Source organism: Manis javanica, chromosome 6 (genome assembly GCF_040802235.1).
Source record: "Manis javanica isolate MJ-LG chromosome 6, MJ_LKY, whole genome shotgun sequence".
Classification (NCBI taxonomy): domain Eukaryota; kingdom Metazoa; phylum Chordata; class Mammalia; order Pholidota; family Manidae; genus Manis; species Manis javanica.
Window position 1 is genome coordinate 106,481,953 of NC_133161.1, and position 288,358 is coordinate 106,770,310.

A 288,358-nucleotide genomic window follows, 5' to 3' on the forward strand; every position below is an offset into this window, starting at 1 on the left:
CCAGTGGCCTTCTTCCAGTTTGTATGAATATCATGCTCCCTTTGGAATCGATGTAGTCCATCTTTCTGTAATGTTCTTACCCCTCACCACACCCCTCACGTGGTTGCTCCTTTGATCTCAACTCAACTGTTACTTCTAAGAAATCCCTGTATTTCTTGGTTTCCCACCACACATATAAACACACACACATACACACACTGGATCGAGTTCCCCTAAAACTAATATACCTGTCCATAGGTCCCTATAGATTGTATGACCTGATTAATGTCTCTTTCTCAATTAACTATACGCTCTGAGGAGCATAGTGTGTGGAGACGGGCAGGGGCCACGGAGATTGCTCATCACTGAATCCCAGGGACTGGCGTTTTGCACAAAGACGATTTATAAGTATTTGTCACATGAAGGAAGGAAGGAAGGGAGGGAAATCGTCTTGAGCAGGCTTGGGAGTCTTTATCAGGCACTGGGTAGTCAGTGACAGGGATGCCTGGCTTAAAGTGACAGAAATTTGGTGTTATCAATGGAGAATATGTCATTTATTTATAGGGCAATAAACATTTTAATTCACCTTTAGATTTCTCTGACTTTACAAAACTGAGTTATTGCTAACAAATTGTCATGGTTATAATTGTTGCTGTTTTGGTAAATCACATTTCCACATTAACTTCCAGTTCAGAACTGTAGGTGTATTTCTATTGTAGAAATTAGCAATAAACATTTTATTTTTTTAATTTGGGCAAGAGTGGAGTTAAATGGCCACCAAGGTTGTGCTGGATATAGTAGTATTGAAAGCAATTCTCTATAGATCTAAGATAATCAATCAACTCCAGACTGTCTTTCCTATTCTTGCCTCTAGCTTTTCCTTCTCCAGTGACAGAGATCTCTCCAAGGCCTGAAGACCACCCTCCTGGATTCAGATTGCTTGAGCTGGTCTGGAATCCAACACTCCTGATAACAGCACCTGTGTGCTATCAGAGCGAACCACCTCCACACAATCTACGAGGTGGGGGTGGGGGAATGACCCAAGGCTGAGCATCAGAGCACAACATTCCCTGGCAGAAGCAGCTGGGCTCGCCAACATCCACTCTAGGCTTTCTAGTAACTAAGCCCCTGGCCTCTTTTCTTGCCTTAAATCAGAGGTCTCAGTTTTTTTCAGTCATCTGCAAGTGAAAGAGTCCTGACCTTCTTAGCCCCAGTGGTTGGTAAGGAGGATTTCATTTCTCTTCTTAGCCCAAACAGCTAAGAGGTCTAAAAGAGCTGATAGAAACGAGTATCTAAGAAATTCTTTTCACATTTGCTAAACTGGAAAAAAAAGAGTTTGATACCTTAGCTGATATGTTGTAGTTAAAGCCGGGACTGTAAACACATTGCCTAAACACCAATACTAAAGATTTGTTCATAAAAATGACACAACAGTTATAAATTTACTGACTTAGAGGCCTGAAACTTGATGACAAACACTTATTTGAGAATGGCATATTTGTGTCTGACCCTTTCAGACTGATGGCCCATGACCAGAAAATATCATATTGTTTTGAATATTAACATTTTTGTCATTCTCGGGTAGAATTTATTACCAAGCCAGAATACATTACTGAAATGTTTTAGCAGTACCCTCATCCATTCATTCCTAATTCAAGGTGTCTATGTCAATACTCCATTTATCTTTCTTTCTGCCTGTTACCTCTTTATTACTCACTAAGTTGGTTCTTGGTGTTTTAAAATCTCATCTTCTAATTAAAGCAAATAGCAGCAAAGAAAGATGAACAAATAATTATAATAAATTGATCTGTGTGCCAATAATTAACCTAGTATACTCTACAAGTTTGAAATACATGCTGAAAATTATTTTGAGAAGTTGATTTTGTTGCTATGATGCCCATCCTAAAGTTGACACTTTAATTACCTAGATGCACAAACTAATGATAAAAGACTTAAATCATGTATTGAAACGCTAACAAAGCCTTAACTTTAAAACATATCTAATAAATGACATGTTACTTTTGTCCCTTTATGCTAACAAAATCACTACATACATATTTGCATGTTATCTCTTATGAAGAGAACTCTTGCACTTTACACTGTTATAATCAGTACATCCAAATTACTGCGTATGCTTCTAGTTTAATTTGCCCTTGAAAGTTTAAATTGCCTCATGTTTCTTCTATACATTCTTCATAGTGACCATTTTATTGACAATGTTACATAAAATATTACAATTCCTTTACATACTAAGCAGAAAAATTTTGTGCCCTTGATGTTGTAGAAAATGCTTCACTGCATATTCATGGGTCTATTTCTTGGGGGTCTCTGAATCCACTCAAAATCTCTGAGGGCCATTAAAGAGTTCCTTTACTGTTTCCTTCCTGGACATTAAGCAGTTTGTTCGTGACTCATTAACTGTCTATTCTCTCCCTTCCAGACCATATGTTCTGTTCATTCACTTCATAGTATACCAAAAACAAAAGTAGTAATTCCATTCCAAGTCTTAGTGTTCACTTTTTCTAATCTTTATTAGTTTAACTGGAAATGTGACAGGCCTATGATTTTCATTTCAGGTACAGCTAAACATTTTTCTAAGTAATTTTATTAGTATTTTTATGAGAATTAGAGTGGGCAATTTCATTAATATTTAGTCTCCCTATTACTTCCCAAGAAGTCTGAAAAAGTGCACCCCGTCTAAGGAAGACAAATTGATCTCTGATTTAATTTACTAATTAACCTACATTTTCAATGCTGAAATGGAGTATAAGCAAGATTCCCTCTTCTAGTAAATTCCAGGTGACTCATTGTTATTTATGAGTCAAATCTATTCGATTACAAAGTGACACCCACTAGGAACTCCTGTTCTGTTTTGTTCCATGCAATAGAGTCAGCCTTAGGAAACAGCGGGAAACAGTTATGTTACTGATGCCAGTTACTGTGACTCCGTCCAATCCAGTGTCTGGATCCTACCCAAAGAGAAACTGTAGGAAGTCTGAAACACTACTGAAAAGTATTGTTATGCTAAGCTTTTAGAGTCTGCTAAAATAAAACACTTTTAGACAATGTGTCACCAACTGCTTCCTGTTCCTAGCTCTAGGCACATCATACTTCACTGTATGAAAGAGAGGTAAGTATGATCACAGTATTTGAATTCAAATTATAATAGCTTTCCAGTCAAATGTCAAAAAAACATCTGATTACCTTAAAATCCTTAACTATTCCTTGACAATTATGGAGGAAATGTTTTGGCACCCTACCAAAATACAGCAGCTTTAAGGTGGTCATGATACCACGGCAGAAGAGGAACTAGGAGCAGGAAAATGTGCATTTGCCCTTCAACTCAGAAATTCTGCTCCCAGGTATTCACCAAAGCAAAGTCAAAACATATGATCATACAAAGATCATATTCACAGCAATTTTATTGATATTGATAATAGCCAAGAATTGGGAACAACCCAATGTCCAACAATTGGCGAAGGAATAAACATAATGCAGCTCACCCATACAGCAGAGTACTGATCCAGCAATACAAAGAACAACTGCTGAGAGACGAAACAATGTGCGTGAATCAACACCAACAAGCAGAGCGGTAACAGCCACACACTGAACACTTCATACTGTATAGTTCCTTCTGAAATTCTAGAAAATACAAGCTAGTTTATAGTGACATAAAGTAGATTGGTAATTGGATGGGGCAAGGGGTAGAGAAAGGGGTCTGCAAAGGAGCCTGAGAAGCCCTGTGAGGGTGATGAAGATTCCCCATGTCTCAGTGATAGTGGTGATTTCCCAGGGCCTTCAATGTTAATACTCAGTGAATCATACACTTTAAACAGACTCAGTATATTATATGTAAACTATTCCTCGATCAAGGTGACAATATTTTTTTCAATTGACAAAAGACTTAAAACAGATACTTCACAAATGGTCAGTGCACAAAAAAAGCTCAATACCACTAGACAACAGAGAAATACAATAACCATATAAAACCATTTAATGAATGCATTTTATGGCATGTAAATTATACCTTAACTTTTAAAGATCAGATCTTAAAAAGAGAATAAAAATAAAATCTATTTTTAAATAAGAAACAAAACAGAAATCCTATTTGCAAATGCGTGAAATCAGTGCTATAGATTATGCATTTAGCATTGTTTGGAAATACTCTGTCGCCTTCAATAGGGAACCAGGTAAATAAATTACAGTACCTACATAATAGGAAACACTCTACTATAGCAAGAAAGAATGAGGAACTGTTAAATGTTATGGAATGAGCTCCATGATGTATAATATATATACATATGAGTATATTTTAGGTGTAGAAACAACACTGTGTGCATAGGGTGTGTCTGGAAGAACCTTCAGGAGCTGCTGAGACTGTTGCCTCCTGGGAGGAAAACTGTGTAGCTGGGACAGAAGCCTCCACTCTACAGATTTCAAAACCTACTTAATTCGAACCATGTGAATGTGTTAAGTGCTCCAATTTTAAATTATGTGAGATTAATTAATTCAGTAAACACGAACAGCCCATATCCCTTCACACTTAAGTGTACTGAAAACCAGTCCCTCGCCTCCCAGGACCGCTGACCCCGCTGACCTCTCAGCTCATTCCCAGCTGTGCCTCAGTGAGCAGGGACCTGCCCAGCTCCGCCTGGAGCCCTGCTGTGGGTCCTTCTTCTCCCCCAGGCCACCCTCGGTGCCCCACAGAGTGGCGCCTCTCCTCCTCCTCCCTCCACAGGTGCCCTTCAGATCCTCATGTGGTACAGGATGTCACCGACCGCTGCCTATGAAAATAGGGGAAAAAGGAGACATATAAAAGGAAAGACTTTTTTTTTCTGAATGTGAAGATTTGCTACTATAAGGAGGTGGGGAGAATATTTTTTAAATGTCAGTATTTCCTAAATATTCCTATGACCAATAAAATTCCATCTAAAACCCCACTCCAATCAGATCCTTGGCCCACCACTCCAGTAACACTTTTTCTTGATAAGGACCTTGATGACATTCTGTGCTGGATTCCCCTGAATCTGCAGCTTTTGGTGTAGCTGATCAACCCTTCCTCCTTGGAGCCTGTTCTCCACCTGCCTCAGGATGGGAGCAGACCAGGCCTCCCTTCTCAGCCTCCTTCAGCTCCTCCTCACATCTCCTGGGTCTCTCACACGGGTGAGGGGCTTCAGGGCTCAGGACTCTGCCCGCTCCTCCTTGCCACGTGTACCTGCTTCCAAACCCTACACAGTCTCATTCACTCCCAAGATTTTAAGTATGATCTGTATGCCCATGACCCCAATTTTTATCTTTTGCTGGGACTCCTCTCCCGAAGCCCAAACTCATATATGCAACACCCTACCCAGTATCTCCACTTGAAAGTCTAAAACTATCTTAAACACAGAGGGTCCAAGCCAGACTCTTGGACTTCCCCTTCCACACCTCTCCTCCCACCCCTCCATTCTCCCTCAGAGTGAAGACACCACCCCTACTTGCACTCCACAGCTCCAAGCCAGGCCCTCACCTAACCTGGATTATTGTAATAGTCTCTTGCCTGCCTTATTTTGTTCTGTACATGGCCCCAGAGGGATCCGGAAAGACCTAATGCATCATGGGTGTCACTTCTCTGTTTAAAGTCTTCCAATTTTTTCCATTTATTTTCTAGTAAAAGCTGGAAACAGTATAATGCCTACAGAGGCCCCCTGCCCTCTGACTTCAGTCCCTGCCTCCTTCCCACTCCCCAACGCATTCCAGCCACACTGGATAGACAAGGCCTGTTCCCCCAGGCCCCTGCCAGACTCACTGCCTCTCCTCCATGTACTTCAAATGCCCCTTCTCACTGAAGTCCCCATGCCATCTCCTTTAAGCTTCTTGATCTTTACACTCTTCCTTACTTCATTATTCTGCTCAGCACTTATCCCATAATATATATGATTACTCGTAGTCTTGTACCGTGTGCTGGGCACCATTCTAACCAGTCGGGGGCCAAACAGCAATCAATGAAGGCACACAGGAGTCTCTTGACCAAGTGCATGCATGCAGGCTTGATGGCTGCACACTGTCCTACACAGAGAAGCAGGCTCACAATCACCCAGGGCTAGCTGAAAGCCAGCTGCGCTCTCCTTTCTCCTTAACCCCAAACAAGCTGTAGAAAGGATGGCAAAGGTCAGCTCTCCACAGCTCCGTGTCCCACTACTGGTGTGAGAGCAGACAAATCAGCAAGCTGTCTTGGCAGGTTACCAGAGGAGCACCGCAGATCCTGCTGAGGCAGGACAGGGGTCTCCGTGGATACAGCACCTCGGAGAGACACAGCCCCTGCTGCTGGCCCTGGGATCCAGCAGTCTGCTCCTAGCAGACGCATGGCTCCCTGCCTTGGGATTGTGTGACACTTCCCAGCTGGAATCCTAGGCCCAGGCCTGCTGGGTGGAAGGGGGAGCTACAAGCGGCCAGAGCATGACGGTGGTCTATTTTCCAGAAGGCAGGCTTTCTGTCTCCTCTGTCTGAGGGCAGCCGTAGGCTCAGGGGAGGATACTGACCATGAACCAGACTGGTCTGTAAAGCTGTCAGATGCCACTGAACTTATTTTAATCTTTATCCAGAACTTGGGGTCATCAGCCTCCCAGGGCAAGGTAAAGACATCCCACCACCTCAGTCCAAACACAGCCCACTCACCTACCCAAGGCCCACAGCCTGGGAACCACCAGGATCTGGTGACAGGGAGCAGATGAGAGCGTCTCTTCTCAGAAGCTTCAGCACAAGGCTGTTCACCTCCTACAGATGTGGCCACTCTTCAAGGTGGTTTTAGACTGTACCCAACAGCAGCCAGCTTGGCGGTCCGTGGAGCTGGGGTGACATGGTTCCCATGCAGCACTTCCTCGAGACCGCCGGACTATGCCCGAGGGGCCAGGTCTGTCCAGAACACTTTCTGAGAATGAGTTAAATTTGTGAGCCAGAAAGGATCCACCAAGAGCATTTACCCAGCACACCTGGGAGGCCTGTGCAGCCAGAGCAGGGACCTGGGCTGCTGCAGAGGGAGCGGGGCCTGGGCTCAGGTGAGGCCAGCGAGAATGAGAGGAAGGTGCCCCAGCTCAGTCCAGAGAACCCAGCATGCAGGTGGGAGCACCTGGGTGCTTGGCTGAGGACCCATGCACCCTGGGACACGCCCTTAGAAGGAAGGCCAGGCCCCCGTGCTGGGGCTGGGAGCTCAATTCCCTGCTCCTTCCGCTGGTTACCAGGACCAACATGCCGGGGCCCATTCCATGCTGCCAGCGGCAAGAGAAATTGCCCCAGTCGGTTTCCCTGAAGACTGTCGGGACCTCCCTCTTCGGTGGCAGATGCTGGGCAAAAGACACTGCAGGAAATCTAACTAACGATCTGAAAAAACAAAACTTAAGAAACAGCGCAAATCTCAGAAAAGGAGATGGGGAGGCAACCCAAGTTCCCCGCCTCGGGTGCCAGCCGCGTCCTGCTGAAATCAGCGAAAGCTCAGGCCCAGCCCGTCCGTTTCCAATCCCTTATTTAAAAGTGAAAGATTAAAGAAGAAACCGAAAAGTTTCCCGGGGGCAGGGGTGACGAGCAAAAGCAGTAAAAAAAAGAAGTTACGAATCCTTATCAGCCACACAGGGCAGGGCCAGCTCCAGGCTGAGTCCCGGGCGGCTCTGCAAGGTCAAAACCGCGGAAATCCCAGCCCCGCCTGAGGGGGAGGCCCTTCAGCACTGGGCAGACTCCTGCCACCCTCTGCGTTTGGCCTCGGGTCCCACCGGCATGAAGAGAGCCGACGTTCACCTTCACAGCTGCCTGAGGTCCCAGTATCAGCCTCAAATCAGAGACTTCTCCCCACCCCCACCCCACAGAAAGGGACGCGGGATTCAAAGCGACCTTTCAAGAAAGGCAATCGGGGAGCTATTGTGCAGAGGCGCTGCGCGCCCGTCCGGCCGCTCGGGGAGTGCCAGCTGATGGCACGCATTCTCAGCCCGTTAGCGTGTCCATCTGCGGTCGGGGTGAGCACGACTGCGGGTGCCAGCCCGCTTCTGGACATTCACTGCCCTTTTCTCTCTTGCAGCTGCTACAACAAATAGCAGTTCTTTTGATGGCAAGTAACAACGCTGGTCCTCAAAGTTCGAAATTAGAAATCTCAGGAAAAATCATTGTTGCTAAGCTGCGTCTTGGGGAGGTTGAAGGAGTATTCTTTTTAAATAAAAATTTTAATGACTACTTTTATGTTTAGATTGTTCATATGACCATGAACACTAACTGAAGGATGAATCTAATGGGCTGCACTCCATGACAGGGCTCAGAGCCGAGCCAGTGAGTTACTTCTTTATTGCTGTGTCTGCATATACAGAAGGCTTAGAAAATTGCCAGGGAAATGAAAGAAGTTGTATATGCAGCATAGCTCCATGCACACAGTCATGCCTACATCATTTCACGTCATAAGAAATCTGTATGACCAGCACTTAACGACAATTTATATAGGAAAAAAGGCAGGTTTTCGTTTGGACAGATTGAAAAAAAAACATGCTCAAAGTCCCATTTAGTTAATGGCAATTTTTAGATCCCTCTTCATTTGGCCACCTGCCCTGAATACACACACACACACACACACACACAACATATATATGGTTGTATGTATAACATACATATAACATTAACATGTATATATTATAGAAATCCATGTGAATGATCATATATATATCAAACATAAATAAATAATATAATGTATTGGCAAAATATATAATTTGAATATTTAAATTTTATAACCTTCTTGTGTAAATTAAGGTATGTTAGGGTGTAATAGAGTAAGAGACACCCTGCAAACCCTGGCGGCCTGACAAGGGCTGTCTCCTTCTCACTTTTCTCCCCAGCGTGCACACGTGACCTGTACGTCCTGCTGGGGGCCGCAGACTTCAACGCTATAGCAAGAATTCAGGCCCATGAACTGGTGGGTCAGGCTTGGTGGTGACCTGGAAACTTAATATCCTTCCTGAAGTGAACATGAAAGCAGACCTAGTTGGCCAGCAACTCTTATTTTTCAAGAGTAACAAAATCCACCTTTTAAATATCAATCTCCTGATTTTCAAATGTTGACATTAACCCAGTTAAAGGAAATATTGAACAAGCCTCGCAAAGCCACATCTGTATCCTGAACTTGGCCTGTAGGCCTCCAGTTTCAACCATGAGGCTGTTTCTAGTGGAGACTACCGTGGAGACAAGTAGTGACACCTTGGTCAAAACTATTCAATTTCAGTTTTAAGCCTTTCACATGTGCAAAGCATTGTGCAGGGCCCAAAAACCTCTTTAGCACTGTACATAGGCATTAACAAACATCCTGACAATGCCAGGAAATGCTGTCCTGCTTGCTAAGCATTACATAACCACAGCCCTAGAGATAATGAGGAATACTAAGAACACTAGCCACAAATTAATGCCTCAGCAGTTTTTTGTCAGCATATTATTCCTGAAAAAGAAGCTGCTTTTTCCATATTCTGCCAGAGACAGGTCTCAACCAAGAGTCAAATGCAAATAACCTGACTCAAAGTGAGAGAATAAATGGTGAGGAACCTGAGAAACTCTGCCCCAGGAGTGCCCACGGGCCTGGCAGGGGTCCCTCCTGAGGTCACTGACCCTGCCTTACAGGAATAGGCCATGTCTATTCATAGCACAAATGCAAAACTAGAAAAGGACAGGCAGTTGAAAAATAAGTCTCCCTCCAACCCGACCCCCGGCCACCTAGTTCTGCTCAGAGGCAACCCTGTTACCACATTCTTGCGCCCTCTTAAAATATATCTTCAGAAGAGCTGTTGAATGAATGTATATTGAAATGGAAACCTATTCTAGAAATGCAAGTTCTTATGGAATTTTAAGATGGGAAGGGACCTAGCTCAGTTCTCAATTCACAGCTTCCTTGAGTGTTGCTCCTGCATACAAATCTTTCTAAGGATGGACAAACCCATTCCACTCGGAGGCAGCTCATTCCACTTTTAGATAGCCCTGGAGTTTTTGAATGATAATTTTTTTAAATTCTGAAATCTGCCACTCTGGTGTTTTTCCTCATTAGTCCTCGCTTTGACACCTCAGAGGCCAGAGAAAACAGGCGGTCAAATGCCTCCTGCCCAAGATGGAGCTTAGAGTTTTTGAAGATCCCTATCTTCACTCTGCCAAAGAACCCATTTCCCCTCCCCTTCACAGGGCATGTGGTTCCAGGGGATTCACAGCATGTTCTGTCCAGAAAAGAAAAGATTAAACTCTTATTTAAAATAAGAGTAAAAAAAGAAAACCTCTTATTTAAAACTCTTAAGATGACTCTTCCAAGAGGAAAAGTGCTCATGAGAGGAGGAAAAAGCTTCCCATTTGTAGCTGACAAAGAGAGTGAAAGCTGTGTTATGAAAGCTGATAGACCACATGAAGTTTAATATGGGAAATACCAGAGTACATCACGATACACTTGCTAGTATAGTGTGCATGGAGATATTATCCAGGAATCTTTGTGTGAAGCAGAAATTTTGGCTGTAACTTCTCTAAAAAGTTTTCAAAATATTTTGAGATGGAATTTGGGGTCCTGAAGTCTCCATTTGAAGAGCTGCAGTGTGAGAGTGATGAAGAACACAGACTGGATTAGGGCTCAAGGCTGCCTCACCGCTGGCAAGTGTGCTTCAGAACCTCAGGCAGGTTACTACTTGGCCCATTCCAGCCAGTGTCGCCTTGCTATGAAGGGCAGGCAGAAGCATAAACTAGCTCCTGGGAAGTCATATCAGCACACTGTTACTAGTCTGCAGCATGGAGTCCGGGCAGCTGCTGCTGGGCCCTGAAAGAGTGTGTGCTCAGTATGCGGCCCCGGATATGACCGGGGATCACTCGGCAGAGACTGGGTGCCTGAGCATGCACTAGGCAGGACCCAGTCTGGACAAAGCTTCGTTCTCTCAAGAGAACATCGTCTCTGCCAGCTTGCCTATATGGTTCTGAGCAAATAACACAGTGTTCAGTGTACCCACATATCTGCAGAGTACAAAATTATCCTGAATGTCACAAATTCAGAAGAGAAACTCAAACTTTACCCGGTGTTGCAGTAGGATGTTGAGCCCACCCATTCCTCTGGGACCAGCCCAGCACTACGTGGCTGTATGAAGTGTCTCACGGCCCCTTGGAGTAATTGTTTTCACCAAGCTTTGCTTCCTGAGATGCCATCAGATAGTATTGTTCGTATATGGAGTCTGCCGCTGTTGTTCCTGTGCACCATGAAGAGGTGGTGGGAGAAAACTTGGGTCTTTACACTGTCTTCTTTTGGGAAACTCACAGAAGGAATGCATTCCTATGTACTCTCAAAAATTAGTTGCAGCTTCAATTAATGGTGTTTTAATATAGGACAATATGCCTGTGCCTATCAAATCTGACAAAAGCCTTAGAGCTAAACTCACAGCCTCGCTGAGTAAATGCACAGGGCTTGCAGTGTGCAGGTCCCCTGTAAGGCTCCCTCTCAGCTTCATTCTATGTCCTTTGCCCATTCTGGGTCCTCCTGTTGTGCTTCCAGTCTACCCCTACCTAACTCATGTTACCTCTGTGGTTGCATTTCTTTACAAATAGCTTTAAGTCCATATTGAGACTGTGTGGAGGGAACCAAACACAGAGCCCTGGAACCCTCACAGCCTTCTTCATGCAGCAGCTGGGTGACTTCAGGGCACAGTGGTCATGCTGCTTTAAAACAAAGGAGCAAACACAAATGCGTCTAAATTCAGAGGAAAAGGTGCATGTTCTGTGGGTGGTGAGTAGCCCAGGCCTTGCTCTTGCTGGATGGAAGGAAAGATGCTAAGTTCCTCTCTTCCACAGGAACAGTACCTATCTTCACTCCACTTCCTTCGGAACTGATCTCTGCTTCAACAGGAGGGATGCCAGACTGGAACCCAGCCTGGACACTGGATACAGGAGAACAGGAAAGATCTGGGTGTAGAAAGGGCCTCATAGGTGAGAGAGCAGTGGGATTAGGGTGGACTTTGCTGAAGGAGTTCAGCTGGAGTTTCTGGAGTGGAGAAAGCGAATTTCTTGTGGTCAAATACTTGGTGAGTTTCCCTGGCGGTCCCCTTCTTGTCTCCACGGACCTAAGGCTGTCTCGGGGCAGTGGAGCACTACCTTCTCTAGAAGTATCTCCACTAGCGTTTGCCTGGAGCCTTCACTAAGTGCTTGACTTGCGAAGTGATTTACTGCACGAATCTGCTTTTTGAAATCACCCGTTTGGTTCCTGATGTGAACTGATGTGGGCTCCCTCGGTACTCTCACGATTGGGTGCCCACATTTCAGACGATTTTGAGGGTGCCTAACGGGATCCGAAAGACCCTGGGGCTTGAGAGCCCAGCTCAGAGGCCCCGCACTCCTGCCTTGCGGGCGCGGCGCGGAATGACTGGCGGCCAGGCCGGCCCGCGACCGACACCGGGAGCCCGGGGTGCCGCCGAGCAGCTGGGGCGACCACAGGGTGGTTTCCCGTCCGCGCCACCACCCGGCCTCGGGCCTACGACTCAGCCAGTTTGCCCGGGGCTGGTGCGTTTGCTCCGAGTGTTGGAGGGAGGACAACGGGAAATGGTGACCTTCGCCCAACTTCGGCCCGACAAAGAAGGCATCACCGCGACGGCACTGCCAGCCGCCAGGGCCGGGTCCTGAAGAGCAGCGCAGGGTAGTCCCACTAGGAAATGCGCTCCCACGGCCCGGCGCTGCCCCCACGCGCCACCCGCGCGTTCGGGCCACGGGGCCGCGGCCGCAGCCTAGGCACCGCCCGCCCGCGCGCCGCCCGCCCTCTGCTCCTCCTCTGCTCCTCGCGATCCCTCCTCCTCCGGGTCCCTCCTCCGAGTCCCTCCTCCTCCCGGCTCGGCCTCGCCGCGCCCCCGCCCCGCGAGCTAGACGTCTGGGCAGCCCCGGCGCAGCGCGGCCGCAGCCTCCGCCCCCCGCACGGTGAGCACGCCCGCCGCCCGGGCCACCGCCTCCCCGCCCGACAACCGGCTACCTTCGCCCCCGCTCGCCGTCGCCGCCGCCGCCCCGACCGAGCGCGGAGAGCCCTGCGGCGCCTCGGGCAGCGATGCGCCCCTGCGGGACGGCGGGAGCCGCGCTCCTGGCGCTGCTGGCCGCGCACTTCCAGGCGAGTCCGGCGCTGGAGGAAAAGAAAGGTAAGGGCGAGCCCCGCCGGCGCCCCGCGCTCCGCCCTGCTTTCCTGTTCCCCGAGGATCGGCGCATTTCTAACCGGGACCGTGGGAGGAACCGGACCTTCGCTGCTGGGCCCGACGAGCCCGCGGCGGCTGAGGCGGGGAGACTACGGGCGCGGGCAGCGGGCTGCGGGCTGAGTGTGGGGGCCACCGTCGGGCAACTTCTTTCCTCACTTAACTGGCATCCCGCGCAAGGTCAGCGTCCGAGGGGAAAACTTGGTGCCCGGCCGGGGCGGGGCGGCCGCGGACCCCCTGTGCCCGGCGCTCCGACACGTGCGCCCTGCTGGTCCGCGCGAGGGGTCGGAGGGGGCCGGGGATGCGCGCCCGAGGGCTTAGGGAGGCGAAGGAGGACCTGCGGGAATCCGTCCACCCTTCTCGGGCCTCCCAACGGACCCCCGTGTCCTCTCCACACCGGGTGGGTCTCGCATGTCAGCCGGCTGGCTGGCCCCGCTCACAGGCCCCTGCGAGCTCTGTACCGGGTGTGGAGCGGCAGCCTTGAGCTGGGAGGCTGGGAGAACTTGTTTCTGACTCTTCACTACCTGTGGCTACCGGGAAGGGAGGAATTCGTTTCCTCTTAGGCAAAAGAGAGGGGCGGGCGCGGGTCGCCTGCCGGGCGCAGACCCCGCAGTCACTCTGAAAGCGCCCCTCAGGCCAGCCCGCGGCCCCCTGCCGGCCCCGCGCCCCTTGGGCTCGTGGGGTCTCGGTAAACGATCGCTTCCCCGGAGCTGTCGAAATTTCCCCCACCCGCGGCCCTTTGGTGGCGTTTCTAGACTTTGCGGTGGAGCAAGACGGAGCGGTGGGACCGGCCCCGGGAGCGCGGCTGAGTCCTGGTGCCCAGCTCCCTCGAGGCGAAACCCATCCTGCCACATGCCCACGGTTTTTCAAAATAGGGCTCGCGGCAAACTTCTTCTTCCACATCCCGAGGTCATTTGACCTGTGGCCAACCAAAATATTAAATTTAATTGAAGGATAAAAAAAAAACAGGTTGATGTCCGTGGTGACAAATGTCCAGAGCAGGCGTGAGCGAGGCTGGCTTCGTGACTACCGACTGTGATCCCGCTTGACAAGAGAAACACGCCTCAGAAGGTTTAGTCGCACAGTTTCAACAGCAAGCGTCCGGGTCCCAAGTCAGGTCTCTGCTTGCTGCTGACGCCGCTGGCGCCGGGAGCTGCGGTTGGTGCCGAGTGTGTCTGCTGGCGGAGCCGTAGGCATAGAGCGGTGGCTCCCAGACTTTGTTGCACATTAGAATCACTTGGGGGTTTTTAAAGAAACGAAACCACAATAACAAAATACAAAAACAAAAACGAGTGTTGCTCCCACCCCCCAAACATTTTGATTTCGTTGGTCTGGGGTAAGACATGGGCATGGGGGTTTTTAAAAGTTCCTCCTGTGATTCTCTTGGGCAGTCAGATTTGGGAACCACCAGCAGAGAATCAAGATTGGTAAAGTACTTTTACCTGCCACTGCAAGGAACTCTTGTGGACGTGTGGAGTTTTCACAACCTGGCAAAACGTAGGAATGAGGGAGGTGGTGGAAGGGTGATTTCAGTAATAAAGGATGAGTCTTTTCACTGACAGAGGCTGTGGGGAGCTTTTCCTGTTGACTCAGAAGGGCTCTCCCTCCTCCAGCAGAGTCCAGGAGCCTGTGGTTCTGCTCCTCAGTCAGCAGACAGTAGGGTCCTCCTAGGCAGGTGGCATCTCTCCTTTTCTGCTGCCGGGTACCCCTCGCCTTATTTTAAATTAAACTCTTGGAGTGCCTCCAAAGCATCACTTTTCTCACTCCAGAAATGTTCCCAGCTCTGCTACTACCCTTTGAACACTACTATTCATGCTTGGAGATTTGTTTCTAAAGAAATATAAATACCACTTAATTTGTCTGTTCGTCCCATATTCACTTAGAGTGCTCCTAAATAGAATAGAGCAGGTGAGCAAATGCCATCCTGTTAGAGTAACATTAAAAGACCAAATCCTAAAGGGCAGATTATTACAAATACAAAATGAGTTGTTTTACAAAAAGTCTTAAAGACCCTTATCAATCAAATTTAGTTAGTTTTGCTCAAGAAAATTTACTCATTTTAGATTTGTTTGGTTCTAAGATATATCTTCTGTTCTTATTGTACTCAGTACTGTCAAAACACTCTTAAATGTCCTTTTCACACTTACAAGGTAGATACTTTCATCATATGTGGGGAAACTGAGGTACAGAGAAGTAAAGTGACTTTCCCACAGCAAATAAGAAGCAGACACAGGATTCAAACTCAGGCCTTCTTGCCTTAGAGACCTCCCTCAACCACCTAACACCTTATGCAAATTCTGGTTTTAGGAGAGTCAAGTCTGGTGGGTGTGAGCATCTATCATCAGATGCTGGGAGGGGGGGGAAAAGGACCAGGAAACTGTTCAGGGTCTAGACTCCTGCTGGGGTTACTCAGTAGTCGCTCTAGCTGCCTTTTGGGGAGGTCACTCAGTCAGCCAATCAACAATGAGCTTAGATAAGGCTTAAGGGATGTTGAGCAAGCCCCTTGCTCTTGCAAAATGGAAGAATGGAAGAGTAACGGGGTTGCTCTAGCAGAGAGCCTGGGTAGTATTCCTAGGAGGGCAGGAATCCTCAAAGCACCTGGCCTGCCTGGCCTGGCCTGTGAAAACACTCTCAGCTGGGTAGGTTTGTGCTGTATTGAAGAGAAGCAAATGCAGGCATTTTGAATTGTATCCAAAGTGAAGAACCACTACCCTCTTTTCTCTAAATGGAGTTCAGGTCTGAGGAGGCCCAGTTCCATCCTGGCCTCGAAGCCAGGAGGCTGCCTTGTCGCTCCAGTTCGGCAAAGGCAGCCATGGCACTGACCAGCTCCAGGCTTCTGAGACCTTCTTTCTGCATTCAGTGAATATTTCCTGAGCACGTAGAATGTGTCGGACATCATGAGTCGGAAGAGGCAGAGGCCACCTTAGTGGTTTCTATTACCACTTCCAGAATATGATTCTTAAGCCATTAATTAAGCACAGACAGTCCCCGACTTATGATAGTTCTATTTACAAGCTTTTGACCCTGCAATGGTAAAGAAGGAAGGATGGCATTCAGCAGAAACCGTATTTCCAATTTTGAATTTGGATCTTTTATTGGGCTAGCAATATGCGCTCTGATCCTCTCTTCAGACTGGGCAGGGCAGCAAGCACAACTCCCAGTCAGCCACGCAATCGTGAGGGTAGGCAGCTGATAAACTGACACTCATCCTGTGCTCACACGACCATTCTGCTTTCCACCTTCAGTACAGTATTCAGGACATGACATGAGTACTCAGTGCTTCATTAAAAAGTAGGCTTTGTGTTAGATGGCCAACTGTAGGCTACCGTAAGTGTGCTGAGCACCATGAAGGTAGGCTGGGTGAGGCTATGATGTTTAGTAGGTTAGGTGCATTACATGCATTTTCTACTTATGATATTTTCAGTTTCTGATGGGTTTATTGTGATGTAACCCCATTATAAGTTGAGGAAGATCTGTATTAATAAATTGCTTTTCAAATCTGAAAAGGAGACCAGTGATCTGTGTGTCTCATATATCCACATCTATGTAGCTCTGTCTAGCAGTAACTGGCTGATAGCTCCAACAAGTTTTTGACCATCATTTCTGGCTTTATATATTTAGTTTCATAGTCCATAATTTTTCAGAAGCTTATTCTGAAATTATAAGAAGCTGACTGCCAAAATCCATTGTGCTGCATAATTAGACTTGGTCTGTGTGGCACCACTAACATGTTTTGAAATGTTTTTAGAGGTAGTGTCAGTAAAGATGAAGGATTCTGCCCTGTTTCTAAAGAAAACCCACCTTGTTTTTCCTTTGATCCAAGCTCCAGGACCAGCAGCTAGTGTCTGAAACTTTTTTGAGAGGAGTTACGAGCCAACTGTAATATTCAATGGATGATTATGGATGCTTAAGGGAAGGTGGCCCCATGCTGGTTCCCCTGATCCTGAAACTGGGCTAGGATCAGAATGTTAGAGACCCTCAGCTTGTGAAGGACCCACCTTGGAAATCATCTGGCCCTCACTAGGTGGCCTGCTGTGAAAGTTGTATGTTTGTGTGTATGTTTTAATTTGGACTTACTAAGTACAGTGGAAATGGGCTTATCTAAAGTTACTAATACAGGTATGTTTGGAAGAAATTTCAAATTGTAGAATATGGTCCATCCATGCACTGTTCCTGTGTAAATACAGTTTCAACTAGATTCTGTTCCTTGGGTCTGTACTGAACTAATTCCATTTCATTTTCTTCTGTCACTTACAGACATCTGAAATTACGAAGAAACATTTTTGGTCTTAGTTAATTATTCCTGGCTTATTCTTGAACCATCAACACATATGGAATAGAATATATATCTTACTGTGTTCTTATCATTCCCATTTGACATCATAGCTTCTGCCCATACCTTCTTTTTCATTTTCTTCCTAAAAGGTTGTCTTTTCTAAGAAAATTCCAATAGTTGGTTCTTAGCACAGCACCTAAGGATAGTCTGCAATCCAGCTTGTTTGACACAAGCAGGTTAGTTTGAATTTGGGCAAGTAGCCAGGTTTTGAGACATGTCAAATAACTGGTTTGTTGAAATTGTCACTTTTTCAGAGTCTTAGGTACTGCCTTCTTCCTCCATATTTAGATAGAAACACTCAGTTCAGTTGTCCAGAAAGTTCCCTGGGCCAGCTGGGAGTTGGGGGTAGTGAGCAGTGGTGGCTTGTTTACTTAGCCTTGTTAGAAGTTAAGTGCTGCATTTGACATTTTAGTCTCTGAAGGCCCCAAAGTATAGTATTATATGCCTGACCCTGTTCAAGAAGCAAATGAATTATGTATGCTTAAAATAAATTTTACCTACCAAATTTCAGCAGCTCACTTTGGAAAGTAGTCAGTCAAAGCTAGCATGGGGAGGGGGGGATGAATTTTCCCTTTTGGCTCCAAGTGATACCCCATTCATGTGGGTTCCAGGTGAAGACCCAGAGTCCAAGTATCTTTCCTGAGTATGTCTGAACCTTCTCACTAGCAAGCGCCTCCAATCACAAGTCAGGGACTGGTGTTGATGTGGGTGCCTGGGATACATTGTACATACACCCACACCTGCACCCTGTTCTAGGGGGAGCCCACAGGGCCCTGATGTAATATAAATAATTACATAAGTTAACCACTGTTGTTTGTCCTTCCAGTATAAGGATTAGTATTGCTACCTATTACAACTTTTATTTGCTCTTTTTTCCCTTATGTTTGACTCATAGTGAGCAATTTGTACTGTTTGACCCACATTTTGAGATGTAGGAATGAATCGGACTTGGTACTTGCCCCTAAGTGTCTGGAATTCAGTTGGGGGAGAGAGACCACTGGATAATAAGTATGAAACAGATGAGGAGCAAGGATAGAATTCTGCAGGATAAAGACCTCTCCTGGGTTAGTCTTTGCTCCTATTTCCATCTGGAAGGGATTGCACGTTTGACCTTCAGAGAGCCATGGGTACTGTCCAGGGAACGGCATTCCAGGAGGAGTGCAGTAGCAGCCCGGTTCTGAAGAGCCCTGGTCATCTGGTGCGATGGGATGGGAGAGAGCCGGGCAGACCGCGGAGGAGTCGGAAGCTAGGAACTGGTGTGATGTGATTGGTGTTCTAGAAAGAGGGCTCAGCAGGACTGTGGGAATGGATTGGGGCGACTGTGGACATGGTCAGGGGCAACTAGCCGGCAAGGAGACATGATGAGGCAGGAGAGTGAGGATGTAGAGCAGGTGAGCCGGCTGACCCGGACGCAGAGCCAGCTGAGAGGTGTGTGTCACGAATGTAAGAGCCAGAACCCCAGTGACACACAGAGCTCTGACTTGGAATCCTGCATGAAAACGGAATCCATTTACAGGCATTGTGAAGGCTCTGTGAGGAGTAGGTCCAACTGGGGGAGTTTGAAGTGCTCAGAAAAGTCCAGGAGGCAGAAAATACACAGGCCTGGAGCTCAAGAAAGCGGTTTGACCTGGAATGGTCATTTTTTGAGATACTTCAATTGTAGGTGTTGTCTCTGGCCATAGAACACCCCTGCCCCAGCCTGTCTCACGCTCACAGTCTCCAGCCATGTTGGACCAGGCTGGGTTCTGGATTACCAGCTTCTCTCTGGACTAGGCTGCTGTGGTTAGCAGCCTGGTTAGTTGCAGTTCTCAGCAACCGATAAATAATATATTGTGCATATAAATATCTTGGGGATCATATTTGTATATTGCTGCAGGTCCTCACATAAGAATCTTCTGTTTCTTATTTAAGACGACATCAGTTTATGTGGTTTGTACATTAGCGAATGAACCAAAAGAACTAGGAAGCTACTTTTTCCTTTTTGTAAAGCAGTAGTTTTTGAACCTTGAACATACCTTAGAAACCTGAGAGGCTTTTGAAAAAGAGGGTGCTTTGCAGCACCCCAGACCAGTTGAATCAAAATTTCTCAGGGATGGAGCACAAGCAAACACATTTTAAAAAACTGCTTGGGAATTCTGAAGAATGGCGCATGTGCATTCTCAAGATCCAGGAAGAGCTTCATTAGTAAATCACTCTCAAACTTGCAATGTTTTCATGAATTAATCCATGAAAAGTCTACTGTACTGGCTCTGAGAGTGTCCCAAGGCAGCGATGGTAGCACCTTGAGGTAAATACAAATGAACATTTTTGGGGCCCCTCTCCCCAACCAAGCCTCTGAGTAAGACTCTCTGGGGATGAGGCCCACAGTCTGTGAGTACAAGCCCTCTAAGCAGATTCTGACACACACCACTGTTTGAGAAGTACCGCTACACTACACACAGGCCCCATGGAGCTTCTGGATATACCAGAGGACTAGGGTAACTATGCTGGTCCTCAAAAGACTAACATTTGGAAGGGCTGAGCGGGGAGAGACACACGAGAAGCACACCACAATGCAACATCTTACAATACATGCAATTTGGGATTTCAGTGGGAGCCCAGAAAAGGGACAAATTCCAGCTCTGTGATGGAGGCCATTTCTCAAAAACAGGACACTTAGCTGGACCTTGAGCAGTGAGATTTTTGCCCGGTTCCAGGCAAAGGGAAAAGAATGAGGACATAATTGTTCTGCAAGCCCACTGTTACTGGTCATTATATAAATGTAAATGTCTTGTTAGAGAAGATGCTAAGGTTTCAGAACTTCCTGCTTTATTTTTCTACATACTCATGAGAAAACTTAGTGTCTGAATTAAAGTGCCTGAGAGGTAACACATTTCACATTTAAAAATTAAAATGGTTGTTTTTTTTTTTAACAACAACTGGATGTGAGGAATTGAACAGGAATCTGAACTATAGTTGGTTGTGTTAACATTCTCCCCAGTAGCATGATTTGTCCCTAAACTTTGTTATAAGAAAAATGACTACTTCACATTCTTTACTTAACTCCTATGACAGAGAAAGGAAAGAGAAGTCTGCATCATTCTAGACACAATAAATACATATTGAACCACACAGAACCCAAAATGTCCCTGAAGTCATTTGAGTTACTGACACTTCTAAATTAGATCACATCTATTTACTGATTCACTATCGAAAATTACGGATTTACCTGTTTATTTGCAGAGATTATTTGGAAACAGGCTGATTTGTCAACAGAGAATAAAATGTGGCTGTTGGTGCTCCTGAGGGTACTCATGCCTTTATAAAAAGGTTCTAGACCACTGTTTACTTAGCAGGTGTTTTAAGAGTATTTCTGAAGGATTGTACTTTAAAAGCAGAAGTGTGGAACCTGAGGGTTTTCCTTCTGTGGACATACAGGCCTCTACAGAGTGGGTGAGCTCATGATAGCCTTATACATGATCTCATTCCACCCATTTGCTAAAGTTCTTTTCTTCTACTCCATGTTTTAGAGAAAATTGATGCATTACATACACTCTTTCTGAAATGACAAACTGACATTTTTATGTGAAAAACTGTTCATGTTTTAGTTTCTTTGCCCATACTCATAAATTCATCACTAGTTTAGAGTCTGGATTAAAACAAGTTATTGAATCTGAGCAGGTCTTTAAGGACAGGCAAGTATGACCAGAACATTTCTTATCATTATAAATGGGATTTCAGAAAGTTTTCAGAAAGAACATTTTTTAGTGTCAAAAATTTGTTTTTGTTTATTTCCCAGCAAATATTGAACACCTGAAAACTATAGAGAGATTTCATCACCATATGGCTTCTCTGAATTTACACAAAACCTCCTAGTTTGTTCTTATACTTCATAAACCATCATAGATAGATAAAATTGGGCTGAGCAAGGTAAATTAGACAAACTGTTTTAAGGTTCTAGTATTTTCAAGATTCTTTTTTTAGTGAAGTATATTTTAATATATAATTAGAAAGTTAAAAGTTATCATCTTAAAAAAAAATAAACTCTAAACCCCCAATTTCATCTACTTTTGATTAAGTACAAATGGCAGAAAAACAAAAGGTGATTGTTGAAGAATTATTATGTCTCCTGTTGCTTTTTAAGGTAATTTTAAGAGGCTTTTAAAGTTGATGAATTTCAAAGGTTTTTCTTGGCTTTGGTTTGCTACAAAGTTAATAGTGAATTAGAACTACCCTTTTAGTTACTTCTTGATTTCTTTATCTCTTCTGCGGTTTCCTGATACTTTTAAAGACTTCATACTGGTGCAAACTGGTGAGTGAGAGTAAGTATTGCCTTCATCTACCCTTCCTCCTCCTCCCCTTCCCACCTCTCTCTCTTTTTTGCAGGCTGTTATGATAAGCCTTCATAGAGAAAGAGAATTTTGACAAATAATGGCTAATGAAGAACTTTGACGTGGTGACTGCAAAAATATAGTTTTAAAGTTAGAAAGTGTCAAAGACTTCAGTGGTTATGATTACTTTTAACACAAATATACATAAGCATTTATCATTTCTGGAGAAGTAGTGTGGCTCAAAGAGTTTTTCTTGGGACGTAGCTTAACGTATTTTTCTCCTGTAGTCTGTTGTTAGTTATAATGAAAGAGAAACAGGTTAGAATCTACCTTCTAGTTTCAACCTCCATAAAATAACTAACCTAGGTGGTTCCAAGGGTCCTTCCATCTGGAACATCTATGAAATTAAAAACAAATCTAAATGCATACAAGATATTTATTTAAACATGTCAGTAATAAGTGTGTTGGCCCTATAATTTAGATGCTATTATGACATATATGTCATAGTAATAAAACCTTGCATTTATTTCAGTACTTTACAGTTAACACAATGCCATAACGTCCATCTTTCTGAGTCTCCCAACAGTCCCACAGGATGGGGATAATTATCCACATTTGAAGATGAGAGATCCAGGCTCACTGTGATTCTGCAGTTTGCCACGATCACTGGGCTTTTCGACATGTAGGTGCCAGGAACTTTTCTTGCTGTACAGCAGAAACTATTTTCCAACACTGGGGTGGCATGTCTCAAAAATTCTCCTTATTCCTCCTTGGAGACACCACTGGTTTTAGCTGTTGATACCTTCTGATTACTTTTAGTTGTAGTTGTGAATTGAAAGATTAACATCAAGTAGTCCTCAAACTTTCTGTTATATTACTTGTACTTAAGGCTCCTCACAGTTTTTGCATATTCCTTAGTTTTATTCCTTTTCCACTTTTCTCTTGTTCTGAAGTATTTTTTTTTTAGAGTTGTCTCTTATGTATGTGCTATAGTTGCCCATTTCACTAAATATAGGGCAATGAATTTATGAGCCTCAAAAACATATACTTTTAGAAATTAGAAGTATGACTTTTTAAAGTTGTATCATAAACTTCTGCAAACTTGGCAGGCCTATAAATACTTGGAGAAAAAAATGAGGGGAGAAAGCAACTTGGCATAGCAGTTGGGTCAGTACAAGTGCTGATGGTGAAGTGGGGTAACTCACAGATCTGTAGAGAGTCATTTCTGTGATTTAAATGAAGCATTAGGGTGTGTAAACAACTCTTGTGAAATGAGACAAATCAGTGGGGTATTCCAGGATTGTTCATTTCCTACCTCAGACCCTTTTAGGAAGCCATTCTTGCTAGGACTTTATTTGGAAGCATTGACTTTACAGAAATCAAAATTATTCACTTTGAGGAGCTTTGGCAGTTGAATGAAGGAAATGTGGAATGTGGCAGTTTGAAGATACCTCACTGATGGTGATATACCTTTTCCAAAAGACATTTCAAAATACAGTGTTCATTTTCCTCCATTGAAAGAAAGAACTTTATTGTTATTGTTTATTCCGAACATAGCAGAAATTTTTCAGTACTTCAGAAGAAATTCCCCAAAAGCATGTTTATATTTCATGATTATAAGGTGAGATAAGAAAAAGTCTTGTATGAAAGCTGAGTAATTGATCTTCAGTAGCCATCGGCATACTGCAGATTCAGAGAATAGCAGTAAGAGGGCACATTAATTTCTTTGAGCCTGAGATGATGCAGCTCTTGTTGGATAAGTAAACTTCCAGTGAACGGCCAGCCAGTGTATTGATTTCAGTGTGGCTTCAGTGATTTGGCCTTGAAGTCTTGCAAAAGTTACTTGGGCAAAGGTTGTGCCATTTCACCTTCAGTCAACAAAAGTCTGCTCAGCCAGGGCAGAACAGAAAGTAGAGCAATTTGATGAACTAGAACAATGTAAGAATCAGACAAGTTGCTCTTTTTTTCACTTCACTTTTGGGCTCTGTAGACTTTCTTGTTTAAGTTCAAAGTTAGTGATGTGCCTGGTTTAGGGGAGAGCCATTGAATGAGAGAAGCTCCATACGGCTGGAAGATGTGGGTATTTATCTGAATTTATCTTACCTTGTGACAGATTGTTCTTAAAGTCTTGGCTAGAGAAGCTAGGCTTTTGGGTTGTTGGACAATGGCCACTAAATATTCATACTATTACCCAGTAGGAAAAACACAGCTTTAAACTGTAGCCAGGGAAATAAGTAGTCTGAACCACATAGCCAATGAAAATGGGGTCTCCAAGGGAGAATTGACATTCTTCTCTTGCACATTTTGGGTTTTTTTCCCTGTCCTCCTTGGACTTCATTTGGGAAGACATGGGACTTTTATTCTCCTGTAGGCTTGCATCCTTTCCTCTAGGTGGTAAGGAAGAGGTGGAGCCGGGCGGTAGCCACAGGCGAAGTTCTGTGGTGGTGAGCACAGGAATGCTGGACGACATTTGTAGTCTAGCAGAAGTTTTACAGGCTGGGTGACTTCTGAGCACTGTTTACAAGGTTGGTGTTTAGTTGAGAGTCACTGGGTATCACAGAGTGTAGTCATAACAGTAGTCTTGACCTCATGGTCCTCACGTGTCCTGCTCACAAGCGCTGCCAAGCCAAAAAAGGCCTAGGCTGAACTTGAGAGTGGTTTTAAAAGTAACAGATAATAATTAATTAATACTCAGTGATTTTTGAAATGAACCATCAAACATGCCAACTCAGTTGCATCATCTCAGAGTTGGAGAGACAGTGATGAAACTATTAATCCACATCTGCTGAAGCAGCTCAGCAGAGCAGGGCCGGGGTCCCCGCACCAGGCAGGGAAGATGTGCATCTGCAGGTGGATTTCCCTTCAAGGAGGGTTTGGTTCAGGGAACTTTCATTCTCTCTTCACCGGCACACGTTTCTTTTGAGTCTGCAGATGGGCTGTGAGCAGAACCTTGGTTCTTGCCCTCTGGGGGGAATGTGCATCATAGTGTGAGTGACCAGAATGCGTTTACAGCTGGCACATGCTGACTCAAGCTGCGTGGCTACTTGCTGTCCTGCTGTCTGAACAGTAGCATTTCTGTCCATCTTTTTGGCTATGCTGAGCTCTGTTGTCAGAATTTTACAACAGGTGCTTCTGGTCACTAATCAACTGTTAGTTGGAGTAGAATTAATTCTCCTGAAGAATCTCTGCCCACTGGTGTTTTTTCTGGCTATAAAGTGGAATGTACATGTCATTTATTGAAAATGGGGAAAATGTTCAGGTGTTTCTTGACTCAAAGAGGGAAAGAGGACACTTCCTCTTCCAGGAATCATCTGTGTTTATGGGGTGAAGATGACTCACCAAGCTAGAGGTCAAAAGCCAATTGTTCAGGCCAATTTTTCTGGGAATAACTCTACTCTCAGAGGCCATAGCAGGTAGATGTTTGCTGGTTCTAAGTGTGTCCATAATCATCATGTCTCTGGATAGGCTTCTAAATTGAACATTAGTATAAAGGCTAAATAATGAATAGACCAGTGATTCTAGGACGAGTCATCACTACCATTTGATGGATGACTGTTGTTCTGGAAAAGGCACTACTAACTTTATTGCTAGTATTTATTTGACATTAAAATTTTTACAGGTAGGAAGAATAAAACATGTACATGGGACTAAAACAAATCTACAAAAGAGTGAATGCACCCTACTGTCCTTAGACCTGCCAGGTGGTGCTCCCACAGCTGCCCCTGCTCCATGTGCATGTGCTGGTGTGGGGCCATGCCTGGGGCCCCATCTGTGGCCCCAGGCTCCAGCCGGGCTGTGGGTCGCATTGGCCAAGTGGAGTGACGGTCGTGAGTCCTGGTTTCCTCATCTCTAAAATGAAGATAATGACAGTAGTCACCTCATGGGCTGGAGAGAGGACAGAGCACGGTACATGCTCCCGGAGCACATTCCAGAAGCGCTGATATTATCACTGATGACATGCACTGTGACCTCTAACCCTCACCACCACCTTTCTGATCCCTGTCGTAGGTGAGGAACCTGGGGTTTATCAAGGTCACATCACCAGCTGCCTAGGAAAGCAGTGGCCCCTGCCTAGGACACCTGTGCCCTTAGCCGCTGCCCACTTCTTCCCCAGACGTTCACCCTGTGCTTGGAGTCCTCGAGAGGCCATAGGACTCAGGCAGGGGCAGGCTCAGCTCCCCTTGCCCCATCACAGGACTCCCAGAGCACAACCAGCTAACCCCCTCCTTCGGTCCTGGGGAAACCTTCCTTTCCCTAAAGACCCTTGTTCTTTCCTGCATAGCTCTGGGACAGTCCTCTAAAAGTTCTTTGTTTCATTGTCCAACCTGATGAGTTACTCCTTTGCTGTTTTCACATTAAGACTTTTGTTGTGACTACTGGGAAGGCCCCATTTCTCCTGTGTTTTCTCCTCATCCCTTTACCCCTTCCATCACTGAAGCGCACATGGCAGTGATGGCTGCCCACATTTCCCCAGGCCAGCCTGCAGGCCTTCCTGGTCCCCTACACACCTGGACTGCCCCGCAAGGAGGGAGACGGACACTCTGCCTGGAGCCTTGGCCCTTTCAGCAATACTGAGCTTCCTACAGAGAGGAAAGAATGGATCTGTGTTCTCCTTCTCATTATTATTTTGTCTGAAACTCATTGAGCTGTTTGAAGTGGTGCTTGTGTGGGCTTGTGGTGGGCTGGGGGCCACTGCACGCCTCTGCAGCCCTGCCTCAGCCCTTCTCACCCAGTTTTTAAGGAGTAGGCCCGCAGGTTTGTGTGGGCGCGAGACGATGTACCACCATTGCCCTCTAGTTCGCAAGGTAACAGACTAGTCGTGGACCAGCATGTGCTGGAAACTTGCTGTTTCCTACCAGCAGCATATGAAAGTTATTTTTAAAGTTGTTTTAAATCTGTGAGTAAAAATAAACTGTTTTTGCTGCAAGGCACACCAAAAATGGAAAAGCTAATGGTTCGAAGATGATCATTTATCTCACAAGGCACTGCTTTAAACAGCAGGAGGATCTGTGAGATACTGGATTCACAAACTGGCTGAGGGGTCTAGCCTCTGTGCCAGTGTTTGCCCCGCGTGAGCCTTTTGGAGCCCAAGTGCACAGCCGGAGGGACATGATGTGCGTGAGCCATCCTTTTGGAAACCTGGGGGACGCACAGGGAAGCAACTCTTGCTTCTGGCAAGTGAGGCTTTGGGAGGCAAACATTTATTTTCCTTGAACATTAACTTTATGGTTAGCATTTTATTAAATGTTTAAAAGGAGAAAAACACGTGGTTAGGAAGGAAAGATTAAGTCAGTTAAATATATAGCATGTCCCCAGGTAATGTTGTTAAGCATTAAGTTCTTCACCTTCAAAGCACATTTGAAGTGGGTGTGTTTGAACACAGTATTTTGATCGTACTTCTTCTTAGTCTTGTTTTTTCTTAATAGAGAAGATGACTTTGAGTGTTGCAGTTCTTGAAAAATCATACTAAAAACAAAACACTGACCATGTTATATGAATAATACTTTGCTGCAATAGCAAAGCCTTTCATGGCTAACTTTTTCTTTTTAAAGAATTACAGATTCACAGGAAGTCACAGAATAGGCACAGGAGGTCCTGTGCACCTGCTCCCTCAGCACCCCCAACAAGGAAACATCTTAGGAGCAAAGTTTTAAATACTGGCACACTGGTGACACCATGTTTCTTCATTGGGATGCTGGTTACATAGACATGTTCATTTGGTGAAAAATCCATACAGCTGCCCGTCTCTGACTGGTGTACTTTTCCACATGTATGTTATACTGCAGTAAAAGTTCCTCAGTACAGAAGAGGAAAACCTACAGAGAAAACTGATTTGTTAGAAAATTCAGCATCTCAAAGAAGCTAAAAGTCAAGGCAATGCATCTACTCTTTCTTTTGGTAGAAATAGCAAAAGGGATCTTTTCAACTAAAAGTTAAGACTGACTGGTACCTTAATTTACTTGAAGTTAATTACAAACTATTTTCAAAATAGAGTTGGAGAAGGGTAGCCACAAAGCGGCATGCTCCTCCTCCTTTACATGGATATAACCCCCTGTAGGGAAAGCCCCATTTAACAGGTGTTAAGCTAACTGCAGGGTCCTAACCGCAGACGACTCCAGCACTGGGGCAACCAGAGCCGCCTTCTCTGTTACTCCCAGTGCCAGGCTCTCATGGGGCCGTACTGGGGTGGATACTGGAAAAAGGAGAGAAAATAATCCCATGTAAAGGAAAGCTCCCAGTTCACACAGCAAATGTATGTGCTATGCACCCACACCCAGAGGCCCTTGTGGAAGTTTCCAGAGCCTGCCAGCTCCATGCATTCTGAGCCCAGATTCTTACACTGTTATAGGCACAGCCATAAACTATGTTTGTAATACAGCTGGGGCAGTTTATTTTAGTAGGTGGTGTGTATAGTTTAGCAGAATTGTATATGTATGTTTCATTTTCATTTGCCAGTGCCCCTCAACTCAGCAGGCATGCATTAAATGCTTGCTGCTTACTGTGTTGTGTGTCAGCGAGCTGCTGGGTATTGAGTGCTGGGTGCTGGGTGACGCAGACAGAAAGTGGGCTGTCTGCCTGTAAGGAGCCTGTAGTCCAGAACCCCATTCATTCCATTTCTTTCCTGAATGTGCTTTGTGAATCCTTCAAAACTGAACTGATGGTCACAGGAAGCCAGAGTGGTTCACTAATGCACGTATGGACGTTAAGATAGTACTTCACAGCTTCCCCAGAGCCTTTGACACACTATTGCATTTGATTCATCATGTGAGAACAGCCTCATTTCCCTTTGCAATCTCGTGAGCAGGGCGATGTGGTAGATAGCGGCCTGTGCTCATGGACCAACTGAGTTAGTTCTGAAAGTCCGTGGGCTCTTCACATTTCCAAGTTGACCTCTGCCATTGTTTAGCATACACTTGATGTAGGAGATATAATTCCAATAATTTGGAAAGGCAGCTAGTCAGCGCAGATCAACTTTCTCCCGGAAAGATTCTGACTTTTTTTTTCGGATCCGAAAAATTGTTAATACTTCCTCAAAGGAGCTCTCTGAGTTCTGAATGCCGCCACTACAACGGGTATTTGACACGTGGACGGGCAGAGGGGCGGCGAGGGCTACATGCAGGGCCGGGCACCTCCCCCAGAGTATTTCAGTGCCGAGCGAGAGCACTGCGCTCTCCTGCCTCCATGCAGCAGCCGGAGCACCCGCAGGGTGGGCGAAAGGGACGCCTGGGGGCCAGGGGAGGAGAACACGGGGCCCTGGTGTCGCTCGTAAAGGAGCACGAAGGCAAGGTGAGAACCTGGCAGTTGGCCTGCTGCACCGGTGCTCCCTGGAAGGCGTGTACACAGGGAGACACCTGTCCCCACTTGAAGGCAGAGACCACTAAGTTGAGTGGGAGGACAGGTGGTGGTGTGCGAGCGGTGAGTGGAGGAAGCAAGCCCCGCCTGGAGCACGTGACCCCGCCCCCACACCGCGGTCCTAAAAGGAGACGTGGGGACCGAAGACACCGCGGGCTGCGAGCACTGCTGCCTGCCCTGTCAGGCCGGCGAAGCCTGTCCGCGCTGTTGCCCGCCTACCACGTGGCGTGGCCTGTGCTGGCTTCGGAGAGCCAGCTTGCGCGCAGTGTCCCCCACGGAGGCTGTTAAATAGTGGCGGAGCGATTATGAAGCTGCTCCGAGGGAGGGCCTGAGAGCTTTATATGGTTTTTTAAATTTGCTTACTGTTTTTGAGGATAATCTAAATTCTTTTAAACTTAGGTACAGACTGAGCCATTTTTTACCAGTAAGTCATAATTGGCATGTACATGTGCATGGTAAGCCCCCCTTACAATGACATTAAACAGCCACTTGTATCAGAAAGAAATTCAGAGCAGAGAAGGAAAGCGGTTGCCTTTGGCAGGCCCACATACTTTCCTTCCGTTTCCGAGGTCGTGCAGGCCTGCCTGGCCCCTTGTCTGCTACCTGAACACAGGTGCCTCAAATATTCCTCTCCGTTTTCTGGTTGTTTATAGCAGGAGGGCAGGCATGGGACCAGTTACTTGGTAGTGGCCAGAAGCAGCAGTGTGTGGCTGGCTGAGGTTTTTATGACTTAACAAGTTAGTTGCACAGCAGTGCTTCTCCAGTCAAGGTCTGCGGGAACTGTGTTCCAGTAGAAAGGGCCCGTGCACCACTAAGTTGGCACCATGAAGTCGGAGACATCACCATGGGAGTGTGTATGTCCTGGATGTAATGGAGCTCAGAGAAACGAAGACTTGGGCTGTCTTATCCAACACGCTGCGTTAGGGGCATGGTCATTAAATGGCTGGTTGACACTTGGGTAGTAAAAATGAACTCAGGATCAGAAGTTCTGTTGTACATGTCACACCTTAAGGGGAACCTAGAAAACAGGAGCAGTAGAAATGGTGAAACGTGTGAAACTGGTTGAAACAAGTGTGGATGTTTGACAAGAAGAACAGAAATTTTGAGGGGATGTATCTGCCTCTGGCAGGGAAGGGGCACAGGGGTAAGAAAAGGCAGAAGGTATGTGGAGGCAGCAGTCATTTCAGCTCACATCAGAGAGGAATGTGCTCTGCTGAGAGAGAGCCCCTCCATCTCTGGAGGTGTTTGGGGACCAAGCAGTCACTTGCAGGGTTACTGTTGAGGTGTGAGCCCATTTATAGTGACAGTGAGAACAGACGGTCTGAGTGCACATGAGTCTATAAGTACCCAAGAAATAAACATCCTGTTTCTTTTCATATTCTCTGTGCTGTCACAGTGTGGTTGCCAAGGAAGCAGTGCGTGAACTATGACCCCTGCACAGTTCTGCGAACTGCTCCTGAGCTTGGGGGGAGAAGGAGCCCAGGGCTAGGCGGGCCCTTGTGATCTCACTCTGACCAACACCTTTCTCTTCCTTAGACCAACCAGTTAATAAGCTCTGACACATGACTGTCCTCTTAACTTATCACTGATGGTGAGGCAGAAATTCAGAGTTCCCAGAATGTGTCATAGTTTGTCAGCAAATATTTCTAAACAAGTTTCTGTGTGGGTTAGAGTCAGGGTCTTGTTCCAACAAGGAAAGTGGCTCCTCAGAAAGTTTTATTGCAGGTACCTGAGTTTCCTGCCTTAAGCTTGGAATCTGGCCATCTGGAGGTCAGAAGAATTATTTTCTTCCCCAGAAATATATAAAAAGTGGATTACACCTCTGTAGCTATATTGCCTATAAACTTTCTGTAGAACAGCTGTATATATATATTCTGTCTTTCTTCAAAGAACTATTAATCCTGAGACCCACAGCTAAAGTCAAGTTGAATTCAGAGATACTTATGAAAAAGGTGGGCTTATAAGATCTGCATAATTCTAAAAGTCCTCTGTTTGACATAATTGGACAGTTTTTTCCATTGGAGAGAAGGTTTGGTAAATACAAATGGGTGCATTAGACCTTTGCAATTTATTTTACCCATAGCTATTTTTAGTGCATGCAGAACTGGTTTGAAATACTACAGAGTAATATTTAATAGTGCCTTCCTTTACTCTGCATTTTGTCATGGGTGACTAAGTAACCAAAGAGAGACTGTTTTTGTTTTTCAGTGTCTACTTATAAAACATGTTATTGAACTACTGTGTTTTGGGACAGCATGCTTTTTCCCAGAAAATCTCAGGTTAACATTAAGTAGGCACTGGATGTTTATCTTTTCTTGTTTGTAGGACCATGAGAAACTCGGTAACCCTTGTATATACTTGACGTTATTAACTAGGTGAGAGGTCATTGGAATATTTAGAATTCCACTGTAAACTTCAGATTATCAGGTGAAGCCTCTATCTATATCAGAAAATCTCTGTTATTCATCTAGGAATAAAAGTGGTCATGTGAGAAAGAATGCATGTATTTCTGCTGGGAAATCTACATCCAGTGACAGAAACCCAGGCAACTTTGTGTCTTTTCTGGAGTCATAGGAAAAGCACTTCTGTTCACAAGGGTGATGATGATAGGGTGTCCAGTTTGGGCCTCTTCTGTGATAGATGTAACTGCACACATGGTGGCAGGGTCGCTGATGAGGGGTAGAAGTTACATGTAAAAACATGGGTGAGCTGGAGGTCCTCTGCACATCCTTGGTGACAGCCTGAATGGCGTTATCATTATTCACGTTCTGCAGTAGCTGCCGTCTAGTCTGTAAGCTCCAGTGGGCAGGAGCTACCCAGTTCATCAAGCCTGTAACTCCCAGCACCATGCCCTGTACACAGTAGGCACTAAGTACCGACTGCATGCATTGAACATACCAAAGGATGGCTGCATTTCAGATAAACTGAAACCCTAAGACATCTTTATTCACTGACAAGCATGAACGTATTTAAAATGAAAGAGAAAAATAGTTTGACCCAGCAGATTACACTGTGATGTGCTCAATGCAATGGATTTTTCTCATTGACCTTCTTTATACTTGGTACATAGAAAAACAAGCATGTCTGAATGAGTCTTATAAGTGTCTTCTTATTTTACTTTCCAGAGAATTCATCTCTACAGGAAAGAACATATATTGATTTATAAGTATTTTTAAGGAATTATTAGTTGGATTAAAATTGTGTCATCAAGGAAAAGCATATCTTAACTTCCTGCAATCATGATGAAACCTCTTCTTGTAAAGGATCTAAAAATTATCTGTATCCACCATTACCCAAACAACTCAGGGGGTATTGATTTGTTTCTTTTTTAAATTCAAATTAGTAGAAATTGAAAGGCAGCTCAGAATAGTATGTGATCTTCAGAGTCAACTTAGTAATTAAAAGAAAACTAATTATTTTTGCATGGAATATAATAAATTGATTTTCAGTGCATAACAGAAGGTCATAACCATAACAGCTCTTAAATATTACATCAAAGAAAAGTTAGTTTGACTTTGATTTACTTTGGAAATAACCATTAACTCCAACCTCAAGAAACACTATGAACAAGCAGCTTGCTCCGCTCAGGTGTTGTAAAGTCAAGTAGCTAGTTGTTATGTACTGATGATAAGGCTCAGAAGTAACATCTTAACTGTCCATGTGTCAGGACCTGCCAAGTTGGCTAGTTGACACAGATGAGACCACAGGTGCTAAATGAGGGCTTATCGATTAAATAAAATTGAATTTCAAGGAAAGGGGAAGCAAAATTCACTTAATTCTCAGACTTGTCTTCCAAGTATCAGATGCTTTTTGGCATTCAGTGCAAGATTGCCCATTTTCCAGTTGTCCTTCCATGTGGCATGGATGTGGGTGAGCATTACCTTTAGAAGAGGGCTGTGTGTATATGAATGCAATTCACTGTATGTAAGTATATGAGGATGTTATGAAGATAGAAAAGTTGAACTGTCAACCACATGGTTTTAATCTTCAACCCAGAAAGCATAAAACAGAAATAATCAAAAGAAATATCTAAACAACATAATGACAGCAGGTCAAACTTTGCTGCCATTCATGCAACTGGAGAGGAGCAGTGGTCTTGACTTTGCAGGAGAAAGTTTAGCAAATGTCTCTTTCTCATTTTACCTCTGGAAATGTGAATTAGCCTTACAAGTCATTTTGCTGGGATGTGAAAGCTGCCTGTGAACTGCCTTTTGCTCTTTTTCAAATAGACTATTTCATGTAATGTCAAATGCTATGCTAAACCAGCATCTTTTAGAAGTATAAGGCCCTCTATCACTATATATTCCACCTATTTCAGATCCAGGGTGTCTATCCTTCAAGCTGCCATTTAATGGCTGTCTCCTGTATGCAAGGTGTTAACCTCAAGGTTAGGATGTAAGATGTGGCCTAGGATTTGAGTTGCAATCAAGTTAACAGATTCAGGAATATGGAGGTCTAACCTGTGGTTCTCAACTGGGGACAGTTTTGCTCCCCCTTCCCCCAACTCCCACCAAGGGACATTTGGCAATGTCTGGAGCAATTTTTGGTTTTCACACTGGGCTGTGTTTGGCATCCAGTGGGTAGAGGTCAGGCCTCCCCCACACCCCCCAACTACAGAGAATAATCAGCCCGAACATTAATAGTGCTGAGGTTGTGGAACTGTGGGTTAGGCCAAGCCAACCACGTTCATCTCTCACCCATCTGCTTTAATATTATGAAAGAATACACCTGTGTTCTTTGTTCCTCCTGCTTGGGACTTAATTATGCCTTTGCCTGAGTCTTGTATGTGCTCAGAAGTTCAACAGCCAGCATGGTGTCTGGCATTCCTAATATGCAGTCCAGCATTCCAGCCTCACCTGCAGTGGCTTGTCCAACCTGAACACTTCCCAGGAGAAGGCAAGTCATGCGAAGACACTTTGATTATAATCGCCCATAAACTTGCACAGAGAGGAACCACTGAGGCCCCGGAGTCAGAGATTGGCTCCTTCACTGCTATAGAAACAACATCAATTTAACATGAAACACGAGCTTTTCTTTTTCCTTCTTTGTTCCCCCTCCTGGCAGTGCAAGAACTCATTAGGTACATCTTTCACCTTGCCACTCCCTCAGAGCAACAGGAAAGCCAGCTTGCTCTAGTCACGCTTTGCCGTGGAGAGAAAGCTGCTGCTCCATTCTGAAACACCCTTCTCTTGATAGCAGCCTGCCCAAGAGGGACATGTATTTAAGTTGGAATTACTCAAGTGCATGATAAATGTGTGCCTGTTTCTGCTTTACAGTACTCTAAAAGTTTGCTTCTGGTGTTAGGGTTTTAGATGACTACAGCTAGTGGCCTTGCTGGGGAAAGAAGCCTTCCGGCAGGCAGCACTCACCACTTCAGCGTTGGGGCCCTGACCCACCGGCTGCCTGAAGTCCTTGAAGGACTGAGAAGTCCCTGTGCCTTTGGCAGTGCCTGAAGGGAGTTACCAGAGTCCTGGAACAGAGCTACACACCTGTGGGGTGTTTGCTTGGCATTTGCACAGGGCAGGTGACCAAGGGTCCTGCTGGAAAATTGGAGGCCAACCTGAAGAAAAAATCTTTGTAAGCTTGAGTTCGTTAACAATTGTTTCCCCCATAATTCATGTGTATCATAAAACAACGACTTGAACTTTACAGTCACACCTATAATGGTGCCTGGCATACAACAGGTGCTCTATAAATATTTGCTGAGTTAGTGAACGAGTTCAGAACTAGATGGGATTCTGTTCAACTCCCTCCTTTAGTAGAAAAAGAAACTTGAGGCCCACAGAGGTTATACGATTGCCAAAGGAAAAAGGTTTGCTTCCGTGGCCTGTGACTTGCGTGGCCCTGTGAATCATGCTAACACAGATACCCTGAAACAAATGTGATGAACCACCCTTGGGGTACCAGCACCCTCCTCTGTCCTGTTCCCAACTTTTTTATAAAAAGGACTTCTTTTTTATAAAATTGCTTAGGTTTTAAGCTCCCCCAAATCTGAACCACCTCCAGTTGGGAAAATCAAAAGAATGAGTAGTCATGGGACTGAAAACCTCAACAGAACTATTCACTTTAAAACAATGAAATAGATATTTTCAAATGTTTTGACTCCATTAAGATTTGTAAAAATGTTTCCTTTGTCATATATGTTACTTATCAGTCTATCAATATGATTGTAATGCAAGTGTTCCTCTCTGTGTAATTAATGTTTTAATTACATTAATTAAACCAGACAGAATTTGTTTTATATATCAGACATTTTAATCAGATTTAGTGTGACTACACCCAGCTATATAACTGATTGAACTTAATTTGAATTTGTATATATGCTTTTTCCAATAAATGATCCCAGTGTTCCCATCTGTAAAAAGAAGGGACTGGACCTCATGGTAGCCCATGTACCTTCCAAGTCTAAGGAAAATGGCCTGAAGTGGGGCTGCTGGTTCTTGTCCACTGAGGTCCCGGGTCCCCAGAGCAAGCACATCTCTGAGTGGCTGGGTGATCCCCCTTTTTGTGCCTCAGTGCCCTTGCCTGTCCAGCACCAACAAATGGCCTAAGTCAAGGGGCTGCAGGGAGGGCTCAGGGAGGCAATGTGTGGAATACACAAATACAGCACTCGACAAAAGTTGACCATTTTATTTCTGCTGCTGCTGATGTCGTTTCTAGGTTGGTACCATCAAATACTGTAACCATGAGCCGCAGTTGGTGGCTGTTGGGCACTTGAAATATGGCGCATCTGAACTAGTTCATAAAATATGAACTGAATTTGAAAAATTAGTATAAGAAAAAGTATGTAAAAAAATCTCAATACTTTTCTGAATTAATTACACATTGAAATGAAAATATTTTGGGTATATTGCATTAAATGTTATTACAATTAGTTTCAGCTGTTTCTGTTTACTTTGGTATTAATGTGGCTGTTACAGAACTTTAAACGATGGATGTGGCATGCATCCGTTGTCAGGCAGCCCTGTGGGTGCTGTGTGTGGTGAGTCCCAGAAATGGGCCCCATGTCTCATTACAACCTTGAATACGTCCTGGTTGCCTCCACTTCCAGCCCTTGTATCTGGGCCCAGAATGTTTTACATTTTAGGCTTTTTTTTTCTCTGAAGGACTGGCATTAATAGATTGAAAAATAAAAGCATTTGGGCAAACACGAATTATATTTGCATTCTGAGCAGTCCACTCTGGCCAAGGGGAGGTACTATTTAAGTCTAAATGCACCTGAAGTAAATGAAGTGAGATCCAGTAACTCACTCTTCTGGGAGACCCTCTGAGAAAGCACCATGAAACCTGCTGGGGATTATGCTCTGCAAGTGGGCGCCATTCTCTTGGTGCCTCTTCAGTTAGTGGTCCTAGTCTGCCCCTTAGACACACATTAGCAATACTAGATACTCTTGAGGAAAGCATTCTGTGGTCTGTGAGGCTTGGAAGCATGGCCTCCATGTGGCCCTCCTTGTGTACATTTCACATTAAAGATCACGGGAAGTCCTGTGGTGCAGAAGCCTAACGCCACCCCAGTCTATAATTACTTGACTAGCAGTCATTTTTTCAAAGACTACCTCTACTGCCCACACGGAACACAGTTTCAGAAGCACTTTTTTAAATGGGAAGGACCCACTCACCTGAACAGTGTTTTAAGGGAACCTCCAGAGATGTTTGGGAGATGAGTCTTCACTGATGGCCTTGTTGGAAGAAATTGATGATAAATGGACTTCTCTAAAAAGAGTGAAGAGGAAGAAACAGTAATTACTGTTCTGCAAAGATGTCAACCTTTTATCAATACCATTCTTATTCTTGCTTTGTCAAATAATATTGAAAAAGAATGCCTTGTTTAGATAAGGAAAAAGGTCTGCCTTAAATTTATACTTATTTATAATTGGTCTATTTCCAGAAAATAGCTAATACATCTAATGAATCACAAGTATGAGGGGCCCATTCCAGCAGAATTGTGCAGTAATGAGAGCAGTGGTGGAGGGGAGGAGAGGTCTCTGCAGGAGCCATAGGCGGATGGTGGCTGCTCCTGAGCATGAAAACCGCGCCTGAGCCTTCTGGTTGCTGAGAAGGCCTTTTCAGGGTCACAGCCCAACTCGAGACCTGATCCAAGTGCCACCACGGTTGTAATCTCAAGGCCAGCTCGGAGGCAGCTCCCCTAACATCCAGTCACTCACTGTTCAGTTTAATGGATTTTGCGTCCTGGAGTATTGTTGTGCATAGAAACTTCATAAAAAAGGCGAGAGAGAAACAATGTTTTCAATCAAAATGTTTTCTAAAGAAACCTAATTTTTTCAATCAAAATACTGTTTAAATGGAAAATATATTTGTATTCTTATTCTGGTGTTCTGCTTTTAAAAGATTAAGATTAGAGTAAAAGAATCTGTGCACAACCATACATCTGATAAAGGATTCCTTTCCAAACTATATAAGGAATTCATACAACTAAACAGCAAAAAAAACCCCACAAGTAATCCAACTAAAAAATGAGCAAAGGACCTGAATAGGTATTTTTCCAAAGAAGACACACAGAGGCCAATAGGTACATGAAAAGATGCTCCACATCACTATTCATCAGGGAGATGCAAATGAAAGCCACACTGAGGTACCACCTCAGACCAGCCAGAAGGGCTCTTATCAAAAAGGTAAAAACAGTGTGGAGATCCTTCAAAAAATTAAAAATAGAATTACCATATGATCTAGCAGCTTCTGAGTATATATCCAAAGGAAACTAAATCAGTATCTCAGGAGAGGTACCCCCGTGTTCCCTGCAGCATTATTTACAATAGCCAATATATGGAAACAACATAAGTATCCATCAAATAGTTGAATGGATAAAGAAAATGTAGTGTGTGTGTGTGTACATATACACACAATGGAGTATTATTCAGTTATAAAAAAAGAAGGAAATCCTGCCATTTGTGACAATATGGGTGAGCCTGGAGGACATTATCCTGTGTAAAATAAGCCAGATACAGAAATAAAAGTACTGTATCATCCCACTTATGTGTGGAGTCTAAAAAAAAAGGACACATAGAAATAGATAGCAGAGTGGTGGTGGCCAGGGACTGAGGCTGGGGGACATGTAGAACTGCTGGCCAAAGGTCACGAACTTCCAGTTATAAGGTGAATCATTTCTGGTGCTCTAACATACAGCATGGTAACAATAATAGATATAGATAATAATACAGTATTGTGTGCCTGAAGTTTGCTAAGACAGATCTTAAGTGTTCCCACCCACATACAAAAAAGTAACTGTGAGGTGCTAGGTTAAAAAAAAAGAAATATTTGTGCTATATTACCTAAATGCATATTATGATATGGCTAGAAAGTAATGAGTCAAATGCTAATTCATTTGGCATATTCATTAACTAGGAAAATATTCTACTGAGGAGAAGAAACTTCTATTTAATTTTTAACTCATCATTTTCTGTTTCTTAATATACAGCAGGTATATGTATATACATTATAATTAAGTAACTAATCATCTGTTCAGGGAATTTCTCAAAATGTTCTTTGCTAACAGGGATGATGGTCAAAAATACTTAGACCTTCCTGCTCTATCTAGTCCACAGTTCCCAGTCAGTAATGAGGGGTATTTATTATAATATATTTTTTAACGAAGTGTCTTACTCCAAGGCAATGCAATGTGAGAACAGTAGGTGACAAGCATGTGTGTGTGTGTAAAGCTGTTCAAGCTTCTTCCAAGGCCCCACGTGGAATGTGAACCATAAGTGCTGATTAAGTTGACGAAGTTTAGATAAACACAGCTGGGACAGCCCTGATGGCCTTTGGGTGGCCTTGGACACACTGATTTCCCTTTGGAGATGTACGTATACATCTTAGCACAGTAGGACCTTCCGTGGTGCTTTTAAAGTAGTTTTGTCTGTTTTTTTGGTTAACAGACTTCCATGGGACCATTAGAATGCAGTGGTTAAGGACGTCTCTTTCTAGACAGATGGGGGTCAGCCTGGGGCTGCAGCTCCCACGTCACCGGCGTCATTCCTCAGCTGTGGGTGAAGGAAGAGCCTTTACCAGTCCTTTCGGGGCCGTGAATGGGACCGTGGGTGTAGCATAGTACGGATGTTCATGACAAATATATGGCACCATCGGCATGGTTAGGTAAAATACCCTAGCAGCTGATTCAGGAGAAAAATAAGTTAGAACAGTTTTTCTTCTTTTGAAGGACTATAAGAATTAAAATACCATAAAATGCTGATGATTCTCAGGAAGGAATATCAAATGCAGGTGGTCTGTGAATTAAAGGAAATCCAGACTACTGGTACAAATGGTGTGAACAAGCCATTTACAGACACCAAACCAATACCCAGCAACAGTCCCCTGTTTCTGTCAGTGAATATTTCCCAGATCTGCCCCTCTGATTTTGGTGCAGACACCATGTACCCTGGTTGGCCGCCTGCTTTCAGGGGTTCTTTGTAAGGATTTGTCCCAAACTGGGGAATATTTGTTCTTATGGGCTGTGTGTTTAAATTACAGTATAAAACAGAAATAAAATCATCAGACCATTATTGCCTGAACTTGCAGCCACGACTCAAATCTTTTCCATGTGTATTTCCAACAGTTTATTGCCGATGTCATTCTGACCTGGTGGCCAGTAGTGTCTGTAAAACATACAAAGGGTGACCCTGAATTTAAAATCAGCTCCAAACAAATTTTGTCATCCTAGTGTCTTTAGGCACCTAATTCTCTGCGAGCTGTGTTCAGGGTCTTGGTTATGCTTTGATTGATCCAATGCTTATTATCATTCTCTGAGGGTAAATTTTACAGGAGTCATGTTACATTTTTCTAAATGCTTACTATGTCAGTTTTAACCAGCATACTTCTTTGGAAAATTTAATCTGTATTTAATATTTTTTTAAAAAGAAAACACTGCTATGAATGTATGTTGTGTCTAAGATTTATCCACCTGACTCCCCATGGTTTTTAAAATAAGCAAGCATGGTTATGTTTGTGATATGAGAGATATTCAGGAAGTCCCAACTATTTTATACACACACACACACACACACACACACAATTTGGCAAGAATACCAAGTCTGAGAAGCTGTTTGAAATTCTTCTGTCAGAAAAAAATTTTTTGTTATATTGTTATTAGCTGTGAGTGATTAGTAAAGATGTGTAGCCAGAACTTGTGTTCACACGTCCAGTGGCTTTTATCCAGTGGGCAGTGGTGTTCCAGAGGTAACTTGGGACAAAAGACCAGGGGGCTAGTAATGGAGGGTTAGGACCACAGCCTGGCTGGTTGGCCTCAGTTGCTTCCATAAGACCTGAAAGAAGAAAACCATTTAGGGAAAACCCCAGGTTATAAAGGATAACAGAGGCCAACTAGCTTAACTCTCACTAAGAAACATTCCTGCAGCATGGATCATGGAATGGCTGTGCATTAATAATTGAGAGCACAGATGCCCTACTGTTACATCAAGGATAGAACTGGAAACTCAAAGTGCTGTTTCTAAATAATATTTTTTGAAATAGATGGTAGTACTTCTCTATCTTGCTAGTGCAACACTGTATTACATGAATCTCTACATTCAAATTGGTAAAAGTATAAATTCCATCCACATTATAAACTATAATATGATCCTTATAGATTGGATGCAGAAATGGTGATCATTTATATGTGCATAGAAAGTTCTACCCAAGGTTTCTAACCATGTGCAAGAAGCGTGAAGAGAATAGAATTTTAACAGCTGTTCAGTGTGGGGAGAACTTGAAACTACTGCTCTCCTGCCCAGCAATTTCATTACCAAACAGCCTCCCACTTGTTACTGCACCCCAAGCACAGACCCCCAGAGACACAGGCGGCTGGGCCTTCCCCACCCAGCCCCGCCCAGAGTGTCAGGCTGGGCGAGCAGCCTGTGACTGCCCTGGCCACACTACACCTCACCAGAGAAGGGAATTGTATACTTCTTCCGGAATTCACTTTCAACAATTGGGGGTCAGCTGTACCTCAGTGTCAGGCCCTCACGTTTCCCTCTCCTCCTCCAGACCTTTCCACTGTCAGCTCCTTGCTGAGCTGCTCCCAGCAGCAGATCCACCTCAGCCCTTTCAGAGACTGTGAGCAGGCCTCTGAGCAGCATGGAGCCCACAGAACAGGGAGCCGGACCTGTCTCAGGAACAGGACAACAGGGAGCAGGCAGGGCTCTTTTATTTATAAGGTGATCAACTCAAACAAGTCTGAGCTGTGTGTCCACAAGGTTGGAGGAGTGCAGAGCCCTGGCTTAGATGTGGCCAGAGGGCAGCCTTTAAAATGTGCCCTGGACAGAGTGTGGTGAACACTTTAATTGCAGACTTCCCACCTGTGCTCGCACATCCATGGACTCCCACCTGAGCTCTGAAAATGCTGCCTGAGTCTGTCCCACCCCGCCTCGCCCAGTCTCCCAGTAAAGCCCTGTGGCTGCCATCCTCCTCCTCTGCTGGATCTCCTTTGATCAGCTCTACCTTTTTATCTCTTTCAAGCTATTTATAATTGTGCTAAAATGTACATAACACAAAATTTACCATGTTCACCATGTTTAAGCGTGCGGTGAAGTGGCAGTAAGCGCATCCTGTGGTGGAGCCTTCGCCACCCCTCCTCCATCCAGAACACTTGTCCTGTCGCAGAGCTGAAACGGTGCCCCATTAAACAGCTCCTTCTCCACCCCTCCCACCCCTGACAGCCACCTTTCTACTTTCTGTCACTGATTTTGACCTCAAGTGTTGGGGAATACAGTGTGTGTGTCCTTCTGTGACTTATGTCATTTAGCGTAATGTCCTCAAGGCTCACCATGTGTAGCATATTGCAGAGTTCTCTTCCTTTTTAAGGCTGAACAGTATTCGGTTGCAGGTATTTGACACATGTTATCCATTCACCCACTGCCGACACTTTGTTGCTTCTACCTTTTGGCTATTGTGGGAACTGCTGCTGTAAACATGGGTGTCCATTGTTCTCTCTTAAAGCCCAAATCTGATCAAGTCACCCCCAGCTTAAAACCATCAACAGCCCCCATTCCCCTGGGTAAAGGTGAGGCTCTCCTGTAGCTCTCCTGCCAGCCCTCCCTGGCTCATCTTTCCCACTGTCCTTGGTGAGGCCTTGCATTTCCATGCATGTCCACTCCCTGCCCTCCATCTAGAATGCAATTACAATATGTCTTCCTGGTGCAGTCTTGTTTCTTCTTTCAAAAATAAAAAATAAAAAAACCAAAAGGGCTCAAGTGTGCCGGCCCCTGCGCAGTGCTTAGCACATGCCGGCTCCTCCTCGGTGTGGCCCCTTCACGAGCTTCTGTGTGTCTGTTACCTCTCAGGTCTGCACAGCACTGGGTTCCATTTGGAAAGGCTTGCTGATGTGTACACTCTTCTGGTTAAGTGCCCTTAGGTTAAGGAACCTTCCGCAAGTGGCAGCTGCTGGCCCACGGACACCCTTGCTCAGCCATTGTTCTGCAGACGCCAGGTGCTACCAGCACCTTAGCTCTTCGCATGAGTGTATCTGAGCACCGGAAAATGACCTGTGTGTCAGGCGTGGTCCCAGGAAACCTTTCCACAAAGGTGGGGTCCAGCCACAAAGATAGGGCCACTAACATCTGAGCTCTGCCGTCCAGAGCTAAGGGAACTCCCTGAGAACCCCACCTACTCACCGGCGCACGTTGCCCTCTGTCCTCCTGGCCCACTGCCTCCAGCCGCACTGGCTGCAGCTTAGGGTCTCCACCTGAAGTTCTTATTCCCTCAGGGCCTTTGAGCAAGCTGTGCCCTCTGCCTGGAAAGCTTTTCTCTGGACCTTCACTTGTAGGCTCCTTCTCACCTCCAGAAGTTTTTGTTTGCTCTTTTAATGTCTCTGCAGATAAACTGTCCGCTCCCTCAGGGCAGAGCTCTTACCTGCTTCCCTCACTGTGCACTCATGGAGCCCAGGGCTTCCTTTCCCCAGCAGCTCAACTGACTCAGAATGCTCTGGGCCGAGAGGAGACAGCTGGACCCCAGCTCTGTGGCACCTTCTGTAGCTGTGTGACTGTGTCAAGGCCCATATTCTCCTGGGCCTCCATTTCCTCTTCCCTAAAATATGATGAAAATTCCCCTCTGGGTGCCTTGGAGGACTCCGGGAGGGACAACGAGCCAGTGCCTTCACTCTTGTGTCAAGCAACAGTCAGCTCAGAGTCTTGCAAAAGAGACCAGCACAATTCTTTCTTAGTGTCTGATCTGGTCACTAAGTAAATAGGCATTGAGAAATGGGCTTTCAGGAGGCGATGTACCCACAGCCCTGATTGTGCACCTTCACCTGTGGTGGGGGGGCTCTTGCTTGAGTCCTCCACTTTTTAGCCCATTTTATTCTTCAAAAATAAGACTTTCCTTTCAGTAGTTTCAACAATCAATCAATCAACCATTAATAGTAATAATAATAGTGAGAGTAATCCTGTCCTACTCTGGCTGTGTTCTACTCAATGCAGGCTAAATGTGGCTCTCCCCAGAAGCCCCCAGGAGATCCTCACCCTCAGGTGTGCACCCCCTGGAGGAACAGGAGAAGCAGCAGCCAGATGGGCCCTGGCCTATGCCCTGCATTTGCTGCAGTGAGCGGTTGGCTAGCCTTTTGTACACGAGGATTGAAGGGCATGGCCAAGAGGCTAGCGGACAGGGCCCCGGGGAGACAGTGGTCTCTGGGGGGGTGCTTCAATGCACCTGACAAAGGTGGAGGTGCTGTTCTGGAAAAAGGTGAGAGCTTGTAGAGCACCTGAGTCTTCTTGACTTCTTGTTCCTGCTTTGCCCGAGCAGGCCAGCGATCCAGCCTCTCAAAGGCCACGTGAAGGTGAGACGGCAGAGGAGACAATTAAAGAAAATCTGGATTTCCAGTGTGGGGAGATTCCACCCCCACCCTTTTCTGAAAATTGTGCTTTTCAAAATTTGGGGGATATAATTTTGATGAGAAATGATGTTATTTTAGCTTTCTAACTCTTAGAGGATATTTGTGTTTCTTAGGTCAGGGAGAAAATGCACCCACCACACATTCTTCAGGGCAGACTTTTAATTATTACCAGTTTAATGCCTGCTTTGCTTATTTAAGGAAAATCCCTGTGGTTCACTGACAGGCTTCAGTGTCATAGCTCTGTGTTTGAGTAAGACTTCATGGCCCAACTCCTGCAGTAACTTACTGCTCAAGGTCCAGGGCTGGGGAGACCTCCTTGACCACTGGGAAGAAAGGACACGTCTAGAAATGAGACCAGCCATGCAGCCAAAGCCACTGCCACCAAGAGCTATGGGTGGTCTCAGCTCCAAAGGATGGTGCCTGTCTCCATTTACACGGGGGCATTTCATTTGCCTGTGGCAACTTGTCAAGACCACCGTGGGACTTGGCATCTTTTTACCTTCTCCGAAATGTTCCAGTTCCATAGTCTTTGGAGCCGCCTCCCTCCTGTGCATGTTTTGTATTCCCAGGAGTTGCACAAAGCGATTACTGAACAACACCCTTTTCATTAGAGAGCTCGATTTACACTGCTTTCCTTTAGAAACAATGCTGTTGACCTCAGGCAGAGGGGATCAGAGTGTGGCAGTGGCTTTGTGCTGGAAGGCCTGCTTGCAAGAAGCCATGAGAAGGTGACCTAGCCTTTCCCTGTCCCCAAACTGGTAGGCCTAGAGAAATGTGGATTATACAATTATTTGCTAGCTCCCCAGGGCCAAAAGGCAAAGATTACAGTTAAAATATGAAGGTTGGAGAACCTGATAATTCTACCTCCCTTGCCTAGGCAGGCCTGCCCGAGCCTCTCTGTGCCCGGCCTCCCTGTGTCCAGGCAACCTCGGTGCATTAGCACATTTCCTGGGAGGACATCTGATTCCTGGTCATTCCCTCAGGTGAGTCACATGAGCTCACATTTTTTTGAGGTCTTAACTGATCTGCTTTGCAATGAACTAATTTTTTTTTGAAGCAGACAAACCTGATTCTCAAAGGAGAGTGATGTTACTATCTTAAGTCTCTAAGGAAGAGTTTTCATTTTCCCAACTTAGAAAAAAGACTGCCCTCTCTCCTTCTCAGTGGAATATTTTCCACTTGTATTAATGATTGCTGAGTGTGGTACATGTCAGGAACTTCTGTCAACCCTGCAAGAGGAAAGTGTGACCTCCCACACGGCCTGTTCTTGCTCATTCTGTGCCCTGTGTCCCCCTACCCACTACTCCCTTTCTGGAAGGTGGAAACATACCTGCTCACACCTGGCAGTTCACACCTCACTCCCTCAGACCCACTTAATCCTTAATCTGTGTTTCTCACATCTCTCAGGGCCAAACTCTTTTAAAGAAATATTCAAGTGCCCCAGCCTGTAGCAAGAACTTAGCCATTCTAGTTCAACCCCCAACTCAACCTTGGCTGACCTTGAGCAGGTTTCTCAGAATTTCATTCCCAACTTGTCCTCCCTCCATGTGTGTATGTGCATGTGTGTAGAACTAAGTTAACATTGCACTGAAAACACCACCTGAGGATTTAAAAACTGCTTTGAAGACAGGGAAGGCCATGTTTGCCCCAACAGGAGTGGCATGGGCCTGGGCAGATGTGGCCTTAATGGAGCCATGCCAGGCCTTCCTTTAGTGGCTGCTGCTTCCTGGATCTCCTGTGGGCACTGGGGCTCAGCACGAGGGAAGACTGCCCACATCTCTCAGCACATATGGTACTCCAGCATCCAACATTAAACAAGATGGTGTCTTTTATTCCAAAAATCAGGACAAGGCTGAATGCAGGAAATCCGCATAGGACAGTCTGAGTGCCTGTGGCAGGATCCCTGGATCTGGAGCAGGGATGGTGGGCAGTGTCATCCCCATCCCTCGTGTGCTGGGTCCTTGGGTTTTCCTCTTGGCATGCTGCTCTGATCTTCAGGTCAGGGTCTCCCCATGCCATCCACAGCCCATCCTCCTGCTTGTTCTAAATGTTCTTCTCCATGTTCATGGTTGGCGACCTGGGGGCAGTGCCCTCACCACCAGCCCAGGCCTCCCATCTGCACCCTTGTTTCCAGAGCCCCTGGGAGGTTGTACCCTAAGCACTTCAGGGTCAGATGTGCAACTGCACCTCCTCCTGCAGTGCTCCAGAGAACTGCCCTTCTCTTCACAGGTGCACCGGGCCCCTCTGACGGCCTCGGCTCCCCCTTCACCCACCCTGCCCTTTGGGTCCTCATCATGACTGTCCTGGCTGTCAGCCCTCAACAGCTCACATGAGAAGGGCTGTAGCTGTCTCCTGTTCATCTCCCTTGCCTAGTGTAGAGCTTGTCTGTGTTGCTGCTAGAGCAGTCCTGAGAACATGGTTCTCAACCTCAGATGCACATTGGAATCCTTAAAAAATCCTAACACTCACTCCAGTCCTTGAGATTCTTCCATAATTGCCTGGAATGGGGCCTCATATCTTGTGAAAGCTCTCCAGTTAGTAATGCATAGTTAGGACTGTTCTAAAAGCCAATCTCATCAGGTCACTTGCTGATCCAATTACCTCTTTTAGGTAGCTCCCTTATCCAAAGTGCAAAACTGAACTTATGTGGAATCAGTATATTCGCTTTCACTTGTGCATTAATTCATTCAGCCCACAGATGTTGTCTAGGAACTGATTACTGTAATTGCAGGTAACAAGTGATATGAATACTGGTACACATGATTGTTTCCCTCATAAATGCATGACCTATGGGTCTGTCCTTGAACTGATCACATCTAGTCTCCAGCTTCCTCTCTAACCTTACTCTGTCCTTCCCCAGTGACCCCTCCCACCACACATACCAGGGTCACTGTTGTTGAATTTAGTCCTGAACTCCTTTGTGCGTGATTTACTTTTTTCGTTCACCTGTATTTTTTCTTCCCAGTTAGATTTCCATCTACTTGAGGTTAGTTTCTTGGGCTTCATTCTTTCAGTATTTGGCATGAACCAGATGAAGGAGGGCAACTTCTCTGAGCCTGAATCTCTTCATTTGTATAATAAAACATTGGGTTGGCTGATCTGTTGGGTTCCTCCAACTTGGAGCTTGCATTTGCCCTTAATAATGAAGGGGTTCTGCAATGGTTTATCAGTTAAAAACAGTTAAAAATTGACAATGGTTTGTCAATTAAAAACTCGACTCAAAAGAGTGAGTTAGGTCCTTGGCTATAACAAATGATTCACAAAACTTGGAAAACCAGATAGGTGAGGAAAGATTGAATAAAGGTATTTTGTGATTGCAATGTTGATAGCTTAAGAGATTTATGGAAAATTCATGAGTGTTCTCAGTGTTTAAGTAAAATATTGATGTTTTTATGTGTAGGGAAAAACCTGGAAAATTAAGGAACCAGTGCTACTTAGATAATTTCTAAGACTAACATTTTTGACCCAAAGATTTGATTTCCACTGACTTTCAAACCGGTGATGGGTAGTCAGGATGTGACTCTTTCTCAGAAAAGTACTTTGTGCTTATCTGAACAAATTCATTTGATCATGAGAGTGGAATATGATGGATTTTTACCTCATTTGCCCATTGTGGTTCGACTTTCACATGTCACTGGAATTTTGTGTGGCTGCTGTGCCTTTAGCAACCAACTGATAAATAATAGAGTGACTTAAATTAACATGGAAAAATTTGACTTCAGGTTCATTTGTAGGTCAGAAGTCCATGTGTTTCCTTAGTCTGTTTATCGCCCAGTCATCTCATGGAAAATTGTCAGCTTTTGGTGTGGAAGTAATTTTTTTGAAGGCACTACTTGTCAAATGACTGACGGAATGAAAAACACCAGTTGCATAAGTGTGAAAAGATCCGGGTGTTTTAGTTGGCTACAAGTTAAGTATGAACCAAAAACAGTGTGACATGAGTGCCAGAGTATGTTATGAAAAGTACAGTGTCCTGCGTTCAGGAGGTAATCATCTGGCCATGCCATGTGCTGACCAGAACATGCGTGGAGTGTACTGTGTAATTCAAGGCACATTTTAAAGAGCCTGCAGTATGCTGGAGTTTGTGGAGTGAAACCAGAAGGGGAGAGAGTTAGAATCCATGCACAGAGGGATCGAGGGCTCGGGGCACTGAGCATGATGGCAGACTTATGGGTACAGGGATAGCTGTCATCAAGTGCACAGGGGCTGCAATGTGCAGAGGAGGTGGACTCACTGCCCTGGTGCAGAGTAAAGATGAAAGACAAATGGTGTGAAGTTAGAGGGAGGCAAATCTTGGATCAACATAAGAAAGAATTTCATAAACAGCTAGAGTGATCCTAAAACAGAATTTGCTGCTCATAAATTTGTAAATGCCTCGCTCTGAAAGTATAAACAAAATTAGGATAGGCAGTTGTTAGTAATCTCTTCTTCATGGAGGAGCTGCTGGCATTCACTACGAATTTGGGCTTCCTGGACATTAAGCATCTCTTAATCCAAGCATCTCATAAACGAACATACTAAAGATTTCAAAGAAGTCATTTTATTTATGTTAAGGTCCATAGCTTGGATTTCTTGGTAACACTGTTAAACAAAACTCACCTACACTTGCCCGGGCTATGAAAAACCCAAGATTTTTGGTGAGGGTAAAACTGGAGTTTGAGAGAAGAGGTATGTGTGTGGTGGGTGTCATACTTTTGGCATTTTATTGGACTTCACTTTGAAATGACACTTCTGTGCAAAATGCAGTTTCACCAGCCCTCCTCCATGTTGATTCAAGTCATTTAATTCAGCATCTCAGGGTCTTGATTCTGTGAAATAAACTGACAGTAGAGGTGGAAATGTTGAACTTCCCGTGGTCTGCACATTCCAGCAGAGTCAGAAGACACACTCCTGCCCTAGGACTGTAACGGAGCCTGTGTTGTGGGGATGCTCCTCGGTGAAGCCTGTGCAGAAATCAGTGACATCGAGCCACTAAAGTCATTACAGTAAACAGATGAATTCTTTTAAAATAGTTGATCACACTTGTGTAAAGCAAGTGGGTTGTTTTATTATTAACCAAATCAAGAGCTGCTTAAATGCAATATATTAAGCATGATGTCTCAGTTAAGAATTACACTTGGTCAATGTTTATTTAGCAGTCTTAAAAATATGTGTCTGGAGGGCTCTGGGGAAAAAAATGGAAGCATAAGGTTTTCAGTGGTGGCAAGGCTGAAATCAATCAGGAGGAATGGGAATATTAACCCTGCCTTTTTCTGTTGGACTTGGTGTTCCCTCCGGGAGCTTCAGATTTGCATGTGGTCACAGAAGTCACATGAGCACTGATAGGAAAGTGAAATGAAGAAGGAGTAAACATTACCTGTGAGATCCACAGAGATGTACTGAGGGGACACCAGCCTTTCTTGGCCCTGATAATGTCCACACAAAGCCAACGCTCACCCCAGGCAAGGCTAGGCCTCTGGGAGCAGGGAGGGCCTGCGCGGGTGAGTGTCTGCTGACAGCCTCAGGGGGTTACAGGCTGACCGTGTTTGCCTGCTGGGGAAGCAGGTGATTCTCAGGAAGACTTGCATGAACTCCCTTTAACATCCCCTCCTCAGAGAACAACTCAATTCTAATTTATTTCAGTCTTTCTATGTTTTCTTACTTTTCTAAGTGCCCAGTTTTATGTACTTTTAATCACATTCAAATAAAGCCATGATTTTATTTCATTAATTAGCATGTTCTAATTTGTTCAGCTGTCCTTCCACTGGGCCAGTGTGTGTGGTTTCCTGATAGTTCTGTTTTCAAGAGTGTGTCAGTAGTTTTACACAAAATTGTTTCTCTTCTTAGGTTATTTCCTAGGGGTAGAGTTCAAAAAGTGACATGACTGTAGTCCTCTGGTAAAGTTTTAAATTTTACAGTGCAATGCTGATTTTTCCAAGTCCCACATTTTATAAGGAAACTGTGGTGAGACACAAATAACTTTTAGAATTTACTTTTTCTTGGTATCTTTTCCATCTGTCTTTGTATTTGGACTCACCGGATGATTTCAAGGACCCAAGATCCAATAAATCTTCCTCCGTAAGCTCAGCCACAGTGGATTTCATGTCATTTTGCCTCCATTTCAAGAAAACATTTTACAACTTCCTGTCTTGTGTTCCATCTTGGGATCCATAGATGGTTTTGGGCAGGAGGCTGGCTGTATGAGAGACCCATACTTTAGATGATTATTTGGGCTTGTTCCCAGTATAGTAATGCAGTTCCCAGTGAAAAGTTGATGAGTGGGTGTTTGGAACTCTGCATGCTGCCTGGTCTGGACAAAGAGCCTGGGATTTGGAGCCCAAGAGACCTGGGCTTAATCCCAACTCTGCCTGTTACCAACTGTATGACCATGTGAGCCTTAAATATGATGTGTATGCTTTGGTTAGCTTAGAGTGGAAACTCAGCAAATTATTGTTAATTTCAACTATGTTGCACAGAGATGGCCACATCTGTTATATGATCTTCTTCCTCATATCAGTCTTTTAAAGTGAACTGTATGTTGTGGGGTGCTCCCTGTGCTGTTTCACACCAGATGCAGACCAGAACCCAGGCACACATGCGAGCTACTCCATGCCATGTTCCCACTAGCAATGTGTGTGCTGGAAAACACAGCATGCCCCACTGTGTGTGAACCACTTACAGTGAATCCAGTGGATTTTGTTTGTTGTATTTAATATGCCACTTAGTAATGGTCATGTAGGTCTCTTGTATGGATGAAAATTCTGACTTTTGTGTAAGATATGTTTTGCAATTCAGCTTTCAAGTTCCAGGCCTGGGAAGGCTACATCGCCTTTAAAGATGGGCCCACCCACGGTAAGGAAAGCAGTTGTCCAAATGTGGATAACTTGTTTTCCCACTGTTCTCAGCTACTTCCAATTAGCCCCAATATACATAACCCCGGGTTGTGTCTTTATCAGTACAATTCTCCCATGTCAATGCAAATTTTAAACCACAGAGAGAAGGAGACAGCAATGGATATACTTTTACAACAGAGCTTTCCCCTTTATTGCAGCTCTTGCACTGCATAAATTTCTTTGCTCTGATTAAACTAGCACTTCATAGGCAAGGTTTCCCTACCATGGATGAGGGTCTCAAAGGATGTCATAGTTATAAATCACTATATAAATATAAACCTATCTCTGTGTGAAACTTATTTTCCATATGAGGACTTTTGGAAGCAAGACAAATGGAACTTAGCCAAGAGAATGAAAAAGGTAGACCAACTATGATCTAATCTCTTCGACCTGCTAGGAAGTTTATTATAAACTGATTGACATAATTTATATGGCACCCAAGAAATGAATCTCTTTAAGCATTGCAAACACCAAAGTCACTAAATGGGTATGGTTGTTGGAAATGAGTGACTTGAACTGGCTGTTCTTCAAAAGATTAAGTGTTCACTGCATACTTTTCATTATAGGCTAGAATAAGGAAGGAGGGATCTAATAGCCCAGGGTTATGGAACTCCAATCTCTGATCTTAGTTCTGGGGTGATTTAGGCCCCTGAAGGAGGAACTAAAAGACCCCAGTGGACCAGGAGAGGAACTCAGAACTGGAGAAATAAGTGAAATGTCAGAAATCTAGCCTTTAGGAACAAGGAGCCCCAAGGCTAGAAGCCAGAGGCAGACTGACGGGAAAGGTGGGAACCTCTAGAACTAGGTCTTAGCCCCAAACCCAGCAGCTCCCAAGATTTTATAGAGAGGAAACTTCATTTCTGAATTCAGATTAGTATCCAAAGATATGGCAGGGTATTTGGGCGCATTATCTCTTACATCTGAAGTCCACTGTTAAGAGGCAGGAGTTTTGGCTTTGGAAGGATATAAATTAAAATTGGAGTAATGCATGACCTTGAAAGGGTTAAACAATAGAGAAATGGAGGATTCCACATCCCAGGTACCACTTTCTTAACCCTTTAAGCTCATAGCCCTAACCACTTGCATCATCTAGATAGAAAATCAGTAAGTAAATGTCACCCTTAAGTGACACATTAGACCAGATGGACTTAACAGATATTTACAGAATATTCCACCCCAAAGCAACAGAGTACACTTTTTTTCTCAAGTGCATATGGTACATTTTTTCAAAATAGATCATATGTTAGGCCACAAAACAAGTTTCAGTAAAATTTTTAAAAAATGATACAGATCATATTAACCATCTTTTCTGACCACAATGTTATAAAACTAGAAATTAATTACATGACAAATACTGGGAAAGTCACAAATAAGTGAAGATTAAACAACATGGTACTAAATAACCAATGGCTCAAAGAAGAAATCAAAAGAAAAAAAATACCTTGAGACAAATGAAAATAGAAATACAAAATACCAAATTTATGGTATGCAGCAAAAGCAGTTCTAAGAGGGAAGGTCATAATGGTAAATGCCTACCTCAAGAAACAAGAAAAGTCTCAATCAACCTAACTTTATATTTCAAGGAACTAGAAAAAGAACAAATAAAGCCCAAGGTTAGTAGAAGGAAGGAAATAACAAAAATTAAAGTAGAAATATGTGAAACAGAGACTAAAAACACAATAGAAAAGATAAATGAAACTAAGAGGTGGTTCTTTGAAAAGATAGACAAAATTGACAAACTTTTAGCTAGACTCACCAAGAAAAAAAGAGAGGACCCAAATATATAAAATCAGAAATGAAAGAGGGGATGTTATAACTTACTTTCATAAGAAACTACTAAGAATAATTATATGCTGACAAATTGGATAACTTAACAGGAATGGATAAACTCCTAGAAACATTACAGTCTATCAAGACTGAATCATGGTGGAATAGAAAATCTGAACAGACCAATTACTAGTAATGAGATTGAACCAGTAATCAAAAACCTCCTAACAAACAAAAGTCCAAGACCAGATGGTTTCTTCACTGGTAAATTCTGCCAAACATTCAAAGAATTAGTGTCAATCCTTCTCAAACTCTTCCAAAAAAAAAAAAAAAACAGAAAAGGAGGGAACTTCTCCAAATTCATTTTACAAGCCCAGCATTATCCTGATACCATAAACAGCAAAGGATGCCACAAGAAAACTACAGGTCAATATCTTTTATAAGCATAGATGCAAAAGTTCTCAGCAAAATATTAGCAAACCAGATTTAACAATACATTAAAAGGGCCATATACCATGACCAGATGGGATTTTTTTCCAGGGATGCAAGGATGGTTCAACATCTGCAAATCAGGCAGTGTGATATACACATTAACAGAATGAAGGATAGAAATATCATATGACTGTATAAATAGATGAAGAGGAAGCATCTGACAAAATTCAACATCCATTTATGATAAAAACTCTCAGTAAGAGAGTATAGAGGGAATATAACAACATAATAAAAGCCATATGTGTCAAGTCCACAGCTAACATCATAATCAATCATGAAAAGCTGAAAGCTTTTCCTCAAAGATTAGGAACAAGCCAGGATGCCCACTTTCACCACTTTATTCAACATAGTATTGGAAGTCCTAGCCAGAGCAGTTAGGCAAGAAAAAGAAATAAAAGGCATCCAAATCAGAAAGAAAGAAGTAAGACTCTCACAATTTGCAGATGACATGATATGTAGAGAGAACCCTTCAGATGCCATCAAAAAGCCATTAGAACTAATGAATTCAGTAAAGTTGCAGGATCCAAAATCAATACACAAAAATCTGTTGTTTTTATGTACTAATAATGAACTATCAGGAAGAGAAGTTAAGAAAACAATCCCATTTACAATTGCATCAAAATAACAAATACTTAGGATAAATTTAACCAGGGAGGTAAAGACCTGTATATTGAAAACTAAAAGGCATTAATGGAGGAAGTGAAAAAAACAGATAAATGGAAAGATATTCTGTGTTCATGGATGGGAAGAATTAATATTGTTAAAATGTCCATACTAACCAATGCAATCTACAGACTTAATGTATCAAATCCCTATCAAAATTCCAATAGCATTTTTTACAGAAATTAGAACAAACAATCCTGAAAATTTTAGGGAACCCCAGAAGACATCAAATAGCCACAGTGATCTTGAGAAAGAAGAACAAAGCTGGAGGCATCACACTCCCTGATTTCAAACTACTTAAAAAGCTACAGTAATTAAAACAATGTGGTATTGGCATAAAAACAGACACATGGATCAATGGAACAGAATAGAGAGCCCAGAAATCAACCCACACATATGCAGTCAATTAATTTATGACAAAGGAGCCAAGAATATACAACAGGGAAAGGACAGACTCTTCAAAAAATGGTATTGGAAAAATTGGACAGCCATATTCAAAGGAATGAAACTGAACTGCTGTCTTAAACCACACACAGAAATTAACTCAAAACAGATTAAAGGCTTAAATGGTAAGACCTGAAACCAAAGTACTCCTATAGGAAAACATAGGTGGTAAATTCCTTGACATTGGTCTTTGTGATGATGTTTTGAGTATAATACCAAAAGCAAAAGCAACAAAAACAAAAATAAATGAGTGGGATGGCATCATACTAAAAACCTTCTATACAGCAAAGGAAGCCATCAACAAAATTAAAAGGCAACCTACTGAATGGGAGAAAATATTTGCAAATTATATCTCTGATAAGAAGCTACTATCCAAAATATATAAGGAATTCATGCAACTCAATACCCAAAAAAAACCAATACAATTTAATTTATGGGCAGAATTATTAAAAATGGGCAGAAGACCTGAATAGAAAATTTTCCAAGGATGACATATAGATGAGCAATAAGTACATGAAAAAGTGCTCTACATCATTAATCATCAGAGGAATGCAAATCAAAACCACCATGAGATATCACTGGTTAGAATGGCTATCACCAGAAAGAGAAGAAATAACAAGTGTTGGTAAGGAAGCAGAAAAAAACAGAACCTTTGAGCAGTATTAGTGGGAATATAAATTGGTTGTAGCCACTATGGAAAACAGTATGAGGGTTACTCAAAAAATTGAAACCAGAACTACCATTTAATCCAGCAGTTCTACTTCTGGGTATTTGAAGAAAATGAAAACACCAACTCAAGAAAATATCTGCACCCCTCCCATGTCCATTGAAGCATTATTTATAATAGCCTAGATACTGAAGTATCCATTGATGGATTAATGGATAAAGAAAATATGGTAGTATATTCAGTGGAATATTATTTCATCATAAAAGCAAGTGAAATCTTGCCATTTACAACAATATGATTATACTGTGTAAAATAAGACAAGGAAGGACAAATACCATGTGATCTTTATGTGGAATCCAAAATATACACACAAACACACACACACAGACATGCAAATGCAAGCTCAGAGATACAGAGGACAGATGAGAGGTTGTCAGGCAGGGCATGTGTAGTGGGAGAAACAGAAGAACTGTTTTTGTTTTCTATTTTTGTTGTTTAAATTAATTGATTTTTTTTAAAAAGAAAAAGTGGTCATAGCTCTGGAAATAATTTATGAATAAATAATTGACCATTTATACCTTATTGCTGGAATTATCACGTGTCTTCTCTTCAATCACTGCTCATTTGCATGGCAAAGTGTATGTGGGTTTCTAAGTATAATTTTGTGCTCCTTTCCATTAATTTGGGCCAACTGTGTCATTGGACATGTAGGGGAAACAGCCATGCATTACCTCATGCCGTTAAACAACAAAAATTCAACCAAGTAAATTTAAAGATCTAATGGGCTTTATTCAGCGATTCATGAATCAGGCAGCATCCTCTCTAACCAATAGATGGGCACTTTAAGGAGTTGTATAAAATGGGAAGAAACAGGGCAGGTCAAGGAGGAAAGGACTGTTTCAGGCAGGGTCACCTTCCCTTGTGTTGAAGGACAGGTGTCTCACCATACAGGTCACCTCACTGGTGCTGACTGGGAGATTCTAGACCAATCGGTTTAAAATTCCACCCTGGGAGAGGCTGGAACTCTAGTCAGATCAGTCGTCGAGGCTCAGCGGGGCTTGGCAAAGCGACTCCGTGTCGGTCCTGCTGTCTCCTTCACGGTGCTCACATCAGTTTTCCACATGGTGGGTGTTGTTCGGTGTTCCCGGTTGCCTTCGTTCTTTTCCGGTTATTTGGAAATATCAGGAACTGACTCGTGGCATCTTTGCAAAGCTACTTAAAATGTAATGCTGAGCTGAAAATGTGCATTTACAAAGTTTATGGAGCCCCTGTGTCTCGTATGAGATTGATTTTACCATGTGGATGTTTGTCCTATGTGGGGAACTGCGGTTTAAGCCCAAGATATCGTCATTTTAGTGCTTAAAATAAGTGGGCGGTTGGGATGTCTTGGGAGGACCAGAGAGGTGGCTGATTTTTCCAAACTGACAAAACTTATGTTGCCAAAGCCTCTTGGCTCCACTACACATTGTGTCTGCATTCTCATCATTTAGGGTCAAATGGGAAGAACAGATGGGGTCAGGTTTCAAACAGTAAGAGAAATTAAGAAATCTATGCCAGAAGCAAGAGCGACTGGCCACAATAATCTGGCTTCATTCACCAACTCTAATTTCCATCCTTTGCTGCCTTTTGGCAGCTTTTCTCTTCCCCCACGCTTCCTCCCTGATCTTGTTTGAAACCTCTTCCCTGGTGAAGTCATTAAGGTCCAAGCTTTTATTTTACTTTAGTCCATAATTTAGATGAAACCACATGGGGTGATGTGATTGGAATGCTATGGAATTCTATGGACAGCAGTGGGATCGTGTACGGGTTGAGTTTATGTGTGTAAGATTAAAAGACCAGGTGTGGGGGAGGAAATATAATGAATAAAAAATAGATTTTTTTAAGTGAATACTAAACCTACACTTTTGGAAAAAGTTCTCTTCCCATGAGACCCCCTTGAAGTATTTTACCATCAGCACACGCGGAGGTTGCTCTCAGCCGCAGCCATCTTGAGTCAGCCGGGCTAAGAGCATTAGCCAAGCTAGCACAGCGCAGCGCGAGCCCGGAAGGGCGCTGATTTCAGCGTTGGATCGGTGTAGCCAGAGGAGCAAAGCGAGCGGATGGTGTGACTTGTGAAAAGATGCTGCTCCGGAAGGAGACAAACGGAGGCGCGGTGTGGTGCGCCGCTAGTCCAGGCCTATCTTGTCCAGACTGCAAACTCCGACTACACTTTCCTAGCTTAACAAAAGCCAGATTAGCATCAGGTCTTGGAATTATTTGCTGGTGCTATGTGTTTTTCTTGTTTTCCGTGGCTTTTCACCTCCATATGCAGCCTTTGGAATAAAAATCTAATATGAACAATGGAGGTTTTAGTAGATGTTTATCATTTGAACACGTGTCCTTCATGCTAATGGAAAGGCAGCTCCTTTCAGCTGTCATTGTGATTCTAATCAGCAGAGCCTGGTGATGCGTGATGCACAAGAGGCAGGGAAAATTGTATCAAATATTTTAAGTTTATTTGCTTGAACATAAAAGGAGATAGTTTTTCTTTTTTTAAAAAAAGAGGGAGGCATGTTCCATACACTAGAGGAAAATCTCGAAGCCCAAGCATCAGTGTTTGAAGTGCAACAAAATATATTTTGCTAAACTGTGCCCTTAATATTTAGATTTTAATTTTAAAATGCCTGCAGGTTTATATACAAACCTATAGGTATAGAATGAGTGTTTAGTAATAAGTTGTGTATATTATTCACAGGCCATGTTTGCCTGTCAAACAGAAGTCATTTTAATTCATAATAACTTTGTCACGTTCTTCCCCATCAGAAGGCCAATTATACAAGCTTGGTCATACACACATGGAAAATAATTGAAGGAGAGCTCACTGCAATTTTACAAGTCCAGAATTGCACAGAGCAGCCTATTTTGCTTTGTTAAAGAAGGTATCCAGACATCCAGAAAGGGCCCCTCATCTTTTCAGAATCCATTTTCCCTTTTTTGAAGTACAAACAAAAACACACAGATGCAAACCAGAGAGCTCTTAAAGTGATTGCACTGGTGTTTATGCACATTTTTTTTCTCACCAGGTCCTTCAGACTCTTACTCAAGTGCCTGTTTGCTCTTATTTTAGGTAATATTTCAATGTAATTAAAAACCAGAAGCACCTATATGTCCACACAGATTTAAAAAGCTTGGCAACAGTGGGAAGAAATATGGGAATAATTATATAACAAGGTCAAGTCTACTTAATACAAGGATAGAGTTTCTCATTGATCTTAGGCTTCTGAATTTATGAAAATTCTCATATCAAACTCTAAAACAAAGGGAAATTCCAGGGATAAAGGACATGGAAATTGGACAGAAACCTAGTAGGCTAGGTCGTTAGTGTAATGTCAGACATCCCACACATCCATGGAGCTCTGGAAATGGGTGGGTCTCAGCACCCCTGGTCAGTGAGACACCTGCACCTCCAAAGAAAGTGTCAGCTGCACACCATGCCACGAACCAAATGTGATGATCGGAGGGCATATCACTAATGCTTTAGAGATACTTATCCAAAAGCATTAAATAAGCATTCTCAAGGCTAACAGAAGTCAACCTGAGTTACCTGGAGGGTGACTTTTTTTGGTGGTTGCTTGATCCTTAGTAAGTGGGAGGGCAGGTGAGGATTTCCCCTCTACTTTCTGAGAAATGTAATTCTGGAATTCCTTAGTCTTAGAGAATCTTGCTGCATTCTGGGTTTTTCATGTATAAACACTCAGATGTTCTAAGGAAGTAACTCCCTCAGGAGGAGAGGGGTGGGTGAGAAGTAACCTTTGCTGGTGACTCCTGCATGCACTGGTGGAGATTCCCTGTGCAAGTGAGCTCCACTGAGTGAGCCTAAAGAACGAATGCACTTTTCAAGCTTCTAATTCTTTATTCTGGAAGAGTAATTTGCTCGGTAGATGTATCTGGGTGACTATTAACATATTTGTAGCCCTAAAAAGACGGGTTCTATTTTAAGATGAAAAGTACAAAGCAAGAGCTGGAAAGTCATTAAAAACTGACAGTCATTTTACCATTTTTGAGAGTATTCATTAAAAGGTCCTGTTGCAAAAGGAACAAGAAGTACTTGGGATCAGGGCACCAGGAATCATCTTGTAAACAGGTTAACTCAGGCTGGGGGAGGTCCCTGACTGAAACCGGAGGTGAGGTGAAGCATCACCAGAAGGTGTGGGAACAGGGCGCAGTGACCACATTTCCCCAGTGCTCCCCTCCACAACACGTTCTGGTTATACATGGCAGGGCCAGAGACCCTGGGGACAACAGAGTGAAATAACTTTACTACCAGATAAAACTGAGTCATCTAGCCTCTGTCATCCCAGGACAATCTCCAGCTACTCTATTCCTTTCACGCTTGCCTCCCTTTATTATTCTGGAAAGGGCTTCCTGAAGTCCCTATTATGTGTTAAGGAAAAGATAAATGGTTCCAAAAGCTGGACATTGTTTCTGGCATGATTTTTCCTAGCAGTAACCACATGATTGAAGTACTGTGCAGGTGTAGCTTCTGCATCAGGTGCTAAAAAGGCCTCTGTTAGCTTTGGAGAAGTCAGCCTTAGAGCAGGCCGCACTCCTCTTAGCTTTGCCTTTTTGCACATTAACACTTTCCCTTAACTTGGCTCTTTCACCTTTTAGCAGGTATGTTCTCATCTTCAGAAATATACAGTAACCTTTGCAAATCACTGTAATCTAGTTTGACTTTGGAGAATTATAGCCCACGTTTAAAAAAAAATCACAATTGATGACTGAAGAATTAATACTGTCGTCATAAGACTGTGGCATTTGATAGAAAATGAGTCATTGCCATGCCTTCTAGTATTTTCTGACTTGCCGTACTTTTCAAAATACACAGCAGTATTGAGAGCGAAAATGTGCTCTGACTAGTTGGCCCACAGAGGAATGGGCCAAGCGCTTAGGCCTACAGTGCTCGCTGGCCGAGGAGAATGTCAGCCTGCACCACACAAACCTCAGCACCAAGTAAATACAATGTAAAACCAAGATTTCTGTAAGGAAGGTAGTTTGAAACTCACTGTAATTCATTATCTTTTGTAACACAGAGGCAGCTCTTTTCACTGTCAAGCTTGGTTTGCTGAGTTACAAAACAGGCAGTTCAAAAACTTTGCTTCTTAGATTGATGATAGGAAAATAAGACAAATTCTTCCTCCCCCTGGATTACCTGAGCATCTTTCGTTATACTTAACTCTGTGGATACCCGAAGGCGAAGCATGCCCCCTGCCCCAGGGGCAAGCCTCTCTACTTCTGAAGGTCAAGTGGCTCTGCTGCCCCTGAGCTTGACTGGAGCCCTCTTCGAATAGACAACAAAGATGAAAGGTATGTGCAGTTCCTAAGCTTGTAAAATGATTCAGCAAGAATGAATACATGGTCCCATGTTCACACAGACATTCCCCAACTTGACAGTAATGAACACATTCCTGAGGAGCAGAAATGACAGAGCTTGAGGTTGATATTGGTCGTCCCGAGAGCAGGGTGACAGAGGCTGGTGGTCCCCCTGCACCACACAGCCAGGGAGCATCTTGGGTTGGTCCCGGTCCTGGCCCCGTGCTGTGGCAGCTGGCAGGGCGCCTGGGGCAGAGCCTGCCCAGGGGGCTGATCAGGTGGTACAGCTCTGTGTTCAGAGTGAACGATGAAGGCCTGGGAGGAAGCTCAAGGTGGAAAAAGCTCTTGTATCAGGAAATGCTTTTAAAGATGCAATATGAGGAGAGAAATGGAGCCCAGGAGAAGGTCATGGCGAAGCGTTGTGCTCACTGGAGGAAGTTACCGGGATGGAGCGTGCACAGCAGAGCCCAGGAATGCCCTACAGGCGGTCATGGTAAAAGCCCCTGCCAGGCTGGTTCCTGGTACATGATATTCGGAGCCCAGAGTGAGAATGCCCATCCTCTCTTTAGTCAAAAGAACAGTCATTGTTTTGGTTGGGCATTTTATTTTAAAATACCAAAACATCAATAAGTTTCCATGGACAGAATTCCTCAGTGGACACTGTCATTCTGTTTTATAGTCTTCACAGACTTCAGGCTTCATATTGAACTTTTTTTTTAATAGAGAAGAGTACAAGCAGGATTCAAAGTGATTGATGGCAGCCCCATCCTTCCTTCTCATTCCTGCCTGCTCAGGTGCTCTTGGGTCAGTGTTTCCCTTGGCTCTGGCTAGTTCTGCCAGTCACAGCTCCAGGTGAGATGACAGTTTTCTTCAGAGATGGCCTGGAAGATGCCGAGCTAGGTTGTGGCAAAGGTTGCAGGTGTCAGCATGTGTGGGCACAGTGATGGTCAGCTCGTGGCCACCCCTGAGCCCCGCCCTTGGCATTGTGGTCCATGCCTGGCCTTACTGCCACCACAGGGCTCATGTCAGCACTGGGATGTGCTGTGTCTCATCAGCTAGGAGTTAGGACACTGCCAACATCTAAGAACAAACTGGGATGAAGCTTAGAGGGCAGAGAGGGCATCCCATGGAAGGGATCCCCACCCCTGCCACTTCCGTGAGAAATGTACAGAAAACAAGCTGCAGGAGGAGGGGTGGGCATGGGAGCAGGGCAAGGTACCCAGCCAAGTACCCGAAGTCAGGAGGTCCTCCTTTATTACTGAACTTCTAGGACCCTTTGGGAACAGTATTCATTTCTTTTTGGTACTGTTTTTTCAGAGACTCAAGTCTTTTAAAGCAGTTTGAGACGTTCACTTCCAGACTGACTACAGGTATGGGTTTATTTTTTAGAATGAAATTCAGGTCCATATGCCTGTGCACCCAGAAATGAAGGACAGCCGCTGGCACTGAAAAGACAGGAAACCCAGAACATTACTCAGGAAAGACAGATGCAGCCTGGGACGGGGGAGATCCATGCTTCAGAGAAAGGTGGGGTCAGACGTAGGCATGTAAATGATTTGAAATCTGTAGAAAGCTTTATTTTTTAGAATGAAATGAGATGAAATGTATTTTTTTAATGAACTTCTTATTCCAGGAAAGGCAAAGAAACCTAATGAAAGCTCTACAGTTAACTTACCTTTTGAAGTTCAGACAGTTGTCCTGAAATGTTGTGCATGGATAGAAACATTTTATACACATGACGCCTGAGTTCCATGTGCTTAGCTGCAAAATGAAGTCATTTCTGACCACCCAGTGATGGACAATCTTTGGTATTGCGGGTGCTCTCCTGCGCATGTATGTCCAGCAGGTGTTTGTTGAGTGAATAATAAGCAGCCTCAGAAGAGAGGCAGCGGGGGTTGTGAGCACTGGTGGCATCACCCCTGGAAGAACCCTCCACTCCACCACCCTGACTCCCTGCCCCCGACCCGGGGCCCCACAGGCCCTAGTGAGCAGACACGTCAGCGGGGTCTGGCGCTCCATCCTGCAGCCGCAGAACCAAGCAGGGTCTTTCCCCGCCAAGACCAGACTCCCCACTCAACTTTGTCCTCCTTCCAAGGACTAGAGCCCTTCTAGGTCGTGATACTATGATGGGCAGAGACCTACCCCTTCCTTCCTCCCTGTTCCCTCTACCTGTGACATGGTTGAATTTAACATTGTGGGAATTTAAGTATTAGACCACTGACAGCAGGGTTGAGTAGATACAGTTAACCCAGGAAGATACCTGCATAGACTTTGCTGGGTTTTGAGGACAAAAATCCTTACAGGCACCCCAAAAAGTCACCTACCTGCTACCTCTGCCAACACCAGTTTGATTACACTTGTCCACACATTCTCTCTCACTCACACACACACACAAAGACAATCTTGTTCTAAACTTTCAGAAAAGTTTCTATCAGGTACCAAACTGAGCAATTACCTGAAATTTCTTTAGATCTAATAGAGAGCAATTCAGGCTGCAGTATTTTTCAAACATCACAGTTGAAAAGCACATGAGCACACATATGCTTAGAAAAACAGATTTCGAATCATTTACCTGTCTATGTCTGACCCCACCTTCTTCAGAAGGCTACCGAGCCCCCCATCCCAGGCTGCATCTGTGTCTTCCCTGAGTAATGACGCTCTGGGTTTCCTACCTTTCCAGTGTGGGAGGCTGTCCTTCATTTCTGGGTGCACAGGCATAGATCTTGATGACTAAAACTGTGCTCTCTGAGTCCTGTCAATCATCAGCTGACTGACTCCTTTCTGGATGTTCTCAAGCATCACCAACTTCCTGCCTTAGCAACACCTCCACCGCCTACAGTAGAGTGAGGTGACCTGTTTTCAGAGTGCTCCATAACAGAGTGGGAGAGAACCACAGAGTGAACTTACCTAATTTCCATGGAGAGGTCTGGGACTCAAAAACTACATGAATAGGTGCTTAAGGAAAAGTGCCAGCCTTTACAACAATGAGATGCTAGAGTCAGAACAAGACTTTGCGGTCCCCAGCTCGGTGCACCTTTCACAGATGAGAATCCAGGCAAGTGCAGATAGTCCTCTAAGCCTCCAAATCACGTCCTGATCCACAGCGAGGGCTGACTGGGGGAGCAGACACACAGACATGGGCTAGGAGAAACCATATGTGCTACAGCTTGCATTTTTTCCTATCTTGCTGTTCTGATCTGTACATAGAATGACTGACAAGTGGCAGAGGGGAGAGGAGACAGAGAGGAGAAAGGGCACAAACAGGCTGACAGGCTTTCTTTCCAGCAGAATACCAGCTTTATGAACTGTTGCTCTCTCTTCCATGGCAACATGAGCGTACGCACCCCACCAGGTGTTTCAGCAGCTTGGGGCAGGTGAGGGCTATGCCAGATTCGTCCAGTAGGAACGGTGTAGCAGGGCCAGCCCTTCTCTATCTCTCTTGGCATCTCGGCCTTTGTTCTGAGGTGAGAAGGGTCCTGATATCAGCCACTGAAACAGAGCAGGGATTGTTCTGGCAGCTTTCAACACCTCAGGAAGAAGCAGGAAGGAGTTCACAGGACTTACGGTACTGCTCAAAAGCTGGAAGAACTATGTGGGTAAAGGAGGAAACTATCATTCCCATTCCATTAAGGTATGTGATAGTGGAAAACTCATAAAAGGTATAAATGCATGTGCTTCTTTCCAGAATTGACCTTGTAATTTTTTTTTTCGTTAAACCGTAAGGGACAAGAGGAAAGAAACAATTATTTTGAGTATGTGCTTTGATTTGCCTTCTGTTACAGTTGTGTTTACCTGTTCTGTTTTTTTAAATTCAGAATCTTTAAGAAATAAATGAAAAGTTATCTTAGAATTTTTTTTTGTTAAGAGAATTAAAAATAGTCTGAGTATATTAAAATACAGAGTGCAGGTTATTCTCCCTCAAACCCATCCTGTGTATATTGGCAGAATTGTAATTCACCAGCCTCGCCCAAAGTGTGAATGTTCTTCCTTTCTGAACAGTCTTACCAATATGTGTGTGTGTGCACGTGTGTGTGCACATGTGCAGCTCATAAAGACTCTAGATACATTTCTACTTAGATACTAATATGTTTGGAATCTTCATTTCAAATCAGTACAGAATCGCAATTCTCTCCAAATTGTATATGAAAGAGAAAAATAAAAACAAAATTTGTTTTACAGAAGTATTCTTAGTACATTTAGGTCATGAGTGCAAAGATGTTTCAGAATGTAGCTGATCTCTTTAAAAGCAATCAACACAGTTTTCTGGGCAAGTCAAGGCAAAATATTCAGTAACTTAGCAACATAAACAGTAGAGCCCATCTTGCAGTGTTTCCCTCCTGAATTGGATCAGAAAGCACCACAGAGCAAACAGTGGGGAGAAGCCTGAGGTACTTCAGCAGTCACGGCAGTGGATGCTGCTCCCAGTAGGTGCACTGCAAAGCTGTGTGTATGTCCCCAGAGACTCCCCGGCCAGGACACAGTGCAGCCCACTTCATATGGGACCTACAGGAGAGCCAAGTGTCTGTTTTATAAAGTTCAAATGCAAACTGCACTTTCCATTTACACAGTATCAGTTGAAGTGTCATACCTCTTACTGCAAAGGGGTTCAGGACTTTCTTCTGGGAACTTTGCACATACTGTGGCACATGCAAGCTTAGATCCACTGCAGTTTTAGAGCCTTATATGTAGCGCTGTGCTACGGTGGAAAAATAGTCTGAGTCAGATGAATGGGAGCAAATCTCGCTGTCCCACTGAGCGGCTGTGGAGCTTCAGTAAGTTCCTAACTGCCTGTGCCTGCGTTTGCCTGTGTGGACAGTGGAAGCTGATCACAGTACTTGCCTGTGAGGCTGAAAGTGGTGAGGGACTCGTGGGGCTGGGTGGGGCGGGGTGGGGCAGCCCAGCCTGGCTTGCGGTGTGCAGTTGTTGTCCTTAGCGATGCTGGTAATGTTTCCCTTCGTGGAGAAGTTACTTTTAGCTACATAAGGACAGTTCAGTGTCCACTTGTTTATCCATTAATTTTTCCACCAGTAGGACCAGAAACTGTTGTTCAGTCGGTCCGTCACTGCTGGCTATACGGTCCAGTGCTTAGCTGAGCTTAGATATGCTGACAGATGTTTTTGGCAAACTGCTGTTTGTCTCCTTTTGCGGCCCTTAAGATGACCCCTGAAAGGCAGCAACACCAATGAGAAAGTGCCAGGAGTCCCTGACATCTCCAAGTGAGCCCTTTTTCTCGGTTCATTTGCCAGTTCTTAAAATACCCTATACAGAAGAGTTTAGTTTATTTATTTTTTAGATACATGACTACAGTTAAGTTCACCTCACTCTCCAGAAAGTCCCCGGACAATCAGACTAACATTCCTTGTGCTGATCAGACTTGGATAAAAACACTGAGTCTCTTGCCATATTTGGTCCTCCTTGGAAGGCACGCTTTCTGCTAACTACCTGACTGGTTATGCCATCATTTCTGCTCCGAATTGATGGGAATGAGGCAAATATCTTACCTCTCAGTCTTTCTTCTGTCACTTAACCATCTAATTAGCCATGATTCTTCCAAATGCTGAACAACTTCCTGTGACTCCAAGTGTCAGGATCAGAGAAGGGGAGATCTGATTCTGGGGGCAGCACGACACGTTGGTTGATCACCATTGTGCACTTCAGGTTGGTGGGCTCTGTTTGCACTGCATGGCCTCACATGAAGTCTTGCCTCTCAGCTTACTGCTGCTCATCTGTGAAATACGTGTGAGTGTAGCGCCTTCCTAGTAGGAGTTTCTGAGGGATACTCATGGAAAGATTTTAGCACAGTCTGTGGACCAAGCATGTGCCAGAAATACTCTGCGGTCACCATGGCCAGCCTGGCACCCAGCGTGGATACCGAAATGACATGTGCCTGTGGCCCAGAGTCCCTGACGTTGGCACTGAATGCAGCTCACATTTGGTATGTGGCCTAGGAGGAAGTGAAATGTTTTGAATTTACATAATGTTATTGGCTCTTAGTTGCTGTTAAGAGCAATTGATCTAGTTTGTGCCATTTTCCCCTGAGGAAACCAAGAAACAGAAGAAATTAATGTACTTTCTAGAGTCATCCAAACCCCATTCCTTTTCTTTTGATGCTCTGTTAATTACATAGAAACATCCACAACTATACCAGATTCAGTTTCCCCTACCTCATAAGATGTTATCAGCTTCCTATAAAAAAACAAATAAACAGGTACTCTCTTTGCCCTGTCATTTAGTCAAGCAATTACATGTTCTTTCAAAACTGCATACTTACAAGAATGTATATCACCTACAAGGAATAACTTTTAGCAAGTTGTAATAACTAAAATACTGTTTATATTTCCGTCTTGCCAATGGGTTTCAGCCCTGGGCAACTTCACTATGAATTCAATGTGACCAAAGAAATTGACAGCAAAACATTCTTTGGGGTGAAATGGTCTATTACCCGGCTTATTCTCCCGGTGGTAGGTTGAGCCCTAGTGTCTCTGCCTCTGCCCAGAGCACTAGGCCGAGCTCTTTATGTAGTGCAATAATAGCTTATTGCCTAAAGGTGTGGAAGCGGTAGCCTAGGTGTGGAAGCGGTAGCCTAGCAACAGGCCAGTTACATCATCAGGTGGTTTAAGTTCAGTGAGGATCCTAGCCATAGGAACCCCAACTTCCCCACAATCTCTTTTTCTTTAGGATTGAAATAACGCTTTCTTAGCTTGGGTTAAAACAGCTCTTTCTGAGCAGAGGGTAAGCCCAGCCTTCACCTGGTGAAGCCATGCACGGGCCACTCAAGCAGTTCCGTGCTGCGCAGGCCCTAGTGTGATGGTGTGCTGGGGCGCAGTGGCCCCCGTGGCTCTCTTATGCCCTCCATGTGGCTCTCCGGGAGAACACAGCTGTGGCTCATTCTAAAGAGAAAACAAAGGCTGGCTCTGTGCCCTTCCACTGGCTCTGAGCCACGTGAACGTGTTTCAGAATGTCTGCTTTGACAGGATCCACAGAACCTTGTGGAGGACCGCATTCTCACTAGGAGATCACATCCGGATTCCCCTCCTGGCTGGTAGTCACTTCAGGGTTTGGATACTTTTGCTGCATTACATTCTGGCTGCCTCTGCATTAGAACCAAAGGTTAGGCCGGTTCCCTTGTCGGATTTGTGTATACAGGACGGAAACAGAAAGCCTGGGTCATGACATGTTCTTTAACTCAATGTGAAAGGCCTCTAAAAGTCTTCTCAGAATTATTTTTGAGACTAATATGGATTTTTTTAAAATGCTGAATTGTTTTAAACATCTTGCCTGTTCCCCAAACATCTGATGCTTTTTCCCAGCGTGTTACTAAAAAATATCTAACATTTAGGAATGCATATTTTCATATAAACTACTAATGCAAATGGACCCATTCATTGACATCAAAAGAAATTTATAATCAATTAATTAGCTGATTTGCTGGCAAAATCAAAAAGATCATTTTTTCTTAAGACAGCTGAGGAAAAATAGCTAACATATCATTCTAATTACTAAAGAAAGAGTTCTCTTAATTTCAACAAAATGTTTTCATCCAGTTTTGAGCTTGAGATTATAACATATTTTAGAAATCTATTTTTAGACATCTTTGGTGACGGTTCTCACTAAAACAGTAGTGTTCATGGGAAATCAGTGTAAGAACAACTCAGAGAAACAGCTCATGGTACTGGTAAAATCACTCTGTCACAGTCTTAAAACTTCTGAAGAACACTTTAAGTAGCTGACGAGGAGTGCGAGGGTACACAGGGGGCCGACAGCCATGGGCTAGCTGCCTGAGCAGCTCCAGGCTGCATCCTTCCTGGGGGAGGAGTGAACTGGCCCAGGAGACACAGAGAGGGACGCAAATGCTCCGAACACTTTTGCCAGCCGGAGGATGCCATTAGGATGCCGTGGGCCTCCGGACTCTGCTTGCCCCACCTTGTGTTCAGGTGTGTGAAGCCTCCAGCCTGCTCAGCACCTGAAGCCAGGTTCCTTCTGCCCTGAGCCCTTCTCACGGGGGCCACTTTATCAGTGGAGCTGTAAGCATCATAACAGAAGTTCTTGTCTTTGGGCTTTTATAATAGAAATGGTTTATACTGAATTTCAGTGCATGCTCATAGGGAAAAGACTTAGTAACTACAATACAAACAGAAAAGAAACCCATGTATTTTGGAACAAATTTGTCAATCTGAATTTTTCCCCAGATTTGGTCACACTCACAGCACAGCTGATGCGGCTGTGTCCCTCCCAAATCTTGGGAACTCATCCTCTTGAACATGATTGCAGTGGGCTGCTTGAAGCTCACGTTTCCTCTGTGGAGAGCACGTGGGGACAGAGGCAGCCGAGTGGTGAGGTTGGCGGGGGCTGTCACCGTGCACCGCAGCTGCCGTCTCTGGCGAGCTCCACGCCACACGATGTACTCTGGGATTGGAATGCTTTATTTTCTTCAGTTAGTTTGTAAATAGGATTGTACAAAAATCCATGCAAATCAACTCTCCAGATCAGAATTTGCAGAGCTAAAAAGACCATGAAATTGGATAGGCCAGCTTTCAGTTGGTTGTGGGTATGACAGTATAACTGTATGACAGCCCTTTAAAAAGAGACAAGCAAGCACATTCATGATAATTCCCGTTAAACTGGAAATGCCCAGTCCTGTTACCCTGTTACCTCAGCTAATTGTCTTTGTCACTTGTCCGGCCCAGCCATTACCCGTTAGTAATTAATTGTGAATGGGGCATTTTATATTAAGACATCTGATTTAAGGAACTGCTGCTGTTTATTATGATACTCTATTAACATTTTTAGTCATCTTGAAATAAATTAAAAACCAAACTACAGGTGAGCTTTGTTAGGTTTTGAGGTGACATACCTAGCTGGAAGTCTGAATCAAAATGTGATTCTTATCATAATTGAATCAGTAACATAAATTGTAATAAATGTTTAATGTCCTTAAGACCCTAGAAGGACTTGTAAGTTCTTTCAATCTAAGGGGCACTATGAGGCAGTTTTGTTTTCAAAGCTCAGGGCCCCCAGTGAAGGCTGGTGCATTGTTTAGAGGGAAATCCAATAACTACTGTGCTTATTCAGTTTGATTAAAATTTTCAGAATATTGTGTGGCCTAAACTTAGGAATGCAGTGTCAAGAGAATAATTCTCCTTCTTATCCCTATCATCTGGTGCATCTGTTTTCATGCACACCCTTCCACACACACACCAGCGGGAAACAACCAAACACACACACTACACATGCCCTTACCTTCAGCTCTTTCCTCTGTACAAACTTTCCAAAGCACATCTCAGTAAGACCTACTTAATACTCACCCTCACTTCTTCCAGCAGTCTCCCCTGCAAAGACGTAATTTCTTCTCCTTTGAATTTCATTTGTAGAGTACACAACCCATTCATTCTTGAAGAAGAGTTATTTGTATATATTCGTCACTCCTTTACTGTAGTATAATGCCCATAGAGCTCTGAGCACCCCCTTACTCACTCTGGACCTTGGTAATGCCTGTCACCCCATTGCTGGCATTGTCCTGTAGCCTGTCAATAAACAGATGATGAATAAAACAGTGAGAGAATGAGGGAAATTGACTAGCAGCCAAGGATGTGAAACTTCTCTGCTCCAGTGTTTGAAAACTGAATTCACTACCTTCATAGGACATACAAAAACAGAATGAAAATTTTACAAAAACCCATGTTAATACTGTATGTCAGTACGGTTGTTGACCAATACCCATGGAGTAATGGAGGAGTGGTAAATCATTTTATGTCTTGGTGAGATCAATTACAGATGACTATTTGGACTCAAAAAGTTCCAGAGAAGATGCTTGGATTAGATTGTCATCCTTTGTAAATCTAGGTGAAAACTGGCCATTTAATATTCTGTGGGTATTCTTAAAAAGATGCATCAGTGTGTACAGCATAGGGCCTGGGTCACATGGAAATTCCCTGATAGTTGTTGAAATAAATTTCAGCATAAAAGTTAATATTAAGACTGAAATTCTTTTCCTGGGTGGTTAAAGTAGTAAGTAACTATTACATACAATGTAAGTTGTCATACAACATCATTGCTAAATTTTCTGATCTTGGTCTTGTCATGTGCATAAAAAGTAGAAATTTGTCTTTTGTATTTTTTTCTCTAAAAGTGAAAAGCATGTTAATGTCTCATGCCATGCCACACACTGCCAAGTCTAATATGTAGAGTTCTTATGCATGAAATGATGTAACTAAATGGAGAATTGTTGACTTCTGAGGGGAATGAGCCCAGGGTAACCAGGCCAGGGCAGTGTTCAGACTAAAAGGTGGAGGCCTGCCAGAGAGGTGGAAAACAGTCCTGAGCTGGAACACCAGGTCCCTCCGGAGAACTCCGGGAGCCACGGAGACGGGCTGGAGTCATTAGACGCTCGTAAAGAAGCCTGGGAGAGGTGCTCTGGATGCGGCCTCTGCTTTTCTTTTTAACTATGGCAGAGACAGAGCTGGACATTGTCCCCTGGGCTGGGGCAGGGCAGGCTCCGACGCCCTTGGGATCTGTTTTGTCTGGCCCACGAGGCTTCGCACAATTATAATGATTCTCCAGGTCTGTGCTATCGAGCTGAGCCCACAGCCGAGGGGTGGAAGGTTCGGAGGCAGGCACCTTAGACGCCTCTCCTGGGGTGAAGTACCCAGTGGGCCTGGCTTTCCTTCCGTGGAGGACAGTGAGGCTAGGCCGCTTCTGTTTTCCCCTGGCTTTCTAGAAACTTTGGAGTGTTTACACTTTTCACCTTCGTGATATGTTCCTGTCCCTGAACATTCAATGCCTGTGGGTGTGTGCGCAGAGAAGGGAGGGGACCAGGGGGACAGCCCTGGGGGCCTAGGGTGGGAGTGCGGAATGGGACCCTGCCCTCCATGGCCCACCCTTGCCCTAAGCTCACCCCGGTGCAGAAAGGCTCCTCTTTACAGCTGTGCCTGGGTGCCCACTGTCTCCAGAGGCACCACGCACATAGAAAAATACCTTGTTACCTTATTTTCCATGATATTTAGAATATATCATGGTTGTAATAGGCCAGGTAATGCTTAAGGTGTGAGGGGTTTTATAAGCTCCCTGCTGCCTACCTCCAATCTGACCACCCTGAGGACGACTGTTTCTGCATGCTGTGATGTGTACCCACCTGAGGACTTGTCAGGCTGGGGACGTGTTGATGGTGCAGTTGATGAGGATCTAGGTCAGGAAATGCCAGGGGCGGCCCCTGTGCTAAGAGCTCGGCCGGGAATAGGTCCACACCTGGGCTCGGCTCAGGACAGAGGTCCGGCGGCCTGTGGGCAGTCGCAGGTCTCTGGACCCCCAGCTATCTCCTCTGTCTACTCCATCTCCTGCACTGTCTCCATGGAGGCGTCTTGCATGCTCCAAGCTCAGGGCTCTGGCAGTCCCCCTTTGCCCACCACCCACTGCCAGGCAGGGTCCTCAGGTTCTGTTTGATCTCAGAAGGGCCAAAAAAGATCAGTTCAGCACAGCAGCTCCTCACTCCCTCCTGCCCTGAGGGACAGGTGCCAGGAGGCAGCAGCCAGCCAGGGCTCAGGCAGGGAGCTGAGACACACCCGTGGGAAGGCCGGGGTCCCGGACACTCACGGGCTGAGACGAGCAACCAGGCAGGGTCTGCAAGGGGCCAGCCAGGACCTGCGTGTGGGGAGCCCAGGCAGGTGAGGGAGTGGGTGCACTGGAGAAGTGGCTGTGCAGGCAGGCAGGTGGGCACTGAGCTACAGGAGTGTGGCCGACCGGAAAGGTGGAAGGAATCCGTTGTGCACTGGAGATCGGTATAGTGCTGTGTGTCCGCTGTAGGTCAATTTAAAAAAAAAAAAGGAAAATCTAAGATAGAAGGAGCTCTACTGGTGCTATTTATGTGCTGAAAATTATTGGAGCAGATAAACTGCAGATGTTGGGATCGTATGTTTCACTGTATTCACCCCAAAGCTGTGTTCTTCCTATCCTTTTCCCTCCCGGGGCCAGGACCAGGCTAATGAGGGAGGCAGGCATTGGATCCTGTCTGCATTGGTTCATCAGGGACTTTATTATGTTAATTTAGATTTTTTCAATTTTTGCCATAAATGTTATTTATCCTGATTACAGGGTCTTTGGTGCCCCCTTAGATTTTATGAGCAAGGAAGAGGCCCTGCTTGCTTCTCCTTTTGTCATTGACCTTTAGCGCCTTAAAAACCTGAGGACAGAAGGAAAATCAGTGACTTGTGAGGAAGGAGACCGCTGCCCCTGCCGCACCCCAGGGTATTTTGTGTATTTTGAGAATTCTTTATATAATCTGTACATGAGTTCTTTGTCAGACACGCGGTTTGCAAATATTTACTCCCAGCCTGTAGCTTGTCTTTCAATCCATTAACAGGTCTTTTGCTGAGCAAAAGTTTTAAATTATGAACCCAATTTATCACTTTTTTTTTTATAGGTCATGCTTTTGGAGTCATGTCTAAGGACTTTGCATCAGAGTCCAAATCCTGAAGGTTCTCTTATGTTGTCAGCTAAAAGTTTCATAGTTGTGTTTTAGACTTAAATCTCTGATCCATTTTGAGTTAATTAATATTTGTAGAATGTGTGAGGTTTAGGTGGGCTTTCAAATTTTTGCCTCTGATGTCTGACTTCTCCTGCGCCATTTGTAGAAAAGCCTCTACCTGGTTTCAAGACTTATATTGTACCTGTAAATAATGAGGATCTCCTGTCTCTGTTTTGTTTTTAATGTCAGTCACTGGAATAGGGATGTGGTGAGGACAAATGTGGGACATTCCTCACTGAACTATGACCTAAGAGTGACCTAGTGACATCAAGCATGTATCGGGAAGTCCGTGTGCCAGTGGTGATGATAAGGCTCCCCTTTAGTCACTACACTTCTGCAAAAGGTGCATGCCGCAGAGTGAAAGCTTAGTTCTGAATTTTAAATGCTGAAAGGCACACCTAATCGCCACATTTATGTCAAAGGTAGAATTTTTACTCAGGTAAAGCAACAGCAATTTAATTTGAACAGATGTCATTTTTTTTTTTTTTGAGAGGGCATCTCTCATATTTATTGATCAAATGGTTGTTAACAACAATAAAATTCTGTACAGGGGACTAAATGCACAATCATTAATCAACCCTAAGCCTAATTCTCAACAGTCTCCAATCTTCTGAAGCATAACGAACAAGTTCTTACATGGTGAACGAATTCTTACATAGTGAATAAGTTCTTACATGGTGAACAGTACAAGGGCATTCATCACAGAAACTTTCAGTTTTGATCACGCATTATGAATTATAAAAAATCAGGTCAGATATGAATATTCGTTTGATTTTTATACTTGATTTATATGTGGATCCCACATTTCTCCTTTTATTATTATTATTATTTTTATTTTTAATAAAATGCTGAAGTGGTAGGTAGATGCAAGATAAAGGTAGAAAACATAGTTTAGTGTTGTAAGAGAGCAAATGTAGATGATCAGGTGTGTGCCTATGGACTAAGTATTAATCCAAGCTAGACAAGGGCAGCAAAACATCCACGGATGCCGAACATTTCTCTCAAAACAGGGGGGGTGAGGTTCTGAGCCTCACCTCTGTTGATCCCCAATTTCTCACCTGATGGCCCCCCTGCAACTGTGCCTGTCTTAGGTTGTTCCTCCCTTGAGGAATCTTACCCGTCTCTGGCTAACCAGTCATCTTCCGGGGCCATACAGGGAAATGTAAAGTTGGTAAGTGAGAGAGAAGCCATATTGTTTGAAAAGGTTAGCTTTTTACTTCTTTGCAGATTTATCCCCTGTGGCTTCTATGCCCAGCACTTGTCTCGAGGTATCTTTACCACCTGGAGGAATTATGATACTTGGTAAATTCGATATGAGGCACAAATTCTATTTAAGGGTTGTAATTAGGAAGGAAGAAGAAAAGCTATAGAGGTAGCATATGGAAGAAAACATGGGAGGATTGATTATTTCTTTGACATATCTTCTTGTAGAGTACCTTAAGCATGTATAGGTTTTAAACTACTAACTAACTTGCGCTCACATATTAACATAATAGGAATACGGTGACATAAACAAAGCAAATCTATAATTACCATCCATCTCCAGTGAAGCCAAGAAAACCATTTAGGCACCCTAGGCATTTGTGAAAATTTGTCTATGATATGATGGATATTGTCCAACTGTACGTGAACAGTCTGAGAGAATCAGACAAATTAAAGCAGCCCATTTCTGGGATCTGTTAACATCCCATATGTTCTTTTAACCGTAGATAGTCTATAGTCATAAGATTTTGGAGTGCTACAACTTGCACCCCTCCCAACTCCTGGTTGAGTTCCAACAGTACAGATCCGGTCAAATTCGTTGTCTCACTGTATGCACATGCCAGCCTAGACATCTCCCTCCTCATTCCAATGGCAAGTCCAGGAAATGGTGGGGTGGATGCAGCCACAACCGCAGCATCGTCCGGATCCCTGTGGAGGCTTTTTGATGATCATCCCCCTGGCACAAGTCCTCCAGAGAGTGCTGATGCCGGAAGCTCCTCCTCATATCGTATCTTGGTTCATTTTCTGGGTAGCCAAGCTAGGCCTTGATCTTCTGCATAGAAACAAACAGACCCTTTGCCCACACTTTGACATGCCCTCTATACCACTGTGTAGAACTCATTGGAGGTCAGCACACAGGAACTGCTTTTTTTTTTTTTTTTATTAAGAGAAAGGAATATTATCAGAAAAGAGTACCTCCGTAGCTGATCATCTGACACCCTTTAAGTGATCAACATTAAGGATATTTTAAGCATGCGTTGATCTTTGATTTACCAATGGTTTTATCCTATCAAGGAGTAATCCCCCTTTTCTTTCCTTCTTTCTTTCTTTTTTTTTTTTAATCTTTAATCTACACTTACATGAAGAATACTATGTTTACTATGCTCTCCCCTATATCAGGTCCCCCTAAAAACCACATTACGGTTACTGTCCATCAGCTTAGCAAAATGTTGTAGAATCACTACTTGTCCTCTCTGTGTTGTACAGCCCACTCTCCCCTTTCTCCCTCCCCACCCATGCATGCTAATCTTAATACCCCCCTTCTTCGCGCCCCGCCCCCCCCTTATCCCTCCCTGCCCACCCATCCTCCCCAGTCCCTTTCCCTTTGGTACCTGTTAGTCAATTTTTGGGTTCTGTAATTCCACTGCTGTTTTGTTCCTTCAGTTTTTCCTTTGTTCTTATACTCCTCAGATGAGTGAAATCATTTGGTATTTCTCTTTCTCCACTTGGCTTATTTCACTGAGCATAATATTCTCCAGCTCCATCCATGTTGCTGCAAATGGTTGGATTTTTCCACTTCTTATGGCTGAGTAGTATTCCATTGTGTACATGTACCACATCTTCTTTATCCAGTCATCTACCAAGGGACATTTAGGTTGCTTCCAATTCTTGGCTATTGTAAATAGTGCTGCAATAAACATAGGGGTGCATCTGTCTTTCTCAAACTTGATTGCTGCATTCTTAGGGTAAATTCCTAGAAGTGGAATTCCTGGGTCAAATGGTAGGTCTGTTTTGAGCATTTTGATGAACCTCCATACTGCTTTCCACAATGATTGAACTAATTTACATTCCCACCAGCAGTGTAGGAGGGTTCTCCTTTCTCCACAGCCTCGCCAACATTTGTTGTTGTTTGTCTTTTGGATGGCAGCTACCCTTACTGGTGTGAGGTGATACCTCATTGTAGTTTTAATTTGGATTTCTCTGATAATTAGCGATGTGGAGCATCTTTTCATGTGTCTCTTGGCCATCTGTATTTCTTTTTTAGAGAACTGTCTGTTCGGTTCCACTGCCCATTTTTTAATTGGGTTATTTGTTTTTTGTTTGTTGGGGTGTGTGAGCTCTTTATATATTCTGGACGTCAAGCCTTTATTGGATCTGTCATTTTCAAATATATTCTCCCATACTGTAGGGTTCCTTTTTGTTCTATTGATGGTGTCTTTTGCTGTACAGAAGCTTTTCAGCTTAATGTAGTCCCACTTGCTCATTTTTGCTGTTGTTTTCCTTGCCCAGGGAGATATGTTCAAGAAGAGGTCACTCATGTTTATGTCTAAGAGGTTTTTGCCTATGTTTTTTTCCAAGAGTTTAATGGTTTCATGACTTACATTCAGGTCTTTGATCCATTTTGAGTTTACCTTTGTATATGGGGTTAGACAATGTTCCAGTTTCATTCTCCTACATGTAGCTGTCCAGTTTTGCCAGCACCATCTGTTGAAGAGACTGTCATTTTGCCATTGTATGTCCATGGCTCCTTTATCAAATATTAATTGACCATATATGTTTGGGTTAATTTCTGGAGTCTCTAATCTGTTCCACTGGTCTGTGGCTCTGTTCTTGTGCCAGTACCAAATTGTGTTGGTTACTATGGCTTTGTAGTAGAGCTTGAAGTTGGGGAGTGAGATCCCCCTTACTTTATTCTTCTTTTTCAGGATTGCATTGGCTATTCGGGGTCTTTGGTGTTTCCATATGAATTTTTGAATTATTTGTTCCAATTCATTGAAGAATGTTGCTGGTAATTTGAAATGGATTTCATCAAATCTGTATATTGCTTTGGGCAGGATGGCCATTTTGACGATATTAATTCTTCCTAGCCATGAGCATGGGATGAGTTTCCATTTATTAGTGTCCCCTTTAATTTCTCTTAAGAGTGACTTGTAGTTTTCAGAGTATAAGTCTTTCACTTCCTTGGTTAGGTTTATTCCTAGGTATTTTATTCTTTTTGATCCAATGGTGAATGGAATTGTTTTCCTGATTTCTTTCTATTGGTTCATTGTTAGTGTATAGGAACGCTACAGATTTCTGTGTGTTAATTTTGTATCCTGCAACTTTGCTGTATTCCAGTATCAGTTCTAGTAGTTTTGGAGTGGAGTCTTTAGGGTTTTTTATGTACAATATCATATCATCTGCAAATAGTGACAGTTTAACTTCTTCTTTACCAATCTGGATTCCTTGTATTTCTTTGTTTTGTCTGATTGCCATGGCTAGGACCTCCAGTACTATGTTAAATAACAGTGGGGAGAGTGGGCATCCCTGTCTGGTTCCTGATCTCAGAGGAAATGCTTTCAGCTTCTAGCTGTTCACTATAATGTTGGCTGTGGGTTTATCATATATGGCCTTTATTATGTTGAGGCACTTGCCCTCTATTCCCATTTTGCTGAGAGTTTTTATCATGAATGGATGTTGAATTTTGTCAAATGCTTTTTCAGCATCTATGGAGATGATCATGTGGTTTTTGTCTTTCTTTTTGTTGATGTGGTGGATGATGTTGATGGATTTTCGAATATTGTACCATCCTTGCATCCCTGGGATGAACCCCACTTGGTCATGGTGTATGATCCTTTTGATATACTGTTGAATTCTGTTTGCTAATATTTTATTGAGTATTTTTGCATCTACATTCATCAGGGATATTGGTCTGTAATTTTCTTTTTTGGTGGGATCTTTGCCTGGTTTTGGTATTAGGGTGATATTGGCTTCATAGAATGAGTTTGGGAGTATTCCCTCCTCTTCTATTTTTTGGAAAACTTTAAGGAGAATGGGTATTATGTCTTCTCTGTGTGTCTGATAAAATTCCGACGTAAATCCGTCCGGCCCCGGGGTTTTGTTCTTGTGTAGTTTCTTGATTACCGTTTCAATTTCTTTGCTCGTAATTGGTTTGTATAACTTTTGTGTTTCTTCCTTGGTCAGTCTTGGGAGGTTGTATTTTTCTAGGAAGTTGTCCATTTCTTCTAGGTTTTCCAGCTTGTTGGCGTACAGGTTTTCATAGTAGTCTTTAAGAATTCTTTGTATTTCTGTGGAGTCTGTCGTGATTTTTCCATTCTCATTTCTGATTATGTTCATTTGTGTTGATTCTCTTTTTCTCTTAATAAGTTTGGCTAGGGGCTTTTCTATTTTGTTTATTTTCTCAGAGAACTAGCTCTTGGTTTCATTGATTTTTTCTATTTTTTAATTCTTCTCAATTTTGTTTATTTCTTCTCTGATCTCTATTATGTCCCTCCTTCTGCTGACTTTAGGCCTCATTTGTTCTTCTTTTTCCAGTTTCGATAATTGTGATGTTAGACTATTCATTTGGGATTGTTCTTCCTTCTTCAAGTGTGCCTGGATCGCCATATACTTTCCCCTTAGGACTGCTTTCGCTGTGTCCCACAGAAGTTGGGGCTTAGTGTTTTTGTTGTCATTTGTTTCTATATATTCCTTGATCTCTATTTTAATTTGTTCATTGATCCGTTGATTATTTAGGAGCATGTCGTTAAGCCTCCATGTGTTTGTGAGCCTTTTTGTTTTCTTTGTAGAATTTATTTCTACTTTTATACCTTTGTGGTCTGAAAAACTGGTTGGTTGAATTTCAATATTTTTTGATTTTGTGAGGCTTTTTTTATGGGCTAGTATGTGGTCTATTCTGGAGAATGTTCCATGTGCACTTGAGTAGAATGTATATCCTGTTGCTTTTGGATGTAGAGTTCTATAGATGTCTATTAGGTCCATCTGCACTATTGTGTTGTTCAGTGCTTCCGTGTCCTTACTTATTTTCTGCCCGTTGGATCTATCCTTCGGGGTGAGTGGTGTGTTGAAGTCTCCTAAAATGAATGCATTGCAGTCTATTTCCCTCTTTAGTTCTGTTAGTATTTGTTTCACATATGCTGGTGCTCCTCTATTGGGTGCATATATATTTAGAATGGTTATATCCTCTTGTTGGACTGAGCCTTTTATCATTATGTAGTGTCCTTCTTTATCTCTTGTTACTTTCTTTGTTTTGAAGTCTATTTTGTCTGATATTAGTACTGCAACCCCTGCTTTCTTCTCACTGTTGTTTGCCTGAAATAATGTTTTTCCATCCCTTGACTTTAAGTCTGTGCTTGTCTTTGGGTTTAAGGTGAGTTTCTTGTAAGCAGCATATAGATGGGTCTTGCTTTTTTATCCATTCTATTACTCTGTGTCTTTTGATTGGTGCATTAAGTCCATTTACATTTAGGGTGACTATTGAGAGATATGTACTTATTGCCATTGCAGGCTTTAGATTCGTGGTTACCAAAGGTTCAAGGTTAGCTTCTTTAGTATCTTACTGCCTAACTTAGCTCGCTTATTGAGCTGTTATATACACTGTCTGGAGATTCTTTTCTTCTCTCCCTTCTAATTCCTCCTCCTCCATTCTTCATATGTTGTGTGTTTTGTTCTGTGCTCTTTTTAGGGGTGCTCCCATCTAGAGCAGTCCCTGTAGGATGCCCTGTAGAGGTGGTTTGTGGGAAGCAAATTCCCTCAGCTTTTGCTTGTCTGGGAATTGTTTAATCCCCCCATCATAGTTAAATGATAGTCGTGCTGGATACAGTATCCTTGGTTCAAGGCCCTTCTGTTTCATTGCATTAAGTATATCATGCCATTCTCTTCTGGCCTGTAGGGTTTCTGTCGAGAAGTCTGATGTTAGCCTGATGGGTTTTCCTTTATAGGTGACCTTTTTCTCTCTAGCTGCCTTTAAAACTCTTTCTTTGTCCTTGATCCTTGCCATTTTAATTATTATGTGTCTTGGTGTTGTCCTCCTTGGATCCTTTCTGTTGGGGGTTCTGTGTAATTCTGTGGTCTGTTTGATTATTTCCTTCCCCAGTTTGGGGAAGTTTTCAGAAATTATTTCTTCAAAGAGACTTTCTATCCCTTTTCCTCTTTCTTCTTCTTCTGGTACCCCTATAATACGAATATTATTCCTTTTGGCTTGGTCACATAGTTCTCTTAGTGTTGTTTCATTCCTGGAGATCCTTTTATCTCTCTCTATGTCAGATTCTATGTGTTCCTGTTCTCTGGTTTCTATTCCTTCAATAGCCTCTTGCATCTTATCCATTCTGCTTATAAATCCTTCCAGGGATTGTTCCACTTCTGTGATCTCCTTCCTGATATCTGTGATCTCCTTCTAGACTTCATCCCATTGCTCTTGCATTTTTCTCTGTATCTCATCCCATTGCTCTTGCATTTTTGTCTGCATCTCTGTCAGCATGTTCATGATTTTTATTTTAAATTCTTTTTCAGGAGGACTGGTTAGGTCTGTCTCCTTCTCAGGTGTTGTCTCTGTGATCTTTGTCTGCCTGTAGTTTTGCCTTTTCATGGTGATAGAGATAGTTTGCAGAGCTGGTACAAGTGACTGCTGGAAGAGCTTCCCTTGTTGTTGGTTTGTGACCTTCCTCTCCTGGGATAATAGTGACCTCTAGTGGCTTATGCTTGTCAGCTGTGCGCAGACAGGGCTTCTGCTACCTGCCCATTTGCTGTGGAGTTTATCTCCGCTGTTGCCATGGGCGTGGCCTGGCTCGGGCTGCTCCTCCAAAATGGTGGAGCCCCGTTAGAGGGGGAGCGGCCGGGAGGCTATTTATCTCCATAAGGGGCCTCTGTGCTCCCTGTTGCCCAGCGGGTTAGAGTGCCCAGAGATCTCCAGATTCCCTGCCTCTGGTCTAAGTGTCCTGTCCTGCCCTTTAAGACTTCCAAAAAGCACTCTCCAAACCAAAACAACAACAGCAACAATGAAAGAGGTAAAAAGAAAAAAAAAGGAAAAAATGCGCGATTTTCTTTCTCAGGCGCTGGTCCCAGGGACCTGCCCACTGGTCCTGCCGCCCTGCCTCCCTAGCACTGAGGCCCCATCCCTCCAAGGCCTCCAAAAAACACTCGCCAAAAAAAAGGGAAAAATGCGCGACCCTCTCCATCCCCAGGTGCCGGTCCCAAGCACCCACTCACCCACCCTGCCGCCCTGCCTCCCTGGCACTGCAGTCCCTGTCCCCCTAAGGCCTCCAAAAAGCACTCGCCAAAAAGAAAGAAAGAAAAAAAGGGAGAAACGCGCGATTTTCTTTGTCCTCAGGCGCCGGTCCCAGGCATCCGCCCACCGGTCTTGCTGCCCTGCCTCCCTGGTATTGGGGTCCCCGTCCCTCCAAGGCTTCCAAAAAGCACTCGCCAAAAGAAAAAAAGGGAAAAACGTGCAATTTTCTTTGTCCTTAGGCACCGGCCCCAGGCACCCGCCCACCGGTCCCGCCCCCCTGCCTCCCTAGTATTGGGAAAAACGCGCGATTTTCTTTGTCCCCAGGTGCCGGTCTCAGGCACCCGCTCACCAGTCTTGCTGCCCTGTTTTGCTGGTATTGGGGTCCCTGTCCCTTTAAGGCTTCCAACAAGCACTCACCAAAAAGAAAAAAAAAAGGGGGGGAAAAATGCGTGATTTTCTCCGTCCTCAGGCGCCGGTCTCAGACAACTGCCCACCGGTCCCACCGCCCTGCCTCCCTGGCATCTGGGTCCCCGTCCCTTTAAGGCTTCCAAAAAGTACTCGCCAAAAAAAGAAAAAAAAAAGGGAAAAGCATGTGATATTCTTTGTCCTCAGGCGCCTGTCCCAGGCACCCGCTCACTGGTCCTTCTGCCCTGCCTCTGTAGCTCCGGGGTCCCTGTCCCTTTAAGGCTTCCAAAAAGCACTAGCCAAAAAAAAAAAAAAAACCGCTCCGGTTTCTTTCCACCAGCCTGGAGCCAGGGGGAGGGGCGCTCGGGTCCCGCCGTGCCGGGGCTTGTATCTTATCCCCTTTGCAAGGTGCTGGGTTCTTGCTGGTGTGGATGTGGTCTGAATGTTGTCCTGTATCCTCTGGTCTCTATTTTAGGAAGAGTTTTCTTTGTTATATTTTCATAGATCTATGTGTTTTTGGGAGGAGATTTCCACTGCTCTACTCATGCTGCCATCTTGGCTCCTTCTGTTAAATCACTTTTAAACCAAGTGGAGACCCCTGGTGGGTCTACAGATGATAACTAAAGACCAAGGAGAAAGAATCCTGTTCTTCCCCAAAGCATTACTTCTCATGAATCAGATTTGTGTTTTAGAAATATGTGAAATAGATAATGCAGTCACTATTAAAAGTCAAATGTACCAAGAAGTCTCAGGTGAAATGAAATGCCACTTCCTCGTGTCAATAGGCAGCATGTGGGACAGTCAGCCAGCTGCAGTGAGCACACAGCTTTTGTGAATACTAGGAAATGAGAGGTTAAACAGGTTGGCAAGATCAGGATCAGAAAACAGGGACCACGGTGAATGGAACAGAATTAGGAAATTTGTTAATAACAAAGTCAAGACAAAGCCAACTGCCAGGGTGGAGGAAAGCTGGTGTAACAAGTGTACCTATAAGAAATAGTTGGTTGACAGTGTAGCACAGAGAAGACTAGTGACTCTATAGCATTTTACTATGCTGATGGACAGTGACTGTAATGGGGTATGTGGGGGGGAAGTTCATAATGGTGGGAATCTAGTAACCACAGTGTTGCTCATGTGATTATACATTAATGATACCAAAACTAAAAAAAAAAAAAAAGGAATAGTTGGCTGAGTTTACTGTCATGAGGTAAGAGCTGAAACCGTGATGTCTTAACAGATCACTACCAGTGTCGTCTCCTAAAATAAGACGCACATCACTGTGCTTTTCCAGCCTGGGTTTTGGGGACTCCCAAGGCTGTGGTGGAGCCGGGTTCTCATCTGGACCTAGAAGTCCCCCTCAAGCTCACGTGGGTTGCTGACAGAATCCAGTTCCTGGGGGTTACAGGACTCAGGCTCACAGCTCCTGGCGCTTGCCCCTCCCTGTAGCCCTTTCCCAGAAGGGCTGTGTGCTGCTCCACTGCCAAAGCATCTCCCTGCCAGGAAGGGCACAGCCATTTGTTAAGAGCTTTTACCTGATCAAGTCAGGCCCACCCAGGATACTGACCTTTAGATCTGGGACCTTAATGCTTCTGCAGAATCCCTTCATCTTTGCTGTATAGCTTAATCACAAGAATGATACCCACCATGCATTTGGGTCTAGCTGCATTAAGGGATAAGCAAGAGCTATAAAGCTGGATAAGCTCAAGCTGATTAGAAATTCCCACTTCCAAGGCTGCACTGGGGACTGGTGTTTGCAAAGTGGAGCAGGCCAGAGGGTGGGGAAGGCCCTGGAAGAGTCATGGTGACAGATGGAGATGGACTGGGGATGTTTTTCTGGGAGAAAACTAAGGGAGGGTATAATAGTTGTCTTCAAATGTTTGAAGGACAGTTCCTGGAAAGGGGAGTTTGACCCAGTGATGTTCTGGTGTTCAGAGAGGGGTGATGTTACATTCTGAGGCAATCATTCAGGCCCCAGCACACGCCTGCCACATTTTTTCCTGGCTCCCCATTTCAGTCATCTGAATTCCAGAGGAGTATGGTCTATCCGTAATCTTTAGTGATCAGACATTTTGTGGACATTCAGTAAACAGGGAAATAGCTGGAATGACCTACTAAAGGGGATGCTCCAGTCAAAGGGCAGCATCTTCTTCCCCTCACGATTCCTCTGGACCCTCAAACAGTCATTTAGCAGCGGAGGGTCAGGACTCTAGAAGACTTCAAACATTTTTTATGCCTAAGTGGATAACAGTCAGCCTGCCTTGAATAAAACAGGTATTTTGTACTTAGTCATGTAAAGTGCACATACCAGACTGATGGCAGTGCTAATGGCCACATTACCAGTGGTATTGCCTGCATTGCCTGAGGCACCAAGCTGACATTTGGCCACCCCTTTACCACTGCAGTCAGGCAAATGCTTTACTATTACAAAAGCCCAAGCCATTCCTGTCTTTAAGTCTTTTGAATGCCTTTGTTTTTCCCTGGGACTGAACTGGTGCAGTGGAAGTGCCTGAGAGGCACTGGCTTTAAATCCCAGATCTGCCATGTGCTCCTTGACCCCTTGACATCTTACTAAGCCCACTATCTTCTCTGTAAAATGGGGACAGTTCTTATCTCTAAAGGAACAGAAGAATAAGGTACATCGTACTTCATAAATAGTATTTCTTGTACTTTCTGAAAATTACCTCTAGTAACTGGACAAGAAGCCTGGAGTATTTAGAAATTTAGTTTCAACCATACCATAAAGTCAATAGTGTGAAATTCTACTAAATAAGATTTGCTAAAGATCAGGGCAGAGAAAAGAATTGACATTTAGGGTGTACTTCTGTCTCCTGGCACAATGCTGAAGTCTTTACACATCACCTCCCTTAATTCTCACATCAACTTTCTAGTCCAGAAATAAGGAAACGGGTTACTCATGGTCCCAAGCAGACACAGTGGCAGAGTAGCATTCAAGCCCAAGCATATTTGACTCCATGTTTCATCAGTTAAACATGCCGACCTAGATTGGACAATACTCAGGACTCGTATGGGACCGTCACTCCTGCGCCCGAAGAGATGGCCCTCCCCTACCAGTAACTTCCTTTAAGTCTCCCACATAGTTTAAGGTCATTATTAATAGTGTCATAATAGCTGCCGCTCATGAAGTGCTGTCCCTCTGCCAGCCCCTGTGCTGAGGAATTTTTATGAATTATCTATTTTCCCTGCTTAATGTGACCATTTTACAGTTAAGGAAAGTGAAGCTCAAAGAGACTGAATAATTTGCCCCAATTCACACAGTGGTCAGTGTAAGAGTCAGGGGCTTCCATCCCAAAATGTTCTTAAGGTCCTAAAACAGATTGTACGATTTAAAGAACGAACAAAAAAGGTGGGCTGTGGCAACCCAGAAAAGTGAGATTATTTCTCTCCTTTGGAGGAAAAAGGAGCATGGAAAGACACATCCCTGCGGTGGGGAAAGAGTAAGGCTCTGGCTTTGCTGAGCCAGTTCTTTCCTGGCAGCATCTTGGAATTAAACCAACTGCATCAGAGTTTTCTGTTTTAATATGAGCTGCAGGCAACTTTTTTCTTTGCTGCTTTCTCCTCTCTCCTCTTTCTTTGGCCTTGTTAACTATGCCCTTGTCCTGGCTGCCATGTGGCCCACAGTCCACACGCTGTTCCTGTGGGCGGGGGCTGAGCAGCAGGCGGCTGCCGAGCCGTGCAGGGGCAGTAGCTGCAGGTCCAGGGACACGTGGGGTGTGGTGATGGCCCAGGAGAGAACACAGCTTTTTATTTTCCCTTGTACGCCATGAATCAGTCTCCACCTCCCTCTGCTCCCTGTCCCTCCTTCTGTCCATGTCCCCTGCATGCTTGCATTCTCTGTACACAATACTATCCTAATATTTCTCTTCTCTGCAGGCAGGAAATGAGAAGCCCATTTTTTTTAGAGCCATTGAGGAAGTCATCCAGAGTTATAATGGTCCATTATCTACTGGCCAGCGTTTACTTAGGCTCTCATTACTTCCAACGCACACACTTGAAATGAGGAAAAATAATCCCCCCCTGCCAAGAGTGCGCTATTTAGGCCTGACCGCAAATGCTCAGATGCTGCACCGTGTTTCAGCGGGTACTCGAAGTCAACAAAAATTGTGTCGTGCCACCCAGCACAGCACTTCATGTTAACACTGTTTTATGTCCATTTTAAGAAGTTTCTCAACTATTTTTAAATCTGTGCTCTGAGCAAGCACTCACAGTCCCTTTTTTAAACTCAGCTTTTGTTTAATCGGTACCAGCAATGGCATTTATAAAAAAATGCATATTCTTAGGTCCTGCCTGGTGCTCCTAAGTGAGATTGTGGGAGGGTAGGTCCCAGGAATGTTCATTCTAAGAGTCTGGTTCTGTGCACCCAGAACAGGAAGAGTTCTTGCTTTAGCAAAATGTGGCTTGTGCCTGAAGCATGTAAGACATTTAAAAGGCATGGCAAGATGTATTTTATTGGCACCAAGGATTTATGGCTTTCATCAGGAGCATTACTACAAGTACAAACTTTGAAGGAAAAACAGAAGAGCCCCATTTTCTCTTTTGTGCCTTTTGTGCCTTTTGTGATGTGAGGGGTCAGAAGCCCACCTGCTGGGTTTCCTAGTGTGTGAACCGGTGCACCCAGTTTAGACCCAGGCCTCTTGGCCATGCTCTCATCAAGGATGTGGGAAGGGCTGGCCATGAATAAGGGCTTACAGGAACCTGTGCAGGTGAGCAGGGAACATTCCAGTACCTGGTGCGCAACACCCTTTCCCACCCAGCCCCTCCTCCGTGTGCTGCAGGTTACAGGAACTTGCCATAGAAGCTTTGGACTTCTGAGTCCCTTAATCAGAGGGAGCAAAGGGAATGTGTATTGGCAGCTGATGGAGGTGCCCCTCTGGGAATGGATAGAAGAAGGCAGTGGCCCTCCCTCAGATCCTGATGAAATGCAGGAGATTAGAAGCTCTGCTACATCCTTGGCACTTTTCACACCTGCCTAGTGCCCATTCTTCTCCCACCTGTACCCACAAAGCCTGAGAGGCACAGAAAGAAACAGCATGCTTGCCTCCAATCCAAGGAAAAGAAAACCTGTTTGCAGACTTTGTGCCCCAGTTCCACCTGACCCTGCCCTGAAGGTGGGACCAAATCAGGGGAGGTTCCCTTGGCACAAAGGGTCCCATGACGGAGCCCAAAACCCAGTCTGTAAAAATGAAAACAGATGCAGGAAATGTGTCCAGGACTTCTTCATGAGCCAGAACAAGGGTGCATCTAACACCCTCACTGGAAATTTAACTTCACAACCATGGCTTCCCCATGCACTTCCCTGTGAAGCCCTGGCCATGCTCTGGGTGTTCAGGTTACACAGGGGTAATTTCAGAATAATTTCAAAGTCAACTGCCAGGCATGTGCACTTGCAAATTAAATGCCTCACACATAATAGTTCAGCACAATAGAAATTACAGGGGTGCACCTGGGACCTGCTATCTCACCGTCATCTGAGCCTGTGGATTATCAGGCAGAGCAGTCAGCCTGCCTCAGCCCAGTGAAAGCCTCCTTCGCTCAGCTAATGGGCACATACCATGTTATTAACCCCATTGCTTTAATGCTGACACTGTTTTCTCTTTGCAATGAAAGACCTTTGCAGATTAAACAAAATCTTGTGCAACTTACTCCTGACCCTTTGGACATGAAGTGGCAAGCTCTGGAAGAGTGCCAGCTCGCCCTCTGCTCCTTCTGTCCCTCCTTCACCGTCCATTCCCTCCATCACTTCCTCCTGTCTCCAATTTTTAGTATATTTGGCTGTGTTTCAATGACATGATACAAAATACCTCCTCTTTGGAAAGAGCTCAGTGGCTACAGGAAATGAGGCAGTGAAAACCAAGAACCATGCTTTCAGCCCCCCTCCCCCCACCTATCCCACGTTCAGATCCCACTGCTACTGTTAAAAAAAAGTTAATAAGGTAGCCTTTCAGAAATGTTTTTCTCTGAATTTTGCATACAAACAAAAATAGGTAAACTGGGTTTGATACAAATGAGTTCATATAGTGCATATTGTTTTGCCACTTACTTTTTTTTAAATGTAATTTCACTTACTGGAGAGCTTTCCATATTGCAGTATGTATAAACCAGCGACATTTGTGAATTGTGGCTCATTTTGGTGTGACCTCGATGTGGCCAGTACTGATGGGTGTTTGGATTGTTTGGATCTGCTGGTCTGTGTGCTGAGTGCTGTGGTGAGCAAAATGCAACCTTCTCGGTACAGGAAGGGATTTTCCAGAACAGATCTGGAAGGGGAGGTACCATTAAATGGATTTTTCAGTTAAAAGAAAAGTCTTTCATTTCACTTATACACAGAGGTTGAATATACATCCAGAGTCTCAAATCATCAAGATTATTTTTCCTTTCACCCTCTGTCTTTCCATTTCTGAAATATTATAGAGCCAGTCATGCCATAGCTAAGAACCATGTCATTTCACCACTCCATACTTCATTTTACACCTCTAAAGACACCAGTTTTAAAAATGTAATCATATGCCATCATCACACTAAAAAAATTAACCACAAATCTTTGTCATCCGATGAACTGCCTCACTTATGTTTCTCCAATTGTCTCAAACATGCCTTTTTACTGGTAGATTGTTTTGAATCATGATTGAAAAACTAGACCCCCCACCTTGCCTTTCACGGTAGCCTCTGACTCTCAACCTGGAGTAGCCCTCTTTCCACGGCAGTGTGGGGTGGTGGTGGTCTTCACACCTATTGTGACGCACTCCACCCCCCAGATTTGCTGCGTCCTCAAACCCCCTGGCCATCTTCTCTACCCGCTGTCCCTGCAAGTTAATGAAAAGATTGACTAGAAGCAAATTCAGCTTCTGAGCCCGACTTGTTCCTAGTGATGCTCTGCTTCACTCTGCACCAGGGTTATTTGTGCATTTTATTTAGTTTTGATAATAATGTTTGTTTTCTTCTCTAAGAAAAGAGTTGACTGAGATGATCTGTAAGGGGCACAGCCCTTGTTTACTGATGGAAAAGCTGGCAGCACGAAGGGGAAGGGTGACAGGCTAAGGGTGCAAAGCCGGGAAGCCCCAGGCCGCACCTGTCCGCTGCCCTCAGGAGTCTTTTTCTCAGAGCTGCGTGTCCAGCTTCCCTAGAAATGACCGTATGACTTAGGATTCAGGTATAATGACTAGCAGAAGATAAAACATAGCATAGAGGCATTTAAAACATGGAAGGCATATGATTTACTAAACTACCAACCTTCCAACTTAACTCACCAAATTTTTAAGAAATTCATGTTAAGCTGTGATTAACACCCAGATATATAGCTGGAGATACCAGGGAGTGACAAGCCATGTGTGCTGAAGGAATAATATGTGACTCTGTGGATTTTAAATATATATATCTTGTTTATATCCTTCTTTTACAGACAACCCACTTGGCTTAATGGAATGAGACAAGTAGAAGGGGAAATTTGATCTCAGGCAGCAAGGATTCCTATGTCTGGAGAAAATATTTTAACCTTAAAGAGCTGAAAAGTGCATTTCGTGGGTTTTCAAGGACCTCACCTGTAGTTGGGTATTTTATAAAAGACAGACTGCACTTTCATAGGTGAGGGTTTCTTTAATGTGGATTCTGTTTTTTCAAGATATATGCTGTGTTTCTCATTGTCACACGCTGTGCTCTGTCTCTCATTTGACGATGACCTCATCTGACCTTCTAGGCTACTAGCTCAGTGTTGCCCCGGGAGGCGCTGTTGCCCAAGGCACCAGGTTGATAAACTGTAGTAGAGCCAATACTTTAGCCCCAGTTTCTAATTTGAAGAGCAGTGTTCTTTCCACAATACCATGTTTTAAAGGAGGATGTACTCAAAAAAATGTGCCTTTTGAATTAGAAGGATCAGCAATGTCTGGAGAAGAGCTGTGGTGACAGACTATAATAAATGACTCTCTCCACTGTAGTCCCAGGTGGAGAGTGATGAAGGGTCCCATCGTGAACGGTTTTGGTGGTAGTAGTTCCTAATGCAGAGAAAGGTGTGCTGTGAAGTCAAGAAACTAGTACCAAGCTGGGAATCGGAGATGAAGTCAGGGCTGGGGCGAGGCACGTGCTCAGCTGTGCACCCCGCTCCCCGCCTCTCACGTGGACAGCCTTCGACTGTCACCCGCTAGAAAGCAGGAGTGAGGGGAGTAGGACAGTTGAGAAAAGAGAGCGGCTGGTCCTTACCGTGTTCTAAAATCTGGCCCTGACCTGTCAGCGGTAAGGGGGAGTCCAAGAGGAGCCCCTGACCTGTGGCAGAGCTCGTCTCAGACAAGGCCTGCCAGCCTTCTGACAAGCCGTGTGCAGGTGCCAAGATCTACCCTCACCCATGCACATGCACAGAAGTTGGGCAGAATGACGTATACCCTCAGAAAGCCTTACTGACAACTAAGTGGCTGCTGTTCCCCCATCATTGTGCCCAGGATTCCTGCTAGGCTGAGAACAGAATGTCCTGTGACATAATATCGTGGGTAGCATTTTGTAGACCATACCTTGCCTTGCTTTGCATTTGGCCTGACAATTCAGTGAGATGCTGAGTCCTGCAAGTTTATTCCGGGGGAAGAGAAAATACCCTAGAGTTCAATTAGGTGACTCCCTCAGATTGACTGTTCACCTTAATTACTGCAGTGAGATCTGCATCTGGAGGCTTATGCCAGCCTCACTTGGGCCTGCAATAAAGTGGACCACACTCAGGCCCTGATTTCCATAGTGCTGGGCACTTGCAAATCAGACTAGTCCTAGAGCCCATCACCCCTACAAGTGCAATAAATATAGTTACCCTGTTTTTCATTTCCTGGAACTGATTTTTCTGTATTTATTGCAGAAGAATTGGTTTTGAACAAAGTGTTCTATCACATGAAATATCTTTGTGGAATCTAGTTTATATACCTTTTCCACCAGTTCAAAACATGCTCTGTCCTATCAAATGGTCACCAAGCGCCATGATGAGCTAATGACGTCATTCCATCATTTGTCATTCATGTGCTGGGCTAATTACAGCTGCCTTCCCTGCGTCAGCCTCTGGCAGGGCCAGCTGGTGCTGCACCTCCAGAAATTTGCAGATTATAAATGTGGTTTTCTTGATGGTGCTAAAGATCTGTCAATTTAGAGACTGATTAGAGATTAAGAATTTGGAGGGCTTCCATTGCTAGCATTTCTATGAATAACCAGCTTGAGTATTGAGTTCTAACCTGAAAACCTGTGCGGACAAAATTCACTTAACTGGCGACCTTTAGGTGTCCCATCCTAACTTGCCATTTCCATGTGGCCATTTTAATTTTAATCTAGAGCATCCAAACTTAAATGGGTCTTTGAGAAACTACTCAGCATCTGTGCGTCCTGGTCTCCTCAGCTGGCATCTAGGGCGACTAGATGGTCGGATGGGTCCCTTCCCGGCAGGAGCCTCAGTTAGTGTGCCCCGTTGTGACATAGCTCACTTTCTGCTCTTTCACTTCTACTCTCCACGTTTGGAATCATAGAAATCCTATTTCTGTGTTTTTCAAAAGGAATTATTTTTGTGGTCATTGTTGCAATGGTCATTTTTCCTCCACTCGGTGTGGGAATCACCAGCCTGGCCAGCTCACAACCATGCGCGGGTAACGCAGCTATACTAGGGCCCTGAGGTGGCCGCAGCTGCTGAGTCCCTACACTCTTCCCACTGCTCACCGAGCTCAGTCGTAGCTATTGGTGACTGAAACCGGGGCATTGCCCTGCCTGACTGGACAGCACCCCACATGGCCTTTCCTAATCCTCTCAGGGCATTGCACAGTTTTCTATTCTGAAAACAGTAATTTCTGCTCATATCTGTGCACAATCAGTAGTGAAGAAGTGATTCTTTTTTATGAGGAACCTGCACTTATTTATAACATTCTAATTTTGGTGAAAACTTTGTGCTAGAGACTGGGGTTTAGTTTAGTTTTTTTATTAATTTAGGGGCATGAAAAAGTTTGCATCTGTTACCCAAGGACTGACTTCTCCATGTCTCCCTTAGACAGGGTGGTTTAAGGCTCCCGTCCGCGTGCAGTCCGTTCATGGTGGTGGTGCGTCCTCCTGTTGGGGTGGTGACTGTCCCCAGTGGCCCTGGGAGTTGCTGAGGAAGCACACGATTGTGGAGGTGCTGACAGACATGGAGCAGCTGGCTGCATAAAACATCGGTTCCGCAGGTGATGGCAAAGCCATACATGGGGCGGGAAGTGCTCGCACCAAGAACTAACAGTACAGCCCACGGGAGTCATGTGTGGCCAATACAGAATGAAACTCATTGTACGGAACTGTACGTAGGCTGGCTGAAGTTATGTTTTCCCCATTACAAAAGAAAGGTTTGTCCTCAGAGTGGCAGCTTGACAGGATGACATCTGGTGATAACACTTATTCATTTGGAAATTAATCTTAGAAGCGAGTTTCCATGGCCAGTGAGGAGAAACATGAGTTGGCCTAACCCAGCATCCAGCCCTTCATCCTGGGAGAGAGCTCCCGGCCCTGGGCAGCCCCCTCGCCCCGGGAGAGAGTTCTTGGTTATGCGTGGCAGCTGCCTTGCAGGAGTGCCACATTGGGAGAGGTTCTGGAATGCCCTTCCTGAGCACAGAAGCCAGACCTCCTAGCGGAGGGCACTGGGGACAGATTGGCCTGTCACCCCAGGAGGTCCCATCCTGGAGAGGTTTCCAAGGATGTAGATCCTGGGCAGCTGAGGACCAGTGGAGAATGCTTCCATTGGAGACCAACCTCTAGCTCATAGTTTTGTTCCAGGAGTCCATAATGAAAATGGAAGGGGATGTCACTACAGAGTGTTTTAATGGTTTCCCTCCATACTTTGGGTTTCACTCCAAAGCTTTGCATCTGTCTATGCAGTCATCTCAGATCTGTTTTGGAAGCAGGGTAAAAAGAAGTAAATGCATAATGTGGTAGGTGTGTTTCTGGCCATCATAGTTGCTATGACATTGCATTTTCCTGTGTGTTTGTTTTGTAGGCTCTAGACAGACCCTACTGTGGCAGATGAAGCAGTTATCTTTGAAATATTAGAGAGGCCCAAATGAATTTAGCAGAGGCATCCAAAAGCATGATCCATGGTAATGCAAAATCATCAAGTTTTGGGGGGTCATCCAGACTGGGAAACTCTTTGGAAGACTTGAGGAAGGGGGCTCCTCCTTTCTAGTTTACTCAAGTTAAGGTTCAAAGACCCAATAATTCTGAATTGCCCCTTGTCCTTTTCCAGTTGCAATGCCTTGCAGGTGTGGGCCACAGGTGACCATCTCTGTGAGGACGCTGACGTGATGTTCTTACTGTTTGTAATGCTCCTGGTGCCCAGGCTTGAGGTGGTGATGGCATGGTTTCTCCAGACCGTCTCTGTGCCTTCACACGATTCATTTATGCATGCACTTGGGAAAGGTTGGGGGAATGAATTAGTGACCTTGGAACTTAGCTCTCCAGCTACACAGGAAAATCAGAAGTGAATGTAGGTTGATCCTGGAGCATCATACACTGTAAATAACTGATAAGGGAAGGATTTCTGGAATATTTGGTCTAGTTGCTGTCACAGGGAAAGGACAAATTGTAAAACTCAAGTTTGTATTTTCTTTTACTTATGATTCAGTAAAAAGTCAAAGAAGAGCCTCCGTAGGAGTCATCCTGTGAGAACTGAATGTATTGTTTCACGCTCCTTTCTGCACTTTGGAGGAGAGTCTTGTTCAGCCCTCTGAGCTGCACCCCAAGCTCTGGTCACCGGTTTCCACACAGCCATCTGTTTGTTGCTCTGCCGACAGTCCCTGCCTGTCTGCTTGTCTTGACAAACACGGCAGATTTCTTGACGGAGGGGCCCCTCAGCCAAGAGGTCAACCACTACGACCTCATGGATCCTGCAGGGCGTCCTGGATGCCCTGTGCCAAGCGTTTCTGCCGGCACCCAGAGAGTCAGCCTTTCCGGTGTTAGGAGCTTGAGGAGGAAACCAGAGGGTGGGTGAGCAGTCCTGGGGCTGGTCTCGGAGCCCTGGAGACCGCTGGGGGACAGCAACCGTAGGGCCTGGCCACAGGCCAACCCCATGGTGTGAGGGTGCCCAGTGGTCTTACCTCTGCCTTATTTCTCCTAATAAAAGAGAAAGAAAGATTTGTCTTTTAAAGAAAGTAAGGGCCTCCCACTCCACGGCCTCTCTCACCCAACCCAGGGCCCTGCCCCTAATTATGTATTCATAATGCAGTAGCTCAAGCCCCCACCCCCACACTTACAAGCCTCAGGCCTCTCAAGGCAGGGACCCACCCTCACAGTGACAGCTCCTGTGTTGTCCTGTTTCTGCTCGGCCCCCCTCCAGCACGCAGAATTCCACAGGTCGAATCATTTCACCTTTGTAAAACTCAGTCTCCTTTCCTCTAAAGTGGGGAAGGCTAGCCCTGTTGTGAGGAGTCAACGCCGGCAGCTCCCGCAGGACACATGCCCAACAATGGGCAGTAGACCCTTGAACAGCACAGTTTGAACTGCCCAGGTCCCGTTATATGCGGGTTTGTTTTCAGTGAATATATTGGAAAATTCGGGCAGGATTTGTGGCACTTTGGAAAAACATTTTCTTTTTTCTAGTTTATTGTTAAGAATATGGTATATAATACATAGAACATTACAAAATATGCATTAATCCACTGTTTATATCAGCAGGCTTCTGGCCAGCCATAGGTTATTAGTGGTGAAGTTTTGGGAGAGTCAAAAGTCGTACGTGGGTTTCCAGTCATGCGGTGGGGGGTGGTGGCAGAGGTTGGGGGAGGCGCCCTTATCCTGCCTTGTTCAGTGAGTGGTCCCCTGTTCCTTACAGCAGACACGCCACAGAGGATTCATTTTACTAACTTTTTGGGGGTCTGCGTCAGGCCCTGTGGTCAGGAGAGACAGCCTTGCCCCAGGTGACTGCTGCTCCGCCCAGTGCCATCATGGGGGTTGGGGCCAGCTTAGCCTCAGTGTCCGGGTTTGTTCAATGAGGGAATTGATACCTGACTCCAAGGAGCACACACAGGGACAGACACACACAGACACACAAAGGTAAAGAAGTATTTCCTACAGTCAAAGAGAAGACAGTGCAGCTCATTTCTCCCCAATTTTTACAGAAGAGGAAAAGGAGACTCAGTCTGATATGAGTAAAGCATGAAAATGAATCCAAGACCCACCTAAGCCTTTTCTCTGTGAAATCTTCTCTCTCTGACAGATACACATCCTCAGATGTTTTTTAAAGTCTTTTTGGAGCTTTTGGTCTTACATGGCCTGATAACAAGAAACAACTGTAATTAAGCAGTTTACCTCAAAAGAGCTGAGGATAAAAGTGATAAAAACATACCAAAGTCTGAGAGACAGAATCCGCAGGAGTGAAGGACTGAGGAGAGCAGAGGCTAGGTGTCGGCAGGGCGCTGTGAACACAGAAGGAGTGCTTCAGTGCACCTCCTCAGCACAACTAAAACCACCCACATGCACACCCGCGGCCCGCCTTGGCTCCTGTCCCTTCGGGTTGAATCTGCTGTTCTTTCAGGCCTTCGTTTTCTCCCCACCGGGCCCTCATGCATCATGCACTCAGATGTTCCAAGAGTCGTGGCTGCGCAGGACTCAACACCTGTGCGCATGCGCCTGCCCTGACAGCGGCTTTGGAGTCAGTGTCAGAAGGTGTGTTCTCTTGGCGTTCTCAGGATGCTGTTTCCTTTTCTATAGACAGGCAGTCGGTCCGTTGGCTGTGTTTAAAGCGCTTGGGGCATCTTCACTGGCCAGTGCTGCCCTGTGGCGTGTTGTTAACAGAGATTTGGACAAGGCTAATGAGACAAGTTCAGTTCCACGTCCAGCCTCCAAGCATCCTTAGAATTACTCAGATCCCTCCTGCAGGCAGAAGTCCTTTTTCTTTCTGCTAATTCAGATAAAATTCCCTTTACAAACCTTTGATAGAATGAAGACTTTAAACTTTTAGTTGAGATGACTTTCTGTTTATATTGACCTTGGTAACGGTTAAGAATCCTGTAAAATACATCCATGTGTATCAAGAGTTGATTTAGAATTAACTCTGGGACACCAATGGACTACAGCCTGAATGCATTTAATGGGGTAAGATACCTTTCAGTTAGTTCATTCATGTTTTTATTTTCTTTTATAAAAATTATATAAAGCAATGGAATTAGATGACAGAGGCCACCTACTACTTAAAAACAACAAATTCTGTATGTAGCTATTTTACTTGCAGGAAGACATGAACCATCATGATCTTAGGGCCCAGGAAACCAAAATAATTTTTCCACTCTGACATAAATTGATTTATCAGGTGTTCTGGGCCAAGCTGCTCCTTATTAAATTTCCTCCTTCACATTTGTAAAGTAGAAAGATACTGGGGCCCTTGAAAATGCAGTCTCTCCTCTTGCTGACACTGGTGACAGTCGGTGCCACCGTGTGGTCTGTGAGCCCCGGTGTGGCTGTGTCCCTGCTGGAGGCTGGGCCGAGCCCCGGGGCAGCAGTGTGTCGGGACTGCTCCCTTCCTGAAGGTTTGGAGGCTCTGCCTCAGTTGGGTGTTAGTAGAAGCTGCCGCAGTAGAGCTCATGGAACGGAATGAGTGTAAATCCATTACCCCCTCCTCATCAGTCCACAGGCATGCAATATTGGCCTCCTCCTTTGACTGGTAGGAAATTGAAGCAAGGGAATTAGGACCTACCCAAAGCTGTGCTCTTTCTGGAGCCTGAATTACTGGTTCTAGATTTTAGCATGCAAAGAAACTTCTGAGGGTATTTGCAAAAATGCAGCTTTCTCTGCCCCACCCCAGACCTACAGAGTCAGAATCTCCGGAGTGGGGCCCAGGAACCTGGTGTTTTTCACAAGTACCCAGGTGATTCTGGTGACACTTTGAGAGCCACTCCCCTGAGGTGCTTCTGCCCAGTGCAGAACGCCTGCACCTTCCTGCTCCTTGGCCCACAGTGCACACAGATCTCCAGAAGAGGGGAGGACAGTACAACACCGTGAAAAGGGCCTCGGTCAGCAAGGCTTCCCTCTCATACTTTCTCCCCTGAATGTCTTAATAAAACATCAAAACAAAATGAAATTGTAACCAACCCAAACATCCATCAGAGCTAATGCATAGTAAGTCACCCCACATTCACCTAGAAGGGATTTACTATAAAGCTAATGAAACTTCTGAGTCTGGGGTGGTCCCAGCAGTGTACTGTCAGGGCCTTGTATTTTATGAAATTTACATAAGGAAAACATTTTGTTGAATTTTTGTGATTTCTCATTCCAAGTATTCACTTTCACTTTGTACCTAATTTTGTGTGCATGAGCCTCGGGGCTCACAAGGCCCTGGTGCACCTCTGCAGTCACGCTGGGGGTGGTGCCCCCAGCAGGTAGGTGGGATGCTCGTGGTGGGTCCAGAGAGCAGTGCCCAGGTGGACTCTGCACGTGGTCCAACAGTACCCACAGGATGATCCCAGTTTTGAAAAAAGAACTGAGATATATTTGTGTGTACTCAAGTGCCTCTAAAAAATACATGTTTTTTGTCCCATACTCTTCTGTACTCTTGATCTTTCCCAAACATAAAAAATGGGATTTATTCTATAATTTTTCTTAAATTAGAAAAGCACAGGGTTTTTTTCCATAGAAAAATTCATAGAAATTTTTCACAGAAAAAAAATGCTCAAATCATGCCTCCCAGCAATAATGACTGCTAAATAATGTAAATAAAACTGGTGTTTCCTCCAATAAGAGACCCCAGAATTGCCCTTTGCCTTAATAGTGTAGTTGCTGGAGAAAAGAATCTCCTTTAGGCTCCATTCAGTTGCAGACCATGAAGAGCAGAAAAAAATTTTAAATAAGGTTGCTGGTAGCCTCCTCAGAAGCTGAAAGCCCAGTGGTTTTTTTCAGTGCCTGCACTTCTCTGAGCAACCAGTTTGGGCCTGGCTGTGTCAGGGCAAAGGGAATTTCACAGGGCCTACTGTGAGCACTCTGTCTGCACAATATACTTCTGAAAGCCCTTCTAACAGCCAGGGACTGGGTAAGCATAGAAGGGTAACTATGTGGTACAACATGTGTAACAGTAATCTGTAGATAAGTATTTATTAAAATGGAAAACCTTATAACATAGTAAATGAAAAAAGTGCCAAAAACTATGTGTAGTAAAGTCTCATTTTTATAAATGTGCTCACATAACCACCACACACACATAGGAAAGAATTCTGAAGATAGAAATACAATATAAATATCGTTGGTCATTTTTTCCTGTTTGCTTATTTTTATAACCCAAATTTTGCTTCAAAGAACACATTCCTCCAGCAATATAAAAATAAAACAATTAAATTATCTTTTGATACAAAAAAGAGCAAGAACAGGCCATCCTGGGCCTCCACACTGTCTTTGTGTGGTGGTTTGAAGTTTTCATTTTTTTCACTTGTTGAAGAGTTCCACAAGCTTTTGAAACAATAGGAGAATGTGTAAACCATCAGAGTGTTCAAGTGTTGTCTGTGAGCTTATTTATTAGTTGGTTTGACTCCTGGCTCCCAGAGTCTTCTGATTTCTAGGCAGCAGTGTGCACACAGGCCTCCCTGCCCGCTGCCCCCAGGAGGGAGCCTGAGCAAGCCTCCACAGTTTCCAGCCTTCAGCGGGCTCTTCACAGAAGTCCACGCTTACCCCTCTCGCACGGCCTCACAGAGGAAGGGAACATCAGTTTCTACAACATTCCTGGGTTTCTTACCTGTTCTTTCTGCACAGTGTGGTGCGTGCTTTGTGCGTGCTTTTCCCATGTCCCCCTCTGATTCATCCTCTGGAACTGAGGGGGCCCCACTTCATGGCCAAAATGCTGAAGCCTGTGGCTCAACCCCCCCACCCCCACCAACTGTCTGCTACACAGACATTCCAGAGGCTACCACAGATGCTGTTCTGCGTAGGGTGGCCCCAGCTGAATCCTTTGTTCTTTTATTGTGTCTGGGGGAGCATGGGATGGGTGGTTACTTTTTTTAATGCTACAGTCTTTTAAGCATCAAAAGCCACCATTTAGCTGTCAGAGTTGGAAGTCAGCATGATGGCAGAAGCCTCGAGAGTGAGGACAATGTTCCCTCTGTGAAAAGGTGGAGTGTTTGAAGTGGCTGAGCCTGGCCAATCAGTCCCAGAAGACAGAGCAGTTCAGGGGCTCACTGGGAAGAGAGTACTTTGCACTTCACAGGCTTCAGAGCTCCAGTCAGGACAGGACCCACAGCTGCCAAAGCCACCTTCTTCAGGGTGCCCGGCTGTCACCTGCCATGGCTTCCCTTCGATCCCAGTCTCATCATTGAGTGGGGCTCTCCTGCTGACAGTTCTGTGTGTCCTCCCCAGGGATCTGATTTGTGAAGCACTGAATGGGTTTCACAATCAACTCCAGTGGCTACTGCCAACTTCTATGAACAGATGTGTAATTAAAAAAAAAGAGACAAAGGACCTCCACTCTCAGTATTGTAACTGGAACCTTTCTGACAGCAGGCTGATGACTTGTCTTAAGTCTCAGAGATGGAAACAGTGCATTCAATGCACTGGTGTTACAGCTGTTACAAGGTGGGCTGCATCTACGGTTCCTATCATTTATTTTTAATTTGTTCTAAGAAACACTGGGTCTAGGAGCTCTCTACGCACTTCAGCAGGCTGCCATTTGGTCAAAAAGAGGTCCTGTGCTTTCATTGTTGGCTCTGTGGCCAGTCTGAGACAGCAAGCCATCATGGCCAAGAGCTCTGGAGAGGGGTCTGTGCCTTCCCTGGAGCCTGTGAGGGCCTCACAGCCTCCTCAGACACCTGGCCAGGCTCATCAGGCAGGGGAAGCCCCCAACAGTCCCAAAGCCTTCCACCCAAGCCACAGTGGGCCACCTGACCTAGTTTTCTAATTTTAATTATGTCAAGTGCTTAACAAAGATGGTAGCTCCCTTGGGTCCCCCATGAACTAATAGTCATGAGATTGCTCCAGTCACAGCTGTGTCGTGCACACAACCTTCCTCTGTGACCCAGCAGATGTTCTTTGTAAACAGTTGTATTAATTACGTCTTGGAAACATGGGCTTCACCAGATCCTCTGGAGCTGGGTGAAGTCTGAAGTGGGCGGGAGGGCCCTCAAGAGAGAAATGTCTCCAGGAAATTCTCTCCCTTCTATAGCTGTCTGTTCTCTAAATTGTCGTAGAGCTACTGCAGCTGTTTACTGCAGGGTGACCCTGCGCACAGCTGTGGTTCCGAGGCTTTGAAGGGGATCTCTGCTTCCGGCCTCTTAGAGCCTCTAAGAGTACCACTGAGATCTCACTGTGTTCCTTCGTGCCCCCCTGGGGTCCTGTGCTCGCTGGGCCCCCTGAGCTCCCCACAGGTGCTCTGCTCCATCCAGGGTCTGGGTGGGGCTTCCAGACACCCATTAGCGCCCGAGGGCTGGTGGGGCCCTGAAGTCCATTTGAACCCTCCAAAGGTAGGTACTTGGTCTTCAGTTCAGTTTGACTGCTCTAGGAAATTTGTTTAACCTGTTGCTGTTAATACAGTTATCTGTGTCTGCCTCACCTTTTCTGGACTTTTAACACCATATACCAAGATTTTTTTCTTTGTGTCAGCCCCTTAGTTTAAAGGAGCTGGTTCTCCTCTTCCTGAGGGTGAGTGACAACCTTTCTGTGGACAGGGCTGGCAGCTCTCTCCACTTTGACAGGCTCTGCGAGCTGCCAGCAAGCGGGCCCTGAGCCCAGAAGTGGCAGGCAGGGGCCAGGCCGGGACCTGCTAGTGCTGCCCTAGCCCTTACTATGCTCTTCCCTGCTGTAAACCAACTTCGGGGACCTAAGTAAGGCACTTGTCATGTGTCCTTTTAAAAAATCAATACTGTCATCCACACGTCCTCTAGCTTCTCGAGGTCACCTCAGATCTGCCTCTGCCATCTGGTGTACACAGTTCTGCTTGGTGCTGCCCCACCCTGCTTTCCATGGCTTTATTTACCAAATTGTGACAGAAATGTTAAACAAGAGGGAGTTCTACATATTAACTCCAGTACCGCTCAGTGCTTAGAAATGGGTCTACTATCAACAGGCTTTTTTTCCCCCTACAGGGATGGAAATCCCATCAGCTCCCCCCTTTGCCCTAGGAGCTGCCTGATAGATTGTATCTATATAGCTTGCTGATTTCAGTAACTGCCTCATCTGGCAACTTTGTAATGCCCCAAAATGAAACAAGTTAGCATGTGATCTGCATTTACTGAACTCCCTTGATGTATCAGTAACAAATCCTCTGTCTTTAAATGCATACATGACATTTTAATAACTATTTTTCCTGAGATGTTATTTATCTCCATTTTCTTCCGCTTTTTGAAAATTAGAACATGTTAGCCTCTCAACAGTTTTCCACAGCACACTGATCTTTCCATGATTCCCTAAGGTTGGACGTAAGTGGCTCAGCCATTTGATATCTTAAATTAAGTTTTAAAAATTTTTCAAGAAATTCCTTCATGTTCCTTCGCATTTATCCAAAGAAGTTGAAAAGTTATGTCCACGCAAAAACCTGCATAGATGTTTATAGCAACTTTATTTATTTATAATTTCCAAAATTTAGAAGCAACCAACATTGTCCTTCAGCAGGTGAATGGATAAATAAACTGTGGAATATTATTCAGTACCAAAAGAAATGAGCTGTCAGGCCATGCAAGGACATAGAGGAACCTTAAATGCATGTCACTAAGTGAATGAAGCCATCTGCAAAGGCTGCATGCTGTCCAATTCCAACTGTATGACCCTCAGGAAAAGGCAAAGCTACAGAGACAGTAAATGGATGAGTGGTAGCCAAGGGTAGCGGGGTTGGGGGTGAAGGCCGAGCACAGAGGATCTTTAGGGCAATGAAGCTACCCTGGGTAGTGCTGCAGTGGTGGACAGACACATTTCATTTCTATGCGTCTGTCCAAACGCATAGAAAACACACAACCACGAGTGACTGTAGGGTAGATAGTGGACTTTGAGTGGTAAGTATGTGTCAGTGCAGATTCCTCAGTTGTAACAAATGCACTGCTGTGGGGAGGGATGTTGATAGTGGAGGAGGCTGTGCATATGTGGGGGCAGTGGGTATACAGGACATCCCTGTACCTTCCCCTCAGTTTTGTTGTAACCCTTAAACTGCTCTTTTTAAAAAAAGTCTTAATAATAATTATAATAATAAATCATGACAAGTTTTCATAAGACACACCATATAACTGTTGGTTAATATATTTCACTAGAATAAACTGTAAATTAAATTTTGTCCAAAGCATCCATCCCTGCAGATTTTGCAGTCCTTACATTTGAAAGGGAAATTACAGGTTTGTCATACAAATAAGGCCATAAGCTTTGACTCTGTGGATTTTTAAAATTCTGTAATGGTGTTCTCCTCTGAGGAAACTGAGAAGTTTGGGTAGATGGAGAAAAACATAATGAAAAGAATCCCCAAATAGGTCATAAAGTATATTTTTTGGATTGGAGTTCTTAGACTCAGTTTCAGTATTTTGTTCACCTATGTGGTGAACTGCTTCAAAACTTCTTATGATTCTTTAAGATCTCCTCTGTTCATAGTATTCAGTGCATTTCTGGACAAATGAGGCTGACCAATTTCTCACTAAAGAATTCTTTCAGCATCCAGCATTTTCACAGACTGAATGGCTAAATAACAGTTCCAAAGAAACAGTTAAGACTTAGATTCCATTTTTGAGCCCTTCTATAGAGAGCCAGAAAGTTTGATTAAGTTGATAACTGTTGCCAAGTCTGGACAAGCCCATAAATGTGTGTCCTCTCTGATATCTGAATCATGGGCTTAATAATGGAAAGGGATTTTTTTGGAAGAGTTGATTATTTATAAAACTAATTTACAAATTAATACTATGGCTTAGTTAATTAGATGGCCTTATTGCAGAAGTCCATAATTATAATATGTCAATATATCTCTACTTTTCTAACACTCTATAGTGCATTTTTGTGAAGATAATCCTACAAAACTTTTCAAATGTTCATAAACCTATAATGAATGTCACATTAATAAATAAATTGAAAGCTTCCATATTTCATTTGAAGCTCAATCTAAGGAAGAAAATTTTTATAGATACCTATGCAGGTAGAACACTGGAAAGGGTTGAGGTAGCCCTGGATGGTAGTGTCCAAATCCAAGCAAGAAACTGATCAAGCAAATTTAGGCATCAGATTACATTCTTCCAAATACAAGAATCTATAGAATGAATTACTGCAGAGTGCCTCTACATATTCAGGAACCTGTCTCCCTTTTGACATCTTTGTATATAATTAAATCTAAATGTGCCAAACATGATTTGAGAATATTCATACAGGTTATATGTCATCTCGGTTTGCAAGGATGAAAGATGATGTATAGGAAGTTCATATCTTTTAATTGACAAGAATAAATTTTTCTTGAATGATATGGCTTCTAAAAATTCATTACTTGAATTACATTGTTTTCTTTTTATTTTTCATGCCAGAAGGTAGAAGTGCTCATACTGAAAAATAGAAATGTTAATCTCTGCTTGAATCAAAGTCCAATTTATAGGATATATAATTCATGAGCTTGTCTAGAAGCACACATAGACATGCAGAATATAAAAGAAGATCTGTTGCTAATAATAATAGGACATATTTATCAAATTGTTACTATGAGGTAGGCGCTGCCCTGTGGGCTTTGGAGTCTCATTAATAACCCTGTGTGGCCATCGCTGATCATCAGGGAAATGCAAATCAAAACCACAGTGAGGTATCACCTCACACCAGTCAGAATGGCTAACATCCAAAAGACAAGAAATAGCAAGTGTTGGCGAGGATGTGGGGAAAGGGGAGCCCTCCTACACTGTTGGTGGGAATGTAAATTGGTACATCCACTGTGGAAAGCAGTATGGAGGCTCTTGAAAAACTAAAAATAGAAATACCATACCACCCATAATGCCAGTTCTAGGAATTTACCCAAAAAAAACCAAAATCCTTGATTTGTAAAGATTATATGCACCCCTGTGTTCATAGCAGCATTATTACAATAGTCAAAATATGGAAGCAACCTAAGGGTCCATCAGTAAATGAAGGAATAAAAAAGGGGTGGTACATATGCATAATGGAATATTATTCAGCCATAAGAAAAGAAACAATTCTGTCATTTGTGACAACACCAAATGGACCTAGAGGGTATTATGCTCAGTGAAATAAGTCAGGCAGAGAAAGACAGATACTATATGATTTCATTTTTTTGTGCAAATCTAAAAACAAAATGAACAAAATAGCAGTAGACTTATAGACACTGAGAAGTGACTGGTGGTTACCATGGGGAAAGGGTTGGGGTGGGTGGGTAGGAGGGGGAGGGGGACAAGAGGCACAAAAATTCTCAGTCATAATATAAGTTGGTCACTGGGATGGAAGTGCAGCGTGAAGAATATAGCCAATGGTTCTGTAACCTCTTCCTACAGTGTTAACGGATAGTAACTGCACTAGAGGGGTGAAGACTTAATAATATGCTGAACTGTTGAACCACTGTGCTGTATACTTGAAACCAATACGAGATTGTATATCAATGATACTTCATTTAAAAAAATTAATTAAAAAGAGTAACCCTGTGTGGCAAAAACCAACTTAGCATGAGGAAACTGATGCACAGAGACTCCAAGTTTCTCAGGACCACACAGCTGATTATTTGCTGAGCTGCACTGCTCCCCCAGCGCACTGGCACCCAGCAGTCCTGCCACAGCTGCCTGATGATGATGTGTGGAGAGATGGGGATTTGAAGTCACCTTGAATGCTGAGACAGGCTGGGTTTAAATCCCACCCCAGGTGACTACAGGCTGTAGGCAAGGTCATTTTCTTGAGCCTTGTTTTTCTTATCTTTAAATTCAGAAAATCTAGGGGCAATTTTGAGGGGTTAGCTTAGGGATTGCAAGGACGTGCACTCAGTACCAGTGTAAACTAGGTGACACAGCAGGCAGCAGGGCCTCGTATTCCTAGTGGGGAGGCCGCCAAGTGAGTCAACCCCTCAATCGCCTTTGCCTGGCCACACCGTCCTGGGTGACGACCCTGCGTCGTCACATGTCCCAGCTCCCCACACACCCTAGTGGGGCAGTGCTCAACGCAGGGACCCTGGGGGAGCCCTCCTTTCATTCAAATCCATGTTAATGATTTTTTTCTTTTTTCCTTTGCTCTCCAATAGAGTATGAAGTGGGCAGCCTGTCAGGGAAAGTGACTGAGAACCATTTATTGTTTATACTTTGGCTTCATTTGATCTAATCCAAATCAGCTGCTCTTTGAAATCCACTCAAATGGAAGAAAAGGGTGGAAATTTGGGTTGGTAAACTTTTCATTAATAGAAATATTAATAGCTTAATAATCTTTTTTGGTTAATACAGTCAATTTGTACTACAATGATGCCCTTTTAAAAATTAACTGTACAATAGATGTTTGCTTTGGTTTTAGGATTTCAAGTATGATCTATATTTTAACTTACTCTTTTACATAAGCTTGTGGTTGTTTACATCTTTGTGCTTTTTTATTGCTTATTTTTATCTATCTCCACTGATGTCAAATACTTGGACAGGAACACTACATTCAGTTATAATGTAGCTCATTCAGATAAATTCCCTTTACTTTGTGATGTGTTTTGTGGTTGAGGAGAACAGAGCTGTGCATGGGGGAAACTACAGACAGGTAGTATCTTTCTTGGTTGTTTCAAATACTTGAAATGAAACTAGTTCATTTACTGTTGCTCTTTTATCTCATTCTAAGTGGTTTTGAAAGCCAATCCTTGATTTTAAAAATGATTCTATTGTTAGAAGAGAGGGGTTTACGCTATAACTTTTTTAATAAAAATGTGTTTTGACTGTAGTAAGCAGTGTGGTATAGTCTACTTGAAATTTTCTAAGAGTAGATCTTAAGTATTCTTACCACACACAAAAAAGAGTTCATTGTGTGAGGTGCTGGGCGTGGTAGCCTTCTTGATCTTGGTAATCATTTCACAATGTTTATGTATATCAAGTTATCACATTGTATGCTTTAAATATGTATAATTACATTTGTCATTAATCCCCCAAAGAAGCTGGAGAAAAGAGAGCCTCTGGGTCTAGTAGTGTCAGTGCCCCACATGTAGACACTGAATGCTCCCTTCCTTTTCATCATGGAAACAGCTCCTGCACAAATGACCCTCACAGTGGATGACCCAGGAGCACGGATCTAGGAGCATCTGACTCTAGTGGGTCTGACACCATCCAGGGTGTGTCACAGAGCTTATTGCCCAGAGCCTGTGCATAGATGGAGTCAGTGATTCCTGATTTTATTCTAAAACTCATTATATTAAACATTATTCCACATATATGAACTATTATAATATAGCTGCTTTGGTAGAAAGGTGTACTTGTTAGATAAGACAGTTTAAAATAAATATTTTATTTGATGAGTAGAGTTTTAAAAACTAGTTTTTTTATTCTTTCTTCTGAAAGAAGTAAAGTGGTGAGAACGAGTAATCTAAGTTTCAAGCATGACATAAGAAGGGCTGGCACAGGGATTTCTAAGTTCTACCTTGAAAACAGCCACTGTGAAGAATTTGGTGAAGGAAGAACATCGGGTATGACATAGAATCTCCAGGAGAGCTGGAGACGCTGGCATGGGGCCGAGCTGCAAGGGCTGCAGGCTGGACCATTCAGGAGAGAACCACAGCCACCACCTTCTAAAAATCAAGTAGAAACCTTGTGTCAGGTGGCAGAGCCCAAGGCCTGGGAAATTCTGATAGCACACAGTTGGATATTAAAGATAAGCATGGATGCTTAATCATCCCCTGCCCAGCACTATGTATAAGAATGTGAGCCTGAATGTCTTACTGTTCCGCCTCTCTGAATTCAGTGAGGGCTATACCACTTCTCACCCTGGACCTCAGGCTCAGTATGGGACACTGATAGTATCCTTCCACACAGTAAGTCCCTCCAGTGGGCCATACACATTTTTTCCTTTTATATTTGTAGCAGGTTCTCTGTATTTCATGAGCTTTTCCTTGCTCCTAACTTGAAATTGATCTAGTTTCTTTGAGCACCAAATTTTCCAGGGGTGGTTCATCAATGCACATCACTCCATGTGTCCACGAATGCACTGTCTGTGTGCTCCATAATCCACAGGAGTGAGTGAAATTCTACCTTTGATGTCAAGATTTAAAGTACAATCTTTCAAATTAAGTATTTCATGCAAAAATCTAGACCTGATTAATACAAAGTGACTTTTCAGACTTTAATTCTAAGATATTATTTCCCAAGCTCTGGAGTTTTGTTGCATCCAATCAACATGCATCCTTGATGCAGTAGTTTATCATTTATATCTCCAAACTTACATTGTAAAATGTACATTTTAAAATCAGATTTTTTAAAATGGTGCCTAGAAAGCTTGTTAAAAATCTAGGAGTAGAGACATATTACCCCATTAACCATAGAATTGTCTTCAACTCGCATAATTGAAATGCTCCAGAATTAGCTTTTATAATAAACACGTTAAATATATATGCATAAATAGATGCATGTATGTACCTCCAACTTTGTGCCTTTCCAAGGAAAATTACAACACAGGAGAAGTCAGTCTGTTTCGTCAGGAAGAAATATATTGGGAAGGGTAATTTGTTAGCATCTGGTTTATTAAAACTCAAAACTTCTCATTACTTTACACATAACATTATTTACAAAAAAACATTATTTACACATAACTGTTCACTTGTAACAATCCCTCCCCCACCATGTCTATTACCTTCTCTTTGCTTTTTTTTTTCTGATTCTAGGGGTCTATTTTGTCCCAGTTCCCTTGGTAAGCTACATGACAGGCACATGATCACTAGAATATTATTCTCTCGATAAAGAAAAATGCTGATTAGGGTTTGTTATTTGGTGATCCAGACTTTTTTCCATTTTGTTTTATTTCAAGTGATATTAAAAAATCTATTATTCCAGGTCTCCATGTTTAATGAATTTCATGTGAAATATTGGTGGTATAACACCAGACAAAGGAAATATGTGGGGAGGAGTGCTGCAGGGCGAGAAAGGAGTTTAGAGCTCCTAGCTTCCTGTGCCCTGTAATGTCCTGCAAGGTACTGCCAGACAGCATGTTACAAGGCATAGGGGTGAGTCCCACCTGTCCATAGTACGACTTCCAGATTCCTAAGGCCACAGGTTCGGAGCAGAATAATGTTTGCACATGAAATTGGAAGATGATTTTTGACAAGCACCTGTACATTCTTTAGAGAGCATTTGCTCACTTACTGTACATTCCCCCATTATCTGAAACAAACTGTGGTAAAGAGAGCCCTACTTGTGAAATACATGGTTTGCAAACTAAGAAAAATATTTAAGATCCATATAAATAGTTATACTTATGTTATACTCTGCCTTGAAATGTCAATAAACAGGAACAACTCATAAAGAACTCTACTGCTGTATAAATGAAATCTTTCTACTGGCTTTCTTCGATCTGTATTTCCTCTTCGGTTTTTATCCTTGAAAGATAGTCAAAAGCTTGATTCTTTTTAAGTTGGCAGAACTTCTTAAAGCTGATTCTTAGCTGCACCACGACTCATTTCAAATGCCGGTTCGGTTCCTAACCTGAGCTAGCCTGTTTTTCATGTAGGAGCCTAGAAAAGCCACGCATGATAGGCGTGGCCACATGCAGACTCCTCTGTGGAGTGAAGGCCCGGGGACGTGAAGGACAGGCCAGCAGCTGTGGTTGACTGCCAGCTCATGGAGGCCGTGCATGGCTGTCCGGTCCCCCCTTGTTGGATATTGGGTTATGTCTATAGAAGGCTGCAGTGGCATCCCTGTTCACACATTTTATGCACTTAGGCAAGTCTCTGTTGGATAATTAATTTCTGGAAGTGAATCTCTGGTCATAGTTCTGTGAGAGTTTAAAGGGCTGCGTTTTAAGAAGGTGAGAGAATGCAGTAAAACTGAAACGAAGTAGCCAGTCCAGGACCTGTGGCTAATAGCTAAGAGGGCAAAGGTTTCCCTAGCCCCAGTGGAGGGTAGGGTTGCAGATATGATAGCCACCCTCAAATTTTCAAAGAGCTGTCACTCGAAAGCAGGACTTGATTTATTCCATAGGACCTCAGGGGGCAGAACACTGGCCAATGAATGGGTGGCAGTGAAACAGTACCAAAAGTTAACTTGAAGTACAGCTTCATTAGGCTCATGATCATTTGAACTCACCAAACATACCGAGTGCCTGACATTAACTGGGCCCTGCTTGGCAGCAGGAACACAGGCCCGGCAACTGCTGTCATGGAGCTTCCATTTTAGTGGGAAAACACAAAATGCAGAATTAAACCTTCTAAAAAACAAGGAAATTTCTGATAACGCTCAATGCTCACTGAAAAAAAAATAGGGTGATGTGCTAGGTGAGGGAAGGGAGGAGGGACCAGGACAGCATTTAATAGAAGCAGCAGCAGATGCCCAGATGAAGAGCAAACTGCCTTATTAGGTGGTAAATCTTGCAGCCTTGGAAGTTAGAAAGTGAATATATTAATGTGCACAGATGATTAAATTATGGGATCTGCAAAGTCATTTAAAGTCTCTTTACACATAAAGTGTATTGATGTGATCCTAACAAAAGGAATCCACAAGGACTCATATTCTTCCCAAGTGTCAAATTTGCTGGAGGTAAACTGGGATGCTTACATTCTTGTTGGGAAAATGGTAAGGAATATCCACAGGAAGGAAAGATCTTCCTCTAGATACCGGCGTTCCCAGGTACCAGTGCCTCTGCAATGATCCACCCTGGAGATGCGGCCTCCTGGCTGACTTCAGAAAGGCAAGGGCCTGTCCGAGGCACAGGCGCAGTTTGCTGCCTGACTACTTGCAGGTGATCCTAGTGCCAGAGACCAAGCAGAAAGCAAGACAAGACAGGTCCTGAAGCAGCAATTCAAAGCCTCCTCTCTTTCCCACATGAGTCACTGTTAGTCAGAATACCACCTTTGCTTGAAGGCTTAATTCCTTTTCAGACTTTTAAGTGATACTTCCTCCTGATTTATATATAAACTTTTGTCTCAAAGGACAGATTCTATGAATACTTTGTGCCTAGAATTGTGAACATACGTTTATTTGCATGACAAAGAGTCTGTTTGGTAGTCCAACAAAAATGTACCTATAAAACCGTTTTCTTTTTAAATGAGTACCAAATGGTTCTCGGTGAGCTTCAGAGGGAGAGGAAACCTGGGCCCGTTCCAGGGCTGGCCGTGCAGGCTGCCGCCCCACACCAGGTCACCCAGTCACATGAAGCTGTACAAAGATAGAAAGATGTAATAATATAAACATATATTATTAGGAGATATTCATTATCCTTATAAGATTCTATTGGGAAAAGGGTTAGGGAAAAGTTTCACATGAACCTCACCAGAATTTCCAAAGAGAGGGAGGTTTTAAACGTTTCTAAGAACGTAGCCTGAGAGGAAGGGGTCTCTATAGAGGTGGGTGCCTCTGTGAGCTGATCACCACTAATCACAGAAAATAAAACAAGAAGTCGTGTCTGGGTTGCTGCAGCCAAGCCTGCCTGGCCTGCACTGTGGTGCATGGGGAAAGGCAGGCTGGTGCTGGGCACAACCCAAGGATTCCATTGACACAGACGACAATGATCCAGGGCCTTTGTTTTAAATCTTAAATGTTTTAAGATTATTAAACTATTTATAGCTCAGTAACATGTGTCCATAACCAAGAAATTCATAAGATACTATTTCTGCATGAACAGAATCCAGAACCCAGACAGCTCTCTTTCCTGTAATTACTCGGTTTCCATGCTGCTTCCCATTTATATCCAGAAGTGGAATTTCAAATACTGCTTTTCAGACTTTATTTGTGACCAGTTTTAACCCTGTTCTCCATTCTCCTGCCTCTTTCTGGCCCTCAGCCACCAGACTCTGCACAATGACCAGCTGGCCCCTGGCAGATCTCGGGCCCAGGTGTGAAGTAGCATTTTGAAGCCAAGAAGGGAGTGATTTCATTTTCCATTGACACTATGCAGAAATGAAAGGGATTCAAGTACCTTAAGAAAAGCTTCCTCCCAACGAGTGGAGTTTTGGGGGTTTTCCAGACTTACAACCGCTTTTATGCTTGGAAGCATCATTGTTGCTTTTCCCCCTTCCATTTATATCCCAGGAACTGATTCAGAAAGCATAGAAATTGGATTTGGAGTCACTGAATGCTAGCAGACAGCTGACTGCTCTCTTCCCAAGAAGCCCTGACAGCTGGGATAGGCATCAAGCGGCATGCGCTCTCCTGGGCTGGCCCTGCTGCAACCTCTCACTCTAACTGATTCACATCTTATAGCAAAGTGCACCCTAGTGTTTTTGCTTCATTCTTTAGACATTTTGTGGTTTGGGGCTCAATCAACCAGGGTATGATTTGCAATGTGCAGTAACCGGTTTCAGAGCAGCTGCCCAACTAGGCAGGTTTCATCTTGCTTGCTTGCTGTATTTCTTTTTTTTTAACCTTCACACCGTTTTTTTATTAAACTTTGATTTCAGTTTCCTGAGCTGGTTGTTATTCACGGATTCTGATAGGCTCCGAGCAGAACCTACCAGCCTTCCTGAGTAAAATTCAGCAATGACTGTGTTAGTAGGTTTAAAATTGCCCAAAATGTCTAAAAAATCATTAAATATTGTTACTACTCAGAATGACTAAAATCCCATAGAAACAAATTCCTTAACTTGAAGTGTAAGTGAGTTGGCTTTACCTCCGGAGTGAATGAGTTCAGTTAAATAAGGTGAATTAAGATAAGATCAAAATAGACAAGTGTTAGCCTGAGAAACATTTTGGACTCCTTTGTTAGCTCTTCTGTAAAAGCCCTGGCCTTTTGTATTAGCAGACCCCCAGCTAAAAACCATATAAATGCCATATTTTGGAGGACTTGGACAGTGCCAATAAAAGGAAACGTTTTTAGAACACGAAGGAGTGAAATTGGTACCCCTGATTATTTGTCACTCTGTGTCATGCTAAAGCAGCCGTGCACGCTCTCTCGTTTGACCTGATGTCAGGGTGGGCGCGCGAGAACCGCGAGAGCTGGAGGGGTGAGCTCGAGATCTCGCTGAGTGCCGCCAGAGCAGAACTGCAGCTCCAGGTGTGGCCGGCAGCAGCCCTGGACGCCGGCCCACCTGAACACCCTCAGCTGATCGGTGCCCACGACATGCAGGCAGCAGGACAGCAGAGGCCTTCCCTTCCCAACACGCAGGGCTGCCTTTGCACCCTCCTCACGTTGGAAAACCCCCGGCACAGTGACCAGAATTCAGCTTGTGCTGAACAGCAGACTCCCCAAGGTAGCACGAGAAAACCTCCACAAAGGGACGGCTTTCAACGCTTCTGCGCCCACGGCCACTCACGCTGGTACCAGTGCTATTCAAGGGTGGTTCTGTCACGATGCACTGGCCACTGCAGCCCAGTGCTCTCCCCTCTCCCGGGCACTCCGTGGTCCAAATGCAGCAGTCGGGGACATCGGTGCCCCACACTCCGTGGCGGGGGGCAGAATCCTGGCCAGCTGAGAGAGCACAACCTCCAGGTGGCTGAGGTGGCTGGTGGGAGGGGGCCATTGCTCAGATCCATGATTTGGGGTCAGAACAACAGATGATTAGCTGGAGGTTGTCACTTCCAATCAAGGGCTTTAGCATCGACTAGACATGGCCTCAGAAGGAGGCCTGTGGGGCTCCCTGGGGGGCTTCCTGGCAGGCAGGGGACATGGAGGAAGGGCTAGAGCAGGCCTACATCAGAGAGCTGGCCGTCCCTGTGCGTCAGTAGCTACCCGGGAAGGGCGGTAGTGGGGGACAGGGAGGAGTTTCTGACATGCTCTCAGGCGTGTTATTAGAGCTGAAAAGTAAACAATGGGTAATGACCTGTTTGAAGTGAGATATCTTGACAGTCCCTGTGCAGGCTCTGCAGTTGCTGTGACCGGCCATGGTCATAAGGCACTTGGTGACATCAGTGCCCACCTCCTGACCTTCCATCCTGAGCACTTTGCACACCACAGAGCTGTGCAGTCACAGTGTCCACAAGTCCCCGATTCCAGCTTGGTCTTCTGCCACAGGTACCGATTTTATCATGGTGACTCTGAAATAGTCATCAAAGGAAGAGAAAATATGCCCTATAGACTGAGGGTGTCCATGTAGTTTCCTTCCAAACAACCACACTTTTGAGAGTGAGCAGAGGGAGGTGATTGGCCCATACCTGGAAGCCCGGCCCGAACGGAACTGTCTGGCTGCAGCACCGGCTCCCCATTCCTTCAGAAAGTTCTTCCAAAGGCAAGTCGGAAAGAGAGCTTGTTACTCAGCCTCCAGCTACATAGGAAGTTTGGTGAACAACTCATTCCCTGATCATCCTGACTAAGGATGACACAATGCCAGTAGTACTGTTAACTCTGTCTCAAGGTCGTGATGCCTGGTGTATAGTGAGCATTCAGTGTATGTTAATCCCATTTAAAAAATTCCTAAGCAAATCATGCAGCACCCAGGCAGAGTCCCTCTTGCTTCACAGGTGCACAGACAGCTGAGCACACCTGGCCACCCCTGCCCTGCCTGTGGTTTGAGAGGAGGTTCTGCTTTCTTTTTCCTCTGGAAGTGTGGGAAGTCTTTGATGCGTATAAACATTATGGTTTTGCCCTGTGGACAAGGAAATAAGCTGCTCTCCACATTTTTCCAGTGGACTTTGTCTAATAAGGATCCAATAAGGAGAAATTCACTGAAAGCTTCCGTTAGGTTCACTATTGATCCTAAACTGTAGCTCAGAAACCCAGCTTTTGCTCTGCATTCTTGCCCTGTAAGTTCACAGAACTCCACTTCTGATAACAATCCCTGAATAATTTAGCTTTGACAAGAGCCCAAAGGCAACCTGATAAAAGGCAGGGCTGTGTTTGAGCTCCTGGAATTTTGTGATGGGAGTTCCAGTCCCGCCCACATGCCCACCGACCTCTAGAAAGCCTGCCGGTGCCTTACCGCACCTGCCCTTTGGGGCTACCTGGGAGCTCTGAATGAACACTGACTGCCCCGGTCCCGCCCCACGTTCTGATTTCCTGGGTCTGAGTGCCGACTTGGCCGCAGGGTTTTAAAACCTCCTATGTTCTCTAATAGGCAGCCAGGGTGGGAAATTCTGCTCCAAAAAGATACTACTAATGGCTTCTTTCCTTTTTCTCCACACTTGATACCTTCTCTTTGATTTAAAAAGTAAGAAATGGTCATTCAGGAATATTAGAAAAGTACAGAAAAGCATGATGTAGTAAATAAAAACATACATATAATCTTGTCTTCAAGAGACAGTCATTATTAAAATATTGGTAGGTATCATGTTTTTACTCATTAACATAGATCCTGAGATTTTTCCATGCCATTCTTGTTTTAAAAATATGTTTAATTGTTAGAGCACTCAATTTTATATCTGTGCAATAACTTATTTAATACTTCGTTAATATTGGCATTAGCAGTTTTTTAAAAAATACAATTTTAAGAAATCTACATTTCTAATTTTTTAATAACAAATAACCATTAGCTTTGATATGATTGGAGAATTCATTCTCTTCTATAGTAACCATGTCAAATAAAACTTAAAGTATTAGTGTATGTGCTTGTGGGTTCCCTTTCCCTGACATTACCAAAAAAATAGACTATATTATTTTAACCTCTGTAAATACTAGTTTTTGAGAGAAAGAAGTTGCGTAGAAATAATGAAACATTGTAGCCTTTTATTTATTATTAAGTTCATATGAAAAGTTAAGATGATTTCAAAACATACCCTAAGTTAAAATATCACCAAGACTCTACTTAGATGCAAGTATGTAAGGTATTTTACAGGCATGATCTGTTATAACCCCACCATCTGCTTCTGAATAAAGATCTTACCAGCATTATCATAGAAGCACACACATTCCCATCACAAAGTAGTCAATCAGTGGTTGCTATCTTTATGAATTGTTTTAACAAATGTGCATTTTTCTGTATCACATTTAAGAAAATTATGTTTCTCTTTACCTAAGATTTTAGTTTTCTTTAAAAAATAGATTCCATAATCAACCACAGGATGGAAGAGTGACTCACAGATCTCTAAATCTCCAGGGTTTCCTGGAAGTCTTCTTGAATGTGGGGACTGTTGGGGTCCCATCAGCCACCTGCATGGGGGCCGCCGGGACAGCAGGGTTCCCTGCAGACACTTAGGATGCTGCTGTCAGGACCTGGTGATTCACTTACAGCAGATCTGTCGGTTACATGGACAACTTCCCGTGTGCCCTTCCCTCCTGTGTCTAACCTGTCAATACAGGGACACGCCAGGGTCTTCATAGAGTCGCTGGGCTGGTCAGACCCTGGATTGGGTAACTGGCTGGACCACATCCTGCTGGCCTGCTCAGTGTGCCCCCGTTCATACACTCTGCTTGCCCCATGCATGACCCCCTTCTGAAATCTTGAATTCATGACTGGGGATTTTGTCCCACCTAGGTAGCTTTTCTCAAAAGGAGCAGGTTTCCTAGAATTTTTTCAAGGAATTTTCAAGTCACATATAACATAGAAACATGCACAGATCAAAGGTGTGCAACCTTTTGAATTTCATAACCCAAACTCCCCTTTGTAACCAGCACGCAGATCAGGATAATGCCCCCACTCTCCCGACCTTGTACCTCCCTCTGGGATGCAGTAATCCGTGGTGCTAACACCATGGATTAGTTTTGTGTGGTCTTGAGTCTTGCATGGTGCAATCATGCAGTGTGCACTCTCACGTGTCTGGTTTCCTTTGCTCAACGTTGTGTGTCCAGGATTTGTCCATGCTGTTTGTGTAGTTGCTTTTTTCTCCTTGGCTGCGTAGCTAATTGTGAGAGAGTGCCACACCAAGTTTGTTCATTCTGCCGTTGGCAGATGCTAGTGTTGTGTCTCTTATTTTGCAATTACAAGACTGTGAATACTGCCACATGTCTCCTGGCACACTTCTGTGTTCATTTCTGTTGGGTATCTAGGAGTGGAATTGATGGGGCAGAGGTTACGGGTCTGCTCAGCATTAGTAGATACCGCCAAGATACTTCCAAAGGTTTTAGCAAACTCTACCCTCCAACAGCATTCAGAAGTTGTAGTTGCTCTGGGTCTTATCCAACACCTGTACTGTGTGACTTTCTCATCTGGCTCTTCTGATGGGTGCACTCCCTAGAAAGCAAATGATGAAAATTAATATTAATTAAACTTACCAGAAATTAATTCTTTAAATTCATAAAGACAGCCTTTTATGCCAAGGAGACAGCATGGGACCTCAGGCAGCACATAAGACATGGAGCTGGGCAGAGGCAGGTTGGATTTTGCTTCTGCCTCTTATGCAATGAGTAAGAATCTCCAAGACTCAGTTTCCCCTTTTGTAAAATTGGAATAAAAGACAGGATTGAGTGAAGATTAAATTACATACTGTCTTAAAACACAATCCCTGAGGCGTACTAAATTCAGTCATGGTTTGTTGTTCATACCACACTCCCTACAGGCTCTTTTTTCTTTTTTTCAACACAAATTCCTAATAGCTTCAGAAAACCTTGCCTGCTTTAGCAAAGCATGCAGGTTGTGTGTGGCTCTGGGCCAGCCGGCCATCACCAAGGGTGACAAACTGACATGTGGTCTCCTTTGCTTTGTTTTCTTCCTAGATAATGTGAATTTTCATAGTTTTACCATGGCCATTCCTAAAATCATAGAGGATGACTCTTTAAAGAGAGTATGGCAGCCATCCAGCATACAGTTCACTCCACTGAAACCATAACTGAGACTAGAGTTTGAATGATTCTTCCAAGACCCCACAGGTAGCTGTGGGCTGGGTGCAGCTGGAACCAGATCCTCTGATTCTAGTCCTCATGCCAGTCCCACAGGGCTTGATGCCTCTGATAATCATGGCATACATCTGTTTTAAGCAATAATGAAAATTTAAAAACTCTGACACATGTATTTCCTATAATTTCCAAACTGTTCTCAGTAAACCCCAAAAATCGCTGTTCACACCTCCCATACCAATGGTTTAACTAGTCTGCCAATCCGAAGGGAAATTTGCTTGCTGTTTGATTCAAATGGTTTATAGAGTGAGATGGGGTGTGGTTAAAGGTTTTCTTGCCACCTTTTTATATCAGTAAATGTTTATTGGATGAACGTGTGAATAGATAGAGCTGTAGTAGCCAATGGAGGAACAATCTAGTAGGGAGGAGCATTTCCTCTGGGAAAACCCACACTTTCTAACTCCCACATTTAGGAAGCATGTCACAATTAAGCTGCAAAAAACAAAGCAGCTCATCAGAACGGAAGGACTCCTGGCCTGGCTACTCCGGAAGAAGGAGGGGGTGGGCATTTTATCCTGGGAAAGTGACAGTAGCCCTAGAGCAAAGGCTCTGGATGAGGCTGAAGCTCCCCGAGAAACAGGGCCCTGCCAGGAGGAAGGAAAATGACCCAGAGGCAGCCGCAGCAGGTATCTTACTGAGAGCAATTTGCCAACAGTTTTCTCAGACTCACCCACAGGCATTTTGCGGCCAAATGTGCTCAACAGAGTGTGAAGGAAAACCACATCTAGTAAGGTTTCACATTTGTGCATGTTTATGCAGTGGTGATTGAGAGCGATACAGTCAGGGCTGGAGAAAGCTGCTGGAAAAGTCTATTTGAGGTCTCAGAAATTTCAAAAGATTAGCTATTCCAGACAGAAAAACCGGGAAGGTATTGAATTAGGGTCCCAGCAGTTGTGCTGGGGAAACTGAGGTCAGGACCTATGCAGAACTGGGCCGTAGAGAATGGAGAACAGGAAGAGAACAGACTTGAATATGGACTGACACCATGCAGTGTCAGCGTCTGGAAATTCTGAGTTACAATTGCATGATAATTATACTCTTACATTATTGGTAGCTTAAAAGTCTCTAGCATAAGTTAAATTTTCATTAATGAATGCTTTGTCTTCGTAAAATGCTTAGAAGGAAGTTGCCCCTTCAGGTTTTAAGAAGTGCTAGAGCAAGATAGGCCTGGTGGGTAAGGGAGGACGCCATTCCAAAGCCCAGGAAACAGCTGGCCAGCCACCCCAGTGCACCCCTGCCCTGCCATTTGGACTAGTCCTCAGGCATGTCTCACATCCGAGGCTGAGCAATTCCCGTAGACCCCATTCCTGCCCACCAGAAGCTTCACATCCTGCAGCCAGACAAGCTGTGGGACTGTGGTGTGGGGCTGACAAGGCCCCTCAGGAAGGACCCCAGGCAGCTGGGCAGTGAAGCAGCAGATTAGAGGGCCAGGGCCTTCCCCACGCATGTTTTTTCAATACCAAAGTGGCAGGAAAATTGGTTGTTTCACTTAAAAGAATTCAAACCAGAAAGCTGGAGTTCAAAATGTTTTGATTTTTATTTTAACAAATCCTACCTTTGTTAAAATAAAAGTCAAGAAGAAAAGAATAGGGATCCAGTGTGGGGATGAAGTAAGCCTGAATCCAGTGCCCCTCCCCCCCACAGTGCATTGTGCAAAGTGTTACTCTGTTTATCATCTCAAGAAAAGTGCCCTATCATCAATAAGACCTTAATTATATAATATTGTCTAATCTGATAGGAACATGAATGCAGTCAAATTCAGGCCTTTGAAGGCATTCTCTAATAACACATTCAGTATTCTTCTCCACAGGCACTACACATCCTTTCCCTGGGATCTGTGCCACAGTGAGACGGCAGCTTCCGAACTTGCGGTCAGACTCTCCATCCTGATACGTCAGTGCCTGATGCCAACAGTTTTGGGGTGTTCAGAAATCATATGGTGACTGTAGTTACAATACTGCGTTCCTATACCTGAAATTTGCTAAGAACGTGGGTCATAATGCTCTCACCACAAAAAATGCTGGAACTGCATGAGGTAATGGGTGTGTTAGTTAACCTAATTGTGATCATTTCACAACATGTATGTATATTAAATCATCACATTGTCCATCCTAAATGTACACACATTTTATTTGTCCTCAGTAAACCTGGGGAAAAATATGTGGAAATAATGTTGGCTTTGAAGTTGTACGTCTCCAGCAAATGTTTAAATACTTGGAAATTGTAATTTCAGTGTAGTCAGAGGTGGTCTTATCTCAGCAAATGTTGCGAGAAGAGGGGATCACTGTGCCTGATGTTCCCACATTCAGGTCTGCATTTCTTTGGAGTGTCATCGCTCTGTTCTCCCCACTCCACTGACACTCCTCTGGGAAGGTCGAGAAGACTCGGCACCATCTCCCTGCCCGCAGTCTGGTGCATGCCTCTCCCTCTCACCTGCTCGACCTCTGGCAGTATTGGATGGCATGGTACCTGCTTTTGTCTCCGGCTCAGGGACCCCAGCCGGTCCTGGTTCTCCTGTCTCTTTGCTCACTCCTCGCTAGCGTCTCTGACAGCCACTTCTGTCGGGGAACATGCTCTGCTGCGGTGGGTCTGCTTTGCCTTCCGGTTGCCTCCTGCGTCCCTTTGCTTGGAGCTCGTTAGAAATGCAGAATCTCAGGTCCCTTGGGAATCCTGAATCTGCCTTTAACAAAATTTCAGGGAATTCCTATGCCCGTTAGGGTTTGAGAAGCATTCTAATGCACTCCTGAAGTACAAATATCATTGAGATCAGGGTGGCTAATGGGGTGGCTAGATACAAGTGCGGAATCTTTTTGTTTCTCTCAGGTCTGAGTGGACCCAAGGCATTCCCTCTGGGCTGGAATGAGCTGCTCCTTCTCAGTTTTTCTCTCTGGCTGTTGTCCCTCTGTGAGTTCAGGTGCTGTCCTCCCTGGCAGATGAGCTCCAGCTGACTCTGATGGCCCTCTGCAACAGCCTGCTCTCCAAAGCTGGGCACCCCGCCCTCCTGCTGGGCTGGGCTGTCTGTTGTGGTTGGCCCGAGAAGGCTTATTTGTGATTAGTCTCTACTTCCTGCTATTGAGTATGAATAACAGCTTCTGACAGGAGTGTTGAGCAACTGTATTAATGGCAAAAGGAAGTACTTTCTTGGTTTGACAAATAATTGCTTACATTTGAAAGTTACTCACTTGAGTAGAGAAAACAATGTCTGACAACAATGACATTTGTGGAAATGGCCCATCAGAAAAGACATCAATTCATTTTCCCTTTAAATCAGCCCCTTGGAGGTGGTATGAGGGACACCTTCCTGCACGCAGTACAGAGGGTCTCCCTTGCAGACTGTCAGCTCCATGAGGCCCAGACACTCAAATGCCCAGCAACAAGCATAGGGCCTGGCACATGTTCGGGGTCTGATGAACACCGGATGGGTGATGCACAGACTCACGTGTCCTCACTGGGATCCTGTTGGCACATCTTCAAACACTCTTTTGGCGTGGAGGTTGCTCATGAGCCTGCCTGTTGTTATTATTTTATATTCCACCAGTTACAGTGCCTTCAGACTTAAAAGGCATTATTAATAATGCTTGTAAGAAGAAATGTTGATGGAACTGAGTCAAATGGCATTATGGTTAGAAACTTGCCAGGTGTCATTTTTGGGAGATTAGATAACTGTTTTCTAGTAGAGTGAATTGCCTGTTTCAATGCAAGTTAAGACTTGGCTGGACTGGTTCACAGGGCCGGGGGCAAAGATAAGTGAATCTTCTAGTGAGAGGTCATCTGTTTTGAAAGTGGGGAAGATTGCATGAACCAAATCCAAGTGTTACAACATAAGGAAATGTCTCAGACTGTGCAGGGTCTGAAGCCCCCAGTTGCACATTAAAGTAAGAATTCTTCACACTGTCTTCCTTGGAAAGCCCTTACAATCCAAACTTCTGAGTGCTTAGATGTTTACAGTGTTGGGGAGGAAGAAGTCTCCTCTGCCCCTCAAGGTTCTTCCAGCTGGTCTAAGAATCAAATTGACATAAGTCAGATTAACAGGAGAAAAAAACAAACTTTAATTATGTGTGTTGGGGAAGCCATAGATGCGGGCTCCAAAGATAGAGGGAATGAGGTATATTATCATCCTGAACCAAGGAGAAGGGGGTTGGGATTTGGGACTTCAAAAGGAAAAGGGAAGCAAATAACAGGAATATGAAAGAGTACACGTTTGGTAAAAAAAATACTTGATAGCTGCGCAGAACCGCTGGGGCACAGAGGAATTCTAACCGGTTTAGCCACATCCCTCCCAGTCTGCCACACCCAGACATTACAATACAGCCTTCTCAGGTGGGGCGCTCCTCCCGGAGCAGGTCCTGCATCTAAAGTCTTTTTATGCAGTTGGGTTGTGGGGCCGGGGGCGGCAAGGTGCCGATGGAGGGTAGTGAGCAGGGGGCAGGGGGTAGCTGGTCAAAGGATCTTCCTGAGTCTTTTGGGCATTGAGGGTTTTCAGCCCAAAATAATCTGCATGTCACAATGGCACATCTGGGGCAGCCTGCCCTTGGTCCCTACAATGGCCATGAGTAGATCTGGGAATAAAAATGCCAAGAAGGGCACTTGCTTTGGTAGGCATCCATGAGGAAAGGCCTCTCCTCCGCTCCTTGCCCTTGCTCCTACAGAAGCCATTTCAGCCAAGGACGTGGGACAAGGTGCTGCTCTCCCAGAGCTGCGCACAGCACAGGCAGTGTCCTCAGCAAATGGCCTTGTGTGTCTCCCCACCTCTCAGGCAATAGCGTGGCCCTTAGAGGCATGTTTTGGCATCTGTGTTTTCCTCCATGGGAAGGAAAAGGAAAAGAAGGGATGTGAACTCCACAGTCCAGGCAGGTTTATTGCTAAACCTGAGAGGGACCCCTCTGTTCCAGTGAGTAGAACAAAGAAAGCATCTCTTACAGGCTCTAAGAGGCTTTTTTTTTTTTTTTTTTTTTTTTGAGAGGGCATCTCTCATATTTATTGATCAAATGGTTGTTAACAACAATAAAATTCAGTATAGGGGGGTCAACGCTCAATGTACAATCATTAATCCATCTCAAGCCTAATTCTCATCAGTCTCCAATCTTCTGAAGCATAACGAACAAGTTCTTACATGGTGAACGAATTCTTACATAGTGAATAAATTCTTACATGGTGAACAGTACAAGGGCATTCATCACAGAAACTTTCAGTTTTGATCATGCAATATGACCTATAAACAATCAGGTCAAATATGAATATTCGTTTGATTTTTGTACTTGATTTATATGTTGATCCCACATTTCTCCTATTATTATTTTTTTTTTTATTTTTAATAAAATGCTGAAGTGGTAGGTAGATGCAAGATAAAGGTAGAAAACATAGTTTAGTGCTGTAAGAAGGCAAATGTAGATGATCAGATGATCAGGTGTGTGCCTATGGACTAAGTATTAATCCAGGTTAGACAAGGGCAGCAAGACATCCACGGATGCAGAAGATTTCTCTCAAAGCAGGGGGGGTGAGGTTCTGAGCCTCACCTCTGTTGATCCCCAAATTCTCACCTGATGGCCCCCCTGCGACTGTGCCTGTCTTAGGTTGTTCCTCCCTTGAGGAATCTTACCCGTCTCTGGCTACCCAGTCATCTTCCGGGGCCATACAGGGAAATGTAAAGTTGGTAAGTGAGAGAGAAGCCATATTGTTTGCAAAGGTTAGCTTTTTACTTCTTTACAGATTTATGCCCTGTGGCTTCTATGCCCAGCACTTGTCTCGAGGTATCTTTACCACCTGGAGGAATTATGATACTCGGTAAATTCGATATGAGGCACGAATTCTATTTAAGGGTTGTAATTAGGAAGGAAGAAGAAAAGCTATAGATGTAGCATATGAAGGAAACATGGGAGGATTGATTATTTCTTTGACATATCTTCTTGTATAGTACCTTAAGTATGTATGGGTTTTAAACTACTAACTAATTTGCACACACATATTAACATAATAGGAATACGGTGACATAAACAAAGCAAATCTATAATTACCATCCATCTCCAGTGAAGCCAAGAAAACCATTTAGGCACCCTAGGTATTTGTGAAAATTTATCTATGATATGATGGATATTGTCCAACTGTACTTGAACCATCAGACAAATTAAAGCAGCCCATTTCTGGGATCTGTTCACATCCCATATGTTCTTTTAACCATAGATAGTCTATAGTCATGAGATTTTGGAGTGCTACAACTTGCACCCCTCCCAACTCCTGGTTGAGTTCCAACAGTACAGAGCCGGTCAAATTCGTTGTCTCACTGTATGCACATGCCAGCCTAGACATCTCCCTCCTCATTCCTATGGCAAGTCCAGGAGACGGTGGGCTGGATGCAGCCACAACCGCAGCATCGTCCGGATACCTGTGGAGGCTTTTTGATGATCATCCCCCGGCACAAGTCCTCCAGAGAGTGCTGATGCCGGAAGCTCCTCCTCATATCGTATCTTAGTTCATTTTCTGGGTATCCAAGCTAGGCCTTGATCTTCTGCATAGAAACAAACAGACCCTTTGCCCACACTTTGACATGCCCTCTATACCACTGTGCAGAACTCATTGGAGGTCAGCACACAGTAACTGCATTTTTTTTTTTTTTAATTAAGAGAAAGGAATATTATCAGAAAAGAGTACCTCCATAGCTGATCATCTGACACCCTTTAAGTGATCAACATTAAGGATATTTAAAGCATGCGTTGATCTTTGATTTACCAATAGTTTTATCCTGTTAAGGAGTAATCCCCCTTTTCTTTCTTTCTTTCTTTTTTTTTTTTTTTAATTTTTAATCTACACTTACATGAAGAATACTATGTTTACTATGCTCTCCCCTATATCAGGTCACCCCTAACAACCACATTACGGTTACTGTCCCTCAGCTTAGCAAAATGTTGTAGAGTCACTACTTGTCCTCTCTGTGTTGTGCAGCCCACCCTCCCCTTTCTCCCTCCCCCCATGCATGCTAATCTTAATACCCCCCTTCTTCTTCCCCACCCCTTATCCCTCCCTGCCCACCCATCCTCCCCAGTTCCTTTCCCTTTGGTACCTGTTAGTCCATTTTTGGGTTCTGTAATTCTGCTGCTGTTTTGTTCCTTCAGTTCCTATACTCCTCAGATGAGTGAAATCATTTGGTATTTCTCTTTCTCCGCTTGGCTTATTTAACTGAGCATAATACTCTCCAGCTCCATCCATGTTGCTGCAAATGGTTGAATTTTTCCACTTCTTATGGCTGAGTAGTATTCCATTGTGTATATGTACCACATCTTCTTTATCCATTCATCTACCGATGGACATTTAGGTTGCTTCCAATTCTTGGCTATTGTAAATAGTGCTGCGATAAACATAGGAGTGCATCTGTCTTTCTCAAACTAGATTGCTGCGTTCTTAGGGTAAATTCCTAGGAGTGGAATTCCTGGGTCAAATGGTAGGTCTGTTTTGAGCATTTTGATGCACCTCCATACTGGTTTCCACAATGGTTGAACTAATTTACATTCCCACCAGCAGTGTAGGAGGGTTCCCCTTTCTCCACAGCCTCGCCAACATTTGTTGTTGTTTGTCTTTTGGTTGGCAGCTATCCTTACTGGTGTGAGGTGATACCTCATTGTAGTTTTAATTTGCATTTCTCTGATAATTAGCGATGTGGAGCATCTTTTCATGTGTCTCTTGGCCATCTGTATTTCTTTTTTGGAGAACTGTCTGTTCAGTTCCTCTGCCCATTTTTTAATTGGGTTATTTGTTTTTTGTTTGTTGAGGCGTGTGAGCTCTTTATATATTCTGGACGTCAAGCCTTTATCGGATCTGTCATTTTCAAATATATTCTCCCATACTGTAGGGTTCCTTTTTGTTCTATTGATGGTGTCTTTCGCTGTACAGAAGCTTTTCAGCTTAATGTAGTCCCACTTGCTTATTTTTGCTGTTGTTTTCCTTGCCCGGGGAGATATGTTCAAGAAGAGATCACTCATGTTTATGTCTAAGAGGTTTTTGCCTATGTTTTTTTCCAAGAGTTTAATGGTTTCATGACTTACATTCAGGTCTTTGATCCATTTTGAGTTTACCTTTGTATATGGGGTTAGACAATGGTCCAGTTTCATTCTCCTACATGTAGCTGTCCAGTTTTGCCAGCACCATCTGTTGAAGAGACTGTCATTTTGCCATTGTATGTCCATGGCTCCTTTATCAAATATTAATTGACCATATATGTTTGGGTTAATTTCTGGGGTCTCTAATCTGTTCCACTGGTCTGTGGCTCTGTTCTTGTGCCAGTACCAAATTGTCTTGATTACTATAGCTTTGTAGTAGAGCTTGAAGTTGGGGAGTGAGATCCCCCCTACTTTATTCTTCTTTTTCAGGATTGCTTTGGCTATTCCGGGTCTTTGGTGTTTCCATATGAATTTTTGAATTATTTGTTCCAATTCATTGAAGAATGTTGCTGGTAATTTTAGAGGGATTGCATCAAATCTGTATATTGCTTTGGGCAGGATGGCCATTTTGACGATATTAATTCTTCCTAGCCATGAGCATGGGATGAGTTTCCATTTAATAGTGTCCCCTTTAATTTCTCTTAAGAGTGACTTGTACTTTTCAGAGTATAAGTCTTTCACTTCTTTGGTTAGGTTTATTCCTAGGTATTTTATTCTTTTTGATGCAATGGTGAATGGAATTGTTTTCCTGATTTCTCTTTCTATTGATTCATTGTTAGTGTATAGGAAGCTACAGATTTCTGTGTGTTAATTTTGTATCCTGCAACTTTGCTGTATTCCGATATCAGTTCTAGTAGTTTTGGAGTGGAGTCTTTAGGGTTTTTTATGTACAGTATCATATCATCTGCAAATAGTGACAGTTTAACTTCTTCTTTACCAATCTGGATTCCTTGTATTTCTTTGTTTTGTCTGATTGCCGTGGCTAGGACCTCCAGTACTATGTTAAATAACAGTGGGGAGAGTGGGCATCCCTGTCTGGTTCCCGATCTCAGAGGAAATGCTTTCAGCTTCTCGCTGTTCAGTATAATGCTGGCTGTGGGTTTATCATATATGGCCTTTATTATGTTGAGGTACTTGCCTTCTATTCCCATTTTGCTGAGAGTTTTTATCATGAATGGATGTTGAATTTTGTCAAATGCTTTTTCAGCATCTATGGAGATTATCATGTGGTTTTTGTCTTTCTTTTTGTTGATGTGGTGGATGATGTTGATGGATTTTCGAATATTGTACCATCCTTGCATCCCTGGGATGAACCCCACTTGGTCATGGTGTATGATCCTTTTGATATACTGTTGAATTCTGTTTGCTAATATTTTATTGAGTATTTTTGCATCTACATTCATCAGGGATATTGGTCTGTAATTTTCTTTTTTGGTGGGATCTTTGCCTGGTTTTGGTATTAGGGTGATGTTGGCCTCATAGAATGAGTTTGGGAGTATTCCCTCTTCTTCTATTTTGTGGAACACTTTAAGGAGAATGGGTATTATGTCTTCTCTGTGTGTCTGATAAAATTCCGAGGTAAATCCGTCCGGCCCCGGGGTTTTGTTCTTGGGTAGTTTTTTGATTACTGTTTCAATTTCTTTGCTCGTAATTGGTTTGTTTAACTTCTGTGTTTCTTCCTTGGTCAGTCTTGGGAGGTTGTATTTTTCTAGGAAGTTGTCCATTTCTTCTAGGTTTTCCAGCTTGTTGGCATATAGGTTTTCATAGTAGTCTTTAATAATTCTTTGTATTTCTGTGGAGTCTGTCGTGATTTTTCCATTCTCATTTTTGATTATGTTGATTTGTGTTCACTCTCTTTTTCTCTTAATAAGTTGGGCTAGAGGCTTATCTATTTTGTTTATTTTCTCAAAGAACCAGCTCTTGGTTTCGTTGATTTTTGCTATTGTTTCATTCTTCTCAATTTTGTTTATTTCTTCTCTGATCTTTATTATGTCCCTCCTTCTACTGACTTTAGGCCTCCTTTGTTCTTCTTTTTCCAGTTTTAATAATTGTGATGTTAGACTATTCATTTGGGATTGTTCTTCCTTCTTCAAGTGTGCCTGGATTGCTATATACTTTCCTCTTAAGACTGCTTTCACTGCATCCCACAGAAGTTGGGGCTTAGTGTTGTTGTTGTCATTTGTGTCTATATATTCCTTGATCTCTATTTTGATTTGTTCATTGATCCATTGATTATTTAGTAGCATGTTGTTAAGCCTCCATGTGTTTGTGAGCCTTTTTGTTTTCTTTGTAGAATTTATTTCTACTTTCATACCTTTGTGGTCTGAAAAATTGGTTGGTAGAATTTCAATATTTTGGAATTTACTGAGGCTCTTTTTGTGAGCTAGTATGTGGTCTATTCTGGAGAATGTTCCATGTGCACTTGAGAAGAATGTATATCCTGTTGCTTTTGGATGTAGAGTTCTATAGATGTCTATTAGGTCCATCTGTTCTAGTGTGTTGTTCAGTGCCTGTGTGTCTTTACTTATTTTCTGCCCGGTGGATCTGTCCTTTGGGGTGAGTGGTGTGTTGAAGTCTCCTACAATGAATGCATTGCAGTCTATTTCCCTCTTTAGTTCTGTTAGTATTTGCTTCACATATGCTGGTGCTCCTGTATTGGGTGCATATATATTTAGAATGGTTATATCCTCTTGTTGGACTGAGCCCTTTATCATTATGTAGTGGCCTTCTTTATCTCTTGTTACTTTCTTTGTTTTGAAGTCTATTTTGTCTGATATTAGTACTGCAACCCCTGCTTTCTTCTCACTGTTGTTTGCCTGAAATATGTTTTTCCATCCCTTGACTTTTAGTCTATGCTTATCTTTGGGTTTAAGGTGAGTTTCTTGTAAGCAGCATATAGATGGGTCTTGCTTTTTTATCCATTCTATTACTCTGTGTCTTTTGATTGGTGCATTAAGTCCATTTACATTTAGGGTGACTATTGAGAGATATGTACTTATTGCCATTTCAGGCTTTAGATTCGTGGTTACCAAAGGTTCAAGGTTAGCTTCTTTAGTATCTTACTGCCTAACTTAGCTCGCTTATTGAGCTGTTATATACACTGTCTGGAGATTCTTTTCTTCTCTCCCTTCTTATTCCTCCTCCTCCATTCTTCATATGTTGTGTGTTTTGTTCTGTGCTCTTTTTAAGGGTGCTCCCATCTAGAGCAGTCCCTGTAGGATGCCCTGTAGAGGTGGTTTGTGGGAAGCAAATTCCCTCAGCTTTTGCTTGTCTGGGAATTGTTTAATCCCCCCATCATATTTAAATGATAGTCGTGCTGGATACAGTATCCTTGGTTCAAGGCCCCTCTGTTTCATTGCATTAAGTATATCATGCCATTCTCTTCTGGCCTGTAGGGTTTCTGTTGAGAAGTCTGATGTTAGCCTTATTAGTTTTCCTTTATAGGTGACCTTTTTCTCTCTAGCTGCCTTTAAAACTCTTTCCTTGTCCTTGATCCTTGCCATTTTAATTACTATGTGTCTTGGTGTTGTCCTCCTTGGATCCTTTCTGTTGGGGGTTCTGTGTACTTCCATGGTCTGTTCGATTATTTCCTCCCCCAGTTTGGGGAAGTTTTCAGCAATTATTTCTTCAAAGACACTTTCTATCCCTTTTCCTCTTTCTTCCTCTTCTGGTATCCCTATAATACGAATGTTATTCCTTTTGTATTGGTCACATATTTCTATTAGTGTTGTTTCATTCCTGGAGATCCTTTTATCTCTCTCTATGTCAGCTTCTATACGTTCCTGTTCTCTGGCTTCTATTCCTTCAATGGCCTCTTGCATCTTATCCATTCTGCTTATAAATCCTTCCAGGGATTGTTTCACTTCTGTGATCTCTTTCCTGACATCTGTGATCTCCTTCCGGACTTCATCCCACTGCTCTTGCATTTTTCTCTGCATCACATCCCATTGCTCTTGCATTTTTCTCTGCATCTCTGTCAGCATGTTCATGATTTTTATTTTAAATTCTATTTCAGGAGGACTAGTTAGGTCTGTCTCCTTCTCAGTTGTTGTCTCTGTGATCTTTGTCTGCCTGTAGTTTTGCCTTTTCATGGTGATAGAGATAGTTTGCAGAGCTGGTACAAGTGACCGCTGAAAGAGCTTCCCTTCTTGTTGGTTTGTAGCCTTTTCCTGGGAGAATAGCGACCTCTAGTTGCTTGTTCTGGGCAGCTGTGCACAGACAGGGCTTCTGCTTCCTGCCCAGTTGCTTTGGGGTTTATCTCCGCTGTTGCTGTGGGCTTGGTCTGGCTGGGGCTGTTCCTCCAAAATGGTGGTGCCCTGTTTGGAGGGGGAGTGGCCAGGAGGCTATTTATCTCCGTAAGGGGTCTCTGTGCCCCCTGCTGCCCAGGGGGTTAGGGTGCCCAGAGATCCCCAGATTCCCTGCCTCTGGTCTAAGTGACCTGTCCTGCCCCTTTAAGACTTCCAAAAAGCACTCTCCAAACCAAAACAACAACCGCAACAATGAGAGAGGGAACAGAAAGAAAGAAAAAAAAAAAAGGAAAAAACAAGCGATTTTTTTTTTCTTTTTTTCTGTCCTCAGGTGCCGGTCTCAGGCACCCGCTCACTGGTCCTGCTGCCCTGTCTCCCTAGCACCAAGGTCCCTGTCCTTTCAAGGCTTCCAAAAAGCACCCACCCACCGGTCCCGCAGGGAAGGAACGCTCGATATTCTTTGTCCTCAGGCACTGGTCCCAGGCACCCGCTCACCAGTCCCGCCGCCCTGCCTCCCTAGCACCAGGATCCCTGTCCCTTTTAGGCTTCCAAAAAGCACTCGCAGAAAAGAGAAAAAAAAAGAGAGGAAAAACGCGCGATTTCCTCTGTCCTCAAGTGCCGGTCTCAGGTACCCGCCCACCGGTCCCGCAGGGAAAAACGTGGGATATTCTTTGTCCTCAGGCGCCGGTCCCAGGCACCCGCTCACCAGTCCCGCCACCCTGCCTCCCTAGCACTGGGGTCCCTGTCCCTTTAAGGCTTCCAAAAAGTGCTCGCCAAAAAGAGAAAAAGAAAAGGGCAAAAACGCGCGATTTCCTCCGTCCTCAGGCACCGGTCTCAGGCACCCGCCCGCCGGTCCCGCAGGGAGGAACGCGGGATATTCTTTGTCCTCAGCCGCCGGTCCCAGGCACCTGCTCACCGGTCCCGCCACCCTGCCTCCCTAGCAACGGGGGCCCGTCCCTTTAAGGCTTCCAAAAAGCGCTCGCCAAAAAAAAAAACCGCTCCGGTTTCTTTCCACCGGCCAGGAACCGGGGGGAGGGGCGCTCGGGTCCCGCCGGGCCAGGGCTTGTATCTTACCCCCTTCCCAAGGTGCTGGGTTCTTGCAGGTGTGGATGTGGTCTGGATGTTGTCCTGTGTCCTGTGGTCTCTATTTTAGGAAGATTTTTCTTTGTTATATTTTCATAGCTCTATGTGTTTTTGGGAGGAGATTTCCACTGCTCTACTCATGCCGCCATCCTGGCTCCGCCTCTAAGAGGCTTTTTATGGCCAGGTTTCTTGACGGTCTTCTGAGGGAAGGGGTCTGGAAAAAGGTGGGCTTGTGGCTGCTGACGTGTCCTCGGGAGAATGCCCTGTAGCCTCAGTAAGCTGAAACCTAGGTCTCTTGAGGTGGCGGGTGGGCTTTTTCAGACAGGTGGTCCTCCTGTCTGGGCTCTGTCAGGAAGAACAAATTGGTCCTGCCCGTCTGGAGATTTCATTTGTCCTAATAACCAGCCAGCAGGAGCTGAGCTTTCTGTTACTCTGTCTTCCTCTCCACCACCTGTCCACCCACCCAACCCCCACTAACATTCTCTCCTGCGGGCTCCAGGTTCAGCAAGTCACCATTAGAAACAGACTAGAAACCCCACACTCTGCAGCATGATGTGTGGCTTTTATCTTTTAGATAACCAAACTTTCCTGTATAACTAAAATCAATTGAGCTTGCCCTTACCAGAATAAAAAGGCATTTAAGTGTGTGCTGTAATTAACTCAGTCATCTAAGAAGTATATTGTCATCCAGGTGTGACTGGCAACCTGACTGGGAATGGGGAGGGTCTGTTCTGTGCAGGCTGCTCCTCCCTGACTGATGCCATCAAGTCATATTCTGCTGTGCACATAAGGCTTGTTATGTTGTTATGTGGTAGATCTCATGCGAAGTGTCTTACCTCAATAGAATTTTAAAAAATTAAATAGACATGCTGTCTATTTGATTTTTTTTTAAGTCAGTTCAGACCATGAGAGTCTCTTAATCCACATCAGGGACTCTTTACTACCCCCAAAACAACTTAAAGGGAGGATCTGAGCCCACTTCCTGGAAAAAATCATGACAATTTACTTAGGAAGTCTTTTTGAAACCAGTGTGTAGTACCAAGTTGAGTACCAAGGAACAGCCTCCCTCAGAGCCCGGGGGACCTCGCCGTAGCCCGCCCACATCTCCTTCTGCCCGGCTCTCCTGGAGGGCCACATCTGTCACCCTGTCCTTTGACAGCAAGAATTCTCATCAGCAGCTTGTCTCAGCTCCCCACCATTTTCAAGCGGCCTGTGCGCTGCAGTCCTGCCCCTCACCAGCAGCCCAGCTGGAGGTCGCCCGGCCTCCCTCCTCATCAGCTGGGCCCTCCTCTGGGATTGGCAGCGGGATGGGACTGCTCCACAGAGGCGCTGTGTCCCCCCACTGCTGCCCGCTCTGTGCCGTTTCACACACGTCCTCTGCTCATTCCCTCTTCTCTCTGCACAGCTCAGGATGCTCTTCACAGTGCAGCTGCAGCGTCAGGCCCTCAGGAAGCTTCCCACAGGCGCCTCCGTCCCCTCTCAGCTGGGATGAGTAGTCAGCACAGTAGCTTTATGGCTTTTCCCGTGTTGTCACAGTCCATCTCTGACACTGGGTGCCTGCCAGGTGGGGGCTAGTGCTCCGTGTCTCACATCCAGTAAATGGTGATGAAGGGATACATTGATTGGTTCATTAAATAGTAGTTCAGAGTAGCACACCTTCAGTGCAAGCATCATACTAAAATACCCACATGCCGGGTTACTTTATAATGGCCGATCTGTGATCAGGAAGAAAAGCACAAGGCTAGGTCACAAATTCCTTTTTAGTCTGCTGATATTTTTAGTCCAAGATATTGAAAGTGACCCAACTGGTTTCTCCATTTTCTAAGGTCGTATCTTAAATTTATTGTCTGGACCTGGCAACTGCAGGTTAATTCAGAGGATGATGGTGACATGGTAGTGGGAGCCAGGGAACCAAACAGGCATTCTTTGGTGCATAAGTGTCTGTTCAGGCAATTAACAAATTAACGTTCATAATGTACTCACAGTAGTTAGCATGATCATTCCTTTTATAAACAAATATAAAGAAAATTTAACTAAACAGACTGTGTGTTTCTGCTCCAGATTACATACCCTGGAAAGGATGTATTCTTAGAAGCTTTTTGTTTTTTACTTCTTGTTGGTGTAGAATTTGTGGGAAAATACATTTATTCATATCTGAAGTGCACCTCCCTGTAAAACGTTTTCAGAGCCTACTTGTGTACACAAAGAGTTCTGGCCAGAATCCTGAGGACCTTCCTCTCATTATTTATCATGTGCCTCATTTCATGAGGCTCAAAAGGGGAGCTTTAGAGCCGCAATGTCTCACTAGCATGAATGTTAAGTTCAAACCCAAGATGCGGTGTTTGAGCAAGAGCCTCCAGGAGACACAGAGAAGGATCAGATGTGGGGGAAATGTAATAAAGACTCGAGCTGCTGACCTGTCCCAGCTGAAACATAGAATTAAAGCTCTGTGTGTATGCACACAAGTGTCCGTATATACATGTGCATGCATGTGTGTTGTTTAAAGTCTAATTTGGGAGAACACATAAAGGAGTCGGGATATGAACAGGAAAGCTATAGCTTAGGTTACAGGAAAAACCTTGCTCTGATCAGTCATGGTTTTAAAATGTCCAGACTTGTTGATATTTCCCACTGCACTATTTTATGTCTCTGAGCATTCTATACTACTTCAAGCAATCTAAAAGCTTTGTTCCAGCATGTCTTGTTTATACCAGTATGTTTCAAGTCTCTACCAGGTTTTCCTGTAGGCACATTCAGCATGAGACTGGCAGTCTCTCAGAATAGCAGCATGTACCAGGCTCCAGAGACTTGTTTCACTCTCTTGTTCAGTTTTCAAATTTTCAAAATTGCAAATTTAAGACCTACAATTATGGTGTTGTTCATATATTCTTTGGTTATGACCTTTTTGGGGAGAAACTGTAGGGGACTCTATGCGAATACCATGAATCTTAGGATTTTTATGAAATCTGCATTGCTGTCATATGCACATTTGGACCAGGCATACCTAACTGAAAGGGTGGACCCCTCATGGGCCATGTACTTGGCTGACTCTCTGCAAGAGGAGGGCAGTCAGGAGCTCTTACCACCATATCGCCCCTGGGCGCACTGCGGCTGTCTGCAGCCCTAGCAAGGAGATCAGGTACTGTCCACAGCTGGAGCTCCTCCTGCACTGGCCAGACTGAACTCAAATTTCACCTGTAATCTAGGTCTTCCCCTATAATGTTCCCTACTGCCATGACTAGCTGGAACATTCCAGCTTTTTACCTGGAAAGGTCCGTGGCTACTGACACCACCTTCTCTGTACTTCTGTAACTAAGCCATCCCAATTCTGTTGCTCAAACTCCAGAACCCCTGTCAGGGCTCTCCATGAGCCTGCCATCATTCTGCTGCAGTGCTCAGAAAACTCAGTGTGGGGCATCTCCTGGAATCCTGTTAACATGAGATTCTGGTTCTGTGAATCTGTGACAGGGCCCAGGACTCATGTCTAAGAGGCTCTCCTGGGTGACGCTCTAGACGTCTGCTACCGCCACCTGTCTCTCACACTCCCTCCTGAGGCCTTTGAAGCCCTTCTCCACATGCCACCAGGGCCTGGCCAGAAGCCAAGCACATTGCCAAGAGTGTTGCAGGCTTCTGCTCGAGGCATCAGCTCTTCCTGCAAAGCTAACGCTTACCTTGGGGCTGGCAGTTCTCTGCTAGACTATGCTGTAGAGCTGTGCTTCTAAATCAGTTTGATGATTAAATTTTTGTTTTGAGAAAAGTGTAGGTTCACATATCATTGTAAGAAGTGATCCAGAAAAGTCCTGGGCACCTTTCACTATTTTCATTTTGTGATAGCACAACCAGGATATTGGCACCAATACAGGCAGGGCACAGAATGCTTCTCTCATTGCAAGGAGCCCTCGTGTTCTCCTCACACACACCCAGCCTGGGTGCCATCTAGGTCCTTCTCCAGAAAGCAGCAGGTATTTTGAAAACCCAAGTTGGAGCATGTTGCTCCTTGTTTGAAACCTGTCAACAGCTTCTCACTGCCCTCAAGACAGAATCACAGGTCCTTAGCAGCAAGCCCTTCACTGCCTATCTGCCTCCCACTCCCGCTAGCTCTCACGCTTCAGTTCCACAAGACTTCTGTCCAGCTGTGCAGCCTCCGCTGTCACAGCTCTTCCTGCAAGGAAGCCCTGTGGCCAGCACTGCTTGTCCTCAAGAGCTCAGCCCAGCGGCCTTCCTCAAGGAGTCCTGCTGCGGCCCCCCAGAGGGCCATCCCCACAGTGTGGTCACAGCTGCACTTCCCGACCTATCACGTCCCGATCTGCTGAATGTCATCACCAGTCCCCACTGGACTGTGAGCTTCACGGGGCACAGCTTCATCCCATCTGTGCCGTGTCCTGGACCTCACGTGCTGCCTGGCCCACACTAAGGCCAAAGTGACGGCGATGCCGAGGATGAAGCCAATAGCAGACATTTCACAGATACTAACAATTTAATCCTCACATTGGCCCCATGAGGGAGGCACTTTTTACCTTCATTTTACAGATGAGGAAAGCGAGGCTCAGGGAGAAGTAATTCACCCCAGGTGACACTTGCCCAGCTGGTTCACAGGCAGGCATCCAAACTGGGACCCTTGTGCTGAGACATGACAGCACTCTGCCCCAACAGCCAGCCTCTGCACCCATGGGCAAGGTGTGCAGTGGGCACCTGCTGGGCGAATGAGGCAGGAATATTGCCCAAGCTGCACTGAGAACAACCATGGCTTTCTCTAGTTGTTCTACAAACAATTTAAATTTTTTAGTAATCCTAAAAATGGACGTGTTTTTGCCATGAAAGGAAGTGTGACCACGTTTTCCAGAGAGGGAGGCGTCTGCGTCCATGCTCATCCTCATCCTCTTGTTCGTGACCCCTCACCCTGGCCACCACCCACTCAACATCTGTGTGTCTAAACTAAAAGCACAAATTATTGTAAAAGTTAATTGAGCTTACAAAGAAATGCTTGTGTAGAAAACTTTCTGCTTCAAGGAACCAAGGCTGGTTTGAGTGGCCATTCAACAGAGCAGAAGTCGGTTCCCCGGGCAGCCCTCCTGCGGCCCTGACCCACCCCCACCGCTGAAGGCCTGACAATGTGCCAGAATAAACAGCTTAAGGATGAGTTCGGTTAAGACCTAAAGCACACACTTAGGGTTTCTCACTTCTCTGGTTACTGGCCTCAATAACCAGATCATCAGCAGAGAAAGCAGACAAGAAACAAACAAACAAAAATGCCTTAGATTACACGTTACCGTCCTGCTGAAACAGGTCCATTGCCCTAGCCTAGGCCTCCCGCTGAAAGCTCTCCTCACAGTGCTACCCTCGCAGGAACATGAAGAGCCCAGGTTGCCAGGAATAACTTTATCTGTCAACATGTTCTGTCAGATTGAATGGGGCAGCTGGAGAAGCCAGGGCTGGCACGGAACAATTAAAAAGGTTTCCGACCTCCTGGAGTGAGCTACCCAGCCTGCATTTGGTACTGAGACATACAGAGGGGGTAAACAGCCTCCATTTGTAGTGGTTTTCTAGACCCAGTGACTTGGCTCCACTCGGCTCCCTTAGTTCCCAGGAGGCCCCTAGGCTTACAGTCTCGAGCAAGCAGGTGAGGTTCCCTTTCTGTAGGGCACTCTGGTGGGTGCCTTGTAACTCACGGTGCCTGTGTTTCAGATGATCCAAAGCAGGGTATGTGGCTCCTGGAGGTTCATCTCTAATTGTCCCCAAGGAGAGAAATTCAAGGAGTGTCTTAGTAAGAGAGAAGGAAATCCTGTCTGGGGTCGTGTGGCCCAGAGCTGCTTTCTTACCACCCTACTGGAGAGGCTGTTCAAGGAAGCTTAACGTGCAAGATAATTACAAAGGGTTGAAGGTAGGAATTTTTTCAAAACAAGATGTGAAATATGTTTTGTGCATTACCTGTGTGAGCTATTTTGAAGCAAGGATGGCAATGATATGTTTTCTCGTCTATTATTGTAACAGACTCATGCTTTGCTAAGACGTCACTCCAGTTAAATCTCAAATGCATTCACTCAGAAAACGGCCATTCAACAAGAGAATTCTGTGTCTGCAGTCAATACCAAATATAATTGCATTAGGCTGGTAGGATGTGATAGAAGCTAAAACCTGAGACCCAAGCAGGAAAAATACTTCCTCATACAAGTTAAGAGGAATTTACCGTCAGCCCTGTTATTAATAGATGCAGTGGACATTCTGTTTTCATTGCTCAACTCTTACATTAGTTATAAAACTAAAAAAAAAAAAAAAACCTGCTGAAAACTTATATGATGTTAAAGCTGATATTTCAGTAATTCAGCAACATTTGTTCATCTTTTACTGCTCACTGAATTTCTGTTATAAAACTAAAGGGAAGCCAAAGGAAACAGCATGTTTGCTGCTCATCTCAGATGACATACTATTCTTTAAAGAGACAAGATGTGCTGTGAAGCCAGTGCTTTCACCACCGCCTATGAGCAAGTGCAAATCCATAAGAGGCAGGCACAGGAGGTGGAGCCACACGGTTACAGGGGACCAGGAGGTGGAGCCACATGGGGTAGTCTTTCTGGGGGATGTCCTGTGAAGGGAGGCCACACAGGTGGAGTTCCCACGAGCTCTGCGGGAGGAGGATGTGGAGAGAAGCACTGTGTCCAGATAGCCCCTGGCTGTAGGTAGAGGAGAAATAAGTGTGTGGCAAAAGCCAGAAGAAATCACCAGGGGACTAGCTTCGAATTGATGTAAGGAATATGTGTGTGATAGAATTTTAAATACAAGAACAAACTGCTTCACAAACTCTCAGCCAGATTAAAACTCTTTATCACTCAGAACAGACAAGTAGGACCAGACAACCATCGGTCAGAAGTGTGGGAAGCCAGGGTTTCTGGATACAGTGAGAATACAGAGGTGGATGTCCAATTCTAAAAGTAAGAGATGCCCAGCACAGAGCTGCATCAACTCTGCTCTAAAACATACATAAACAACAATTCCCAGCCTTTGAACTTCCTGTCAGCTTTCAGTACCTTGTGTCTTCAATTCCTCTATTTAACTGATGATGAACTAGGAAGATCTTAACCCTAAGGAAATCCTTTCAGAGTTTGGCTTTGGAGGAAAATGAGTCACTTTAGCCAGGTTTATTTTCTGGAAAATTCAGGATAACAGGACTTCTAATCATATACTTCCCCACCTCCTGTTGGGTGTTCCTCTAAAACAGAGGTTAACGTTGTTACATCGTCAGCCCTATGGTCAGATCCCACTGTTTTTGCAAATAAAGTTGTATTGGCACACAAGGGTACCATGCCTATCCATGCACTTGTTGTGTACAGCCGTGTTTGCACTATAGCGGCAGAGTTGTGTAGTTGGGACAGAGACCAGAGACCGTAGGATCTGCAAACCTGAAAAAAAATGGACTCTCTGGATCTTTTCAGAAAAAGTCTACCTCCCCCACGCCCTGCCCCTCTCTGGACACAGGTGCTTCAGGCTGTGCCTTCTAAAGGAGGCCTGCTGCACCACAGGCCAGCTCTGCTTGGCGTCAGCCATTCACCTCTTTTTCCAAGCAGGTGACCCACCTGACATCAAATGGTCACATACAAGACTTGCTTTTAATTGGCAGATCTCCTCACAGAGGGGCTAATGTGTGCTAGAAACAATAGTGTCTGAGCCAAAGTAAGATTCTTCTGTGGCAGAAACTTGGCTGGCTTCTCAGAGTTAACTTAGTAGTTGTGATTTTCGAGTTCATCTGTCCTCATCCGTGAACCCAGGACGTGGGTTTGGGTTTGAGTCACAGAGGGAAAGAGGCTGCAGGCCTCCCCGGACGGTCTGCCCCTCCAGCTATGCTCTTGACAGGGCTGCTTCCTCCCATTTTAAAATGTAACTTAAAAGGAATATTCAAATTAAGTAGGCGTAAGTGAAAAGTTGTTCACTTTAAAACAAGCATTAACTGAAACCACGTGCATACATGCAGAACACTCGCCCAACTGCGCTTAGGAAAGCACCAGAAGGGTCAGTCGAGGTCTTTTCTTAAAGAGAAACAACAACGGGAAGGCATGTTCTGAGCAGCTAGCAGGGCGTTCTCTTGAGGGAATTCCAACAGACACACAGCCGGCGTGGCTTCCCAGCTCTAAGTGGCCGGCACGGGCTCCCCAGCCCGATTCAGGCCCGGCGCGCGTGACCAGGTAGGCTGGGAGGCTGTGGGCTGCCCGCCGGGCCACACACCGAGAAGCGAGCAGGAAGTCAGAGGGGTCAGCCTGAGAGTGTCTGGAAGGAAACCAGCTGTGCATTCCGTGCTACGCGGGCCAGATTTAATTCAGATTCACGCCACAGTTTTGTGTATTAAGGGTCCACCATATGTGGGGTGCTTTGACCAGGGACTCTCTCGTCCCACCGGATCCCCGCAAAGGCCCCAAGTCCCTGCCGTGCAGGTGGAGAAAGGGAGGCTCAGCAGGGTCAGAAAGGGCTCAGTGGCGTGGGCAGAGTTTTCAGCCGCCCTGGGACTACAGACCGCCAGTCATCACAGGGGCCATGAAAGCTAACTGCTAATTGTTCTCTAGTCAGAATGGCTGGGAAGTAGCTTTCCATGTTTTTCTCCCTGTTTTACTTTTCAAATCCTGTGTGACATAAACATAAAGTACTGGTTCGGATAGTTCTGCAGAGGACATGGCATATTTCTATGACTTGGAAAAAAAACAAGTAGACTCTGCTCTTTGGTGAAATCAAGCCACTAATCTTTTCAGGGAGATGATTTTTCTACCTTTCACTGCCTCTCATTTGTTTCCAGCGGCAAACGGGAGACGATGAGAACCACACAGAAAACAGTCGCAGCCTGACATGGCCCCGCACAGGCTCAGACTTGAGAAGCAGCTTAGAAATCTGCGCCGTGTTAGCTTTGCTGCCCCTATGCACTCCCACCCTGTCTCCCAAACCCGCTTCCTTCCCTATAGAGGGGCTGAACTTCCTTCTGCCTCTGACCACTGAACCCAGAGTCTCCCTGCAGAGAAATGATGGCAAAAATGACCTTGCTCCCCATTCTGGGTTGCAAATCTTTTATTTCCCTGCACATTACTCCAGAATTTTCAATAAGAGTAGCTGGAGAAGTGACTCTGATAGATAACTAGGCAAACGCAGGAGGGAACCCTGGCCCTCACTGAGAATATGGGCAGTGGCCCAGAGGAGAGGCTGCAGGAAAGAACAGAAGTGGAAGACCTTCATTTCTTGGTGCAGTGAACTGTGGGATGGTGTGGCGAGGTCACAAAGCCCAACACCTGGCGTTGGTACACACCTTACAAGTTTACTCGGGATATGAAGTGTCCTGCTGTCCTTTGCTTGGTAAAAAGGAACTGGGATCCCTGTCTTAGATGGCTCGAGTTTGGAGATTTCCCCTCTTTCTGACTCATGTTCCTTAGCACATCTACATTGGGTGGGTTTGGGGTGTCCAATGATTATTTTATATGTAAAGTCACCTCCCCAAAGGGCTAATACATTCCTCAGGACAGTGAGTACTTCTGATTCATCTTGGTAGCTGTCATTGTACATTTTATTAAATGTGTTTAGTTGAGTAAGTGAATGGACAAAAGAACAACCTCTCGTGGCCTTGCTGTAGGTCACAGAGCATGAGTGTAACCAACCCTCCCTGGGAGGCTGTCACCACACCTGCGGCCGATGGCCCCACCTTGCCATGATGCCACTCAGCCATACACAGCATTCAGACAAATCCCAGGGGCCGGTAAAGCACCCAGCATGTAGACTATTACTCAGCCTGGGTTGTTAGGGGTGAGTCACATGGGCCTGAGCAGAATATACAATGGAAGGTGTATAGGTTGGTTGAGGACTGTGCCCACAGCAGTGAAATCTTGTCAGCCCTGCCTCACCTTACCTTCCTGTCACCTTACTGGAAAGGGCAAGGACTGAGGGTCTATCTCAGAAGAGAGAGCTGCACCCTGATGTGTAGCAGTGAACTGTCCCCCAAGAAGCTGTTGAAGAAACAGCAAGTTGCCCCCCAAGCATGTCAAGGGCTGTGGGAATGTTGGACCACTGGGCTTATACTCCCAACCAACACCAGTACTGTTCTCTGCTCACCAGGTCTCTCCTGAACAGAGCCAAGCCAGAGGTAAAAGGTGGTGGTAGCAGAGGGCAGTCTCAAGTCACGCTTTAGTCAGGGTTTGAACCTGGTTTTCAAGCAGTGTTCTTTGACACCAGCCCTATTTTGGGACGTTGTAATTCCAACTTCCTCCCACCAGCCCTTCTGTGGCAGTCGTTCTCCATACCGACCGTTCTCCCAGGGCTCCTAGCTTTCTGTGGGGGCAGCCAGCCAGGCAGGTGGGCAAACCTGTCCTGTTTCGGTGGGTTCTCTGCGGTAGGGAGCCGCTGGCTCTCGGCCCTCTTCCCCATCCTGGTAACAGGCAGACTTCCGCCATAACCTTCTTGAGGGAGAGCTTCGGGAACTGGGAATGGCCGTGTAAATGTCAGGCACTCTGAGCTGCCCTGCACTGGTAGGTCTGAAGTCCTAGTCTGAGAAAACAGCAGAGCTCTAAAGAAAGGCCAAAAGTGTGAAATCGCAGTGGAGGCGGAGGATGTGGATGGGAGCTTTGGCCAACAGACTCTGGAAGGGAAGTGGCATTAGTCACTTCAGAAGTATGCCTGTTTGTGGAGAGCCCCTGAGCATGAGGAAGCAGTAGTCACCAGGGAAGAGATTAGAGAAACAGAACCCAGGCCAGAGAAGAGGAGCTTAGTCAGGCTATCTCTAGAAAGGAAAAGCCAGGCACACTAAATTCACTCTTGTTTATATTGTCACATGGAGAGGTTTTTGAACCAAATCCAGCGTTCTGTCCTTTCTCCCGTGTGCCCTGCTCAGCATTCAGTGATCCATCAAGGAACACTCCAGCCACAGCTAGTCTAGTTCCGGACAACCTGATGGAGATTCTGACATGCAATCTGATACGTACAATTCCTCCATCCAGGAATTTTTGTTCGGTAGTTGTCCGTGTGTTGAAAACACAGATTTTCAGAGACACTGGCCACCAAGACAAAGTGCATTGCCAGGCACATAGTAAGGATTCAAAATAGATTTATCAGATTGAATGAATAAAATATTGAAGGATATTGTTTCTAAGTCTTTTTTAGTCCAACTCGGTTTCTGGTGGTCCAGTAATAGGTCAAATTCTTTATTGATTCAGGAGCCACTCAACTACCTGTAAAACAGATGCAATGGTTTGGTTACTGTGAATGCCACTGTGGTGAAGCCTCAGTGTTGGACACAATTATATTTAGAGAGATTTGTGATTTATGGAGCACTTCCATGTTCATGATCTCATTATTGCTCACAACAAATACATCAAGCTGGTTCCACTTGAACCAGAGAAAACACCAAAGCGTTCACAGATGCCAAGTGTTAAGGTGACTGGCTGGAGACCATCCCATAATGACACCGTCACAGGCTTCATGCGGGCCGGAGAGTGTTCGTGCTGCCTCTGGGAACACAGTCAACAGTCCCTCATAGAAACGGCCTTCCTGGGATCGAGAAACAACCTAAAGAGAGTGGACGCAATGTGGAAAGGTACCCTAACTGTCCTTGATGTGTTTCTTAAAAATCATGAACTTAGTTATTTTAATGGCTGGGAGGGAGAGAATCACGGGGATGGAAATGAGCAAGTTTTGGTGTTTGGTTCCCCATCTCAGAAATAAAAAAAATGTCATTTTTAAGTCTTCTGCTTAAATTAGAGTTACTTTTATAAGCAGCTGTATGAGACATGCCAAAGCTTGGCATGTTTAGTACAGTAGGGATGTTATAAGGCTCATGGCAAATTGTCAAATATTTAAGAGGACTTCTTGAGTACTACATGTGCATTTCCAAGTGCACTGTAGATTCATATTCAGTTTGACAACTATGTTTAGATGCCTACAAGCTGAGAACTATTAGTTATGAAATCAAATACAATAAAGTGAGGAACTACTGATAAAATATAAAGTTTCAGAAAATAAAAAAAAGTCCTTCACACTTACAGTGAGACTTTTCCCATTCCACAAAACCTTTGATTAAGCAAACTGCCATGAACACTTAAATGCTTCTTTGCATTTACTTTTGTTGTTTTCCCAATTATTTATGACTCAACCATAGATGTTCTTCTTTCCTATATTACAAACTGTTGTGTGGGTTAAGTTTCATAGGCTAGTCCGGCACTATAAGCACAGCATTTCTATGAGATCTGTTTCCTCTTTGCTCCCTTAAACCAACATTAAAAATTTTATTTATAGATTGGTAAAAAATGCAATTTGGGGACTCTTCTAGCCCATCACCTTTTGAAGAGAAACCATCTCTGTGCAATGCGCGGTGTTTTCTGAGGGTTACCACATGACCTCTCCTGAGCAATAATGAGGCACATAGCTGCAGCTACTCTCCCTTCTGATACTTCCATGTATAGTACTTCGTTGTTCATCAGTGATTTGCAATTGTTGAAAGCACTTTCATAAAGTAATTTCCATGAATAACATAAAACTTTGAGGATCTTAATAGCCGTACATGATCATGTCTACATTTTTAAAAAAGTATTAAAATATTCTTTTGGTCTTGTTCAACACAGATTTTTGTAAACTTTCTCAGTAATTTTTTTTTTTAGTTCCATTTAATGTTTTCTTTCCTAGTTCTATCATAACATGGAAAATTAACATCTCTAGAAAAACTTTCTCAGTAATTTTTTACTGTAATGTATGGTCACTATAGAAAACTTGAAAATGCAAAAGCTGTAAGGGAGAAATAAGAAAAACACCCAGAATCACCCTGTTCACAAAAGGCCTCTGTTCATTAACAACTTGGTGTATTCTTTTTCCTGTCATATTTTACAATGACCAACTGGAGGTGTGAGGACTGACACTCTTCTAGAATATCTTCCTCCCCCTCCTCCATCAGACAGAAAGAAACAAGGCGAAGAAGTAAAATCCACCTCTCCACACCACACATACATGTGTGTGTGTGTGAATAAACATGTTTATGTTTACATATATTTGCATGAATAATAATTTTAAGCAGTGATGAATGGTAAGAAAAAAAGAAAGCAGGCTGATCCAATGGTAGATACAGTGGCGAGTAATTCAGCTAGTCTGCTTCCAAAACAGGCTTTTCCAAGGGGACGACCACTGAGTTGGACTCTTCAATAAGAGACAGACAAAAATGCAAAGATCTGGGGAGAAATGCGAGAGCATTCCCAGCAGATGGGGTGACCCTGATGGGGGCAAGAGCTGGGCCAGCTGGAGAGAAATCGGGGAGCATTCGGGGACCATGAGCAGGATAGGCCCATGGGGCCTCAGGACAGGGCTGCAGGACAGGGCTGGGACTGTGTGCTCATTCACCAGGAAACCTTGGGTGGCTCGAACCAAGCAGCAGTGTGACGTGATTTCTGCTTTGCAGTGAGGTGCTCTGTGAAAATGGGGCAAGGATAAAAGCAGAGACAACTTAGTGGGCCAACTTAGAGAGTCACAAAGGTACCACCTTCAGCAACATTAATGTATAGCTGAGAAAACAGCAAATTGAAACAATTTACATTTACTTAGGCAATTCCAAAAGTGTCTAACTGGGTTTGGGAAAATCTGGAGAAACCTGTTTTGATGTTCTGTCTGATTAGCAAATTGGATTTGCCCAGGCTTGTGGGCAAAGAGAGCGTGCATCCCGCATGCAGATGGGAAAGGCACAGGCGCCACCCCACAAAATCAGGGGGGTTTCAAGAATTAAAGGAGGCAGAGTGTTTTTATCAGTTAAGATAAATAAGGGGTTCTTAAGAAAGGAATAACCAGATTACAGGCATCAGGTGACGTAGCTGCCCAAGGCTAAAACACAGATAACTTCCCTTAAAACACTGAATCTGTGCAACACAACACCGTAGGTGAACCTCAGAACTACGTGCTGCGCCGTAAGCCTCACCCAAAGGGATGTTCGATGCCCTGTCATCCATTTATACGAAGCTCTGAGATAGGCAGAGCTGCTCGAAGTGAAAAGTCAGAGCAGCAGTTTCTGGTGGCTGGGGTGAGGTTTGCCTGGGAAGGGGCCTGCGGGATGCACTAGGGTGACAGTGGTGCTATCTCATAACAGGGTTGCCGGTCACACAGGTGCATTTGCTGCAACTCAACAGGTGCTCCACTTAAGATTATCTCACAGTTTGTGGGTGTTCCCTCCACAGCGGCTGTAAACGGGTACTGAACTGTAATCAATGGACTGCCAGAGTGCTGTGCACTGGTATCTGTCTCTTACTTTGAAACACATCAAAAGCCAAGATGGATAGATATGTAAAAAAATGAACGGAGTAAAATCTGCAGCAGTGAAAACATGTTCATCTAAGGATGTTCACAGTTCTTTCAACCTTTCTATACATTTATGAATCTTTGTAATAAAATTTGAGGATGCAAAGCAAAGTTCTTTGTAAGTCATGGGTCCCCAGGTCTGCCACTCTGATCCAGTAGAATTTGTCTTCAGATGTACAAGTGACTGAACAAGTCACTGGCATTTTGCATGAAGCTGCCAACACTTAATTGTCTGGTTTCTGAATGTATAAGCCCCAAAGTAATATTAAACTTTTCTTTGAATAAATTGCTTAAGCCCCTAATCCTAAATTCATGTCTTACTGAAATTCTTAAAGTACAATGTGCTACTTTTTCTTTATTTCTTTTTCTGATTTGATAAATATAGTAACTCCTTAATGCTGAGTATTTGAGAAAACGTGCCGCCTGTTCAGACAGTCAGGCAAGTGTCTGTCCACGGAGGCCCTCTAACATCTGTTCAGATGCACCTTACTTTAAATACTGTCACATTTCTCAGTAGGCCACTTTAACAGAAGAGAGTCCAAACCTTTTGTATTCATTCAATCTTCAGAACAATCCTGGGCAGCCAGGGTGATCTTCACCGTGTCTGTATTTGAGGTAAGTGTGGTGCAGAGAGTTCAGAGAAGCCATGCAAAGTCACATAATGCAGAACAGATAAACAAAAACTCTCCTAGATGAATTAAAAGGCCCTTGTTCTTTGCAGTTTTGCCTTAAATCTGCTTAGCTAGTTTGTGACTTTTATTTTTTAATGATTTTCTGATTCAGTGGTCTCACATTTAAATTTTCTTGTTTTATATTCATAACAAGATATTTAGTATTAAGATGGAACCAAGATTATTCTTTGTTCAGTCAAGAAACCTAGGCCAAGTCATTTTGATCCTCACCCTAGATTTCACATAGATGCTGTTGTCTCCTGTTGGGCATATGGCAGGAGAAAGCCTCAGAAGAAACAGCTTTATACTGATTTCTTTTGTTATTTTAACCCTAAATAATCAAATAGTGTATTAGCTGCTTTCTTCTTCTCAAAAATAAACATGTTGGACAGTTGAGCATTTAGAGTTTTTTACAATTTTTGCCATTATTAAAAAATAAATAAATAAAAATAAATAACGAGCAACATTTTACATGAAGCTTTTTCTGTATTTAGGTCTATTTTCTCAGAGTAGTTTTTCCAAAGTGGAATCATCATCACATAGAATTTAGCATATTTGTTTACACAAATTGTCCAGTTCTTCCCAAAATGTTCTATGAATTAATGTTCACGTCAACAATGTGTAAATGTTGCTATTCCAAATGTAGGACCTTTTCTGAGTATAAAGTAATTCATACTAATTGTCAATAGTGAAGGGTTGCTATAATAGGTGTTCATCAAATGAACAGGTGCTAAGTTAGCACTTATTGAAAGAATGAAAGCACTCATATAGTCTAATTATTTAAAATAATATAACAGGCTGAACTTAAATGGCACATTTCTCTTTTTTACAGACAGAAGTTACTTTCTCATTGATTTAATAATAAAACTTTTTTGGTTCAGCTGAGAGAAACTTACAGGCTGAAATTCGTGATTATTTACAATGAAAGCAGCTGTTTTTATTCCCCTGTACACTGAGGACACTCTTGAAATGTGCTCCAGCCCAGGTTCCAGCGGACGCTGCTCACCCAGCTGGAAGGCAGGGCATAGCTGGCCCAGGTTGCTGCCTCGACCACAGCCTGTCAGTTAGGCTGAGATCCAGGGGCAGTCCAGCAGCTAGGAAAGCTGCTTTTGTTCCAGGGTGAGCCAGCTGACAACGAAGAGACCCTAAGCCTACACTGGAGAGGTGTCTGCAAGGATCTTAGGACCTTAGGATTGGCAAGCCTGCCTCCTCTTCACACAATGTCATCAACTGTGTACAGCTGTTCCAACATGAGGCTGCATCAAAGCAGCCCAGAGATGTGCCCCCTTCAGTCTTATCACTGAAAGAATTACAGAATTGCCATGCCCCTGGAGTCGATAGATAGGACCTCCCTCTTGTCAGCTGCCACAGTGCCCGGGTGAGAGTGCTGTCTACCAACAAATGTGAATGAGACCACTGAAGGGGCAAAGAGGGGAATCCCCATGGAGTTAAAGAGGATGTAAAGATTGCTTCACGTTTAATGTCACCTTAAATGCTTTGGGTTGATTATCTGGTGTCTGCACGTTTTCGCTGCCATGGCACCAAACTGCAAGGGCAGAGTGGATGGGACACGCACTTCAGAGCAGCCCCCTGGGGAGGGAGCCAGGATGCTGCGAGATGGGAGTGTGACTTCAGGGAGGCCTGAGGAAAGTCACTGTGTGTTGGCTTTGCCCTGTTTCTGTGCTCATGCACCTGGTTCTGGATTGCTGTCTGCCACATACATGGGAATACCTGGCCGGCTCCGGATCTAACCTCCAAAGCCAAAGGCTGTATTTCTTCACTCTTACAATAATTTTGTTCCAACTAGAGTTTCACAAGTTCCCTGCTTCAAAGGCTCCAAAATTCTTGTTCAGTTATGCTTATCCACACACATTTTTCACGAGCCAGCTTTGTAAATGGGACCTTACTATAATCCTCTCCTTCGGTTTTAAATATAGACTACCAAGTGTATTTCCGTGGTCTAATGTCCCCTAATTTAAAATGTTTTTTAACATTTTATTAAGTTTGATACCTTTAAACATTAGATTGTATACTGGCAGGGGATGCAAAGCAATCATGCCTCCACCCGTGCCAGGTGCATTTACTCCACGTGTGGACTCACAGGAGTGTGGACACACAGAAGGATGTGTTCGTTTCTCAGTAGCTGTGTGTTTTTAATGTATGTTTTCATTTCAGTACTTTCTAAATATCATATCACTAGATCTTTGGTTTATTCTTTGATGCATTAGTGTAGAAGAATATTTTTATCTCCAGCCAGTTGGGTTTTAATTTGTGCTCTCATCATTCATTTTAGGTTATACAATGCTGAGGTGAGAAAATACTGCTCCAGTGTGTGTTATGTTTGTAAATATTCTTTGGACTCACAATAATGCAATATGCTGTCTTTTTGCAAAGTAGGAAGTTCATTATATAGTTATTAACTCAACACTGTTATTATATGATTTAAATGCTTTATGATACACAATTTTTGCCTATTACAGTTATTAGCATATTTTGTCTTAAAGATTTTCATAGAATTTTCACCTATTTTCTCTTGAATTTTTAACATTTTGAAACAATCTCATGCATTATACAGATTAGCTATGGCTTATAAACTGCACATTATATAAACTTAACTCTCTTGCATTTGCCTTGAGTGACCTATGATCAGAAATAATATTGTGTAAGTCACTGAAGCGCACAAAGAAGTTGAAGTTTGTGAAGGTTGTTTTTTGATAGTTTTGTTTTTCTACTTGGCATTTCATGTGATATCTTTTTTCCCTGTGTTTCAGTTTGCCAGGGCACAAGTAACAAGCTCACCCAGTTGGGCACTTTTGAAGACCACTTTCTGAGCCTCCAGAGGATGTTCAATAACTGTGAGGTGGTCCTGGGGAACTTGGAAATTACTTACATGCAAAGGAATTATGACCTTTCCTTCTTAAAGGTTAGTTCAGTGAATTTGATTGTTTTACCCAAATATAATGGAAGTAGATAACAGGTGGACAGAGGCCTTGATAGAACTTACCTGGAAGTGTGTATGCTTCTGCCATGGCAATGGTGAGTCCTCGGGACTGCATGTGTAGTTTTATGAGAAAGCTACTTTACTGGCTGGTATCAAGTTACAATCATAAAAGAATGTCCAAGGGAAACTGGCTAGCCTGGCATCCCTTTGTCCTTACAGACACTGGTATTAAACTCGAACATTGCTTCAGCTAACATTCTGGTACACTGGCTCTTACGGGAAAATAAGTCCTGCTTTGTAGCATTTGCTCATTCCCTTGGTCGAAATACTCCCACCATGGTTGATTTCCACCTACTGAGAGTTTAACAATCAGTTCACAAAAGTCCGAGTGTTTCACAGTAAGTGCAGGTGGGCCAGTGGAATCACCTCTGATTCCGAGTTTGGTGGTAGTTTAAGCTTTGGATTTGACTGGCCACCTTCTGGGTTTCTTTATTTTTTTTTAATAAGAAAGCATGTAAGACAAATACAAAATAAATTAATAAGCATTTCCATTTCCATCTAAGTATTGAACACCAAGTAAAATGAGAGTCACAGCGTTCCCGAGTGGCACAAGCTGCCCTTTACTGTTGCCAGCAGGCAAAGAGGGCAAATGTGTGGGAGTCGCTGAACCCCCGCCACCCCCCCCCTGCCCCAGCTGTAACCTTCTGCATGCTTTGTGTTTGTCAGCTGCCCATGTGCCTCGGTCGGTCAGGGCTTCTGGGCTCTTCAGACCCAGGTGTAGCCTCGCATTGAGTTCCTCAAAAGAGAAATAATACGTGCTTGTTTTATCTCCTTAGACTATCCAGGAGGTTGCCGGCTATGTACTCATTGCCCTCAATACAGTGGAGAAAATTCCTTTGGAAAACCTGCAGATCATCAGGGGAAACGTGCTCTATGAAAACACCCATGCCTTATCAGTCTTATCCAACTATGGTGTCAACAAAACTGGACTGCAAGAGCTGCCCCTGAGGAGCTTACAGGGTGAGAGGCCAGGGCGGGGGGGTACTGGAAAGGCAGAGAGCAGCTGCGTGGTACTCAGCAACATGCCACTGCTCATAATTCCACTCAGAGAAGACTCTTCTTCATCAAATACAGACGTATTGAGTGCAAGTTACTAAGAAAATGGTGGACCGTGGGATGGGCAGGAAAGACTTAAGCCACATACCAGTTCTCCCATGTTCATGGAAAAATGTCCAGAGAGGTAGTAAGAAATGGAAAAGCTCTAGGAAAAAGAAAAGGTAAAGTTCATGCCCAGAGCCCTAGGCTGGCTGGAAGACAAGACTTTCTGTGCCTGGGGAGTGAATGAATCACTAATCATGTTGCCTGGACCTCAGGCATAAGGTACATACATTAAAAATCAACCCTATTTGAGACAGTTTCCAGGTAATGCTGTTACATGCAAAGCCATATTTATGTTAAGGGTAGGGAATGAAGGTATTGAATTCTTGGGAGCAGGACATATGTACATGGGTGTCCTGTAAGTGAAAACTACTAAAGATGACGGGAGAGCTGGAAAACTGATTTTTTTAAATTGATGAGAACAATAATGGTGCCAGCCATGTGAAATTGAAGTTCATTTAATGCCCACAACCTTCCTTCAAAGCAGGTGTTACACTCGGCCATATACCAATGAAGAAGTGGTGGCTAAGTAACCCTCCTCTGGTCCATAATGAAAAAATGGCCAGGGATGGCCCAATGCCTGCACCCAGAGCCCTCGCTCTTCCCGTGTGCCATGCAGCTCACATGGGAAGGGGGCTGCTGGGAAAGGAGGGGATGAGAGTGAGGATGCATAACAGAGGGCTCCTCCCCTGCAGCAGTGCCAGGGTCCTGCAAATGACTGGGGCACCCCTCTGGCTGGGCTCCTGGGTTTTGCCATTACATAAACTGCCTCTGGAATTCCCACTTCTGTGCTGACTGCTCGGGGCACCCATGCGCGCAGTCTGTGTTGGTACTAGTGCTAATTTGTGCTATTCACCCACTCATGGAGCAGCCTGCACATACACTCAGCATGCCTCACTTTGCTTGCCCTTCCTCACACTGTCACGGTGACAGGTGTGGTTCAGAGCGTGGAATCTGGAGCTGGATGGTCTGGATTCCAGCCCTGACCCCACCACTCACCAGTCAGACACCCCTGGAGTGCCTTCTGCATCTGAGTTTCCTCATCTTCAAATACATGAATAAGGATGGTTAACACACTTCCCAGGGCTGTTGAAAAAATTAAGTGAGTTGTTGCAGAAAAAGCACGTAAGAGCTATGTCTGTAGCTGGTATCATTTCTATTGTTGATACTGAGGTTGTATAAATCCAGATTATCTAATGTATCAATTATTTAATATTAATGAAGTACTGTTACTAGTAACTAACCCAGTGCTGGCCACAGGGTGAGCCATCAGCAAATATCAAGGGTAAAAATAGAAGAGTGAGGCTTCCGGTCTTCCCCTCATCTTCTAAGCACCAGGCACCTTTGCCGCATCCCTTTTCTCAGTGGGTGAAATAGCTGTTCTGTAAGCCCCACCTTGACCATCCATCCTGCACTCTTTCCTGGCACCCTGGTCTGCTGCGCTGTCACAGCAGCCTTGAGGTCCGATCCCACATGTCCCGGTCTGGCCTCTCCTCAGAGCTCTGTCCATGTGACTCCGGCTCCCTCCCCAGGGACTGCTTTCTGTGACTTGTCCTGCTGTCGCCTCTGACCTTACCTCTAAGCTGCACGGTCTGGCCCTTGCTGAGCTCCCAGCCATCCACAGAGGGACTGCCCACCTGCCCACTGCCCCATGTTCTCTGGCTCTGTGGAAGCCTGGGGTCCCCTCCCCACCGCGTATTCCTTCTCCTGGGCTCCTTCCACGCGCCTGCTGGGAAATGTCTTCCTACCAGCCTCGAGCTCTTCCCCTGGGGGAACCCTTCCTGTTCACTCTGGAACTTGTGCATGTGGAACATCCCCTCCCTTCCTGTAGGATGCTGGGCACAGGGTATTTATTTCTTCCGTGGGCATGAGGTCATCCACCCTGTGACCTGGCTGTCTCCCCTTACCTGTCAGTTCTTAGAGGGAGCACACAGATCTTATTCATCATTGCAGACTCCATAGCATCTAGGACTGTGTTCTGAGCTTCTTAGTCATTCAGTAAATATTTATGTTTAATGCCAGGAGGCAGCATTCTTCCTCTGAAGCAAGTGCTTGGTCTTCTCCAACCTTCGCTGACCGTGTCTGCCCACCTCTTCGTCACACCTACAGGTCCTTCTCACTCCCTTCGCCCTTGTGCCTTGCAGCGCCCCCACCTGCTCCTCACCTCCCAGCCACCAGCCATACTGGTGACTGTCCACCACTCTTCCTGTCCATCTGCCCCTTCGTGTCGTCACAGCTCCCTTCCTCCCCATCCTTCTAACCTGTAAGAGTTGGTTGTTCAGAGGCCTGCTTCAGGGAACAGCTTCCTCCGTGGCTCCCTCATCAGCTCACTTGCATCAGCTCACTTGCACCAAAGCACTGTGGGGTGTCTCACTGCACGGTGGCATCTTTTTAGCAGAACTCAAAATACAAAGATATGCCTCCATACTTGTGAGAGTTTAGAGAGACGGCATGTTTGCTAACCACTTTCTTTCTCGTGCAGAAATACTGCAAGGTGCTGTGCGCTTCAGCAACAACCCGGTCCTCTGCAGTGTGGACACCATCCAGTGGAGGGACATCATCAACGGTGACTTCCTGGGCAACATGTCGATGGACTTTCAGAACCCACTGGGCAGCTGTAAGTGTCCCACCCCAAGGCCTTTGGCTCCCATGATTGGGCAAGTGAAGCAGAGTGGACATTCAAGTTGCATAAATCTGAAGCAAAAATAAGTAGAAATCCAATTATGTGCCCAATAGAAGACCATTTATTCAGACAGAAGGAAGACTGTTCCTTGGTGACAGTCATGCCCTAGCCCTGCCCTCAGGACCACCAAGCCCATCCTGCTGGGAGGAGACTGGCCCAACTTCCTGCGCCTCCAACTTGCTGCTCTAAAGTGGCGCCAGCCCACGGCCACCCTGGGCTGCCCTGGCCTCTCAGCTGCCAGGCCTGGGTGCCACCCCACAGAGACCCCCAGCCAAGCTGAGCACAGCGCACAGGGGAGAACCTGTCCCTTTCCTGCCCTTCATGCCCACAAGCTGGCCCCACCGCTCAGTGGTGAAGCAGCCCGAGCGAGGGAGAGGCTGGTGGGGACCAGGCCCCTTGGCAGCGTGGGTGTTCCCTGAAGACAGGCTCTCGATCACCGAGCTGCACTTGGCTCATGCCTTCTCATCAACCTGGTCTTTCATCCTTTGAAACAAGAAGCCATCACCATTTCCTGCTTCTCTGTTTCCCCATAACTGCAGTGGATGTGTTGGTTCAGGAGTGGACATAGATCTTCAAAGTTAACTAGAGCCCCTTTGATTTGATTTGATTTGATGATTTGATTTTGTTTTACTGATTATGGAGAAATACTATTAACAGAAAATTTAGCATCATACCCATTTCTGAGTGTGCATTTGAGTGGCACTAAGTATGTTCACCTGGCTTTGCAGCCCTCCCCACCCTCCATCCACAGAACGCTTTTCATCCACAAAACTGGAACTCCATCCCCATTAAACACTCACTCCCTGTTCTCCTATTATTCCAGCCCCTGCACCTACCTGTCTCCTTTTTGTGTCTATGAATTTAACTGCTCTGGGGAGCTTATATAGTGGAACACAGCGTTGTCCTTCAGTGACAGCTTTCTTACCTTAGCATAATGCCCTCAAGAGTCACCTATGTGTCAGAATTTCCTTCCTTCATACAGCTGACTAAAGCCCACTGTTTGTATATGCACGTACACATTTTATTTATCCACTCATCATCGGGTTGCTCTGCCTGTTAACAATTGTGAACAATGCTGTTACAGATGTGGTTGGGCCCTTTGTTTTATAAATATATCACTCCCATAGATGGCTAGCATGGCACCCACTGTGTTTGTAAGAAACTGAAAGCCCATTTTACAATGCAAAATTTTGTATCTGGGAGGTCACAGTTAGCCTGTCCTCAGCTTTGACAGACAATGGAGAGGTTAAATTGTACACATTTAGGACAAGAGAACTGACACAGAAAGGCTGTGAGGCTCATGCGGGTTTGCCTCACCTGGGATCGGGCAGCCAAACCCACCTGCCTCAGCACAGCACAGCTGGAGAGGACCCAGCAAGGGGGTGACCAAGGGGCAAGAAGAATGGGCATGTCTGTGATTAATGGAGTCATGAGCTAGGGACTTCAGACCAGTGCAGTTTCAGCTTAAATTAGACATATAAGGAAAAGTGAAAAGACAAGCCTAACTCCATGGAGTGTCCACACAGAAATGGCCTTCCAGGCAAATAAGGGAAGGATCCATTATTCGATTGTTCCCAAATGATTTAACTGCTAGCGAGAAAATATAAAGTGACAGAACTCTAAAGGATTGTTCTAAAAGCAACTAAGAATATTAGGTTGGTCTCATTAGAAATTACAGAATCCACCATTTGCCTACTACCTGTATTTTCCTCCTTAGTTGCCTGACCAGGCTTCATATGCCTTCTGAGAACTGGTCTCATTTAACGTCTACCCAAAAAATCTCATAAGGTGATTTAATCGTTCTTTGGACAAGGGATTTGAGATTCAGAAAGGTCACCCAGTCTGCCCAAACATTGTGTTATTGTTGGTGCAGTTTGGAATTTGAAGTATTAACAGGTCACTTTACTTGAGAGGAAATTAAAACAAATTCATTACTCACTTCATATACCAATATAAATTCCAAATGCCTATTACATGTGACAGATACTGAATATATGTAAGTGCTACGAGAAAACATGCTGTAACATCAGTGAGCCAATGTCAGATACCATAAAAGAAAACCTCCAGGTGGAAAACTGTTCATGACAAATTGGAAAATACTGTGCAATGTCTGATTGCCTTGAAAGAGTTAATATTCTTGCTAATGCAGCTGTATAAAGCAGTCTTAGAAATCCTAAAAAAAAGATGAGCCTTCAGGGGAAAACACAGGCCAAGGACATGAGCAGCTTACCCACCAATCCCCCACCACACACAATAAGATGGCCAAAAAATAAAGTAAAATGTTATTTCTTACTTTTAAGAAAAGGTCAAAGTATTCAAAAGAAGTGTCATTTTTGCCTTTGCCAAAGTTTGGATTCTTTTTTATTTTAAACACTGGGATTAACAGGGGTATGAAGAAACAGAAATTCTCAAATTCTGCTTGTAGGCATCTAAATTAATAAAACTTGGTCAGGGAGACAATTTTTGTGATACATTTTGAAGCTTAAAAGCATACACACCTCTGACATGAATTTCATGTCGAGGAATAATAAGGAAAAAAATAATAAAGGGAGTAAAACATAATAAGGGATGTAGAAAAATATTTTTGTACAAGAATATTCCTTGTAGCCTAGTTTATAATGAATTTTGGAAACCACTATATATCTAAGAATAAGAGATTGGTTAAATAAATTATGGTACAGTCATGCCATTAAAAATCATGTTAGGTAGAAGGATATTTAAAGGTGTGGAAAAATTGTCATAATGTTTTCTTAGTTCTTTTAAAGTTATAATACAATGTATAATGTGATATCAGTTCTTATATCTATACTTACATGTCAGTACTGATTACTTCTGAATGATTCTCATCCCTTTTTGCTTCCTTCTATTATCCATATTTTATACAATGTGTCTGCATTTCTTTTTTGTCACAGAGGTTTTATAATAGAATTATAAGCAGACCTCAAAATCATTGGTTGGCATTGTTTTCCCCCATTATGGAAAGATGCCATTAAGAATTTTTATTTTACAAACCTATTACATGCTTAGAAGAGAGAAGTATGGGGACGTATAGGGTAAAAAGTGAAAACAACATATCCTATACACATGGCCTCATTTAGCATTTCTATGTACTTTTGTGCATCTCTTTCTCTCTGTCTCTATCTTTTCCTTTACAGTGTACAGCCCACACCATCCACTTGGGGTTCAGGCTCATTATCTGTCATGATTCTAAGGAGCACCAGCATTGCATTAATACCCTTTCTCCTGGGGACAACTGTAACAGTCATCATTCATATTCAGGGGGTGTCCTGATGCTGCAATCATTGACAAATGATTGGGTCTCCCATCTGAAGTCTAAGTTGTCCCAGGGATCAAAACCTTCCTGACTGTGGAGGCCTGGGGACACATGCTACTCCTTTGGGATGCGGCATCTCTGCAGTGAAATATTTGCATGGCTCCTGTCCTTTCAGTGTTCAGCCTGTTCTCTGTCTGTTGACGGAACACTGATCTTCAGGTCTCTCAATGCGGATAAAAACAAAAACACAACTAATGAGATTTAAAGCCTTTGTAGCTGTAGTTTGTAGCTGATCGTTTTTAAAAAACAAAAGTTGATTGATCAATTGCAAATATTTCCAGATGGCAGCTTGCAAATTAATAGCTGCATTTTTTGATAATCCACCAGGTGGTGTACACTGTGAACATTTCACCATCTTTGTGGCATAGGAGCTTTTATTTATAAGACTTGCTATCCCAGATCACTGACCCACCCAGGTACTTGAGGCTGAACCTAGCAAGAATAATGGTGCATACTGACCCCTTAACATTATTCTGGGAGATGCTGGGAAATTCTCCAAGCCTAAGCAATTCGAAATTTGGACCTTGAGTTCATTTAAGTCCCAATTTTTGTGGCCTGTGACAGGCCAGTAATCACTGTATGCCTCAGTTTCTGCAGCTGAAATGCAAATCAAAGCAATAAATGATTCATCTTTTTTTTCTTATGGATTCTTTTAAATAAATCATCCTATAGATCAACCAGCCAGAGAAAGAAACGTGAAAGCCGTCCCTCGTTTCTATGCCACTTTGCTCAGGAGCTTGGGAAGGGTGTCATCAGCTTCCTGTTATTCATGTGTTTTGCTGAGATAGGAATTTAACTACTACTATTATATTTTAGGCCAAAAGTGTGATCCAGGCTGCCCCAATGGAAGCTGCTGGGGTGCTGGGAAGGAGAATTGCCAGAAACGTAAGTCAGTAAGTGGGATCTCAGGTAAATGTGCCCCCTCCCAGCCCTCCAAAGACCCCAGAAATCATTCTTGGTTACAAAGCCAGATGTTAGCGGTCTTGTGCACATCTCACTGTGTGCAGTGGGTCCCCTGTGGACTGCCTTGGCCCTCCAGCCTGTTGTAAATGAGCGAGTCAGCTGCCGTACACAAGTCATTCTCTGAACAGTGTGTTTGGCAGAAGGCTCACCTGCGTCACCTGAGCCCCTCCACTTCTTTTCACTCCTTTTGCCCTTTGAGACTTATCTACATAGGAGCAGAAGCAACATTTTTCAGGAAGGTTTTTCAGCAGAATCTAGGAGCATGGATGGCTGAGGAGTCTGGGAACACATCAACTTCAAAGCTGACAGTTTATCCTTAAGTTTAATTCTGACGTGACTTACATTCTTTTCAGCGATACGTCCTGGCAGGCATTTTGCTTTCCGCATTACCCAAAACTCTATCTAGCAATGAATTATTTAGCAGGCCTAAAAGTCTAGACTTCATGTGGTCAGTTTTCCTAAGGGAGTAAAAATAGAGAAAGGAGAGGTGCACCCAAAAAGGTCATGATTTAATTGGCAGAATGTGAACATTTGGGAATTCTGACAAGCCACGGAATCACTCAGTCCACCCTTGGTTCACTTTTCCATCTGCTGTTTGCAGTGCTCTGAGGGTTCCCCAGGAACGACCCTCCCACTCTCCCAGCTTCAGCTCACAGGTGACCTTTTCTCCTTTTCAGTGACCAAGCTCATCTGTGCCCAGCAGTGTTCAGGGCGCTGCCGCGGCAAGTCCCCCAGCGATTGCTGTCACAACCAGTGTGCCGCAGGCTGCACAGGGCCCCGGGAGAGCGACTGCCTGGTGAGACCACGCCCCGTTGGGGAAGTGCTACTGAACGTTCATAGAGCGCAAGTGGGCGGTTGCCTTTTGTGCGGCAAAGCCTCTTTCCTGCCCTGCTTTACCACTTACTTTGGGACCATGGCCAAATTCCATGCCCTCTCTGTGCCTCAGGTTCTTCATCTGGCAGTGGCGCCGGGTGTCTGTTACGTGGTCTGAAGGACACAATGCATGCGACATCCATGACCAGGCCCTGGGACTGAATGAGCATAAATACTAAATGTGTTAACTTGTCACTTTTACTGTGGCCAGTAGCACTGTCGCCTCTTTCTATGTTCACTTGATCCTCATTACAAACCTGGGGAGTTGCAACTATAAGGCCCTTAAATAAAGAGGGATGTTAAGAGACCCATCCAGGGCCACTCAGATCTTGAGTGGCTGCACCAGGGCCACATTTGATTCTGGCCCAGTCCCTCTGCTGTTTCCACCATGGCTCAGACCCTCCCGCCTGTCCCCCGCAGAGACTTGTCCCTGCTGTTACAGAAAGTTCTCACAAGGCCTTCCTGCCCCAGCAGCCATGGGCATCCCAGGCAGGTGGCACCTTGATTGTGAGCACTTTGGAAGTCCTGGCGACACCCCACTGGCCGGTTTGAGCCTAGAGTCAGTGAGAACGCGACCAGACCTCAGGAACTCCAGCAGGGAGGCCCCCGCAGGTGGAAGCTGAGGACTCTGGCCTCAGGAGGGAGAGGCTGGGCCCGGCCACAAGGATTTTGGTCTGGTTGGTCTGAGCTGATTCCATGCGCAGCTAGGGGACAGATGGCATGCGATTTTGAAGTCACCGCTGTTTGTCCTGTTGCCCTTTGCTTGGCGCCCTTCCTCGTTATGGTTTCTGTACTTGGGGAGGGGATTGTACAATGTGTCCTCACATGTTCCTTAAGAAGGAAACCTAGTGTACATTGAGTTCACAAATGACTCCACAGTTACCCAGTGTGTGAACTCCTACATCAGTCTGCAAGTTAATAAAGAGATATATTTTGCTCTTTTCACAATCCATAAATCACCACAACTGGGACAGTGTATTTAAGAAAAGCCATTGTTCTTTCTGACTCTGTTGAAAGTACTTTGCCAGGCCTTTCTCCTGTACCTGAGTAGCTGTAGCCCGGGCTTTCTGCGTGGCATCAGAGCAGCACTGAGTGCCCCTGCCCCACTGACTGGCGCACATGGTCCTCCTATGACAGGTCTGCCGCAGGTTCCGTGATGAAGCCACGTGCAAGGACACCTGCCCACCGCTCATGCTGTACAACCCCACCACGTACCAGATGGACGTGAACCCAGAGGGAAAGTACAGCTTCGGTGCCACCTGTGTGAAGAAATGCCCCCGTGAGTTCATCCTCCCCTTCATCGGTCAGGCACCCATTCCCTCTTTTGTCTTGTCTCCCATGGGGACCCATGAGGCCCCTGGCTGGGGGGTCTCTGTGCCTGTGTTTGCCGCATTGTCAGGCAGGCAGCCATGGACCTGCAGACCTGGGTGAGCAGCAGTGGGGCCAGGCTGCTGCCACGGTAATAGGCAGGGGCTGCCACTCTGCTCCCCAGCATCTGTTCTCATGTCCACGGTGACCGGGATCCAAGGCCACCCGGAGCTGTGGTCCAGGGTATTCAGGTGTCCAGTGGGCACATGCTAGTGGCCGTGGGTCTGTTACACTGTTCAGCTCTCATATTACACAGGCATTGAAGAGACCTAAAGTGGGGAGTGTGTCAGAAGATCTGTGTTCTCTAGTGGTTAAAATTTAAGTGAAAGTGGTGCCTCTTAGGAGTACTGGGTGGAGAGATGATTCCTTGTTTGGTTTTGTTTTAATTGTTCAGGCTTGGATTTTGCAGATTTGAATTTATCTTCTACAGATGTCTACAGTGTTTGGGGAAATGATGATACAGATTATGTCCTAACAGAGAAAGCACAGAGTTGTCTAATTAAAGAGCTGTAGAAACCAACTTGATTTCTAGGGGAGATAAACTAAGAGAAAAAAATTTCTGGGAACACTCATGAAGGGGATACTTGCCCTGCCAGATTTGTGGACATGAAAACTTTGCAATTCTGTAAAGCAACAACATACACACACACATACAAGTAGAATAATAAGCTATTGTAAATGACTAAACTAAAGAAAAATTTGCCAGAATTATGACACATAGTCTTTGAGGCTTAGTAGGTAGTTTAAAATCCACAAGAAAACACTTAGAACTTTAGTGACCAAAAAGCAGACAATTCACAGAATAATCACAAATTTCCAGTAAAGATGTTGGCATATCTACCTAGGGAAGTCAAAACACAAACACATAAAGCTCATGTAAAATAATATTTGTGTTACTATTAGCACAAATAAGTTACTTCAAGGGTGAGGGAGACAGAGTGACTGAAGCTCAGCCAGATGCCAGCTCGGCCACCAGCACCCCCGGAAGGCGGCCGGTTGGGAGGACCTGGGGGTGAGAGCCGCCACAGAGCTGAATACAGCTCAGAGGAGGCCTTTGTTTGGTTCATATAGTTCAGTCGGTCTTCTAGCTTTAACCATAAGTCCTGAAGGCAGGGCCTACAGAAAAAAGGCTGCAAGGAGGTGTTTTAGACTTGGGGGCATGTGCTGTGTTTTCTCCCTGACATATCTGTTTCCTGCCTCTGATGAAATATCATTATTTCCCACATCATGATCTGGATGGAAAGCTATTAAAAACTCTTGAACTCAGTTCCATTCTGGTCTGCAGCCTTTCATTCTTTGTCCTTACAGTAACTAGAACCAGAGGTACGGGCCCCTGTCATTGGCCCCTTTGTAGGAGGACAGGAGAGGCTGTGAGAGCCACAGCAGCTGGCACTGCTGACACTGCCCTCATTCCTTTGTCCCCCCAGGTAACTACGTGGTGACAGACCATGGCTCCTGCGTCCGCGCCTGCAGTTCCGACAGCTACGAGGTGGAGGAGGAGGGTGTCCGCAAATGTAAAAAGTGTGAAGGGCCTTGTCGCAAAGGTAGGAAGCCTGCCCTGCATGGGACAAGGGTCGCTCTCTGTTCACAAAGCTGGGCCTTCACCCCCAGCCCCAGCCAGGCCCCCTCAGCAACACACTTAGAAGAAATCTGAGTAAATCTCTTCAGGCACGGAAGCTAGTTGCTGTCTACATGCTGCACCCTATTCTTGGAGTGTCCTCCAGGCCAGCTTATCTCTACTTTTCCTTTACTTTCTCTTGATTGTAAAAATTTTCAAACACCTAGAAACATTGCAGTGATACAATGAACACCAATATGCTCTTTGCATAAATTCACCAACTGTTAATGTTTTTACACATTGTTTTCACTCTCTGTGTTTGCTTTTATACATGTGTGCATGTGTGTATGCATATTTTTTTCTCAGCCTTGTGACAGACACAGATATTACAACACTCCACCCCTAATTTGTCAGCATGCTTTTCCTACAAACAGGGACATTCTCCTAAATAATGAAGGATAGTGTCACACTCAGGATGTTTAACACCAACTCAACACTATTTTCTAGTATTCAGTTTAATTCAAACTTACCCCTGTTGTTCCAAAGAGATATTTTTAGCTGCTTTTCAATCCAGAATCCTGTAAAGGCTTCAGACATCCATCTCCATTGTCTTCAGTGACCCAAGCTCTCTCTCGGCTCCCCTCCCCAGTGTTGTTCTCTTCCGGTGTGTGACCTGGGGTGGTGCAGAACCATGGCCAGGGGTTTTGCAGAGCATCCCTCAGCTGGTCATGTGGGCCGCCCCCTCGTGGTTGGACTCAGCAGCATCTGGGGCAGGAGCCCTGCATAGGCTGCGCTGCTTCCCTTGGGCACAATGCCATTTTATGCTGTTACTGATGATGGGTTAAGTAGTGTCTGTCAGATTTTTTGGTGGTTATAAAAGAGTGATTTCCTATTTTTATCATTTTGTCTATACTTCTTAGTTGGCATTCTTTTGACAAAATTTTTTTAATATCCGGGTGAGTCATAGAATCCTTTTTCATTGAAATTACTGTAATCCATTCCTGTCATTATCCATTCTGGTGCCCAGAAGGTCTCACACGTGACCGCAGAGCCTTTCCAGCGGCAACTGTCCCGCTGGCGCGTCCCATATCACAATCATATCTCCTGCTCAGAAGACACCTACACCTTTTGTACTTTAAACTCATTGTATCCTGAAGTTACTGCACATAAGTTTATGTAAATCTCCCTCATTCTACTGTGCAGCTGCCTAGCACCCTTTGTGGCTATACTTAATTTATTCAACCAATCTCCCTTTATATGGTCATTCAGATGGTTTCCACCATGTGCTGTGGGCAACAACACCTCAGTGAATAGTTGCTCACCTTGAATACCCACTTCTGATAGCCTGTTTTGCTATTATCCCCAATTCAGAGCCCTTCAGTTGCAGGGAGGGCCAGGAAAACAAAGGCATGACAAACACAGGTGTTGATCACCCACTTCTACAAGTCTGATAAGTCTAGGGCTGAATATATAATTTCGCTCTGAATTTAGGAATTAGGCACTGTGCCCCATCGCCCATCAAATACAAGCAGAAAGAACAAATACTGTCTCCCAGAACTTAACAGCAGGTCCCCAGGGGGCAGGTGTCTGCCTCAGGGCCTGTCCTGCTGAGGCCATCTGGAACCCTAAACAGGCCTGGCCACTGAATTCCACAACCCACAGGATATTACATGCCACACAGGAAAGTTTGAGTCAACTCAAACACAGACCTCCTTAGAGCAGTTCATCAGAAGGGAAAGGAGAGCAGCCCACGGGAGCCCCGAAGTCCAGCAGCAGCCGGCTGGGCTGGCAGCAGGAGGTTCCTTTGCAAGAAGCAAGCGGAGCACAGAGTGAAGTGGCGGCGCAGCAGGAAGTTCTGGGGGATGGGAGCATGGCACCTCAGCCTGGACAATCAGATTCTCAGTGCTTACACTTCAAAGTGAAGGTGAAATCTGGAAGGCAGGCACCAAACCTTGTGCTGTAAATTCCAGAGGGAGGACTACAACAGATAAAAGGGCTTTGGGGTGGAGATGGCATTTGAAGTGGAAATTTAGGAGTGGACATAAATTAATAAGTGGGCTCACAGTGTGGAGAAGGTCATTTGAGACTGATGTGGCAAAAGGACACAGATCAAAGCATTTGGATCAAGTAAACACACTGGAAGAAAAGCAATTTAACTATCTGACAAATTTTATTACAGCATTCCCTATGATACAATTAATATAAAACAACCATTAAAATTCATGTTTGTGAATAGTTTTAATGATATGAGAACTTGGAGGATAGCTGGAAGTATCCTATAGTGGAATTGCTGGTCATTTTGGTCCTTTTTATTCTGATTTCAACATTTTCTTAAATGAGCACATGTTAACCTTTTAACAAAAAAATAAATGCATATTGCTTCCTTAAGCTGCAACCCCAGTTAGGGCAATGAAAGGCACTGAACGCTTAGGGGAATACCCTGTAGAAAGCTGTGTGCAGATAGCCCTGATGGCGCAGGTGGATGGCATGTTGGGGGAGAAACAAGTAGCTGGAAGCAATTAGACTCAGGTCCAAGGGGCACATCGTGAGGAAGAGAACAGGAGTCCAGTGAGAGCAGGGACAGTGATGCTGTCTCCTCTAACCACTGTAACCCCAAACCCTGCCATGGTCCCTGGTACCTACAGGGCCTTCCATCCGTGTTTGCTGAATGAATGAGTGATGGCATGGTGGTGATAGTTCTCATGGCTGTAATTCTCTTTCTGCTCCCCTCTGCCTGTAGAACTCTAGCTATTCCTAATTTAGCCAATGTGAATTGAATAAACATCTCCTGTATCTTTACAGTTTGTAATGGAATAGGAATTGGTGAATTTAAAGACACACTTTCCATAAATGCTACAAATATTAAACACTTCAAAAATTGCACCTCAATCAGTGGAGATCTTCATATCCTGCCGGTGGCATTTAGGGGGTAAGTTTGGCAGTGTTCCCTATCAAGTTACTGGTGCAGAATTACAGCATGTGCTTTGTTTCCTCGCAGAGGTTGTTAACCAGCAATCATTTTGTCAATCATTCCAGGGACTCCTTCACACGTACTCCACCTCTGGATCCAAAGGAACTGGATATCCTAAAAACTGTGAAGGAGATCACAGGTGTGTGCTGCCCGCATGTCCCAGGAAACACAGTGGGAACAGTGGGTTGTAGAGAGCCTGGAGGCCTATTTCCTTCTCTTGGCATAAAGCATTTCTTCAGACATTCTACCACTAATGACTAATTATAGTTGACCCTTGAACAACATGAGTTTGAACTGCAGGGGTCTACTTATACATGCCTTTTTTTTCAATAAATATACTGGAAAATTTTTCAGAGATTGTGATAACTTAAAAAAACTCACAGATGAACTGCATAGCCTAAAAATAGTGAAAAAATTAAGAAAACTTTAGGTATGCTATGAATGTGTAAAATATATGTGGGTAGTAGTCTATTTTATCATTTACTACCATACAATCAACACTAAGCTGTTAGTAGTTAATTTGGGGGGAATCAGAAGTTATATATGGATTCTTAACTGCAAGGGTCAGTGCCCCTTACCCCCCTTAATTGTTCAAGGGCCAACTGTAGTTCTTTGATATTTTTCAACAATGCCCTTTCCCTGCAGATGAGGGGTGATTCTTGAAGGAAGACTCAGATCATTCTTGACTTAGTGCTAACATGTTTAATCTCCCCTCCCCCAACCCAGGCCAGCCGTTCTGATGGCGCAGTTGCGTTCCTGGGCACAGGGAGACAGAGGCGAATGGGTAGAGGGAGCAGCATGGCCCCTGGACCTCACAGACTTGTCTTTATGCCCACTTGGCCACCAGCAGGCCTTGGGTCTGTGATTGCCATCAGAGCTCCATTTCCTTATCCCTAAATAGGAAGTAATTAGGTCTAAATAGCAAGATTGTTTTGAGATCTGGAATTAAGTAAGGAAAATACATAAATCTCCATGTATGTAGTAACAGGTCATTGTATGTAATATATATACAGGGGTAGCTCTTGTCCAGAGCAGGGACCTGTTTGGGGTCATCAAATTGGAGCCCAGTAAGGCTACTGGGGCCACAGCACTGTGGGGACAGCCTGTTGGCAGCGAGAGTGGGGAGTCCATGGGAGCAGCAGGGTGCCTGCTGTAACACTGCCATGGCTGTGCCACACATCGTGTGCATACTCAGGGGACAAGATGAGAAGAACCAAATCAGACATTCACATTTCCTCACGTTACAGGCTCACAAGAATCATGTAATAATGTCTTATATAAACAAGAAACTTCTAAGTGGTGTGTCTGAGCCTTCCTTCTTCATTATAGGGTTCTTGCTAATTCAGGCCTGGCCAGAAAACAGGACTGACCTCCATGCATTTGAGAACCTAGAGGTCATACGTGGAAGAACAAAGCAACAGTAAGTTGACCCCAGCCAATGGCTGTAGATTCTTCTTTATTTTTTTATTTTGAAATGAGGCCTAACAGAAGTACTTGAAATTAAGCTGAAAGAAGTGTCACAAAGGTACTACAGAGAGTTGCCATAAGTCCGCCACCAGCTTCCCCTACTGTTAGCACCTTACTTAAGTATGGAGTGAGTGTCAAACGAGAAGTGAACCCTGGTACAGTGCTGCTGGCACAGTACTGCTCAGACCTCCCTGGTTTCCCATGAACACCTCTGCCGTCAGCGTGCCCAGCCCAGCGCCCCACACTGCATGGCTATTGTTTCCTCCATCCCTTCCAATCCATGACAGGTCATGTCTTTCCTTATCTTTCATGGCCTTGACACTTGGGAAAAATACTGGTCAGGCATTTTTCAGAACAGCCAAAGGGTTCTCCTGATTGACTGAGGTTATGTCTTTTTGGCAAGAACAGCACTGAGATGACATGTCCTTATAGCACATCATATCAGGGGAACCTGGGAGACTTTTTAATATTAAGTGGTTCAGGATTTCCACTTTTCCCACTCTGACAGTGAGATACTCACACATGTGCACACAAGCATCTTGCATGCGGTAGGAGTAATAATGAGTTTTGTAGTGAGAAAGTTTGCGAATCTTTTGGTCACACCTGCCTTGAAGCAGTCTGGCTCTGAGAAGTGTTGTCCACAACTGACCCTAAAAGGACACATAATACTGTGCAGTGTAAAAATCAGAATGCGGTGTACATAAAACACACATTGCTTTCCAAACCTGCCTTTGCCGCATGTCTCCTATACTGCCGTGCCACTAACCCAACCTCCAGAGGGGCCCCTCTATTCTTGTTTCCCGGAAATAATTTCTTTCGCCCAAGGTCCGTACAGAGATAACAGATTTAGGTCCCTTTTCTTGGGTGACTGGTGTGTGGCACTCTGAGGTGATCTAGAAAAAAAAAAAAAAAAGGTTTCAGTGGTGTAATATTTTCATTTCATAATTTTTCACAATGCTATTTTTCTTCTCCCTAATTTAGTGGCCAGTTTTCTCTCGCAGTTGTCGGCCTGGACATAAAGTCCTTGGGATTACGTTCCCTCAAGGAGATAAGTGATGGCGATGTGATAATTTCAGGAAATCAAAACTTGTGCTATGCAAATACAATACACTGGAAAAAATTGTTTGGGACATCAAGTCAGAAAACCAAAATTATAAACAACAAAGGTGAAAAAGACTGCAGTAAGTCATCACTTGGGTTTGATTGTGGAGATGGGTCCAATGGATCATTTATTTTGATTTTCAATATTGAAGGCCATTCTCAAACATTTAAATTACTTTTCCATTCCTGAAGAAACAGATTAAAGGAAATCTGTATATACCTAATTGTGACATTGTCATGCAAAGGTCATAGAATTATTTCCAGATCATTCTCATTTCATAGGATGAATTTACCTTGAGGTTTAAGCTAGCAATTGTTGTAATTTACAAAACTAAATTTAGTATTAATTATTTTACAGTTTAGCCATAGCTTCCTTCCTGCTCATTTCAGCCTCTAATGACTATAGCTAGACACACACACACACACGCACTCACACACACACACACACACACACACACGGGACAAACATCTCCTATCCTGTTCTTAGAACCACGGCAGCTGGCAGCCGGGGTGTGTGGCTATTGCCTTGTACTGAGGCCTTGGCATTGGTAGAAGCAGATCTAAGTTTAGATCCTGGCTTTGGCCCTTTCTAGCATTGAGACCTTGGTCAGTATACTTAGTAGCTCTAGGCTTGGCTTCCTCATCCATGAAGTGGAGACAATAATAACTCCCACTGCTACTGAGATAATTAAATGAAATTCTGTATGTCAAGCTCTTGGCATGGTAGCTAGCACATGGAAGCAGCCTCACCCCTTCCCTGTTGTTACCACAGGCTGTGCCCGGGCCTAGTCCAGGTGCCCACGGCACCCAGTAGGGAAAGGGGGACTTGCAGTCAGCCTCTGAGGGCCCACGTTGTGTCACAGCATCTTTCTAGGGCCCCCAGCTGGTCTGTGCAGCTCGAGATCACAGAGAACCCAGCACCTCCTTTACAGGTGCCTCAGTGGGCCCCTCTGGCCCCTGTCCCTCACTGACCCTGTCTGTGGCTCACTCTCTTCCCAGAGGCTATAGGCCACATCTGTAACTCATTATGCTCATCAGAGGGCTGCTGGGGCCCGGAGCCTAAGGACTGTGTGTCCTGCCGAAACGTCAGCCGCGGCAGGGAATGTGTGGAGAAGTGCAACGTTCTGGAGGGGTAAGAGGTTTTTAACCCCTTTGTTTTGATAATAACTAGACTTAACAATTGTTTCTGTAGAGTTTATAGTTACTCTGTTTGATTCTTGTCTTTTCCTTTTTCCCCTATTCCCTTTTTTTTTTGTTGTTGTTGGCAACTGTTAATCACAAAAGAAAATGAACAAAATTTTTCATTACTTAATCTAATCCATTTGGTCTCTCTTTCAGAAATATCTTATATTTTTCTAAGCTATTCAAAGCTCCCAAGACAGTCTTAAGTGGTTCCTGTGGCCAAGACTATGGCCATTTGGTCTTTCTCTGTATTCTTCCTGATGTGTCAAAATATGTTAACGCAAATTACATTTTCTGGTTAATTTTTGTTTTATGTCCAGGAAATATTGAACAATGTGAATAACTTTAAATATAACCACACACAATGAAGTAAGCAATCATATAACATTTGTTTAATTTATTTGCAATCAGTAAAAAGTCCAATCTATTGATTCCATGGGAATCTTGATATTGATGTAAGGCTTTGAATGACCACAAGTAACTACTAAAAATAAATAGGAAAGTAAAATGGAAGGATAGAAAGAGGCAGAGACAATTTTTTTTTAACTTAAAGAAGAGTAGAAATTTCATGATGGAGAAGAGCCTTAGGAATTATGGATGACTGTCAGAAATCCTTCTTGTCTCACTGTCAGGGCTTGGGCTATAATTTAGATCAGGAAATGATCAGCAGCAGGCGAGAAGACCAAGTTCAGTTCCCTTTAGCTGATAAGCTCAGGGACCTGACAGCAATTTGCATAATCAATAATGCCATTTCAACAAGAAGTCTGGTGCAGTCCTTACTGTTACAAATAGGCACGTATCTCAAGTTTTCAGCTTTCACATCTGCTTAAAGAGACAGGGTGATCAAAATAACCATGTCGGACATCCCAGTCCTTTCCATTCGAACCCTGGCTTCCAGTGGCACCTGCTCCCTTTGCAAGACTGGCTCCTTCAGCAGGTGTGGTAACCCAGGGAGTGTGGAATAAAACAGTTCAATGGATTTGGTTTAATTGATGTCATTTGCCTGAAAGAGAGTACTTAGGGAACACGATGTTGGATGTAAACACTCCTCGTACACTGCCTGGAGCAAAGACCTGTAGTTAATTACCAGGCAGATTTCAGTCTTAACATCTATCACAACTGTTTTGTCATTTCAGTCAAACATCAGCTTCTTGCTTAACACTAATCTATGCATCTTTAAGGAATGATGAAAATATTACAAGCAAAACTTTTCACACCTGTGTTCCATACTTACTGTTTTTATTAATAACCATTGAACAAGTTTTAATATCTCTCCATCCTTTACTGTGCTTAGTCTGCAATTACCATTTCTTTCCAGCTGAATTTAAGTATCCGTGACTCTGATATTGTGGGGGTGCCTCTTAAGGACAATTCTTTTTCATTTGTTGGCTTACCTGTGCCTGTAGGGAAGATGTTTTGATTATAAAAGAGGCTTGTGTGTTTATTCAGAGAGATGACCAAGGATTCAGTTAATAGAATCAGTTTATTATATTACAGTATAGTCCTAGAATCCTGACTACCTGATGTTCACCTAAAATTGTTTTGCATTTCTGAGAGAGGTGATTTGTGTCACCTGAAATTTCAGACTGACTCAGACAGCGTTTTGAAGAAGGGCCTCTAAAGGTGGCACTGATGAGTTCCTTTTCTTCCTTCTGTCAGTGAGCCGAGGGAGTTTGTGGAGAATTCCCAGTGCATACAGTGCCATCCAGAATGCCTGCCCCAGACCATGAATATAACCTGCACGGGACACGTAAGGAGCACATTTGATGTTATTTATACACACGTTACAGGGCCAAGCCTTCCCAGTAGCAGAACCACAACAGCGACCCCACAACGTGGCCCTGTAGCTTCTAAGGACAGCCGGCCAAGCCCACTTCCCAGAGCAGGGGCCGTGCCACCTCACGGCTGGGCGGGAGGGGCTGTGACTGGAGACGTCATCATGCGACCCACCTGGCAAGCACGTTCACCTTTTCTTTCCAACATTCACCAAACACATTTAATGATAACTGCTTGCTCACTGTGAAACAGGGAAGCCCGTGATGGACTAGGCATACTGTCAAGTTTTCACTGTTTCTGACATTTGTCATCATTGCTGTATCATTTTAATCAAACATCATCAAATTCTTATTTAACTTCAGTTTATAATTATTTGAATAATTTTTAAAGGAACACCTAGCAAAACTTTTCAAAACCCAGTCATGTATCTTCACATTCAGTAACCATCATTTGGAGGGTGTAAGTGAGAATTCAGGTCCCTCTCAACATCAGTATCCTAATGTAATTAATTCTCAGGATTATTTATATAAGGAGCTGTGTTTGGATTTGAGCTTCAACAGCCATATCCAAATCTGTAACTGAAAATGTTTTTCAGAAGTTTTCTGTGAATCAGGCAAGACACAGTGAGACTGGTTTTCAGCACAGGGTGCCAGCGTGGCTGTTTACAAAGCAAAACCTTGGCTTATAGATTTGCATGGGTGTTGGCCTAAGTGTTCATCATTGAAATTAATTAATTGGGGATACTGGCTTAGTCATTTGGTTGTTCTGGCTCTGGGAACACTCAGTCTCTGAGTGGACAGACCTGAGACATCAGAGAGCTTGGCCAACAGGCAAACCCTTCCCCACCTGTTCCATTTCAGTCCCTTCATGAAGTGTTGGGCCACCCAAGCATCCCAATGCTTCCATTTATGTGAGTTCTGCAAGGGCACTCCAAGTCTGACTGACAAGATCAAATTTAACATAGTTAATTATGCAGCCATTAGTGCACATAACACCTTCTTGTCCTGGAGAAGCATGGATGTGAGTTTACTTAAATTTGCTTCAGCAAGGCTGGCTTCCCAGAGAGCCTCCTCTTAATTTCAGTGTGATGCACAAGAAAGTTAATCTGACCAATAGGGATATAAATATACATGTAGGCCAATAAGATTGTTTTGACAAGGAAAAATGCCCACAACATATTAAGTAGGATGTGATAAAGTATAGAGTACTCTTTTTATGTTCTTATATACTATATGCATTTAAAATCAGGAGGACTTTATGGTAAGCTGGTAACAGTCATATCATGAAGCACAATCACAGACAAACTGCTTTGTACTTTAAAAACTTCTATTATTATTTGGCTTTTTTCATAGTAAGTATTTCAAGTAAAAAGTTACTTTCATTTTGAAAAAGAAAGAGACATCCATAAGCATATTTCTCCACCTCGGTGCAGGGACCAGACAGCTGTGTAAAGTGTGCCCACTACATCGATGGCCCACACTGCGTCAAGACCTGCCCCGCTGGAGTCATGGGGGAAAACAATACCCTGGTCTGGAAGTTTGCGGATGCCAATCACGTGTGCCGTCTGTGCCATTCAAACTGTACCTACGGGTGAGTGGAGGCTCTGGCCCTAGAAAAGAAAGTACAGAGGAACATGTTTCCTGTCTTGCAAATTCAGAGATTGAAAATGTCTCCATAATTTCCAGGCAATAAATTACAAAAGTTTGTATTCTAGCCAGTTATTTACAGCGTTTTGGCCTCATTGGCCATGGCAGCAGCAGTGACAAGCTCAGGGGCAGATCCAGGGGCTGGCGGGAATGCCTCTCAGCCTCTCATGAGGTTTATCATGCCAGGACTCTGTGCTGCAATACCATGTCCAAACAAGAAAGAGTAAGTGGCTGGTGGAATGAGAGCACAGGTTTAAGAACACTAATCATCACCACTGTCAGAATCAGAATCCCCACCAAAGGTTTCTACACATCTGTCCAGATGACAGGGATTCGTATGGGAATCTTTAGTTGTTGTTTTGCAATCAATAGATCACATTGCCTGGAATGTTGCTTAAAAACACTTTTTATTTCAGCTAGTTGATTGCCAAGCTGTGTTACTACATAATTTAAACTACATTGATGGCAATTAGCAGAAGCCCTTGAGTGTATGTACCTTACTTTCTGAAATGGTACATGTGAAGTCAAACTGGCCCCTCCCAGCAGTCAGGAGAAGTTGAGTTGTCGTCTGTGTTACCTCACCTTTCCTTGTATCTCATAGTCCTCCACCTTATTTGGAACTGATACTCTCTTCTCTGGATCCATCTCTTAGTAGCCCTGTAGCTTTGGACAAGTTTAACTTCTCACTTTCCTCATCTGTAAATTAGGTTAATAATCCTGCATAACTCACAGGATTTTTGTGATCTTAATGTGTGCAATATACTGAGAATAGTGTCTGGAATGTCAGCATCTAATCAGTGATTGCACCAATGGTGGTGGTGCGATCAGTGATGATGGTTGGGGGTTGCTGCTGGTGACAGAGGTGGGGGGCCAGTGATAATAGTGGGGGGGTGATGATGGAGGTAGGGGGGATGGTGATGATCGGGGTGCTGGTGATGATGGTGAGGGAGCTGGTGGTGATGGTGGGGGTGCTGGTGGTGATGGTGGTAGTGGAGCCTGTGATGATGGTGATGGTGGGAGCTGGTGACGCGGCGGCTGTAACAACAATGGTGACAATGTCCATACCAGTGCTCGTGGTAGTAATCGTAGTGATTATGATTCTGACAGTGGTAATGATTAGTGTTCTTAAAGGATATAGAACCTTCCAACCTGGCTTTCAAAAACTCAAGTCTTGAAAATTTTTCCGAGCATGGCCTCAGTTTACCAAAATGTATTTCAATTGCATTTCTATGATAGAACCTGGGGCTGCAGACAAGTGGCCTGGATTCTGGAGTGATGAATACCCTGGTCACCTTCCTGAGTGTCAGTGGGGCTGAATGCAAAAGGGCTCCATCATCCTGTGACCCCTTGGCTCAGAAGTCTCCAACCTTGGTGACTGAAAAATAAATCCCCAGCTAACATGCAACAAGTTTGGAGGTTCTCTGTAGTTTGCAAATGACTGGCTTCTCCCTCTAATCTGGGTCTATTCCATTGGTTTGTTCCAAATGATCTGGCAATATTTGCCAAGTTTAACACCAAAAGGAACAAAAACATAAAAAACTAAAGCCAATAAATTAATTTGGGTAGGGCTGACATCTTTACAGTATTTTGTATTTCCATTCAGGAAATAATATATTTCTCCATGCATTTAAATTTTTGCTATTTCAGAAAAATCTTATAATTTTCTTCATTCATCCCCTAAGTACTTCACATTTATTTTTGCTATTGTGAAATGGATCTTTTTTCTAGGATATCTGCTTATTTATTATTACTCATATATAAAATAGCTTTAATTTTTTTTGTGAGAGGCATGCATAGGGGCTTGGAGGAGAAAGGGTCCAGAAAGTCCTTGGAAAGTTGGAATCTTCAATAAATTTACATTGTATAAGAAACAGTTATCTTGTATTGATAGTCTTTACTGGACTTCCTTTGCAATTAGAATTTTAGTTCATAACCTTGGATTTTCCAGGAAACTGATCATATCTTCTTCAATAATGGCATCTTCGTCTCTCTTCCACAAGTTTCAGATTGTATTAAAAGGACCATAATTTCCAGAATAATATCAAATCCCATGGCAGTGGACATCAACATTTTATATCTGATACTGATGGAAATGACTGTAATGAATCACCATAGAGAACAATATTTGCTGTTAATTTGAGTTACTTATCTTGTTAAGGAAATAATCATCTATTCCTAGTTTTTAACTATTTTTAAAAATATGAAATGGATTTTTAATTTTACCAGTACGTTCTTATAACAATTTAAGATTTTTCGTATTTTTCCCTTTGGGTATGTCAACATGCTGGTTATATTGGCCAATTTTAAACTCTACAAAGCTTGGTATATAAACTATACTTTGCTAGTTTTTCACTTAATCTATTTTTTCTGTATTTCCAAAAAATAAGCAATTTTGGCAGAAATTCTCTAAAGCAGAATCATGTTAGCTGTGTAAAATAAATGTATCTTTCCTCCTTTTTCTCTTTTGGAAATAAATGTGTATGTATATTATGTTTGTAACTGTGAGCATATGTCCTTGGGCTTGGAGGAGAAGGGGTCCAGAAAGTCCTTGGGAAGTTGGAATCTTCAATAAATTTACATTATATAAGAAACAGTTTGCCAAATACAGAAAGAGGGAATTTACTCCAGATTTAAATAAATCTACTTTTTTCCAGGTAATAAATCTTCATTGTCTGGTTTCAGTCTCCCACTATAATTATATTTGGCTCCAGTGCCCCACTAAAATTGTATTTTCTTCTATAATTTCTGTCTCTTTTCCCATTTATTTCAAATGAAATCCTGAAGCTATGTATTTGATATGTAAGTTTTAATATTTATATTTCATATGTTTGATTACTTATTCTGAGCCTTTTGGTTGGTAGACAAATATATGGTTCTATGTGATCTTCTTATTATTTGTATCTTCTCCCAAAACCATTAATTACAGGAATTATGATAGAAATGGGTGTAATTGTTAAGATATGAAGAAATATTGATGGGAGTAAGGAAAAATCAGAAAACATTTACTTCATTGTGTACTGTAATCTGCACATGATCAAATACATCCTTTTACTGATTTCTCCAAGTGGTGTATGGCTTTCCCCATTTGTACTGCTAAAGGAACACTTAAGAAGTTTCAGTAACCTCCACGACTCATTAGCCAGTTAGTGACAGAGCCCAGAGCACTTATTCCAAAAGCCGTGCCCTCCCCGTGATAGCAACCCGGGTGCCTGAGGAAGTGGAAAGGAGACCTGAGGCAAGTCCATCACTTGGAGCCACATTCTCGTAGTAAGAGATGAGGGGAAGTTTCTTTGAAATCTCTACCCCAATGAATTAACATAAATAATGTGACATCTTACCTATGTTAATTATATATAACAAAAAAGAATAAGTTGAATAGGGGAGAGAGTAACTTTCCTGACAAAATTAAATGACATTATGACATGGCCTCTTTTACTTCATAGTTAACAGCCATTTCTGCAAAATCATGCAAGAGTGACAGCAGCTTTTCCAAGGCTGGCCCTTCTAATCTTTTGGTACTCAAATCATTCTCTCTTACAGTACCTGTGCTGTCCCTGTCCCTGTCAGTCACCTCATTTAATGCAAACCTGCCTCTCTTTTCCTCCAGCCTGTGTATTTGTCAGTAGCTTCTTGCTAAAAATCCCTGTCACTTCCCCGCAGCATGTTTGGAAGTTGCTCTTAAGGCCTTGCACCTTGTCTAAAATTTGCAATTTCAGTTTGCACCCACTTTGCATAGTGTCCACTCTGTTACAGTGTGAGAATAGTGAGGAGGGATATTTATAGCGGGCTCTAACGTGATCAGGTCATCCATTAGTGATGTTTTTTGTCTTTGACGATTTTGGCTTTCCTAGCAGATAATAGCTTATGAAATAATGAGGCCTCCCTGTGTATCCTGCTGCCTGAAGAAGCCTGTGTGTGTGGCCTGAACGCAGTACAGGGGCAGGAAGGTGCTGTCTGACCCAATGGAAGAGAGGGAGGGCATAGACCCTCAACACTAAGAAGAGGGGAGTGTAAGGATGAGAGGCCTCGGGTGACACAGGAAATGTTTGGGGCCAGATGACAGCACCCAACAAGCACCCTCAGGCCTCCACATCCACTTGAGATGTACTTCTTCACCTTTCCCTCAGCGAAATGTCAGACTTTTCCATTTAAGTGGAATACTTTATTTTACTATTAACACTTTTTTAATATCATTTATATACAATAACAAGAGCAATATTATGGTTACTAGACACCCCCCATTATTCAGTCCCCACCACCAACCCCATTATAGTCACTGTCCATCAGCGTAGTAAGATGCTATAGAGTCACTGCTTCTCTTCCCCGTGCTACCCCCCTACATTATATGTGCTAATTGTAATGCCCCTTTTTCCCTCTTATCCCTCCCTTCCCACCCATCCTCCCAAGTCTCTTTCCTTTTGATAACTGTTAGTCCATTCTTGCATTCTGTGAGTGTGCTGCTGTTTTGTTCTTCACTTTTTCCTTTGTTCTTATACTCCACAGATGAGTGAAATCATTTTTACTTGTCTTTCTCTACCTGGCTTATTTCACTGAGCATAATACCCTCTAGCTCCATCCATGTTGTTGCAAATGGTAGGATTTGTTTTCTTCTTATGGCTGAATAACATTCCATTGTGTATATGTACCACATCTTCTTTATCCATTCATCTGCTGATGGACACTTACATTGCTTCCATTTCTTGGCTATTGTAAATAGTGCTGTGATAAACATAGGGGTGCATATGTCTTTTTGAAACTTGGATCCTGCAATCTTAGGGTAAATTCTTAGATAAATGTCTGATAAATTCAGCAGTGAATCCATCTGGTCTGAGGGTTTTGCTCATTGTGGTTTTTATTTGCATTTCTCTGATGATAAGTGATGTGGAGCATCTTTTAATGTGCCTGTTGGCCATCTGAATTTCTTCTTTGGAGAACTGTCTGTTCAGATCCTCTGCCCATTTTTTAATTGGATTATTTGCTTTTTGTTTGTTGAGGTGTATGAGCTCTTTATATATTTTGGATGTTAACCCTTTTTTAGATCTGCCATTTATAAATATATTCTCCCATACTGTAGAATGCCTTTTTGTTCTATTGGTGGTGTCCTTTGTGTACAGACTCTTTTCAGCTTGATATAGTCTCACTTGTTCATTTTTGCTTTTGTTTGCCTTGCCTGGAGAAATATGTTCATGAAGAAATTGCTCATGTTTATGTCCAAGAGATTTTTGCCTATGTTTTCTTCTAAGAATTTTATGGTTTCATGACTTACATTCAGATCTTTGATCCATTTCAAGTTTACTTTTGTGTATGGGGTTAGATAGTGATCCAGTTTCATTCTCTTACATGTAGCTGTCCAGTTTTGCCAGCACCATCTGTTGAAGAGGCTGTCATTTCCCCATTGTATATCCATGGCTCTTTTATCATATATTAATTGACCATATATGTTTGGGTTAATATCACGACTCTATTCTGTTCAACTGGTCTGTGGGTCTGTTCTTGTGCCAGTAGCAAATTGTTTTGATTAATGTGGCCTTATAGTAGAGCTTGAAGTTGGGAAGCGAGTCCCCCCTGCTTTATTCTTCCTTCTCAGTATTGCTTTGGCTATTCAGGGTCTTTGGTGGTTCCGTATGAATTTTGGAACTCTTATTCCTGTTCATTGAAGAATGCTGTTGGTATTTTGATAAGAATTGCATTGAATCTATAGATTACTTTAGATACAATGACCATTGTGATAATATTAATTCTTCCTACCCAAGAGCATGGGATGAGTTTCCATTTATTAGTGTCCCCTTTAATTTCTCTCAAGAGTGTTGTAGTTTTCAGGATACAGGTCTTTCACATCCTCTTATTCCTAGGTATTTTATTCTTTTTGATGCAGTTGTGATTGGAATTGTTTTCCTGGTTTCTCTTTCTGTTAGTTCACCATTAGTGTATAGGAAAGCAACAGATTTCTGTGTATTAATTTTGTATCCTGCAACTTTGCTGAATTCAGATTTTAGTTCTACTAGTTTGAGAGTGGATTCTTTAGGGTTTTTTAGGTACAGTATAATGTCATCTGCAAACAGTGACAGTTTGACTTCTTCCTTACCTATCTGGATGCCTTTTATTTCTTTGTATTGTCTGATTGCCGTGGCTAGGACCTGCAGTACTATGTTGAATAAAAACGGGGAGAGTGGGCATCCCTGTCTTGTTCCCAATCTTAAAGGAAAAACTTTCAGCTTCTCACTGTTAAGTATGATGTTAGCTATGGGTTTGTCATATACGGCCTTTATTATGTTGAGGTACTTACCCTCTTTACCAATATGGTTGAAAATTTTTATCATGAATGGATGTTGGATTTTGTTGAATGCATTTTCAGCATCTATGGAGATGATCATGTGGTTTTTGTCCTTCTTTTTGTTGATGTGGTGGATGATGTTGATGGATTTTCAAATGTTGTACAATCCTTGCATCCCTGAGATGAATCCCACTTGATCATAGTGTATGATCCTCTTGATGTATTTTTTAATTCAGTTTGCTAATATTTTGTTGAGTATTCTTGCATCTATGTTCCTCAGGGATATTGGTCTGTAGTTTTCTTTTTGTGTGGTGTCTTTGCCTGGTTTTGGTACTAGAGTGATGCTGGCTACATAGAATGAGTTCGGAAGTATTCCCTCCTTTTCTATTTTTTGGAAAACTTTAAGGAGAATGGGTATTATGTCTTCTCTAAATGTCTGATAAATTCGGCGATGAATCCATCTGTCCCAGGGGTTTTTTTCTTGGGAAGTTTTTTGATTACCAATTCAATTTCTTTGCTGGTAATTGGTCTCTTTAGATTTTCTATTTCTTCCTTGGTCAGTCTTGGAAGGTTGTATTTTTCTAGGAAGTCCATTTCTTCTAGGTTTGTGCAGCTTGTTAGCATATACATTTTCAGAGTATTATCTAATAATTCCTGGTATTTCTGTGGTGTCTGTAGTGATTTTTCCTTTCTCATTTCTGATTCTGTTGATGTGTGTGGATTCTCTTTTTCTCTCAATAAGTCTGGCTAGGTGCTTATCTATTTTGTTTATTTTCTCAAAGAACCAGCTCTTGGTTTCATCAGTTTTTTCTATCGTTTTATTCTTCTCAATTTTATATATTTATTCTATGATCTTTATTATGTCCCTCCTTCTGCTGACTTTGGGCCTCATTTGTTCTTCTTTTTCCACTTTCAATAATTGTGAATTTAGACTGTTCATTTGGGATTGTTCTTCCTTCTTTAAATATGCCTGGATTGCTATATACTTTCCCCTTAGAACTGCCTTCACTGCATCCCACAGAAGTTGAGGCTTTATTCTGTCATTGTCATTTGTCTCCATGTATTGCTTGATCTCTGTTTTAGTTTGGTCATTGATCCATTGATTATTTAGGAGCATGTTGTTAAGCCTCCATGTGTTTGTGAGCCTTTTTGTTTTCTTTGTACAGTTTATTTCTAGTTTTATACCCTTGTAATCTGAGAAGTTGGTTGGTCTGTTCTGGAAAATGTTCCATGTGCAATTGAGAAGAATGTGTATCCTGCTGCTTTTGGGTGTAGAGTTCTGTAGATGTCTATTAGGTCCAACTCTTCTAGAGTGTTGTTCAGTGCCTCTGTGTCCCTACTTATTTTCTGTCTAGTTGATCTGTTCTTTGGAGTGAGTGGAGTGTTGTAGTCTCCTAGAATGAATGCATTGCATTCTATTCTCTCCTTCAAATCTGTTAGTATTTGTTTCACATATGTAGGTGTTCTTGTGTTGGGTGCATAGATATTTATAATGCTTATATCCTCTTGTTGGACTGACCCTTTTATCATTATGTAATGTCCTTCTTGAGCTCTTCTTACTTTGTTTTGAAGTCTGTTTTGTCTGATACAAGTACTGCAACATCTGCTTTTTTCTCCCTATTGTTTGCATGAAATATCTTTCTCCATCCCTTCACTTTAGTCTGTGTATGTCTTTGGGTTTGAGTTGAGTCTCTTATAGGCAGCATATAGATGGGTGTTGCTTTTTTTTCCATTCTGTTACCCTGTGTCTTTTGATTGGTGCATTCTGTCCATTTACATTTAGGGTGATTATCAATAGATATGTACTTATTGCCATTGCAGGCTTTGGCTTCGTGATTACCAAAGGTACAAGGGTAGCTTCTTTACTATCTAACCATCTAATTTAACTCACTTATTATGCTATTATAAACACAGTCTGATGATTCTTTATTTCTTTCCCTTTTTTTTCTTCCTCCTCCACTCTTTATATGTTAGATGTTTTATTCTGTAGTCTTTTGTGTTTCCCTTGATTGATTTAATAGATAGCTAATTTTATTTTGCATTTAGTTAGTATTTGGTTGCTCTACTTTCTTTGCTGTGGTTTTATTTTCTCTGGTGACATCTGTTTAGCCTTAGGAGTACTTCCATCTAGAGCAGTTCCTTTAAAATATCCCATAGAGGTGGTTTGTGGGAGGCAAATTCCCTCAACTTTTGCTTGTCTGGGAATTGTTTAATCCCTCCTTCAAATTTGAATGATAATAATTCTGGATACAGTATTCTTGGTTTAAGGCCCTTCTGTTTCATTGCATTAAATATATCATGCCATTCTCTTCTGGCCTGTAAGGTTTCTGTTGAAAAGTCTGATGATAGCCTGATGGGTTTTCCTTTGTAGGTGACCTTTTTTCTCTCTCTGGCTGCCTTTAATACTCTGTCCTTGTCTTTGATCTTTGCCATTTTAATTATTATATGTCTTGGTGTTGTTCTCCATGGGTCCCTTGTGTTGGGAGATCTGTGGAATTCCATGTTCTGAGAGAGTATTTCCTTCCCCAGCTTGGGGACGGGGAAGTTTTCAGCAATTATTTTTTCAAAAACACTTTCTATCCCTTTTTCTCTCTCTTCTTCTTGTACCCCTATAATGTGAATATTGTTCCATTTGGATTGGTCACACAGTTCTCTTAATATTCTTTCATTCTTAGAGACTCTTTTATCTCTCTCTGCCTCAGCTTCTCTGTACTCCTGTTCTCTGATTTCTATTCCATTAACAGTCTCTTTCACCTCATCCAGTCTGCTCTTAAATCCTTCCATTGTTTGTTTCATTTATGTTATCTCCCTCTGGAATTTATCCTTTAGGTCTTGCATATTTCTCTTATGACTTTTATTTTGAATTATTTTTTCAGGAAGGTTGGTGATTTTGGTCTCACCTGGCCCTTACTCTGGGGTTTGAGGGATTTGGGACTGAACAAGGTTCTTCTGCCTTTCATGGCAATGGAAGTGATCTCCAACGACTGGCGCATGTGTCAGCCGGAAGAAAAAAGTCCCTTCCTGCTTTCTGGTCGCCTTGCCCATCTCTGCTGCCTGTGCCAGGCAACCACACACAGGGAGCAGTCTCTGGGTTATCCCCTGAGCTGCCATGGGGGGGCGGCTCTCAGGATAACCTAGGGCACTGGCAGGGGTTGCAGGCGAGCGGTGTGTGTTCTCGCATGAGAATGGCACCCCTTTGCATTCTCAGGCCTCTGTACCAGTCTCTGCTGCCTGTTCTGGACAACCACACACAGAGAGCAGCCTCTGGGTTGATTCCCCTGAGCTGCCGTGGGCGGGGCAGCCCTTGGGATGGCCTAGGGCACTGGCGGAGGTTGCAGGTGATCAGCATGTGTGTTGCCATGAGAACAGAGTTCCTCCATACTTTCCAGGCTCCATGCTGGCTTCCTCTGCCACTGCCATTTGGCCACACACAGGGTGCAGCCCCTGGGTTAATCCCATGAGCTGCTGTGGGCAAGGCAGCCCTCAGGATGGCCTAGCACACTGGTGGGGGTTGCCAGCAAGCTGCAGATGTTCACCATGAGAATAAAGCCCCTTTGTGCCTCCCTGACTCTGCACCAGTCTCTGCTGTCTGTTTCAGTCAGTTGTGGGCAGGGGCAGCCTCTGGGTCTGGCCTGGTTAGCCACACATTGGGAGAAACCTCTGTGGGTTTGCTGTGGGTGGGGCTGCTACCCGGTTGCTCCGCAGCAATGGCAGGTCAGTTGGTTTGCTTGCAGTGCCAGGCGGGGAATGAATGGCAGGCTCCTTATCGCTGTGAGAGGCTTCATTGCTGTGTTGCAACCCAGGGGGTTAGGGTGCCTGAAGTTCTGGTTATTTAGCAGTCCTGTGTTTTCACTCCTTCCCCACTCTGATTCTTTTCCTCCTGCTGGTGAGCTGGGGTGGGGGGAGTGCTCAGTCCCACCAGGTCATGGCTTTGTATCTTATCCTCTTCATAAGATGTTGAGTTCTCACACATGTAGATGTAGCCTGGCTGGTATACTGTATCTTCTGGTCACTCTTTTAGGAATAGTTGCATTTGCTGTATTTTCAAAGTATATATGGTTTTGGGAGGAGATTTCCACCACCCTACTCATGCTGCCATCTTGAGCTCCTCTCCTATTGACACTTTATTGGCAAATGTGCTGCATGTCCAAGCCAGCTTGTTCTGCCTTTTCAAGCATTGTCCTGTAGTCAAAATCATAGATGGCATCTTCCCCACTGGAATGGGAGCCCAGCTGCACAGGAGTCCCATTAAGACATGTGCTCATCTCTGTTTCATTTCACATTTGAGTCAGGTGGAAGTGGGTGAAGCCATCTCCTACTCCTGGCTTTCTGGGCTGGAACATGTCCTCGCCCTTTTCCTACCACTGAGACACATGTCTTCACTGTCTGTTCCTCCCCCTGCTCTGTGATAAGTATGGCCAGGGAGTGGTTCTAGTCTCAGTCCCTCCACCCCTCTGCTGGTATTGACATCTAGAGCCAGATGGAAGACAGATATGCCTACGTCAAAAATACATGATACCATTCAGGAATGAAGACAGCAGCTGCCTGCTTTGTTCAGTGTCCCAGAGTGCACACTTAGAAATGCTTGCTGAGTGAATGAGCAACCACATAATGAATTAAGTGACTAACCACTGCCCCCAAATTCAGACATATTATGATTTTAATGATTTGAGAGTAATTTAATGCACATTGACTTATTATTTAACTAAAACTCTTTAAGAAAAAATGCTAAAGAAGTAGACTGATCAAAATGTGTGTTTCTCTTCCAATTCCTACAGCTGTGCTGGGCCAGGTCTTGAAGGCTGTGCAACGAATGGGTAAGTGTGACAGCTCTGGTCTAGTAGACCTTCTAAGAAATGACCAAACATACCATGGGCAGAGAGAATACTTTCCTGCTTCTCTGGTTTCCATCCACCTTGGTGGGCTCTCACTTCTCTGTGCCAGCATGCCATCCCTCACAGACACCACCCTGCTGGCTCCACCCTCATCCTCTGCCTACTCCCCAAGGAGCTGCCCCAAAGCGCAGTGCTTCTCCTTCTCTGCAGCCCATCTCTGACTCCTGCAGCCATACCGATTTTGTTGTATCTGTCTCTTCTGGCTTCTCATCTCCTTTTCCTAACTGACCCAGTTGGCCCTGTTGCAAACCTGTGTTTGAATGACCTTTCTGTTCAATGACAAGATCCAGCTTGTGGGGATTTTCTCTCCTTACTTCCTTTCCTAAACACATGACTTCTTCAGCATTACAATGCTGATCAGTTTGCCATCTTGAAATGCTACACCAAGAAAAGCAGAATTGGGAATTCCTGCTCAGACTCATCACGAGAGTGGTGTTATCAATGAACATGCCTAGTGAGAAATTAGAATTATACACAAGGCACCTGTTGCCTAGCAAGGTGTCAGGCATGTCTGCCATGTCTACAAAATCCCTTCCCTCAACAGCTCTCACTCTTCTGCCCCCAAGTTAGCCATGGTAAAGGATCCCTCCTACTGTCAAGAGAAACATTAAAGACAATTGAGGCAGTTTCTCAAAGATAAAGATTTCCTTCATCCCCAATTCTCTTTGCTGAGCCTACAAGGACATCAGGAAAGTTTGTCCCATCTTCATACTCAACATCTTAGTAAAGGGGTTTTCCATCACATTCCCACCTCAAAACCAGTCAATGACAATTCTTAGTTATATTCACTCTTTTTAAGCTTTTTCATCTCTTTTCATTCACTGACCCTGGCATCTCTCAATGGAACCATACTCTGTAATAAATCATCCCTATGTTGTATCTTCTACTGTTCCCTTCAAAATAGTAAGAACTCATTAATTCAAACTGCCTTAGTTGGGAGATGGTATAACACCGATGACTTTTGCACTTGCTAAGAGGAAGCTGTTTTAATGAAGTACACTTAAACCATTTACAAAAAAATTCTAAGGATATCAGAATTTTTATGTGCAAATAACCCTACTAGTAAACCTTTGAAATTTATTAATATTTCTGCCTGAAAATATGAAGCTTGCCAGAAGCTGAAACAGGATAGATACCTGAGAACAATAACTAGAAAGATTCTAAACTCAGAATCCACTAATTCAGAGAGGTCTTTCCCCAGTGAGCTCTAGAACCTGAGTTTTAAGTTTTTTCCTTCCTAAAATTAAACAAAATCAATGGAAGGAGTGACTACAGTCAGGTAGCTTGTGGCTGCCTGGGTCAGCTATGACAGTGATGCTGTCTTTATTGAAATTCTATCACTTTATTACATCCCCCAAGCTCCTTCATAAAGCATTTTGAATAGCTGTGATCCCATCCTGAACAGCAGGGACCCTTGGAGGTGTCTCAGCACTATAGGAGGAGTCCCTTCACCAAGGCTGCCCAGTAGGCAGTCATGTCCCACGTGAGTGGAGTACTCTGCTTCAAATGCATGAGACACTCTGCAGGACCTGCAAACTCAGGTGAAAAGCATCATTGAAGTCTGCATTGTTTTTTGAATTATGTGTTTAACCAATCAGTTTATAAAATATAACCATCATACTTCAACACACCACTCACTCCAAAGGACAGATCCACCAGAGAGAAAATGATTAAGTACACAGAGGCATGGAACAACACACTAGAACAGATGGACTTAACAGACATCTACAGAACTCTATACCCAAAAGCAACAGAATACACTCTTCTCAAGTGTACATGGAACATTCTCCAGAATAGACCACATACTAGGCCACAAAAAGAGCCTCAGTAAGTTCCAAAAGATTGAAATTCTACCAACCTACTTCTCAGACCATAAAGGCATAAAACTAGAAATAAATTGGACAAAGAAAACAACAAGGCTCACAAACACATGGAGGCTTAACAACATGCTCCTAAATAATCAATGGATCAATGACCAAACTAAAACAGAGATCAAGCAATATATGGAGACAAATGACAATGACAGCATAAAGCCCCAACTTCTGTGGGATGCAGTGAAGGCAGTTCTAAGGGGACAGTATATAGCAATCCAGGCATATTTAAAGAAGGAAGAACAATCCCAAAAGAATAGTCTAACTTCACAATTATTGGAAGTGGAAAAAGAAGAACAAATGAGGCCCAAAGTCAGCAGAAGGAGAGACATAATAACGATCAGAGAAGAAATAAATAAAATTGAGAACAATAAAACAATAGAAAAAACTGATGAAACCAAGAGCTGGTTCGTTGAGAAAATAAACAAGATAGGTAAGCTCCTAGCTGGACTTGTTAAGAGAAAAAGAGAAGCTACACAGATCAACAGAATCAGAAATGAGAAAGGAAAAATCATGATGGAACCCACAGAAATACAAAAAATTATTAGATAATACTATGAAAATCTATATGCTAACAAGCTGCACAAACCTAGAAGAAATGGACAACTTCCTAGAAAAATACAACCTTCCCAGACTGACCAAGGAAGAAACAGAAAATCTAAAGAGACTAATTACCAGCAAAGAAATTGAATCAGTAATTGAAAAACTTCCCAAGAACAAAACCCCTGGACCAAATGTATTCACCACTGAATTTTCATTTATTATTTATTTATTTATTTATTTATTTATTTATTTATTTATTTATTTATTTATTTATTTATTTTTGTGTGTGTGTGTGTGTATTTTTGTTGTTGTTGTTATTATTAATCTACAATTACATGAAGAACATTATGTTTACTAGGGTCCCCCCTTTACCAAGTCCCCCCCAACAAACCCCACTACACTCACTGTCCATCAGCATACTAAGATGTTATAGAATCACTACTTGTCTTCTGTGTGTTGCACAGCCCTCCCAATCCCCCTGCCCCACGTTATACATGCTAATCATAATACCCCCTTTCTTCTTCCACGCCCTTATCTCTCCCTTCCCTCCCATTCTCCTTAGTCCCTTTCCCTTTCACAACTGTTAGTCCATTCTTGGGTTCTGTGATTCTGCTACTATTTTGTTCCTTCAGTTTTTCTTTGTTCTTACACTCCCCATATGAGTGAAATCATTTCATATTTATCTTTCTCCACTTGGCTTATTTCACTGAGCATAATACCCTCTGGCTTCATCCATGTTGTTGCAAAAGATAGGATTTGTTTTTATCTTATGACTGAATAATATTCCATTGTGTATATGTACCACATCTTCTTTATCCATTCATCTACTGATGGACACTTAGGTTGCTTCCATTTCTTGCCTATTGTAAATAGTTCTGTGATAAACATAGGGGTGCATCTGTATTTTTCAAACTGGGCTGCTGCATTCTTAGGGTAAATTCCTAGAAGTGGAATTCCTGGGTCAAATGGTATGTCTATTTTGAGCATTTTGAGGAACCTCCATATTGCTTTCCACAACAGTTGAACTAATTTACATTCCCACCAGCAGTGTAGGAGGGTTGCCCTTTCTCCAAAACCTTGCCAACATTTGTTGTTGTTTGTCTTTTGGATGGTAGCCATCCTTACTGGTGTGAGGTGATATCTCATTGTGGTTTTAATTTGCATTTCTCTGATAACTAGTGATGTGGAGCATCTATTCATGTGTCTGTTGGCAATCTGAATTTCTTTGGAGAACTGTCTGCTCAGCTTCTCTGCCCATTTTTTAATTGGATTATTTGCTTTTTGTTTGTTGAGGCGTGTGAGTTCTTTATATATTTTGGATGTCAATCCTTTATCAGATCTGTCATTTATGAATATATTCTCCCACAGTGTAGGGTACCTTTTTGTTCTATTGATGGTCTCCTTTACTGTACAGAAGCTTTTCAGCTTGATATAGTCCCACTTGTTCATTTTTGCTTTTGTTATCCTTGCCCGGGGAGATATGTTCATGAAGAAGTCACTCAAGTTTATCTCCAAGAGATTTTTGCCTATGTTTTTTTTCTAAGAGTTTTTTGGTTTCATGACTTACATTCAGGTCTTTGATCCATTTCGAATTTACTTTTGTGTATGGGGTTAGACAGTGATCCAGTTTCATTCTCTTACATGTAGCTGTCCAGTTTGGCCAGCACCATCTGTTGAAGAAACTGTCATTTCCCCATTGTATGTCCATGGCTCCATTATCGTATATTAATTGACCATATATGTTTGGGTTAATGTCTCAGGTCTCTATTCTGTTCCACTGGTCTGTAGCTCTGTTCTTGTGCCAGTACCAAATTGTCTTGATTACTGTGGCTTTGCAGTAGAGCTTGAAGTTGGGGAGTGAGATCCCCCCCACACTTTATTCTTCCTTCTCAGGATTGCTTTAGCTATTCGGAGTCTTTGGTGTTTCCATATGAATTTTTAAACTATTTGTTCCAGCTCATTGAAGAGTGTTGTTGGTAATTTGATAGGGATTGCATCAAATCTGTATATTGCTTTGGGCAGGATGACCAATTTGACGATATTAATTCTTCCTGGCCAAGAGCATGAGATGAGTTTTCATTTGTTAGTGTCCTCTTTAATTTCTCTTAAGAGTGTCTTGTAGTTTTCAGGGTATAGGTCTTTCACTTCCTTGGTTAGGTTTATTCCTAGGTATTTTATTCTTTTTGATGCAATTGTGAATGGAATTGTTTTCCTGATTTCTCTTTCTATTGGTTCATTGTTAGTGTATAGGAAAGCCACAGATTTCTGTGTGTTAATTTTGTACCCTACAACTTTGCTGTATTCTGATATCAGTTCTTGTAGTTTGGGAGTGGAGTCTTTAGGGTTTTTTTATGTACAATATCATGTCATCTGCAAATAGTGACAGTTTAACTTCTTCTTTACCAATTTGGATTGCTTGTATGTCTTTGTTTTGTCTAATTGCTGTGGCTAGGACCTCCAGTACTATGTTGAATAACAGTAGGGAGAATGGGCATCCCTGTCTTGTTCCTGATCTCAGAGGAAAAGCTTTCAGCTTCTCGCTGTTCAGTATAATGTTAGCTGTGGGTTTATCATATATGGCCTTTATTATGTTGAGGTACATTCCCTATATACCCATTTTGCTGAGAGTTTTTATCATGAATGGATATTGAATTTTGTCTAATGCTTTTTCAGCATCTATGGAGATGATCATGTGGTTTTTGTCCTTTTTGTTTATGTGGTGGATAATGTTGATGGATTTTTGAATGTTGTACCATCCTTGCATCCCTGGGATGAATCCCACTTGGTCGTGGTGTATGATCCTTTTGATATATTTTTGAATTCGGTTTGCTAATATTTTGTTGAGTATTTTTGCATCTACTCAACAAGATGATAGGTTCATCAGGGATATTGGTCTGTAATTTTCTTTTGTGGTGGTGTCTTTGCCTGGTTTTGGTATTAGGGTGATGTTAGCTTCATAGAATGAGTTTGGGAGTGTTCCCTACTCTTCTATTTTTTGGAAAATTTTAAGGAGAATAGGTATTATGTCTTCTCTGTATGTCTGATAAAATTCTGACATAAATCCATCTGGCCCGGGGGTTTTTATCTTGGGTAGTTTTTTGATTACCGCTTCCATTTCTTTGCTCATAATTGGTTTAATTTTGTGTTTCTTCCTTGATCAGTCTTGGAAGGCTGTATTTTTCTAGGAAGTTGTCCATTTCTTCTAAGTTTTCCAGCTTGTTAGCATATAGCTTTTCATAGTAGTCTCTAATAATTCTTTGCATTTCTGTGGAGTCTGTCGTGATTTTTCCTTTCTCATTTCTGATTCTGTTAATGTGTGTTGATTCTCTTTTTCTCTTAATAAGTTTGGCTAGAGGCTTATCTATTTTGTTTATTTTCTCAAAGAACCAGCTCTTGGTTTCATTGATTTTTGCTCTCGTTTTATTCTTCTCAATTTTGTTTATTTCTTCTCTGGTCTTTATTATGTCTCTCTTGCTGACTTTAGGCCTCATTTGTTCTTCTTTTTCCAATTTCAATAATTGTGATGTTAGACTATTCATTCGGGATTGTTCTTCCTTCTTTAAATATGCCTGGATTTCTACATACTTTCCTCTTAAGACTGCTTTTGCTGCATCCCACAGAAGTTGTGGCTTTCTGTTCTTGTTGTCATTTGTTTCCATATATTCCTTGATCTCTATTTTAATTTGTTCCTTGATCCATTGATTATTTCGGAGCATGTTGTTAAGCCTCCATGTGTTTGTGGGCCTTTTTGGTTTTTCTTACAATTTATTTCTAGTTTTATACCTTTGTGGTCTGAAAAGTTGGTTGGTAGAATTTCAGTGTTTTGGAATTTACTGAGGCTTTTTTTGTGGCCTAGTATGTGGTCTGTTCTGGAGAATGTTCCATGTGCCCTTGAGAAGATTGTGTATCCTGTTGCTTTAGGGTGTAGAGTTCTGTAGATGTGTACTAGGTCCATCTGCTCTAGTGTGTTGTTCAGTGCCTCCGTGTCCCTACTTATTTTCTGTCCAGTGGATCTATCCTTTGGGGTGAGTGGAGTGTTGAAGTCTCCTAAAATGAATGCATTGCATTCTATTTCCTCCTTCAGTTCTGTTAGTATTTGTTTCACAAATGCTGGTGCTCCTGTGTTGGGTGCATATATATTTATAATGGTTATATCTTCTTGTTGGACTGAGCCCTTTATCATTATGTAATGTCCTTCTTTAGCTCTTCTTACTTTCTTTGTTTTGAAGTTTATTTTGTCTGATACTAGTTCTGCAACACCTGCTTTTTTCTCCCTGTTGTTTGCATGAAATATCTTTTTCCATCCCTTGACTTTTAGTCTGTGCATATCTTCGGGTTTGTGTTGAGTCTCTTATAGGCAGCATATAGATGGGTGTTGCTTTCTTATCCATTCTATTCCTCTGTGTATTTTGATTGGTGCATTCAGTCCATTTACATTTAGGATGGTTATTGAAAGATATGTACTTATTGCCATTGTAGGCTTTAGAATCATGGTTACCGAAGGTTCAAGGTTAGGTTCTTTAGTATCTTACTGTCTAACTTAAGCCGCTTATTGAGCTATTATAAATACTGTCTGGTGATTCTTTATTTCTCTTCCTTCTTATTTCTCTGCCTCCATTCTTTATATGTTGGTTGTTTTATTCTGTGCTCTTTCGTGTTTCCTTTAACTGCTTTTGTGGGTAGCTGATTTTATTTTTGACTTCAGTTAGTATTTGGTTGGTCTGCTTTCTTTGCTGTGATTTTATTTCCTCTGGTGACCTTTATTTAGTCTTAGGAGTGCTCCTATCTAGAGCAGTCCCTCTAAAATACCTTGTAGAGGTGGTTTGTGGGAGGCAAATTCCCTCAACTTTTGCTTGTCTGGGGATTGTTTAATCCCTCTTTCATATTTAAATGATAATTGTGCTGGATATAGTGTTCTTGGTTCAAGGCCCTTCTGTTTCATTGCATTAAATATAGCATGCCATTCTCTTCTGGCCTGTAAGGTTTCTGTTGGAAAGTCTGATGATAGCCTGATGGGTTTTCCTTTGTAGGTGAGCTTTCTCCTCTCTCTAGCTTCCTTTAAAACTCTGTCCTTGTCCTTGATCTTTGCCATTTTAATTATTATGTGTCTTGGTGTTGACCTCCTTGGGTCCCTTCATTTGGGAGTTCTGTTTACTTCCGTGTTCTGATCGATTATTTCCTCCCTCAGTTTGGGAAAGTTTTCAGCCATTATTTCTTCAAAGACACTTTCTATTCCTTTTTCTGTCTCTTCTTCTTCTGGTACCCCTATAATGCAGATATTATTCCTTTTGGATTGGTCACACCGTTCTCTTAATATTCTTTCATTCCTGGAGATCCTTTTATCTCTCTTTGCATCAGCTTCTATGTGTTCCTGTTCTCTGGTTTCTATTCCGTCAATGGCCTCTTGCATTTTATCCATTCTGCTTATAAATCCTTCCAGAGATTATTTCATTTCTGTAATCTCCCTCCGGATGTCATCCCTTAGCTCTTGCATATTTCTCTGCAGCTCTGTCAGCTGGTTATGACCTTTATTTTGAATTATTTTTCAGGAAGCTTGGTTAGGTGTATCTTCTTCTCAGGGGTTGACTCTGTGATTTTGGTCTGTATCAAATTCTTCTGCCTTTTCATGGTGATACAGGTAGTTGTGCAGAACAGGAGAACATCGACCTCTATCGGCTTGTGCTGGGTAGCTGTGTGCAGGCAGGGCCTCTGATTCTTGTCCGACTGATGTGGAGTTAAGCTCTGTGGTTGCTGTGGGCATGGCCTACCTCAGGCTGCTACTCCAATATGGCGGAGCTGCGTCGGAGGGAAAACAGGCGGGACGCTCTTTATTGCCGTGAGGGGCCTCCGAGCTTCACTGCTGCCCAGGGGGTTACGGCACCCAGAGTTTCCTGGGATTCCTAGCCATTGGGCTGAGTGTCCCTGGACGCTTCTGTCCACCTGTGGGGGTCCCTGTCCCTTTAAGGCTTTCAAAAAGCACTCACTTTTCTTTGTCCCAGGTGCGCCGGCTACGGGGACCCACTCACAGGTCTTACTGTCCTGTTTCCCTAGTTTCCAGCACCCCATGCACACACTGTGTCTGCGCTCCGGTGCGGATTGCTAGGGCTGGGTGTTTAGCAGTCCTGGGCTCCCTCTCCCTCCCCATTCTGACTCCTCTCCTCCCTCCGGGAGCTGGGGTGAGGGGCGCTTGGGTCCTGCCGATCCACGGCTTGTATCTTACCCCCTTCGTGAGGTGCTGGGTTCTTGCAGGTGTGGATGTAGTCTGGCTGTTGTCCTGTGTCTTCTGGTCTCTCTTTTAGGAATAGTTGTATTTGTTGTATTTTCAAAAATATATATGGTTTTGGGAGATTTCCTCAGCTCTACTCACGCCACCATCTTGGCTCCCACTGTCAATTCAACACTGAATTTTGTCAGACATATAGAGAAGATATAATACCCATTCTCCTTAAAGTTTTTCAAAAAATAGAAGAGGAGGAAATACTTCCAAACTCATTCTATGAAGCCATCATCACTCTAATACCAAAACAAGGCAACGACCACACCAAAAAAGAAAATTACAGACCAATATCCCTGGTGAACATAGATGCAAAAATACTCAACAAAATATTAGCAAACCGAGTTAAAAAATACATAAGAGGATCAGAGGGAATACTTCCAAACTCATTCTATGTAGCCAGCATCACTCTAGTACGAAAACCAGGCAAAGACACCACAAAAAAAGAAAACTACAGACCAATACCCCTGAGGAACATAGATGCGAGAATACTCAATAAAATATTAGCAAACTGAATTAAAAAATACATGAAGAGGATCATACACCATGATCAAGTGGGATTCATCTCAGGGTTGCAAGGATGGTACAACATTTGAAAATCCATCAACATCATCCACCACATCAACAAAAAGAAGGACAGAAACCACATGATCATTTCCATAGACACCGGAAAAGCATTTGACAAAATTCAACATCCATTCATGGTAAAAACTCTCAACAAAATGGGTATAGAGGGCAGGTACCTCAACCTAATAAAGGCCATATATGACAAACCCACAGCCAACATCATACTTAACAGTGAGAAGCTGAAAGCTTTTCACCTAAGATTGGGAACAAGACAGGGATGCCCACTCTCCCCACTGTTTTTCAACATAATACTAGAGGCCCTAGCCATGGCAGTCAGACAAAAGAAAGAAGTACAAGGCATCCAGATAGGTAAAGAAGAAGTCAAACTGTCACTGTTTGCAGATGACATGATATTGTACATAAAAAATCCTAAAGACTTCATTCCAAAACTACTAGAGCTAATATCTGAATTCAGCAAAGTTGCAGGATACAAAATTAATACACAGGAATCTGTTACTTTCCGATACACTAATGATGAACTAACCGAAAGAGAAATCAGGAAAACAATTCCATTCACAATTGCATCAAAAAGAATAAAATACCTAGGAATAAACCTAACCAAGGAAGTGAAAGATCTATACCCTGAAAACTACAAAACACTCTTAAGAGAAATTAAAGAGGACACTAACAAATTGAAATTCATTCCATGCTCTTGGCTAGGAAGAATTAATATTGTCAAAATGGCCATCATACCTAAAGCAATCTACAGATTCAATGCAATGCCTATCAAAATACCCACAACATTCTTCAACGAACTGGAACAAATAGTTTTAAAATTCATATGGAACCACAAAAGACACCGATTAGCCAAAGCAACCTGAGAAGGAAGAATAAAGCAAGGGGGGATTATGCCCCCCAACTTCAAGCTCTACTACAAAGTCACAGTAATCAAGACAATTTGGTACTGGCACAAGAACAGACCCACAGAGCAGTGGAACAGAATAGACAGTCCAGATATTAACCCAAACATATATGGTCAATTAATATATGATAAAGGAGCCATGGACATACAATGGGGAAATCACAGCCTCTTCAACAGCTGATGTTGGCAAAACTGGACAGCTACATGTAAGAGATTGAAACTGAATCATTGTCTAACCCCATACACAAAAGTAAATTCGAAATGGGTCAAAGATCTGAATGTAAGTTATGAAACCATAAAACTCTTAGGGAAAAACATAGGCAAAAATATCTTGGACATAAACATGAGTGACTTCTTCATGAACATATCTCCCCGGGCAAGGGAAACGAAAGCAAAAATGAACAACTGGGACTATATCAAGCTGAAAAGCGTCTGTATAGCAAATGACACCATCAATAAAACAAACAGGCATCCTACAGCATGGGAGAATATATTCATAAATGACAGATCCGATAAAGGCTTGACATCCAAAATATATAATGAGCTCAGACACCTCAACAAACAAAAAGTGAACAATCCAATCAAAAAATGGGCAGAGGATATGAACAGACACTTCTCCAAAGAAGAAATTCAGATGGCCAACAGACACATGAAAAGATGCTCCGTATCGCTAGTCATCAGAGAAATGGAAATTAAAACCACAATGAGATATCACCTCACACCAGTAAGGATTGCCACCATCCAAAAGACAAACAACAACAAATGTTGGCGAGGTTGTGGCGAAAGGGGAACCCTCCTACACTGCTGGTGGGAATGTAAACTAGTTCAACCATTGTGGAAAGCAGTATGGAGGTTCCTCATAAATTTCAAAATCGAAATACCATTTCACCCATGAATTCCACTTATAGGAATTTACCCTTAGAATGCAGCAGCCCAGTTTGAAAAAGACAGATGCACCCCTATGTTTATCGCAGCACTATTTACAATAGGCAAGAAATGGAAGCAACCTAAGTGTCCATCAGTAGATGAATGGATAAAGAAGATGTGGTACATATACACAATAGAATACCATTCAGCCATAAGAAGAAAACAAATCCTACCATTTGCAACAACATGGATGAAGCTAGAGGGTATTATGCTCAATGAAATAAGCCAGGTAGAGAAAGACAAGTACCAGATGATTTCACTCATCTGTGGAGCATAAGAACAAAGAAAAAACTGAAGGAACAAAACAGCAGCAGAATCACAGAACCCAAGAATGGACTAACAGTTACCAAAGGGAAAGGAAGTGGGGAGGATGGGTGGGAAGGGAGGGTTAAGGGGGGGGATTATGATTAGCATTTATAATGTGGGGGGAGGCACAGGGAGGACTGTGCAACACAAAGAAGACAAGTAGTGTTTCTACAGCATCTTACTACAATGAACAGTGACTCTAATGGGTATGTGGGGGGGACTTGGTGATGGGGAGAGTCTAGTAAACATAATGTTCCTCATGTAATTGTAGATTAATGATACCAAAATAAAAAAAAATTTTTGGCTCAAAATATATAGATATATAGATATAGATATATATGTAAAACCATCATATGGAGAGGGCCAAGTGATGCCTCAGTTTTCAAAAGGTGAAAAAACTGGGGTACAGGGTGCTCTTATACTCAAGAAGGTTGGAATCCCCACTCTAGACCTCTCAGATGATCTGCTTTCCTTTCTCACTTTAGAAGCTGCACCAGTTCTACTTCCTGAGATAGTTTTAAATGATACAAATGTATCAAAATATGCAGAAAATTCATAAAATTCCAATGTAATGAAATCTGTCAGCAGACTCACTCTCGTATGCGTCTCCACCTCGCTCCAGGCCCAGGATCCCCTCCATTGCCACCGGGATTGTGGGCTGTCTCCTGCTGGCCGTGGTGGTAGCCCTTGGAGTGGGCCTCTTCCTGCGTAGGCGCCACATCGTCCGCAAGCGCACGCTGCGAAGGCTGCTGCAGGAAAGGGAGGTGAGTGCAGCCCACCACGCCCCATAGAGGAGCAGCAATCTCCCGAAGACCTGGCCTTACAAACTCTGTACTTAAAATACCAAATTGTATGTTTATGCTCATTTCTTGTGATGGTTAAATCGTAAGTACTCTCTGATGTCCAGTGACAAGGAGTGACATTCGGGGATATCGGTGCATGAGGTGTGGGTGTCTTGGTGTCAGTCACTCGACACAGCGAGGTGGGTGGCAGGTGGCATCCTTATCAAGGGCAGTGCCCGGGTTCCTGTGAAGGCCCTGAGGCTGGCATTACCCCCAATACTGGGGCCACTTGAGCGGGTCCTCAACCAGCATCTCTGTGTCCAGCGGTGTGTCAGAAGCCACGGCCCCGGAAGAGGCTCAGACCAGCTCGCAGCATCCTGGGCTGTGTGTCGGAGCCCAGCAGGCTACAGAATGACCATCGTATAAACCTCTCCCCAAAACGCCTCAGTCCACCTGACTGGCCTGCAAACAGAAGTAGACACTGCATGTTTTGGCCCAGTGCTGTTGTTCAAGGACACCTGTATCAGGCAGTCCCTGGCCTACCGTGTCCTTTATGAAGGTGTTTGGAGCAGCTGTCCACTCCTCCTGGTTCTGAAGTGGCCCTGTGGCTGCGTGGGGCCCTCCTCTGCGGCGCTGACTTGAGCCCGGTTCCTCCTGTGTCTCACAGCTCGTTGAGCCTCTAACGCCCAGCGGAGAAGCGCCCAACCAGGCTCTCTTGAGGATCTTGAAGGAAACGGAATTCAAGAAGATCAAGGTGCTGGGCTCCGGAGCATTCGGCACAGTGTACAAGGTGAGGTGGCTGGGGGGCATGAGCTGGGGGGTGCTCACATTCTGGCCGGGCCAGCCGGGGCCCTTGGCTGCCATGTTTCCCATTGTCGTCTACTCCTTGTGTCGCTGAGGGGAATTCCCATGCTTCTTCCAAGTTGTTCACGAGGAAATCTTTCATAATCAAGGGGATGAATAAGTGGCCCTGTGAGGCCTGTGTGCAGGGGAAGATGTTTCCCAGCAGTGCAGTAGCCTTTGAGGAGGCTGGGCAGGGCAGATGGAGTCGGGGGAGCGTTGCCTCTCACTGGGTGGCAGCTTCCAAATAAAGCCCAGTCAGAAGAGCTTCCTGTAGTGAGGTTTATCTAGATCCCTTTGCATCAAGTCTGTCTGAGGTCTGCGCAGACTGGCATCTCAGAATACTGAATGAAATGCTCCACGCTGGTTTTATAACAGTCTCCACTTAGGGCTTCTATGTAACTTCTGGGATTCATGGAACATGTCATGAGTGGGAGTGGGACTCAACGGCACTGCCCTTGGGGACAGTGTCACGAAGAGAGTCCATCCAGCCGTGAGTCAGCATATGGTGCAGTGTGACACTGCTGGTTACTGTCTTCGTCCCTCTCTGTCACAGGGACTCTGGATCCCAGAAGGCGAGAAGGTTAAAATTCCCGTGGCTATCAAGGAATTAAGAGAAGCCACATCTCCAAAAGCCAACAAGGAAATTCTTGATGTAAGTTTCTGTCTTGTTCTCTAATTATCCATAGGTCTGGACATCAGAAGCTCCCTTTTCTAGTGTCTGACAGCACTTTGCTCTGTTTTAGAAGTTTTTCATCAGCACGTTCTAAATGCTCTCTTCTCATGTAGCTGTACATGTGCTTTTATCCTTGTAGCTGTAGATGGTGTAATTTCCTCCCAGGCTTCTCTCATAGAGAAGGCTCACCCCTTCCATTCTATTCTCTCCCAAGAGGACAGGAACTTACCATCCCTGGGCATCTGCCGGGGTCCAGAGTCGTGCCTGGTGCCTTTACACACACGGTTGCTGTGAATGCTCCTCATGGTCTGTGGTGTAGGCACTGTGCTCAGTGGGTTTTGGATGAAGAAATGGAGGCCTAAAGAAACTTGCTCAGGTTACGTGGCTTGGGTAGCATTCCAGCCCATTGTTATTTCTGACTCTGATGCTCATGTTCATGTGGCTCCACCAGGTTATCTTTGAAATGGCTTTTTAAAGATGCCTAGGATTAACAATGTAAAGCTCTATAAACTCTGGCAACTGTTGCCCACCTGTGTTTTTTCTCAAAATAATTTAAATGTTATTTCCAGTGTCTGCTGACTCTTAGTTTATTCAGTAGGTCTTTGGAATGCTCCACAAGAATGTTTTTCTGTTTTTGCTTTCGGTTCTGTTGCACTCTGTCCACCCTCACTAGCCAGTGAAAGGGCTGCACCCTCCTAGAAAGGGGCTGGCCGAAGAGGGGCCTCCTGGAATTTGGCAGAGCCCACATCAAGGAGATGCTCAGGAAGATCCGGAGTCTCGCTGACACCACTGGCCTCTGCTGGTGTGGTTGAGGCGAACTCTTGCTCTGTCGCAGGGCAGAGCCGGTGAGAGGAAGCGAAGGAACTCACCAGCAGGGTAAGGAAATAGTCAGTGGAGAAGAAAAGTGACTGCCTTTGCTGCCTCCAAAATCTAGAGAATTTGGTATCTTACAGCCAAGGACAAAAGTCAGACGCAACATGCCCCAGTCTTGTATCTAACCCACAGATAGATGTTATGCAGAGCAAACATGGGCCTTTTAAAAGTACATTTAGACACAGTGAACTTCCCAGTGTAAAACATTGTCCCCCTCAGTTTTCTCCTGAAACAGATACTTGTGGGGAAACTTAGCTCAAGTGAGGAAATTCCTCTCACTATAGTAGAGAAATTCCCACTCTGGTACACTTCTCAGTGAAATAGGATGTATTAATTCAGTGTAACAGAAAATCCTACCCATTGAAGATAAAAGTATCAGAAAAAAGTATCTTTCATTTTCATGGCGTACAAGATAATATGAAGTCCTATTAACGCAATGTCCACTTCTATTAATATAAGCACAAGAAATAGAGCAGACCAGTGATTTATGAAATCTCTTCACTTACAACCTCCAGCTCCTCACATGTACTGGTAAAAGGAAAATCTTGCTGTAGAATTTGCTTCCTTAATTCATGTTTTACTCATTCAAGACTTTCTAACAAATTTCACAAAATACACCCGAAATGTAAATTTCAACAACATTTACAATGTAGAGTAAAGCTGATTTTTGAAGACAGGAGCTGTTCTTAGGGCAAGAAAGTAGTGTTCAGGGAAAGGGGCCCCTAGGACCTTAGTGGGGGAGTCTGCTTTGTGGGTAGAGAAGGAGTGGGGGGTAAAGTAAAAGGCTGGATGGGTTTAACAGTTTAAAAGTCCTGGTTTGCGTCTTGCTCTTCCTCGCTCCTGCTCTCCTTTTCCCCCTCCGTTTGAAGTTTCATTTCTTTCAGGTTTTTGACCAGTTCTATTGACAATATAGTTGACATGCACCATGTAAATTTAAGGCTCATAGGATGGCAGTTTGCCTCCACTGCCCCTGCTTGAGGTTCTCTTCTATCCCACCCGTCAGGATGGGTCCAGCATCACATGATCACCCCTGGTTTAGGTTCTTGAGGTGGCTTAGTTAAGTGGTACAGGTTCAAAATTGTAGGAGCACCTATGCTTCATTTGAAGGTTAGCTCTGTGCATATCTTGAAGGAGTGTAAAGTCTAGCGGCGTCCTTTTCCCCACTTCGTAACATGAAACGTTTCACAGATGAGGGAGACATGCAAGGAGGAGGCCACCAAAAATCGTTTCAGAAATTGGGACAAAATAATGGACTTGCAAGGTCACCAAGCCTCAGAGCACCTCTGCCATGTGATTCAGACAATGGCCTTCGGAGTCGCTGAGCCAGGCTCTGCCTGCCAGTGTGTGCCTGACTGGGGCGGCCAGCTGGGAGATTGTGTGGAATGCCGAGCATTCTTGCTGAAGGTCACACTGCACCTTTGGGGTTCCAAGATAAACAGCCCAAAACAAAGCTCACTCTGACTTCTACGCACACTGAGCAAGACCTGCAACCAGACAGCATCCCCCCATTGTGCCTGCGGGTGGGCGGAAGTGATGACTGTTGCTCTATCAGATTTTAATAGGATGGGGGATCTGGCAGGGCTCCAGGCTCTGTGTGGCCCAACACCCACACCCTGGGCTCTGTTCCCCGATTCCCTGGTCCGGGTCAGCTCCTTGGGTCCCACAACAGATGGGCTGCTCCGATTGCCCCAGTTTGCAGATTCTCTCCCCTCTGAAATGATTACAGTATGCTTCCAAATCTTAACCAGATCTTGAGAAAATAGGAACAGCCAGAGGATTTCTTTGGCGTTATGGTTGTATGGTTTCCCAGACCTGGGGGAGAGATGTGATGTTAGCTTTTCTGGCAATCACATGGCCTATTAATTTTTCCATAGACTTTCCAGTTTAAATTAAGGGCAGGCAATGGAAAGGGAATGCAAAACAGATTTATGTGTGTGCCGTCTGCATGTTCTAAGGTCTGGGGTTTTCCGGGCAGGCACTCAGCAAGGCGCCTCGGAGGACTGGCCCAGGGTGGGCAGACGCACTTGGGCCCCGCTCAGCTGCGCATTGTGGTGTCAGCCTGCCACTCGCTTCGTTGGGCCTCGATTTCTCCTCAAGACATACACTTGCAGGCTCTTTCCAGCAAAAACTTCTTATATCTAGTGTGTCTCAAAGATTAGGGGCTGTTGGAATGTCCATAAGGATTAAACATCTGCTCTGTAATGTTGTGATATTATGTTTACAAGATGAAAGAACAGAAAGACTAACTCTGATGCAAGTGGAGAGCCTGACCCTCAGTGAAGCACCCAGGCTAGGCTCTGTGGCAGTCATTAAAGGCTGTAGGGCTTCCTTGTTAGTGGAAGAGGCACAGTCCCTGGTTTGCTTTGCATTTCTGGCTGTGTATGTTTTCAGGGTAGTTCAGCTCTGACATTTTGGAGGCCATCCCTGCCTAGATGAGCATCAGGCACCAGGATATTGAGGCAATAAGTAGGTAGTGTTTGTCAACAAGGTACAGCGCCAAAGAGCTGAGCATGTCTGATCTGAACATGAAGTCCTTTCCTCAGCTGGTGGGGATGATGTGTTTTCAAATCACGCAGACATTTAAGAACAGATTATGCTTATGCAGCAAAGCACTCAGACTCAGGCGGGCAGCGGGGAGTTAAACAGCTCGCTGGGCCCCACCTCTCAGTACTGCACCCAGTAGGCCTGGGGTGGGGCCCAAGAATTTGCCCCTCCAGCAAGTTCCCAGCCAGTCCGAGCCTACTGGAAAACTGCAGTGGTCAGGAGACTTAGCTTGACTGATCGGGGAGCAAGGAGGTGGAGGGCCTTTCTAGACAAGGGCCCCGTGGGTGTGGGTGAGCGCCCAGGGGAGGCCTGGGGTCGGGAAGGCCTACCATGTGCCTGGGGCTTCCCAGAGCAGGGAGGCCAGGGGAGGGTTGATGGCCAGAGCTGTGGTGGGTGATCAAGTTCGTGTTTGGGAATATGTTTATGCGCCCCAACTTTCTGCTCTGTCACCTGTCCCCTCTGACTCCTGCAGGGCTTACGGCAGGCCCAGCCTGACCCCAAGTCCACACCCCAACCACTGGGTGGAGAAGTTCAAGGAGCTCTGAACTTTCTCTTGCAGGCCCTGTGGCCCTTTCACATCTGAATAAAAGGTCACCACGCTTCATAATTTAAAGGGAAAGAGACAGAATTTATGGATAGAAACTGAGGACTCCCTGATCCTCAGTCAGACAGACGAGAGGCCCCATTGTGGACACAGGTGTGAGTAAAATCAGCCTCCTCCACTCAAGAACAGCAGAAGGGCAGAACTCTGGCCCGAGGGCCTGGTCTGTGCCAGGGCCCTGCTGCAGCAACCAGCTGACTCAGGGGAGAGCAGAGCAGCACGGCTTTCCCACCCCGGGCATGAGACAAGGAGAGCGACCGTCTGAGGTCAGTGGAGATGCACTGCTCTCTGACCACTTGAAAGCCCAACCAGGACACTGAAGGGGTTTCTCAGACCCCGCTCTGCAGAGGTGCTCCCAGGACCACGGCAGTGCTGAGAGCCTTCCCTCATTGCCCGCTCAGCTGTCAGAAGCAGACATGCTCTGTTGCCAAGTGCCGGCTCCTTCCATAGCCCTTCTGGCTCTTGAGCCCTGCATGGGAGCTCTTAGGGCTGCGCCTCTGCAGTACCTATGCAGAGGGTTATGGTTAGTGCACACATTGTCATCTGGGCCAGGGGCCTAGACGTGCCTTCCCTCTGGCCCCGCCAGCACATCTGCAGCCTAGAGGCTGAGACCGTCGTAATGAGGACATCAGCAGTGCCCAAACTTGAAGACATCAGGCCCCATTTTCATCTGACATTTTGTTCCCAGTGAATGCTGCCCAGCCCCTGTGAAAGGGACCCTGCCTTCAGAGGGGCCATCGCACAGCCCAGAAGGTGACAGGCCCCACATCAGAGGGGCCGTCCTGCACGGACCTGGCCATCACACAGCCTGGCAGGTGGCGGGTCCCTTCAGTGTCCATTGCACTAGGTGTTTCATGGGCTGCCTTGTCCCCTGCAAGTATATATTTTGAAACTCAAAATGCTATCCATGCTTTCTTTTACCTGGAAGGGATCTGCCTGCCTCTTGGCCATGGTGGGTAGAGTTCCTGCCGCCATCCGGTCTTCTTGTCCCCACAGGAAGCCTACGTGATGGCCAGTGTGGACAATCCTCATGTGTGTCGCCTCCTGGGCATCTGCCTGACTTCCACTGTGCAGCTCATCACACAACTCATGCCCTTCGGCTGCCTCCTGGACTATGTCCGCGAGCACAAGGACAACGTCGGTTCCCAGTACCTGCTCAACTGGTGTGTGCAGATTGCAAAGGTAAAGAAGGGCCCTGCCCAGAGGGGTGTGGCAGGTAGGGTGGTATTCCCACTAAACAGGCCATAGCCAGCTTCCTCACGTCTCCCTCACCCCCTGGAATGGCAGGATAACGAGAGCCCCAAAGGAAAGCAACAAGGAGGAAAATAAAGACACCTGGAAAATGGACAGTTAGGTTCTCCATCCTGGGATGGCTGAGTATGCAAGGGGGTGTGTACATGTGTGTGCACACAAACACACAACATACACTTTTCTTCCCTTTGGATTCAGCTGAGTTGATTGTCTTTTGTGTCCAATCAGTGCCTGTCCCACTGCACATGGAAAATCTAATTCGGTTATGTTTGCACAGTTTTCTCTTTAAGTCTTGGTATGGTTTGATGTTAGTTAATGGTTGTTAGCATTCTTCCTCTGCTATTCTGTGTTTAATCCTGTGGTGATTTGTAGCAGAGGAGGAGATCTGGCTTCCACTTGGTCAGGACTCAGCGAGAGGAGAGCAGACCCCTCCAGGAGGTGGACTCAGGCGACTGTGTGGCTGTGTGGATGAGCAGGTGCGGGTTCAAGGCCTGGCATGCAGGTTAGAGGACAGACAGGGGAACAAAGGCTGCTGCCCTTGGTATGCATTTCACCCCCGCAGTGAGCTTGACCCAGCTCCAGGCGGGGCTGCAAGGAGGTCCCACCTGTGTGCTGAGGACAGAAGCAGAGCCATGAGCCAGGTATTTAGCTGTTCTGACAGCCACAAAAGAACTTTGACTTTCATCTCAGACCTCTCCTCTTGATCCCAGTACTGCGTCGGTTATACTCAGTTGAAGTTAAGGAATTTGTGAGCAGGTCCCCTCTCTGAGCCTCCACCAGTCATTGCCCCTCACCTCCCTCAGATAACGGGGTGGTGTTCAGGGGGTGCCTGGGACCACCACGTCATCCACCAGGCCCCGTCCAGCTCCCAGATGCTCACAGCAGCCCTGGTTGACAGTGGCAGTGGGTCCCACAGAATCACTCCCAGGTGCTCTGGGCTTGCTCACTCAGCTCCCTGCAACGTGGAAAGTGACTTATAACACAAGCAAAGGCATATTTGGGTCACTGCTGTGCTTATTGCTGCCCAGGACACCACAAGACTGGTGGTTGCTAGGAGCAGTGACACTGGGATGAGTCAGGTCCCCTCCTGAAACTGGGGTCTCTGGCCAGGTCTGCTAAGTGGAAGGCCACCTCCCGGGACACCCGGCAGCAGCATGTCCCATCGTGGATTTCTCAGCTACAGCCCCTGGAGGCTCCCAGCACCTGGAAGTGGGGACTCTCCTTCCCTGGTGCTCCTGTCACTCCCGCGGCCATCTCCCCAGTCACAGAATGGAGTGGGCAGGCCATCATCAATCGGTAACGGGCCTGGAAGGGGCTGTGTGCTCAGATGCTGTGGTATCTGTGACTGCAGGAGCTTCCTGGGGTGCCTACAACCCATCACACAAACCTGCTGGCTTACGCAAAAGGGACTTCTGTCTCACACCAAGGGGTCCACAGTCCCAACTCAAGGTGTCAGAGGGCCGCACCCCTGCAGCCCCTTGCTAGCTTCCCCAGCTCTGGTGGCCCTGCTGCAGCCTGCGTCTGCATCCCCTCATGGCCGCCTTCCCCTGCCAAACCCAGCCACCCTCACCTTCCTCTCTGCTTGAAGGACATAGTCTTCAGTAACCCAGGAGACTTCATATCAGGGCTTTTAACTAATTAGCTCTGCAAAAGCCTACGTCCAAGCAGGTCACATTCTGAGGCTCCAGGGAGACATGCAGCAGCTGGCCGGGGGAGCAGGCAGTTAGCCCCGAGTCAATTTTGCTCAGTACAGAATTATTTGTAAGGCCTACTCATGTCTTGATGCCTGAACCAGAAATCATTCCCAGCTCTCCTCCCTGGGTGTAAGGCAGGAAAGCAAAGGGGGCTCCCCTTATCCCCGAGGCTGTCTATCACCCCTCCTGCCTTCCTTCTCAGCTCATAGTGCCCCCTGGGAGGTCTGCTTTATTCCCTTGTTCTCGAGCTTGCACCCACCCCCCACAGCTGGCAGATGAGCCATGTGAGAGCAGGGTCCTGGCTGCATCCCCCCCGGGGATCCAGAGCTCTGCACACCTGGGCCGGCTTCTCCTGCTGGGTCCATAACGCCCAGGTCACAGGGGCCAGAGATTTACCATTTCTTCTCTAACCATTTCATGTTCCCTCACAGCTTCCCCAAAGTGTCACTTCAGATGGTGGGGCATGTAGCCTGGGCAAGTTTAGCCCAGTACCAAACTGGACCTATGATTCTGGTGGACTGTAGGCTCAAAGTTGAGTTCTGGCATTTATTAGCCATGTGACTTGGGCAAGTGGCTCCGTCTTTCTGTGTCGGAAAAGGGATTCTGCCCTGTGTCTTCCTGGGAGGTGGAGATGACCCAAAGCCCCTTCCACCAGTCCCAGCATGCACCCAGAGCTCACTCAACACCCCCTTCATCCATTTCGCCCCCCATACTTCATTCAATTAGATTGATTAATGACTAAAAGTTATTCTCTTAACCTAGTTCTGCATCAACGTCCATTTCTTAGGGCAGCACCTGTCTTCCCATGTCTTCCCATGTCCCTAAGTGCTCCCTTCTCCTTGGTGATCTTATGTTCAAACCTGTCTGATCCCTGCTGTCTGCATAAATAGAGGTTTATTTGACCCTAAAAACCAGCCTACACATGTGATAGACAAACAACAAAACCTAAATCTGGCAGGACTCCCCGTGAGGAAGAATTCAGTTTTGCCTGGGTTCTGTTTGAGTGTGAGTTACCAGAGTTCCTGAGTTGAGTTTCCAGGCCTAGACGTCCCCAGACGCCTCTCTATTACTCACAGTTCCAACCTGTTTTGCAAATCCACTGTTCCGTCCATTGTACTGTGTTCAGCGTTCCACATTGTGCTATTAGCTCTCTGTAGTAGGTTAGCTACCTTATTTCTTTCTGAATAGCTGTAGTGGTGGAGGGAAAGAAAATAATGATTTCCTCATTTATAAAGAGAGAAATTTGCCTTTGGGTTAGTGACTCTTCATCTGAATATTAAACACTTTTCTTCATAAAAGTTAGAAGTGAAACTACCCACAAACACTTAGTGGCTGACCAGACGCTAACTCCTGGCATTTTCAAAGTGGGATTTATAGACTTACTCGGTGTCCTGCATTGATTCACAAAGGCAGGGACTGGCTTGGGAAGTGTTCTAAATATTGGTGGAGAGCTGATCACTGTTATGCAAGTTTATTGTCCTGGCTAAACTGCTAAGAATATAAATAAAATTATATTACCAGACTAAAGGAAGAAAAAAGGAGTAGCCTAGGGAGGAAGTCAGAATGGAGTCGGGAGGGAAGTGAGCTACACCCCCTTGCCATACGTGGGGAAGAGGGCCTCTGTTCTAAGGTCTCAGGAGCTTGTGGAGACATCGCCTGCTCCCCCATCACAAAGGCCATTGTTTCCTAAAGTCCTAGCATCTGAGGAGGACAGTAACTTGCTTGCTTCAGAAAACATATCTTTCTGGCTACCTCAGCCAGCTAATAAATCTCAAAATGTATCAGATGTCATAGTATCATCATAAAGTATTCTTATCCAAAGATGCTATCATCAGTTCAGTTTGAAAAACACTGCTACTGTGCTCACTGCCCCCTTGGGGCATCCAGCCCAGTGTACATTATCTCAGAGTCCTGCAGCAAATCATGCTGTCTGGACTGTGACTAATCTAACATTTTCCCAAACCTTTAGGACAACAGAGCTTTCTTATCACCTAACCCAGATTAAGATCTCACAGAACTGAGCTTCAGACAAAAGGTATAAATTTAGAATCCTTGAGACCATGTCCCCATGAGACTGCAGACAGCTGGCGGGGGGGAGAAAGGGGCTCTGAGAAGGAAGCTGACTTAAAGGCATCCTTCTCTGACCACAGATTTATATGTACCAAGCTACACGTAGTTCAGTCTGTGAGATAAAACTTAGTAAAGATAGACTTCCAAGAAAATTCAGTTCAAACGATCCATTTTTTAAGTATGTAGGGTACTTAGTTTGGACTAAGTCCATCGGGAAAACAGGGCCTTGAACCACTAGGAGAGGAGGCAAGGAGGGCCATGCCTCTGTGGTTGGCATGTTGGGTGGAGGAGGAGGTGGTCGTCCCTCACTGATGCAGCCAGAACATTCTGGCCTCCTGTGTTCAGTTCCAGAGCTATGCTGTGACACTCATGTCAACAAGTTGTACTGTGGCCATCACAGAGGAGCAGGGATGTCATGCAGAAAAATTAGTTTGATTGGAGGTAGAAAAGGAGCTGCAGTCCATTGTTCTCAGCCGGCCGCCATGGAGAGGGCACTCTGACCGCCCTGGGGAGGCCAGATGCCCAGTGTCCCGTCTGCAGCCCTGTGGGCTCCGGCCCCAGTGCCCAGGCCTGCTCCCTCTTTCCCCTGGCTGCTGTGTGCTCCCCGGGTTCATAAAGGTGCAGCCCCCACCCCACTGACCACGACCCAAGGGTAGTGACCCTTTGTTCCCATCCACAGTGGGCAACTGAAGAGCCACTCTGGCTTCAGAGCACACAGATAACACCTCACAGCAGGACCACAGTGGGAAAGTGACAGAGCGAAACAGCACACCCAATCGTCAGGTAGCTCAGTGATGTGGATTTTTAAAATTTATTCGCATTGGTCCACAGATTACAGTTGACAGTAGGTCATTAAAAGCTATTAGAGCACATTTACCCACTTTAAGACATTTCTCTTAGTTACTGCTTGAGCATTTATCTGCCAGTGTTAGGTACCCTGTGAAATACATGTAAGACAAAATTTCTCAACTCCCCAAACTTACAAACAAGGCAGGAACAGATTCATAGAGAGCTAACATCTCAGAGCAGAGCCCACAGGACAGTGGGCCCCCCTGTCCTCCTGTCGGTGCAGCAGGAACCAAGTGGTCGGATCAGGCATGAGGGTGCAAGAGGGAGTCCAGGAGGCGGGCTCAGCCTGCGGCCCAGCACTGGGTACTGCCAGCTGCCTGGAGCATCAGAAGCCTTGTGCTGTGAGCGTTAATGAGAGGCCCCACCTGTCCTGGCAGGCATCTGAGGGATGAGAGGCAGCCAGGGCACAGGGCTGAGAGCACAGAGCAGACTCCGTGCTGAGAGAGGCTGGTGGCCAAGCAGGGACTGCGGGGGAGGCAGGGCCCGGCCAGCCATGCCAAGAAGACAACCTCATCATGAAAGCAGAAGGCACCACTCCGGGGGTATTCACCATCAGACCTTTTGGAAAGTGTAACAGCAATCTAAGCAAGACATGATGGCATGGCAGACTAATTCAAGGTCACTGCAGAAGGGATGGAGAGGAGGGGATGGGTTTGCATTTTGGAGGAAGTGATGACAGTCGCCCGTGGAGGACTCTCTCTGAGCAACCTAAGTGCTCTAGAAGGATTAACTCATGTAACCCTCTGAGCAGCCCACTTCACATATGGGGAAACTGAGGCATGTAGTATTTAAGTAACTTGCTAAGAGCTCAAGCTGGTAAGTACAAATTAGCATTTGACCCCAGGCAGCCTGGCTCCCAAGTCCGTCCTCCCCATCAGCACCTGACATCACGCCTCAGAGCAGAGCCCACAGGACAGTGGGCCTCCCTGTCCTCCTGTCCCCACACTGTGGACATGGCACCACACAATCTGCCAGGAATAGGACATTCCAACACTTTTCTGCCTCCCTGAGGGCAGGAGCTCAGTGGTGGGCAAGCCACACAGTGACCTTACTCTGCCAGTGCCGCCCCCTCACCTCTGTCTTCCTGCCCTCTGCCATGTCTGTGTTCTCTGAGGCCCACCCGGACGTCCCCCCATGGGGGTTTATGGACAGAACAGAAATGGATCCCATTGCAGCTTCTCACTGTGGGCTCCCCCCAAGAAGTTGTTAGGCGCTGCAGCCCGTGGGCAAGTGCAGCCTGTAAATGTCGAGCCCAGCCACCCCTGGCTGCCTTCTTCCCATGCTGAACCGGAAGGTCTTGGGTCCCTGTGTGACACAGAGCCCTGTGCCCCCCTTCTCTACTTTGAGGTTCCAGGCCAGCTCTTCAAATTCCCTTTTAACCTCAATTTTCAAAATTCATCCTAGCTGCCCTGTAGTAATGAACAAAAATAAATATGTTGAATTAAAGTGAGGATCTCGGACATGAATCAGGAAATGGGTTTCCCAGGAGGAGGGCTCACACTGTGGAGCCTCTGTTTACACTCCAAGAGTCCATGAGCACTGTCACAGCTCTTAGCTCTGGTGGCTGGTTAGAGTATAACTGCTGGGCACTGAGATGGCCTTTGGAACTGCCTCTGTAGTGTGGGACAGAGACCGTGGACAGAGTTTTCTCTAAGTTCAAATGAGTCTAATCTCATGGTTCCCAAATTTTCTCTGATTTAAACCTGGCTGTTTAGCTGTGTGTGCCCCAGAATATGTAAACTGCTCTTCCCTCCCCTTTTCCAAGCCTTCTCTGAAGACTGGTGTTCTGAGAAAACATCACAATTTACTGAAGCTGCTCTGGTTCTTTCAGAGCAGGGGGCCAGGAGGGAAGGGGCCAGGGGAGCAGGGCAGCTCAGTTCCCTTTATTAGACCTGCACAGCCACGTGGGCCAGGGTGCTGGGGCAGGGGGAGCGGAGGGCTTCTGACATTCCCCGCAGCCCGTGGGCCAAGAGGTGAGGGTCACCTGGAGGCCCCCACAGGAGACTATGGGCACCATCCCAGTGGTGGTCTTAGGGCCTCAGAGGACTTGGTCTGCAAAGCTTCATCCCAGTCTCTAGGCCCTCTGGATCGGCTGCAAGGCGGCCATGGGGGCGTCTGGACCACCAGCACCAGAGGAAGCTCCGCTACTTCACAGATGTGTTAGTGTGGCTGACGCATCATAAGCACTCGGTGCCATCACTGCTCCCACCCGCCCTTCCCCCCTTCCCTCCTCCAGCGTGCTGGTGACGTTCGGAGCACCGGTTCCCTGGTGGGCATTTAAGAGGTGGAATGAGAGTTCACAGTGGCAGTTAAGTGAAACTGGAAATGCCCTCTGAAGTCCTCCTTTGGGGGTTTAATGAACCCAAAAAACAAAGTAAATGAAGGGAAAGGGACAGGGGAGGCTGACTGATTGTGACTGTGTGTATGTGCCACACCTACTCCATACCCCCCTCAGAGGAAATTTTCAGGAAATGTGTGCAGAAGCAATGAAGGAGACACTGGCTGGAAGGAGGGAGAAGGCAAGGGCAGGGGAGAGAAGGAGAAAGCAAGTGAGCTAGTCCAGCCTGGAATGCTTGTTGGACCTGCCAGGCAGGAGGCCCAGCATCGCTGACCCTTCTGAACGGGGAAGAGCACATCGTGCTCAGGGCTTGCGAGCAGGAGGGCAGTGTGTTGGCAGGCTCCGGTGCCGGTCCCAGCCTGGTCCGCCTCTTCTACCTGGCGTACCTTTGTTCGAGCCTCCATGGAGACAAGTTAATAAACCCGCAGCTGGCTCTGTCTTCATTTGTTTGCCTTTTCATCCCTCAGTAGATAGTTACTAACGTTTACAGAGTGCAGGTTACTGTGTCCATCAAGGGAAGTACCCGGATGAGCTCAGACACAGTCCCCGACAGAGAAGCTCAGAGTCTGGTTCACATGCGGCATGAAATTGCAGAGCTCGGGTGCCAGCTGTACCCTCTCTGCTCAAACGCAGTCTTGCTCTCCATGGGCGTCTGCTGAGCCTTCCATTCCCTCACCACATGGCCCGTGTTTCAGGGCATGAACTACTTGGAGGACCGGCGCCTGGTGCACCGGGACCTGGCAGCCAGAAACGTCCTGGTGAAGACACCACAGCATGTCAAGATCACAGATTTTGGGCTCGCCAAGCTGCTTGGTGCTGAGGAGAAAGAATACCATGCAGAAGGAGGAAAAGTAAGGAGTTGGCTTGTAGGTCAGGGAGCATTTCCCTGCCACAAACTGACTGATGCAGGGGACACTTTGGGGACATTCTGGGTGAGGTCATGACAGCTGCCACCGACACCTGGGTCAAGCCAGGGTCTCCTTATGGCATTATAAGCCAGAGCTTATAGTGGGAGCAGGATTTGCTGGGAGGGAGTAAGGACGTGTGTGGTGCAAGCAGGAGCCAAAGCGAGTAGACAGGAGCTTCAGCTCATCTGCAGGTGACCATTATGTAGCCACGGTTAGGTTTCAGCCTCTCCCTCCAGAGACCCCGTCAGAGGAACAACTGGGAAATGCCCCAGCCAGTTTGGCGGCACGTGGAAAGCTCCTCTGTTCCAAGAGCTCCTGATGTGCGTGTGACTCAGCCCGGCCCCAGACTGGTGGGGGTGGCACCCTCCTCTCGGATGGGGCTTGGGGATTTTGGGACTCCTTGTGGTGAGGGGATGGGTCTCTGTAAAGCCCTCCAGAACACTCTGGGTCAGCTGCATCCCTCTTTAGTTTCACTCTGCCTGCATGGCATCCACAAGCGTGGGTGGAGGGGCCCATGTGCATGGCCTGGGCCCACAGCAGCACACTGCACCCAGCTCTCCAGAAAGCCCACAGCCTGGTGGTCCTTGGCCGCAGCACCCAGGAGACCAGCTGTGGGGCCTAACAGAATAGCCCTGTGCACTGCCAGATCTGAAACCTCCTCCAGCTGGGAGGAAATGCTAGGCCTGGGGATCGGTCTGGGGGTGGACTGCCTTCCCAACATTTGTCACTTGTACTTTGTCCCAGTGCAATTTAATTTTTTCCAACAGAGGGAAGCTAATAGTTGTTGTCTTATTTTCTCTCATCATCCAAAGGTGCCTATCAAGTGGATGGCTTTGGAATCAATTTTACACAGAATTTATACTCACCAAAGTGATGTCTGGAGCTATGGTGAGTCAAAATCCTGATGTTCATGAATTTGTGCTGAAGCTAAGCTGGCTTGTATTGTTTGTTGGTTTACATTACATGCGCTGTCATCCAATATTTTCTCCTGAGACAGTGACCAGCAACAGTGCAACTGTCACTGTCTGTCTGCTGCCATAGGAGGATGTGGCGAGGGCAGTCCGCCCACCATGCTTGGGGCTGCAGGAAGTGGCAGGGAACTGGGGAGATGCCTGACCTGCAAAGTCAGACATGACTGACATGACCTCTTGCCCTGAATTTGAAGTGAACAGGAGGGGGAGGATAAATGTTGTCTGGGGAAGAGTTTCCCAGAGAGAAATGAAGTTTATGATGGGCTGATTCAGCGGCTGTTTTTCTGTGCCATGAACAGTAGTCCTTGTGTATAGCTTGACAGAAACACCATGAGGATGTGTCCATGGGAAACAAAGAAAGAAAGGGAAGTAGTTACTGCTTCCAGCTCTCCAGGACCCCATCAGGGTCCGCTCTCTGATCCCACTGCACAGGTGTCCTCCCTGTGGTCAGTCTGAATGGCCCTCCTCACCTTGAGGCCTTTGCACAAAGGGCCTAACCTTTTAGGAAAGTGTCAGTACACAGTTTTGCAGGCTGCCGTGCCAGACACATCCACCTTTGCATCCCCAGCAATCTGCTGAAAGGGTGTTTACCACATTTACTTGTGGACAATCAACCTGTTACCAGCTATTAAAGCAATAGAGGTGAAGGGGAGGCATCACCTCCCACTGGAAAATGTGTATTTGGGGAAGGGAATCTCCAAGAGGAATTTAGTCATTATCACAAAAATAGAGTCATTCACGAGATCATCCATTTCAGGCTTTTTTCACAGCATTATTAACTTTCTGATGTTCCAAATGTTTTTTTTTTTTAACTTCATGGGTCTTGTCTCATGTGCAGGAGTGCAATCTTTTCAAAGACAGAGATCTTTGTGATGAACAAGTGAATTTTTAACGGACCTGTGAGCTGAGCTGCCTGCAGTTAGTGAACTATATAAAACCATTCTGAAGCCTTTCAAGTCATTTTCAAAATCTGTCTCCTCCCCAAGAGGGAGGAACTCCTGGGCCCTGCCAGGTCCTCTCCACTGACCACACTAGCCTAGGCCACCTCCCATCCTCCGCAACACCACAGCAAGAGCTCCTAATGGGTCTTTTCCTGTTTTACTCTCTCTCATCTTTTCTGCAGACAACAGGCAAAATACGTTTTCAAGCTATATCAGATTTCTGCTTCCCTGTTAACATCCTTCTTTGGTTTTCCGAGTATATTCTCCTGGCTTGACGGATGAGGTCCTAAGTGGTCCTGCTCCTCCTGCCCTGGGGTGCCAGGCGGCCCCTCCCCCCTGCCTTCCTCTGTGCCCGCAGTCTGCGCAAGGCCCACGCATGTGCAAATGAACAAAAACTCTCTTAAATTCATGAGCAGTGGCATCCAGTGTCAGAAAGCCGCCATTGCTGATGGTTGCTGTGTTTGCATCCCAGTGGAGGCTGTGTCATTAGTGATCATGATCTGTTGTCTCTGGCGGCACACTGGGATTGTTAGACCACAAACCTACATTTTTAGTGTAAAAAGTACACTCCTGTTAGTCTTCTCACTAGTCTCTAGTCAAGGCAAAATATTTTAATAAGTTACGGGTCTGCGTTTTCCCCTTCAAAGCTGAAAAGAGACAGATTTCATACCAGCTTCCAGGCCTGCACACAAGCCACCCTGTCTTTCATCACCTGTTCCAAAACCTGAAACGTTTGCCTCCCCACAGAATTCACTATAATGTGCGCTGTTAAAACACTATGCGTAAACCTAGTGAGATAATTGACTTCATAGATATGGAAATGAGATTTTCTTTCTTTCACCAACTCCATATTGACTCACGATTTTCTTGCCCCCGAACCATTGCCTTCCTTCATTTTTCAATCCCACATTCCTTGTATTAACTCAGGTCACTCAGGTTTGGGATGGTCTCTGGGAAATCAGATCTGTGGTAACATGTATCAAGAGGCCAATTCTAAGAAAACGGTTCATCGGACCAGTTGGTGATCAGGACACTGCTGAGTTCCTATGTCCGACCCCTGCCTGTGTAGTCCGGAGACCCAGGCTCAGTCCAACTGTGGCCCTTCGCTGTCCAGGAGGACAGTTTCCTGAAAGCTTTTGTACATCATTAGAGCAGAGAATTACATCAAGGAAGGCATGCATAGAAAGACTTTTAGAACTCAGGGGTGGCCTGAGAAAACACCAATTCTAAAATTACTACCATTTTGATATTTTTAAAATCATGATTGATTTTGAAATAAAAAGTATGGTGTTTTTATGTTTATCAATAGGGAATTTTTTGTTTCCAATTTTTGTATTATTTAAAAACACACAGTTTATACCCCAGTTTGAAATCTGTCTTTCCACTTCCATGGATACGGGTCACACAGGGCAGATGTCTGAGTGTGTAACTCCTCCTCATAGCATAATACACACATTATAAGAATGGTTGTGTTGTCTTTGTTGTTACTACTGAAGTTCACCATTTTTTGGCCACTTACTGTTCACTTGGTATTGTCTGAACATTTCAGTTGTATTATCTTGCTTGATCCTCACATCCACCCTATGAGACAGATGCTGTCATTATCCCACTTTGCAGAGAGGTAAACTGAGGCCTCCAGCAGTCAAGCAAATTGCCCAAGGCCACAGAAATGTAGGTTTTTAAACATTAGAAACAGTATCAATGATGACTGAAGACAAGGCGTATGATGATAGTCAGATCCCAAAGCAACTGCTTCATACCGTAGGAGTCACCGTCTGGGAGCTGATGACCTTTGGGTCCAAGCCTTATGACGGAATCCCTGCAAGTGAGATCTCGGCCGTCCTGGAGAAAGGAGAGCGCCTCCCACAGCCACCCATCTGCACCATCGACGTCTACATGATCATGGTGAAGTGTGAGTGACGCCTGCCACGCACACTCCTTAGCTGGGCCATGGCCTTGGGAATCCTCGGGGGGCCCGTGCCTGGCAGGTCCTGCTGCCCTTGGCCAAACATAGACCTCAGAGTCTCTGAAGAAGTGCTTCATGGGACTTCCTGATCACAGGCTCTCTGGTCCAGAAACATGTAAAATCCCCCTCAAACGTTCTTGAGGAAGCACTTGCTTGACCCGCTGAGCACTGTGACCTGACATTTGCCCATGTTTGCAAGCAAATAAATACAACTCAAGTCTTCTGTAAGCCATTACACCAAAATATTCTATTCTCTGAGTTAGTCAATGAAAAAGCCGTCCCACTTTTTGGAGCCTGTTACTAGAGAATGTTTCTAAACTACATGAGGCTAATGGAATCAGCAGTTCTGCTTTGACTTAAACCTTCAAGTTAATGGATTTACAGGAGGTCTTCTGCACTATAGCAGCGAACGTTTTAGTCCAGTTGAGAGTGTGTTCCTTGATCACTCCACTGGAATCAGAAATTCAGTGAGATCTAAAGGTAACACCACCCGTGTGTGAGGAGCCCTTCCACAAAAAGGCAGCATGGGGGGATTTGATAAACCAAGTTAATGTAAATATCAATGCCCTTCTGACCCTTAGACCACAGAGTTTATCTGTTTTAACTTCCTTGCTCTGGGCTGAGGGAGCGGGATCCAGAGAAGTTGCCTGATTTGTCTAAGGTCACATACAGACTGACCTCGAAATAGTTGACATCCTGCTGATAGAAATTAAATGTGAGCCCTCAAGAGGCACAAGGATTTCAGTCAGAAGCTGTTCTCCAGCTCATTTGATGCAGCCTGAGATCCCTGTGTCTGTAGATGCACTAGCATGGCTGACAGACACTTCTCTAAGGAAGGCACAGAAACATTCCCCTCTCACATGTGCACGTGAGTATGTAAATACAGTGAAAGCCCCAGGGTGTGGAGTTCCCAAACCCCAGGATTCTTAAAGAAAGTCCCTAACTTTCCCCAAATTGCATGTTTCCAGCTTGCAAGACTGCTGAGTGAATGAAGAGGAGGGTGAATGTCGAGCGAGGACTTTGAGATCCTGGATTCCAGGGCACCCTATAGTTGGAGCTGTTCACAAATAGCAGCGCATAGAATAAGGCTGCTGGGTTACTTAAGGGGATCATGCCAGAGTGCTGGCTCTAGGAAGAGTAGGCATCGAAGATTAGAGGGTGTTAGTCAGGGCTAGTTTGCCAAGTCTAAAAAGTCTACCACAGGGGTTAGGTTTCTTTATCATTTGTCCAGAAGGGTCTCATCATAAATGCTTTCTTTAAGCAATGCCATCTTCATCATTTCTTCCTAGAAAAAGGGTTCTAACTGTCCCTTTTTCCCCTCCTTCTTCCCCCAGGCTGGATGATAGATGCAGACAGCCGCCCAAAGTTCCGTGAGTTGATCATTGAATTCTCCAAAATGGCCCGAGACCCCCAGCGCTACCTAGTCATACAGGTACCACATCATAGTCTCACTTCACTGGAAAGAGTCCCTCTACTGAGCATCAAATGTCACTGTGTGACAAATCCCTGACTCTCCAAGCTCTCAGTGCAGGACTGTTTTAAAAACTCAGTGAAAGAATATATGCAAAATACATATATTTGATACATATATGATGACTGAAGACATCACGTAAAGGTTCTGCTCAGCAATTCTGGGGTTGGAGGGAGGGTTTCCTCACACCACCAAGCAAACCATTCTCCAACACCAGCTGGGTAGCATCCAGTTCAGCTCGGTTCTGACACCACCCCCACTTCAGACACTACTTGCACTTCAAACCCACTAGCTATAAATCAGAGGTCTCCAGGACCCCTTCCTTGGTTTGCATTCATTTACTAGAGCAGCTCCCAGAACTCAGGCAGCCTGTTCACTCAGTAGGTCAGTGGTTTCTTATGAAAGAATATAAGTCAGGAACAGCCAGATGGAAAAGATACATAGAGCAAGGTAAGGGGGAGGGGCGTGGAGCTGCCCTGCCCTCTCTGAGCTCCACTCTCCCCAAATCTCCACAAGCTCACCAGTCTGAAAATCCCATCCTTTTGGGTTTTTATGGGGGCCTCATTACATAGGCATGATGATTAAATCATTGGCCACTGGCAGTTGATTCAACCTCCAGCCCTTCTCCTCTCCCCAGGGTGATAGGGTGAGATTGAAGTGCCTGCTATCTAATCAAGGGTTGATTCCTCTGGCCACTAGCTTGCAGCCAAAAGTGTGTTCCTCAAACCACCTCATTAACATGCCGACAGGCACCTTTACAGCCCTGCCACTTAGGAAATTCTGTGGGTTTTAGGAGCTCTGTGCTAGGGACAGGGGTAAAGGTCAAATACATATTTCTTATAAATCACAACATCACAGTACTTAGCAGCATAGTACATGCTCAATAAATACTGCTGCTTCGTCCTAAACTGTTTGCAGTTCACTCAAGCACTTGTAGATATCAGGGAATTTTTAGTGATTTACAGTAATTTCCAGAGGGGTAGAGGTGCAGAAGCAGCCATGCTTCAGAGAACCAGGGGAATTTTTATTATAACTAAATTGGCAAATGGACAGGTGCCCTCTGGCAGTAGGCCCCTACTCCTCTAGCCAAAAAGTAGAACAGCATCTCTGTGGGCCTTTCTAATGGTCTCAAAACCTCTGCACCAGGGGGATGAGAGAATGCATCTGCCGAGCCCTACGGACTCCAATTTCTACCGCGCGCTGATGGATGAAGAGGACATGGAGGACGTGGTGGATGCTGACGAGTACCTCATCCCCCAGCAGGCCTTCTTCCACAGCCCCTCCACATCCCGGACACCCCTCCTAAGTTCTCTGGTACAAGATTTCCCTCTTTTTCCATCTGTGTCTGCTAGTTTGAACCAACTGAGTTTTAGCGCAAATGATACTCACCCAGTGGAACTCACAGAGAGACACAGAAATTTTAACCAAACGGTAAAATCAGAATGAGTCAATTAAGCGTGTTAATTATTTTATTGAATTGCAACAACCGGATTGTAATCTTTTTAGGTCCACTAAGAATTTAAATCAGAATTAACTCAGATCTAGACCTACTTCTTCTATAGCTAACAAGTCAAGACAAAGTTAAGCACTTTTAAATATATCTTCTCTGTGAGACCCACCTCCTGCCTTCAGCGGGAGTGAGTGGTTTGTGCAATCATACCACAAACAACTCCAATTCTTTTTCAGAGTGCCACCAGCAACAGCCCCACTGTGGCTTGCATTGACAGAAATGGGGTATGTATGAGCACCTGGTTAACTGGAACTGAGTAACAGCTCTGTATCTTGGCTCCATTAGACATAGAAGATGCCCATCTCAACCCAAGTAATCTTGGTTCTCCTATTATACTGCTTCTTCCCTGCACGGTTTCCTTGACCCCTACCCCAAGACTGACAGTAGCTATTGCTTGTTGCAGTGCTGTTCAGAATGCCATAAAGGAACCATCAGCAGCTGGCAGTTCACTAGAAATGCTCATCGGGCCAGTGGGTCTCTGGGGGTGGGGCCTTCAGCTGATGCTTGACTGTAGGAAGCCTTGATGTGGACCTGCACTTAACAGTATAGATATAGAAGCCACTGGCCACCTGTGGCTATTTAAATTTAAGTTTCCATTAAATTTAAGTACAATTTAAGATTCAGTTCCTCACACATGTGGCTAGCAGTGCCCATTTTGAAGAGCACAGACAGATGGTTTCTGTGGTCGCGGAGCACCCTGCGGGGGAGCAGTGACCAGGACCTTGCCACTAGCCCAGTGGCGTGTGGGCCCAACAGCATGGGTGCCACCTGGGGGCTTGTTAGAAATGCAGAGTCTCAGGCCGATCCCCAGACCTGCTAAATCTGAATCATTTTAAGGAGATCTCTAGATTGTTATACACATTTAAGTCTCAGCAGTGCTGTACTGACCTTGCCTGATTCCCTCCCCAGCAGAGCTGTGCCCTCAAAGAAGACAGCTTCTTGCAGCGTTACAGCTCAGACCCCACGGGCACCCTGACTGAGGACAACATCGATGACGCTTTCCTCCCAGCACCCGGTGAGTGACTTGCCCTGGACAGTCACGCAGCTCAGCTTCCCATCTGGGAGCTCCAGCCTCTGCCCCCTGATGCCCTGGCCGGTTGCTTCCTTTAAGCTGGTCAGGCCAGGGAGACTGTAGCAAATTTTCAGACATAACAGAGGGAGTAAGAAGCAGATAAATACAGAACAACCAAGCACACACAGGTCTTTGTGTTGAGCTAAAGTTATGTCTGGGTTGTTTGTCTGGTTTGTTGTGTTTGGAATGCATCTACAGATCTTCTGGAATTTGAAGCATACATGTGTGAGAGCGTATGTGTGTGAGTGAGCATGTGTGAGCATGCATGAGTGGGTGTGGGGGAATGGGGGATAGATTCGACCTCTACTCTCTCTCCTGGCTCCAGTCTTGCCTGTGAAACTTTTATTTCCCTAATGTAAGCTTTATTCTCAGACACTCCCAACCTGTGTGCACAAACACATCTCAAGATAGGCTACCCTCTGAGAACTTTAAATTGGCCAAAGATAAGTGTACCCATTGCTTTGAGAAGTAAGAGACATTTGTTTTGCAGCAACACCAGATATTCTTTTCCTCAGCTTTCCCTACCCTCAGTCAGCAGTCTCCTCATTGGAGAATGTTCCCAGGGTTCCAAATGCACCCTGGAATCCTCCTGGGCCTGTGCATGGCTGGTAACTGTACCTTTGATTTCTTTTCAATTTCAGAATACATAAACCAGTCTGTTCCCAAAAGGCCTGCAGGTTCTGTCCAGAACCCCGTCTATCACAATCAGCCTCTAAATCCAGTTCCTGGCAGAGACCCTCACTACCAGAATCCCCACAGCAATGCAGTGGACAACCCTGAGTATCTCAACACCACCCTCCCAGCCGGCATCAGCAGGGTGCCCGACGGCCTGGCCCAGAAAGGCACCCACCAGGTCAGCCTGGACAATCCTGACTACCAGCAGGACTTCATTCCCAAGGAAGCCACGTTGAATGGCATCTTCAAGGGTCCTGCAGTTGGAAACGCAGACTACCTGCGGGTAGCGCCGCCAAGCAGTGAATTTACTGGAGCATGACCACGGAGGTCAGCATCAGCCATAGGAACCTAGACTTCTCAACCCCCAGAACCAAGCCACGGCAGCCACTCCAGTCCTGAGAGCCAAGCCCACATTAACTTGGGCCGTTGCCTGGTTCAGCCGTATCTGCTCTGATGGGCCCAGCTCTCACCCAGGAATTGCCCCCTCCAGACACACTTTGGATGTTGCTAGTACATTCCTTCGTCTTCAAACTGTGAGGCTTCCACAAAAAGACACCCAACAAGAATATTGTTCATTTGGGCAGATGTTCACCTTTCAATGAGATATATTTGAAAAAAACTAAATATATGTAAGGAGTTTTATTGCTTGGGGAACTTTGGGGCTATTAATTGTCATTACTGATATTGTTCTTAATGGGTTTTTCCAATGAGGAAGAAGCTTGCGCATAGCACTTGCTGTACTGAGTTGATCCAGGCCCAACTGTGACCAAGAAGTGAGGGCCAGAGTCATCCAGCGAACACGCGATTCACCGACTGCTTCAAGGTCTTCCATCGCAAGACAATTAAACAAACAAGAAGCCCTCCATGTCCTGAGCAGGCCTGGGTGGTACTGTATCAGATCATAGCCGGTATAAGAGGATAAAGCCACTTTGAACCTTCCTGGGCAAAGAAGAAACAGAAAGGATAGAATTCTTCCTCAGACTTACTTTATATAAATGTCTTCCATGGTACTTACTCTCCATCGGTTGACCAGTGTTTTCTAATTATAAGTATTAGCATTACTTGCTTATTTTCCATTCCACTGTTTTGAAACTCAGTTTGCTTTCCCTGTGAGCAAGAGGAGACGGTACATCGACTATAACCAAGATCATCATCAGCATTCAGACCACTGGCTTTTAATTAGGGTGCAAAAATTCACACAAGAACATGTCCCCCAAATGTGAGACTCAAAGGAAATACATCAAGTCGTTTGGGAGTCGGGGAACAGGCCTAGATCAGGAGGCTGCAAAAATGGAGCTGTTCTTAACACTCACTTAGACTCCTCCCCAGAAAATTAGTTTTCTCTTTGAAAATTATTATCTCTTTGAGGGTAATATTCTTTTTATTTCACTTTAAACATGCTTTACTCAGAGGGTACTTTTTTCCTCCCTGGTAAGCTGCCAACCCCTCTTCACCCTCTGTGAGTAAAAGGGTGCAGGCTATGGGGCAGCTGTGCTGGAGCTCCCAGCCCTCGTCCCTGTGGGCACACGGTACAGGTGGGAATAGAGGTAACATTATATAGAGGGTGGAATTCAGGTGGTAATATGAAATGAGAGTTTGAAATTGATGATAATGCCTTCACAATATCTGTAGGTGTTTTGGAAGCAGAAAATTCACCCTTAAAATACTTTCCTTATAATTGGAGGCTCCAGCTCGTGAGGACTCCAGTGTTTTTCTAATTTGTGTGTCCCTGCGGCCTGACTGGTTGATGGCAGTCCTTTGTAAACAGTGTTCTAAATACTCTTAGTCAATACCCAGTTTGCCAAGGAAGAAATGTTTCAGACAATATTTTCAGCCTATAAACATGTTCAGCCACATACACATACAAAATTTTCCTTTCACTTTTAAAAATTCTTTATTGACTCTCAGATGGATCGGGGCTCTACAGTTTTGTTACCAAAATATTGGTTTTATCCAAATGGAAATATGGACTATATTTAGTTCAATCCTGTATGTTTTCAAGTATGCTTAAGTACCCCTAGCCCCAGCATAGGTACTGAAGATATAAAAATAAATAAAAAGTAGCCCATGAGTCCAAAAAGTCACAGTTTAGCCAAGGAAATTGACTCATAAATACGAACCTTTAAACAGAATGACAGATGCTAGACAAGACATGCCAGCCAACACAGAGTGGGGAGGAAAGGTTCTGCCTGGGAGGCCTGGAAGGCCCATCCAGCAGGCAGCAGTGGGGCTGGGCCAAAAGATGGCCAGGGCCTTGGCCACAGGAAAGGGGAAAGTGCATTCCCAGCAGAGGGGACCCCAAGCAAGAAAGCATCTCCCAGAGGAACCACTAGTAGGGTCAGCCTAAGGGCCCCTCTAAGCCTGGCATTTCGCCTGCCGCTTTCCCCAAGTGTGTAAGAAAATTCAACAATTCTAAGACTCTAAAATATCACTAAACCACTTTCACTATATATTCACCTCAGAACTTGGAAAACAGCACAGCACTGGGAAATAGATCCATCTAGAAACAGCTTGGTGAGAGGGACCAACTGTACGCCAAACTGTAGCAGTTAAATCCTAGTATTTTTGTAATTTGAAATATTTTACTATAACGTAATAAACAGCAAAAACTGTTTACGCTTTTTCTTCTCCTTTGTATTTCAGCTTTCCTGCATAAAATCTAGCTGCCAAATTCTATCAAGACTGTTTCCCAAAATGTTGTCACTGTGTCTGTCCAGGGAGGCACAGGACTCTTGTAGAAGCCTTAGAGCCCAAGTCAAAGAGCCCAGCGGTCTGTGGCAAGACGGGGGCCCCACGGAGTGCCGTCATTTCTGTGTCATAGCCCTGACCAGCCAGACTTCCTCCTCACTGTCACCAGTCCCTAAGGCCCTACAGAGAGCCTGTGTCTTCCTCAGTTCATTCTTGGGAGGCCCTATAATCACACAATGAAAAATACTTCTGTCTCGTCATGAAGTAAAGACGAGGTGCCTCCTCCAAACTCTAAATTTGCTGAGTCCGCATGGTCACCGACTTTACACACGGAGCTCCGTGGAGCTATCACAGCGCGTTCCAGCTGATAGCAAGCTTTAGGTGTCTGTTGGAAGTTCTTAATCATGAGCTTTGCTCTCCCCCTGCCCCAAACTGCAGGTATCAATGAACCCTGAGTCACAAGCACAACAGACTGGCCCTCCAGCGTGGCTGCCTCGGGAATTTCCCAGGTCCCTTCCAAAAAGATCTGATTGGGCTTGCCTCAGGTGCAGCCTGGGCCCAGGGACTTTTCCGAGACCCAGTCCCCCTCCCCTGGCCCAGGTTATTCTGAGGAGCACCAGTATGGGGAAGCACTGGTGTAAAAAGAAAGGCTGGAATGGGAGAGGCCCTCCGCTGGCAGTCCCCCACCCCCACCCCCGTCGTGGCTCACTCCCCAGGCCTGGGCTGCGCAGCGTGGGGGTGGGGTGGCTGGACTGCCAGGACCTGTAGTTCTTCCCCTCAGTGACCGCTGGAATCACCTGATGAGCTGGAAAAGAAAGGGGCTGGGATCCCCACGGCCCCCGCGGAATCTCAGGGGTCCCATGTAATTCTAGTGAGCTGCCGGAGTTCAAACCCTGATCCCTAAGGCCACCTCAGGTGGACAAGCCATGTGTCCACACTATGCCCCCAAGACAGGATAGACGGCGACACCGGGTGTGGGGAACTGCAGAGGCAGCTGGCGGAAGTTTGTCAACCCTGATGTACCCGAGACTTGACTACGGCAAGCCGTTCCAGAGCCTCTAATTCCTCATCACCACCAGCTCATCCTGAAAATGGCAAACACCCAAACCTGAGCCTGGACAATGCGCCTGGGCAGTTTGTGTTTACAAAGTTAAAAAAACCAGTCCCTTTCTCCAGCGAAGGAGCTGTTCACCCCCAGGGACAGCTGCTGAAGTTGCCTACTATGTCTATTTTGCATTTCTTTCCTTTTGATAAGCGCTTGTTTTACTGCAACGTAATGATCTGTTTATATTTCCTTGCCTGGGGGCTGTAAAACCTTCCTGAATAGAAATTCCTGCCTCTATTACCAGCCACAACTGCCACATATGGGCTGTGGACTTTTGTACTATTAAAGATACATTTATGCAGGACTTTTAAATGTTAATCTATTTCTGTAACTTTATGAGGAATACTACCCTCATAGATGGCCCTGAACTTTGTAAGGTATATTTTTAGGAAAACTCATTTTTCTACTAAAGGAAACAGTTTACATTAGAAAGACCAAAATAGAGGGCTGAGCCAACATGGCGGCATGAGTAGGACAGGGGGAATCTCCTCCCAAAAACATACATATTTTTGAAAATACAACAAATACAACTAATCCTGAAAGAGAGACCAGAAGACACAGGACAACAGCCTGACTACATCGACAGGTGCGAGAGCCCAGCACCTAGTGAAAGGGGTAAGATACAAGCCCCTGCCGGTGGGACCCCAGCACACCTCCCCCCAGCTCCTGGAGGGAGGGAGAGGGAGCCCAGGACTGCTAAACACCCAGCCCCAGCCACCCGCACCAGAGCGCAGACACAGTGCATGCGTGGAGGGCTGGAAACTAGGGAAATAGGGCAGCAAAACCTCTGAGCGGGTGCCGAAGCTGATGCCCCTGTGACAAAGAAAAGACAGTGCTCTTTGAAAGTCTTAAAGGGACAGGGATTTAACAGCTAGATGGAAACAACACAGGTCACAGCCCAGTGGCTGGAAATTACAGGGAAAACTGGGCGCACTAACCCCCTGAGCAACAGCTCTGAGACCCCTCACGGAGGTAAACAGCCAAACAGCTCCCCCTCTACCCACGCCCCCGGTCCATTACCCCTCCCAGCGCTGCAAAAGCCGAGAAACAGCCTAAGGCAAAACATGCCCACAGAAAGGCAGAAAGGAAAATTGCTGCACTTCCGCCAGGCAAAACACAAAGACCCAGCCTACACGCAATTACCCAACACAAGCCACTAGGGGTCGCAGTTGCTCCAATAAAGAAAGGCCAGTAGCAAGTGAAAAGTTTGGTCCTCCCAGCTGTCAATAGCACCTGTCAACATGAAAAGGTAAAAAAATATGATCCAGACAAGACTAACCCAGACAGCTTTGGCATCTGCTACATCTTCCCCTGAGAAGGAACCTGGGGAGATAGATTTAGCCAGTCTTCCTGAAAAAGAATTCAAAACAAAAGTCAAAACCATGCTGATGGACTTGCAGAGAAATATGCAAGAACTAAGGAAGGAGAATACAGAAATAAAACAAGCTCTGGAAGGACTTCAAAACAGAATGGACAAAATGCAAGAGACCATTAATGGTCTAGAAAACAGAGAACAGGAACGCAGAGAAGCTGATGCAGAGAGAGATAAAAGGATCTCCAGGAATGAAAGAATCCTAAGAGAGCTGAGTGACCAATCAAAAAGGAAAAATATACACATTATAGGAACACCAGAAGAAAAAGAGAGAGAAAAAGGGATAGAAAGTGTCTTTGAAGAAATAATTGCTGACAACTTCCCCAAACTAGGGGAAGAAATGGCCTCTCAGACCACAGAGGTACACAGAACTCCCATGACAAGGGATCCAAGGAGGGCAACACCAAGACACATAATAATTAAAATGGCAAAGATCAAAGACAAGGACAAAGTATTAAAGGCAGCCAGAGAGAAAAAAAAGGTTACCTACAAAGGAAAACCCATCAGGCTATCATCAGACTTCTCAACAGAAACCCTACAGGTCAGAAGAGAATCGCATAATATACTTAATGCAATGAAACAGAAGGGCCTCGAACCAAGACTACTGTATCCAGCACGAATATCATTTAAATATGAAGGAGGGATTAAACAATTCCCAGAGAAGCAAAAGTTGAGGGAATTTGCCGCCCACAAACCACCTCTACAGGGCATCTTACAGGGACTGCTCTAGATGGGAGCACTCCTAAAAAGAGCACAGAACAAAACACCCAACATATGAAGAAGAGAGGAGGAGGAATAAGAAGGGAGAGAAATAAACAATCATCAGACTGCATGTATAATAGCTCAACAAGCGAGTTAAGTTAGACAGTAAGATAGTAAAGAAGCAAACCCTGAACCATTGGTAACCACAAACTTAAAGCCTGCAATGGCAATAAGTTCATACCTTTCAATAATCACCCTAAATGTAAATGGACTGAATGCACCAATCAAAAGACACAGAGTAATAGAATGGATAAAAAAGCAAGATCCATCCATATGCTGCTTACAAGAGACTCACCTCAAACCCAAAGACATGCACAGACTTAAAGTCAAGAGATGGAAAAAGATATTCCAGGCAAACAACAAAGAGAAGAAAGCAGGTGTTGCAATTCTGGTATCAGACAAGACAGACTTCAAAACAAAGAAAGTAACAGAAGACAAAGAAGGGCATTACATAATGATAAAGGGCTCAGTCCAACAAGAGGATATAACCATTATAAATATATATGCACCCAATACAGGAGCACCAACATACCTGAAACAAATATTAACAGAACTAAAGGAGGAAATAGAATGCAATGCATTCATTCTAGGAGACTTCAACACACCACTCACTCCAAAGGACAGATCCACCAGACAGAAAATAAGTAAGGACACAGAGGCCTTGAACAACACACTAGAACAGATGGACCTAATAGACATCTACAGAACTCTACATCCAAAAGCAACAGGATACACATTCTTCTCAAGTGCACATGGAACATTCTCCAGAATAGACCACATACTAGCCCACAAAAAGAGCCTCAGTAAATTCCAAAAGATTGAAATCCTACCAACCAACTTTTCAGACCACAAAGGCATAAAACTAGAAATAAACTGTACAAAGAAAGTGAAAAGGCTCCCAAAAACATGGAGGCTTAACAACATGCTCTTAAATAATCAATGGATCAATCACCAAATCAAAATGGAGATCCAGCAATATATGGAAACAAACAACAACAACAACACTAAGCCCCAACTTCTGTGGGACACAGCCAAAGCAGTCTTAAGGGGAAAGTATATAGCAATCCAAGCATATTTAAAAAAGGAAGAACAATCCCAAATGAAAGGTCTAATGTCCAATTATCAAAATTGGCAAAAGAAGAACAAATGAGGCCTAAGGTCAGCAGAAGAAGGAACATAATAAAGATCAGAGAAAAAATAACTAAAATTGAGAAGAATAAAACAATAGCAAAAATCAATGAAACCAAGAGCTGGTTCTTCGAGAAAATAAACAAAAATAGACAAGCCTCTAGCCAGACTTATTAAGAGGAAAAGAGAGTCAACACAAATCAACAGTATCAGAAATGAGAAAGGAAAAATCATGACAGACCCCACAGAAATACAAAGAATTATTAGAGAATACTATGAAAACCTGTATGCTAACAAGCTGGGAAACCTAGGAGAAATGGACAACTTCCTAGAAAAATACAACCTTCCAAGACTGACCTAGAAAGAAACAGAAAATCTAAACAGACCAATTACCAGCAATGAAATTGAAGCGGTAATCAAAAAACTACGAAAGAACAAAACCCCCGGGCCAGATAGATTTACCTCAGAATTTTATCAGACATACAGGGAAGACATAATACCCATTCTCCTTAAAGTTTTCCAAAAAATAGAAGAGGAGGGAATACTCCCAAACTCATTCTATGAAGCTAACATCACCCTAATACCAAAACCAGGCAAAGACCCCACCAGAAAAGAAAACTACAGACCAATATCCCTGATGAAGGTAGATGCAAAAATACACCAAAAAATATTAGCAAACCGAATTCAAAAATACATCAAAAGGATCGTACACCATGACCAAGTGGGATTCATCCCAGGGATGCAAGGATGGCACAACATTTGAAAGTCCATCAACATCATCCACCACATCAACAAAAAGAAAGACAAAAACTACATGATCATCTCCATAGATGCTGAAAAAGCATTTGACAAAATTCAACATCCATTCATGATAAAAACTCTCAGCAAAATGGGAATAGAGGGCAAGTTCCTCAACATAATAAAGGCCATATATGATAAACCCACAGCCAACATTATACTGAACAGCGAGAAGCTGAAAGCTTTTCCTCTGAGATCGGGAACTAGACAGGGATGCCCACTCTCCCCACTGCTATTTAACATAGTACTGGAGGTCCTAGCCACAGCAATCAGACAAAACAAAGAAATACAAGGAATCCACATTGGTAAAGAAGAAGTCAAACTGTCACTATTTTCAGATGACATGATATTGTACATAAAAAACCCAAAAGACTCCACCCCAAAGCTACTGGAACTGATATCAGAATACAGCAAAGTTGCAGGATACAAAATTAACACACAGAAATCTGTAGCTTTCCTATACACTAACAGTGAACTAATAGAAAGAAAAATCAGGAAAACAATTCCATTCACAGTAGCATAAAAAAGAATAGAACACCTAGGAATAAATCTAACCAAAGAAGTGAATGACCTATACTATGAAAACTACAAGTCACTCTTAAGAGAAATTTAAGGTGACACTAACAAATGGAAACTCATCCCATGCTCCTGGCTAGGAAGAATCAATATTATCAAAATGGCCATCCGGCCCGAAGCAATATACAGATTTGATGCAATCCCTATCAAATTACCAACAACATTCTTCAATGAACTGGAACAAATAGTTTAAAAATTCATATGGAAACACCAAAGACCCCGAATAGCCAAAGCAATCCTGAGAAAGAAGAATAAAGTAGGGGGGAATCTCACTCCCCAACTTCAAGCTCTATTATGAAGCCATAGTAATCCAGACAATTTGGTACTGGCACAAGAACAGAGCCATAGACCAATGGAACAGACTAGAGAACCCAGACATTAACCCAGACATATATGGTCAATTGATATTTGATAAAGGAGCCATGGACATAAAATGGCAAAATGACAGTCTCTTCAACAGATGGTGCTGGCAAAACTGGACAGCTACATGTAGGAGAATGAAACTGGACCATTGCCTAACCCCATATACAAAAGTAAACTCAAAATGGATTAAAGACCTGAATGTAAGTCTTGAAACCATTAAACTCTTGGAAAAAAACATAGGCAAAAACCTCTTAGACATAAACATGAGTGACCTCTTGTTGAACATATCTCCCCGGGCAAGGAAAACAACAGCAAAAATGAACAAGTGGGACTATATTAAGCTGAAAAGCTTCTGCACAGCAAAAGACACCATCAATAGAACAAAAAGGAACCCTACAGTATGGGAGAATATATTCGAAAATGACACATCCGATAAAGGCTTGATGTCCAGAATATATAAAGAGCTCAAATGCCTGAACAAACAAAAAACAAATAACCCAATTAAAAAATGGGCAGAGGAACTGAACAGACGGTTCTCCAAAGAAGAAATTCAGATGGCCAACAGACACATGAAAAGATGCTCCATATCGCTAATTATCAGAGAAATGCAAATTAAAACTACAATGAGGTATCACCTCACACCAGTAAGGATGGCTGCCATCCAAAAGACAAACAACAACAAATGTTGGTGAGGCTGTGGAGAAAGGGGAACCCTCCTACACTGCTGGTGGGAATGTAAATTAGTTCAACCATTGTGGAAAGCAGTATGGAGGTACATCAAAATGCTCAAAATAGACTTACCATTTGACCCAGGAATTCCACTCCTAGGAATTTACCCTAAGAATGCAGCAATCAAGTATGAGAAAGACCAATGCACCCCTATGTTTATTGCAGCACTATTTACAATAGCCAAGACGTGGAAGCAACCTAAATGTCCATTGATAGATGAATGGATAAAGAAGATGTGGTACATATACAAAATGGAATACTACTCAGCCTTAAGAAAAGGGCAAATCCTACCATTTGCAGCAACATGGATGGAGCTGGAGGGTATTATGCTCAGTGAAACAAGCCAAGCGGAGAAAGAGAAATACCAAATGATTTCACTCATCTGTGGAGTATAAGAACAAAGGAAAAACTGAAGGAACAAAATAGCAGCAGAATCACAGAACTCAAGAATGGACTAACAGGTACCAAAGGGAAAGGGACTGGGGAGGATGGGTGGGTAGGAGGGATAAGGGAGGGGGAGAAAAAGGGGTGTATTAAGATTAGCATGCATAGGGGGGTGGGAGAAAAGGGAGGGCTGTACAACACAGAGAAGACAAGTAGTGATTCTACAACATTTTGCTATGCTGATGGACAGTGACTGTAAAGGGGTATATAGGGGGGACCTGGTATAGGGGAAAGCCTAGTAAACAAAATATGCGTCATGTAAGTGTAGATTAATGATAAAAAAAAAAGCAGTTCCTGTGTGGTGACCTCCAATGAGTTCTACTCAATGATATAAAGGGCATATAAAAGTGTAGTCAAAGGGTCTGTTTGTGTTTATACAGAGGATCAAAGCCTAATTTGGCTACCCCGAAAATGAACTAAGATACGATTTGAAAAAGAACTTCCAACATCAGCACTCTCGGGAAGACTCATGCCAGATGATGGCCATCAAAAAACCCCAACAAAGATCCATGCACGGCTACAGGTGTAGATGCACTCATTCCACCAGTTCCTGGACTTGCCATGGGAATGAAGAATGAGATATCTAAGCTGGCCTGTGCATACAGCAAAACAGCAAATTTGACAGGATCTAAACTGTTGGTTCTCAACCAATAAGTAGGAGAAGTGCAAATTGTAGCACTCCAAAATCTTACAACTACAGACTATTTACTGTTAAAAGAACATATGGGATGTGAACAGTCCCCAGGAATGGGTTGTTTTAATTTGTCTGATTTCTCTCAGACTGTTCAAGTTCAGTTGCACAATATTCACCATATTATAGATAAGTTTTCACAAATGCCTAAGGTGCCTAACTGATTTTCTTGGTTTCACTGGAGATGGCTGGTAATTACAGGTATGCTTTGGTTACGTAACTGTACTCCTATTATGTTAATGTGTGTATGCAATTTAATTAGTAGTTTAAAACCTATACATGCTGAAGTTATGCTACAAGAAGGTATGTCAAAGAAATAATCAATCTTCCCAGGTTTTCTTCCACCTGCTACCTCTATAGCTTTTCTTCTTCCTTCCTAATTATAACCCTTAAGTAGAATTCGTGCCTCATATCGAATTTACTGAGTATCATAATTCTTCCAAGTGGTAAAGACACCTCAAGACAAATGCTGGGCATAGAAGCCACATGGCATAAAATATGCAAAGAAGTTAAAAGCTAACCTTTTCAAACAATATTGCTTCTCTCTCACTTACCAACTTTACATTTCCCTGTATGGCCCCAGAAGATGACTGGTTAGCCAGAGATGGGTAAGATTCCTCAAGGGAGGAACAACCTAAGACAGGCACAGTCGCAGGGGGACCATCAGGTGAGAAAATGGGGATCAACAGAGGTGAGGCTTAGAACCTCCCCCCCCCCCATTCTGAGAGAAATCTTCTGCATACGTGGATGTTTTATTACCCTTGTCTAGCTTGGATTAACACAGTCTACAGACACACACCTGATCCTCTACATTTGCTCTCTTACAACACTAAACTATGTTTTCTACCTTTATCTTGTATCTACCTACTACTTCAGCATTTTATTAAAAATAATAATAATAAAGAGAGAAATGTATCCACATATAAATCAAGTATAAAAATCAAATGAATATTCATATTTGAACTGATTGTTTATAGTTCATAATGCATGATCAAAACCAAAAGCCTCTGTGATGACTGCCTTTGTAATGTTCACCATGTAACTTATTCACTGTGTAAGAATTTGTTCTCCATGTAAGAACTTGTTCATTATGCTTCAGAAGATTGGAGAGTGATGAAAATTAGGCTTGGGGGTGGATTAATGATTGTGCATTGAGCATTGACCCCCCTATACAGAATTTTATTGTAGTTAACAACCATTTGATCAATAAATATGAGAGATGCCCTCACAAAAAAAAAAAAGTACACACTTCCAATTGTAAAATAAATAAGTAACTGGGATGTAATGTATAGCATAAGGAATATAGTCAAAATATTGTAACTTGGTATGGTGATAGCTGGTACCTAGAATTGTCATGTATATAAATGTTAAATCACTGTGTTGTACACCTGAAACTAATACTGTGTGTCAACTACCCTTCAATAAAAAAAAAATGGGTAGAGGAGATGAAGAGACAGTTCTCCAAACAAGAAATTCAGATGGCCAACAGACACATGAAATGATGCTCCACATCACTAATAATCAGGGAAATGCAAATTAAAACCACAATGAGATATCACGTCACACCAGTAAGGATGGCCAGCATTGAAAACACTAAGAACAACAAATGCTGGCAAGGATGCAGAGAAAGGGGAACCCTCCTACACTGCTGGTGGGGATATAAATTCAACCATTGTGGAAAGCAATATGGAGGTTCCTCAAAAAACTAAAAATAGAAATACCATTTGACCCGGGAATCCCACTCCTTGGAATTAACCAAAGAATACAACTTCTCAGATTCAAAAAGACATATGCACCCCTATGCTTATTGCAGCACTATTTAGAATAGTGAAGATATGGAAGCAATGTAAGTATCCATCAGTAGATGAATGGATAAAGAAGATGTGGTACATATACACAATGGAGTACTATTCAGCCATAAGAAAGAAACAAATTCTACCATTTGCAACAACATGGATGGAGCTGGAGGATATTATGCTCAGTGAAACAAGCCAGGTGGAAAAAGACAAATGCTGAATGATTTCCCTTCGTTGTGGAGTGTAACAATGAAGCAAAACTGAAGGAACAAAATAGCACACTCAAAGACTCCAAGAATGAACTAGTGGTTACTAAAGGGGAGGGGTTTGGGAGGGCAGGTGGGGACTGAGGGAGAAGGGGCTTGAGGGGTATTATGTTTAGGACACATGGTGTGGGGGATCACGGAGAGAACAGTGCAGCACAGAGAAGGCACATAGTGGATCTGTGGCATCTTACTACACTGATGGACAGTGACTGCATTGGGGTATGGGTGGGGACTTGATAATATGGGGAAATGTAGTAACCACATTGTTTTTTTCATGTGAAAACTTCATAAGAGTGTATATCAATTGTATGTTAATAATAAAATAATAATAAAATGCATTAGTGAATATTTTTTTAAAAAGACCAAAATATAATCAATATTTGGAACAAATCTTTGTTTAAAGGGATTTAATTGAAGCAAGAGAAATGTCTCTTCTTTCTCTTACAAAAAGGCACAACTTCATTCAGCTAGGTCATTATCCTGAGGAAGAGAATCATGGTTTTTATATTTATAAAATGAGAAAAGGTAGAACGCACATTCTTTGTCTTGATCTGAAGCAAGTTCGGTTGAGTCTGTTTCAGACACTGTTACTGGAAAGAATTATTGTCATTACAAACACGGATCCGACTGCATGCTGTTCTCATCTGCCAATATGAACTGTAAATGCACAAAAAGCAATTATGTAGCACTTTTTTGGTTTCTATATGCTAATCTGGCTTTTACCCAAATTACTTCTATGTTTACACTTGATATGTATTCACCAATATAGACGAGGATGTCTGCGAAGCCCTAGTAAAGTTGTGTGTTTTGGTTACTCAGTATATTGATGAAAGCCACCAGTGGTCTTACCAAGCCTGAGCATGGACATGACCCCCTTGAGAAGGCATCCTCAGTCCCAGACACATAGGGAAATCACTGGAGGAGCTTTTGAAAATATTGAGGCCCAGCTGCACCTCAGACCAGTTTAATAAGCAGGCAAATTCTACTGACGTAGGTACCTCAGGATGGACTCTAAGGCCCAAAGGACTGAGCCACAGGACTTCAGTATGGAGGCACCTGGATGGACGCAGGTTCTGTGACAGTTGTCTAAGAGCTGGAGGGGAAAGAGCTAACCAACCAGTGAGAAAGGGATTATAGAGCAGTGTGGGTAAAATTGGAACATTTCCAAAATATCTCACCTGGCTTTGGTACATCTGCATATCAACAGGCATTCAGAGGTGAAAAAAAGTATGGCTTTAGTGTATTTGCATCATTCCTCAGGGGGGGAGAGGAGTTCATCCCCATATCAACGGGTAATTACCTGGGCAAGGAGGGCTTATCTGTACCTGAGAGGGGAGGGGAGGGCTGGTTTTTTACTTCTGCTGGAGCAGGAAAGAGAGAAACAGCCCCAGACTGCAGTATGTGAGCAGTAAACGGGTTTTAAACTTTATTTCTCCCTTTGACTGATTTCGGTTTTTAGAGGTATTTTGCCCCAGGATTTCATGTCCCCGAAACTTAGAAGCAGACACTGGGGTCCAATTCCTCTCTTTAAGGTGGACTGGTAGTGAAACAAAAATAACATTCATACTGCTTGTGCCACCGACAGACAGCCTCCATAGGGCACCAAGTGACCATTATTTCCCAGTTACATTACACGGGGTAGAGACAGGCTGCATAAGTAGTTCAACAAGAATCCAAGAAGAAGGTTCTTCCTTTAAGAAACATTTTTTATGTTTTTTTCGTGAGCTGTATCTGAGATAAAACTGAAGCAGTTTGTGCTCTCACCATGGTTAACTGCACAGCCGCTGCATGCCTCTCCTGGAGGCTGCAGGTCCAGAACGTCTGAGCCGCCTGCGGAGGCCCTAAGTGCCCCCTGAAGGGTCCCCACCAGTAAGATAGCAAACTTCCAGCTTCTCTTCAGGGTCCTCCGTTCCCGCCGGCGCCACCTGAAGCCCAATCACCTCTCGACCCCTCCCAATCCCAGCACCTAACCAACAGCCACCAGCCCCGTAGAAGTAACACCACAATCACCCCATGCCCCTTCCTATATAACCCAGCACCTTTCCCTAATAAAGCGGAATTCTCTGGTGAATTGCTGCTGTGTGTCGCTCCTTTCCTTTCATTGGTGCCGAAACCTGGGAGATGGGACACCCCAACTGGGCTCTGTCTTCCCCCAGACACCAGCAGCAGCTTGCCCTCGTCCTCTTTTTCCAGCGCTGGCTCATCACACTCACCACTCCTCTCTGGCCTTTAGGTAAGTTTTCCCCCTGGAGTGGGCCACTCTTCCCCGAGCTATCGCAGTGCCATTGACCATGATCGTCTGGCAAGGCCCTGATGCTCGAGGATGAGGAGGGAACTCTCGCCGCCTCAGGCTTTCACGGCTGTGGCAGACCCTCAGGCCCCCCTCCAACAGCCATAAACGAGGTGACTCCTTTGCGGATGAGAATGCTCCCTTCCCCCCCCTCCTCCTTCTGTTTTGTCCGCCGAAATCTGTTCTGTCTGCCGAAAATTCCTAGTGCTAGGTACCTCGTGACTCCGGCACTCTGCCTTCTTAGGGAAGTCTGGGTGATGACCCACACTTCCTAAGAAATTATGACTCATATACAAGTTTCCGCAGACCACCAAGGATCATCGGGGACGCCCTTTGTCTCCTTGCAGTCTGCTTCCAGTCCGAGGATCTCCGTTCGTCTTCCCCTGTTTGTCTCCTTCTCTGTCCTTTAGCCATGGGAGCCTCCTCATCCCTCCCTGAAAGTTCACCTCTTGAAAGCCTGCTTAAGCATCTGGCTACCCTCTCCCTGATGCCTGATATAAAACCAAAACTTCTCCGTAAATATTGCTCCCAAGATTGGCCAACATACCTCCTAGACAATCACAACCAATGGCCCGCAGGGGGAACTCTTGATCCTAACATCACTCGCGATCTTTTTAACTACTGCCTGCGCCTGAAAAAATGGAAGGAGATTCCCTATAACGAAGCTTTCCACCTCCTAGCAAAAAATCCCAGCCTCTGCACCACCTGCTCCCCCCCCAAGTTCTCCTAGCCTGCAAGTCATCTCCCTCCCCTCCACACACTCCCAGTCCCTCTTCAATTACCTTTGACCCAGCTGATGAGCCTCCGCCATACAGGCTTCCCCCTTCGGCCCCTCCTCCTCCTACAACCCCTCCACCCTCCACCAATGCGCCACTGCCCCCACCCCCGCAGAAGCCTCCCGTCCTCTCCCTTCCCCCTCCTCCCCTCCCTTCACCACCATCTCCTCCCCCACCTCACCCCCTCCTCCTCCGTCCCCCTCACCTCTCCCACTCCCGCAGATGGAGCCTGAGCCTTTCAGCAACCCTCTAACTAAGTTCCAGGAGCCTCCTCCATCTTTGCCCCCTCAGACTCGGTCCCGAGGGCCTCCCAAAATTATCGCCCCCCTCTGGGAGGTAGCAGGATCCGAAGGCATCGTGTGCGTTCACATCCCTTTCTCCTTAGGAGATTTAGTCCAACTAGAGAAACGCCTAGGTTCCTTTTCCACTGATCCCACGACATACATCAGGGAGTTTCAATGGACCCTCCAGTCTTACAGCCTCACACATCATGACATTTTCATGCTCCTGGCCAATACTCTCCTCCCTGAAGAGCGGAGACAAGTTTGAGACTTCGCCCAAATGCACACTACCGAAACCCACAGGACTGACCCCACCTATTCCCCTGGCCCCACAGCTGTCCCCGAACAAGACCCACACTGGGAGTATAACACCGCCATGGGTCTCCGCTCTTGAGATATTTTTGCCTCCTGCTTAACAGCAGGTCTGAAAAAGGCAGCTCGTAAAGTAGTCAATTTTCAAAAGCTCCAAGACATAATTCAAAAGAGAGATGAAACCCCCTCTGAGTTCTTAGACAGACTCACTCAAGCCCTATTACAGTATACCAGCCTGCACCCAGAAACACCTGAAAGAAAACATGTCCTTATGACGTACTTCCTAGCTCAAAGCTACCCCGACATTAAAGCTAAACTCAAAAACTTAGAACAGGGCCCCGCTACCCCACAGACTGAGATCCTAACAGTGGCCTTTAAAGTCTTCCATAACCGGGAGGAGGAGAAAGAACGCCGTAAACAAAAGGCTGATCAGGCCAATTTCCAAATGTTGGCCCAGCTGATAAAACCACAACCTGGGCGCCCCTCTACAAACAAGCACCCCCCCCCAGGAGCTTGTTTCAAGTGCGGAAAAGAGGGACATTGGTCAAGGGCGTGCCCCTCCCCCAGATCTCCTACCACCCCATGCCCCAGATGCCACAAAAAGGCCACTGGGGGTCTGATTGCTCAACCACCCGAAGGGGAGGCTGGACGAACAACCCCATCGTAAGCCCGCTGTAGTGGGGCTGGCAGAAGAAGATTGACAGGGCCCAGGAGCTTCTCACCCGACCATTTCCATCACCAAACAGGAGCCCAGGGTTACGTTAACAGTAGACAGTCACCCCATCTCCTTCCTCCTAGATACAGGAGCCACCTTCTCAGTCTTGCCAGAATACTGGGGCCATACCACACCAGCCATTACTCCTATAGTTGGGGTAGGAGGTAAACAGATTTTCCCATTAAACCCCCGCCCTTTTATGCACAATCCAAGACAATCCCATACCTTTCTCCCACTCCTTCCTGGTTATGCCCCAGTGTCCCATCCCTTTACTAGGACGAGACATCCTTTCCCTCCTCCACGTTTCCATAACTATATCCACTCCCACAGCCCCCAGTACTCCCTTTCTGATGGCCCTCATAGCCGATGACCCCCCTCTACCCAATGAAAGCTCCGGTTCCACCCTCAGACACCCTGTAAATCTCAAAGTTTGGGACATTACAAGCCCCTCCATGGCCCTATGTCCCCCTGCCTCTATCAAATTACATGACACCTCTCAGTATATCTGTCAGGCTCAATACCCCCTAACCATTTCAGCCCTCATAGGCATCCAACCCATCATTCAAGATCTCTTGAACAAAAATTACCTCAGACCCACTCACTCCCTGTTTAATACCCCCATACTAGCTGTTAAAAAAACCAACAGATCTTTCTGCCTTGTCCAAGACCTTCACCTCATCAACATGGCCGTTGTCCCTATCCATCCCTTAGTTCCAAATCCATACACCTTTAATCGCAGATCCCTGCCTCGGCCTCCCACTTCTCAGTCCTAGATATCAAGGACACATTTTTGCCATCCCTCTGGACCCCTCCTCCCAAGATTTTTCGCCTTCACCTGGATGGACCCATACACAAGACATTCTGAACAACTCACTTAGACAGTTTTGCCACAAGGCTTCCAAGATAGTCCCCATATTTTTGGACAGGTCCTAGCTCAGGACCTCAAACAGTTTCATTATGATCACCCGAGTCCACCTTATTACAATACATGGACAATCTTCTACTCTGCAGTCCCTTGTGGGAACAGTCTCAACTTGACACTGCCTCCCTACTTAACCTTCTAGCTTCCAGAGGTTACCAAGTATCCCCCGTCAAAGCTCAAATCTCTTCCCCTCCTGTCACTTACCTCAGATTCCTTCTATCTCAACAAAGAAAGTCTATTACCTTAGACAGAAAATGGCTCCTCTCTGACCTGCCCATTCCCAAAACCAAGACAGAAATCCTTTCCTTTCTAGGCCTGGCTAAGTATTTTAGAGCATGGATCCCTAACTTCTCCCTGTTGGCAAGACCCCTATACGACCTCAGCAAGGGCCCCCCTGAAGAACCATTATCCTCCTCACCCCAACACTCCTTCATTAAGCTCCATCAAGCCCTTGTGGAAGCTCCAGCTCTCCATCTTCCTGATTTGTCGAAGCCCTTCTCATTATACATTCATGAGAGTTCCAGTCAAGCTCTAGGAGTCCTAGGCCAATATTATGGCCCATCCTTTGCCCCAGTAGCTTATCTCTCCAAGCAATTAGACCCCACAGTTCGGGGATGGGCCCCCTGCCTACGAGCATTAGCTGCTAGACAGCTCTTGCAGAAGGAATCTCATAAACTGACATTCAGGGCGCCCCTTCCAATTCTGTCCCCACATCACCTAAAAGATCTCTTAACCTACAAAAGTTTGCAGACTCTCCCTCCCTCCAGACTCCTGACCTTACTGTCCTCTTTCCTCCAAAATCCCGTTCACCCCCTTTGCCATCCATACCTGAATCATGACTTTTTCCTCCTTCACTGCTCTCTCACTTTTTTTCCTCATTCCTATTGTCTTCCCCACCACCCCAGCCTCCTTTGTATGGCAATTCAAAGTCAGACAGACTTACACACAGCATCAAACAAAAGTTACTGCCCTCATTGCCACATCAGACTGCCCTCTGAAAAGCTGCTCTGAGCCTTTATACCTCCACTTTCCTCCCTCCACCGAAGTGTTCACTAGCAGCTACCCTTATTCTCCCTACCTCTGCTTCCTCTATGACCAAAAACAAGCCTATTGCAGGTGATGGCCAGACACCTACAGGAGATGTCCCTACTGGTCTTGCGCCATTCACTACATGGGTAACTTCCAGTACCCACAGTATTACTCCTCCAACTGTTTCATGAAATATCCCAACGGCTCATTCTCCTTATCAATCCCAGATCCCTGGGACTCTCGATGGGCTGCCAGAGTCACAGCCTCAGTTTACTAGGGGGGTCCTTGACCCCCGACGGTACTGTTCATATCTCTCGAAAGTATGTTCCCTCTCATTCCCAGATCTCTCAAGTTGCATCAGATATCAGACATGCCGAAAAAGTCATTATCCAAACTCTTGACGGTGCCTCTTCATCTTCTTATCCCCGCCCCTCTTCCCATTTCTCCTACTCTTCATTACAGCTCATTCAGGACACCACCATCTTTCTCAACCACACCCTTAACACTGCCAAATGTTTCTTGTGTGCATCACTACAGCACCCACTGCTGGCCGCCATGCCCCTCAATATTTCCAACTACTCCTTCCATGCAGAAAGACAACCCCTCTGTCCCCTGGCAGACATACCCCTATGGGAACTGGGAACCAGAATACGCAGATAATCTCACCATCCACCACTGTGTAGGCCCAACTCCACCCCCCTCTAGCGCACTTCACTGCCTCCCAACTCCAGCACACCCTGCATTCTCATCACCCTAATCCCACAGCTTACACTTTACAGCATGGCAGAATTCCTTGAGCTCCAACCTCCCTTGCCCTCGTGCACAAAAAGGGCTGCTTTCCTTCCCATCATGGTCAGTATCTCTTTGACCACCTCAGCCATTGGGGCAGGGTTTTTTGGAGGAGCCTTGGGTCACTCTCTATGGGCAGTTAGAGATCTCAATGCCGAACTTGAGGGAGCCCTGACATCCACTGCTGATTCCCTAGCCTCTCTCCAAAGACAGGTCACTTTGCTAGCTAAGGTCACCCTTCAAAACCAGTGGGCCTTAGATCTGCTTACAGCCAAAAAGGGTGGCACCTGCGTCTTCCTCAGGGAAGAGTGCTGCTATTACATCAACAAATCCGGCATTGTAGAAACTGACATTACCAAACTCACCAACCTTGCCTCCAGCCTCCACTCTGCTTCCAATTCCAACCCATTGTATTCAATACTAACAAACGCCCTCCTTACCTGGGTCTGGCCCATTGCAGGCCCCATAATAATCATTCTTCTCGCCTGTCTCTTCTTACCCTGTATAATAAAGTTCATCAAATCCCAAGTCAGAAAAATCTCTAATCAAGCTTTCAACCAGCTTTTACTCAGGAACTACCAGCTTCTGGCCACAGAAGATCCCTCACCCTCACGTAACCTCCTCACCACATGCTGAGATGGATCCCTCTCCCCGCTGAAAACTGTTCCTGGAAACAATGGCCATAGACGCCTGGCTCCTGACACCCATATCCTCTTGGCACCATTAGAATCAACAGTTCCTCGACCTATGGTTACAGGGAAGCTTCATTGATTTCCAACCTGAAGAAGTCCACATCTACTCGTCCTTACTGTGGGGAGTCCTATCAATCCTTTCCTCCCAATTGTCAAGCCCTCACTCCCTTCTCCGCCCTTGTTCAGCAGGAAGCAGTCAGAGAGAAAGCAACGTCCACAACCCCATAGAGGAGAAAGGGGGGAATGAAGGGTCCCCACCATTAAGATGGCAACCTTCTGGCTTCTCTTCGGGGTCCTTGGTTCCTGCCAGCGCCACCTGAAGCCCAGTCACCTCTCACCCCACTCCCAATCCCAGCACCTAACCAACAGCCACCAGCCCCATAGAAGTAACACCACAATCACCCCATGCCCCTTCCTATATAACCCAGCACCTTTCCCTAATAAAGCAGAATTCTCCGCTGAATTGTTGCTGTGTGTTGCTCCTTTCCTTTTACCCCCCCCATCATCTAGCAGATAAAACAAGGGAAAATGCAAATATAAGCATCTGTGGTTGCCTTTAATTATTTTTTAAAAGCCCTTTGACCCAATTTGACTACAAAACAATCTTACTGTATAATATAATCTCCTGGAAATGAGATAGATGGGTCTGATAACTGATATCAGAGGTGACCATGTAGCAGATCAGCAAAAATTTAATTTTGACACAAGCAAGCAATAGCTTTACAGTTTCTACTGAGGTATGTTCTAATATTGTAAAGTTTTGCCATGATGAAAACAATATTTGTACAACTGAAAAGCAAAATTCTTTTTATAGGTTTACACTATTACAGAATGTGTTGGTTGTGTATTAAGTATTAAAAAACTGGATATGTATTATTCATTGTTCCTTACTCACAAGTACCTTATAAATAATATTGTGTTCTTTGTTAACAATACAGCATTGATATTAGTTATGAATCATATCTTACCTTTCTGACAACATTTTTTAATTAATAAACTTTATTTTGAACAGTTGTAACTGGTTCAGATTCTGCAAAATTGGGCAGCAAGTGCAGAGTTCCCATACCCTCCTCCCCCACCAGCCTCCCAGTGAGACAGGGACCTTGAGCTTAGACAGAACAGGGTGAGGGCCTCCGAAAAAAGCCCCCTACCAAAACTCTGTATTAAACAATTAGGCAAAGTCAGAGCCACATTAATTCTCTAAAGTAAAATATCAAACTAAGAATATAAGCATTCTTCAGTGAAGATTAGTTAAAACTAAACAGCCAGGAATAACTTGGCCTGGAATATTTGAACATCCCCCAGATAAGAAAATACCTCAGCATAGCCCATGTCTTGTTTGTGTCAATTAAATAAATCTATTGTAAAATTTACTTTAGCCCAGTAAAAGTCCCAGTTTGTCTTTAACTTTATCCAGATGCTGCTTTTCCTCCTCCAGCCCTAATCAAGTCAGTAACCCAGCTCACCTTGAAAGCAAAACAAGCAGCCTTGACTGATACGCTCCCAAACCAAGAAACTGCTTTTCTAAGAAAGATTCAAAGCAATAAATTTCTTATGTTAACTCTGCAAAATAGTCCGGAAAACTGATAAGAAACTTAGTGTCTCTTTAAAGATAAACATTTGGAGACCATCTGATGGATCTACATCCCTAGCTCTTTGTCTCTCAACCACCTATAAACCCCCTAGACAACACACCACTATGGGCTCTCCTGTCCCTTCCTGGCTCTCCTGTCCCCTCCCGACATGAGCCAGGAGCTCTGTCCTCACTGTATCTCTAAATAAAAGCCTCTCCCTGGCTCTCCCGCCTTAACTGTTTGCTAAGTTCATTCTTCAACCCCGCAAACAAGAACTAAATTTGTGTGGAACTGGGACATCAGGATAACAAGGTCCTTGAAGAATAAGCAAATCAGTAACTTTTCAGTGTCCGCATCAGGCCCCCAGGCCTTCCTGGGCTGCTGGCCCTGAGCCCCCACACTCACATTCTAAGGTGCCCTGGGGAGGATCAGCCTCTTAGAGCTCAAAGCTTTTGATTATTGGGTTTAGTGAGTTGGGGTAAATGAGGCAGACATGGGGAGTTCTACGGGGCACTGGCTACCTGGAACCTGAAATGCCACCCCCAAGGGAAGGCCGTGCTTACAGTCCCAAGGAGCACCCTTTCTGCAGGGCAGATTCTAGCACCATGGTGCCCCTGGTGTTGCTCCCACAATTTTAGTTGAAGCTCAACACAGATGGGGCTTTGGCCTAAAGAGGCTTTTCTGTGGGCCCATAATCTTATAAACGTCATCACGACTATCCACAGAGAGAAAAAACTTCCCAGGAATGGGAGGGTCTGAAGAGGAAGACTGAGTCAGCCCTGCCCTCGCCTTGGGTGCCCTGTTCAGGTGTGGGCAGACCGCCAGCTTTGTAGTCCTGACTCCTCCAGGCCGCCAAGACCCTTCCTCCACACCCAGTAAAGGGCATGTAAACCTTGAGTAGAAAAGCCATAAGATGACATCTGATTTCTGCCCTGCTCTCAAAACCAGTAAACAAAGTCTGATAAAGAGGCTGTGGGCCTAAATTTGTAGCTTATAACTGTGCATCTTGAAGGAACCTCCCCCTCTGCTCCACCCCAGCCACACTGAGAACCCTGGAAAATACAGCCAGGTCACACCTGAAGTCCTTCCATAGGATCTGCCTTCAATCCTTCTCCCTGCCTGGGACACTCAGCTAGGAAACCTGGAGAGCAGATTCTAAAGGAAACAAAATGTGTCCTGGACCCCATTCCTGAAGGTGAACCCTTCTGAGTCCCAGCAAAGGCATTCTCAGTCCTACAGCCATGGCACGTGTAGCTGGGGACAGGTGCATAGATGGGCCACAGGGCCCACAACCCATTCTCACCTGTGTTCAACTCTGCCCCACAGCGGGCCACCCCTGGCTCAGAGGGCTGCACAGTGATGATGCTGAATAGGTTCCAGCACCTGAGCATGGTGCACAGGAGGGAGGGCAGGCTACAGGTGGACGGTTCTGCTATTTCCTGCCCCACCCCAGGGAAAGAGCAGTATCCATGGATTGGTGGGAGACATGTGGGGAGACTGAGGAGCTGTCCAAACCAGGGTTCCCAGCACCTGGGTCTGAGGCTGGTACTGCTCGAGCAAATGGGACCTGACACTTAATAGAAAGTGGGAGGCCCCGAATTTCCAGAAGCCTCAGGGCCCGTTCAGTTTCCTACAGCACATAGCCTTCTTCCTTTGAGCCAGTGATGTTACAAACCCAGGATACTCCATCTAGATGGGTAGGCGTGGCAGTTGTAGGAGGGATAGCTGTCCTTTCTCCTCCGTGGGGACTTGAGGCCATTCCTTACCAACTCTTTTTATTTCTGAAGAGGTTGCTTCTTTCACCTTTTCTACTTCCCAGAGCCTCACCCCCTACCCTTCTCCATGGTATAATTTAGCCTTTCCTGAACCCAGCACAAGTGGGGAGATAACCCACAAGGATATTTTAACCTATGATAAGCTTTCCTCTGCCTTAAACTTATGCTTGGCTGACCAATTTCCACAAGGGCAAGTCTCAGGGAAATTAACCCAGCACAGCACACAAGCTTTAAGCCTCAAGGACAGTGGGGCAGTCAGAGGGAGATCTGCTTTTCCTACAGATCAACAGCATAAAAGAATTGACATGGCAAAGACCATCACTAAAAAAGCTCACTAGACCCAAATAGTTTTTGGATGTTCTGGCCTGCAAAGAATAGTTTTTATATCATTTAAAGTATTGCAGGACATAGAAAAAGATGGGAAATTTCCCAATTCATTCTACAAGTTTAGAATAGTACTACAAATCGAAGAAGTACTACAAAAACAAAACTATAGTTTCATTTATGAATATAGATGTAGAAATCTTAAATGAAATACAGGAAATGGAATCACTTATTCCAGGAATCCAGGGACAGTTCAATGTAAGATATTTTGTTTATATGTACAAAGAAAGTAATAAGGAAAATGTTAATATTAATAGATGCTCACATAGCACTTGATGAAATCCAATCACATTGCTGTTAAAATCTTATTAACCTAAAAATAGATGAAAACACCTCTAAGTGGGTAAAAGTATCTTTCAAAAATTTAATAAGAAACATGGAATTTAATGATGAAATACCAACCCCTTAAATAAGAACAAGATAATAGTGATCATTATCACTTTTATTTTCAACACTTTTCTGAAGTCCACTGTTTTGGAGGCAAGGAAAAATAGGATATTATTTATATATGCTATATTTGCATCTTTTGAATATAATCAGCAGACCCTGTCACATGCCCGAGAGTAGGATCGAGCTAGCAACCTGTTTTTGTAAATAAACTTTTATTGGAACACAGGCACACCTGCTCCTTTATGGATTGTCTATGGCTACTTTCACACTACAGTGGCAGACATGAACAGTTGCAACGGGCATCCTGTGACCTACAGAGCCAAGATGTTTCCTGTGTGGCCTTGGACCGAATAAATTTGCTGACCTCAAAATAACTGACTGAAAAAATTATCAAAATAGAAAATTCAGTCCTATGCTCATGTGTGAATATTACCAATAGCTTTCCTACATATTGTCAGTCATTAATTAGACAATGTAATGAATGAATGTCATTTACAATAGCAACTAAAACTACAAAATAGCTATAAATAAACTTAAATGTGCAAGAACAATATGAAAACAAAATTATGAAACTTTGCTAAGTCATAAAAGAAGACTTAAAAGATATATTACATCCCTTGATATGAGGATTTAACCTTGTAAAAATACCAATTCTCCCTTAATTATTATGTAAATCCAATGTAACACAAATGCAAATTTCAATCATCATTTTGGGGAGTATTAAGTTTGAGAACTTGGAATCTAGAAAAGACACAATAGGCATTTGGGAAACAACTGAGTAGTGATATCAATGATATAAAACACACTCTATAAAATTATAATAACTAAAGTTGCATGGTACCAATGTAGTCACAGAAAATAATTAATGGAAAAAATTTAGAAGTTTGGAACCAGGCATGTACGTACATGGAAACATAGCATATGGTAATGATAACATTTGATAACATTTCCAGATAATGGAGGAATGAAAGACTCTCCAATAAATGGTTTTGGAGAAAATTTACATACATTTGGAAATTAGAGCTCCATTTCACACCTTACCCCAAAACAAATTCCAGATGGACTAAAGATCTAAAAATAAAAACCAAAACAATCAAAAAGTATTGAGCAAAATATATGTGAATATTTTTGAATGGAAAAGTGATGTTAATTCTCAACAATAAAACTCCAAAGCCATAAAGAAAAAGATTGGCAACATGGCCACCTAAATTTTTCTTTCTGGTTTTTAAAGAAAAGAATAATTAAACACAGTAAAAAAAAAGTCAAAATTCATATGAGAAAAACTGAGATACATCAAAGATTAATAATGAACTTATGAAGAATTCCAAGGGATCCATAAAAAAGTTAAACAGCCAACAAAAACTTTGACAGTGTATACATAGACAATTTGTGGGAAAATTAGAAATGACTAATAACACTTATGAAAATAAATGCTCAACCTCCCTAACAATCAAGAAAATGTCAATTAAAAATTTTACTTCCTTTACACCACACATTTTGGTGGGAATATAAAGTATCAAACTTTTTGAAAGGACAGTCATAAATATGTTTATCCTTTGAAATGGCAATTTCATTTTTAGAAATAAACTGAACTAAAATATTTTCACTGACTCAGTATGTCTCCCCCAAAGTCCATATGTTGAAGCCCTAACCCCAATGTGATGGTATTTGGAGAGGCCGCCTTTAGGAGGCAGGGTCAGGTGAAGTCAGGAGGGTGGGGCCTTAAGAGGATCAATGTCCTTATAAAATGAGAAAGAGAGCAGAGGTGCCTCATGTTGCACCAGGTGAGGACACAACTAGGCAGCAGCTACAAGCCAGGAAGACGGACTCACCCTGATCTCACATCCAGACTGCAGAATTGGGAGAAATAAATGTCAGTCATTTAAGCCACCATTCAATTTATGGTACTTCATTTTGGCAGCCTGCACTAACACAAATATTCCAACAACTATACAAAGATACATGAATGTGAACTACTAGATGTAATATCTGAATTCAGCAAAGTTGCAGGTTACCAAATTAATACACAGAAATCTATGGCATTCCTATACACTAATGATGAACTAGCAGAAAAAGAAATCAAGAAAACAATTCCATTCACAATTGCATCGAAAAGAATAAAATACCTGAATAAACCTAACCAAGGAAATGAAAGACCTATACTCTGAAAACTGCAAGACACTCATAAGAGAAATTAAAGAAGATACCAATAAATGGAAACACATCCCATGTTCACAGATAGGAAGAACTAATATTGTCAAAATGGCTACCCTGCCTAAAGCAATCTACAGATTCAATGCAATCCCAATCAAAATACAAACAGCATTCTTCAATGAACTGGAACAAATAGTTCTAAAATCCACATGGAACCACAAAAGATCCCAAATAGCCAAAGCAATCCTGAGAAGGAAGTAATAAAGCAGGAGGGACTATGCCCCCCAATCTCAAGCTCTACTACAAAGCCACAGTGATCAAGACAATTTGGTACTGGCACAAGAACAGACCCATACACCAATGGAACAGACTAGAGAGCCCAGATATACACTCAAGCATATATGGTCAATTAACATATGATAAAGGAGCCATGGACATACAACAGGGAAATAACAGCCTCTCCAACAATGGGTATTGGCAAAGCTGAACAGCTACATGCAAGAGACTGAAACTGGGTTATTGTCTGTCTCCATACACAAATGTAAACTTGAATGGATCAAATACCTCAAAGTAAGTTATGAAACCATAAAACTCTTAGAAGAAAACATAGGCAGAAATCTCTTGAATATAAACATGAGTGATTTTTTCCTGAGCATATCTCCTCAGGCAAAGGAAACTAAAGCAAAACTGAACAAATGGGACTACATCAAGCTAAAAAGCTTCTGTACAGCAAAGGACACCATCAGCAGAACAAAAAGGAATCCTACAGTATGGGAGAATATATTTGTAAATGACATCTCTGACAGGGGGTTAACATTCAAAATATATAAAGAACTCACACACCTCAACACCCAAAAGCAAGTAACCCTATTAAAGAATGGACAGAGGATATGAACAGACACTTCTCTAAAGAAAAAATTCAGATGGCCAACAGGTACATGAAAAGATGCTCCACATCACTTATAAATAATGTGTATCATCAGAGAAATGCAAATTAAAACCACAATGAGATACCACCTCACACCAGTAAGGATGGTCAGCAGAGAAAAGACGAGGAACAACAAATTCTGGCGAGGATGTGGAGAAAGGGGACCCCTCCTGCACTGTTGGTGGGAATGTAAACTAGTTCAACCATTGTGGAAAGCAGTATGGAGTTTCCTCAAAAAACTCAAAATAGAAATCCTATGTGACCAGGAATTCCACTCCTAGGAATTTACCCTAAGAATTCAGGAGCCCAGTTTGAAAAAGACATATGCACCCCTATGTTTATCACTGCACTATTTACAATGGCCTAGACATGGAAGCAACCTAAGAGTCCATCAGTAGAGGAATGGATAAAGAAGAGGTGGTACATATACACAATGGAATATTATTCAACCATAAGAAGAAAACAGATTCTATCATTTGCAACAACATGGATGGAACTAGAGTGTACTATGCTCAGTGAGATAAGCCAGGCAGAGAAAGACAAGTACCAAATGATTTCACTCATCTGTGGAGATTAAGAACAAAGGAAAAACTGAAGGAACAAAACAGCAGCAGACTCACAAAACCAAAGAATGTACTAACAGTTGCCAAAGGGAAAGGAACAAGATAGGGTGGGTGGGAAGGAGGGATAAGGGGGAAAAAGGGCATTACAATTAGCACACATAATGTGGGGGCGTGGGGCCAGAAGGAAGGCACTATAGTACAGAGAAGACAAGAAGTGACTCTACAGCATCTTACTATGCTGATGGACAGTGACTATAATGGGGTATGTGGTGAGAACTTGATAATGGGGGGAGTCTATTAACCACAGTGTTGCTCATATGATTGTATATTAATGATACCAAAAAAATACATGAATGTGAATGTTCAGTAACACATTATTTATAATTGAGAAAAAATGGAAAGCTTATTTAAAAACTTACCCTTTCCATCAAAAGGGAAATCATTGAATAAATTAGGGAGAATCATACTATGGAATTCCATGCAGGTTTTAGAAAGGATAAATACATATTCAATAGCATGGAGATAGAGTCGCATGATACAGTTTTTGGGGGTTTTTTTTCCTTTTTCCTAAGACCTGTGTATTCAGGATGGAACCCTAAATCTTTTTTCTCTTGTTTTTCTTTTCATATCATTAATGTACAATTACATGAGCAACATTATGGTTACTAGACTCCCCCCATTATCAAGTCCCTACCATATACCCCATTACAGTCACTGTCCATCAGTGTAGTAAGATGCTATGCAATCACTACTTGTCTTCTATGTGTTGTACTGCCTTCCCCATGCCCCCCACCCCACATTATGTGTGCTAATCATAATTCTCCTTTTTCCCCTTTATGGCTCCCTTCCCAATTTATTTGAATTTACTGAGGCTCTTTTTGTGGCCTAGTATATGGTCTATTCTGGAAAATGTTCCATGTGCAATTGAGAAGAATGTATATCCTGCTGCTTTTGGGTGTAGAGTTCTGTAGATGTCTGTTAGGTCCCATCTGTTCTAATGCGTTGTTTAGTGTCTCTGTGTCCTTACTTATTTTCTGTCTGGTTGATCTATCTGTCCTGTGGAGTGATTGGTGTGTTGAAGTCTCCCAAAATGAATGCATTGCATTCTATTTCTTCCTTTAATTGTGTTAGTATTTGTTTCACATATGTGTTGGGTGCATAGATATTTATAATGTTTATATCCTCTTGTTGGACTGTTCCCTTTATCATTATGTAATGTCCTTCTTTATCACTTGTTGCTTTCTTTGTTTAGAAGTCTATTTTGTCAGATACATGTACTGCAACACCTGCTTTTCTCCCTATTTTTTGCATGAAATATCTTTTTGCATCCCTTCACTTTTTGTCTGTGTATGTCTTTGGGTTTGAGGTGAGTCTCTTACAGGCAGCGGACAGATGGGTCTTGCTTTTTTATCGATTCCATTTCTCTGTGTCTTTTTATCGGTGCATTCAGTCCATTTACATTTAGGGTGATTATCGCTAGCTATGTACTTATTGCCACTGCAGGTTTTGGATTCGTGGTTACCAAAGGTCCAAGGGTAGCTTCTTTACTATCTAACCATCTAACTTTAACTCACTTATTACACTCAATCTGATGATTCTTTATTTCTCTCCCTTCTTATTCTTCCTCCTCCACTCTTCACATGTTAGGTGTTTTATTCTGTACTCTTCTGTGTTTCCCTTGACTGCATTTGTGGATAGCTGATTTTGTTTTTTGCCTTTAGTTAGTACTTGGTTGGTCTGCTTTCTTTGCTGTGGTTTTATTTTCTCTGGTGACATCTATTTAACCTTATGACTACTTCCTCTAGAGCAGTCTCTTTAAAATACCCTGTACAGGTGGTTTATGGGAGGCAAAGTACCTCAACTTTTGCTTATCTGGAAATTGTTTAATCCTTCTTTCAAATTTAAATGATAATCTTGCTGAATAACAGTATTCTTGGTTCAAGGCCCTTCTATTTCATTGCATTAAATATATCATGCCATTCTCTTCTGGCCTGTAGGGTTTCTGTTGAGAAATCTGATGATAGCCTAATGGTTTTCCTTTGTAGGTGATCTTTTTTCTCTCTCTGGCTCCCTTTAATACCCTATCCTTGTCTTTGATCTTTGCCAGTTTAATTATTATATGTCTTGGTGTTGTTCTCCTTGGGTCCCTTGTGTTGGGAGATCTGTGGGCTTCCATGGCCTGAGAGACTATTTCCTTCCCCAACTTGGGGAAGTTTTCAGCAATTATTTCTTTGAAGACATTTTCTATCCCTTTTTCTCTTTCTTCTTCTTCTGGCACCCCTATAATGTGAACATTGTTCCATTTGGATTGGTCACACAGTTCTGTTAATATTCTTTCATTCCTAGAGATCCTTTAATCTCTCTCTGCCTCAGCTTCTCTGTATTCCAGTTCTCTGATTTCTATTCCATTAACAGTCTCTTGCACCCCATCCAGTCTGCTCTTATATCTGTCCACTGTCTGTTTCATTTCCATTATCTCCCTCCAGACATCATCCCTTAGCACTTGCATATTTCTCTGCACATCCATCAGCATGGTTATGACTTTTATTTTTAATTATTTTTCTGGGAAATTGGTTATATTGGTCTCACCAGGCCCGCTCTCTGCCATTTGAGTGATTTTGGACTGGACCAGGTTCTTCTACCTTTTCATGGTGATAGAAGAGATTGCCAGCGAGTGGCACATGTATCATCTGAGAGAACAAAGTCCTTTCCTGCTTGCTGGTCACCTTGCCCTTCTCTACTGCTTGTGCTTGTTAACTGCACACAGGGAGCAGTCTCTGGGTTAATCCCCTGAACTGCCATTCAGGGGGCTGTCTTCAGGATAGCCTACGGCCCTGCTGTGAGTCGCACGTGCATGGCATATGTTCTTCTGGGAGAATTGTGCCCCTTTGTGCTTTCTGGACTTTGCACCGGCTTCCTCTGCCTGTGCCGGGCATCTGTGCACAGGGGTTAGCCTCTGGGTTTGGCCCAGTTAGCTGCATGCTGGGAGAAGACTCTGTGTGGTTGCTGTGGGCAGTGCTGCTACCTGGCTGGTCCACAGCCATGGCGGATCAGTCAGTTTGCTTGCAGAGCCAGTGGGGGGCAATGAATGGCAGGCTGCTTATCACCTTGAGGGGCTTTGGAGCTGCATTTCCATCAGGGGGTTAGGGCACCTGAAGTTTTTTAAAATTCTCAGCATGCTGGGCTGAGAGTTTCAGGACAATTTTGTCCACCTTTTAAACCCTTTTTCCTTTAAGACTTTTAAGGTGACTGCTTTTCTTTTCTCCCAGATCTTTTGGCAGTCTCAGTCTCAGATTTTACTTTTCTATTTCTCTAATACGCAGTACACCATACAATGTGTGTCTGTGCTCCCAGTGAAGGTTACTATGGCTGGGTATTTAGCCGTCCTGTGCTTCCACTCCCTCCCCACTCTGATTCTTTTCCTCCTGCTGGTGAGCTGGGGTAGGGGGAGTGCTCTGGTCTGCTAGGTCATGGCTTTGTGAGATGCTGAGTTCTCACAAATGTAGACATAGTCTGGCTGTTGTACTGTATCTTCTGGTCTCTCTTTTAGGAATGGTTGTATTTTCTGTATTTTCCAAAGTATGTATGGTTTGGGGAGGAGATTTTCACTGCCCTACTCATGCCGCCATCTTGAGAAAATCCCATGATACACTTTTAAATGAAATAAAGCAAGTTAGTGAATAATATTTTTGTTTTTTAAAAAAGGTTATATTTATGTACATACCTATGTGAGTTGCACAGGCATACATACATACACTATCTGGAAACATCTGGAACTATGAATGTCAGCCTCCTAACGGTGGACACCTGTGGTGAATGAGGAGTGAAATGTGAGATGAGGAAGTGGCAAGGAGGGACTTTCACTTTTTGTTCTCTGCACTTCCGTGTCATTGGGGTATTTGTAATGAGTATATGCTACCTTGGCAATTGTGTTAGGACAAAACATAATGTGTGTCTGTTCAGAGCCTTTCCTTCCCTTCACTCACAGCAGCATATTTAGCAAATTCTTGCTTAGTCTTCACTTCGTCCTGGGGTTGGCCTCAGTGCCCCTGGGCAGGCTGGAGGGGATGTGGTCCCAGCAGCCTTGGTGCATGGAAGCCACAGTGTGCTGGGGCACTTCAGGCGGGCTGCGCAGCTCTGAGCATGATGGAGTACATGCTCACAAACAAAGGAAGCAGAGCCCCTCAAGGTGCCACAAAAAAACCTGTGGACTGGGAGGCTAAAACACACAGACATGTATTTCTCACAGTTCTGAAGGTGAGACATTCAAGATCAAGGCTTATTCACTCCCTCGTGAATCCATCCTCCTGGCTTGCCAGATGTGCCTTCTCCCCAGGCACTCACATGGCAGGGAGTCAGAGTGAGCGAGCTCACGGTTTCCCTTCTTATGAGGCTGCCAGTCCCACTGGGGAAGCCCAGCCTCATGACGTTGGAAAGCTCAGCCTCCTGTAGGCCCCACCTCCATGTATCATCAATTGCAGGGGTAAGGCTTCAACATGGGAATTCAGGGGGACACAAGCATTTGGCCTGTAATAGAAAGTGTTCTTTATTTTAGGGTGCAAGAGCCTAGGGAGGGTAACAGACTTCAGTGATAGTTCACCTATGCTGCAGTTTAAGGGGGATACAAGTATGACCTGGAATTTCTGTTGGGAACTTGTTTCTTTAAATTGTTAAGGAAAACACTGTAAAACCTGGACTGGATCAATGACAGAAGTACAAAGCAGCACTCAGAGGTCTTGGAGAGTTGAGGTTTATTTTATACCAGCAGGCTCAGAGGGGAGTAATCTCCCAAGGTCTGAGCCCTGAACACAAGCAAGGGGAGCAATTTATATTATTATTATTATTATTTTGGTATGATTAATATACAATTAAATGAGGAACATTATGTTTAAAAGACTCCCCCTTCACCAAGTCCCCCAACATACCCCATTAGCCACTGTCCATCAGCGTAGTAAGATGTTGTAGAATCACTAGTTGTCTTCTCTGTGTTGCACAGCCCTCCCTGTGCCCCCCCACCACATTATACATGCTAATCATAAGGCCCCTTTCTTCTTCCCCCCATTCTCCCTCTCTTCCCACCCATCGTCCCCAGTCCCTTTCCCTTTGGTAACTATTAGTCCATTCTTGGGTTCTGTGACTCTGCTGCTGTTTTGTTCCTTCAGTTTCCCTTTGTTCTTATACTCCAGAGATGAGTGAAATGATTTGGTACTTGTCTTTCTCTTCCTGGCTTATTTCATTGAGCATAATACCCTCTAGCGCCACCCATGTTTTTGCAAATGCTAGGATTTGTTTTCTGCTTATGGCTGAATAATATTCCATTGTGTATATGTACCACACCTTCTTTATCCATTCATCTACTGATGGACACTTAGGTTGCTTCCATTTCTTGGCTATTGTAAGAGTGCTGCAATGAGCAGGGGTGCATCTATCTTTTTCAAACTGGGCTGCTGCATTCTTAGGGTAAATTCCTAGAAGGGGGATCCTGGGTCAAATGGCATTTCTATTTTGAGCTTTTTGAGGAACCTCCATACTACTTTCCACAATGGTTGAACTAATTTACATTCCCACCAGCAGTGTAGGAGGGTTCCCCTTTCTCCACAACCTCACCAACATTTGTTGTTGTTTGTCTTTTGGATGGTAGCAATCCTTACTGGTGTGAGGTGATATCTCATTGTGGTTTTAATTTGCATTTCTCTGATGACTAGCGATGTGGAGCATCTTTCCATGTGTCTGTTGGCCATCTGAATTTCTTCTTTGGAGAAGTGTCTGTTCATATCCTCTGCCCGTTTTTTAATTGGATTGTTCACTTTTTGTTTGTTGAGGTGTATGAGCTCATTATATATTTTGGATGTCAAGCCTTTATCAGATCTGTCATTTATGAATATGTTCTCCCATACTGTAGGGTACCTTTTTGTTCTATTGATGGTGTCCTTTGCTGTACAGAAGCTTTTCAGCTTGATATATTCTCACTTGTTCATTTTTGCTCTTGTTTTCTTGCCTTGGGAGATACGTTCATGAAGAAGTCACTCAAGTTTATATCCAAGAGATTTTTGCCTATGTTTTTTTCTAAGAGTTTTATGGTTTCATGACTTGCATTCAGGTCATTGATCCATTTTGAATTTACTTTTGTGTATAGTATTAGACAGTGATCCAGTTTCATTCTCTTACATGTAGCTGTCCAGTTATGCCAACACCAGCTGTTGAAGAGGTTGTCATTTCCCCCATTGTATGTCCATGGCTCCTTTATCATATATTAATTGACCATATATGTTTGGGTTATGTCTGGAGACTCTATTCTGCTCCACTGGTCTATGGCTCTGTTCTTGTGCCAGTACCTAATTGTCTTGATTACTATGGCTTTGTAGTAGAGCTTGAAGTTGGGGAGAGAGATCCCCCCCCCCCACTTTATTCTTCCTTCTCAGGATTGCTTTGGATATTCAGGGTCTTTGATGATTCCACATGAATTTTAGAACTATTTGTTCCAGTTTGTTGAAGAATGCTGTTGGTAGTTTGATAGGGATTGCATTGAATCTGTAGATTGCTTTGGGCAGGATGGCCATTTTGACAATATTAATTCCTCCTAGCCAAGAGCATGGGATGAGTTTCCATTTGTTAGCGAAATCTTTAATTTTTCTTAAGAATGTCTTGTATTTTTTGGGGTATAGGTCTTTCACTTCCTTGGTTAGGTTTATTCCTAGGTATTTTATTCTTTTTCATGCAATTGTGAATGGAATTGTTTTCCTGGTTTCTCTTTGTTAGTGTATAGGAAAGCCTCAGATTTCTGTGTATTAGTTTGTATCCTGCAATCTTGCTGCATTCCAATATCAGTTCTAGTAGTTTTGGAGTGGAGTCTTTAGGGTTTTTTATGTACAATATCATATCATCTGCAAATAGTGACAGTTTGACTTCTTCTTTACCAATCTGGATTCCTTGTATTTCTTTGACTGCGGCATCTGCTTTTTTCTCCTTGTTGTTTGTATGAAATATCTTTTCCATCCCTTGACTTTTAGTCTGTGCATTACTTTGGGTTTGAGGTGAATCTCTTGTAAGCAGGGTATGGATGAATCTTGCTTTTTTATCCATTCTATTTCTCTGTGTCTTTTGATTGGTGCATTCAGTCCATTTACATTTAGGGTGATTATTGGAAGATATGTACTTATTGCCATCGCAGGCTTTAGGTTATGGTTACCAAAGGTTCAAGGTTAGCTTCTTTACTATCTTACTGTCTAACTTAACTAGCTTATTGAGCTTTTATAAACACTGTCTGGTGATTCTTTATTTCTCTCCCTTCTTATTCCTGCTCCTCCATTCTTTGTTTGTTAGGTTTGTGTGTGTGTGTGTGTGTGTGTGTGTGCTCTTTTGTGTTTCCTTTGACTGCTTTTGTGAGTAGTTGATTTTATATTTTGCCTTTAGTTAGTATTTGGTTCGTCTGCTTTCTTTGCTGTGATTTTATTTTCTCTGGTGACATCTGTTTAGCCTTAGGAGTGCTTCCATCTAGAGCAGTCCCTCTAAAATACCCTGTAGAGGTGGATTGTGGGAGGCAAACTCCCTCAACTTTTGCTTATCTGGGAATTGTTTAATCCCTCCTTCATATTTAAATGATAATCATGCTGGATACAGTGTCCTTGGTTCAAGGCCCTTCTGTTTCATTGCATTAAATATATCATGCCATTCTCTTCTGGCCTTTAATGTTTCTGTTGAGAAATCTGATGATAACCTGATGGGTTTTCCTCTGTAGGTGGCACTTTTTCTCTCTCAGGCTGCCGTTAATACTTTGTCCTTGTCTTTGATCTTTGCCATTTTAATTATAATGTGTCTTGGTGTTGTCCTCCTTGAGTCCCTTGTGTTGGGAGTTCTGTGTGCTTCTGTGGTCTGAGAGCCTATTTCCTCCCCCAGTTTGGGGAAGTTTTCAGCAATTATTTCTTCAAAGACACTTTCTATCCCTTTTTTTCACTCTTCTTCTTCTGGTGCCCCTATAATGTGGATATTGTTCACACAGTTCTCTTAATATTCTTTCATTCCTGTAAATCCTTTTGTCTCTCTCTGCCTCAGCTTCTCTGCATTTCTGTTCTCTGGTTTCTATTCCATTAATGGCCTCTTGTATCTCGTCCATTCTGCTTTTAAGTACTTCCAGAGATTGTTTTATTTCTGTATTCTCCCTCCTTAGCTCTTGCATATTTCTCTGCAAGTCCGTCAGCATACGACCTTTATTTTGAATTCTTTATCAGGAAGATTGTTTAGGTCTATCTCCCCAGGTTCCCTCTGAGGGGACAATGTCTGTGTGATTCTGTTCTGAGTAAAATTCTTCTGCCTTTTTATGGCAATAGGCAGATGGCGTGTGTGTCAGCTGGGAGAACAAAATCCCTTCCTGCTTGCTCCTCACATTCCTCTCCTGGGAGAATGGTGACACCTAGTGTCTTGTGCTGGGCAGGTGCATGAAGGAGGGGCCTCTAAGTCTGGCCCCAGGCAGCTGCTGTGGGCATGGCTAGCCTCAGGCTGCTACTCCACTGTGGCAGAGCTGTGCCAGAGGGAGAACGGATGGGAGGTTCTTTATCGCAGTGAGGGTCCTCAGAACTGTGCTGCTGCCCAGGGGTTTAGGGCTCCTGGAGTTCCCCAGGATTACCAGCTGCTGGGCTCAGTGCGCCAGGATGCTTCTGTCCAGTTGTGAGGCTCCTGTCCCTTTAAGACTTTCAAAGAGCACTCGCTTTTCTTTTGTTCCAGGGGCACCAGCTGTTGGGACACACTCACAGGTTTTACTGTCCCATTTCTCTAGTATCCAGCACACTGTGCACTGTGTGTCTGCACTCTGGTGTGGATGGCTAGGGCTGGGTGTTCAGCAGTCCTGAGCTCTCTCTCCCTCCCCGCTCCGACTCCTCTCCTCCTGCTGGGAGCTGGGGTGAGGGGCGCTCAGATCCCGCTGGGCCATGGCTTGTTTCTTACCCCCTTCATGAGGTGCTGGGTTCTCGCAGGTGTGTATGTGGCCTGGCTGTTGTCCTGTATCTTCTGGTCTCTCTTTCAGGAATAGTTGTATTTGTTGTATTTTCAAAAATATATATGTTTTTGGGAGATTTCTGGTGTTCTACTCATGCCGCCATCTTGGCTCCTCCTCCAATGTATAATATTTTGATATGTGGCATTTCAGCATGCGCAGGGCTAAAGAGGAGCCTGGAGGAGGGGAGGAGGAGCTGGGAGGGCTTCGCCAACCAGAGGAAAAAAGCGGTTTGCTGACCTGGACAGCTGTGTTGAATATTTTTCTTATCAAAATGAGACACTGATTTAAGTATTCAAGTCTTGGTCATCATAGGCCAAAGCTCCAGTAGTTAATATTTTAATGATTAAGGAAAAATAGTATTTTTAAGTTTATTGGTTATAGGCACCAGCAACACAAATATGTGAAGTATGTTCAAAATGTGAATTTTGAAGAACAAGATAAGAAAGAATTTCCTTAAAGATATTCACATTGAGCAGCACATTCCAAAGCTTGTCTCAACCCAGTTACACAGAGAATTTGGTCCTAATACATGTAGAAATCCACTGTATTCAATTAATAACTTCTCTATTCTTCCAGAATTGTACTAGTTCTCTACCACCCTTGGGAGTGTGAAATAAGATGAAGTTTTATTTTGATCCTCAACGTGATCTCATAGGCAGAGAGCTATGCAAGCTGAAGAGGCCACACAGGTCAGCTGGGAAGATACATGCTGTGCTGCAAGGATGTCCTGAAGCCATTCCTGCCTGTGTCACATGACTCACAGGCCCTCACCCCTCATCCTTGACCAGAGGAAAACCTGCCTATGTTCATTGCCACCTTATTTACAATAGCAAAGGTATGGAAGCAGCCAGTGTGTCCATCAATATATGAATGGAGAAAGAACAGTTGGTATATATACACAATGGAATGTTACTCAGCCATAAAAAAAGAAATCCTGCCATTTGCAATAACATGGATGGACCTAGAGGATATTATGCTCATTGAAATAAGCCACTCAAAATAACAGAAATAGAAAGTGGTTTCACTTATTTGTGGAATATAAAAACAAAACAAAATAAAATGAACAAAACAGCAGTAGACTCATAGAAACTGAGAAGTGGGGGTGGAACCCAGATTGCGACGTGAGTAGAGCAGCGGAAATCTCCTCCCAAAACCACATATATCTATGAAAATATAACAAAGACAACTCTTCCTAGAAAAAAGACCAGAGGACACAGGACAACATCCAGACTACATCCACACCTGCGAGAACCCAGCACCTCGCAAAGGGGGTAAGATACAAACCCCAGCCCGGCGAGTCCTGAGCGCTCCTCCCACCAGCTCCCAGCGGGAGGAGAGGAGTCAGAGCGGGAGGGAGAAGGAGCCCAGGACTGCTGAACACCCAGCCCCACCCATCCGGACCAGAGCATAGACACAGTGCAAGTGCAGGGCCCTGGAAACTAGGGAAACAGGGCAGCAAGAACAGTGAGCAGGTACCGAAGGCCGGCGCCGGAGGACAAAAGAAAAGTGAGCGGCCATATTTTTCTTTTGTTGTTGCTGTTGTTTTGTTGTGGTGAGTGCTTTTTGGAAGTCTTAAAGGGACAGGGACCCCAATACAAGGGAAACAGGGCGGCAAGACCAGCGAGCGGGTATCAGAGGCCGGCATCAGATAACAAAAGAAAAGTGAGCAGCCACTACTATTTTTTTCTTTTTTGTTTTGTTTTGTTTTGTTTTGGCAAGCACTTTTTGGAAGTCTTAAAGGAACAGGGACCCCAATATTAGGCAAACAGGGCAGCAAGACCGGTGTGAGGGTGACCGAGGATGGCGTCAGAGAATAAAGAAAAACGAGGGGACAATTTTTATTTTTTTTTGTGGTTGTCGTTTTGTTTTAGCGGGTGCTTTTTGGAAGTCTTAAAGGGGCAGGGCAGGACACTTAGTTCAGAGGTAGGGAATCCAGGGATCTCAGTGCACTCTAATCCCCTGGGCTGCAGGGAGCATGGAGGCCCCTTACAGAGATAAATAGCCTCCCAGCTGCTCCCTCTCCAATGCAACTCTACCACTTTGGAGCAGCAGCCAGAGCCAGGCCACGCCCACAGCAACAGTGGAGATAAACTCCATAGCACCCGGGCAGGAAGCAGAAGCCTTGTCTGCATGCAGCTACCCAGCACAAGCCACTAGAGGTCACTATTATCCCAGGAGAGGAAGGCCACAAACCAACAAGAAGGGAAGTTCTTCCAGCCATCACTAGTCCCAGCTCTGCAAACTATTCCCATCACCATGAAAAGACAAATTTACAGGCAAACCAATATTACAGAGACACCAGAGAAGGAGACAGACCTAACCAGTCTTCCTCACAAAGAATTCAAAATAAAAATCATAAACATGCTGACAGAGATGCAGAGAAATACGCAAGAGAAATAGGATGAAGTCCAGAGGGAGATCACAGATGCCAGAAAGGAGATGACAGAAATGAAACAAACTCTGGAAGAATTTAGAAGCAGAATGGATAAGATGCAAGAGGTCATGGATGGAATTGAAACCAGAGAACAGGAACGCATAGAAGCTGACAGAGAGAGATAAAAGGATCTCCAGGAATGAAACAATATTAAGAGAACTGTGTGACCAACCCAAAAGGAACAATATCCATATTATAGGGGTACCAGAAGAAGAAGAGAGAGGAAAAGGGACGGAAAGTATCTTGGAAGAAATAATTGCTGAAAACTTCCCCAAACTGGGGGAGGAAATAATCGAACAGACCACGGAAATACACAGAACCCCCAACAGAAAGGATCCAAGGAGGACAACACCAAGACACATAATAATTAAAATGGCAAAGCTCAAGGACAAGGAAAGAGTTTGAAAGGCAGCTAGAGAGAAAAAGGTCACCTATAAAGAAAAACCCATCAGGCTAACATAAGACGTCTTGATAGAAACCCTACAGACCAGAAGAGAATGGCATGATATATTTAATGCAATGAAACAGAAGGGCCTTGAACCAAGGATGCTGTATCCAGCATGACTATCATTTAAATATGATGGCAGGATTAAACAATTCCCAGACAAGCAAAAGCTGAGGGCATTTGCTTCCCACAAACCACCTCTACAGGGCATCTTACAGGGACTGCTCTAGATGGGAGCACTCCTAGAAAGAGAACAGAACAAAACACACAACATATGAAGAATGGGGGAGGAATAAGAAGGGAGAGAAGAAAAGAATCTCCAGACAGTATGAATAACAGCTCAATAAGCGAGCTAAGTTAGGCAGTAAGATACTAAAGAGGCTAACCTTGAACCTTTGATAACCATGAATTTAAAGACTGCAATAGCAATAAGTACATATCTTTCAATAGTCACCCTAAATGTAAATGGACTGAATGCACCAATCAAAAGACACAGAGTAGTAGAATGGATAAAAAAGCAAGACCCATCTATATGCTGCTTACAAGAAACTCACCTCAAACCCAAAGACATGGACAGACTAAAAGTCAAGGAATGGAAAAACATATTTCAGGTAAGCAACAGCAAGAACAAAGCAGGGGTTGCAGTACTAATATCAGACAAAATAGACTTCAAAACAAAGAAAGTAACAAAAGATAAAGAAGGACACTAAATAATGATAAAGGGCTCCATCCAACAAGAGGATATAACCATTCTAAATATATATGCACCCAATACAGGAGCACCAGCATATGTGAAACAAATACTAACAGAACTAAAGGGGGAAATAGACTGCAATGCATTCATTTTAGGAGACTTCAACACACCACTCACCCCGAAGGATAGATCCACTGGGCAGAAAGTAAGTAAGGACATAGAAGCACTGAACAACACTATAGAGCAGATGGACCTAATAGACATCCATAGAACTCTACATCCAAAAGCAACAGGACATACATTCTTCTCAAGTGCACATGGGACATTCCCCAGAATAGACCACATACTAGCCCACAAAAAGAGCCTCAGCAAAATCCAAAATATTGAAATTATACCAACCAATTTTTCAGGCCACAAAGGTATAAAAGCAGAAATAAATTCTACAAAGAAAACAAAAAGGCTCACAAACACATGGAGGCTTAACAACATGCTTCTAAATAATCAATGGATCAATGAAAAACTAAAATAGAGATCAAGGAATATATGGAAACAAATGACAACAACACAAAGCCCCAACTTCTGTGGGATGCAGTGAAAGCAGTCCTAAGAGGAATGTATATAGTGATCCAGGCACACTTGAAGAAGGAAGAACAATCCCAAATGAATAGTCTAACATCACAATTATCGAAATTGGGAAAAAAAGAACAAATGGGGCCTAAAGTCAGCAGAAGGAGGGACATAATAAAGATCAGAGAAGAAATAAACAAAATTGAGAAGAATAAAATAATAGAAAAAGTCAATTAAACCAAGAGCTGGTTCTTTGAGAAAATAAACAAAATAGATAAGCCTCTAGCCAAACTTATTAAGAGAAAAAGAGAATCAACACAAATCAACAGAATCAGAAATGAGAACGGAAAAATCACGACAGACTCCACAGAAATACAAAGAATTATTAAAGACTACTATGAAAACCTATATACCAACAAGCTGGAAAACCTAGAAGAAATGGACAACTTTCTAGAAAAATACAACCTTCCAAGACTGACCTAGGAAGAAACACAAAAGTTAAACAAACCAATTACAAGCAAAGAAATTGAAGCGGTAATCAAAAAATTACCCAAGAACAAAGCACCCGGGCTGGATGGATTTACCTCGGAATTTTATCAGACACACAGAGAAGAGATAATACCCATTCTCCTTAAAGTTTTCCAAAAAATAGAAGAGGAGGGAATACTTCCAAACTCATTCTATGAAGCCAACATCACCCTAGTACCAAAACCAGGCAAAGACCCCACCAAAAAAGAAAATTACATACCAATATCCCTGATGAATGTAGATGCAAAAATACTTCATAAAATATTAGCAAACCGAATTCAAAAGTATATCAAAAGGATCATACACCATGGCCAAGTGGGATTCATCCCAGGGATGCAAGGATGGCACAACATTTGAAAATCCATCAACATCATCCACAACATCAACAAAAAGAAGGACAAAAATCACATGATCACTTCCATAGATGCTGAAAAAGCATTCAACAAAATTCAACATCCATTCATGATAAAAACTCTCAACAAAATGGGAATAGAGGGCAAGTTCCTGAACATAATAAAGGCCATATATCATAAACCCACAGCCAACATTATACTAAACAGCGAGAAGCTGAAAGCTTTTCCTCTGAGATCGGGAACAAGACAGGGATGCCCACTCTCCCCACTGCTATTTAACATAGTGCTGGAGGTCCTAGCCACGGCAATCAGTCAACATAAAGAAACAAAAGGAAACCAGATTGGTAAAGAAGAAGCTAAACTGTCACTATTTGCAATGACATGATATTGTACATAAAAAACAATAAAGACTCCACCCCAAAACTACTAGAACTGATTTCAGAACACAGCAAAGTTGCAGGATACAAAATTAACACACAGAAATCTGTGGCTTTCCTATACACTAACAATGAACCAATAGAAAGAGAAATCAGGAAAACAATTCCATTCACCATTGCATCAAAAAGAATAAAATACCTAGGAATAAACCTAACAAAAGAAGTGAATGACCTATACTCTGAAAACTACAAGTCACTCTTAAGAGAAATTAAAGGGGACACTAACAAATGGAAATGCATCCCATGCTCGTGGCTAGGAAGAATCAATATCGTCAAAATGGCCATCCTGCCCAAAGCAATATACAGATTTAATGCAATCCCCATCAAATTACCAGCAACGTTCTTCAATGAACTGGAACAAATAATTCAAAAATGCATATAGAAACACCAAAGACCCCAAATAGCCAAAGCAATCCTGAAAAATAAAAATAAAGTAGGGGGATCTCACAACCTAACTTCAAGCTCTACTATAAAGCCATAGTAATTAAGACAATTTGGTACTGGCACAAGAACAGAGCCACAGACGAGTGGAACAGACTAGAGAATCCAGACATTAACCCAAACATATATGGTCAATTAATATTCGATAAGGGAGCCATGGACATACAATGGCGAAATGACAGTCTTTTCAACAGATGGTGCTGGTAAAGCTGGACAGCTACATGTAGGAGAATGAAACTGGACCATTGTCTAATATCATATACAAAAGTAAATTCAAAATGGATCAGCGACCTGAATGTAAGTCATGAAACCATCAAACTCGTGGAAAAAAACATAGGCAAAAAACTCTTAGATATAAACATGTGTGATCTCTTCTTGAACATATCTCCCCGGGCAAGGAAAACAATAGCAAAAATGAACAAGTGGGACTATATTAAGCTGAAAAGCTTCTGTACAGCAAAAGACACCATCAATAGAACAAAAAGGAACCCTACAGTATGGGAAAATATATTTGTAAATGACAGATCCAATAAAGTCTTGACGTCCAAAATGTATAAAGAGCTCACATGCCTCAACAAACAAAAATCAAATAATCCAATTTAAAAATGGGCAGAGGAACTGAACACAGTTCTCCAAAAAAGAAATACAGATGGCCAACAGACACATGAAAAGATGCTCCACATCACTAATCATCAGAGAAATGCAAATTAAATCTACAATGAGGTATCACCTCATACCAGTAAGGAAGGCTGCCATCCAAAAGACAAACAACATCAAATGTTGGCGAGGCTCTGGAGAAAGGGGAACCCTCCTACACTGCTGGTGGGAATGTAAATTAGTTCAACTATTGTGGAAAGCAGTATGGAGGTTCATCAAAATGCTCAAAGCAGACTTACCATTTGACCCAGGAATTCCACTTCTAGGAATTTACCCCAGGAATTCCACTCCTAGGAATTTACCCTAAAAACGCAGCAATCAAGTTTGAGAAAGATAGATGCACCCCTATGTTTATCACAGCACTATTTACAATAACCATGAATTGGAAGCAACCTAAATGTCCATCTGTAGAGGAATGGATAAAGAAGATGTGGTACATATACACAATGGAATACTACTCAGCCATAACAAGAGGGCAAATCCTACCATTTGCAGCAACATGGATGGACCTGGAGGTTATTATGCTCAGTGAAATAAGCCAAGAGGAGAAAGAGAAATACCAAATGATTTCACTCATCTGTGGAGTATAAGAACAAAGGAAAAACTGAAGGAACAAAACAGCAGCAGAATCTCAAAACCCAAGAATGGAGTAACAGGTACCAAAGGGAAAGGGACTGGGTAGGGTGGGTGGGTAGGGAAGGCTAAGCAGGGGAAGTAGAAGAGGGATATTAAGATTAGCATTCATAGGGGGGTGGGAGAAAGGGGAGGGCTGTACAACACAGAGAAGACAAGTAGTGATTCTACAACATTCTGCTATGCTGATGGACAGTGACTGTAAAGGGGTTTATAGGGGGGACCTGGTATAGGGGAGAGCCTAGTAAACATAATATTCTTCATGTAAGTGTAGATTAAAGGTAACAAAAGAAATTTTAAAAAAAAAAGAAAGAGAAGGGGGATTACTCCTTGATAGGATAAAACTAACTGTAAATTAATGATTAATGCATGCTTCAAATATCCTTAATTTTGATCACCTAAAGGGTGTCAGATGATCGGCTATGGACGTACACTTTTCTGATAATATTCCTTTCTCTTAAAAAAAAAAGCAGTTCCTGTGTGGTGACCTCCAATGAGTTCTACACAATGGTATAAAGGGCATATCAAAGTGTGGGCAAGGGGTCTGTTTGTGTTTATACAGAGGATCAAAGCCTAATTTGGCTAAACAGAAAACAAATTAAGATACGATATGAAGAAGAACTTCCAACATTAACATCCTCTGGAAGAATCATTCCAGAAGATGAACATCAAAAACCTTCAACAAAGATCCTGGTGTGCTGCTACAGTTGTAGCTGCAGTCATCCCACCGGTTCCTGGACTTGTCATTAGAATGAAGAAGGAGATATCTAAGCTGGCCTGTACATACAGTAAAACAACAAATTTGACTGGATCTATACTGTTGGAACTCAACCGAGAATTAGGAGAAGTGCAAGTTGTAGTGCTCCAAAATCTTACAACTACAGACTATCTACTGTTAAAAGAACATATGGGATGTGAACAGTTCCCAGGAATGGGTTGTTTTAATTTGTCTGATTTCTCTCAGACTGTAAAAGTACAGTTGGACAATATACATTATATCATAGACAAATTTTCACAAATGCCTAGGGTGCCTAACTGGTTTTCTTGGCTTCACTGGAGATGGCTGGTAATTATAGATCTGCTTTGGTTATGTAACTGTATTCCTATTATGTTAATGTGTGTGTGCAATTTAATTAGTAGTTTAAAACCTATGCATGCTTGTTACTCTACAAGAAGCTATGTCAAAGAAATAATCAATCTTCCCATGTTTTCTTCCATCTGCTACCTCTATAGCTTTTCTTTTTCCTTCCTAATTACAACCCTTAAATAGAATTCGTGCCTCATATCGAATTTACCGAGTATCATAAATCCTCCAAGCGGTAAAGATACCTCAAGACAAATGCTGGGCATAGAAGCCACAGGTCATAAATCTGCAAAGAAGTAAAAAGCTAACCTTTTCAAACAATATGGCTTCTCTCTCACTTACCAACTTTGCATTTCCCTGTATGGCCCCGGAAGATGACTGGTTAGCCAGAGACAGGTAAGATTCCTCAAGGGAGGAACAACCTAAGACAGGCACAGTCACAGGGCAGCCATCAGGTGAGAAATTGGGGATCAACAGAGGTGAGGCTTAGAACCTCACCCCCCCTGTTTTGAGAGAAATCTTCTGCATGCGTGGATGTTTTATTGCCCTTGTCTAGCTTGGATTAACACATAGTCTACAGGCACACACCTGATCATCTACATTTGCTCTCTTACACACTAAACTATGTTTTCTACCTTTATCTTGCATCTACCTACCACTTCCACATTTTATTAAAAAAAATAATAATAATAAAGTGAGAAATGTGGGATCACATATAAATCAAGTATAAAAATCAAACGATTATTCATATTTGACCTGATTGTTTATAGTTCATCATGAGTGATCAAAACCGAAAGTTTTTGTGATGACTGCCCTTGTACTGTTCACCCTGTCAGAATTTATTCACTATGTAAGAATTTGTTCACCATGTAAGAACTTGTTTGTTATGCTTCAGAAGATTGGAGACTGACGAGAGTTAGGCTGGGGGTGGATTAATGATTGTGCATTGAGCATTGACTCCCCTATACAGAATTTTATTGTTGTTAACAACCATTTGATCAATAAATATGAGAGATGCCTTCTCAAAAAAAAAAAAAAAGAAACTGAGAAGTGACTGGTGGTCCCACAGGGGATGGCCTGGGGTGAGTGGGTGGGGAGTGGGGGGGATAAAAGGGCATAAAATTTCTTGATCATAAATGCAAGTTGGTCACAGGGTTGGAAGTGCAGCATGGAGAACATACTAATGATTCTGTAACATCTTCCTGTGCTGACAGATAGTAAGTGCGCTAGTGGGGATGAGGATTTAATAATGTGGGTAACTGTTGAACCATTGTGTTGCATATTTGAAACCAATATAAGATTTTGCATCAACTATACTTTAACAACAACCAAAAAGAAAACATGCCTGGAATGCTCAAAAGGAGATAAGCTGGTCTGGCTCTTCTGTCTCCAGTAGAATCCTTGAGGAGGATGATTAGCAGTTCTCATGTCCTTTCCTCTCACACAGATGGCATCAGAATGTTATTGTCTTTTCTTTTATAACAGTGCCCTGGTGTACTGGTTGACATAACCTCTCCTCTGCACCCATCCGTTATTGTAAAAAACTTAAGATGTTCACAAATAAAGGGGCTTTGGGGCAGTTTATCAAAACACTCTTATGGGCTGCTTTGAAGCCATGATCCTCAATAAGATGCCAAATAAGCCTTTTCTTAAATACAATAGTCATGTTGATTTCAGTTCAACAGGAGAATGAAGACACTAGTCATTAAATTATTGCCTATAGGAAATCTCTCCAGGTGTCATAGTTGAAAAGACCTGCATGCATCCAAGAATAAAGGGTGGTTCTGATGCTGGGGTTCTTGTTTGCGGAGCCAAAGAATGAGCTTCATAAACAGTCAAGGTAGGAGAGCAAGGTACAGGCTTTTATTTAGAGATAAAGTCAAAGGACAGAGCTCCCGGCTCAAGCCAGGAGGGGACAAGAGAGTCCGTAGTGGTGCGTTGTCTAGGGGGTTTTATAGGCAGTTGAGGATTTTTCGAGAACATGAAAAAACTTAGGGGTGGGACTTGTTAAGTGGTCCCTGAATATTAAAAATTAACCTTACTCTAAGGAATTTCCTGCCTTGATTTCTCTCTAGGACACCCGAGCCTTGGTCTGGGAGCATATCAAAAGGCTGCCTGCCCAGCCCCCAAGGTGGTCTGAGGTATTACTTCTTAAATTTCCTGGGTGTTAAAATGCAATCTTTTCTTTAAGGTGCAATCCTTCCTGCTTTTTACTATGTTGTTTACAGCTGGGTCTGCATGCTAAATTAGTTGCCCAGTTTGCAAAATCACCTTGTCAGATCTGAAGGAGGAAAGACAGCACATAGGCCTGGGTCTTTAGCATGCTAAAGTGAATCTTTCTTACACATGGTTACAAATGACTAGCATAATAAAAACATGTGCTACTCTTCTTTATCTGGGGAACCCTAGAGCTTAATGTATAACAGAGAGTTTAGGTAGGGGGTTTCCTTGCATGTAGTTACATTGCTGACAGCAAATATCCATCCTTGCTTTCTCTGGGGGCCCTCCCCTATTCTGTCTAAGCCCACGGTCCTGTCTCAAAACAATAATAATTGATTCTATATATTGATTTTTAATACAGACCAGATTGCTGTGCTGAGTGGACGTCTACACTGTGGGAGATGAAGGATTTTCCCATTTCACAAAAGAAGAAACATCTAACATGCAATATTACACTACTTATTTTAGACATAGGGAAAATTATGTCTGTCACATAAAAATAAAAATATTTAAAATTTATTTAATTTTCTTAATTTATTTCCCATTCAAATTTCATTTGTGACCTTTCTTTGGGGAGGATGTCTGTATCCTTTTTACTTACTCACAGGAGTTCATTGCATATCCTGCATTCTCATTTTATTTTCAATTTTCTAATTACTGTAAGGCTGAGAGCACTGACGGGAGGAGCAAGCACGTCAGACCCTGATGACGTGTCAAAGTCCCTGGCTGCTGCCCCCTCCCAACCTGAAAAATGTGCCTTACATTAGCCAATCCTCACATCGCTGTAAATCTAAGCTCTGCCTCCCCCTACCTTCTTTAAAAACTAGCTGCCCGTCTGCTTACGTGTGCGAATTCCCCAGCCTCTATTTCTGTAGACTGGGGAAATCTTGCCTGGGTGTTTGCGTTCAAATAAACTACCTGGCCCTTTGTTGCCTCTCTTCACCTGCTTATTTCAGCTAGAATTTATCTTACATTTGGCGCTGAAACCCAGGAAGGAGTGTGAGTGCGGGGACCCGACCAGCCACCAGCGCCCCCACCCCCTTCTTCCCCGACCCGGGACCTCAGCCTGCTCTCTGCTGCGTGGACTATTTTCTGGTGAGTCCCTCAGTTTCCTCCGGTCTGCATCCCTTCCTAACTCCATTTCACCTGGTCCGTCTAAAATCGTAACTACGTCCAGGTCTTGGGTATTCAGCCCATCCATTGCAAGTATCTGGGATACTCACCCCTGGCCCTGCGGTGGGGGAGATGTCCCTCACCCAGGCTCCCAGGCCGTCTCCCCTTACTTGGTGCAGTTGGGACACTGGGCGCTCCTCTCAGCAGGATTTTTTTTTGGGAAGTGGGTGCAGACATGGTGAACCAGTCCTCAAAAGCAGAGGCTCAGACCCCACTGTGGTGTCTCATTTCTAATCTGGCTACTCTATATTTGTTCTGGGAAATTTGCAAATGGAAGTTAGTCTTCCTTTGCTCTCAGGCCTGGCCTCAGTATCCCTTGGAAAATCAATCTCACTGGCCCCCTGAGGGAACTTTTGATTTTGGCCTCCTCACTGACTTAACTAATTATTGCCACCGGGGCGGAAAGTAGAGTGAAATCCCATATGTGCAGGCCTTTTGGACTTTGCGCACCCATCCAGATCTATATGTTAAATGTTCTCCTTCCCAAGTTTTGTTGGCCCAGGCCTCTGCCAAAGACCACTGATCTCCACCACTCCTATTACTGGGAGGCTCTTCTATGACGGACTCACGGAGGATCTTGGCTCCTCCAGGCCCACCGCGGGGGCCAGCTCCCTTCCTCATTGTTCATGTCCTCCATCTTGTTCTCCTTCTCTCCCAGTCTCTCCTCCACCTTGTTCCTCTTCTCTTCCAGTCTCTCCTCCATCTTGTTCTCCTTCTCTCCCAGTCTCTCCTCCACCTTGCTCTCCTTCTCTTCCGGTCTCTCCTCCACCTTGCTCTCCTTCTCTTCTAGTCTTGCCACCATTTTACTCCACAGGTGCTGACTCCACTTTAGATAAAACTCCCCCCTATCCTGGTCTCCTGCCTTCAAGTTCTGCACCAATTCCCAGGTTGTATCCCCCACTACCAAAGTCACCTCCTCCATCCTCTCCTCCAAATCCACCACCATCTTACTCTCTGCAGCTAGCACCCAAATGGTCTAGCCCTCCTGTAATTTGCTCTAAGTCACAGCAGTCTCAAGCTCACATGAGAGCTCCTCTGAGAGAGGTAGCAGGAGCTGAAGGAGTGGTGCAAATTCATGTTCCCTTTTCCCTGGCAGACTTGTCCCAAGTAGAATAGTGATTGGGATCCTTTTCCTCCAAACCTGTAATGTTCACTAAACAGTTTAAATATCTTACTCGAGCTTACAAGTTCACCTGGCACAATGTACATGTAGTCCTCCAATCCACTCTAACCCCAGAGGAATATGACCGTGTCACGTCAGCGGCACAGCACTGTGCCAATGAGGCCCATGCCACAGATTAGTGGGAACCTAAGGGCAGAGAAGCTATTCCTCTACAAGAACCTCTATGGGATTATAATTCTCCCAAGAGTGAAGCATGCCGGGATCGCATGGTTCGCTACTTATTGGCAGGTATGAACTGTACTGCCCAAAAAGCTATCAATTATGATAAGCTTAGAGAAATTACCCAGAAACCTGATGAAAACCCATCAGAATTCCTCAAGTGCCTCAAAGAAACTCTAGGAGCTTTCACTAAGATTGACCTGGCCTCAGCATTAGGTTCCTCTCTCCTGGCCATGCATTTTATAACTCAGTCAGCTCCTGACATCAGGCACAAGCTTAAAAAGGCTGAAGGTGGTCCCCAAACCCCTCTAGGAGACCTGGTAGATATGGCATTTAAAGTTTTTCATGCTCAAGAGGATGAGAGCGAGAGGAAGTCAGCTGCCCAAATGGCAGAACAAACTCATGCCATAACAGCTGCTCTGCGGCCAGCTCATAGAGATCATTGGGGTGTCCCTGAAGATCGACTCGAACCTCCAGGCCCTTGTTTTCAGTGTGGCAAAGAAGGGCAGTGGGCACGGCAGTGCCCCAACCCATGCAAATTGACCATACCATGCCCCAGCTGTGGTAAGTGAGGTCATTGGAAAGTAGACTGTCCACTAGAGGGTGGTCCTCCCCTGGCAGCAGAGTCTTGCGGGGGGCAGATGCCCTTGAAGGACTACCCTTCAGACCTGCTAGGCATCCTAGAAGATTGAAGACTCCTGGACTCAGACACCCCGATCACCCTCACCGAGCCCAGGGCTAAGCTGTGGGTAGCGGTTAAGTCCATCTCTTTCTTGGTGGACATGGGGGCTACCTACTCTGTTCTCCCCTCCTTTAAAGGGCCTTTATACCCTGCCAAGGTCTCCATAGTTGTAGTCATGGGAACCTCCTCCAAGCCTTTGGAGACGGGCCCAGTAGCCTGCACCTTTCAAAGCATCCCGTTTACTCATTCCTTTCTTGTCATGCCTTCCTGTCCTACCCCTCTGTTAGGACGAGATTTGCTCTATCAGTTAGGAGCCTCTATTTCCCTCCCACCTTTTAAATGCTTACAAAATGCCAGAAACTCCCTCGTTGCTTTAGTTGGTGAAGGAGAGTTAGACGACAGAGACCTAAGTCTCCGAAATCCCTGGACTGCTGTCAATCCAGTTGTGTGGGACATCTCCACCCCCGTGGTGGCAACCCACCACACCCCAGTTTTAATATGCCTTAAAGGCCCATCCCGCTTCCCTTCTCAGCCTCAATTTCCTATTTTGCAGGTTCACTGAAGGGGACTACAGCCTATTGTTAATCGTCTACTCTCGCAAGTGCTTTTAGTACTGACTAACTCTCCATGCAATGGTTCAGTAAAAAGTCTTGCCAGTAAAAAGTCTTCTGGAGCGTACTGCCTCGTTCAAGACCTCTGAATAATTAATGAGGCTGTTATCACTTTAACCCTAGTAGTGCCTAACCCATACACTCTTCTATCTCAGGTCCCATCCAGTACCTCTCATTTTACTGTACTAGACCTTAAAGATGCCTTTTTCACTATACCTCTCCACTCAGACTCACAGCCACTATTTGCCTTCACATGGGAAGACCCTGATACCTGTCAATCTAGACAACTGACCTGGACAGTTCTACCTCAGGGTTTTAGAGATAGCCCCCATCTTTTTGGACAGGCCATGGCAAAAGACCTCTCGTGACATTCAATGGGCAAGAGTACTCTTCTCTAATATGTAGATGATCTTTTACTTTGCAGCCCCTCAAATGAGGCCTCGGTCTTGGACACCACATCCCTTCTCAATTTCCTAGCAGACCTGGGGTGCAGGGTATCCCTGGCCAAAGCGCAGCTGTCTCTACCTCAAGTTACATACCTTGGGCTAACTCTAACTCCCACCACTAAAGCCCTGATGGTGGACCAGGTGCTTGTGATTAAAGCTCTCCTGCCACCTTCTTCAGGAGCCAAGATACTATCCTTTCTAGGATTAGTATGGTTTTTCAGACACTGGGTGCCTAACTTTGCCCTTCTGGCCAGACCGCTCTATGCGGCTGCTACAGAGACTCCTACTGGGCCGCTAACTTCACCCACTGAGGTGGCTTCTGCTTTCAATCAGTTGCAGAATGTGTTACTCTCATCCCCCTCATTGATGCTCCCTGACCTAACCAAGCCCTTTACCCTATATATAGCAGAAAGGGCAGGAGTGGCCACCGGAGTGCTAGTACAGCCAGTGGGGCTGGGGTGCCATCCCATTGCATTTCTCTCCAAACGGTTAGATGCCACCACCAGAGGGTGGCAGCCTTGCCTCTGAGTCCTGGCAGCTGCGGGAAGTCTAGTCCGAGAAGCCCTGAAATTAACACTCCAACAGCCCATTACTGTGTATTCCCCACACCAGTTACAAGATCTTTTGAGTCATAAATCCCTGGCCTCCTTGAGTACTTCAAGAGTACAAGAATTTCACCTCCTGTTTATTGAACATCCACAAGTAACCCTACAAGTCTCTCCACCCCTTAACCTAGCCTCCTTGCTTCATGTCAGCGATCAGGCAGATCAGTCCACTCATTCCTGTGTAGAGATTGTAGAAGCTCTTAGAAAACCTAGAGAGGGCCTACAAGACATGCCCCTCGAAAACCCTGACTTGACCATTTTTGTAGACAGAAGCTCGGTGAAGGGGAGTGATGGGGTGCGAAGGGCAGCCTATGCAGTAGTAACTCTGTCGAAAGTGATAGAAGCAAACCTACTCCCATTCTGGGACCACCTCCCAGAAAGCTGAATTAGTAGCTCTTACCCGAGTGTTACAGCTGGCAGCCAGGAAGAGAGCCACAATTTATACTGACTCTAAATATGCCTCCTTGATTACACACACTCATACAGCAATTTGGAAGGAAAGGGGCTTCCTCACCACCAAGGGAACCCCAATCATCAATGGCAGGGCCATCAGCCGCCTGCTACAGGCCCTACAGGACCCGCAAGGAGGTGGCCATTGTGCATTGTAAAGGACATCAAACTGGAAACGATCCAGTAACCAGAGGTAATGCATTGGCAGACACCATGGCCCGACAGTTAACATCCGGGTCTACCCCACCCTCTGTGTTGTTTCTTTCCTCCTCTCTACTGCCCCAATACCCCGATGATGAACGACAACTGCTCCTACATCAAGGGGGAGTGTTAGGAGATCAGAGATGGATACATCTCAGAGGATGAATTGCCCTCCCCCAAGCCCAAGGCAGGGATGTCATATCCAAAATTCATCAGTTTCTACACATTGGGCTGGAAGCCATGCACCGGTTTCTCTCCCCCATATTTGCCCCTTATGGTCTCCACAAGGCCATAGATGAGGTACACCAAGGCTGCACTACTTGTCATTGCATCTCGTCTGAAGATGCTCTGAAAATCCAGATGGCCCTCCACCAGATGAGAGGAACCATCCCTGGACAGGACTGGCAGGTCGATTTCACCCACATGCCTAAACATAAAAAACTCAGGTATTTACTAGTTCTGGTTGATACCTTTTCAGGATTGATTGAAGCCTTCCCCACCAACCAAGAGAAGCTTCAGTGGTGGCACAGACATTGGTAGTGCATGTCATCCCCCGTTTTGGCCTGCCTGTCTCACTACAGTCGGACAACGGGCCTGCTTTCATCTCTCGGGTCACCCAGCTAACAGCCGAGGCTCTCAATATCACCTGGAACCTTCATATATCCTACCACCCCCAATCATCAGGTAAGGTCGAAAGGGCTAATGGTCTCTTAAAAGACCAACTAAGCTGTCTCTAGAGGTAAAGCTCTTGTGGGTGGATCTTCTCCCCATCGCCCTCGCTCGTCTGCGTAATGCCCCCCAGGAACCAGCTGGACTAAGTGCATTTGAGCTGATGTATGGCAGGCCCTTCTTATTAAACACAGGCCTGCCCGCTACCTCTCCTCCTTTAACCTCCTACCTTCCTTACTTTACACTGTTGAGGTATCTTCTTAGGGAACACACAGACCAGCTCCTACCCCAACCTACATCATCCAGCAACCAAGGAGACATAGCGATCCTTCAGCCAGGAGATGAAGTGCTCCTAAGAGACCTCCAGCCAAAATCTCTCCAACCCCGCTGAACAGGGCCTTATACAGTAATCCTCACTACGCCCTCAGCAGCCAAACTACATGGGCACTCCTCCTGGTATCACCTTTCCAGGCTCAAACGGGTACCCAGACATGATGAGTGGGTGTCTTGTGAAGTGGGTCCTCTTAAGCTATGGGTTAGTCATGTCAAGCACAGCCAGCCAAATAGATGACCCTATAGTCTCCAGGCAGAGCTATTCGGCATGGAAATTCAGGCTTAACCTAACCCTTCCTCATGGAACTGAGGCCCGAGAAGTAGGCACCCAAAGCTGCTTGCGTGCCGGTTGTCAGGCACCAGTTCAAATACCGATATACACAGACATCTTAAATGCCTTCTCAAACCCAATGCTATGCTTCCCTTACAACCAGACCTCTAGTACATGTACATTCCAGTCCGACATGTATGGAGGATGCCATCCTGAAGCAAACAAATGTAAAGTCCATAGAGTAAGAGACACAACAAGGGGAACCAATGACAAAATGTTTACCAAGATACAAAATAGGCTATACATTACCGTTAGTGACCCATGGGACCAAAGCTGGGAAAAAGGAGTACAGGGCAAGCTATACGAAAGCGGTCAAGCCTTTCCACGGGGCACAATCGACATCAGAAGAGAGTGGACCACTGTAAACCCCACTCTCACAGAGGTCTTAAACATCCAGGCACGGGTATCAAGTAATATTTTAAAAACAGAACAGGCACTAAAACAGAGGATCCAGTCAGGCCCCTACCCCCACTCTCTACGACCAGAAGGAACAAGACTTTCCTGGGCCAGAGTCATTAGAGAAACAGTTCAGTTTTTTAATGCTTCACATATCCTCAGCAATGTGTCTAATTGTTTCCTCTGTGCCTCCCTCCAACGCCCCCCGGTGGCTGCAGTTCCCATTAGTTTTTTCCAGGCTCAACCAGTAAATTCTGAAAAAGACTGCGGCTTCCCTTTAAGAGAGGTGCCGATGTGGAAAACAAGCCTTGAGCCCAAAGCTCGGCATAAGTCCGGGGTCACCAGAAAACGGCAAGAAAAGCCATTATCCCCGCTAACCTGCTACCTGACCCAGCATTCCACTATCTCAGAATGGCCAATGGGAAGCCAATGCCGACGACGGGTAACTGTAGACACACTAATTTACCTTCAAGAAGGCGGATTCTTCTGGTGCAACAGCACCATGGTAGGACCCTGCTTTTTGGTAATGCTAGTGCCCCAACTAACTCTGTACAGCAAACCTGAGGTAAGACAGGCACTAGACGAATGGTATATATATCAAAACACTAGACAGAAGAGGTTGGTTTTTCTACCAGTGCTGGTGGGAGTGAGCCTAGTTACTACAGTTTCCACAGTCGCCACAGGGGCAGGAGCGTTAGGCCATAGCTTAGTGAGCTCTCAAAGTCTAGTAAGTCAAATGGCAGCATTAGATGATAGAGTGAGCCTAACCTTGGGAGAAACCTCAACCTCCCTTATTTCCCTCCAGCGACAACTTATTTCCCTTGCCCAGATCACCCTTCAAAATTGGCCGGCCTTAGATCTGCTTACTGCAGAAAAGGGCGGAACCTGTATTTTCTTGCAGGAAGAATGCTGCTACTATATCAAGGTGTCTGGGGTCGTAGAACAAAGAGTAAAAAAATTGCAAGAATTACAAAAAGACCTCCACAAAACATGAGTACCTGAAGGCGGCCCTTATGGGTGGCTTCAGTCCCCCATAATGGCCTGGCTAATGCCTCTGCTGGGTCCCTTAGTAACAGTTTGTGGTTTACTCTTAATCGCCCCGCGTGTTTTCAAGTTCCTTCAACAGCGCATAGCAGAAATTTCACACATAAAAGCTAATCAACTGTTGCTGCGTGAGTACTCACCCCTCCCGACTGAGCCTCCGGCCATCAACCAGCCTTAAACCCCTCCACATCGCCCCTCCTCAGCCAGAAGTAGCCAGATGGAGTTGGCGCCCATTATAACCAAAAGGCTGAAATGTAAGGGTGAGAGCACTGATGGGAGGAGCAAGCACGTCGGACCCTGATGACGTGTCAAAGTCCCTGGCTGTTGCCCGCTCCCAACCTGTGCCTTATGTTAGCCAATCCTCACACCACTGTAAATCTAAGCTCTGCCTCCTCCTACCTTCTTTAAAAACTAGCTGCCCGTCTGCTTACGTGTGCGAATTCCCCAGCCTCTATTTCTGTAGACTGGGGAAATCTCGCCCAGGTGTTTGCATTCAAACAAACTCCTGGCCCTTTGTTGCCTCTCTTTGACAGCTTATTTTGGCTAGAATTTATCTTACAATTACATGTTACACATTGTAAATATTTTCATTGGTGAAATATAATTTGAACATTTCATATATCAAATTGATTTTTTCCTTTATGGCATTTGCCTTGTGCATCTGGTTTGAGAGGCCTTCCTCTTCCCCAAGCACAAAAAGATGTTTTCCCACATTGCTGTCTGTCTCCAGAGTATTTTTACTCTCAGCTTCATGGGATTCAGCAGGATATCCACTCTCTCTGGTGGTGAGGCCCATGCACTCCCACGGGGCTGCTTCTCTCTCTGGGATCCTCGCTGACACTCCCAGACCTAAGCCCCATCCCCGGGCCTTAAGCACCTCCTGCTCACACCTGCCCCTGGCCCCACGGATCCCGGAATCCCAGCTTGTGGTGAACAATTGGGGGACACGTTCTGAGTGACCCCTGCCTTCAGTCTCCAGCCCGGGCCACACAGCCCAGGGAGGGAGTGACCCCTACACACCCAAGGGCCTGAAAACCATGGGGCCCTGTGGCTCCTGTGAAGCACTGACCAAGCTCTCTGGTGTTTCAGCAGTGACCGTCCCCACATACACCAGGGGCAGGGGTGGCGGTGAGTCGGTCTGAAAACTCTCTCAGCTTCTGCCTCACCACCCAAGTGTTAAGCTGGAGAAAGGAAAAAACAAGGACATGCAAACAGAACAGAGAGATGCTATAGGGAGAGAACAGACCAGACCCCAAAGTCCGTGCAGTATATGGAAAGGGGACAGCTCTCCCTGAATTCCATCCTGATGTGCCAACTAAGACCCGGATGTCAGCCTCCTCTCTCTTGGAAGGAAAAAATGTTTCTAGTTGTCTATTATGTCACCTTTAGCCAATCATACCTCTCCACACCCCCTAAGAGAGCTTTCCCACTCCTCCCCCTACTAATCCCTTATAAACCCCCACCTCCCCAACCGGGTGTGACTTCTCTGGCCTGTGATAAGAAGGCCACAGAACCTCACCGGGGGTATTTAAATAAATTACCTGGCCCTTTGTTGCCTCTCTTTGCCTGCTTATTTCAGCTAGAATTTACCTTACACCAAGAAGAGCTGCTGGCCGCTGCTGGCCGCTGCTGGCTGCTGGAGCTGTACCCGGCCCTCCTGCCCACTCCCGTGCACCCTGCAGGCCCCTCTCCTCCAGAGCCAGGCCCCCTCTCCCCGAGAGCCAGGCTCCTGCTCTTCCCTGGAACCAGGCCACCCCCTCTCTCCCCAGAGCCAGGACCCCCTCCCCACCACCCCAAATCAAGATCCCCTCTCCTCCAGGAGCCAGGACCCCCATCCCCTTGGGAACCAGGACCCCGTCTCACCCACTGGAGCCAGGACCTCTCCACAGGATCCAGGACGCCTCTACCCCTGGAGCCAGGGCATCCACTACTGTGCTTTTCAGCAGGAGAGACCATCACCTTTGCCAAAACAACTTCAATTCCAAGTCTCCTAAGCCTTAAACAAGAAGAAGTTTAACTTTTTTACTTACAGTAAAGCCTGGCAGTAGGCACCCAGACTCTTCCTACAGTACCATCACACAGAGCTCTCACCATCCTGGGAGTCTGCAGTGGTCCTCACACCCCCGGGAACAAGGAGTCTGACAATGACCTGAGCACATGAGGCTATTACAGCAGAAAATAAGAGGAGACACTGTTGGACAGATACCAGTGCATACAGAAGAAATGTGGTGAAACAGGACTATGGAAAAAGGGATCAGTTAGCCAGGGTGGTGATCAGTGGTCCCATCACAACTTCCATCAGATGCAGGGGCCAACTGAGGCTTGAAATTGAGAGACTCAGATGGGCTGGGGTGTGTTTCTAGAGTGTTGGGGATGCTGAAATGTTGGAATCCTACAGTTCTACAGCACGTTCTGCCCACTGTGGAGCAGAACCCTGGACAGCTAATGGGGACATAGAGAGCAGGGTCCAGCCCATATAAGGGGGACAGGAAAACTGGAGCAGGGTATCTGAATCCAGCTAAGAAGATCAAAGTGCATAGCCAGGCAGCAGCCTCAGGAGGAAACTAGAAGGCGGCCAAGAAATTAAGGCACAGCTAATGGTGTGGCCCAGGCAGATGCAGCTGGCATTAGAGAGGAGCTCTGGGACTCAGTGACACACAGTGGCTTGGAGTCACCTCTCACTGTACACCAGGAATGCTGAGAATCTGGCTGGGAGCAGGAAGACCAAGTCTATCCTCTACTCACTGGTGGGGGTGAGGCTGCCTAGTCCACCTGCCCCTGTCCTGCTGGAAATGACCATGGCCTGTTAGGCTGACCTTAACTGAGCCAGCAGTGCCTGGAGAGGGAAGGCTCAGGGAAGCAGGAGCCAAAGAGATTTTCACAGCCAGTCTCCTCCTCAATCTCCAGCCACCTCTGTGTCCACCCCTGTGATGTGGCAGACAGATCCCTCCTTCTGCCTCTTTATCCAGGACCTTGTCTGTGGTTTTAGAGGAGAGGTGGAGAACAGCCCTCCCTTCTTCTTCCCCCCAGGACCCCTCCCCATTCTGTCTTGGGTTTTGGTTCCTCAGTCATGCTGACTTGGGTGACCTCCAGTCCATTTCAGCATCAAGAAACATCAGAGCCCACCAACAGTTTATGCCTCAGACCCCACACAACAACCCACTAATCTGGAACCCCATTATTCTTTTTCCCCTTTTTCTCACCTTAAATTCTGATTTGTTGCTTGGAGGCAGAATGTCTGGCACCTTATGCATTTATTTTGTTACTTAAAGACTTTATTTTAGGGTTTGTCATCTCTTGCATACTGCAGCTGTTTTCACCCTCTGCCTATTTGTCTTCCCAACTTACTCCATACAACAGAACATAACAGGAATAGTTGTGATGGTCAGTTACTACGGAAAAAGAAACAGTGAGGCACCCTGGCACATGGCCCCATTTATTTCATAGTTTTCATTCCTAAACAATATAGAACATAGAGTATCTTCTTGCTAGTAAATTACCTCACATTATGGGAATAAGACATGTTGCTTCATAAAGACCACAAGACTGATAGGAAGTCAGGAGATCTGTCAAAAAAATTGGCTTAGTATCTTACCCTTCCCCTCCATTTTTGACTCACCACCCAATTTACAAATAAAAACCACCAATTTCTTGCATCTCTCCTATCACATCCCCTTGCAGCCTTCTCAGATGTAAACACCATCCTGAATTGTGTGTTGAATCACTCTCTTGCTTTTTGAAAAAGTAGTTTTATCATAAATGAATGCATTTATAAACAGTGTATCACTTCAATTTGCTTGATTTGTATCACTCTGAAAATGAAGCCCTAGTTTAGGTGGTGTCCTGGTGCTGCTTTCTCTACTCCATGTTGTGTTGGTGAGATGTCTCATGTCTGTGAGTTTGGACCTAATTCATTTTCAGTGTGGTAGTTTAATATGTCCAGGCAAGAGATAAAGAGAGGCACAGGCCCCATTCTTCCTGCTTTTCTCCTGAGTGGCGTTCTGTCCTCCACTATTAATTTCATAATCGCTTCCCTCTTCCCAGCACGTGGCGTTGGGGTGTTTGCCTGTCAGATTAGGGAGGGCTGTGCATGCGTGACGATTGCTAAGTGAGCTGGTAACTGTTTTTATAGGTCATGAATGATGCTATCACACCTCTGGTTTAGAATAGCTCTGCAGAAGACAAATGGTCATGTTATTTCTCAAAAATGCATTTAGTGGACTCTAAGATAACATCTCAGCCTATACCATTGAGAGAGAGGGTGACCCCATAATTTGCTCATTGTTCCCAGTACAGACAGATTTGGGATGAGTCACAGTTCTCTTGGTCTTGAATACATGAAACTTCAGCCTCAAATCATCACTTTCCATATGGTCTTAATCCACAAACTTCAACAGGAAAGCACTTTGAGCTGGAGCATCACCTAAACCAGGAGCCCCAGGACTGGGCTGGTCGCATGTCTGTGACTGGGCCTGAAATAAGGAGACTGAACCAGATGGTCTTCACTAAGGTCTCCTCTCACTCCACAATTCTAACACCCTTTAACTTAGAAAAAAATAAGAAAGTAGAGTCATTACTGGCAACTGGAGCATGAAGAAAGGACTGGAACCGTGCTTCCTGTGCTTCATGCACATCCGTCCTGGTGTTCTCAGTAGCCAGAGATGCCCCATCACTCCAGTGACCTGCTTCACAAAGCTCAAGTTTGGGCTGGAGGTGGACCAAGACCAACTGGCAGGTGACAGGAGCTTCAGTTTCATTTCTTCCCAACAAAGCAGCAAACTGCTCTGAGTCCAGCTGAGCTGTGGGCATTTTCCACAAGCTTATGCTGACTCTATGGGTTCTACAGTTAGAAGGAAAAAGATATACCCACGCTGATTTCATGTGTGTGGTTTCCTCTCACAGATGCCCAAGGAAAACATGTCTCCTTCTCCTCTGAGTAGCTCATCTTGGCTCTGCCACTCACTACTGGGTGTGGCCTTGGGTGAATCCCACATCCTCGCTATGATGAGTGGGTCAGACTAGAGGCTCCTAAGGTCTACCATCTCTCAAGTCCCAGGATCAGATAGTGTGTCTCTAACAAAATTAGTGCATGCAGACCTATGTGGAGAGAACTCAGTGAATAGTCAAAGAAATTTGGATCCAGATGTCCCTTCATGTCTTGGGTATTCATTGAGCATCTGTTCTGGGCTGGACACAGGCACATACATCCTGCCATGGTAGGGATGTCAGCAATATTGTTCCCATTCAACAGATAACCACATCTCAAGGGTAGTAGGTGACTTTCTTGAACATGCTTAGTAGTCACACAAACGCTATCAGCACAGCACGAGGAACTGAGCTGAGGCAGATCCAGAGTACATGCTATTTAAGCAGTAAGTAGATCCTGGGTGGTTGCCTGCAGGGAAGCAAAATACAGAAATTCCTTTTCATGGAGGAGCACTGCTAAATTGTCTAAGCACTGGACAAGTGCACTTACCAGCATGCCAGCTTCACGCCCATTATCCCTGCTTTAGAAATATAGTTAGGGGCTGGGTGTGGGGAGGAGATTGAGGAGGAACTCAGCTATGAGCTATACTTCTGGAATGAGCTTCACCCAGACAGTGGGAAAACGCTGTTTCACCTACTCAATTTTACGTTTGCTGAAAAAAAGAAGGCAGCTAACTAGGGTGACACCTGAGGAAGCATTTCCTTTGCAGTGAGCTTCAAATTAGCTGCTGGTATGACTTTTTTACAAGCTTACATGAAATAAATGCCAGGAAGTCTGGGGTGTCCCTATTCCTATCTAAAAATATGCAGTTATTCTAGAGAAATACACATTATGACATTTTTTTTTGTTTTGTTTTCTTGCTTTTTATTTTTTATTTTGGTATCAATATAAAATCACATGGGCAACACTGTAGTTACAAGATTCCTGCCATTATCAAGTCCCCACCACACACCCCATTACAGTCACTGTCCATCAGCGTAGTAAGATGCTATAGAGTCACTACTTGTCTTCTCTACGCTATGCTGCCTTCCCCATGTGCCCCCCCATGTTATGTTTGCTAATCATAATGCCCCTTATTCCCCTTCTCCCTTGCTTCCCACCCACCCTCACAAGCCCCTTTCCCTTTGGTAACTGTTAGTCCATTCTTGGATTCTGTGAGTCTACTGCTGTTTTGTGCCTTCAGTTTTTGCTTTGTTCTTATGTACCACAGATGAGTGAAATCATTTGGTACTTCCTTTCACCGTCTGGCTTATTTCACCGAGCATAATACCCTCTAGCTCCGTCCATATTGTTGCAAATGGTAGGATTTGTTTTCTTCTTATGACTGACTAATATTCCATTGTGTATATGTACCACATCTTCTTTATCCATTCATCTACTCATGGACACTTAGATTGCTTCCATATCTTGGCTATTATAAATAGTGCTGTGATAAACACAGAGGTGCATATTACCTTCTGAATCTGAGAACTTGTTTTCTTAGGGTAAATTCCTAGGAATTAAATTCCCAGATCAAATGGTATTTCTACTTCTAGTTTTTTGAGGAACCTCCATACTGCTTTCCACAATGGTTGGACTAGTTTACATTCCCACAAGCAGTGTAGGAGGGTTCCCCTTTTTCCGCATCCTTGCCAACTGGTGTGAGGTGATATCTCACTGTGGTTTTAATTTGTATTTCCCTGATGATTAGCGATGTGGAGCATCTTTTTATGTGCCTGTTGCCCGTCTGAATTTCTTCTTTGGAGAAGTGTCTGTTCATATCCTCTGCCCATTTTTTAATCAGATTATTTGCTTTTTGGGTGTTGAGGTGTGTGAGTTCTTTATATATACTGGATGTTAACCCCTTGTCGGATATGTCATTTACAAATATGATACTGTAGTATGCCTTTTTGATCTGTTGATGGTGTCCTTTACCCTACAGAAGCTTTGTAGCTTGATGTGGTCCTATGTGTTCATTTTTGCTTTTATTTCCCTTCTTCAAAAAAATGCATTCAGGAAGAAGTTGCTCATGTTTATATTCAGGAGATTTTTGCCTATGTTTTCTTCTAAGAGTTTTATGGTTTCATGACTTACATTCAGGTCATTGATCCATTTTGAGTTTACTTTTGTGCATCGGGTTAGACAATAATCCAGTTTCATTCTCTTCCATGCAGCTGTCCAGTTTTGTCAACACCATTTGTTGAAGAAGCTGGCTGTCTTTTCCCCTTGTATATTCATGGCTCCTTTATCATATAACAATTGGCCATATATGAATGGGTTTACATCTGGGCTCTCTAGTCTATTCCATTGGTCTATGGATCTGTTCTTGTGCCAGGACCAAATTGTCTTGATTACTGTGGCTTTGTAGTAGAGCTTGAAGTCAGGGAGCATAATCCCGCCAGCTTTATTCTTCCTTCTCAGGATTGCTTTGGCTATTTGGGGTCTTTTGTGCTTCCATAAGAATTTTTAAACTATTTGCTCTAGTTCGTTGAAAAATGCTGTTGGTATTTTCATAGGGATTGCACTGAAGCTATAGATTGCTTTAGGCAGAATGGTTATTTTGACAATATTAATTCTTCCTATCCAGGAGCATGGGATGTGTTTCCATTTATTGGTATCTTCTATAATTTCTCTCATGAGTGTCTTGTAGTTTTCAAAGTATAGGTCTTTCACTGCCATGGTTAGGTTTATTCCAAGATATTTTATTCTTTTTGATGCAATTGTGAATGGAATTGTTTTCCTGATTTTTCTTTCTGCTAGTTCATTGTTAGTGTATAGGAATGCAACAGATTTCTGTATATTAATTTTGTATCCCACAACTTTGCTGAATTCAGATATTAGATCTACTAGTTGTGGAGGGGATTCTTTAGGGTTTTTTTTATGTACAATATCATGTCATTTGAAAACCAACAGTTTAACTTCTTTCTTGCCAATCTGGATGCCTTTTATTTTTTTGTGTTGTCTGATTGCTGTGGCTAAGACCTCCAGAACTATGTTGAATAAATGTGGGGAGAGTGGGCACCCTTGTCTTGATCACAATCTTAAGGGAAAAGCTTTCACCTTCTCGACCTTAAGTAGAAGGTTGGGTGTGGGTTTTTCATATATGGCCTTTATAATGTTGAGGTACTTGTCCTGTATACCCATTTTGTTGAGAGTTTTTATCATGCATGGATGCTGAATTTTGTTGAATGCTTTTTCAGCATCTATGGAAATGATCATGTGGTTTTTGCCCTTCTTTTTGTTGACATGGTGGATAATGTTGATGGATTTTTTAATGTTTTATCATCCTTGCATCCCTTGGATAAATCCCACTTGATCATGATGGGTGATCTTCTTTTTTAGGGTATCATTAATCTACAATTACACAAAGAACATTATGTTTACTAGGCTCCCCCCTTCACCAAGTACCTCCCCACAAACCCCATTACAGTCACTGTCCATCAGCATAGTAAGATGCTGTAGAAACACTACTTGTCTTCTCTGTGTTGCACAGCCCTCCCCATGCCCCCACTCACATTATACATGCTAATAATAATGCCCCCTTTCTTTTTCCTGTCCTTATCCCTCTCTTCCCATCCATCCTCCCTAGTCTCTTTCCCTTTGGTAACTGTTAGTCCATTCTTGGGTTCTGTGATTCTGCTTCTGTTTTGTTCCTTCAGGTTTTCTTTGTTCTTATACTCCACATATGAGTGAAATAATTTGGTACTTGTCTTTCTCCACCTGGCTTATTTCACTAAGCATAATACTCACTAGCTCCATCCATGTTGTTCCAAATGGTGGGATTTGTTTTCTTCTTATGGCTGAATAATATTCCACTGTGTATATGTACCCCATCTTCTTTATCCATTTATCTACTGATGGACACTTAGGTGGCATCCATTTCTTGGCTATTGTAAATAGTGCTGTGATAAACATAGCAGTGCATCTGTCTTTTTCAAACTGGGCTGTTGTATTCTTAGGGTAAATTCATAGGAGTTGAATTCCTGGATCAAATGGCATTTCTATTTTGAGCATTTTGAGGAACCTCCATACTGTTTTCCACAATGGTTGAACTAATTTACATTCCCACCAACAGTGTAGGAGGGTTCCCCTTTCTCCACAACCTCACCAACATTTGTTGTTGTTTGTCTTTGGGATGTTGGCAATCCTTACTGGTGTGAGGTGATATCTCATTGTGGTTTTAATTTGCATTTCTCTGATGACAAACGATGTGGAGCATCTTTTCATGTGTCTATTTGCCATCTGAATTTCTTCTTTGGAGAACTGTCTGCTCAGCTCCTCTGCCCATTTTTTAATTGGATTATTTACTTTTTGTTTGCTGAGGTGTGTGAGCTCTTTATAGAATTTGGATGTCAACCCTTCATAAGATCTTTCAATTATGAATATATTCTCCCATACTGTAGGATGACTTTTTGTTCTATTGATGGTGTCCTTTGCTGTACAGAAGCTTTTTAGCTTGATATAGTCCCACTTGTTCATTTTTGCTTTTGTTTCCCTTTCCCGGGGAGATATGTTCATGAAGAAGTTACTCGTGTTTATGTCCAAGAGATTTTTGCCTATGTTTTTTTCTGAGAGTTTGATGGTTTTATGACTTACATTCAGGTTTTTGATCCATTTTGAATTTACTTTTGTGTATGGGGTTAGACAATGATCCAGTTTCATTCTCTTACATGTAGCTGTCCAATGTTGCCAGCACCATCTGTTGAAGAGGCTGTCATTTCCCCATTGCATGTCCATAGCTCCTTTATCATGTATTGACCATATATGTTTGGGTTAATGTCTGGACTCTCTATTCTGTTCCACTGGTCTGTGGCTCTGTTCTTGTGCCAGTACCAGATTGTCTTGATTACTGTGGCTTTGGGCTGATCATTTTGATGTATTTTTTCATTCATTTTGCTAATATTTTGTTTAGGATTTGTGCCTCTCTGTTCATCAGGGATATTGGTCTGTAATTTTCTTTTTTTGTGGTGTCTTTGCCTGGTTTTGGTATTAGAGTGATGTTGGCCTCATCGCATGAGATTAGGAGTGCTCCCTCCTCTTCTACTTTTTGGAAAACTTTAAGGAGGGTGTGTGTTAGGTCTTCACTGAATGTCTGATAAAATTCAGCAGTGAAACTATCTGGTCCAGTGGTTTTGTTCTTGGGTAGTTTTTTGATTATCAGTTCAATTTCTTTGCTGTTAATTGGTGTGTTCATATTTTTTGTTTCTTCCTTGGTCAGCCTTGGAAGGTTGGATTTTTCTAGAAAGTTGTCCATTTCTTTTAAGTTATTCAGTTTGTTAGCATATAATTTTTAATAGGATTCTTTCATAATTCTTTGTATTTCTGGGTGTTTGGTGATTTTTCCTTTCTCATTTCTGATTCTGATTATGTATGTAGACTCTCTTTTTTTATTGATAAGTCTGATTAGGGGTTTATCTACTTTGCTTATTTTCTTGCAGAACTAGCTCCTGCTTTCATTAATTCTATCATTTTGTTATTCTTGATTTTATTTATTTCTGCTCCAAGTTTTATTATGTCCCTCCCTCTACTGACTTTGGGCTTCATTTGTTCTTCTTTTTCTAGTGTCATTAATTGTGAGTTTAGACTGCTCTTATGGGATTGTTTTTCTTCCCTGAGGTAGGCCTGTATTGCAATATACTTCCCTCTTAGTACAGCCTTTGCTGCATCCCACAGGTTTTGTGGTGTTGAATTATTGTTGTCATTTATCTCCATTCATTGTTTGATCACTGTTTTTATTTGGTCATTGATCCACTGAATGTTTAGGAGCATGTCATTAAGCTTCCATGTGTTTGTGGGCTTTTTTGTTTTCTTTGCATAATCTAGTTCTAGTTTCATACCTTTGTGATCTGAAAAGCTGGTTGGTACAATTTCAATCTTTTTGAATTTACTGAGGCTCTTTTTGTGGCCTAGTATACTATCTATTCTTGAAAATGTTCCATGTGCTCTTGAGAAGAATGTGTATCCTGTTGCTTTTGGATGGAGTGTTCTGTAGATGTCTGTTAGGTATATCTGTTCTAACCTCTGTCTCCTTACTTGTTTACTGTCTGGTTGAACTGTCCTTTGGAGTGAGTGGAGTGTTGAAGTCTCCTCAAATGGATGCATTTCATTCTATTTCTCCCTTTAATTCTGTTAGTATTTTTTTCACATATTAGGTTACCCTGTGTTGGGTGGGTAGATATTTATAATAGTTACATCCTCTTGTTGGACTGACCCCTTTTATCATTATATAATGTCATTCTTTGTGTGTTGCTACTTTCTTTGTTTTGAAGTCTATTTTGTCTGATTCAACTACTGCAACTCCTGCTTTTTTCTCCCTATTAGTTGCATGAAATCTTTTTCCATCCCTTTACTTTCAGTCTCTATATATCTTTGGGTTTGAAGTGAGTCTCTTATAGACAACATATAGATGGGTCTTGTTTTTTATTCATTCCATGACTATGTGTCTTTTGATTGGTGCATTCAGACCATTTACATTTAGAGTGATTATCGATAGGTATGTGCTTATTATCAATAAGTATGCTATTTCCATTGCAGGCTTTAGATTTGTGGTTACCAAAGGTTCAAGGGTAATTCTCTTACTACCTAACAGTTTCACTTAACTCACTTAGTATGCTATTACAAACAGAACCTAAAGGTTCTTTTTTTCCCCTCCATTTTCTTCCTCCTCCATTCCATATGTATTAGGTATCATATTCTGTACTCTTTCTCTTTCCTTTGATTGACTTTGGGGGTAGTTGATTTGATTTTGCATCAGCTTAGTAATTAATTATTCTACCCTGCTGTCATTTTATTTCCCCTCGTGACAGCTATTTAACCTTGGGAACACTTCCATCTATAGCAGTCCCTCCAAAATATACTGTAGAGATGGGTTTTGGGAGGTAAATTCTCTCAGCTTTTGATTATCTGAAAATTGTTTAATTTCTCCTTCAAATTTAAATGATAACCTTGCCCAGTAGAGTATTCTTGGTTTGAGGGCCTTCTGTTTCATTCATTGAATATATCTTGCCATTCCCTTGTGGCCTGTCAGGTTTCCGTTGAGAAATCTGATGATAGCCATCAGATGGGTTTTCCTTTGTATGTGATCTTTTTTCTCTCTCTAGCTGCTTTTAAAAGTCTGTCCTTATCCTTGATCTTTGCCATTTAATGTCTTTATGTTATTTTCCTTGTGTCCCTTGTGTTGGGAGGTCTGTGCACCTCCATGGCCTGAGAGACTATCTCCTTCCCCAGATTGGGGGAGTTTTCAGCAATTACCTCCTCAAAGACACTTTCTATGCCTTTCTCTCTCTTCTTCTTCTGCTACCCCTATATATGCAAATATTGTTGTGTTTGGACGGGCCACACAGTTCTCTCAATATTTTTTCATTCTTAGGGATCCTTTTTTCTCTCTGTGCCTCAGCTTGTTTGTCATTCTCTTGTCTAGTTTCTATTCCATTTACTGTCTCTCCTACTACATCTAATCTGCTTTTAAATCCCTCCATTGTATGTTGCATTTCAGATATGGAATTTCTTAATGATTGAATCTCCATCCTAAATTTGCCTCTGAGTTTTTTAATATTTTTCTGAACCTCCATGAGCATGTCTATAACTTTTATTGTGAACTCTCTTTCTGGAAGATTGGTGAGTTCAGTTTCATTTGGCCCTTTTTCTGGGGTTTGTGAGATTTTGGCATGAACCAGGTTCCTTGGACATTTCATATTTTATGTGACACCCTCTAGTGCCCAGAAGCTCTACGCTCTGGAACTGCTCACCTCCTGGAGTGAGGTCAGGGGTCGCAGGGGAGTGGCACTGCTGCCTACAGGGAGGAAAGAGCTGTTTCCTGCTTTCCCCACCCTCAGAGCCAGTGGGCCAAACACACAGGTGTAAGCCTCTGTGCTTTGTGTCTGTAGTTGTTGTAGGCAGGGCCTCTCTCTGGTTGGCCTGATGCCAAGGGAGTGACTGCCAGTTTGCAAGCCGGTGCTTGCAGGCCAGGAGGAAGGTGCAGCAGGCTGTGTATCACAGTGGGGGTCCTCAGAGCTGAGTATCCAGCCAGGAAGATGGAGTACCCAAAGCTCCTGAAAGTTTCCAACCTGCTGGGCTGAGTGTGACCAGACAACCTTGTCCACCTATCCCTTCTCCCACACAGCAAGCTCTGTGCAAACCCCACCCCTGCAGCAGCCCTCCAGCTGCTAGGAAGCCTCTCAGACTGCCCATCTTTCCTTTGTCCCAGAGCGACCAGATGTGGATCCCTGTCCTCCACAAATAGCTGGAATCTCAGTCTTTCAAGTCTTCTGTCTGTCTTAGCTTTCCAACCCCACTAATCTCCAGAGCACCATGCAATGTAGGTTTATGCTCCCAAAGCAGATCTCCAGGGCTGGATGTTAAGCAGTCTTAGGCTTCCACCCCCTCCCTGCTCCATTTACCTTCCTCCCTCTGGTGAGCTGGGGGGGGGAAAAGGCTTGGGTCCCACCAGATCAAGGCTTTGGTATGTTACCCTGTTTTGTGAGGTCTGCTCTGCTCTGTTCTCTAGGTGTATGCAGTCTGTTACAGCCTTCTTTCCTGTTGCTCTTTTATGATTAGTTGTATTAACTATATTTTTGTATTATATGTGGTTTTGGGAGGAGTTCACTGTCTCATGTCTCACACCGCCACCTTAGATCGATCTCCCACTTTATCACTTTTAAAGGACTCATCTTAATGAAAATCAACTTTCTGATATACAAGCACAATTTTCTCTCATCAATTCATAGTAAATATTTTATAGAATGCCTACGTGGCCCAGCCTGTTTCCAAACTTAGGAAGTCATAAACCATAAGAGGACCCCAAAGTTAAGTACAGGATTATACAAATTGAGATTCTCCTCCTATCAGTGACAAAGAAGTACAGGTTGAAAGGACACATAGCTATTTGAATTTCAATTTGATGAAAGAAATGTATTGGTGTTACAGAACAACTCAAATCTGGTTGAAAGTGATCAAGTTATGGCAGCAGAACAGTGAGCCAGAACTGAGAAAATTAAGATGCAATGCCCACCTGCTTTCTCTTCCTTCTTCCTCATTCCACTTTTGTCTGGTGCATAAAAGCAAATTGGAATGCTGCAGAGCAGGAGCAGACAGAGCAGAGAAGGCCTTGGGCCAAATATAACCCTGGGACTGTGCTAAGCCATTGGCCTCCAGTGTGGTGCTAGACCAACATCCCAGGGTTGGCTGCAATTCTGGACCATGGCTGAGTTTCACCAGCTGATATTCTGAAGGCAGAAATGTCTTGATAAGGTGACAGGAGAGCCAGGTGGCTCTGTCTGTGGCGATTATGGGAGCTGGAAAGGCCACTGGCACCTCACTGGCCGCCCGCCCAGATTCCACCTGCAGTGCGTTAGGCACGAGAACGCCTCCAGCTGCCAGCCTGGACTGGCAGATAATGAGATGCCAGCTGGACACAGGGTGACTGGCTGTGCGGCAGTACACCTGCACTAGGGGGTGGGAAAATCCTTTTCATGAGGAGAGACAGTACTTCTTAACAGTTTTTTGCAACCCACCTAGGCTCTCTAATTTTAATCTTCCCCACTTTCTCCTTTGTCCTCTGTCATACTGCACAAGCCTCTGTCCATCCACTCTGTTTTTCTTCCTTTTAGCAGCACCCTCCTGGGTGTGTTGGAGTAAGAACACGAGCTGTGGACACATCTAAGTTGGGATCTGACTCAACCCCTAGTCTGGTGATCAAAAACAATAATTCAACCATGTTGTACCTCACTTTTCCCATTGACAAAAAGAAGATAACAATGTCATTGACGACACGAGACAGACTGCTAGACTGTTATGTTTTATCATCATCACATGTCCAGAGCTTGCTCCTGCCCAGTCATTGATGTTACAACAGCTGAACCTCCTTCTGAAGCAATTGCATGGTTCTTCGTTCCCTCTGTGACCTCTCTTTGAGCATGTTGGAGGGACGATGGCTCAGCTGAATGTTGCCTTGTTCAGAGACATATGAGGTTCCCATGTACTCGTGCACCCATGAAAGCAGAGTGCTTTCCACCTCGTGACTCAGCCAGCCTGCTCGTGTCACTGTGGACTGACAGCCTGACGCTGCCCCCTCTGAGGCTTTGCACCTTTGCCAGGGCTGGTCCCAGTGGCCATGCTAAACACAGGCCTTCCTCAGCTTGTGGGGGCTCTCCTTTGCGACAAGAAAAAAGATAAAAGCAGGGGGGTTAGACTTCAAACTATTGTTAAGATGGGTCACCAAGACGTACCTTGTGAGAGAGCATGTGCGGTCATGGAGGTGAACAGCCAAGTGCAGGCTTTTCACCTACTAGGTGCCAGGAAGTGTCACTTCCCTTTTTCTATTTTGTCATTACTTCTTTGTCCTTGTCCAGATGCCAATGAAGATATTTTATTAATTGAAGAATTCATAATAAAGAAAAGTAAACAAAAAGGTAAAAATAAGAACAAAATGCATTTATCAAAGTTTTCCTCTTTATGTGTATCTGCCACGTCTCTTTTACAACTGACTCCATGAAGACAGATGGTTTCATCTGGTATACTGTTATTATATTATACTATATAATATGTGATATATATTGCTACTGTCATTATAGACAGGATATAATATATATATTTTATGTAATAATATATATATATATTGTATATATTAACTATACTGTTAATATATTATAAAGAACCTGGTCTAATATCAGCACCAAGGAGAGTTAGAAAGGCAACCTCTGCAAAGGGAACCTGCCCAGGTATTCATCCAGAGCGTCTGAGTCAAGAGTTTTTTGCAACTGCTACATGGGTTGAAATTCTAAAATAATAGATATACTGATGAATCTCCTGAAATGAAAAGATTGCATCACAAACCAATTTCATTCCAGGCAAAGTCCAAATGAAACTGAAGATTGAATAAAACGCAGTTACATACATGCATCCTATGGCCCCAACTCCCAGTAAGGCTCAGAACCTGGGCTGCTTTTCAAAGGTTCCAAATTTCTTTTTAATCAGAATAACATGTCTCTGTTTTCTAAAAATCAAATAGTATAAAGGTATTGATAAAGGAAAACAACTGTCCCCTCCATGCACCCACCTGCATGAGAGGCAGCGCATGGAGTCCTGTCTGGTTTGGCTCTGCGGCTGCCTGTCTGGTTCCCACAAACAAGCTCTGGAACCAGTTCTGGACTCACCAGTTTTATGTGTTACCCATTGGCTCTCCGTAAGGACAAATGGTGGCCTAGTTGGCTTAAATCCTAACATCTTTCCCCATAACACACTCGCCCACGGCATACATACAGGTGTTTTTGAAGTATATGTTTATAATACCTTTTTCAATTTATCTGTTACTTTTATA

The 288,358-nt window shown here is 44.2% G+C and overlaps 1 protein-coding gene and 2 long non-coding RNA genes across 8 annotated transcripts; 2 read left to right on the forward strand and 1 right to left on the reverse strand.

Moving 5' to 3' along the window:
- Window positions 1–12,876: 12,876 nt before the first annotated feature.
- On the forward strand, window positions 12,877–218,629 carry EGFR (epidermal growth factor receptor). 6 transcript variants are annotated; one of them, XM_073239171.1, is made up of 29 exons: window positions 12,943–13,112; window positions 117,973–118,197; window positions 147,155–147,306; window positions 148,161–148,344; window positions 150,965–151,099; window positions 155,316–155,384; window positions 156,140–156,258; window positions 157,473–157,614; window positions 159,131–159,247; window positions 162,064–162,190; window positions 162,298–162,371; window positions 163,562–163,652; window positions 164,681–164,880; window positions 165,800–165,932; window positions 167,642–167,732; window positions 169,191–169,348; window positions 180,457–180,495; window positions 192,606–192,747; window positions 193,433–193,555; window positions 194,162–194,260; window positions 199,296–199,481; window positions 207,197–207,352; window positions 208,222–208,297; window positions 211,087–211,233; window positions 212,622–212,719; window positions 213,905–214,072; window positions 214,445–214,492; window positions 215,178–215,283; window positions 215,982–218,629. In XM_073239171.1, the coding sequence occupies exons 3-29, from the start codon at window positions 147,226–147,228 to the stop codon at window positions 216,332–216,334; spliced, it is 3,462 nt and encodes a 1,153-aa protein (XP_073095272.1). In that variant the 5' UTR covers window positions 12,943–13,112; window positions 117,973–118,197; window positions 147,155–147,225; the 3' UTR covers window positions 216,335–218,629. The 6 variants fall into 6 exon arrangements, with proteins under 6 accessions (XP_036850844.1, XP_073095272.1, XP_073095271.1 ...); XM_036994949.2 differs by lacking the exon at window positions 117,973–118,197 and having other exon boundaries at window positions 12,877–13,112; XM_073239170.1 differs by lacking the exons at window positions 12,943–13,112; window positions 117,973–118,197 and adding an exon at window positions 140,707–140,977.
- On the reverse strand, window positions 103,715–139,535 carry LOC140849961 (uncharacterized). Its single transcript, XR_012132464.1, has 3 exons — window positions 135,093–139,535; window positions 112,550–115,500; window positions 103,715–112,432 (listed from the first exon to the last, which is right to left on the reverse strand). It is a non-coding gene; the product is annotated as an uncharacterized lncRNA (long non-coding RNA).
- A 44,103-nt stretch (window positions 218,630–262,732) lies between the features above and the next one.
- Window positions 262,733–264,219, forward strand: LOC140850110 (uncharacterized). The gene is made up of 2 exons (XR_012132862.1): window positions 262,733–263,713; window positions 264,154–264,219. It is a non-coding gene; the product is annotated as an uncharacterized lncRNA (long non-coding RNA).
- Window positions 264,220–288,358: the final 24,139 nt, after the last annotated feature.

Excerpts from the sequence above, each read along its gene's own strand:
- EGFR (XM_073239170.1), top strand. The coding sequence starts at position 140,707 with ATGGAGCACTTCCATGTTCATGATCTCATTATTGCTCACAACAAATAC. Across the intron at positions 193,556-194,161 it reads CATTCGGCACAGTGTACAAG|GGACTCTGGATCCCAGAAGG; the intron begins GTGAGGTGGCTG and ends TCTCTGTCACAG. Across the intron at positions 194,261-199,295 it reads CCAACAAGGAAATTCTTGAT|GAAGCCTACGTGATGGCCAG; the intron begins GTAAGTTTCTGT and ends TTGTCCCCACAG.